Source organism: Chlamydotis macqueenii, chromosome 2 (genome assembly GCF_036417535.1).
Source record: "Chlamydotis macqueenii isolate bChlMac1 chromosome 2, bChlMac1.mat, whole genome shotgun sequence".
NCBI classification, from domain to species: Eukaryota; Metazoa; Chordata; class Aves; order Otidiformes; family Otididae; genus Chlamydotis; species Chlamydotis macqueenii.
The window spans coordinates 83,889,927-84,178,284 of NC_141557.1; the positions used below are offsets into that span (position 1 = coordinate 83,889,927).

A 288,358-nucleotide genomic window follows, 5' to 3' on the forward strand; every position below is an offset into this window, starting at 1 on the left:
TGCAAGATGTCAGACACAAGTATGACACAGGCAGGGGAAGTGTCTTGCACTTCCTCTCGAGTCGCTAGGATCCGCAGAGTGCTGGTGCTGGGCCTGTGCACAGAAATGACGTTACCTTCTGAGCAGCGGTGCTGAATTCAGTAGCCTCTGAATTTCTAGTACCATTCTAACTATAGGACATTGACATCCCATATTTTTTTTTAAAAAAGAAGAAAAGTACATGAAAACTTCTGGAGTAATAATAAATCCTAATGGAAACTGAAATAGAAATAATGCAGAGCCTTAATTTTGCCAGGTAATGAATCATCATATTCAAAATGAGCCAGAATTCATCTTTATTATGATAGCTAATCAATGCTGTGAAGCTTACTTCTCTGTTTTTGTCTCATGGCAAAAATTCTGGTATCATTTAATCAAATGGAAATTGAAATAATTTCTAAGTTAATTAAGTCTGTTGAAGATCAAGATGAAGAAGTAGGGCTGAAATGACTCTGAGAGCTCTAGCTTACTTAAAACAGAGTTTTAAAAACAAGGTCGTGGGTTGACCTTGACTGGCTGTCAGATCACCACCCAGCTGCTTTCTCCCTCTCCTCAACAGGACAGAGGGAGAAAATAACGTGAAAAAGTCTGTGGGTCGAGAAAAAGACAAGAACATCACTTACCAAGTACCATCACAAGGGGAAAAGAGACAATGCGGGGAAAATTATTTTAATTTATTGCCAATTAAAATAGAGTTGGATGGTGAGAAACAAAGATAAAATCAAACCAACCTTCTTTCCACCCACTCCCCTTCTTCTCAGGTTCAGCTTCATCCCTTCATCCCCAACTCTACCTCCTCCCCGCAAGCAGCACAGGGGAATGTGGGGGTGCACTCGGTCCATAGCAGCTCCTCTCTGCTGCTCCTTCCTCCTCACACTTTTACCTGCTCTGGTCTGGGGCCTTCCCACAGGCTGCAGTCCTTCAAGACAAACTTGCTCCAGCATAGGCTCTCCGTGGGCAACAGTTCCTTCAGAGCACGACCACCTGCTGTGGTGTGGCGTCCTCCATGGGCTGCAGTGTGGATCTCTGCTCCAGCACTGCCCCCTCATGGGCTGCAGGAGATACCCGCTCCCCTGTGCTCTCTCCAGCGTCAAGAAGGAATCTGCTTGGGACCAACTCTGTCTGGCATGGGGCAGCCCCAGCCTCTCCTCACAGAGGCCACCTCTGCAGCTCCCACCCCCACCTCCCCTACCTGGACACCTGCACGAGGTACGCAGTTAAACATTTCTCTGATTCAGAGTAAGTTGTAACCAATGGCTGAAAAATTATTTTGTGTAGTAGCTGGAGTGCTGTAGCTGGAAAATTCCCTCTCAGGGATCAACAGGATGGCGCTGGAATCAGTGCATGCCTTCGCTTTATAAGAAGCTCACGTGCCAAGACCACACACAGGAGGCTTCTGCAACTACCCTTGGAAGGGAGATAGAAATAATTTAAGCGTTGGAGCTCTGGGCTCTTTATATTTGGAAACATTTAGCCAATGAACTCTGCTCGGGGCCCACCATTCTGCGGTACGGTCTCACAAGCTCAAATTTACACTTACTAAATCTACAGACCACTTACTGCTCTTTAAACAACTAATACAAAAAGTACATAAGCCATGAACAACAAAATGCTATCTCAAAAAAAAGCCAATTTATTTCCTGCATGGCAAATTACCAACACGCGACTGGCAATCTCATTGAGAAACTATGAGAATTCACTTCTAGATTATCTTTAAACAATTTCCCAAAGGAGGACTCTGTGGAGAAACAGAAGATGAGAGAAACGGTGACTGGGGAAACCTGCTGTATCACTGGGAATTACTTGTTCTTAATTACTACTTAAATAAAGCCTGCTTTCCCAGAAGGACCACAAGTCCACATGACCAAATCAAAATCGGAGTTAGTTATCTCAAAAGGCACTTGTAGTACAAGGAGAATAAGGCATTCTGTGATCAATGTACCTAAAGGGATATGTCTCACACCTTTTAGGTACTTGTGATGTCTGGGATTTAAAGAGTATTTCCGTTGTCTTTTTACAGGATCATAAACACAAAACAGAACTATATAAACATTTTGTTGTAAAGAAATCTTTTCCATTCACATCCAAATAATTAAGGTGCTGAAAAAAAATGACTCAACAGAAAAGATCAATAGATGTAATTTAAAAGAGGAAAATAATTCTATGTACAAATATTTGAAAGACATCTGGTCTAGAACACTAAAAGGCTTCGGAGGGAAAATAGTCCAATTAAGAGTAACAAAAATTAGCAGTGAGAGAATTGTTTAGGGCAAATATCAGAAAAGCCTTTTTAATAGTAGGATTTGTCATCATTAATCATTTCTATGGCACAATAATTTTGCATATGTCTGCACGTACGTATTTCTATATATAGCACAAGATCACTAAATGATAAACAGTGACAGCGTTAGTATGGGTAGGGTGCAGTTGTGGAAAAAAAAATTAAATTAAATCTATGGCTGTATTGTTCTGTGGAATGTTTTCAGCAGCAAGGGTGCCTAGCGCAGGATATGAATACTTGTTCATTGACCTTGTGTTTGGATTTGTGCAGTACTGCAGTGCTGTGATCAGCTACATGCAAGACAGATTAATTCAAATCAGAGCAGGTGCAGAGAGGGGATATTGGGATGAAAAAGGAGTAGGGAGTGTTTCACAGGAGGAAATCAGAAGAGTGTGGCTTGTTCTACTTAACAGAAATTGAGACTAATTGTTATTGTTCTCAGTTAATATGTTGCAGAATAAAATTTACTTTAGTCAAAGAACAAGTCTAAGGAGCAAAAGAACTCAAGGACACAAATAGATCACAAATAAATTTAGCTGGAAGTTCAAGGTAGTTTTAAAATATTCATATAATGAATGATGGACAACAATTAAAGTTTGAATAGTCCGTTGAAGGACTTCTAGTCCAAGCTCCAGGGTCAGCTCTGAGGTCAGACCAGGTTGCTCAGGGCTTTACACAGTCAGGCCTTAAAATTCTCCAAGGATGGAAATTGTATAGCCTCTCTGGGCAGCCAGCTCCAGTTCTTGACTGTTCCCAGAGTGAAAAAGTATTTCCTTCTATCCTACCTCTTCTCTTGTTCCAACTTGTGCCTGTTGTCTCTCATCCTCCCATAATGCCCCACTGTGAAGTGGATGGCTTCTTGATAATCCCCTCGCAGATGCTGGCAGGCTGCTCTTAAGCCTCCTCTGAAGCCATCTCTTCTCCAGGCTGGGCAAGACTTGACCTCTCAGCCTCCCCTCGCAGGGCAAGTGCTCTGGCCCTGAGCCAGCTTGGCGACCTACTGATGAGCTTGCTCCAGTTACTCCATGTCTTTCCTGCACTGGGTTGCCCCAGTTGTTGGCCGTGCCTGCAGCCAGGGCACACTGCTGGCTCACGCAGTTTTTGTCTGCAGAGGTCTCCACGTCACTTCCCGCAGAGCTGCTTCCAGCCAGGCAGGGACCAGCCTGTGTCCTTGCACTGGTGCTTCCTGCTCAGGGACAGCACTTCATAGAATCATAGAATAGTTAGGAGTGGAAGGGACCTTTAAAGGTCATCTAGTCCAACCCCCTCGCAAGGAGCAGGGACATCTCCAACTAGATCAGGTTGCACTTGACCTATGTCCTTGATGAATTCCATGAGGTTCCCACTGGTCTATTCCTCCAGCCTGGCTAGGTCCCTCTGGATGGCAGCCCTCACGCAACTGTGTTGGGTCCCTGCCATCTGGCATCATCTGCAAACTTGAGGTCAGAACTGTCCGTCACCTCCTCCAGGTCACTGATAAAGATGTCAAGTGGGACAGGGCTCAGCAAAGAACCTTGCATTGCTCCACTTGTTACTGGTCTACAGGCAGTGTAGATCTCATTAACCACCACCTTCTGGACCCAACTGTCCAAACAGCTTTTTTGCAACCAAATTGTCCAGCCATTCGGACCTCAATGTCCTGACTTTAAAAGAAGACAATTGTGGCAGGCATTGTGGAAAGCCTTGCTGGGATTGAGGTAAATGACATCCACTGCTCTGCCCTCAACCAACAACTGCAGTCCTTTGAACACAGAAGGCAATCAGGTGAGCCAGGTACGATCACCTTCAGTAAAGTCAGCCTCACTGTTCCCAACACCCTTCCTCTTCCTGCATGTGCCCAGAAATGGGCTCCAGGAGGACTTGCTCCATAATTTCCCCAGGGACCAAAGTGAAGCCAACCGGCCTTTAGATCCCTAGGTTGTCCTATGGGCTTCTCTTGAAGATGGAGTGTGACTGCTCCCCTGTGATCCCTGTTGCCTGCTCCCTGGACAAGCCGCAGACTGCTCACCTGATGCCTCGTGTCTGGGCTCTGTGATGCTCCTCTCCCCCTCCCCTCAGGATCTTCACATCCATTCTCTCACGCTCACCATGATCAACACTGCCATGGGTCACCACCTGCCCTGCTGGTACCTCCTTGGCAGGGACAGCAGATCCATCAGTGTGACCCCCTGGGCTGGTTCAGTCTCCAACAAGAAGTTGTCCATTGCACCCTCTAGAAATCTCCAGAACTGTATGTATCCTGCCGTGCTGCCCTTCCAGCAGGTGAGAGGGAGATTCATAACCTCCAGGAGTTCCAGGTTGTGCCCTCTCCAGACTTCCTTGAGAAGTTTAAGGAAGGCTTCGTCCCCTCCCTCACCCTGACGCCATGGCTGGTAACGTGTTCCACCTACACTGCCACCCTCCCTGGCCTCCCCTTGGATCTGACCCGTGAGCTCTCACCAGACCCTTGTCCGTCCCACAGGAGAGCTCCATACATCCCAGCTCCTCCTTTGAACTGAGAGGATCCTCCCTCTGCTTCTTCTCTGCCTGTCTCTCCTGCTTGTCTTTCCTGAGAGTGCCACAGTGAATTACTGGAACAGCATCCCAATAAAAACAGTGACAACAAAACATCCAACTTGTTCAGAGGGAGTTTGATGACTTTATGAAAGTAATTAAGATGTTATTGCTAGTGGTGGCAGAAGACTGGGATTTATACCCTTCCCTCTCTGTGCTCGTTTCTGTGTACACAAAATGCATACGTCCCCTCTTCTGAAGCATTTCCTGTCTCCTCTGGACAACTAAACTTGTTGGGAATTAATCGAGTTATATAAAAAGCATGTATTTAATGGACACCAAAAAATCTGGTTTGTTGACCCAAACGCAGAACCAGATTACGATGCGAGGTGAGGTCTTGCCTGAAGTTACAGACAGACTAACAACACTGGAAATCAGACCTCTTGTAAAGAACCTGTATTCCAGCCACCATCCTGTTTGGATGTTAAAACTGCAAGATGGAGAGAATCAAGGCGTAGCACAAACTGAAGATTTTGCACCACCACCTCTGGAAAGTCAGATTTTTTCCATTTTCCTTGCATTAGTCCCCACTGGCAGTAAAACAATGGACTACAGGCAGTGTAAGGGCAACTTTGGAGTTTCCCTGTTGGGAGAAACAGCAGGGATTCTGCTTGAATCGGCCCGTGCATTCCTATCAGCTTGCAAGCAAGGAGGAATCTGGTTCTGCTCATCCAAGGACAGCAGTGTGTGCTGCTCAAACTGAAGATCACTACCCAAAAACTGTAAGTGGTGAAACACAGTCTTCCAAGGCTCTCAAGCACAAAGACATGTCTAGTCACTGCTGTACATACAAGGTTTTAAGATGTTTAAAGTAAAATAAAAGAACAGTTTTATAACAATTAGATTACTATTAGAGACATATATTTTAGGGAGTCAAACTCAGCAGAGGTCCCTGGACTGGACAAACTCAAGAATCCTTTTGAATATCAATAACAAAACCAATAGAATGCCCATTTTTACTTTAAAAATGTAGAAACAATTATATAAAAGAAAGTTGCTTCATAAACAGTTTCTTGGCCACAGAAGGGTAACCTGATGGGAGCTCTACAGAATAACTCCCTGGATTCTCGTTTCTTTCCTTTGGAATTATATTTAAAATACAACTTATTGTTAAAACAAAGCACGTAATATTTGAAGCAGACCTTTTCTCATATTCTTCTTTTGAAACTGCCTATCATCAGGATTAGCCTACTCTGGTGTGTAAATCTCATTTAGCAATTCCAACGGCACTGCGATGAAACAGGCAACACGCTTACTGAGCTCTGCCAGTCTGATGACACTCCAGATCAAGCCACGACAGCTTCACAGGAATTATTTTACGGGTACCATTGAACCCATCATGAGTGCAACGCGAACTGCTGTTCACTGCTCAGGAATTGCTTTGCAACTTGGGCTCCGGTACAACAGAAACTTTGAGGAAAGAATAGATGTGATTTGGCTGGTGACATTTCATACCAGTTGCTTGAGAACGTTTTGGCGGGTTTTTTTTAACTACAAGATATCTGAGTTTATTGCATCATCATTCTGTAAATGACATATCCAAGGAATGATTACCAATATTGAAATCTACCTCAAATCTGCCCGTGGTAGCACAGGGCAATGCAAGCAAGGGCTACTGTACTGAGAATCATACCTCTCCCTCTGAAACCTTAACAGGTGTTTTAAAGAGAACAGAAGATTTCTAGTGGACTAAATTTGAAAAGAGTTTGCCAGATCTGTGACTCCAATAATTATGTACTAAGAAACAAGAACATTTTCTCATGGTTGAAAAATAGCAACTGTTAGCAGGTTTTCTGAAGAGAAATGAAGATGCTCCTTAAAACAGTTCATCTTTCTTGTTTGTCTTACATAAAAGAATTAATTTTCATAAACCTTATGACAATTTCAAAAAACACTGGTGAGTTCCCAATTCCCAGAATCACCTTTTAGCTGTTGTGTAGGAAGAGACAAAGCAGTGTTCAGGGCTGAATTACTACCCTAGAGAGGACATCAGAGAAATCTTTAAAAACTGGTAATACTTGTATTTCATTTTATTAAAATCCGAAATGAGGTTTCGGATCTTTCCACACTCAGAAATCTGTTAGGCAGATACTGACATTTCTCCTGGAGTTCAGCAGAGATATTTATAACGCACTGCAGAGTGCAACCACCGTCTGAATTAAAGGTGATGCATACATTAAAACCAGTCACATGGCAAAAAAAAAAAAAATAAAAAGGAAACACTAGGAGACAGGGCCCTGAGAAGCATAAACACCTTTTCAAAGATCACCCACAGATAATAGAAAAATAGCAATCAGTAGCATAATTTTCTCCTGCTGTGGGCAGTCAGCTATCCTGCAGGCATCTAGAAACCCATGATCATCCTCCTGCTTAACGAGTTCTTGCCTGACAGACTGAAACCATCCTTTCCCCTGGAGTCTCCACATGCACTAACTCTGGCTGGATTTGACCCTGATCTATCACCATTTGCTCCCCTAGCTCAGAAGACCTTAGCAGCGAGCTTGAAAGGCTGTCCTCTGGAGGATGAAATATGACTAAGCTGGTTGAAAAATTTGTAAAAGTCTCATCAGATGACATTTTCAGCATGAGGCAGCTGACTGGAGCCAACCACAGAACTTGTTTTAACACCAGTTCAAGCAAACTGTGTTGAATGAGGTCCATGCTGGCGAGTTCGTCTGGCTACCAGAATTCAGGATCAGCCATGGGGCAGAGTCCAGAAATGCCACCAAGGTCACTGCAAGAGCATGAGTTAAGGTGAATGACAGGGGCTCAGACACCAGTGGCTTGGTGACCTGGAGAACTTTCTCCACCTTCCACAACTCCTTCCTGGCCCAAAACCTTGCTTTGTCCTACACATGAGGCTGGAAGAGGAACAGCCAAACTTGTGAAAGCAAAAATGATGTTGAACAATTAGCCCAGAGGTCCGATTTTCTACGCCTGACCACCACTAATTCTTGAGGAAAAAGTTCTCCCCTCCTGTATTTTCAACTTTTGCCCTGCCAGTTTTGAAAAAGGGGAACAAAATGCACCCAAACCAAGGAACTTGGTTTTTCCAAGGGATCATAGCAAAGTCACAATATGCTCCTCATCAGAAATCAAAATGTTGAACTGGAGCAGCTAAGTCTTCAACAAGGGGAAAAAATGAACTCCAATGTAGGAGACAAACTGAATGTGAGCAATGTCCTTCCCTCCCCACACCCTGCAGCAAGGTCTCACCTAGTGCAGCTCCATCTGCCAGCTGCCGGAGAACTGACCCAGTCCATGGGAAGCCTCAGCGGGCTCCGTCACCGCTGGGGCTGGCTTTCGCTCTGCTCTCTGCTGCAGGCAGGGCTCTCTGGAAAGCCCAACCTTTCTGTTCCACTCCTGATACCTCTGCCAGCAGAGCTGCCCTGGAGGAAGGCGTCCCTTCCTTCCCCAAGTGCAGCTCAGCTGCGGTCAGGGCTTGACAAACAGGCAGCTGTCCTCCCTCCTGCCCACCACAACATATACGCCGCACGGTAACCTGAACAAGGAGTTTTACCATCAATCACAAACATACAAACTCCTTTTGCATAGATGCACAGACACACTTGGCTTTGTTTTTTTCTAATGCAACCAGTCAAAATGAATAGCAGCACGAAGAGTCCAGTGTAGGGACAGAAGTCTTGTGCCGCCTGCATTTCTCCCTATCAGGGAGCATCCTGGATTTAACTCTTTCATCTCTCTTATAAAGAAAGGAATTAAAAATCCAGAAAAGGCACACATAATTTTACTTGAATGTGTTTTGTCCCCTCAGACATAGCTTCTTATACCACACAGTAGGTCTTTGACCTACTGATCTAACAAGACAAGGAAATCTTGTGTGGTCTAACACTGGCACAGGATGCCCAGAGAGGTGGTGGATGCCCCATCCCTGGAAACATTCAAGCCCAGGTTGGACGGGGCTCTGAGCAACCTGATGGAGTTGGAGTTGTCCCTGCTTCTTGCAGGGGGGTTGGACTAGATGACCTTTGAAGGTCCCTTCCAACCCAAACCATTCTGTGATTCTATGATTCTATGAAATCTGTCATCCAGGCGCAGACTGACTCTGTTTGGTAGGGTTTCTTGTTAGACTTTGCTGCCTCTTGTCCCATGCAGATTCAGCTTTTATTAATGGACTTCAGAATAGAATCCATGTAAGATTTTACACTTTGAAAGGGAAAATTTTCTGTACAGGGGCATATATTAGCAAGACATTCCAAGCTAGTGCCTCACATTCAGCGCACGCTGGGGTGGGGTGCTTGTTCATTCCCACTGAACACATCTGGGCTATCAATCACCCCCGGACGTTAAGATAATTTATCCACATCCCAGTTTGCTGCTAATGATATTTTGGCATTTGTCCATGAAATAAATGTTTCTGAGAGAGTTGTTCAACATTTATCCTCACATCAAGTGTTTATCACCTTCATAGGATGTTAGTTTGGGTTTTACATATTTAACAAAACAACTATTTACTCCAGTGGAGAAAAGTGTGCTTCATGTTGTTTAACAATTAAAACACTTCACAAAATGCAAACACAATCTCATGGTAAGTAACAACTCCTAATGGCCAATCCACCATTTGCAGTCATTCATAAGGTTAAATTAGTTTTCCTGTCTTCTTCCCAAATTCTCATGGTTTTTGTGACAGTTGCTAACCCATCGCGCAAGAAAAGCCCCAGACACCCTGTGCCTCATGCACTGAAAGGTGTATGCTTTGCATGACAGGACAGCTTTGAACTCACCAGTTAGGTCAAACTAGCATTCAGCTCTGGAGCCTTCACCCTGTTGGCAGGAGGGGTATAGGTCAGACAGTTTCCTTCCAAGCACCAAGGATCCTCTGCTCTCCAGCAGGGCCTTTTAAAACCTACCTAAATGTAACATCATGTGACATAACAGCATCTTCACTGTACATCTCCAGGATAATAGTAAGCTTGTACTAAATATGAATCCAGCATTTGATGCTGGCTTGAATAAAATTAATTTGATAAGTAAAGATACAGCGTGGAAAAAACATGCAGATTTGGTAAGGCAGACTTACTGTTTCCAGGAAAATATTTACAGAAACACACGGGTGTATTGGAACTTTGGCTGCAATGCACACATGCAAATGTGATCATTTTGATCAAGAGAGAAATTTAAAAAGAAAATATGAAATCAGTGATTAAGATTTTGAGGTCAGATTTGGTAAGGGGAAAACCCCTAGCAACATTTCTATAGAGACTTCCTTTATAAAAGAAAAGGCATATTTCTGAAAAAAAAAAATAATCTAGATTTTACAAAAAAAAACCTTAAGACTCTGTAGCATTTCAGCTTTTGCCAGCCTGGGCCTCTCTGCTTATATGAAATCTCTTTCAAACTGAGCTGCCATTTGCTCTTTCAGATTTTTGTTTTTTCCTTTCGTCCTGTTCAACTCAAATTCTCAAGTGGTTTCACAATGACGAAACAGTTCTACTCAGCCAAAGTGGAGGACAGCCAAAACACCCAGATAAAGAGATTTTCAGATGAGCTGAGGGAAATTCATTATGCTGAAGGCACAGCATTATTTTCAGTAGCATTTGGTGAAGTGGAAGAGGCAGTAGGTGATTATTAATCATAGAAGCATTAGCTCTTTGGCTCCTCTTTCCAACCTTTCCTCCTCTACTTTAGTATGTTTTTTTCCCTGCAGTCACACTTGTTCTAGGCTATTAGTCCTAGACTTACGCTGTACGTACTATCTAGCATTGACAGTGATGAAGTTTCCTCTGCAAAACTAAAGCTGGAGATGCTGCTCTTTTACAAAATCAAGCAATAATGCTATTTTAACTCAGAGCACTGAGAATGCTACAATCCACAGAGCAGACGTGTGCTATAATTAAAGATTTTTTTCCCCACTTGTATAAATGAGAACCCATTCTCACTTACAATCTAACCTTTCCTTGATCTCATCTGCAAGTTAGATAAATTAACCTTGACCGTATCTGGGAAAGGGAATAACGACATTTACTTGTGAGCAATCACTTCTTTTGTCCTCTTCTGCAGTGTCAAGTCCACAGATTAATGCCAGTGTACTGCATACTGCTGCTTAAAGGAGAAATTAGAGCAGAAAAGAGAAACATCACAGAGGAGAGATTAGATTTTTCTGTAAAGCCTTTATGCAATCACAGAATATTTAAATGCAAGTTTTATTTAAAGGGGACCACATAATACAGTAATTCACCTGAAAGAACCTGAGCTCAGAGCCAGACTTTGACCATGAGGAAAGAACAGAAGCAACTCATACAATTTTCCCCATATGCACACTGCAAATCCACCAGTAATGGTTAGCTACTGTTTATGGAGGAAGCTAGAGGATTAAAATACCTGAATCTAGAAGATCATAATGGTGGCATGTACCAAAAAGGAAAAAAAAGTGACTTTTGGTAATGACAAGCTGACCACAACTCTGGCTTATTTAACCCAGAAAAAGCTCTCATGTGGCTTACCTGGTAAAAAACATCAGCCATCTGTAAGTGTCAGAGAGAGCATCCGTTGTCCCTGTTGCAATGAACTCAGCAGATTTTAACAACGTTTACCAAGCAACAATTGTAAAAATCCAGCCACCTGTACACCAGCTACTTTGGGACAGTGAAATACTTGTGTTATGTCAACTATATTACACTTTTCAGGCTGTTTCAACCTACTTACATTAATTCTTTAGGAGTAAAAATTATTAGACGTAGAATCAAAGTTCAGGCTTTGCAGTCTGCAAGCAGACCAGGTTACTTGATGACCAAGGGGTCCCTCATGAAATCTGGACTGGGCTCCCAGTGTAAATGCACACCTTTGTTTATCTCTGAAATCTGAAAAAAAAATCTAACCTCAACAAACCACAATATCCTATGCATTCCCCAGTCATTTTGCCTGAAAAGAAGAATCAGGTCACTACGGGCAGTGAGAAAAGTCATAGGAGTAACACAGTGAAGCAGCAGCAGGTGAGGAGCATAGCTTTCTGAAATCACAGCAGGATTATCTCAGTTAAAACACAGAATTCATTCCCCACCACCAACAGAAGAGGAGGATGTTTGGATTTTTTTTTGTTTGGTTGTTTTTCAGATGACACTTCTGGATGACAGCTGTGTCTGCTCTCTCCATTGGAAGAGTGCAGTGAGACGCAGTGATGGAAAGACCTCTGAGAAAACCAGCTCCTCTCTCCCCTGCATCCCACCTTCCTCCTGCACCTTGGTATCGACGTGCGCTTTTCAGAAGTAGCCAAAGCGACATCCAATTTGTCTGATAAGTGTTTTTTTCTCCTTTTGAGTCAGATGTAATTGAATATTGGGTGCATAAGCAATTCCACTATCTAAAGTGCATACAATTTGTTCTTAAAAAAAAAATAATTATTCAATTCTGCTGTTGTGCAATGCTCCATTCGAGTTAGGTTAATTAAACCAGTTCCACTAGTTGCCTGGGAAGGAGTTCTTTCTGCCCAGAATAAGCAGAGCTGGGAGATTTGGGCCTTTTATCTTCTTGGGATGATGAGTTAGAAATTTAAAATCACAAAGGCAGATTGCGCTTGTCTGCTGCAATTGAACTTAGCTTGTCAGCTAGCCAGCCTGATGGTAAATGTGCTAATCACGATAAAAGCAGGGCAATTAATCAGAGCACGGCAGGGACATGGCATTAACAGTGCCGAAAGCAAGCAGAGGAAACCTTCCCACATTACAATACGTACTTTGCTTCCCTAGGGAGCTTTGTAATGCCTATTATGGAAATGTTTACTTCGGTAGCACTAGGGGGGAAATGGAGCAGTGATGCTGCTCATGGTTATGGCCTTGGTGTGTTACGACGTCAGCGAGCCGTTATCTGTACAGAGGGAGAGGACTAAAAGTATTTCCTGCTGCTTCTGTGATAAGTCTCACAAGAAAACTTGAACCAGAAAAGAATATGCAGTATAACCCAGAAACTGACCTACTACAGCGAGGAACGATCTTTTCCTGTTAAAGTCAGAGGGAATTGCGTACGGCTGATAGTCAGGAGACACCTTTTGGTCAGCTGGAATAATCCACCAAGTGAACAGGATTGCTGGTAAAGCAGAAGAGCTTCCTGCTAATACTTCAGGTAAAAAACTACCCCTTTTATACCTTAACCATGGATACTTACCAGAGCTTTATTTTTAGTTTTGGTAGAAATACATTATCTACTTAAAGGAAGAAAATCCTTTTGAAACAAAGGCATGGGAAGCCTCACTCCGATATCCAGCTCCTGGGCGAGTCACCAGTATGCTCAGAGAAATACCTGGATGAAAACGCATCACGTGCTGCAGCCCTTGGCGCGCTCCTCAACGCCAAATGCTGGCTCGGCCCCTCCACGTACTCGTGGGATCCTGCTACCCAAGCAACCGGCGGCTGGCAGAGCCTGCGCTGGCATCTCAAGGCTGTTCAGCAAAGAACTGGATGAAGAAGAGGAGCAGCAGAGCCTCCGAGAAAAGGGGCAGGGAGTCCCTCTGGGCTTTTATCGGCTGGCTCTGCTCAGCTGGCACAGCACTGGGTCGGAGAGGATGCGTTTCGAAAACTGAACACTTTGCATGTATTCAGTCATGCTAGCTCTAGATTTTACTGCCTGTGGCTATGAGGACATTTACTGACTTGATAGGTGTGTTGTTTTTCTGCACAAAAATTACACAGACCAAGACAGAGCGAATTTACAGCAGTGCTTTGTGTTTCACCTGGAGTTGCTGGACGTTGGGCTCACGCTAAGCGGTTTGCCAAGCTACAGGAATATTCTCATGTGAAGAGATCACTGATATGGGTTCACGGCCTCTAAGGTTCAAAGGAATAATTTTCACAAGTCAGGGGGGTATCCTGCAAAGTCCAGACTGCAAAATGCAGGTCAGTGTGTGGTGACCTTGAACAAAACTTCCTCTCTCTTTTATTAACAAGCAACTGAGCTTGGATCTCCTAAAGAAAAAAAAAAAAAAAAAAAATCACATTAAGATGATCCTGCTTGGTAAGGCATGGGATCTTTCACTAGCTGATGTCAGAAACAACAGATGACAGCTTTGGAGTAGAGGTCTCTCCCCTCAGAAAAAAAACCCACCATCATTTTCATATTGTCAGAAGAGACCCCAGCTATCAGTGGGCCACGTTTCTCCCCCGCCGAACAGAGGGATTGCACTTAGCCATATATAAACTCAGAAGATGACAGCTCGCAGACAAATTACGTGAGGTAATAAAAAAAGTAACAGGGAACTGCCTGTTGTGAACGAGAGCTATGAGAAAATGTTCACCCTGCTTGGCGGGTGAACATTTCCAGGAGCATCAACATTCAGCTGCTCTCCCACTGTAAAACTATCTAGGAACGCCAGCTGCTGCCGCCGCCGCCGCGGAGTGACATTGGACAGACGCAGCCACGGCAAAAGGACACGTACAAAAGACGTGTTCCTTCTGACAGGTACAAAGCCAAATGCCCCAGCTTTGCATGTACAGCAACAGTAAACTAAAAAAAACCAAAAGAGTGGGAAGGCAGCTGGAGAGGGAGCAGCGTGCCCGTGCATGCACACACGCACACAGAGCCCCTTACAGGGGCATTCCCAGTTTGCTCTCATGCATGAAAAGCTCGGACAATCTGTACTGGTACTGGTTCCAGGCAAGCCCTAAAGATGTAACATCAGAGAAAGCAAATCCTTACCCATCAGCATCACCGTTTCAGCAGCGTATAGCTTGCTTTGCTCGCTTCTGGAACAAGCATTCAGAGAGTTAATTTTTCTGCGTGGGTTCCACAGGCAATGCATCTTAGTGAAACAGAACTTCACAAGGCATTTGGAGAAGGAAAAACCCTCAAGGGTTTTTGCCTCTTCCTCTTGCAATAACACAACATCTTCTCGGCAAGGATGCTGGTTCTTTTCCCGCAGATGGAGCCCTCGCTCAAGCTAGCGCCAGCGCAGCCGAATCCCAGGCCAGGGGAAAGCCGGTCGGCTGCAGAGTTGGGTTTCAGATGCTCATTCTCTCAGTCTTATCAGATTGTGATTTTTTTTTTTTTTCACTCTGGGAGATTTATATTAAATAAACTGGTTTTATTAGCAGATTCCAGGAGAGGCCAGGGTGGTGGGGACGTGTAGAGCGGGACCAGCAGCTCACTGCTGGCCTAACAGGGGATGAGGACCACGGGGGGGTGGGGAGCTTGAAAAGACATTAAAAGCATGTAAGCAGAGTTGTCAAGTAACCATGGTGGGTTTTTTTTTTTTTGCCAGGAAAAGATCCCATTCTGCAGCAATGTAAAAACTGACAATGTTTTGATCCCATTTCCTGTCACCGCTTGTGATCAGTGGTTGACCTTTCTGTAAGGCGCATTTACAGATCGCTCTGTGCTTGCAAAGGTGAGGTGTGCGTTACGCTTTGCCATCCATACAAGAGGAACAGTGAGTGGCTGAGCACAACAAGGCATGTCTCCTGGAAAGAGCCAAGACCAATCTGCAAATGCCATTTTCCTCTAAACCACTGCAGGTTTCAAATTTTGTTTTATCCTGAACTAGGAGAAAACAATTTTAGAAGTGTTCTCAGAGTAGAGCTACACATCCAAATGAATCATGCTAAAACCTGTAAAATGATACACGTTGATGAACTCCAAATGTTTTCTTTGGAAGCTGCTATCATTTCATTGAATTGGCTTTAGGTGTTTTTGTTCAAACAGTGAGCAGAGATATTTTTGGAGGGACGCTGGTCAGGAGGCAGGTCAGACTTGGAAGGATGGGAATGTAACACAGGTTTTATCCAACCCCAAACAAAAAGCCCAGGATTTTAAAAAAAGTTTTAAAATTGTTTTGCAAATATTTTTGTTCTGTGTCAGTGAAACTGATCTCGTTTCACAATTCTTGGAGAATTAAATAGCTTCATCTAAAAAAACTTTTTTTTCAAGAACAAACCCAGCAATATTTTTTATCCCGAAGCACCACATTTCTTGGCTGCCAGCGCAGCAAACTAGATTATAATACCGAGACAGATGTTATCAATAATAGTAGGCTAAGAAATAACTATGTATTTCAGTTTGAGAATCCCCTGTATTTTGAATCTGGTCAGGCTATGAGGAAACACAACAGCATTCCGGGAAAGTCAAGATCTGTGACATAAACTAATGTTGCTACTCAGAAAATATGATGAACATAAATGCATGTACTGAATAGACTGCTTTCACACTGGGTGAGCAATGAAGTCTGAGCCTCCACAATTGTGAAACTTTGTGTCATGCTACAAAAATATTTATTTATTTATGATACAAAACCACAAACTCTCGTTGATTTGTAACCGGACCTCCCAGGTTCTCACCTGAACCTTGTCTTCAGTAAATCTGACAAAATCCACATACTCCTTTTCTTCAAGAAACAAAGAGTTCAAATAAACCACTGCACGCCAACACATCTTCAGCAGCGGAAAGGTTGTTCAGACTTCAAGGATCTGCTCAAGGACCGCTGTGTCCAGACAGCAGGTCTCTGGAAGAAGTCTCCTTTGCTCTCACAGGTGGTGTCCTTCTCAGCAAGACGCAGGCAGCAGAAGGCCCTCAGAAGAACTTTGCAAGATGAAAGAAATATAAACAGTAGAATCTAATTTTCAAACTTGACATGAACACTTAGGAGCCATGCAACCAGAGTACGGCTTATATCTATGATACTTGTTATTTGGCACTTGTATAATTTGGTATTTTAAATATAAGGTATCTTGTCACGGGTCATAACGATTTTTCCTAGTGATGTAAGCTTCCCAGTATGAGAATGGACCGTTATAAGAGTCATAGCTTTTAATCTAACACTGTTGTGACAGTAGGTGGCTTTATTTAGGGTAATTTCTACTACTTAAGTGAAATAGAAATTTGACCACCTTGTTCACTAAGAGAATTTAATCTTATTAGAAAGGATGAAGAAGGAGAGATGGGAAATTTTCTCTGCAGAATAAACCCATTAACACCTCCTTCTTACAAAATAAACCAGGATAATCTTTCTGCGTGTTATGAGGACAGAAAATGTATCTCTACCTTTTTATTTAAACAGGCACCGTTGCTTAGCAACAAGAGCTGATATTGCCTTCAATGAGTACCACAAACACCGCGATTCAGCACAAACATTTATCATTTTCACATGGATCTTTCACCTTGGGTAATGATCCAGGATGATTGTTTTACAGGAAAACACTCATGCACAAAACAAAAGTAAGTCAATTTCATGCTGTCATCAGCTGCCAGATTTTTCCACACAAACCAGACTTTACTTGCAAACGATCTATCAACTGTTGTAGCTACCAGAAAAAAAACCAAACCCAAACATTTCGGGGATAGCTTTCAGCATTTAATAATCTGAAATCACAGAAAGCAAGGCTCTAACTCTTCTTTTATACATGCAGTTAATGGTTTATGTTAAAATCTTCCTAGCTTGGCCTTCTGAAGGAAAAGCAGGAAAAAAAAAAAAAAAAAGGCTGAGAGGCCTTCAGGGTATCTGCTAGGTGGAGAGAAAACACGCTGATTTTAAATCAGAATGAACCAGGTAGGGGGTGAAAGCCATTGCAGAAGCAGGGAAGATGGGGGTAGGGAGGGAAAAAAACAAAGGAAAAATACCTAGGGAACAAACAAACAGACAGAACAAAGAGACTATTGAATAGCAAATTATTTAGTGCTGGAAAACGGGCAGCAGTGCAAATTGTCATTGCCTTGTAGAATGTACTGCAGGAAAAGAAACCCAGGACAGCACTTGCAACACCTTAAAGTGTCCGGATACGCTGCACATAGATGTTATGCAGCTGTTGGCAGCAAAGGCCCCTCAACTGGGCTTCAGGACTTCATCCCTCTCCTCGCCGCTCACACCTGGGATGTGTGGAGGAGGAAAGGGAAGAACAAAGGGGACACTGAGCCCTCCTGGTGTTTGCCACATAGAGGTCCCCAGTTAGGGGATGAGTTAGGATTCTCCCGAAACCAGGCCCTGGAGCTTGAGGCCAGAAATCAGACAAATCCTGCAAGTCCCACTCGAAACCCCGTCCCTCACAGCGCCCTTGGCAAGGCATGCCAAGCCATGTACCGTCCCCTGCGCAGGGCTGCAGAGGAGCCTGAACGTAACTACAAAGCCCAACTGGCTCCACATTTCTTCCTGGGGCCCAAGATGAGGTGCTGTTTCTTCAGCAGCTGCATGAACCTAAAGCAGAGCAGGGCTGTATCCTCACAGCTATTCTAGGTGTTGGGATGTCCTCAGCGATTCTATACTGTGACTCAGCATCCCCTCCTCTTCAGCTGGGGATGAAGCCAGTGCTGCAGTTTGAGATGACTTCCTCCTTCAAACCCCAGAGAGGGGCCTAGAGACCTTCAGCAAAGCCTGGGCAGTAAGAGCTAAGATATCTGACTTTTTTTTTCTTTTTTTTTTTTTTAAATATCAGAAAGATTTTGGTTTTGAAAAAGAAGCCTGAACTGTCCTTCCTCCAAGAGTAAATATTTGCACAAAAATTGCGGTGGTCAGCATTACAAAATGATCATACCCTCACATGGCAGTCATTTCTATACTTGCCTGCATAGCCAATCATTTGTGGTTTATTTTTTGTGTGTTTGTGGCCCAGTGAACAGCCTGTCTGACCTTAACCACAAACATCTCCCCTATAACTTTCGGAAGCGTGTGTGCCTAAGTAAGGACAAGTAAAGACATTTGAGATGACTGACGGCATCTGCCTGGCCTCCCTCTGCCAACGCAAAAGGGCAGAAGTCTTCCTCGAGGACTGTCTCGTCCCTGCCAGCCTTCTGTGGATGTCTCAGATACCCCTGCACATCTCTAATGGCATCCAGTACCTGTGTTTTGACAACTAAATTGAGCTAACTAATCTGGTCTAACACTTTCCCTGAAACTTTGGCTCTAATAAGGAATAAACATAGGCCTGAAAATGTGCTAGGAATTCACAAATGTGTGGATTCCTTCGCAGCGACAGGTCTCCCTGCAAACTGCTGCTCTACACTGCTGTGATTTTCCCCAATATGAGTCGACATTTACATTAAGCTGCGAGAGTATTAAAGGAAGAACACCTTATTAAAAAAAAAAAAAAAAGATGCAGGCCAAAATTATGCAGCAAAGAGTAGTTACTAATGACCTTAGAGAAGACCCAGAATATGTTTAAACATCAGCAGTGTTGTTTATACCTTTTATCCACACACTGTGCATTAAGGGGCAAATTGAGCAAAGCTCTGAAACACATGAAGCATTGCAGCACTGTAGGCAAATTCTGCAGAAAAAATTAAGTGAAGTTCAGGAGTGTTTCAAATAGTGTCTCAGTGCTCTGAGATCAGCACAGTAATTCTGTACGCACCTTTTTTTTTGTTGTTTAACCTAGGTGACTTCAAAGATGCACAGAGCAAGGACTTGTCCCTCTCGTAGTGTCAGAGTTCTCTCCTCCCGCTTTGCTTCCAGGCACTGACAATGCTCTGTGCCCTACACAAGAGCACCCCCAACAGCCAAACGTGTCTGTTGGCCTCAGAAGAGAACGATAAGAAAAAAAGACATGATTCCTCATCTTCTTATCTCTATTTTTAACTTACATTGATAATGTTCTTAACTTTCCTATTTTTCTCCAGTTTTCCCTAAAAGCAATATTAAAGAGTTAAGTTCTCTAGCACTCAAGTTGTGGTCCAGTCTTTCATTTAAGTGAGCACATTTGGGCCATTTGTCTGAAAACCTGGGTGTACTTTGACATCCAGCCGTGAAGAGAATGGACTCATTTTTTCCAATCTTGGCAAGACGAGCACTCTTAAATCAAAACAACTTAGTCATATTATGAAAGCTGAAACCCTTGCGAGTTTATATTCCTTGCTGTGTTTGGGTATTTGTGTGGGCCCAGGGCCAGAAGTAGGCAAAGGGTTTAAAGAAGCAGAGGAGAGACTTTGCATTGCCCATTGGGACAGCATTTCTGCCTCCTCCAGACAGGGACGAGTCAGGGAGTCACGGCCCCATGAACTGCCACTTCGTGACTGTACAGTTTGTACCAAGTCTATGTTCACGGGTCATGCTCTGGCTTCTGGGCATCTAAAGAAGATTAAATTTCGATGTCAAGCATCAGAGCCAGGTGTTTGAAGACTGCTAAATACCTGACTGAGCAGTCAACTGCCCTTATACATCCTTATACAGCCTCTTGCATCTGAAATTATCACAACAACTGGCAGGCCCTTTCAAAGATTAATAAAGGGAAGCAGAGATGCTTAAACTTCTTTGACTGAGCAGGGGCTACAGGCAAGTTCTGGTGCTGATTACAAAGAGGCAGCACAGCTGTCCTAAAGAAATCAAGAGGTTTCTTGATTTCCCAAAGTCTCCCTGTAGAGGAGAGGAGTGAGAGAGACCTGAAAAAAACAGCATGTCTCCGTGACTGGCTTCCTGACTTGCAGGAGTTAGAGGGAGCATAAAATGCTCTCCTTCCCCTGGTTTTTCTTTCAAATATAGAGGGGCTTTTGTTGCAGGCCTGCAGCAGTAGGGCCTAAATACTCAGGGTATCAAGCCCCTCACAAAATTTCAAGTGCCTAGTCCCTCGAAAGTCAATAGATCATAGAATCATAGACTCATTATGGTGAGAAAAGACCTCTAAGATCATCAAGTCCAATCATCAACTTAACACCACCATGTCCACTAAACCATGTCCTGAACTGCCCATGTGTCTACACATTTTTTTAACACCTCCAGGGACGGTGACTCCACGACTTCCATGGGCAGCCTGTTCCAGTGCCTGACCACTCTTTCAGTAAAGAAATTTTTCCTAATATCCAATCTAAACCTCCCTGCTGTAACTTGAGGCCATTTGCTCTTGTCCTATCACTAGTTACTGGGGAGAAAAGATGAACACCTGCGCCCCTACAAACTCCTTTCAGGTAGCTGTAGAGAGCAATGAGGTCTCCCCACAGCCTCCTCTTCTCCAGACTAAGATGAGGATGTTAGCTTCTGATGGGATTTGTTTTCACACTCTGAAGCATAAGGATTTTAGAAAGAGGATGCAAAAAAATTACTTAATTTGGAGGACCTTGAGGAACTGACTAATGGCATGGCGAGCAAGAAGTGAGGATGTGCTCTATGTCAGGGATCGGCTAAGGCAAATATCAAAATATGAAGACAGCTGCTCACAAAAAGTCCGTGTAGCTGACAGTCTGTCTGACAGTAGCCAAAAACCAGATGCCTAGAGAGAAGCACAAGAATCGAGCAGGCGTATTTTCCCAGCACAGCCTGCCAGCCTCCAATCCTTTGTGCCTCAGGCATTTCCCGAGTCAGAAGTTGTCTGTTGTATTTTATAGCTGCACGCAGACTTCTCCACAAACTCGTCCAGTCTCTTTTTAACCAATGTGAGCATTTAGGGTCCACAATACCCTATGCCAAGACTCCAAGGCTTTGGCACATGGCAAAAAAACAACTACGCTAATTTGCTATGGATCCATTACCTGCTGGCTTCACATGATACCTTTTTTTTTTTTTTTTTTTTTAAAAACTGGTAGTCATGGTAAACATTCAGTCCCTTCATCCCTTAAGCCATCCATGACTCAATGACTTTTGCCATACATGTCCTATCCCACCTTACTGATCTCTTTTCCAGACAAGGCATCCTAGCCCACACTGCGATGCCAGATACAGAAGCTGTTCTCAAACCTTTTCTGGTGCCCCCAGCACCCCAGCCTGACAGAGGCCCCCATGTATTTGTTGACCCCATAGGAAGATTTCTTGTAGAAAAGCTGTGTTGCTTCTTCCCTACTGGCATGTTTATCCACATGCCCACTGTATGTAATTTTTATGATAGCTTTCAATTTACCCTCCAGCTTCACAGGACCACATTTGAGTCCTGAGGGAGAGAATACCTTTTAAGCTAGAGATTACACTTTACCATTTGCAGTTCAGCTTTCAGCCCTGAATTACCTTCCTCTCCTTATTGGAAGTTTTGATGCAATTTTTCCTTGCTTTTTCTTATTTTTTTGGCAGGGGAAGGGGAGACTGCTTTATCATGCTCTCAAATTTAACCTGCCAGAGTTTTATGACCTCCAAAGTTCAAGCTGCATGGCCCTCGTGTGCCTTCATCAATTCACCTGACAAAAACATAAACCAGCGTTCAGAAATCAGACACCCCTCTGAGCTGAAGATAAGCCAGTCTCACAGTGTTTTTGAATGAGCTTCCCCTACAGGCAGTAAATACCAAGCAACTCTAAAAGATCATTACTTAAAAAAATCCAAACCAACAAAAAAATCCCACCATCCTCTCTACAAAAATAAGCTGTAGAGCCTGGAGTCTCTTAGTGTGTGCCTGTGTTGCATCTTCAGCAGCCTCTCCTCAGGTTACCAGGACACGCTTACCTCTGCCTTCTCACAGCTCCGTTTGCTGCTTCTGAGCAGTCCCTGCACAGCATAAACTCTTTGGAGAAAATCAGGCCCATCCGGATGCCAGGAGAGCCTCTGCTGCAAAACGCACATTTTTAAAAGGAGCCCCTGATCCCTTTTCTCTCCTCTTTCTCATTGGCCTATGACAGGGCTCCAACAGCCCCTGCACCATGGACCCCTCACCCAGCCACACTACACCAAGCAGTCTTTCCACTCATTTGCAGCTCCGGTATCTAACAAATGGCATTTAAATGAAAGTGATTGTCGTGGTTTTGTTTAGTGAGGGGGGGCCTAAGGTGGTAGCTTCTGTAGGAAACTGCTAGAAGTCGCTCCCCTTTGTTCAGTGGACTCGGCCGGGCCTAGGGCGGACCCACTGCTGGCCAAGGCCGAGCCGATTGGTAGCAGAATGTCCCATGATAACGCCTCTGCGATAACGTATTTAAGAAGGGGAAAACAGAAAAAAGAGAGAGAGGAGAGAAGATGTGAAGCAGCTGAGCGGGGGCAGAGGCGCAGAGGGGGAGGCACAGGCCTCATGGGCCTTGCAGGCCTCACCCTCTGGCCTCTCGCCAGGCAGCCGATTGGGCCCGACTCGGTCCGGCCCAGCTGCAAGAAGTGGAAAGGAGATGAGAAGTGAATAAGATGTAAAAAAGAGATCCTGAGAGACATCTACCAGCCTGTTGTGAGGAACGGCTGCAGACGCCAAGGTCAGTTCAGAAGGAGGGGGAGGAGTAATGCGGCTCCTGGCCAAGATTCCCCTGCAGCCTGTGGTGATGACCATGGTGGAGCAGGTTGTCCCCCTGCAGCCCATGGAGGTCCACGGAGGAGCAGAGATCCACTTGGAACCCGTGAAGGACCCCATACCGGGGGAGGTGGATGCCTGAAGGCAGCTGTGGCCCGTGGAGGGCCCGCTGGGACAGCTGTTCTGGAGAGACTGCACCCGTGGAAGAGATGACCCACGCCGGAGCAGTTCCACAAAGGACTGTGGCCCGTGGGAGGGACCCCACAATGGAGCAGGGGAGGAATGTGAGGAGTTCTTCCCCCGACCATGAAGCAGCGGCATAAAACAACATATGATGAACTGACTGCAACCCCCATTCCCTCTTCCCCCCTGTGCCGCTCGGGGGGGGAAGGTAGTAGAGATAATGTTAAGCTTGGGAAGAGGGAGGGGTGGGGGGAGGTTATCTTGTTCTCTGTCTCATTCTCCTGCTGTTTGTAGTAATAAATGAATAATTTTCCCCAAGTCGAGTCTGTTTTGCCCGTGACGGTAACTTTAAGGATTTCTCCCTGTCCTTATCTCAAACCTTGAGCCGTTTTTCCTTATATTTTCTCTCCCTATTCTCTCGGAGGGTGGGGGGAGTGAGAGAGAGACTGCGTAGTCTGGTCCGATCGGGGCTGAACCACGACAGTGATCCAAGCTGCCAAACACCTGACACAAGGCCCAGCATGCCCCAGAGCACCCCAGAGCCCCCTCCCAACTGGCCAGAGCTTCCTTCCCTCTCAGGCCCAGCTCCACCACAAAGGACAGTGCTTCTCCCTTTTCACTGATGAGATGTTGGCAGTGGGCCCCTTGCTTTAAGACTTCAGGTCCCCCTGCACACTCAACCATGTAGACACTGTGATGCCACAGCGGTGAGAGTATACAATTGTAAAACCCTTCCCACGTTTTCCATGGCATCCCAGGCCATTTCATGCAGCTGGATTTCCAGGACATTCCTCTCCGTCCTGACAGACGAAGCACTTCCCTGCTCCTTCCCTTCCCCAGCTGCATGGCTCCCCTGGTACTGCCATACGCCAGGCACTTTCTCGCTTGCCTGAGCTTTGCCTTCCTTCCCAGCTCCGGAAAATGCAGTGGGTCCCACCACAATGGTGTGGATACAGGAATACAACACCAGAGAGAAAAAAAACCAACCCCGTGCTGCCCCAGCAGTGTCACTGAGTGGGGACCTGCTATGTTGTGAAAACCCACCAGCAACTCAGTCTTACACTGGCAGTCACTGAAAGCCGTTGTGGCTCATGATGGGTGAATACCAATTTTCTACTACGCTACTTTAAGAAAGACAATTTAAAAGATTTGATTACATGGACCCCTCCCCCAGTTGATTCATCTTGTAGTTTTACATATCACTGTAAGAACGAGCATTGGAAAGCATCGTATGTACTGACGTTCATGCACAGACTTCCCACCTCCCCTGAGAAACACCAGCAAGGTTTGGCCACTGAGCGGTCACTGACCTGCAGCAATCACCTCACCTGGACTGCCTGCCAAGTCAATGGCTTTACTCCTCCCGTTAATACCAAGCCATTCATGGTTTGTATTATCTATGACCACGTACGCAGAACACCTCAGACTCTCGCAGGAGCTTGGAGAACTCTCTGAGGGCAGAAGAGAAAAGGATAGTACAGAGAAAAGACCGCATCTCTATTATCTTCACCAAAGCAGGTGTTGAAGTTGGATGCCATCCAGAGGGATCTTGACAGGCTGGAGAGGTGGGCCCGTGCCAACCTCATGAAGTTCAACTAGGCCAAGTGCAAGGTCCTGCACCTGGGTCATGGCAATCCCAGGCACAAATACAGGCTGGGTGGGGAATGGATTGAGAGCAGCCCTGAGAAGAAGGACTTGGGAGTGCTGGTGGATGAGAAGCTCAGCATGAGCCGGCAATGCGCCCTTGTGGCCCAGAAGGCCAACCACATCCTGGGCTGCATCAAGAGGAGCACGGCCAGCAGGTCGAGGGAGGTGATTCTCCCTCTCTACTCTGCCCTGGTGAGACCCCACCTGGAGTACTGTGTCCAGTTCTGGAGCCCCCAACACAAGAAGGACATGGACCAGTTGGAGAAGGTCCAGAGGAGGGCCATGAAGATGATAAAAGGGCTGGAGCACCTCTCCTATGAGGACAGGCTGAGAGAGGTGGGGCTGTTCAGCCTGCAGAAGAGGAGACTCTGGGGAGACCTGATAGTGGTCTTCCAGTACCTCAAGGGGACCTACAAGAAAGATGGGGAAAGGCTGTTCAGTACGGCCTGTTGCTATAGGACAAGGAGTAATGGTTTTAAAATAGAGGTGGGTAGATTTAGATTAGAAATTAGGAAAAAATTTTTTATGATGCGAGTTATAGAACACTGGAAGAGGTTGCCCAGAGAGGTGGTGGATGCCCCATCCCTGGAAACGTTCAAGGCCAGGCTGGATGAGGCTCTGAGCAACCTGATCTAGTTGGGGATGTCCCTGCTCCTTGCAGGGGGATTGGACTAGATGACCTTTGAAGGTCCCTTCCAACCCTAACCATTCTATGATTCTATGATTCTAAGTTAGAGTCTGTTCTTAAAATGTATGTCCAATAAAATGGAAGATGCTTCGTGCAGTTAAGGAATGAATCCCTACAAAAGTACTGACAGTACTGTGGATGGGTATTTCAGACCCCCGGCAGCCAGTTGCACATGAGAGCTGAGCTCTGACAATTGTTAGGTGTCACGTACATCACGTGTCAGGCAGTCCTTATCGCCGTGCTGAAATGCAGGTAGGCATTCTGCAGGGCCACGTCACAAAAGACACATCAACAACTGTAATGCCACATGAGATACACGACTATAGAGTAATCAAACACAGTGTAATTCAAATCCAGAAATAAACTCTGTTCTTCAAAGTATTTTCACAGCATACAATAAACCAGGGACAGACAATGAGAGTAAAATTTGGGTGTCAGAGAAATATAATATGTTATTAATAAATATATAGAAATATTTTTTCAGTTGTCCTGATAAAGTCTTAGGCTATATCCTTTATATGACAAGCGATAAAGACGTGAAAACACTTGATAAAGCAAATTATAAATGATAATTTAGTTACACTTATTTTATATAGCTAGAAATTCAGTTTTTCTGAAGCTCTGACATCTATCTGCTGAGGCAATTATGTGAATGGAGTCTATTCCAGAAGTAACGGAAAATTCTCAAGAATGGTCATGTACTTAATTAAAAAAAATATTTTAGAAGCCATCAAAGACAGACAATGCAACATGAAACTGTTAAAAAGATTAATTCCTTTTGGTACAAATCCCTCTTTGCATTCTCTCTCATCTTTTTAAGATGACTTTTTCCATCCCTGCCATTCATGTGAGCTTGAGGCTACAGCATGCAATGTTTCGTTAAAATAACAAAGGAAAACTAATCTATTCTAATCCAAAGAACACAGTATCTTTAGTGCTAGAAGGAATGGCTGAGGTTTCTGTTCTGCATTAGAAGTGTCAGGGTCATTTATAAAAGCTCATATTTTTTATTTTTTTAAAAAGATCCCTCCTTCTTGTCCCTCTGGTTCTCTCTCTGGTGCCTGTTTAGTAGCTTTTCTATTTATAATGGCTTGATTTGACATATCTATGGCCAACTGGATTGCTGCACTCATAATATTTTTTTTTAAATTTGTATTAGCAGGGTCTACTTGGAAAAGACTTCCATTAACTACTTTAAATCTCAGACGCGCCTCTGTGATCATCCAGAGGAAAAGGGAAAAATGACCCGATGTTTCTGTCCAGTTTTCACAGAAGACAAAAATACAGGAAAAACCTGGCCTGAAGCATACTGATGCACAGCGGGGGCGCATGAAAAGAAACATTCTGCAGCTATTTTATGGAGAAAATGGATTTAATCTGCTTAATAGCATGCAATAATGCTGTTCAGCTAAGTGTATTTTTTTTGTTAAGCAAAGTTTGAATTCTGATGTCTACTGCCCAGCAGTAATTTGAGCCTATTATTATTATGATGATGTCCTTTAACAGCCATCAAAAGGGCATGAATATAGCTCCAGACTGACGCCTGCACCTTAGCAAAGCAGAGCAGCCGGTGTTGCTGACATACAATGCAAAAGGAAGAACAGAGGTAACAAACCTGCCTTGCCTTGTTCTTTTCAACGGATGCCTCGCGCAGAGATGTGAAGGCAGGGACAAGATGCCAAGGTTGACAGCGCATCAGGCCTCTGTATGCATTTGCTGGTAAAGGCAGAAGTCCTGCCTGTAAAGATTTTCTGGCTTCACAAAACATAAAAAGGGTAGATATTGGATGCAACAAAAGTAAAATCACTATTTCATTTCTGAAAGGTTGTTTCAAATTTGAGGCATCCTCACTGAAACTGTCAGCCTTTCTCAGAGCCTTCGCCAAGGGGGTGCACTGTGTTTACATGATTTTCAGTTAATTTTCTTCATATTTCTGCTCCTGGCCCAAACTTCATTCTTTAGTACTTAAACTTTCTCTGGCCCAACTTGGTCATACAAACAGGTCATACAAACCCCTCTCTCTTAACTCCAGCCCCAGATGAAAATCATTCAGTCTCCTAATCTCAGACCCACTCCCCCTTGCCCTGGAAATTTCCTTCAACCCAGTTCTCAAAACCCCATCTTTCAACCCTGCCCTGACTTTCCAGGCAGCTTCCATATAAGTCAGGTCACTTTCTTCTTCACCCTGCCAGAGCATTAAATGTCTTTTAGCTTTGCCAAATCTCAGCCTCACCGGACTATGAGCTCCAAAAGATCTGAGCGTGCCCTTTTTTCTCTGGCTGTGCAGCTGGAGATGTTCAAAGGCATGTAACATAGCCGAATTTTGGGTGAATTTTAGCTGGGAGATCAAGAAGACACATCCTTGTCCCCAGGCTGACCTCCTGGCAAGGCTCACACTTTCACTCTCAAGGCCTTAGAGAAGATGAAGAGCAATGAACCGTTTTCAAAGGAAAGGTCACCAGGAGTTTAACATGAGCAAAATGACATTTCCTCCTAGCTTTATTTACAGAACCAGATGAACCATTTCAACCAGCATTTTCAAAGCCCAGTATGGGAAGTTCCAGCACAAATAGCTAAATGGACAAAATTATAAAACACCGAAGGCAGGTCACTTTCCTGGGCAACGATGAGGGAAGAGGGGCCACGCACCAGCTCGTCCAGAGAACTTTTCCCCTTTAAACTAACACTGGCAGCTGCAGGGCAGCCAGTATGCGGTCCAAATGGTCACTATATTTCTTTCTAATGAGAATTTGGAACTGCTTCAAGCCTAGTACTAAAATTAGGTCTTTTACCAGCTTTTTAATTTTCCAGTTCAAAGGCTAGAAGTTTTCAGAAACCACGTAAGCCACTACTGAAGGCTACACTCTGGACCATGGTTCTGAGTCCAAGACATCCAACAGAAGCTGGTTTGCATTTTCTAAAAAGCCAGACGGGCATAGCTCAAAAAGGCAAAAGTGTTGCTCTTCACGTCAATCTCATGCTGCTAACAAGGAAAACACAGTTCCACTTTTTAGGAAAGCCAAGGGAATGAGAAGGATGAATACCTAGATACAGAGCTTTGGCTGTAATCACAGTGCATGGTAGCTTAGATGTGCCTTTTCTAAGAGACCTCTCTCTACAGGACACAAGTTATTGCAAGGACATAAACAACACGCCAGCCTGACTGACGTGATTCATCGCTGCTTTCTTTGATGAGATCACCACATGCCATTGCAGAGCAGAAGAAGCCTCGGTGCCTGAGCCCAAATTTTACGGTTCAAGAACCAACAATGTTTTCACTCGGGAAATTTATAGTCTTTGCCAACCCCAAACTGGAATGAAGACACACCAGTCACATGTTGCAACCTTTCCAGCAAACCCTGCTCCACAGGCACTATTTCAGTTTCTTTTCTGCTCGTGTCATTTTGCAAGTAGACATAGGAAAAAGGTTAAAACTCAAACCAGGCAAACCGTATCAATAAGTTAAATACAAATTTTCTTGAAATAAATAGCAGCCTCAGAATGCCAACTCAGATCATGTGAGACTATACACTTAAAGATGTTTGGCTTTGAAAAACTACCTTTATTCATTTTTCACCAGTGCCCCCTGAGTGGGTTTTTAGAGCATTCCAAAGGCAACACTGCACTAGTAAGTGCTCTACTCTTTCAGTTATTCCATTTTACTTTTCACATAAAATATGTTAACTTGCCTTTAAAACAATGCAGAGGCCTTCCTGAAACTTTTATACATGAGCTTTTTATATACTGTTTTTTTCTTTTACTTACATTTCCAGTTACTGATTATGTTTCAGGGTCAAGAAGAACCACATGAGGAAAATCAAATTTTAAAGAGACTGATAGGCAAGGTCATAGTCCATAACATTTTTTTTTCTTTTTTAATACAGTTGTCCACCTACCTGATGTGCTGATGTGCTCATTCACCTACCTACCTTTCAAGAAAAGTTTTACAAGTATTTAATATTTTTTTCACCAGAAATTAATCAATTAATGCAAATGACGATGCATGCTCATCAGTTACCAATATATTGCTTTATTTCTTGGTAGCAAATTAAGGCTTTATAGTGAGATTTGTACAGTATAGGCCAATTTAAACATTAGAAACCTTAAAAATCACGTAGCACTATTCACTCAATTTAGCATAGCCAGAAAAGTAGCTTTTTTTTTTTTATTTTTAATAAACAGTTAAATGTTACTAATGAGGCCTTATATTTCATGAGTGCAAATGGCTCAAAATCCCACCATCCTCAGGAATGGACTTAACATTTAACTATCCTCAGGCCCATTTTGAGATAAAGGATAAACAGAGAGTATAGTTGGCTGGGATAAAATACACTGTACTACTTGCTGGAGAAGAATCTCTAATTTTAAACATACAGAAAGGAAAACCAAAGTGATATTAACTGGCCAAAAGATGGTATCACCCCCTATTAGTCACTGACCAGAAACAGTAGCAATGACAAATTCATTTTCCATGGCCCTTTTTGCTTTAGTACAATCTGATTTATAATTCAGAGCTGATGACATCCTGTATGTTAAGAAACTCAAAACTGGAGGAACATACATAAGTTACAGGAATTTTTGCAGCAGTAGGACGAATTCCCTCTGCAGGGACACGTCCAAACCATTGCTTTTTTATAATTTTAGAGAGCATTGCTACAAGTATTTCCTCAGCAGTTATGTATTTTTCTCGAGCATATGGATTTTCACTTCATATCAATGATTTTATTAGTTCTGTCTGTGGATGATGGAACTACTCCTTATGAAAACCAGACATGGTGCTTCCCTTCTTATGTTCTCTACCGAGACATTTACAGCATTTGAGCTGAACGTATGAATTCACCTGTCAGTCAGTCGCAGGGGGGCTACCTGAAAATATCATCACCCCTTAACGTGTCTGGCTTTCAGATCTGAGCATTACATGCGAAAATGCAGAGAAACGGCTGCCAGAAAATCTCCAGAAAATGGAGAAACTAACCATGCAACAACCACACGCTTTGGGGAAGGAGGCAATGAGGAACCTCCAAACCATTCTTGCTCTCAGTGTCACAGGAGCCAATTCCTGGTTGAGCAGCAGTTGTTTCTCCAGTCAAAGGGAACACACACAGACAAGATTTCACAAAATCTAAATCTAATGAGAATAACATTCTAAGCCCATCTGTCCCCAGGGGTGTTATCTAACATCAGGCTAACGTCTCTGAAGTCTACAGATCAGCCATCTATCCTTGGAACTGGAAGGCCACAGAAAAGGGTCGAGTTTCTACGTGTATTAAGGCACACACTAAATTTACCTCAATGCACGTGCCTGGTTTGCTCAGGGAGTGTCAACTGCAGCGGTGTCACGGCTGCTGAAGAGATAGCGTGAAGGAACAAAGACAGACTTCCTGGTGACAGCCACGCAGCACAGCAATTGGCACTGTTCTGTGCAAGCTGCTCCACAATGCCTCAGAGAGTCCCTGGTGTACCACCGTTCTGTCTCAGCTTGTTGCAGAATTAAGGCAGCTTCTCAGGCTGACTTGCTGGCTTTTCCCTTTGCCAGGCCACCAATACCTCATCTGTTTTCCCTCACTCAGGTGAGTATGTCACTGCTTATCAGACCCACAAGTCCCTATCTGCTACCAGAGGGTGGGACTACACATGCAGGAGAGGGTGGATCACAAAATGAAGGCAAGTAGTGACAATGCACAAGCGACCTGGAGGTGGGCTTTCCAAGAGAATCCATGCATGGGCGCAATCTCCAGATTCACTCAGCAGAGTGCTTGGCAATGGCCAGCAGGTCTTATTCTGCCTCAATCAAGTATGTTTAAGAACATGACCTAGTATTTCCTGAGGGATTAGAATGGATGACTACCAAAGAGAAACTACCTGGAGACAAGGGGATGCTTTATCAGCCATATTGGAAGAAGTTGAGGAACACAGACACATATTGCATAGTCAGCTTCATGAGCACAGCTGGAATTCAGATGTATTTGGCACAGCTTAGTAGCATTTCCAAAGGAGGGATTATGTGCTATTTCCTTTGGAGGTAGCTACTGTAGCCTGGGACAAGATCACGGCTGTTATGGAAAAGGCACCCCACCGGGGATGCTGAGCACTCATTGCTTTTGCATTAAGGCAGCCTCTCCATGGAGACCCACCGCACCTTAAAAAGTGATCATACAAAAAGCAAACAAAACAGTCCTCTAGAAATCCCCCTCACCCACAACATACAGGAAAAGTTGACTCCCGTGAGCTATAGAAAAGACGGCATTACTGAGTATGGGAGCGTGTGTTTATACATCAGTGTTTTTAATACTGCATTGTAACGACAGGTGTGAGGGTGTCCTTTCAGAAGAAGGCAGGGTTGGTGTGCTCTATAATACAGCGCTTGCAATGTCGTTTAACAAATCGCAGAGCATCCACAGAGACATCGCAGTCCTGCACATTCAACATCTGCAGGTCAAAACAGTTGGCAGCTACAATCTGCAGGCCCTGCCCAGTGATGCTCTCACATGATTTCAGGCTCAGGCGCTTCAGATTGAAGCAGTTGAGGGCTAGAAACTCCAAGCCGGTGTCTGAGACCAGAGGGCACTTGCCAATATCTAGCGATTTGAGTTTTGTGCAATTTTTGGCGAGGTACTCCACACCATGGTCCGTGATGCCCTCGCAGCCCCGCGCGTTGAGATAGCGCAGCTTGCTGCAGTATTTGGCTATGTATCGGATGCCCACGTCTGTGATCCGGCCGCAGTGCGCGATGCTAAGGTATCGGAGGCGCGACTCCAGCTTGGCAATCTCTCGCATGCCGAAGTCACTGACAAAGCGACAGTCACTCACGCTCAGTTCCTTAATGGACGGGCAGTAAATCATCAGGTAGCGGAGACCCTCGTCGGTGATGCGGACACAGCGGCGCAGGTACAGGTGGGTCAGTTGAGTGCAGTGAGCGGCAATGGTGTGCAGTCCTTCGTCCTCCAGGACGAAGCAGTCTGTCATGTCCAAGTAGCGAATGGAGATTTGTTTCCCATGTAAGGGAGACAGTTTGATGGAGGCTTCGCGAGTCAAACTGATGCATGTTACTTTGGAGCAGCCTAGGTGGAAAAACACAGCGAATTTAAGCAAGCAGGAAAAATAAATCACACAGCAAGACCAGAAAGGTGGGCATGAAATTGCCTGCTGGATGTGATGAAGAGATCTTCATGTTGCAAGAGCAGAATCATCCTGACTGACTAGTCTGGGTGTGCTGTGATGTGTCCCTACACCAGAGGAAGTAATAAACTCCACTAGAGACACTGAGGTTGCTTTGGGATTTTGAGCACCAGCAAAGTGACAGACCGATTTTGTTCATATCCCAGATGTAAAATGATGTCCCTAGGTTAATCTAGGGACAGTCTATGATCTGTTACTGCAACATAAACCCAGTGACAATTTGAAAAAGTGGTACTACACAACAACCAGCACAGCTTTTTCATTAGAGGCAGTCTCATTGCTGACTGGCTGAGTTTGTAAACCAACATCAGAGGCTCTTTCACCATCCAATCCCATCATAAAAAAAGACAAACCCCACCACCCCACCCACCCTCCAAAAAGCATTTGGAGAACAGATGTGAACGCAGCCCCAAGCCTGCAATGTGGGAAGGGTGCAAAACTATGGCAAGACTATGTGCTTGCAGAAGGGTGGAGATTTGAGTAACCTACGGAGAATGGAGAGAGTTAGCAGGAGCCAACAGACTGGTAAGGGCATGAGAGGACATGGACAATTGCAGAAAAGGATGGTTTTAAGTGAGAGAGTCTGGCCATGAATGGAGGTAACTAGACTAGAGGAGAAACACCAGACCTTGCAAGGAAAGATAATGAGCTAGATTAAAGGGAAAAACACGCGCACAGATTTCCCCCATTTTTAACCTCCACTCTGTGTGTGGTGGTGAATGAAAGCTTTTTTTTTTTTAAAAGTGCTGCTTTTGCTGCACTGCAAACTGGCAGTCTCAGGCTTCTGAAGCGAAATTCTTAACTGTGCCAAGTTCAGCTGGACACATTGCATTAGCTAGGAACAGCTGCAAGGAAGAAGGGAGGGTCTACCTGCTAGGGACCAAGACCCAACAGTTTTAGCTATAAATGTCTTCTCAGATAAATTCTGCAGATTATGCCTGAAGAGGTGCCCTCAGGGAGGGATAAAAAGAGCTTTTCTGTATTGCTGAAACACTGGCCAACAGGAATGAAGTGACCCAAGAAAAGCCAAAAAAGTCAGGATGACAACCTTAGAGCCCTATGTATGAGAAATGCTGCACAAATCCTGTAGCCTGGAAGTAAAGAGCATGACAATGTATGGAGACCACCTCAAAAACTTAAACGGCCTAAACCCATACCATTTGATACAACAGGTTCTCATCCGGCTTAGTGGAAGGTATGAATATGCTTCAGTTCTTAAAAACAAAAAGGAAGAAAGGTCCCTTCAGGTAATCCAGTGGGCTCACACAAATGCTGTGAGAAGCATAGGATATGGACTTGAAACGGTTTGCCACCTGCAGTTAGATTTCTACAATGATCATTTGAATTTGCAGCTAGATTTTTAATTTGGGACTCAATTTTATTTGAACAAATGCAAATTTTACCTTAGGTCTCACACAATGAAATGGGCAAACTGTCCACAGGTCATGCAGAAGCTCTGGGACCTTGAAGCAAAGCGCTTTGTTCAACGAAGAACATCATCTTAAAATAGAATGCTGTTATTTCCTTTTCAGACTGTGTTGCAGATCTGTCTCTGTTATGGTGCAATCTTTGGAAATATGTTTGCCTTCAAATAAGTACTACATATGTGCTCAATAATGCAAAGTGATTTTTCACTTTTGTACATGCAATGCTACAGGCTTGGGGAAGAGTGGATGGAAAGCTGCTTGGCTGAAAAGGACCTGGAGACGTTGGTCAATAGCTGGCTGAATATGAGCCAGCAGTGTGCCCAGGTGGCTAAGGCAGCCAACAGCAACCTGGCTTCCATCAGAAATAGCACGGCCAGCAGGAGTAGGGAAGTGACTGTGCCCCTGTACGCAACACTGGTGAGGCCGCACCTCAAATACTGTGTGAAGTTTTGGGCCCTTCACTACAAGAAGGACAGTGAGTTGCTGGAGCACATCCAGAGAAGGGCAATGAAGCTGATGAGGGGTCTTCAGAACAAGTCTCTTACAAGAAGCGGCTGAGGGAACTTGGATTGTTTAGTCTGGAGAAGAGGAGGTTGAGGGGAGACCTCATTGCTCTCTACAGCTACCTGAAAGGAGATTTAGGGAGGCGGGTGTTGGTCTCTTCTCCCAAGTAACTTGTGATAGGACGAGAGGAAATGGCCTCAAATTGTGTCAGGGAAAGTTTAGATTGGATATTAGGAAAAATTTCTTTACTGAAGGAGTGGTCAGGCACTGGAACAGGCTGCCTAGGGAAGTGGTGGTGTCACCATCACTGGAGGTGTTCAAAGAATGTGTAGATGTGGCACTTCAGGACAAGGTTTAGTGGACATGGTGGTCTTAGGTTGACGGTTGGACCTGATGATCCTGGAGGTCTTTTCCGACCTTAAAGATTCTATGATTCTATTCTAAAGGGAAGCAGTACAATACTAATGGTATAAAAATTTCACCTCTAATATGTTCTTTGGAGTAAGTGATACAAAATGCACCACAGGAGGCCCCGTCCTTGAGGTCAGTTTCCACAGAAGAAGCTGGAACCTAGGCAGAGTTCTGCTGGACCTGACATAGCTGTCGCTATTGCATTTGCCTGAGAAGGTTGCTGGATTAAGGAGTCTGTCTGGATATTTTATGTGCTGCCCAGAATTGCATTTTAAAATCTGGCTAAGTGAGATAGAAGGGTCCACAAGGCTGAGGAGAACGTGCTGTCTGCTGAGGATCCAAGAAGTGGGAACTCTTTAATGATCACAATTAGAAAGTGAAGGATCAGAAGTCTCACAGCAGGGTTGGACTCACATACATCAGTGTGTGATCACTGTTTTGACAAGCTCAGCATCGCCTTGTCTAGTTACTTTGGCTACACTATAAAATATTTAATGGGAAGGATATTCAAAATGGTTTCACCAGAAAAAGAGTCCATGTTGATACAGAACTGCCTGATTTTTAGGCAAAATGACAGGTTCCTGAGTCTGCTACAATTTTTCTGTCCTAAACAATAAGAAAATGTAAAAACAAAGCTCTTGTAACAGCATTTTCCATAAAGTATAACTGATTTTTAAAAGGGAGGAGAAACTTCCCAACAGATTGAGCAAAATGTTGGCTAGTGTGTTAGATAATAACTTGCAGTTGAGCTCAACCAGCTTCTAGAGATATCTCAGACCTGCCCACAAAGTGGATGCTGAGAGTGACAGAACTTACATTGTGGAAAACTCTTAAAGTTAATACGAACATCTGGTTTTGACATTAAAGACTTTGGTATGTTACTGCTGCCAAGTAACCATGCAAAGGGGAGAAGGATTCAACTAGATGTACAACTGTGAACTGGGTTTTAATTAACTAGCTACAAGTATAGCGTTATCCCCCAGCACACGTACCCAGCTTCTCTTGTGCAGTATGAAACCATACCAGTGAACAACTTCAGACCTGAGAATTGCTTAGGTGTGTAGGTGCAAGCCTTGTCCTCCTAACTACAGACAGAAGGAAAGGAAAATGCAGTCCTGCTTCCAAAACATCCTCCAAAATTACCGACATCAGAATGAAAAAAGTGGACTCAAAACAAGACCCCAGAGATCCATTATCCTCAATTCATATGCAGGCACACGCAGCAAAAGCCATGTCTGAACTTAAACACCCTGACTTGTGAGCATGTTCAAAACCAAGAATTTTCCCTCGCCTGCTCCAAAAAGAAACGACAACTTAGAAAAATGTGAGATTGAAATTACTTTCCTGTCCCATTGACATGACAAAATTTAAGGAAGATAGGTATTTCACTCACCCTCTACGCACTTTGGACCAAACTGATGAGCTCTTAGGGACAGACACCATCTTCTAGGTCTGAAAGTAACAGGCTTGGGGAAATCTAAAGAACCTATTTCAAGACCTGGTAACATCTTTTCATTTTCTCTGCTTTTGAAAATGTCACCTTTGGTCTATAGCATATCTATCAGTAGGAGCTGTGGACCAAAGCATTTTCAGCCATTTACAAACCCCCAGGTGTACTCAGGATGTCAGCTAACAGAGTGGTGTCCCATTGCAGTTCACCCTCAGCTCAGCAATTCCACTCGTCCTGTCTCTCCAGGCCCGGGATCCTTGAGCCACTCAGCTCTCTGTACCACCCTACAGAATGTGGTAAGAAAAGCATAAATATGCCAGGGATACAGTCAGCCTTCACAGTGATATGTAGCTCTAGGTCTAAATCACACAGGTACATACATTTTTCTCCTGGTGTTGGAAATTGCAGCGGTTAGCAATCCAGAACTAATGTCAGTCTGTAGAGCAACAACAAGTAATCCATATGCAAGGTCACTGCAAATAGACCCCATGGGACAGGACTCCCATGGAGTCCCACAGAGACTCCTTATCACCTGAGAGTTTCAGAAAGCGATCACAAAAAGTTAATAATTCTCATTTGTTGCTATTTGTGTTGATGCTTTCCATGACATTGCTGCCATCTTAGTAATATTAGGTGAAAGAGTTGGATAAATCAGTTAAAAAAAACCCATAAAAGGCAGAAAAAAGAAAGCAAAGCAGTATACACTAGATAGGCAGCCTTGGAAAAATCAGTTTATCTGGGAACCAGTGACTCAATAGCATCGTTTCCTATCCCCATTAGTACCTCTGCAACGGCAAATCTGTCCTGGCTGTTTAATAACAACATTAGAGAGACAACAAGTGAGATAATGAATTAAGTATTAAACATCAAATTTACTTCAGCGCTCTGCTTGGCTACATCCTTTCCATTAAGTGCCAACCTATTTGCAGAGAGGAAATTCTATGCGGCTGACCTTGGGAAAAAAAAAAATCATGTTTTCCCAGAGCAGGTCTGAGGAAAATTGTCTAAAACATTTCTGCTGATCTAAACAGTTGCAGTCATACAGTGTAACTGGGTGAAAGGAAAAGCAGAAAGTAAATAGATACATTATGAAAAAAAAAAAAAAAAAAAAGACCAAGCTAGCTAAGTCTCTTTAAAATAGCACTGGAAAAATGGAAACAAGGAGACCCTGGAGTTTAGCTAGGGATGACAATTGATATTTATACCCAGACAAAAGCCTAGCACTGATTTTGAGATCCTCCTCAAGTCACTTATCAGATTACAGATGTATAAATTATAAATATAATCTACATATAAATTATATGTATATATGTAAAAGATAAATTTTGCTGAAGTAACTAGCCTTCACCACATGATGTAGCACTTACTGGAACATCAACCACTGTAAGGGTGCTTTGTGCAAAAATCTATTAATGGTACTCGTGGTATTCGAATGGGCCATCTCTGCTAGCTCGTGTCCAGAGGTACTGCTGGCACTTGGTGCACTGACATTCTAGCAGTGCCTGTCTCACCAGTACTGTGTTTGATTGTCATTCCTACTTCAAAAGACAAAACAGAAAGGGAAAGTGTGCAGCTGTGCGGCCAAGAGTTTGACAAGCATGAGGCTTTTAGAATCAGAGGCATCTGAACTGAAATATTTCCTGTTACCTGACACATCCAGGTGTTCCAGGTTTGGGCACAGTGACACAACATCAAAGACCGCCTCGTTGGAGATGTTGTAACAGCCAGACACCTCCAGTCTCCTCAGTTCTGGACAGCACTGGGCAATGGTGTAGAGTCCTCTGTCTGTGAGCCGCCTGCAGCCACTAACAATTACCGTCTCCAACATGAGACATACGTTGGGTGTATCCTGACAAAGCCTCCGGGTCAGCACTTTAAGAGCCCTGTCTACGTTGATTGTCTCGCCGGTCAGGCGAATAGTCCTCCAAAGTCGGGGGTCCCAGGCAAGGTTATACCAGCGGCGGCACACGCGGGCACAGCGGCACAGCTGGTTGGTGGGCAGGAAGGAGAATATCTGGATCATGGAGTGATCGGGCAGCCGGTCTATGTTGGCCTGTTCCTTCTGGTGCTTGGACGCCAGCCGGATGAGAGGATGAGTGAGACGGGTTGGAGGCGGTGAGTGGACCATGGCAACCGTCTCCCCAGTGACTGAGGACGAAGATGTCGATGACTCCCTGCCATTCTGGAAACCAGGGGAATTCGGTGGAAATATTAGTGCTGGACTAGGTGTGCTGAGTGTCCGCATGCTGAGGTCGGAGTCTGGAAGACAAAACACATTATTTCAGTAAGCAGTGGGCGGATGCAGAGGACTCTGTGCAGCACAGCACCCCCCTAGCGTGTTTATTAACGGAGCATGATGGGCTTCAAGGTTTGTTGGGAGTTAAGCAGTCGTTTTTACCAGTGAGAGTGAGGAAACACATATTTCAGAATCTATCTTAGGGTATGCTCTGAAAACGTTGTTCACCTTAGCGCTGGGTACATGACAGAGAGGCAGCCCTGGCTGTGCTGTCAAAGCCATGCTAGCAAAGGAGGGGCTGCAGGTCTGAGCCCTGCGATGAAGAGGAGATGACACTGGAAGTCCAGGGATTTTAATTCTTTATACTCTCAACTAAACACAGCAAGAAATTACTACATTTGAGTCATAGGGTTCTTTTGACAGAGAGTAACTGCCTATAACCTTGGCACTACCTAGGCAGCTGTGGGCTGTTAGGGGAGGAACACTGTGGTCCTTCACCTCTCAGCAAGAGGTCAAAGAAGAGCTCACAAGGCAAATGCTGCTTCCTTCACCAAACCTGCGCAGATGGGAAAAGCACAACCCCCATATACTTATTTTCTTTGTGTCATTAAATAAGTTCATTTTTCATTCCTGCAAACTGGGACTCAGCAGCTCAACCAAGAGCTGCTGACTAGTTCTGGAAGGGGAGTTGGCTGTGCCTCTTCAGGTGCATGCAGAAAGCACTCCTGTCCAATGGACTACAGTGAACTTCAATTGGATTTTAAAAAAATAAGCCCAGAAAAGTAAGGGGCAAAGAAACGGTACGCCTGGAAACTTGTTACAGAGCTGTTGCACAACATTGGCATGCACATTTTGCTAGGGCTAATTGTCACAATGGAAACGGTTACCGCCCCCCAAAAATCCACAAAACAATCTGCTGCTGCTTTACCTTCTTTATTTCACTTTACTGGGAAAAAGCAAGCACAAAAACAAAGGGCCTCTGCTACTAAGAAAAGTTGCCTTTGCTGTAAGATGATTTCAAGTCTTTTCCCTCTGTGCTGACATTGCTCCCTATGAGTCATTTCCACTCTTCCCAGCTCTCCAAGCAAAGCAAGTAAAAGACTGGAAGACAACTAGGATATAATTTTGGTAGTCAAGCAACGGGCAATACATTTAGAGACTCTCAGATATTGCAGCAGTACGCTACACAAGATGTAACCAGTGTATGACAGATGAATGCTGCTGCTAAGCGCACTCTTTCCATCTCTGACCTCTCAGTACTGATCAGAAATTGGAACAGAAATTTCAGAATTTCAACAGAAATTATTTAAGAAGGAACGCACCATCCAGAGATGAATATACGATCCATAATTTAGTGCTCAGTAAAATTAAAAATATCATGAATTGAGTAAGAACAGCGGTTTTAGAGCACGAGGCTTTCCTCCTCGTCACATCTTCTGCTAGCACTTCAGTGTTCAGACAACTCAGGGAAGTGTGCAAAGGTGTCTCCTTAAGTAACGTCGACTCTACAGCTCTGGGATTGTGACAGCATACACATGGACTAAGCAGGATAGAGTCAGAAACGCATTCAACAAACCTGCCCAAATCTGTGTTTACGTAGAGTTTTAAAATTAACTATATTTTAGATGAATTTGATCAGTGCATTACACATTAATTTCCCCATCAAGCCTTTACTTAGCCCAGCACAGGCACGCTCTGATCGCTCTAGCTACTACAGTAGCATTTTCACAGCATGTCTGCAAGGGAGAGAGGCACAACTATTTAGCTGAAGAAGTCAAGACACAAAGTCCAGTAGCTTGTCCCAGATCACCTTGTTCAGCTGCAGAGCGATCAAAATCATCATCTCACACTGTGAAGGAAAAACCTACGCTACTCGGCTCCTTCCCTTTTCCTCTTCTGTATCTTGTTTTACTTAGACAGAAACTCAGTACTTCAGCAAATGACAGGAAAAACATTTTCTTCAAGGCTTCTGAGTTTATGCTGTGGCTACGTGGACCTAGCCCAGGGGTTTGTGCATTTTTGAGCAAGAACTGTATCTTAATGCAGAGTGGGTTTTGCAGACTCTGCTTCCCTTTGAGACCTCCTAATACCCCCTTGGCAGCTATTGTAAATAATTGCATCGAGGAGTGTTATTTGGAAAGCGTCTGGTATACTCTGGTATTTTTAAAATGAGATTTACAGCTGGAGAGAAAAAAAAAACAAAACAGCAGCAGCACCCAGGCTCCTGCAGACAAGCACTGACTCCACAGACCACTTAGGCAACAGCCCTCTAGATTAATTTTTGTAAGGACTTACCATATGTTTGACCTCCCTCACATTACCACCAAAGTCAACGACAGTGCCTATAGTTAAACATGTGCAGAAGATGTGGCAGATTTAGAGCCTCTACTTTTTGCTCTTTTCTTGAGGTTTCAAGACAAGGATGCTTCTAAAATAAAAGACGACACTTTTTTTTTCAAGTGCTGGATGTATCTTCCTGACTATATATATTTGGTATTGTGAATTCCTCTCCTTTCCTTCTACTTTTTAATTTCCTTCGGGCTTTTTGTTTGTTTGACTGTTGTTTGTTTTTCACACAAACCAGCACAAAAAGGGAAACCAAAATGATGTAAATAAAAGCCACAGAAGAAACCCTTGTTTCTACATCGCAAAACAGATGGAACTAAAATCAAAAGCAAAAAGTTTCATTTTTTAACATATGCTATAAACAATTTCTAGTACTGTGGGGATGATTACCTCCTGTAAGACAGTCTCCCAGCATATGTTGAAAACATGTATTTATGTATGTCAGTTATTGTTGAAAACACCTAAAAATCTGTGCAGGGTTACATTCTTCCCTACCCTCCATTCCTAATTAAGTATAAAAAAAGCATTTAATACTCCATGATTCTCCCCCTCTCCCCTGGTGATCACAGCATCAAGCTAACATGGCTAAGCTCCACTCTTTTTGGATCCGAAGTGTCATTCCTTCATCGCTCCTGGGCACACTGTGAATAACCAATACCTTAGACCTTCTGCGTGCGTAATGAATTACCAAAATGTGGTTTTTAGCTTAGACCTAGAGCTAAAAAAGGTTTGACCTTCTGTTTTATGGCTACACTCCGTGATTTCTTCGTGCTCTCTTAATTCTCTCATTAGTATAGCAGTTCCAGATGTGCATCCTGTATTACCTTTACCTTCAATCCTGAAGGTGCGTCATGTGAAACTTGCTTCTTCCACCTTTGGGGCACGGACTTCCAGACAGACACATACACATACATACGCACACACCCTGTCTCCCCACCCCAAAGTATTTTGGAAAAAGACTGCAGTGTGTCATTATATTCAAACAAGAGAGCCGAGAGAGCATTACTGGTCTGCTGAGCCCGTAATGCAATATGCTCTCAGACAGGAATTTTGCTGGTAGCTCAGCTGAACTCTGTGCAGAGGTATTCCCACTTACTGTTCATTGTACAGCCCTAAGGAGAAAAGAAAAAAATGGCAGGTGAGTCCAGGAGCTTTTTGCCAGTAAAAACTTGGAAAGCTTTTTGCTGGCATTTAAAGCTTCAGCAAAACACTTGGCCTACTGTACATTTTCCAGGCTTTTCAAGGATTGTTGGGAGGGGCTTCCTATAGCACTATCTGACCCTCTAAGGGTTTCCTTCACATTTTGCTCTTCACCATTTACTGCCTGCTAGCTAACAAGCTGAGTCAGCCTGAGACAGGGCAACTTAACGACAACGGGACATTAATAACCACAGCCCTGCGAGTGCAAATGACTGCAGTTCTCAATACAAACCTTTACACACACATGCTCTATACAAGCACTTCTTTTCTTCAAAAACCCAATTGTTTACAAGCCTGAAATGCAGCTTGACATTTTGGTGATCTTAGAAAGCAAAAAACAAGTTACAAAGTAGCCCTGTGCTTCCCCTCCCTACAACCTCTTTTTCCCCTCTCCCTCCCCAATTACCAATCTTCTGTGCAAGATGCTTTTTATTAAAGCTTTGCTTGGGCTCTGAAAATTGTCTGTTGATGTAAGAGAAAATTTCATAACAATCTTTAAAGAAATCTCAAAAGATGCACGCCAGAAACAGAACTGTAAAAGCTGACACAGAGGGAGAAAATGCACTGGAGGGAGTTTTCTTATTCCATTAGGAATCTGGTTTATTTCAAAGGATTTTTTTTTCCCCAGTTTGTTTCCCAATTAATACATACATCTGGGGAAAAAGAGCCTTTAAATATATATGATCTAAACCAAGATCTAGTCTCTGTTCCTTCAGGGATTGCCAACGATATGCAGTGTCCAATTTTGAACCAGAGAGAGAAAACAATGTTGTATTTTCGCTAGTCCAGCGGTGCACACCAACACGGGACACTTGACATCCAGATCCCAGCATGGACTTTTTCAGAGTGAATAATTTCCATGCTTAAAGCGTGACTCTATTCAGCCACACCTTCCACTACAGTATCACAGGTGTGCCTTTTTTAAAGTGAATCCTAAACCAAGCTCCTCAAGTTCACTAAATTAAAATGAAAATTTCAGTAAATATCAATCAAACTTCAGATTCTTATCTGACAACTAAAAAGGATCCTTCTGGTTGATCTGTTGTTACCACCGAGGTTTTTGGCAAAACTGAGCCAAGAGTTAAACCAAACTATGTTCATGCTCTGAAAAGTCAGTATAGCTGAGAACGGATAAAAAGCAATTGGCAGTTTTGTCAAAACATCAGATGCAAAATAATGGGTGCAAGAAACATTTACACATAGTACAGAAACGTCACTTAGCATCTCCTCATCAATAACAATGTTGCACAGATATTACGTCCTTTACTAAGTGCAATGTGGGTATAGGCTTCATATTTTTACCACGGTGCCATCAACTTCGCACATGCCGATAAAGTACTCCTTTTACAGAGACTGGGGAAAGCGGGAGCTTAACAGTTGTAGCAGCTACAGTCTACAGTGCAAAGGGGAAGAGAAGCAGCTGACAGGCTTCTACAGGGGAACATTGTGGGGTGATTCAAGGAAAGACTTGTGAATTTGACAGACAGATGTCAAATATGGCCATGTGCCCTCAGAGGAGATTCAGAGGTGTTAGCTAGGACAGCAGGCTACAACAGGGCCATTTCCTTTCTAAGGCCATGAGCACAGACAAAGTCCCAGAAAAAGTGATACCTAAAAAAGAGCATCTTCCACATGGCAAACATCCTCAGGCGTTTCTCTCAGGCTGAGTTACCCTGCTGACCTCGGTTCCTCCCAGCTGCAGGAGGCTGGGAGAAACTGGAGAGCCCACGATAGTGAAGAGGCAGCTGGAGCAAAACTCACTGTGCAAACTTGCACGGGGCTGCAGCAGTCAAGTATGCCAGAGGGAAAGGGCTGCCTGGCAGAGATACCTACGTGATTTTGCAGCCTTTTTCAATCAAGAATGTACAGAATGAGAAACGGAGTTGGATGAGCTTTCTCGTCTCTCCCCAGTACACTGAAACCATCTCTGATGTGCATGTCTGCCCTGCTGTTAATTTCCAGGGACAGCTATTACCCAGGTCACTGAGGTGCCTGTTCCAGTGGTGACACCATACCAAGTTTCTAAGTTTTTCCTCTTACCCAACTCACACAAGAAGCTGTTTCTTGCTCCTCTCTGAGTGATTGTGAAGAACATGAAGTCTCCATTCTTCCTGCAAAGATTTCTCACATGCATTTGCTCAAACTTCAGCCCTTTCTTCCTAGTCACATTACTAACATTCACAGCTTCTCCTAGTTTTTCCTTTAGATTTCTCTAATCTAATTTCTCTTAATGTACAATGCTCCAAACTGAGCATAACACACTGCACCTCACCAGCAGTGGCTAAAGTGGAATCCTTCCCACCGATATTTCATGGAAACCACACTGTCAATCTTCCAGATTTCAACAGTCTCAGAAGGATGATGCATTCAGCACATGACTGGACACGTTGCCCAGACTCCCATATGTGCCATACAGCTGCCTGGCCATTTATTTTCTTCGTCCTTGTTTATATAATCTATTCATCTTCCCCACACCTGTCTCCTTAGAGAGTAGTATGTTTTCTCTCTCCTTAATCTTCTATTTTTTTTCAGGAGCATTTTGAGTACAGAGGAACCTTCTCAAATTGTACTCATGTTCAGTTTTCCAAATATACTGCAGGTCCAGTGTCATAAATGTTAATCCATTTCTCTGTATATTGCTAGTTTTGTGTCTCAGTTCAATTCAAACAGATGGCTTCTGCAGAAGGATAGAAAAAATTAGCAACCTACTAAAGAATACTGTAGGGTAGATCAGGGCAGATCTCTAAAGGGTCCTTTTAGGAACATCATCACAGTTGACAAATACTCAGTGATAACCAGGCAATATACTATTCGCCTTCACTGGCCACCATATGGTGATTTAATTTAGTCCATATTTCACTGGCTTGTTTCCAACACAGACATGCAAAAGTTTAAATAAATCTGAGATAGGTTACAGCTTCTGTTTCCCTCTCACCAGACAATGTATTCTTACAAACACAGAAAATTAGATTAAAAACTTAAGAAGAGTAAGGTCAAGGGAACAAAAACATGTCGGCATAGATGATAACTGATTTCTTATCCTGTGAGATGTTGTAGGATGCGCAACTCTTTTTGAGAGCAAAGATCTGCAACAAGGCTCGATATTTCAGTGTAAGAATGAGCAGCCTCAGAGTTCATGAAGTAATGGCATCCACATGCTCCTGGAAGAAATGGTTCCACAGAACTTAAAATAACCTTTTGTAGTTTTTAAAAACCTCCCATAGAATGTAATAAGAAACTGCACCTATTGTACAAGACCAGAGACTTTGTTACAAGGCCAGGTGGAAGAGGGATGTGTTGACTTAAATTTGAAGTAATTTCATAGTAGTTTCTGTGTGACATTTTACACCTTGGATTATACCGGTGTAACTTCCCTGTGATGTTGAGCTCCCGTTTTCTTTAGTCTATAAAATCCTCTACGTGCATTTGGAGACCTGATCTTGCATTCCTGGCATAGTCACACTAGATGCTTAAAGTCAAACAGCACTGCAAGTGAAGTAATCATAGTTTTATTAAGCAAATAATTCTTCCTTAGAATGTATTTGTCAAAAGCTGGAACTAATTTCCCCCCTACTGACTTTGTCCCCTGCCATTTGGCAAGAATTAATTTTCTCCCTGTATTTTTGAACAAAGCTAAAAATACAAAGGCTGGGGGGCGCGGGAAAGTAATCAACGTATTACTTTATGAAGTCAGAGCATCTTAATTTTGCCTTCAGTACCACTGAAACACTTCAGTACCACTAGCACAAGGGTTCTGAGAAAAGGGTTTGTCAGTGCATCATTGCTGGGAAATGACAGAGATAGATGAGATGGTGCATTTTTTCCATGTTCAGTAAATATCTAACCTCAAAATGAATTCCATACATGCTTAAGTACAAGCTCGTCTTAAACCCCTTCAGGTCAGATGCTCTCCCAACTCCTTGCAGTATGGTAGGGAGCTCCTCCAGCTGGGCTAGTTCATGTCTATGTTAGCAGCCCCAAAAGAGATCTGTGGAGCAAAAGTGTTGAGAACCCAACATCCACAGACCTGGAAGTGGGCGTTAGCTTTTGGACGTCTGATTTTATCGCCAAACCTGAATGCTCACTAGGGGTTGCCTCTGGTGCCTTAGGTGTCCTGCCAGAACATATTTTTTTGCTTTAGTTTCACTTGAAAGCAATTGGGTTCATGCATTTTGTGGTAGTAACTAAAGCATTTTAAGCAGGGACTAAGGGGGGCGAGGGTCATTTCAAAAGTGAACTTTAGACCTGAGCAAAAATGCTACTGTAGGTGAACCCACTGACCAGTGAAGAACCCGTCGTCCACCTCCTCCAAACCCTGAGCTACCACCTCCCAGCCTAACCCGTACCACCTAGAGGAGAGACATTCTGTGTCCTGCTGGGTTGTGTGGACTGGATTATCAGTGAACCGGACACGTTGCATTTCATTGTCCCTCATTTTCTGGTTTACTACATCCATGGGGATCCAGTCCTTTGCTGTTCAATGCATTGCTTTGAAATGTCCACATCAACTGAGCTAAAATGAAAATAAGCATTTACAAGATGCTTATATATAAGCATCTTCTATATACTTCTATACGGAAGTTAAGATAAATAAGATAAGAAAAAGATAGGAACTTTGCTTAATTTCAAAGTCATATTAAAAGGTCTGTCATCTCCTTTCTCTCTCTAACTGACAAGGTGTTAGAAAGTCTTAATTAACCCAGGAACTCTATCCTGGTGAATATGAAAAACCTCCCCAATTTGTCCAGAGAATGACTTGGTTCAGTGAAACAGGCTTACAACTACGTTCTGCCTTTTCTTTGAGTTACTCTGACATACTCCAAGGTCAACATTTTGTCAAGTAAAACACCTTCCTGCCTGACTAGGCAACATTTATATTTGTGTTCCACTTTTTAATGTATTGATCTTAATTTTTCATTTTAAACCCACTTTACATAAATATAGGTAAGATGAGTGCACCCTGCTTAGTATTGGTTTTCAAGCGATAGATACATGCCCAGAACCAGTCGCTTAAAGTGACATTGAGCTGGGGCAAACAGATCCTATTCTGTCTTTGAATGATATGCTGACATGAAGTTTGTGTTGATACAAATGTATCTTTGCAACTTAAATAGAAAACTGGAACAAATGCCTACTGGCTCCCAACTTTAAAATGCAGAAATCCAGTCAGTTGCTCCAGCCAGGTGTAGCTGTTCCACTATTTCACCTCTCAGAAATGGAAAAAAAAAATTGGAATAGAAGATGTAACAGTTTACATCGGTCTAGAACTTATCTTAAAGTTGCTGGACTTAAATTTCTGGGAGGGAAACATTTTCAAAATCCCCAGTTGTTCACATGGATCAAAACCAAGAGGACTTGCAGAACCCTGAAATGTAGTTCTGGCAGATGTGTGTTGCTCTAAACGGAAAATAATATACAAAGCAGAGGAATGCTTGCCTCTGAGGAAAGCTGACAATACAATCACTTTGTTGTGTAATCAAGATGACTTGCATCCAGTTGGTAGCAAACCCTACAGCAGGCAAATAATTCCCCCAAGAATTACTGTTTCCAGCATATTTGCCACAAGTGAATTATTAATGTAAAAGAACATTGGTTTTAATAATCAAATACTGGCATTTAAAAAGCGCATGACTTTTAGAAATTATTGACTTTTAAATTAACATGGGATCCAGGATTTGACCTCCGAAATTGGAGAAATAAATAGTAAGCAATAGGCTAAACAGAAGAAGGAACAGTAGCAAGAGACTTAAAGCCACAAAGTTGTGCTCTTCTTTTAACATTCAAGTTCAGATGTTAAAGATTCATTAAATCAATGTAATCTAGAATAGTCCAAATATCCTTCCTAAAATAAAATCAAGCATAGTAAACACAGGCTTTGCTGATAATCTGGGAAAAGACAACCCTTCAAGTTATTGGACAGAGTTGTACACAGCACAAGAAGAGGCCTCTAGATTAAAAAAAAAAAAAAACCACCAAAAAACCATCCCAAAACAAATGAGAAGGTAAAGTCAATCCCAGTTCAGCTTGGTTCAGCCCCGCTCCTTCTGGATTGTCCTGTGAGATACCTGCAAGTGCCCACCTGATGTCCAAGCTGAGGATTCGTACGTCGAAGCAGATGACGTACCCCTCAAGCTGCTACATTATCAGTAAGGAAGTGATAATCAAGCAACAACAAAAAATGCTGCCAACAGAAAACAGAATACAGCCCCCTTCTGCAAAAGGTACTCAATCAGTTGCCAAGCCATTGCTCTCTCCCCGGCGCGGAGGTGAGCTGTTTTCAATCCTGTAAGAGAATTACACAGAGGTGGTAAAAGTTTTCCAGGCTTTACAAATCAGCAAAGTGTTTACTCCAGGACTAATGCTTTTGCAGACTGGATGGAGGGATTCCATCAAGAATCCTGCCTGGGTCTGTGGGATGGCCACAGATTACAGAAAATCAGCAGAACTGTGCAAAGCGTAACTGAAGGCCGACCTGCAACACCTGCTCCTGACGCGTTCAGATCCATTTACACTTCAGTTTCCAAAGTTTATTTTCTTTCCCAGGAATGAGATTCCTTCAAAAGCACCTGCTAGCATCCTGCCAAGCATTCTCTCGTTTTGCAGGCAAATACCATATTTCTAGGGTTGCATCCCTCCTCCCTTTTGACGAGTGGCCAAACTGAGAAAGTAAAGCTGGTCTCCAGGGCTTTTTGAAGGAATGGTAGAAAACTTCATTTAATGCACAGTTCTATGTTTCTTGCAAATCCACAATGCTACTACTAAACTTACAGACAAAGGAATAAATTCAGCAAGGATCTGGCCAAAGCCAAATCCCCAACAAATCGCCTTTGGGATCTAAGTGAGAGGAACGCTCTGGAGCGGATGAAAGAAAAGAAATGTAGGTGTCCAAAGCAGAAATCCAGGACACCAGCACAATCTAACACCCCTCTAACAAAGACACATAAACCAAGAAATTTTTATAACAAACACTTCATGTTATAAGAGCCCTGTAGTGATGGTCAGCAGTCCTCTATTGTGTTACAAACACACTCAATATACATAAAATGACGCACTGAGGAAGCACACAGTGCTTATTCAGAACCACAAGGATGAAAATTTTGTTTATGGGAAATTTGGGAGTTAAGCTGGGAAAGAGACACAGCCACTGGCAGCTTTCTCCTACCAGAAAATGTAAGTGGCTCAAGCCCAAGCGCACTACGTTTCGTGGATTCCCGACCACCAGTATGAAGCAGTCCCAGGCTGCGTCAAAACAGATGGCACTCACCACTGCAGAAGCGGCGCATCAGCCATCCTCAAAAACCCAGCCCTGCCATCTGAGGTCCCACTCACTGTGTCTGTGACTTGTGATGTATAAATTACAGACTGCTATTTTTATGCAATAGCATATGGTGCTCTGACATTTGAGGAGTATCAGATGTACACGCACACAAGTAAATCAAGAATTCAACACACTCTGTATTTATGGCAACTTCAATAACTTCCCAGTCTACTGAAAGCCATGATAAATACTCGCCTCATTGTGCATAAAATATTAACTGACTGTAATTATTACTTTCCAATTCTCTGTGATTTCAATTTACTGAAATGAGATAAACAAAATTATTCACCAATTGTTTTCATGTCATTTTGGTTTCATTACGTCAAAATCAATATGAAGAAAAATAAAATGTTATGTTTATGTCCACGCAATCGCTGAAAGAGTTATTATTCAAAGCAAGAACTCTGGCATTACCTAAATCATTCCATCTCTTATTTTTCACATTAACCTAACCTAATTATATTAAACACCATCACTGATTTCTAGCTGTATTTGCAATTTCACATTTATCCTCAGATTTAGCATCAGCAGCTTATGGTAATATCTCAGGGAACAGAATTAAAGACAGGACAGCAGCAGCATTTGGAATCAAGAAATATTTGGCATGTGACAAAAGAGAAAGGCCCTTTTCTTTACAACACCCAAGAAAAAAAGTGAACCTGACAGGGTGAATCTCATTAATATATATAAATAGCCAATGGGAGGGCGTACAGGAGATGGAGCTGGGCTCTTTTCAGTGGTGCCCAGTGGTGATCAGAGGCAATGGGCACAGACTGAAACACACTAAAAAGACCTGTACCAGCACAGTCTGGGGGCTGGTGAGCTGGAAAGCAGAAAAAATCCTCATGGACATCAAGTTGAATAGGAGCCAGGAATGTGCCCACTGTAAAGAAGGCCAAGAGCATCCTAGGCTGCATTAGGAGGAATGTTGTCAATGGGTCAAATGAGCTGACACTTGCCCTCTGCTCAGCACTGGTGAGGCCACACCTGGAGTGCTGTGTCCAGTTCTGGGCTCCCCAGTATGAGAGACATGGACATACTGGAGAGAAATGCCACAGAGATGATCAAGGGATTGGAGCATCTCACATATGAGAAGAGGCTCAGAGAGCTGGGGTTGGTTACCCTTGAGAAGACAAGACTCAGAGGGATCTTATCAACACATATAAATACCTGAAAAAGATGGAGCCAGGCTATTCTCAGTGGCATCCAGTGAATAGACAAGTGAGAAAAGGGGTTAAAAGAAAACTCCTAAGTAGGTATAGCATTAATCAATTGCAGCTGTGCATACTAAGACAGATGGTGCTTTATGCTTTACTAACTAGCCATTGTGTAGACTATCTAAAGCGAGAAGTCTTGTATCCCTCCCAAGGACAGTTCTTGATAACAGCTGAGGGGCCTTCTGTATGAACCAGCTAGAACCGACCCTGTGGTTTGGACAAGAACCAAAGCATAACCGAGTCTGTGCGAAAACAAAGGGTTACTAGCGGTGACGAAGAGGAGCAGCTCATCTTCATCCCCATGACCCTCGACGACCACCACCAGGAGGCACTGCGCAAGCGCAGACGGGGGGAGTTTATGAAAATGACCCCCTTGGGACTAATTTTAATACGAAGCAAGGATAGGTCATGCATATGTATAGGTGAATTACGAAACTTCATGTATATGTAACACCTGGATGTATAAATTCAAAGTGAGTTGCCGCGTCAGGGGGGCACGATTTTGGTGGGGCTACCCCCCGTGCTGCCCAGCGCTGAATAAACATACCTACTTTACAGTCTTACAGATTGCGGAGTCCGTTTTCTGCACATCACAAGAGATGGTAGGTTCAAATTAAAATACAGGAAATTCCTATTTAAACAAAGTTTTTCATGGTGAGAGCGGTCAAGCATGGGATCAGGTCGCTCAGAGAGGTGTGGAGTCTCCATCCTTGACAACAGTGTCTTGGGCAACATGCTGTATTCAGTCCTGCTTTGAGCAGAGGCTGGACAACTTCAAGAGGTTCCTTCTAAATTCAACTATTCTGTGATTCAATTCAATTGAACCCATCAAGCCTTTTCTCTTTGAGGCTTTGCATAGAAGAGCAAACTGTGCCTAATCAAACCCTCATTAAAATGTCATAATAAATGTGTTAATTCACAAACTCTGAGTGAAGAGGTTAAGTAACCTTGACCTGTGTAGTTGAAGATATGTACCATTACCTCCAGTGTATGTAGTTAGAAGACAGAGGTGATGGAAAGGTTACTGTACTTGACAAGGTATGTAAGAAGGAGCAGTAGCAAAATTTGAGACCAAGAGAAAACACTGTCCTTGAGGGTTTAAAATTATCACACAATACACAATTAGGTCAAGGCATAGGCTGCTGAGAGGATGAGTTAGGATTGACCTCTAGAGCTTTCTAGGAAGCAGTGAGATAAAGAAAAAAACAAACAACAAAACCCACACAACAATGGAGGAATTCATCAATGAAGAAAATTCCGCTTTAAGCTGCTGTTTAGACAAGACGACCCAAGAACTTTCCCACCCTTTATCATCAGCCAGCCCCGATCTGTCAGCCATTCTTGCCTTTCTGAAACAGAACAGCAACTCTTACTGAAAAAAAATTTATCAGGGCGCATGAAGAATGAAGGACAGAATAACAGCGAATAATTGATGCTGATTTCCGTTAGCGAAGCTGTGCCACTCTTTTCTATCATGTTAGCACAGATACACGCTTTGTACTGAGAAGCAATGCCCTTGCTACAACTTTTTCAAAGGTTTTTCAGCACACGCTTTTACAGATTTTGTACTCCTGATTCATAATATGCAGACCACTCTCCATTGTGGGAGAAAAGAGGATGAAGTTCACTGCCATGTACATGTGCCACAGAAGCACATTAAACCCTGCTCAGGTGGGCTGATAAGACCGCTGCACTTTCATGAAGATTCCTCAAGACGCGCTCTTTTTTTCCTATAATACAATGAATGTACTGAAGATCTTTGTAGCTTATAACTTGAGTTTGAAAGACAGCATTCGCTGGCCTCAGCTCTGGGACTCCTGAGCAGCATAATCCATCGCTAGCCTTCCTCCTCGGTGCAGAAAAAGTAGCACGCATTCTCTTTCTCTGCAGAGTTGATGCTACAGATTTCTTAGTGGGACGCACTATGTTAAGCTTGTGGACAACGACTACATGAGCTACTAAATTGGCACTGAGGTCCTAGTGAACTCCCACTCAGACTACCTTTAGTTCAACGGACACTTTCCTTATAAGACCAGCCTTAGAAGTTAGACTGATTGACGCAAACCTCAGGTGAAACTGATGCTCTGTTAAGCTGCAGAGAGAGCACAGCAGTATCTGACTGGTGCACTACTATTATATTCAAGCAGCAAAGTGATGACAAGGTTGTGTTTACAGGATATGGGATGTAAATTAAGGTACATGTAATGAGCCTTGGGTTCTAGAAAAGGCATTTCACACTGTTACAGTTCCACTAGGTGCTGAGGTTTCAGGTGGACAAATAACAGTAATGATTTCATCTTCTCCTTCTTAATTGCACAAAATCTCAAGCAAAAGACTAACACAAACCCAAAATTTATAAAAATGTTTTTCTAGCATTTTTCAGTATAATTTGGAAACATGGAGCACAGTCAATAAAGAGAGATCACAAAGTCACATTTTAAAACTTCTAATGAGGAGCTAAAAAGGATTTATATTAGGAAATGTTTTAGAAACCTGCAGTGACTTCACATTTTCCAGCTCACTGGATTTACAAGCGAAGAGGCTGCTGCTGCAGTATCTGGATGCTGAGTACTTCCTGGGATACACAGAGTAAGAGCAGCTACTCTTAAGTTCAGAGCAGTCAGCATCTCACAAGATCACAACTCCCTTCCATCCCCCGCTATATCTGGAATGCTGCTGGGTTGGTTTACTCTCTTTGTTATATCTGTGGCAAAGACACTTTTCTAACATCAGTAATTGCCTGGAAAGTGTTCCCCTCATTTCATTCTGCTGAGCTACACTCCATTCACGCTGGATTTGTGACTATTTATAGCACGTACCAGGTACAGTAACACGACACTGAGAAAGTGTCAGTATGAGAAATGCTGAATTAAGAAGTGAGATGAGATTGCAAACATTGGGCCACTAAACTACTATAATGCAGTTATAGTTACATTTACTTGTTCCTTCATTTTAATTCCATTTCCAGAACATGTGCAAGGCAGTGATAACACTGGTATTACATACAATTCAGGAAAATAATTTTATAGCCCTGAGGGTGGTTCAAGAACTAGTATAAAATGTTAAAGCTTTCATTATTTAATATCTTATCCAGTTTGGAAGACAGTGAAACCTGTTGCAAATTTCTGACCACCCTTTAGTTTGTGGCAATAGCGCATCACAAGGCATCCCTCTTGTTCAGTTTGGATTGACTATTTTGACATGAGACATGGAAGGAAACAGAGGTGGCAAAAGCATTGCTCCTTCTGAAGCAGGACATTTTCAGTGACAGGAGTGCACGTGGCAGCTTGTGTCTTACAGAGGTCTCTCTAGTACTAGAGCACCGAAGTCCTTCCATTTGAATCTCAGGAAATAAATTCTCCCTAGGAGCATCTCCATACCACATGAAATGGGTCTTTGGTTCACTGCCTGCCAAAACGGGATGTCTGTACATCACCCTGGAGATGGAAAACAAGCTATCAAGGATCTGCCTCTCCACCGAGCTTCTTTGCACGTGGCTTTTGCAGTATTTGAATTCTGCCACCGCAGCATCAGTCTGTGACTTTAACTGCATAAAACCCTAGCATGAAAGTAGCTCACACCTTACAGAAAGGCTTCTGTTCCCAGGGTCTGCATTAGCAGAGTACGAGATTGATAAACAGACTGCACAGTTCAAATGGAGCTTTACCCCTTACTGAACAAGACCTGCTCTTGAGCACCCTGCCTTTTTAAGGAAAACACCTTATAAGGCTTTGAGTTTACTGAAATGAGGTAATAAACACATACCTTGCTGAAGGGATATTTGACTCACAGGGTTTTACGTTGAATGGCCTCCGTTGATTTAGAAATCTCTATTTCATAAACTCTGGAAGGAGAGAAGCCTATATTCCCAAGTGATCTGCTGTGTTATAAAACAGCCAGAAGCCATTTGAAAACCCCACAATGAGAAAAGGCTTCAGGGAGACGCGCAGTGCCTCCACCCATGAGGGCCGATCATTAGGCATGGACATCAGCTTTTCCTTCCTCCGAAACAAAGGTGGGATGCCTGCCTTGGGACTGCGCCATGGTTCCTGCACACCCCAGCCAGTCAGTCACTTCTCCTCCTTACTTGTTACATCTACAGCACTCACCAGAGAAGCTACTGAGTCTTCTTTACTGAGTATAATGAGTTTCATGAAAGTGCAGCCGTATCTGGGGAACAATTCAGGCAGAGTAAGTTATTTTGGCTGAGACTACAGCTGGCAGAGCCCGCTCCTTTGGCAAATCGTTTAAGTCCTCCTAACAAAGCAAAGCCTCATCTGCCTGCAGTACGTTGCAGCAAGCTCACCACTCTTTGTGTGAACAGCTATTTGATCCTTGAAGGGAATTTATATTTTTGTTTACAGAAAAACTCCAAAACGTCAAGAACACAAAGCGATCTCATCACACCCAAACTGCACTTAGCAGCCTTGCGGTACACAAAGGTATGGATGGAGGGTGTGTTTCTCTGCCCTGCCCATGCAGCAGAGATTACTGCTGATATCAAAATGAGTCCTAGAAACACATGATGATGGCATGGCCCAGCCTTGGCAAGTGGTCTGGGTAACGCTACCTTTTAAGATAGGAACGTGAGTGAACCATTTGTGGCGTGCATGTGTAAAAAATGCGTAAAACCAGAGGGTGCTTCCCAAAACTGATCATGTTAAAAGGGAAGAAAATCATCACCCTCCAATGAGTCACCTTAAAGAGAAAGAAAAGCATCAGCCAGACAGCGCAGCCTCCCAGTCAGAGGCCATGAGCTGCCTGCTTTCAGGCAGAGACCCACACCTCAGGGGGTGCACCTGAGCTCATGGGTGCAGCCTCACCAGCTGCAAGGAGCAGCACAGGGCCCCACGAGGTGAGAGCGCCCACATCTCCTGCAGGACATGGGGGCACCCCTAGATGGGGAAGGGGGACTCTAGTAGAGTAGTGCCACACGTGCTGGTAGAGTGTGTGTGTACTGTGAAAGAGAGACTAGAACTTTTAGGGATTAAAGCTGTTTATCTGTAGGTGTTTATTGACATGTGTTCAGTGTTGTGATTTATCTGTGGCATTACTGGTACTCATCCCAGATGTGCAGTTCATTGGCTACTGATTAATTTCATGTCATTATTAAACTGCTTTGATCCTAATTTTGGTTCAAACTACATGAACTGAATAGCACTTCACTGCAGCGTATGGCTGTGATTCATCGCTCACTGCTATTTGTTTCTATTCTATTGTTAAGAATGAGAAAACTGATTTACAGCGGGTGTCCATGAGAGTTTCAAAATAAAGCCAGGATTAAAGAGTGTTTTTTAACCAGCTGCAACAAGCTATTGTTTAGAAAAGGTGTGGACAAACTCCAGAAGCAACCTAGATCTCACTGTGGATTTGTGGAGCACCGGTAGCGCTGCACAGCGGAGCAACAGGGAGATGCTGAACACCTGCACTGAGGGATCATGTTCTGCCTTGGCAAGGGCTGCAGCTGATTCAGACTCCGGTTCTCCAGCAGGGAGTCACGACCTTGGAATAATCTAATTATCTCTCCATACATATATGTGTATTATTTCCATATATAGCTATATTTGGCTATATCTATAGGCGGGTTACTATAATTACAGATGGCCAGAAATGATACAGCAGCTCTGAATTTTCTTACTAAGTATGGAAAGTACTGGAAACCACAGAAGTGCTATGACTGAATGAAAAGCTTACCTTTCATCTATAAAAGTGTGGGCCAGGGAAAACTAAATAATATACACCTAAGATCATTAGGAAACCAAATTAAAGACTATTAGATAAATTATTTAAAACATTTTTCTAGGAAAAGGTGTAAAATTCCTTATGAGGATATTCCAATCACATAATTAAATCAGCAGGATCTTACTCTATTAACTTTCTCTCTTTTCTTGTCTTAATATATTTAAGATCAGGTATTGGCATGCTACAATAGATGAGTTTCTTTGCAGAATTATATATATATATATATATACACGTATATGAGAAAAAAAAAGAACCAGAGGCACACTGGTAATGACTATTTTTTTAAGCTGAGTTAAATTTAGCATATTATGTTAAAATTAATTAGAAAGTAAGTAGTTAAGCCACAGAATAGTCTTCTGACAAGTATTTGATATACCTTTACAATAAGGGGCACTTATACACATTTCATCTGCTATGTTTAAAACTGAGACACTTTGTGATGGCACTGCTCAGAAAACAAATAAATACGATCTGTAAAACTTTAAGAGATTCCAAGCTACTGAAATATTGTAACTGTAAATTTACACCATAGGGAAAACAGCTTTCAGTGTATGCCCAGTGCACCCTTGTAACTCATTCAGGCAATGGCCCTTCTCACTCTCCTGGGAGTAACACTACTTTGAGTTGTACTAACCTATGAGAGGCACAGCTACAATACAGTCTTTTCCAGGCTCCTACCCATTCTTTAACTGAATTCTCCCTTATTAAACATGTCTTCCCTTTCAGCAGAACGTAACAAGCACACACACAATAAACCCTGAGAGTGATTTGGAGTTGTATTTGGTCCTCAGGTGAGCTCCAGTGCAGTCAGTGGGTGATACACTAGTGCAGGACCAGAACTCCCAGCTATGGGAACTGTGGACAGCGGCCCAGAGCTGGGGGCCGCTGCAGCTATGGGAGACATGCTGCAGAAACAGGACATGTTCCCAAATAATGGGAAGCACAGTGGTTTCAGAGGATACCACGTGCACTGAGCTGGCTTCAGTACGCCGGTGTAAACGTGCTGCCACTTCACACATTTCGCTTTTGCATGCCCTCTCCTAAAACCAACAACTCCACTGCACAATATGATGTAAAAAATGTCATACAGATAATGATGAGTGGAGCCAGAGGATGAAGCTAGATGCTTATTCTTACGTTTTAAACAATATAAACTGGACTAGGTAATTCAGTTTACACTTAATTGTATACTTTAAAATAAGCTGTTATAACTATTGCACCAACCTATGAGGAACTCAGATGCTGTTGGACATCTTGGCAACCTTGATGTAAATTCATATTCTGCTTCTTTCAAAAGGCTGTATCCAAAAGAAACACTGCATCCAATTGTATTGTTAAGACTTTCCCCAGCATGTGCTTTGACATCCAGGCAAATTTTATGAGTCAGGGTGGCTGAGAAGCTTAAGCAACAGACCTGAATGCTGCTGCATCTGATAGATTCAGCACTTGGAGAAAATAAGTTGCCTGTCTTCTTTTGACAGCTGAACAGGACTGCTCAGCAGCTTGGCTTCATGCTCCCCATCAGTACACTCACATCGACATTCTCCAGCTTCAGCACACAGCCAGCCACGGCACGCAGCTGGGCTGAGTGGCCTCCTCTGCAGCTGGCACTTATCTGTTCCTGGTAACACGGAAGGAACGAAGGAGTCCCACTGCACTTGGAGACACCCGTGCTCTCAAAGCAGCTGACAGGCACCTAAATTAAATCAATCATCTGCAAGCACGCCACAGTATTAGCTCCCCCGTGTATTCCCCACCACAGCACTGGCAGCTTACTTCTATCACATCTAATTAGTCTCCAATAATTATTTATCAGCCTGAGAAGCAGCTCTCGATGGCAAGCACAGCCTAGTCGCAGAAGAGGTCTCTTTCCTTGCAATTGCACATGCCAGTACTGGAGTGCTAAAGGCAAGTGAAGCTCACAGAGCTACAGAAAGATTTTTTTTCCTCACAGGAATATTATAGGTTGGCATGACCACATGACGCCACCAACTTGACTGTGTTAGATAGCCCGTGAAGACGGTACAGAATATGACATTCTGGAAACCGCAGTAAGCAACACATCTAATGGTTGTGCTCACCCTGCCACGCATCTTTCTCTGTCCTGAGGTCCTTCTACTACTCTGAGTGTTCAGATACAGCTGCTGAAATGCAATCTGTTGTTTCCCAGCACTAGTAGTAAAAAACATTCAGCCAGAGCCAGGTTTAACTTGTCCACCATCACAGGCAGTAGTTGCAGCAGACAAAATCTGAATATGCAGATACAAAGTGTTCTAGTTTAAAGAAAAAAAAAAAGCAAAAGCAAAAGCAAGCAGATTGCAGGTTCTTGGGGAATAAGCTAACACACAGTACAACATAAACTCCTCAAACACCTCAAGTTAGAGATATAGCAGACTTGAAATACAACTTTCTGGACACACCACTGTACTATGCAGTTTGGAATCACCAGCATCTTGCAAGCAACTCTGAAAAACTTGGCAACCGGAAGGTTCATCCCTTTAAACAGTTTCAGTTTTCAGTTCAAGTTCTGTTTACGTGTATGACAGAACATAGCCAAGCTGAGATATGCTATGAGGATTCTTCTAGTAAATCAATAACCAAAACAAAGTCTGTTAAAGATGATGACTGTTTAACACTCACTCATTAACTGTTCCAAAATTTTATGAAGAAAGACTTGATGTCACATATAAAAAAAAGAAAAAAAAAAAAAAAAAGAGAGAGACACACATCAAAACAGGTAAATTAACCAGCCTCCTTTAAAGTGGTGAGGGGGAAGTTAAAACTTTTAACACTGGTTTCTACCATCTGGCTAATACATGACACATTTTAGTCTCCTACATACTGTACTACAAACACATACTAGATTGAAGCCTTGCATATGAACCTTCCACCTGTGAAACCCAGGTTTCAATACATCACGTTGCACACAACATCACGTTGCACACCACAACAGAGATTTTCCATCCACAGGACAGTTTGTTTGTGCCTCAAACTTCTGGCAGCCACAGCACCCTCCAACTCCTGCGAGTCTCTGCAGAGCAACTCCCAGAGCTTGCTCCTTTGTGCTGCTATCAGCACACGCAGCACAGAGCTGCTAGCAAGTAAGCTTGGCGGGGGCTCACAAAATACACAACTTAACAATCAAGGGCCTTTTTGAGTTGAACCTTTTATTGAACACAACTCTGGCCCTTGTCTCCCCTCTCTGTTTATAAGGCTTACCAAGCATATAAACTATTGCTCTTAAATTATGAGGACCCACATTCATGAGAGCAATTATCCTTCGCTTGTTTAGAAAGGCTATTTGTCTTTCTGTTGTCTTTTAAATGCATCCCTGCCTTCTTTGCCCAAACCAAAACATAATGTTTGGATTTTTATTTGAGGGTGGGCTCCATCTGAAGTTCACTTAATGAGAGGAAATCTCTGCTATAACCATTGGATGGGAGGAGCGGGAGGAAGAAATCAAGCCTTGCTCCAGTTCAAATGAAAGCTGGGCAAGGGAATTGTTTGGAGGAATAGATAAAGTTTTTGCTTTTATACCTCTATAAAACTCATTATAAAGTCGGGCTGGTTTTCCTTTGAAAAAAAAAATGTTTAAATCACAGTACACATCAGTTAATAAGTATCTCACTGTCCCTGTGCACTAGGGCAGGGTAGGGTTGAACATTTAACCGGCCCTTCTGCAGTCTGTTCAGATGAGATGTAAAGTAAAAACTCGCTACTAGGGGTTTAAAGAGACCATACTATCCCTAGAGAATGAATTAAACTATAACTTCCAAAGGAATAAAATATATCTTTGTAATACTGCTCCATCCAGAATTAACACTGCCAACATAAAAGACATTTGAGGTCTGCAAGTAAGCGCACTTGGCTGCTTGACTGTGCTTCCCAGCGAGTTGTCAAGTACCGTGCACAGATGGATTTCCTTTAACGGTTTCAGAAAAATGATCCTACATATCAGCTCTGTCATTCCTGTAACTCCAGCAAGACTTTAAGACCTGAACAGCCTTGTGGCCTGCAGCCAACTGGCTATTTACCCCAAGGACTGCTGTTCCTTCCTCTCCAGAATTTGTATCATGCACCCTCTGCTACGCAAGGCAACACCCGAACTGAGCCTTTGCAATCATCTACTTAATGAAAAAGAAAGCTTAGTTGCCTGGAAAACCACAGCAGCAGTAAGGAAAGGAAACAGAAAGGTGGTGTAGCTCCCCCTTTGAAGGGAACTTTAAATTGTGCTTTAATATGAGATGCCCTGGGTAGGGGAAACCCTCCATCATACTTTCAAGTGTGAAACTCCAGAGAGCTCCTTCCAAGAGAGGATGGGACAGATCTAGAGTAGCTGAGCTTCATCTTGGAGGGAAAAAGAGAGCTTTTTAAAACAAGTGCTGCAGAACCACACCAACAGAAGGGAACATGGGGTTGGCGGGTGCAAGGAAAGCCACTTGGTGAGCAGAGTCATTGCACAACTGCCAGCTACTGGAGCACAAAACAGAAACGCAGCATGGAAAAAGCCTTCCAGGAAAGCAGCAGTTGTTTCGTTCAACAAAGCCTGATGAGAAGATTCTTCAGAAGTGAAATGCGTTTTCTAAATTAAGGGATTGTTAATTATACGACAGCAAAACTCATGCCTTTGAGCTAAGTTCAGTGGTTATTTTGTTCACCATATAGCAGTCACCCATCACCTAGGCAACTTTTATTCACTGAAATTCAGTATTTCAATGCCGAAATACTAAAGCACTAGTCACGTGCAGGCTGAAAGTATTATTTCGCTCTTTATAAGCCGAAGTCACTGACACTCCCCAATACAGTTTCCATCTCCGAATATGATTGCTGATACTTTCAACTCTTCAAGGAGATAAAGATGACGGCTTACTCTGAAGATCTTGTAATGGGACTTCATGATGCTTATCAAGTTATAACAAAGGAGCTTATCTTTCGTGATGCAGGATGCATTACACTCCGAACAAGGCACCCCTGAAACAAAATAAGTTCCTCTTCTTGTAGAACCTGCTGTCAAGCTTAAGTGAATACAGTCATCTTTTGGTAGAAATATGAAGTATTAAAAGCATACTTTAATCATAAAAAGCATAAAGATGAGATCATATAAGAGCTAAATGCCACTCTACTTTCCAGAAGCAGTCTTTTTACTCCCCACCAATCCTCCTTTTTTCTGGTTTTTTTTTTTTTTTTTTTTTTTTAACTATCAACAACTGTTTTTATGGAGTAACTGTACTCCATGTCCTAAATATGAATTTTATGGAAAGCTTTTGCTGTAAAAGAGTTGTCTGGTTTGATTAATAGTCATCTCGAGCAGGAAATACTTGTATAATGTGAATACATCTTGGACACAGATCTGGCTCACAGCAGGTCTCCTGTGCTGCAGAGACTAACCTGGAACCGTTCCCACTGATACTGCTTTAAACAATCCTGCTGGACTGCAGAGTGCGGATACCAGCATCTCCTTCCACAGGTTTTAAGCTATCCAGCTGGAGAGGGGAATTTACCCAAGTTCCACCAACTACGCACAAAGACAAGAAACTGCTCGATTACTGAGCTGTATAAACTGGTCTTTCAGTCAGAAAGCTTCTCGTTCCTATCACACAGCTCAGCATCGAGCGCTTAGAGTGCTCAGAATACGGAGGGCCAAAATATGGATTGTAAGCTGGCAAACAAAACCTCTGTAGGCAGCAGCCTCAACCAAAAAAAAGTTCTAAAAGAACAGAGAAAGATCTGATGGATATAGTCTACTTGAGTTTCCAGAAGATGCTCAATTAACATCTACCTGGAAGGTCCTGAAAGAAACTTGGCAGCCAAAAGGTGAAATGGGAAGATCTCACAGATGAGCTCTTTATTTATAGATGAGAGCAGGAAACAAAGTAAGAGGTACCAGTCACTCTTGCCATTAAAGAAAGGATCCAGATAGTTCAATATGCTCATAAATAATCTAGAAAATGTGGTTAATAGGAAAACAATGAATGTGATTGTTGATACTTTATTCAAGGAGATAAAGATAATGGCTTACTCTGAAGAACTGCAGAAAAGTCTTAATCACATTTTATTATTGGATATTGCAAATAATTTAATGTAGATATTAATTAAACTCATTTAGATAAACTTTCAGGCATGCACACATAAATATACAATTTTCCATACAAAGTGAAGGCGTTTGAACTTACCATTACTATTGAGGAGTAATATCTCAGGATTGTAAGACAATTACACACCGTAGTTCAAAGTAAATATTGTCTCAAAAAAAAACCCCAAAAGCAAAGGCAAAAACTCTCACCTCTCACAAAGGAATAAAAAATAGGAAAAAGCAATCATCATCACAGAGCAAAAATACAACTCAAGTACCGCATGCAGTCCTGGTCCTCTCCTCTCAAAACACTTCAGTGTAAGCAGAAGCCATCCAGAGAAGGATGCTGAGGACAGATAAAAATAAGGAACAGCTTCTGCATGAAGCTTCCTTCAGTCAGAAGAAGAGACAATTGAAAAAGAATACGATGAAGATCTATACAGTCACAAGTGGCACTAAAAAGCTATACCCCGCTTATTCTCTTGCACTAGAGGACAGAGGGAACGAATCACACTAACCATTGACAGGCTCAGAATAAATGGATGCAAGATGATAACGATATCTAGCTGGAGGATGGCAGCATCTGCAGAACAAGACCTGCCACCTCTCCTCCTAGCCTATTTGTAATGCTTATACTTCTTGTTCAGCTCCACCACTGTTTTAAATCTCACTCCCTCTCTCCCACGTGGTTTTTTAAATCCTGTAAGAATGCCATATAAGCACTTCCAATAAATATAGGACTGAAAACACATTATACTGCAAAGTGTTAAGAGCTGCTGTCTCTTCTACAGAGTATTGCAAACATGATTAAAACTGATGAGTGTTCTCAAGCCCTAAGGCTGACTGGGAGGTGCAATTAAATGTCTTGTTTTATAAGAACAGCTGGAGCCAAATGGTGGTGGAAAACTGGTGAGGGCCATAAGTCAAGGAAGTAAGCTGTGAACTGGGTCAAGAAAAGGTTAAGTTGTAAATAGGCAATCTGGCATTTAGGATTAAAAAAAAAATAATGTGCAGTCAATTGCTTAAGCAGGTAAATATTAGGCTTCCTAAGAAAACATATCTGAAGGTAAGGGAAAGAAAAAAGATTTTCTGACAGCAACACAAATGTAAGGTGGGCCTAGGTAACATGCATGGAAACTAGTGATTTAACTCAGAAGACTGGTGTGTGTAGTGCGCAAGCAAGCTCCTCCACTTGCTAGGACCATTACCTGCTTTAGGGCCTTCCTGAAGTTCAGAGAACTGGGAGAGTAATTCTTAGACTAATCTTGGGAGACAACCTTCCCAGTACCTAAATACTGGCCAATGGCTCAAGCTGGCATTACTCCAAATGAATTCTGAGTTATGCAAAGTTGACAGAGTTTTCTTATCAGATTTTTAAACATTTCAGCCAAAGACCATCTGTAAAAATCATACAGGAGAGTTGTGATCAATGTCTGAACACCTGCAGTGTTATACAAGAACTCTGGTGGAAACGGGAAATTTTATTTCCCCAGAAGGTCTTGCAGGAAAAAAACATCCAGAAAATGGTTGGTATTTGACACTACTTTTATTAAAATCTAGTCAAGGAAGAAAGGAGAATATTTTCCCAGCTATCCAAATCTCAAGATGAGTAAACAGAACTCTAGTAGGTATATGGCAAAGGAAGACAAGGTTTAATACTAAAAGGATCTAAACGTTATTGCTTCTTACTGTCATAGGAAAAAAAATGTAATATAGAAGAAACAGCTTCCCTCTTCAGGGCATGAGAGACAACAGAAGCTGAGGAACAGGCTCATACAAGCAGCTCACATACAGAACCCCCAACCTGGGAATGCCTGACGTGGAAAATAAATTCATTTTCAGTGAATGAAGAAGCAAAAGCTGCTGCTGTCACCTGAGGAAAGGGAAAAGGGCACTGGCATGGCAAGGAAGCATGATCCTCTCGTTAAGTTACCTCTTCTCCAGGACTGCAGACAGAGTCATCAGCCAGCCTAAGCCACAGCTGTGGTGTCTTAGTCGCACGCAGTCACAGTATCAAGCAGCCCCAAGCAGTGCCCAAGTATCACAGCAAGCAGCTTTCGCTGCCTTCCAGCTGTGAGTACTGCTTTGGAGCACAGCTGGGTTGCTGCTAAAGCAGCGTAGGAGGCAGGGCGGGTGCCCAGAGCCAGGGGAGCGCACATCTGTCCAGTGGTTTAATCCCAGGAAGGGAGAAGTCAACCTGAAGTGAAGCTGTTCCAGTGAATTGTTCGTGCTGACCTTCGAGACTGCCCTAATTTTACCAGTGCAGAAAGGTCACTTTTGCAATTACGTGCAACTCTATCAAAAACATTATTTTAACAGTAGTGCTGAGAACACAGCGGGTCTGTAATTGATAAAACAAGGAAACTCCACCAAGGTGTTTTTAAAGGGTTTGGTTAGAGGAAGAAGGTAAGAAAGCAACTTAATGAAAAACTCCAGAGTTCACTGGAGTTCAGTTTTCATGCATTTTATACAATTTTGTCAACACTATTGCTGTTTCTGAAATGGTCTGCCGTACTTCAGGAGCAAAGAAGAGCCATACAAATAAATACATAGGTGAACTAAGAGCTAAGTTCCCTTTACACTATTTGAAAAGGAACTGGTATCATCTGACAACTTTATTACAGCTTTTTAAGTATACGAAACACCTGTAGGGAACAGTAAGAGCATTAAGAAAAAGGGAAGCGAACTAAGCGGGAACAAAGACACTCATGGACTCGGCGTCAGAAAAGGATTTACAAATACGTTTGGATGCTCAGTCTGAATCACGAGAACTACGGTACCTGTAGTAAGGAGGCATATCGCCAGAACGTGAAAGAAAGCACTCCCTTCACTGATTCATATGTATATTAGCAGTGAGGCAAATCACCATGGCTGGGCTGACAACTGCAATATTAGCAGTACATAAAAAACAGCTATAAATTCAGAGAAAAATTACACAGGTGTCCGGAAAGGCATATTGAGCATCAAAATATTATTCATTGAGTTTTCTGCAGAATAAATAAAGGTAGACTTCTTGCATCTCCAAGGTCAGGGGAGGAGCAATGTAGCTCCTACCAGAGATTCCCCTGCAGCCCATGGTGCAGCCCATGGCGAGAGGTAGGCTGTCCCCCTGTAGCCCACGGAGAAGCAGAGATCCACCTGCAGCCCATGGAGGACCCCATGTTGGGGCAGGCAGATGCCTGAAGGAGGCTGTGGCCTGTGGAGGGCCCACGGTGGGGCAGCCGTTCCGGAGGGACTGCACTCTGTGGAAAAGGACTGTAGCCCTTGGGAGGAACCCCACGCTGGAGCAGGGGAGAAGTCTGAGGAGTTCTTCCCCGAGGAGGAAGGAGTGACAGAGACAACATGTGATGAACTGACCGCAACTCCCATTCCTTATCTCCCCCGTGTCACTTGGGGAGAGGAGCAGGGCATAATTCAGAGTGAAATTAGGCCCAGCAAGAGGGGAAGGGTGGGGAGAAGGTGTTCTTAAGATCTGGTTTTGTCTCTCATTATTCTACTCTGGTTTGATTGTTAATAAATTGATTAGTTTTTCCCAAGTCAAGTCTGTTTTCCCATAACGGTAACTGTTGAATGATCTCTCCCTGTCCTTATGTCGACCTTTGAGCCTTTTGATTATATCATCTCTCCCCTACTCCCTCAGGGGGTGGGGAGGGTGAGCGAGCGGCTGCATAGGGCTTAGTCTTAAGTGGAGCTAAACTACAACACACAACCACATTTTCAGGAGCTGTGGCTGGCAGCCACTGAAGGCATCCAGCTCCAGCCTGGAGGTTAATCCTACTCACTTGACAGACAATGGTAACTCTAGCCCATCAGGTCCAACATATGACAGCCAGGATCGCTGCCAACACACCAAAAGTACAAGCACAAATGCATATAGCATACCTCAGAGAGAACTTCATAAGTTTACCTGACAACTTAATTACAGGGGAAAAAAAAAAAAAATCAGTACTGATAAGCTCCCTCTCACCTCTGAGTCACTGCTTGCTTGAGCCTCACCGCCGCAGTTTAAGGCAATGGTTACCTTTTATTCTGCATAGTTATTTAAAAATAGTTTCCTAATTAGTGTGTTTATCTCAGTCTGCTTCGTTCAACTAGCTTAATCTTCTGAGCTTCACACTACTTCTGGCATTTCTTTCTGAAGGACTGCTGTCATATTGTTTAGCGTCCACTTCACCATCCAGTTTAAATGTTTATGCAAGAGACTATTCTAATGATATGCTTACTAATAAAACTCTGCTCAGTCCCATTGTTTGATTTCCCTCTTCTCCATGACCAGTATACATTTTGAAAGATCTCACCTTAAGAAATTCTTGCCTATTGCCATAATTTTCGGCAGTGTTTTTCACAGTATTCCTCATTTTTCACAGCACCACCTAAGACCTCTCTGCTTTGGAATATGTGTGTGCATATGCTTATCACACTTTTAGTTCTCCATTGTGAATGGATTGTGGAACAGAGAACAGCACTGCCTAATCTCTTAAAAGAGTTACCAATACTAAATGCTGCACTAGCATCATCACTGACGCATCTCTGACTCTTTCCAAGTGCATCTCTTCCATCAGGATCATGCCTTTTCCTGGGACTGGATCCTGCCATTTGACTTTCTAGCCCCAGACTTAGTTTGCACAATGCAGGACAGCCTGCATGATCCTCAGCAGGCCTTGGAGTATAGTTAGCAGCCAGTGACCTCCTTAAAAAAAACCCCTCAAATTCATGTCTTCAAATAGTATACAACACTTATACAGCTTTTTATCTCTTGTTCTGTGTGTTACCTACTGCTCTGTGTTCCCTAAAGCCCACAGCCCTTTTGCAGTTGCTCTCCACCTCAGCTGACCTTCAAGGATGAAAAAGCAGCCCTGTCTCACCCAGGGACACTGTCTTCTTGCTTGTGCAGCAGGTAGGTCATCAAGCTTGTCTCATGTGCCCTCTCAGCAGCTTCTCCTAGTTCATGCAGAATCCTGTCCTCTTTTCAGCATTTATAATTTTACTTCTTCCCTGAACCCAGGTTCAGTTCATAGAGACTAACCAATTCACAGTTTAGGGGAAAGTTGTTACTCTCCATCTTAGAAGCCCCTCAGTTAACAAAGCTCCAAAGGAAATCTGTATCGCTGTTTTATATTCCTACTTCTTTACTCTCTAATAGGCTTTTTATAGCCTCCATCACCTTTGCACATTCAGGAAGGAAACAGTCCAGAACTGACTGGAGAAGCAAAACTACTAAAGAAAAAAGCAGATGCTATCCCAGCTTATGCAGTAAACATTGTTAACAGCTTTACAAACCCTGGAATGGGTTGAATTAAATTATGAACTCATTTAAAAAAGAAAAAAAAAAAAAAAACCTAAAAAAGCTCCCCTAAAACATCCTTAGCCTGCGAAATTTTTTCCTTGTCAGAAACAAAGAGAAGGAAAATAAAGCCAAAAGGTGTGGGGTGTAAAGTGCTGGATTCAAAATCAAATAGCAGCATGTAACCAGAACACCCCACACACTGCCACGCAAGCTCTAGGAGTTTGACTCTCCCATGTGCCTCTGAGCAGGAAGAGATGGTGTTGTACAGCAGTTTCAGTCAGCACACCTTTTATTAAAATGTCTTTGAAGAGGCATGCTTAGAGTTTTAGTTCTCAGCATCAAAAGTTTCACTTTGCCTGCTGAAGTTAAACATTCATTGCAGGCAAGCCTCTTCTGTGCAGCTGGAGGGAAAGCGCAATGCAATGTCAAACAAAGTGCATTTGGTCCTGTCTAGAGGAAAAGAAAAAAGGAAGAGGTTTTATTTACCGAGTCATATTATATTAAAAACTGTATGTATAAAAGAATATAGAATTTAAGGCTGAGGCAAGCAAAGAATTTTAAACTGAATTTATTATTTTTTAAATACAAAAATCAGGGAATTAGAAGGAGTAGCTCACAAACTTATCAATAACTCAGAATTTAGACATTATTGTGTTGGCTTATATAATTTATTTTCAAAGAATTCAGACTCAATCTTTATGTGATAGGCTAAAATTACTTAGAAATATTTACTAAGTGAGTTTTTTTTTTTTTTCAGTTTTATATATATGCACAAGACCCACTCAGTGCCGACGTAAAACATGTTTTAATCTGGATCTCAATATTCATACTTGCAAATTCTTCCAAAGTTCTGAAGTTTACATTCATACCGCAGGGTGTTCTGAAAGCATTGCTTGTGATAGACTGGTAAACTATTCAATTTTTGCTCTGATTTTATGTAACTACAAAGTTCTCCTGAATGTAGGCCTTCACTCCAATACAGAAACTTTTGATCTTCATAAAAATATAATGAGGAAAGGAAAGGACACCAACATATAACCACCTTAACCCAGCCAGACCAGTATTTAACCTTTTATGTATTTTACTTCAACAAAATGTAAGTGACTTTAGGGAAAGCAACGTTAATAAACATGATCATATAAACTTTATGGTGAAAATTCAATTTTACCTTTAATAGCATCTCTCAAATAGTAAACTTTATTATAAGACCAATAACTCTTAATCAGATCCTAGCACCAAAATCAGGTGTTTCATTTTAAATTTTTAATCAATCTGTCCAATTGCTTCTTGGAATATTTCATACCCTAAATAAGATACAAAAATGCCAATGAAAGTGTCAGATTCTGCTGGAAACTGGATTGATGCCTTCACTGTCTTTGGTTCCAGGAAAATTTTTCTTGACCAAGAAAAGCATTCCTCTTTGGTTACTGCAAGATTCCATATCTGAGAAGCAGAGATACTAACATAAGAGGTGAAAGACTAGAATCTGTCCAGAAAGCCACTCTGAAACTTGGATTAGTAGCTATTTCAGAGTCACACTACTCAGAGAGGATAATTTAGCCCAAATTCTCTCTAACAACAACAAGAAAATAATAGTGATATAAGTCGATCATAGGGGTCTCTGGTCGGTTTAAGTCTCCAGAATGCTCTACGCTGTATTCCTACACACTATCATCCTCTGCACTTATGCCTAATCTTTCCATTTGAGGTTTCCAAAAATGCTCTAGGGCATTTTCTCTCTGTCCTCATCACAGCATTTGCAGCACACAAATGTGCACAGCCTGGATTTTCCTGTAAGTCTACTTTGTGTTTTAAGACACTATTGTTCTTTACATGCAAACCTGTAATTTGCCAGATACTAATTTCTTTCTCAAGCCATAATGTCTTTAGCATATTTAAAGGCAACTCCACAAACTTTATATGCTAGGTTAGTGCATCATTAAGTTTTTCAGGGATGCTATTTACATCTCTTTCCCAAGAACACATGGAAGAGCTCTTGCCCATTTAGAAATTCTGCGTGGAGCCAAGCTTTCCATACTTAGCGCAAGCACTCGGGTTTTTGGGAGCCATCAGTGACTACAGCAGACTTGCCATAAACAGTTGCTTGAGCCTCTGCAATGGGGCACAGGAAAGAGAAAGAAGATGCAAGACGCAGGCATAATCTGCTCTACCATTGCAACATCTCCACCAGAACATGAAAAAAAAAAAAAAATCTTGACTTTCAACTGCAACTTTGTGTGGATGAAGTGTCAAGAAAACCAGCAATTTGTCGTCCGCAAGTGCAGCCTGAAGTCAACTTTGCCTTGTATTGCTGTACAAGCAAAAAGAACACCCCTGCATTTGCAGAGCCCAGGCTGAACATAAGCACTGCACCAGAAAAGCACAAGAAAAGAGATGCTTGGGTTCTGAATGGTTAAGATTTTGCAAAAATACAGAAATATCTGAAGGGAAATAAAAGCTGTCATATACAAGGTTAATCTTTGCAATCCTATGGACTGTCATGAAATAATGAAGAAACTTCCTCAGAACATAACTTTGTTATTACTGAATCTTCTGAACTTTTGTCTGACCACTGGTCCTGACAGTGTTGACAAAGAGTCCTTACAGACAGGTGTAGTTGTACCCAAGAACCCGCCCTAAATTCAGTACCTATCCTATGGAAGTTCTAATTTAATTTATTTGCAAAGATATCTGGTGGCTATAGAATATGTACATTTTTTGTGATGTCATAAAATTATCCTTTCATGTTCATTTCAGCCAGCTATGGCAGCTATTGTAAGTTTTTTAATTACTCGTAATAAATATTGTACCTCTAAAGGGGAAAAAAAGGCAAAACAATTGCATTCTCCTCCTCCAAAAGCTACTGTAGTTCTAAAAGCAGACAAAACTTGCCCATGAAGTAATGTATGGATGGGCTTATCTCTGAAGTATACTACATCATTTATGGGCACAAACCAACCCTTTCATGCTCTCTGGAAAGAAAAATATGACCAGTTCTTGAGAAATTCCTCCACCCTATTACCTGCGATTCTGGACAACTCAGATGTATGTTTCCAGTGCTTCCAACAATTTAGCAGCCTCACAGGTTTCTGCATTCTCTTAAGATTATTCAGACTAGAGAAACTCTATACCAAGCTGAAGGAACGACGACAGCGTTACTTTGGCACACACGCAGACAGAAAGGCTCTCCAAACTCAGGAGCATTAAGGAACAGAAAGCAATTACTCTTACAGAACGCAACACTGGAGCATTTAATGCAAGCTCCCAGGGACAGACAAGGTGAAATGTTCCAGAGGATTTCTCACTATTCGCAGAACACTCTCTTATTTCAAGGACCAAAATAGCAGCTGCCCTTGATTAACAGCTTGTTTCTGCTCTCCTGGATACTGCAAACCTGTCACGCCACAGGACGGAGTTACAAGATATATTTTCTTCAGTGCCAAGCCAGACGCAGGAGGTTCCACCTTGTCAACTGGGCTGATGCAACTCCACGTGAAGCCACATCATTCACTGGATTGCCGAAATGCTGTAGTTGTAAGAGCATCCTATTGTGTCACAGCACTGCATGACTCACACAGCTGAGTCCCTCCGCTCAGAAGTCTGGCTCTTCTCTTGCATGCCAGGAGAAATGGATCAGTGAACCCCAGGTGGGATGTGCTGTGCTGCAGCCAAGATGAGGCCAGTTTTAAGAGGCCAAACGCAGCCCTTTGAAGTGTCAATAGATGTAATGCGCTGCATCATCTCACATACTGGCGAGTTTTCTGCCAGGGGTCACAATGAAACCCAAAGTTTGCTGCAGTGAGACAGGATCTGTAACTCTGTAAGCAAGGGATGGCAGCCGCTGTGCCTTCAACACTAGTGAGGCATGTTGCAGTTGGGATATATGCACAAGAACAGAACAGGATACAAGACCAGACCCACAAATCAACTAACTAAAGAGACTTACAGACAGCTAACTTCATGACAATGAAACAGTAACATGAAGGTACTTACAGATATCTGGCAAAGGATTTCCAGCGCTTAACCTTTGCTTTCAAAAACAAAATATCCAGACATTGGGAAAGAGATGAAGGTACAGGTTCTGAACCACTCTCAGCCTCTGCAGGCTTGTAAGATAAACGAAATAATATACTTCTGCTCCCAAGCAAATGTCTTTTAAATGACTAGTATAGAACCATTGCAAACTATCCACAGGGAGAAATGCCTAAGTACTCATTCTGTTGCCATATAACTACTCCAGACACTATCCTTGCTGCTCACAGATGAATTCAATTGTTCAGTGAGTTTAGATGACTGTTAGAAGCAACAATTTCTGTTGCCCTTTTTAATAATCTTTATAAAGTCTTCTCCTCTCACGCCTCTTTCTCATTTTAGTACAAAGTATACTCCCACATTGAACGTGACTGCAAAGATAATGACACGGTTTACTACAGAATTCAAATAATATTATTTTTTTTTTTTAAATTCTGTTTCTTGTAGCATGGTCTATAAAATCCCAATTGCTTCAGTAGAATTAAAAGAGAAAACATGCATAAAAAGCTAAGCACAAAACACTTAAATCCAACCTTATTCAGTAAGCACATGTTCTACACTGCTGGATGGGTTCCAGAATGAAGCTTCAAATTATTTCCAGATAATCTTTACTGCCCTATAAATGGGTCCATTGAATGAACATTTTGGATTGGATGCATAAGCAGATAACATAGACACATTTATGTAATGCTGTAACTGAAGCCAGGCATACATTCAGTACAAAACTTACCCCAAGATCAAGAATTGCCAAACGCCTTGGTCAAAGTAATGAGAAAACAGGGCAAAGAGTTGGGAGTCCCAGGAAACTAGACTTGAAGACTCCCAGCCTGCAAGGCACAGGATGCACCAAACGACATCTCATCACAGACTCTTCCAGCTCTGAAGGGGCTTTAATTTTATCCTGCTACTGACTGGGCATCTCACCAGCCTTTCTCATAGATGCTATAGAATAAAGCACCACCCATTGTAAGCCATTACGCTTTCTTGTTCAGTGCTGTGAAGAAGGCTCTGTTGTATCTGCTCTCCTTGCAAAATTTCTCTTGGTCAATACAACCAATTGACTTGATGTACAGCATGACCAAGTCAAAAAGGAGACAAAAAGCGGACAGGCCACCCTCAACTCCATTAAACAAGTGAACCACTCCTGTGCAAATCTGGTGGTTACAACCCTGTCATCCAACTGGTCTATTACTTTTCTCCCTAGAGTACAGCGCAACGCACAATCCACCTGGGCCATACTAGCTGCTCTTCTTTCTAAGAGATAAGTCACATGCTTGATCACCATTAGAGTATATCTGAAATGGTACTTCATAAAACAAAGGTCCTAGCTTGCCTAATTATCACAGAAAAGAGTGATTATTACCTTCCTCTTCCTTAGAAGAAGGAAGAAACAAAAAGGGACTATATAGCACTTACTGAGGTTTTTTTATGCCTGCTTGGCTTAGTTTGGGAGCTCTGATGTGTGCCTCAGTCACACTCATTCTAGTTAGACAGAAGACATCTGCAGGTACCTGATTCAGCAACATTCATTTCATGTCTCACTTTCCCAAACACTTAAAACTAAAAGGTTTTTTAAAAGTTGATGCATATTTATTTCCTTCTCACAGAGAAATACCAGAAGCGCAACCTCTACAGTAGTCCTGTGGCAACAGCAAATACTTAAGCAATCGCTCCTGTTTTTCCCATGGGATGGGCAGGGCACAGCCATTTGTGTAGCATTGCGCAGAGGTGCCACATGACACTCACACCACTGGCTTCCACTCCTTGTGCATTTTACATTCACACTTCTGTAGTCACTGGCTAAAATGGCAATCAACTGCTAGATGAATAAAAGCTATCATAGCGGGCAGCTCCTCAGTTGGCAGCAGCTGAATGAAGCCCCTTCCATAACTTACCTACAGAGAACTGAATAGAATACAGGAGAAAACATAATTTGCTAATTAATATAATTTAATAATCCAGTTTAAAATACAACAATAATATTCTGTCTGTATAGACCAGAGGTGAGATCATTGGATTTGTTTTTCAGCTTCACAGTGCGACACCATTACATCATAGAATCATAGAATGGTTTGGGTTGGAAGGGAACTTCAAAGGTCATCTAGTCCAACCCCCCTGCAAGAAGCAGGGACATCCCTGACTAGATCAGGTTGCTCAGAGCCTCATCCAACCTGGCCTTGAATGTTTTCAGGGATGGGGCACCAGCCACCTCTCTGGGCAACCTGCGCCAGTGTTCTACCACCCTCAGTGCAAAAATTTTTTTCTTAATATTGAATATAAATCTACCCCCTCCTATTTTGAAACCATTTCCCCTTAGTCTTGCCACAACAGGCCCCACTGAAGAGTCTCTCAAGTTAGTTCACAAGACACTCATTTTCTTAAGAAAACGAAGACTTAACCAACAAGGAGAGCTGGAAGACTTTGTAAAACAAATTTTTGGAGGTCATTTTAGAAAACAAATAAATGCAACACAGGGATGAGATTCTGGTCACATTCACATGAAGGTAACATGAGAATAAGGATAGAGTTTAAATATTTTGCTTGCCAAAGTACAGGTACAGTCCCTGCACGGTCTACTGAATAACTCAAAGGAGGAAATGGCCAAGAAGAACCAGACTGAACATTTCACCCCTGACTGGCAAAGTGGTGATGTACCGCCAGTTCTCTTCAGCTAAGTTGAACTGCAACCGCAACCCACGCTGGCCTCAAAGAAAGGTTTCCCTAGAAACCTTCCCACATCTCTAATTACACTTGTAAATAAGCCTTCAATTTGCTAAATTCATAAAATATCAGAAAACGTATTAATGCTTTTAAATTATATTTGTCAAAAGGAACTAAACTGTGCTTGGGCTAACGTTTTTCCAAAACATTTCTACAACCATGGTGGTAAATCTCCCTCACAACACAATCAGCAACATGATGGGAGCAGAGACTTGCGCCTCCCAATAAGCAATACACGCCATCTGGTAGACAAAATGCCCTCAGGGAAACTGTGTAAGAAACCACAGCCAGAAACCACCTGAATTAACTCATAGTTGATAAAGGCCAGGAATATCTAAGTTACCAGAGGAAAAAAAAAACAAACCTGTGTTTGCTCAGTCTGGATCCTTTAAAGAAATAAGATCCCTTTGGAAGAGAATCTGGAAACAAAAATTCATATAGGTTCTACTGGACACCAAAACATAAAATAAACAAAATTACAGACTCAACAGGAATACTGGTCTTAAGGTATTTCCAACTCCCTTCCCTCCTCCCAGACAGCCTCTCCACAATCCACAGGCAGCAGAAGTTTCAGGTTATGCCGTTTCCCATAAGGGCCCAGCATTCATCCACCTTTCTTCCCTGCTTTACAGTCACCCATCAGGTCTGCTGTCAGGTGGCTGGACCAACGCAGGCTATCTACACTCCAAACAGTTGTTAAACCGTTAACGAGCTGTGAAGACTGCTGCAGCTATTTTGGATCTACAGAACAGCTTGTGCGTCCAAAAACTTGTATTCTCCCCCATCCATTAATATTCTATTATTTGGTCCAAGAAATATATTACCTCTCCTCACAAATCCCGCATGTGAAACTTGAAGCACACTGCCCACGGCAAAGTGGGGTGCTGCCAAAGCTGCATCAGGAAGACGCAGCTCAGTGTTGCCCTCCAAGCCAGCAGCATCCTTGCCTTCATCTCTAACAGTAATTTCTAATTGTTTTCCATCCATAACTACTTAACGCTGCCAGGCAGGCCCTCCTCAACTCCATGTGATTTCCTTAAGCAATGCTAATGATCCATCCTGCACAAGGTCTTTAAGGAATGTGGGTAATTTTCAGTGCTTGTATTTACACTAAAAACTTCTCTGTTGTTTATATTTCCTTCCACAGCCCTCAGACTGTTTATTAAGGCATCAAATATCAACAATGTCCTCCAGGCTGGTGATGCTCTTGGCTAACCATACTGATCAGATTGTGGCCAAACTGTGACTAAACTGTCAAATAAGTCTGTGGTAAGAAAGATTTTAAATCTCTCAGGAAGACACGGCTTATCCAAAAACTGCAATAAATATTTTTTTAATTCTTATTTTTAAAAAATGTATTATGCGGTTGCTTGGTTTCATTCAACCTTTAAAAAAACAATTTTCTTTAAAGAAAGAAAAATTGACATATTTGGCCAATTCTCTCTCCCTTATTCATCTATTTCCTTGTTCTGTAGTGCTCCAAGGGTCGACTTCGCTTGTTAACAATTACTACATTTTTAGATGCCTATGCACTGAGGTAGTATCCACATACCCCAGAAGAGAGTGGATGGTACTGTGACAGCAAGAGAGGCAGTTCCCACCTGGCAAAGCTAATATAACCCATTTCTCAGGTGCTGCAGATCTGCAGATCCTTCCGGGCCCAAGCGAGATACTGCCGAGGTGCTGCCACTGTTCCAGCTCAGGCCCCTTTGCTCTGCTGCTAGGTTTACCTGTGTTCTGGAGTCCTTGCAGTAGAGATGCAAGTGAGTGCCAAGACACTGTCTGTTCCAGTCAATCAAAACCAACAACATTTCTAAAAGGTGTAAGAGAAATCAAGTGCTGCCGGCAGTTGCCTTCAGACATTCAGATGGGCAATGGAAGCATCACACATACCAGCACACCCTCTGCCGTGCAAGACGGGAGGCAATTGGTTTTCTTTGCCATTGTTGAAGAGATTTTTTTTGTGGTTTTTTTTTGGTTGCTGTTGTTGTTTGTTTGTTTGTTTGTTTTTGTTGTTGTTGTTTTGTTTTTAAACTTTCTATATTTCCCCAACCCCCATCTCCACAGAGAACCTCCACAGCTCATCTCAGAGCCCATCTCTTCAGCGCAGGAAAAATACTGACTTTAATTCTGAAAGTTCCCAGTCTCTGTCATCAGCCAAGGCAGCAGCTGTTGCAAGTGGTCCTCATAAGGATTCGTAAGCTACATTGCCTCCCATACATCCTAATATCCTTCTTGGGATGCGCACAAAATACAACCCTGTAAGGAAGCCCTACAAATATCCCTCCTTACATGATACACACAAGATAAACATCTTCTACAGACTCCAATTCAGAGGATCTGCTGTTCAACGAGAAGGCAATTGCAAAGGTACTAGATTTTTATCCCTCTGTTCTGTGGAAAAAAGTATATAATTCAATATATTATCATCTTCCATAAGTAACCACAACAGAGTTGTGGTTTGGTATGTGGATAAGGAAATATCAGGCAGGAAGATAACACTGTCTCTATTGGCACTAATGTAAGCTCTGCTAGCATACCACACTGTTCTGCTGCCACAACACAAATCGTATGGAAAAACTGGAGAGAGATCAATAAGAGCCACAAAAATGACTAAAACATATTTCATCAGACTAGGAAATTCAAGCAGCTCAAGATATTTATCTTACAGAGAAGGTCCAGGATAACTGTTTGTAAGTGCCAGTAGGAAAAGGCAGATTTGATAGAGGACCACTCAGCTTTGGATATAAAACATATAATTACGTATAACATTTGGAAATTGCAGTAGGCATTCTTACTGGAAATATATATATATATATTTAAAATCAAATCCAATGAAGCTCTGGAAGAACTTACTAGATGGACTCTACCACTTTTTAGCTGATTTTAACAGTTCTAAAAAAGACATACTGTCATATGAAAAAATAAAGGTCTGTGGCTGCTGTCCATGCAGGAGGTAAAATGCACTCATGACAGTCCCTTCTGGTGTGAGAAATGACTAAATTCATAGAAACTTGAAAGATATTTTGCAACATCTTCAAAGAGATTATTCTTCTTTTAGAATCACCACCAGTTAGGTCTGGAAATAATTACCATTATGCTGGAATTTGGTTTCAACTTTTTAAGAATAATTATTCTGCCACCATCTTTGCAACCACTTAAGCAAAATCCCAGAATAACTAAAAAGAATGAAAGAGGAATGATAGAGAGGAGGGAAAAAAAAAAAAAAGAAACCAAACCAAACCACAATGTATTACCTTATTATTGAACTGCCTAATGCAAGAGCTAGTATACAAGGAGGGCATCTCCCATGTCATTAAATCATTTAATTTGCTATCTTTTCCAAAAAAGGAATGAGTACCATATAATTTATGTTAGAGTTCAGTAGTATCTGGAGCCTTCGGTTCCAGGAACCAAAACATCCCCAACACAGATGCGCCACAGCCGCTGTGCATCCTCTCATCTGCTCTTGCAAAGCGCTGCCTTCCCCTCTGTGAGTGCAAAGTTGCTGCTCTGGAATCCCTGAAGAGCTTTGGTTGCTCACGTACTCTGCACTCGCCCAGTGCCATGCAACTTTCACCATCTGGTGACTAACCCACAGAAAAGGAGTCTGCTCTGCTGGTTTGATCTTCTCCTTCAACCACGCTGCAGCCACCAACAGGCTTCCCTCTTCCACGGCCTGAGATGGCATGACACGCGCATGGCACATGAGCCACCTCACCACGTCCTCTGACGGGGAGGGCAACCACACTGCTGCTAAAAGACGTGCCTAGGGTCTCGGTGAGCGCAGGGTACGTGAGCCAGCAACTCCTGAGAGGCAGCCTGCTGCCACAGCCACAATGCCAGCCTCCCCCAGCCTCTTGGCACACCAAAAGCGCTCCCTGCTTCAAACATTTCCTTACTGGAGGGGAAATTGCCGAGCATTATACTCACAGATGTAATAGGTAGCTCAGAGGCACTATCAACAACTTAAATCTGTTTCAAGCTCAACAGGAAAGTAAGTCACAGAGTGAACGCAGAATGCCCTGCTCCTGTGCTAACAACCACTGAAACAAAGCTGTTGTCATATGGTACCTCATCAGTCCCTTGTTAGATCTTAACAGAATATACTGGCAAAAATCAGAGAGGCCACCGACACTCTGGAGAGCTGTCCGTATTCACAGAGCGAAAGGAGGATGTTACCCCAACCAAGCTCTGCAAAGGTCCATGGCATCTAATTGGTGGACTTCCTTTACAGCAACAAATTTATTAATAACAGCATCCAAGACATCAGGCTAACCCAAAGAAAATTTTGAAATCTATTTACAATAGAAAGGAGCACAGGGAAGAAAAGTGAAGATGGTGAAGGCTCTGCTTTGTCACGTGCACATTCTCAGACGGGCTGCAGGCTCCTGCCACCTTCCCCCAAGGCTCAGTGTCCACCCAGATCAGGAATCACACCCATGAGACCACCCAGATGTAGCTGCTGTCTGCATTCTTCCCGATACCTGGGGAAAGTACCCAGCTTGGCATCCCTTTCCAATCTGAGGAGCTTCTTTGCTCAAGTGCAAGAAGGGATAGAATCATAGAATCACAGAACGGTTTGGGTTGGAAGGGACCTTCAAAGGTCATCTAGTCCAAACCCCCTGCAAGAAGCAGGGACATCCCCGACTAGATCAGGTTGCTCAGAGCCTCATCCAACCTGGCCTTGAATGTTTCCAGGGATGGGGCATCTACCACCTCTCTGGGCAACCTGCTCCAGTGTTCTACCACCCTCATTGTAAAAATTTTTTTCCTTATTTCTGGTCTGAATCTACTTCCCTCTATTTTAAAACCATTACCCCTTGTCCTATCACAACAGGCCCTGCTAAAGAGTTTCTCCTTGTGAATATCATCACTTTGTGAGGTCTGGCTTCTTTGAAGACATTCATAATTGTGAAAGCTAAAAGGAGACTCCACCGGCGTGGTGCAAAGCCAGGAAGAGCCTTGCAAAGCCAGCTCCCCGCCAGCACAACGTGGAGCACAGCCCGACGCCACCAACAGAGCAAAGCAGGAGTCTGGAAGAGACCAGAGAGGCTGAGCACACTGATGGCTGGTTACTGGCTTACAGCTCCGTTTGTTAGTTTACTTGTAGGAACCCAGAATGGAAAAGTAGGTCCACGTATGAAGGCATGAACCATCTGTACGTGGAAATTACTTCACCTATTCAGAATCCAATGGATAGTTTGAAGAATAGAAACTTAAAAAAAAAAAAAAAAAGAATGAAAAAGACTATGAAATAATCTGGCAACTTTCTGCTTAGGAAAGAGCTGGGGGAAACATATCCCTGCTGATCATATGTCTAATAGCTCCAAAAGCTGTGTTCTGTATCAAACAAATCTGTAAAGCACAAGCCTGTTTCCAAAAGGGAGAGCAGTTCTTTAATTGACCACTTTCAGAATGATGTAAGAGTTTTGCAAAGAAGCAAGAAAAAAGAAAAAACAACACAGCCTGATTCATGAAATTAAGACATATGCATTGCAGCTCGTAATAGAAAAATATACATGCTGTTAAAACCTAGACTGTTGCTGTACCCCAGCACTTACATGTGCCAAAGTGTGAGACAGTACATGATACTGCTGAGCCATGTGAGAAAAAAAACAACCATTGTGCCATGAAAACCAAAAATATGGAAATCACAATAGATGTTTCCCTATTATTGCCCAACAGTTGCTACATTAAGAACTTACTGACATAAGAAAATTATTAACCAAGGTCAAAGGCTTCAGAATTTACTTTGATGCTATAATCACTACAAGTAAAAAGCCAGAAACATTCATTCTAATCCCAGATCTGACAAAGCCCACTTTGTAACTTGGCTTGACATTTAAATAGCGTCTAGCATTATACTAGCAAAAGCCTGGGTGATGAGTCAGAATTTACGTAGTATGTATGTATATCTAGATTTTCCTTAAAAGCCAGGCATAAACACCTAAACTTTGAAGACAGAATGGTGAAAGCAGAATTGTTTATTCCCAGTGACTTTTTAAAAACTGTAAAAAATAGAAACTCCATGTCTCTGAAAAAAATGTGGTAAAATAAAGACAAGTTTTTAAGAGTTCAAACTTTAGCTTTGTTTCATATTTTAACAAAATGTAAAAATACTCTCTAAGGAGAGGTGTCTGAAGAGGTTTTTTATAGGCTTAATTCTGATATTGATGACGTATTAGAGCATAGAACAACAGAAGTAATAGAGGTATTCCAAAACAAAAACTATTTTGTTGGTGGCAAATATGGTTAAAAGTGCATTTTCCAGCGTTGTTAGAAACTTATTTTCAATTGGCTTCCCAACTCGAAGTGAGAAGTGGAGGAGTATCAGCATCTCGTGCCGCACCTTGATTTCAAAGGGAGCAGTGTTCCTCAACATAGAACAGGTCTATCAGCAGGAGGAGCACTTCAGAGGAACACAAACATGGTTTGCTCCCTGCCAGGATGAGGAGGCCTCACAGCTCACTACGCGGCAGCGGTAAGTACTGCTACCCATCTCAGAGCATCTACTCACACCGTCCGTCGGTGCATTATCAGAAGCCGACACATGTCTGACTATGGGTTCTAGAGGTTAAACAACTGGGCCTTTTACAAATAAATGCACATTCAAAACCCTTTAAAAATCATTAAGCAGTTGTCTCCTGCAGCCCCTGGAGAATCAATAGTTTCCAAAATCAGTCAATCGACAGTCCTGCAGTCCTGCTCAAGGCAGACACTGGCCAGCTGGAATGAGATGGAAGATTTTCAGCTGGATCCCTGACTCAGCTGACAAGGAGGCAAAACACCTCATTAAATCAAATGAATCAAATGAGGTGACATTCTTTCTTTCCTTGATGGTACCACTGAGTTGTAAAAAAAAAAAAAAAAAAAAAAAAAAAAAAAAAAAAAAAAAAGGCAGTAAAAGCTGATTAAAAGCTTTTACTGCATTTGGGTGCCCTGGTGCCTACGCCATACAGTTTTTGATGTTGGTATCTATCCACAGACACATCCCAGGGGCTCTTCAAGCCACGTAGTGGTATGGTGCATTTGATACAGAACAGTGGCATACCTAAGAACGTGAGAGGAGTAAATGTCTGCTCCTAGCTTCCCTTTCCTCCAAGGCCGCACCAGCTTTGGATGCATTTCCAGAGACAAGGCGCTTCAAACAAATTTCAGACCCAGCCAGAGTAGTAGGAGTCACCAACTGAATCAAATGTAACCAGCAACCTGCGCACAGTGCTTAAGAGAAAAGGTGCTCCAATGGAACGGAACAAGGAAACTTCAGTGGGTGGACTCCAGACTAAAACTAAAATAACGGGTGGCCCTAAGAAAGATCTGTACGTCTGTTGATCACCGGATCTTAGATGAATGAGGATCAAGACCTCCATGTTTTCAATTCAATATTTCCATGATCAAGTCTACAGTTAAACCATGCTAAATGCAGCGACTCCAGTTAAAAGTTCTACTAAATACTTTGTGTCTTCTGTATTTTAAATAAGTCCCAAACACAACAGGAAAAAACCCTATTCTTTTCATACTTAGCACTAAATACATCTTAACTGGCATGCAGGAAAAAAGTTAAAAGCCATCTAACAACCAATGCAGCTTTTCATTTAACAACTTTCTTTAAGCATACAAGTTCTTTAGTCAACTCTTTCTAAAACCAGCTGAACAAAGTGGTTTTAATCCTTCATTTTAAGAACAAAGGCAGTGTAATCTAGTCATTAAATGTCTGACGATGTAGTTTAATGACATGTGAAAAGAGTGCCTTGGAACAGCCTGGGGAGCACGTGCTAGCAAGAGCAAAGATGCAGATGTTGCTGTGATGGAATAAAAAACATGCCAGGCCACTAAAGGCACTTGCAAAAAATTAAGCCCTTAACAAAAGAGATCAGATGGCAGAATATCCTAAATTACAGAATCTACACTAGCAACAAAAATATTAGTGATAAGTTGCTAGAGAGGAAAAAAAAAAAAAAGAAAAAAAAATCAAACAAGGCAAAGATATCATAAATGCACAGTAATCTCTGAGACCTTTCCCTCCAATACAATGTTAAATGAAGTGAATGAAGATAGGGCACACAGGAAAAAAAGTCACTGCTAGCCTCGCACATAGAGTGATATTCACAGGGTCTATTCCGCAACTCTGTATTACCTAACACTTCAAATACTAATATTTATATAGTAAAAAAGTGAACAAGAAAACAAAGAAAGTAGATATTGGCCACTGAAACACAGGTGAAGGTGCTATTTCATTAGAAAAATCAGAAGGAAGTCTTTAATTGCGGAATGGGCAACTATACTTTCTATTGCAGCTGCAGCTTCATCAGCTGAATAATTGTGGTAGTAAAAATTTTGGTGATGTACTAAAAACATTATCAGAAATATAAGCAGCAATCTCATGCAACTCTGTACACACACACATATATTTATATATTGGAAATGTGAAAACACTGAAACGCAGAAGTACTTTGATGATGGAGCAAGGGTAAGGACTATTTGCTTGCAAAGAGACAGCATTCCCCAGAAGACTAGCTCCTTGCCTAAACACAAATGACCACCTGTACCTGAAATAAACTGTTCCCACTTAATTGCAGCTTTTTATTATATTCTGTGTCCCCTCTCCACGTTGAACATTTAAAGAACATCCAGGGGAAGCATTTAGAAAGGTTTTAGATACAGAAAACTCAGTGCCTCAAACAAGCATTAAAACCTGCACAATAAAATTTCCCCAATACTACAACTAACTCATGTATTTTTATTTGCTTTAAAAAAAAAAATTAGCCACAAGAGGGAGCCAATAGTATTTGAATGCCAACATTACCTCCTCCCCCTATCAAAAACAAGACCTGGAGTGAAAAACAGCAGTTTAAACAAAACACATTCTCAAGTAAGATTTTTTGATACGCATCTTGGGAAAATTAGGATCACTAGCAACAGTGTAAATGGAAAGCTTCAGTTTTTTCATATGTGAATTCATATTCACATTTTCACATGTGAATTTGAAGGTGAAAAGCGTGTTCACAATGTGTAACAATGATCCAGACAGCACAGACAGAACTTGCAGCAAAGTTTCCTTCACTTCAGCGCACCATTGCACACTCACAGCCTTCACCAGTGTTGCTACCAGTTTGATGTTTGAGATGAGCTACCCAGCTTTCAGAACACGTAGCCTCTTCCAGTGACTTTCAAGACCTGAGCACGCAACAGCCAGTCCCCTGTCCTGTGCAACTCTGTGTACCTGGCGCAGAAGTAACGTGCTTTTGCTCAGTCCCCTGTGATGGTAAAGCTGTATATGCTTGGTGGGTCATGACCAGGCAAGCAGATAGGCTCCAAACGGGGGATCAGCAGGCACACTTACCAGGCTCCTCTGGTGCAAGAGGAAATTCTGCTTTTTGGATTGCATGAAGAGCGAGGGGCCTCTGTAAGAGGCAGGCTGTGACACCTCAGAAGACCTTACAGTTCACAGCCTGAGCAACCTGGAAGCTGACTACAAGCTGTAGATCTAGTATCCAGCTCTATAAAATAGCAATCTCTTCAAAAAAAAATGAAAATAAAATTAATTGAAGGGTCTGACTGAAAATCAGCTCTGTTCATTTTCCTGAATGTAAGGTTAGGGCAGGAATACTTGGCTATTTAGCTTCTTTAGCACCTCTTTTTCTTGTATTTTAGCCTTATACATCAATCCTAACCAGATGTAAATGGCCTTGTTAAAATAATTTTAATCCTCACTAAGCAGAATTTAATTCTGTGGATAGCCACTTTAAGTTGGAAATAGTCCTCAAGCAAAGCAGCTTATTATATTCTTCTCTTCATAATTTGCCTACAGTAACTAATTTTTGTTCTGTCTGTTCCTACAGTTACACGGGAGCTCATAAAACACTGAGAACCAGATCAAAAATACCAATCTCTGTTACAATGACTTCTCATTTCTTACACTTTGCTTTTCTAATACTCTTCCTCACTATAGTTGTGAGAAGGGTAAAACCACCATTCTCATTGTGAAGAATATTTACATTAATCTAATAAAACAAACTGTTTTCCCAGGCTGGCTTGTAATCACACTTTATTTTCACATTCTGTATTTCTATCCAGATGTTCATTCTGTCTTATGAGTCTGCAAATAACTACTACTGACACAAGCACTGAAAATGAGTTTGCTTCAAATATACCAAAAAAACCTCAAAGAAACCAAACATCGCCTCACACACACAAAACAAAACAAAAAAAAAAAACCTGTTCAGAGTTTTTGCTGTCTGAGGCAATAGAGCAATTTTAGCACTAATAATGTCACAGCACCCAAAATAATTCTGGACATAATTGGTACTTTGAATTGTCTACTAGCTTGGTGATTTATGATACGGGATGGTTTTACATCCAGATCCCACTGAAGTACTGCTTTCATAATAATGATTTTTGTTGTTGTGAAACTTCCTAAGTTCTCCCAGCTACAGTGCAGCTACAATAGAAGCTATTAAAAAATAAAGATTTATCAGTTGTTACTAAGAAGTTGCCACAAAAGATCTTCTCTCTGCACAGAAGGCCACATGACGTAGCCTGCAATGTGTCTAGGAAGCCAGTGGAGAGAACCACTGGGTACCCACATAAGACCATCCCTTGCATTTAGAAATTCTGTGACAGCCTGTTCCCCCAGGAGATAACCAAACAGGTACGAGAAAGATGCGTGCAGCACCCTTTCCACCTCTATTTTCCACACTAGGCTTGTTTCAGCTTTGATTAGCCTTTGAACCAGCAACGAGCTGTCAACACTAAAGGGGTCCTACATCACTAGAGTTTAGTGTTTCTGGGAATTAACTTACCTACCCATTAATGCATTCCTAACACTTAAAGATGAAGACTACAAGAAACACTACCAAATCTTATGCTTGATGACATCAAATGTTCCACTACCTCAGCTAGGACCACCTTTTCCCCAGATCACAGCTAAGCGTACATACCGGGCACATTCTTCCCCTCTTCCTCGGACCCACCAGAAAGATGCCAAGGCTGGGGATGAACGAGCACTCTGTGCTGGAGACAGAAAATCCTTCTTCTCATGTGCCTGGCTACTGCACATACTGCACTTACATAGTCAGAGTTACGGCTCCAAGAAGTGTTCCCCTCCCATGTCCTGTGACACTGGAGGACACATACTGCAACAGACAGTGCTGACAGTGGGAGGGTAAACCCATTGTCCTCTCCTGTAAAATCGGCCCTTAGTTCTCTCTCCTGTTTGCCCTGTGCTCTGAAATAAAGCCCCAGAAGGCCAAATAAAGACTACAAGTACAGATGTCTCTTGGTGCCACAGCGATGAGCATCGTCCTCTTCTTCATGGACCCAATGCAAGGCACTGGAACCTGAATCGGCTCAGGCAAGCAGGGAGGACCGTGTAGGCACAATGTAGGAAGCAGCCCACTCATTTTAGCTGTACCGCTTGCTTGGAGCTTAATGCAACTTTGAATTTTTGCCTGGCTAAAAGCTGCAAACATGTAAAACCGTCAAGTTTTACATGTTTCCATCCACAAAGAATAAACTGACCTAGATTCTCTCATTCTTAGATTCCCTCACAGTCCTGGCCAGGTTTTCAGAGGATTGCTAACCTTGGCTGAGTTAAGGGTTTATAATGAAACACTAAAAACCAAGTACGTTTGAGCTGGTTTGGATTTTATTATGAATGTTTTGGATGGCTGTAATGTTAGAGTCAATTCAGACATTCTGGGTACTTTTCATCCCAAAAAAAATGCTGCTTGGAAAAAAAATCCCATGTTTACAATAAATTAAAATCAATCATTATTTTGGGTCTGATTATTCACTGCACCATTCCAACACAGCATCTGGTTTAAGACTAGGCTCCTGCAGTTGCAGTGAATGTACCTTGTTTTTATATCCTCTTACTCACTACAATAATGAAAATAAAACATTTGTGGAAAAAATTACTTGCAACTTCAAAAGAATCAAAAGTATAAGGCGATAGGCATAAGGGTGATGAGTAAAAGATTAAAATACTAAGAGAAAAATAACACCTTAAAATACTAAGACAAAAATAACACCAGAAATTCAAAAGATATCAGAAGCAGTGAAACAAGAGTCTACAGTTTAAAAGACAGTGTCTTCAAGCTTGTGAGACGACTCACCACCTTGAGACACATATGAAGATACTCCATTAAGGTAAGGCTCACGGTAACGGCTTCTCATTTAACTGAGAGCTTCATTCTCAAAAAGTTTAAGCAACGGCATACCTCAGCTGCCAATCCATAGATCTGGAAGAAGTTGAAGGAAACTTATCTGAGATACTGATAATGCAAAGTGGCACTTTTAACACGCTGTTATAGCAGAAAGGGCCTGGCTCAGAGGGCTCAGAGTAACTAGACATTGACAGCATGACGGCAAATGAAAACTATTGTGAAGACAGCACGCCATAAGCTAAATAACAAAGCAAGTATTTTCAACATCTGAAATTTTGTCATATTTTGCTTGATAAGCTCTCAGGTTCTATCAGTATGTAGCGTACACTGATTTTTGCCCTTCAGTCAGAACATTAATTTCAGGTAAGAATGCAGTAGGACAGAGGGAGGTGGATGATGCTGATAAAACACTCTTACTTTGGAGTTCTCCAGACATCAGACCATACATGTGCTACCTTCAAAGCTTGTTCGCACTTACTTTAATTGTTCTTTCTAAAGCAAAATTCTTTCTCCTAAAGAAAAACCTAAAACCACTCTTCCATGTTCAACTCCCCAAAAACGAGGTTGCAAAAACTAGTTACACAGCAGGAACAAAATATTCTATACTGTGCTAATACTGTGTATACCTTAACAACAGGTTAAACAACAGATAGAACGTTCAAAGATGCCTGTTTTCAGTTACAAACGGGGACAGAGTGATTCTTAGTTAATTTTGTCTGCACTTTATTGAAATAGTTATGAAAGAAGGAAGAAAAAGCATGCTTTGAACTTTGCCAATATCCAAACAAAACAAACAGCAGCAGGGTTTTGTTTTCACTTAAGTTTCATTAAACTTCATATATAGAGAATTAGTGCAACTTAAAACTGTTTTGTACTTAAACTCATGTGTACGACAGGAGTAGCCAACATACTCATTTGCGAGTGGAAAAGTCTTATTCCTGCCATTATTTCCTAGCGTAATGTGTTTTCATATATTCTGGGAATCTTTTTCCTAAAACAAAAGTAGACCTTAACAAATTAGCAGACCCGAACCAAAAGCTCAGTCAAGAAATCTAAACTTTAGGGAATTTGCAACTGGCTTTACGATTCTGTGACTATCGTTCCTTTACTACGGTAACTGAACTTGTATAGCTGTGGCAAGAGAACGCCAGTCACAAAATGTTGGTCTGGAACAGAACAAGTAAAACAACCTTGGCAAGGCTTTTGCAACACTCTGAAAACCAAAGAGACAGCCAGGAGCAAGCTATGTTTTCCCCGAGTCAGTAGAGGTTACTCAACGGAAAGCTCCTTCTATTCCTTCACGCTGCTTGTGCAGTTTGGCAGCTGAGTCATGTCCTCTTAATTTGTGTTATGGCCCACTGCAGGCCACCAACGTATACAACCTTAATGACAATCAGCAAGAGACAATAATTAAATTCGGCAAAATGCACCAACTGTAGGTATCTCAGATGAAAACAACTCCCAGCCAAAACATGACTAGTGCCTTGCATAATGCATCTGTGAAGGCTTGGAAATTACCTAGAAAACATACACACAGGGAGAGGGATTAACTTTGCAAATGTTAGTCCGTAAGTAAGAATTCACAGTGTCTGGTCATTTACAGGTGATGTTCAGCACTTCAAATAAGCAAGCTTAGAAAGAGTTAATATTATCATGATGCAGCTAATTAATGCATATGAAACTTCAGACAATTCATGATTGAACACTGTGTTTTACTTCTTTGTTATCTGCTCTAGTTGCACGCTCATTCCAGTCTTACATCATCCAGAGAAAGATGCTAAGGCGTAAGGTGAATGAAAGGGCAATTAGGTTTCCAATTAGCAGAGGGAGTGACAGGATTTCTTACTGAACTGGAAAACACAGGAGAGCTCTCCTGCGTCAGCTTTCTGTACTGTGTATATTAACAATTGCTCAAGAACTTTTATTAAGAAATCAGTCAAGAAGCCTCTGTAAGGCAGCCATGACCTCAGGTAATCTGACTCAGCAAGGAATCAGAGGACAGCTGAAATCCCTCAGTGGTATTTCTGCCATAAATTCATTGTTGAGTCATCCAACAAATATTAGATCTCTGTTCCCATAGTTTTAAGGCCAATTTGCCAACCAAGCAAAATATTCCTTACTCCTTCTGCACACTCTGACCGTCTTTCCACCAGAAATCAGACAAGTGTAGCCAACAAATATGGTAGGCAACACATGTGAGACTAGTCATCACCCTCTGGTTGTAACAAAAGTTGTAAACATCAGCCTGTAACCTAACAGCAGAAGGCTCCATGTTTCATCAACACTCCTACAGCCCCTGCTCCCTGCCTGATTGATGACCTTTAAAAAGAGCAAGAGCAGCATTTTGGGAAGCCCCTTCCACAGACAGAGTGACCACGAAGTTTCCACCACACAAATGATGCCTTCTGCTCCTAGCTAAAAGAAAAATCTTGGGAGCATAACTTAAACCAGAAAACTGGTTTAATTTTTCCCCAGGACTCATACGGTGGGAACTCCAGAGAGTTTGGGAGGATCGATAACAAAAGAGGCCTTACAAGTGTGAAGCAACAGATATCTTACAAAGTGGATGGATATCAGAACAGACATGAAAGGGGTAAAGTGTTAAGATAGAAGAACTGAACAAAAAAAACCAAACAAACAAACACCCCCCCCCCCCCAAAAAAAAAAAATTGCCAGAACTTTCACAAGGCTTTTCAGAGATGAGAATAATCTTGTGAGGATGAAGGGGAAAATAAATAAATATATAAATAAGAATTCGAAAGGGTCTTGTAGGACTATTGGAAGTAGAATCCTGTTGAAAAAAACATTGCTTAGAGACCTGGCACTTTAAAGAAAACATTCAAAACAAGAACAAAACCACCACTTTGAAGATATTAATAAACCCTTAGGAGAAAGCAAACTCAAACTAAAGAAACATGTAGATGATGTTCTCTAGATGATAGCATGCACTATTACAGTCTATAAACATTTGGAAAAAGCAATTTGGTCTCATTTGTTCCAGTTCATTTAATCTCTAAACAAAGAAACTTATCTTCTCAAGCCAAGACTAATGAAGAAAGAATTTCTTTGGTCTAACAGGTCAAATGTAAACAGGTTTAAAATTAACCCATTTCCAATACATTAGAAAAGACCCTACCCACACTATTGTTCACACTCATCATTTTCATCTGGAAGAGGAAGTCTAGACCTGACTCCAAGTTTCCTGCTCCGAGTTTTGTGCCTACCCAAAGGAATTACGGTTTAACGGAGTACATACAATTAATTTACTTGGCAGATTTAATAACACTCAGTGGTATCACTGTAAATGAAAAAGAAGTTGAGTGTTGCTTGGAGAACCTTACATAGCAAGATTCTCCTTCTTAGGAACTGAATGATGACTCTCCTGTTAATACTGTTTCCAGCCCTCCTCCTGCTGCTCCTTTACTATTTTATTATTCTCTACAATTCTGCAGTTTTACCAAGGGCTGGGTAAAAGTTTTAAGGTCCTCCAAATATTTTTGTTTAGATGTTGTTTTCTCTCCCAAATTTCCTTCATTCTATTTTTTCCTTGTATAACTATACAGCAGTAGCACATTGCTAGGACAGGAGCTAGAATGAAAGATCTGAAATAAAACATACATAAACCCCACCCCAACCATCCAAAAAAATCCAAATCAGAGAAAAACACACACACACCAACCAAAGACCTCACCCTCCCCTCTGCCCTGCCCCGAAACCTACTCAGATGGTTACTACAATGAATGCTGAATCAGAACCAAAGTGCATAAGCTCTCAGTGACAAGAACTCTGCCAAAATACCAGAATGAATCCCAATTACCACCAAAAAAAAAAAAAATCAATAATTATGATTGGTATTTTTACAAGGAAATTTACAGATCTTAACGACAGCAGAGATGAGCTAGTTTTTGGACTAAATTTTAGCCAGAACCTTCTTTCAGTATCTTCTAATTTTGTTAAGCCTGATATACAAGTACTTGGGTCATACTATTGCTACCAGAGGTTTAAAGCCTGCAAATTTTATGGCCTCTAAGCTCATTGAATAGCACAAGCAATGAGGTGCCAAATCCCTTCTGAGAAGTAATGAAGGATATTTGATTTTTCCTGAATAGTCTCTGTACACTCAGTGTATTGCTGGATAAGGCCTTCTATTCCCCCTTCATTAACAAAATGGAATCACGTTGCATCTCACCAAATGTGCTGGCTTCAGCATGTGTAGCTACAAGAATGCAAACTGTATGCAAATAGCCTAATTACTTTCCTCTGTTCATTAAATCTAACCTAACCTGAAAAAGGATTGATCAATTATAACTTATTTCAGTGCTTTCAGAGGACTTCTGCTTCTAATAAAGATTTTACATTAGAGGTAGCATTTCATGCCACAAATATACAAGTGTAATAGATTTTTTTCACTCAAGTTTAAAAAGTTGAAAGCTTCCTAGCAGCTATCTAGAAAATCAATTGGATCTGCAAAATCCCATTTGAATAGAGTGACAGTAAGAGAAGATGTTATATAGCTGCTATTTTTACAACAATGTCACTGAATATACCTTTTGTTATAGCTCAAAATACTTCTGGGGTAGTCAGTACTACATAAGTATTGGGGCAGTAGGGTTTAACTTCTGCTGCTGAGGAAAAAACAGCAGAGCCAAGCATGCTCATCTGACAGCCAGCGACAGCAGAAAATGAGGTTAAGCTACTTTACTTAGCATGGCCAGAAGAGTCTGGCTTTGTCTCATCTTTACTCTGCCATTAAGTAGTTGTAGGCAGCAATAAGATCTCCCCAAGACTGTCTGTTCTGCAAGCAGAACAAGTCCTGCTCCTTCAGCCTTTGCTTACAAGTAAGTGCTCCAGCCCTTGATCATCTTTGATGGTTCCTCACTTGACTGACTCCATTAGGCCAGTATCTTTCCTGGACTGGGGAGCTCAAACCAAACACAGTGTAGCAGGAGTGGCTTCACAGGTGCCAAATGAGGAGAAAGAACTACTCTCCTGAGTTTGTTGGCCACACTTTTGCTAATGCAGCCCAAGATGCTTTTGCATTTCTTTAGTGCAAGGGCACACTGCTGCCTCATGTTCAACAAGGTATTTTACCAGGTCCCTTCTGGAGTTTTTCTGAAAAGCTGCTCTTCAGTCAGTTGGCCTCTAGCCTGTACTGTTACACAGGGTTATTACTTCCCAGCTGCAGGACTCCACATTTGTCTTTGCTAAACCTAAGGTCCTGCTCAGGCCTTTGTTTTCCATCCAGCCGGTTGATGTTCCCCCTGCCCTCAAGCGTATCAATCACTCCACTTAGTTTGGTATTGTCCACAAACTTGCTGAGGTTACACCCTATACCATCATCTAGGTTATGAACTTGGGTATTAAACAGTGTCGGCTCCAGTATCAGTCCCCAAGGGACACCACTGGTAACTGGCTCCTAGTTTAACTTTGTGCAGCTGATCACCTGCTAATTCATATTGTAACTGATAATCTTGCTTCTGAAATACATTTTATAGTGTGAATAATAATAATAATAATAATAATGCATTCATTAAAAATCTTCTGTTGTGGTTTAGCCCCGCTTGGGACCAAGCTATGCAGACTCTCACTCACTCCCTCTACCTCCTGAGGGAATGGGGGAGAGATACTATAACAAGAAGCTCAAGGTTTGAGATAAGGACAGGGAGAGATCATTGAAGTTACTGTTACAGGCAAAACAGATTTGACTTGGGGAAAACTATTTATTTCTTATTAGTAATAAAACCAAAGCAGGATAATGAGGAAGAGAATAGAAACAACTTCCCCCCATCCCTCCCTCTTCCCGGGCTTAACTTCAATTATCTCTACCTCCTTTTCCCTTCTCGAGCAGCACAGGAGGGGAATAGGGAATAGGGGTTATGGTTAGTTCATCACATGTCACTTTCCGCTGCTCCTTCCTCCTTGGGCGAAGAACTCCTCACATTCCTCCCCTGCTCCAGCGTGGGATCCCTCCCCTGGCCTACAGTCCTTCATGAACTGCTCCAGCACAAGCCATTTTTCCACAGGGTGCTGTCCCTCCAGAACCAGCTACCCCAGTGTGGGCCCTCCACAGGCCACAGCCTCTTTCAGGAATCCACCTGACCCAGCGTGGGGTCCTCCACGGGCTGCAGGTGGATCTCTGCTCCTCCATGGGCTGCAGGGGGACAGCCTGCTCCACAGGAATCTCTGCCGGGAGCAGCATTACTCCTCCCCCTCCTTCTTCACCGACCTTGGCGCCTGCAGCTGTTCCTCTCACAAGAAAATCTTCACAACAGGCTGGCAGAGGCCTCTCAGTTTCTCTTCACATCATCCAGCTCATCTCCTCTCCACTTCTTGCAGCTGGGCTGGGCCGAATCGGTCCCACACAGCTGCCCGACAGGAGGCCAGAGGGTGAGGGTCGCAAGGCCCACAAGGCTCACACCTCCCCCCTCTGCCCCTGCTTCTGCTTCTTCACTTCTTCTTCCATCCCCACTCCCCCTTCTTAAATAAGTTATCAGGGAACATTCTGCCACCAATTGGCTCAGCCCTGGCCAGCAGTGGGTCTGACCTAGACCCAGCCAAGTCCACCAAAGGGGAAACTTGTAGCAGCTTCTTGCAGAAGGCCTCCCCACTAAACAAAACCAACACACCTTTATGAAAACATCTCCCAGTGCCCAGGTCCATGTGGCACAAGTTCAGGACTTTGTGTTGCTGTAAGTTAACTGGGAAGCGCCACATACTCTCAGTGATGCCACAGGTCAGGGAACAATTTACACCAAGAGCTGCTTGGAGTTGCTTTGTCAGAAGTGCAGGCTCTAGGATACCCTGTCAAGATTACCACAGAAAGATGGACAGCTCCAGAGTCACCCCCCAAAATCGGAACAGTGGAGTACCTGTGACAAGGATCCCAACTGTCCAGCCCCACAACTGAAGGTTGCTTCACATCTGCAAGCAGGATGCTGCCCATGCAGAACTTCTGCTCTCTGTTCCAAAAAAAAAAAAAAAAAAAAAAAAAAAAAAAAAATCTACTCCCGCTCAGTTGCATTTGCCGTTGAACACAGCTTGGGAGACCTGTGTTTGATGTCAAGTATGAGAGGGCCTTACTAAGAAGAAACTAATTTAATAATGCTTAAGTTTTTAATCTTCAAAAATTGACAGATCATGCCTGCAGGGGGTAGGGGGAGCTTATAAATTACCTGGTTAGAATGCAAAACCTTTCCATTTCAGCATTAAATTAAATTTTCTGATCCAGCCCTTCATATACATATCTTGCTTGAGAGCTTCTTGATGGGATGAAAAACTACTAAAATTAATTATTACCTGTAGTGGATGTTTCTGTAGAAATACTCTTCCACCATGTACAAACAGCATTAGTTTGAGAACCTGTGCTATTAGCAAACGCTGCTTCAAACTGCAAAGAAAGACTTCAGAGGCCTGTGCCTCCACAGCAGCAGGAGGACACAAAAGGTATTTGTCTTTGTGGCCCTGTGGGCTGTGAAACAGCAGAAGGAAGCTGCAGGGAAGACAGCTTTCCCTGGAGAGCCCCAGTGACATGACGAAGACCCACTGAACGACAAACATACACAACATGCCTCTGCTGAGGCATTTAGTGGTGTCTGTTTTCCTGCAAAGTGCTCTTTCTGCCCTGGATACTGCTCAGTCACAGCAAGCCATTTAGTCAACAGAATATTTTTCTGCTTCATGGTAGGATAAAAACATGTCTCTTCAAAGATGTTTTCCTGAAAACTGGAATCTGTCTTAATCAAGGAGAGATCGGATTTGGGTGCATGTCTCCCATGTCTGAGACAAAAACCCTTAGTAACTGAACTTCTGGCCATTTCAAAACCAGATGGTACATCTGCTTCCCCAGACATATTCCTCTTAAAAAGTTTTGATTCCAACAAGTCAGCGTTTTCCAAAGAAAAAAAAAATTCTCTTATCAGAAACATTCTCAGTGTCAATAGACAAAATAGTGCCTTTGACATGCATCTCTGAAAATATTAGGCTACTTAAGTGCTTTATCTTCCCTTATTAAATTTCAAGTGATTAAAGGGAATGGAAAAACAAGAGTCTGGTCCACCAACACAGACATGCTCTTTCTGAATCAAGATGCTTGGCTTTATCTGCGGCCAGGCCTTTGAGTTAAGCCCTAGGATCAAGTACCGTAACTTTGCATCCAAATCTTGTGTTTTTAAGCCCATCCAGAAGGCAAGAGGCATTTCAGTGCGAACCATCTGCTCTCTCCCATCTCAAGTTCCACAGTATATTACTGACAAGTCTTACTGATTAATTTTGATAGCATAGGCAATTAAATATATACAAGGTGTGTGCATGTAGTTTTTATTTTAAATATACATACTTGTATACACACAGTTGAAAAAAAAAATCTTTGGAAAAACAGGAAGAGGGGAAATTATAAGACACAATGTTTTTAAAGGGCATGGATTCAAGCAGTGCAAAACTAGATTATGAAGAAGCCTTTGAATTCATTAGCTCTGTCAATCTGTGCCATGGAAGACATGGAGAGGGCAATAGAAACACTGTTTGGAAGCAGCTTAGCTCACTGCCTGCTATAAACAGAAGATCTGTAGCAATCCCCTGACTTCCATGAAAGCATTGATTGACAGACAAGTTTTATTGCTCAGAACTTATGAAAGAAATAAAAGTTAAAAATAAAACAGCCCCACATCTTTGCAGCACTATAGGAAGACCTGGGCTGACCATAAACACCAGCCCAGACTTCCCAGAGCACTCAAGTTTTAAGCACACTTGAGACCTTCAGACTTAGGAGCAGATGCATTGCATACTTTGTGAAGTCTGAGAGAAGTCTGAGCAATCCCTGCGAACTTTACCAGCAATGCCCAAATGCTGGGAAAGGAGCTAGGAATGAAAGAAGGATCAGTTTTAGATCCGGCTCTACTTTCTCTTCTCACTGGTGGCTATCTTAAAGGCAAATGTTCCCACACTCACCTAACACTACATAAAGTCCGTATCCTTCACCACAAACACATTTTATTTCTCCATTTATTTTCATCCTACCTGCTGGCAGCTGCCACTTAAAATATACTAAGTCGATAAACTAATTTACTGTGCACTTAGCTAACAGAAGTTAGCAAGCTCTTCCTACAGCTTGGGAAGAGATAGGATCATATTTCTGCACTCACAGGAAAATACAGGCTCTGTTGTAAGTCTCCCAACTGCTTCTGTGGCCTTAACTGGCACTTTTATAATCTGGGAGATTTAACTACCAGGCTTCTACAGTAAGTTATGCTAACAGCATATCTTGCTGTTACTCGGCAGAAGAACCCTTCCCTCCCCCCTCGCTCACATGCAAGATTTCTAATTAAGGAGAGATTAATCCATCTCCTGCTTTGCTTAAAACATGCATTTAATATGTAACAGTCACATCAACTTGTTAACTAACCTTAGTACACACACTGGTGTCTCCTTCCCTCATCTAACAGGATCCTTAATGCCTCCTGCAAGCCATCAGCACCTGCTGTAACTCTCCATGGCTTCCAAAGCAATTCACAGCATCAGGCATCTTGCAGGCTTGGGCCTTCTAAAGAGCTTAACAAGTTTGCATATATAATGGAGTTCGTGAGGAATGCTGTTTCCATGGAGCAAACAAAGTTATTCCTCATCTGAAAAATGCCCAGTGTTTAATTAGTAATTAGTGTTTTGCACAGTAATTAATGCTTTCTTGCCTCTGAAGGTCATCTCACATCCATTTCTATTAATTCACTCAATGAGGTAAGCAGCTGCAGTGGTACTGAACGCCAAGGAAGACAAGGTGGTGTCTCCACCCATAAGATGAGGGAAAAGACCCTGTGAGGGTTTAGGAATGGAAAGGGGACATCCAGCACCACTAGCAGAAAGATGCTGTGGTGAAAAAAAGATACATAGTTTTTCTACATAAGTGTACACACTGGTGCAAATTACAGCCATATAAAATACAAGCTTTTATAGCTATCTAAGATGCAATAGTAATGAAAAAGTAGATTACTAAACCACATGCATATTCAGAGATGACTCCATGTCAGGAACAGAGCACCATGCCCACACAGCTATCTGATGTGGTGGGCTAGAGGTCAGGGAATTTTTTTTTTTTTTTTTGGGGGGGGGGGGGGAGTTGGGGGGATGGTGTGAAAGGATAGACAGAAGTTGCAGAAGGGAAGTGGGATCCTTGAACAGACTTTGGGGAAGATTAGGGGAAAAGAACAATGGCCCAGGGAGAACAGAAGAATTGTTTTGCCTGATGCTCTGCCAAGCTTGCATTAAGTAACAAAACTGTGTCCTAAAATAATTTGTTAATCTGCCAACAAGTCCCTCCTGGACTGATGAAAGATAAGGCTATGTAAAGCACTGCTAATCTGTTTGAGCACCAGTTTCTGCTACCTGCGGTAAGGCTATAGATCTTGGCTGCTGGAAACCTGATTGTTTGTCAGGGTCTCCAGTGCCTGCAAGCCCGCAGTACCTCTTGAAGTGCAGTAAGCTCAGCTGAGCCATTTTCAAATCTTTTCAGAGGACCAACACTTTCTAAAGTCACAAATTATTATCTGCAGCAGTTTCAGCCTCCCAAACAAAAGATGACTTGCTAACTGGAGAAACCAAGATACACCTTATTAAGATGAAGATCACACATTTTTCAGTAGAGCTCCTAACTTGTTCTGATCCCACTAAAATAAAGCAAGCAATTAAAAGCATTCCTCTACTGAAAGCCTAGTCTGCCCTGTAAGCTATCCATCCATACCTACTCTCCTGTCTCAGACATTTATGTTATTTTATGGCATCTCTTCTCAGAGAAGATGAACACAGACTCTGCCCCAGAGAATTTATCCTCCTATTTTAACCAAGACACAATGAAGAGAGATGGGGAAGAAAAACCAGGAACATGGCAGTGAAGCTATATGGTTATGAAATGGTATAAGGTGTTTCAATAAATAGACACATGGGAAGACTAGCAACAAATTTGTAGAAAGATGCTACTTTACACAGCATATTGTGATACTCCAAATCAAAAAGATGAACATAGACAAGTTTGGTATGCCAGGGATGAGAAATGAGCAATTTAAATTACTTAGTTGGATTAAGATTATTTGAATTATAGATCAAAACAAAGGCAAAATCCTAGCTTGAGCATAGCTATGCAGGTAAATTAGTGCCAACCAAAGTTACATCCTAAGTTTCCACCAAATGTCAAGAAAATTGATTAAATACAACTTCAGAGCAGTGCCTAAGGAAGGATTTTTACATGCAACTACCTTCCATGATCTTCAACATATGGTTATTGAAAATCAGCTTGTTTCACTCCCTTCCTATAATGCAGGTTTCTGATTACATGTCTTCCTCTCTCTTCTAGAGCAGAACTTTTACCACAAGAAGTCATGAAAAAAAGAATATCACAACTACAAAGCGTTAAATGCTCAAAGCAGCAACTCCCTCCTCTCCTATGAGCATCCCAGAACAGCTTGTACGTATCTCAATCACCAGTGCACATATGCAGCTCAAATAAAGGCTGAGGAACTTGGCAGCATTTATCTTCACAGGCTTGCCACTCCCAGAATTTTGTTGCCTTCTGACCTGCATTACAACACAAAAGAAGCAGCCAGAAATGCCTAGTTTTGTTTGACTTAAGGGTCACAAAGATGTGAAAATGCAGACGCCTGTATGGTTAAGGTGGAAACTGAACTGGTCCCCTAATTTCTCAGGGCTTGACTGAGGCCCAGATCCTGTAAAATCATTTTGAAGAAATGGGGATTTTCTATTCCTAGGCCAAAGTTTCAGATTAGGATTGGAGATGGGGCTGATGTTTGTATTCATTCTCCTGGATGCAGTTCCTTTCAAGTGCAAGGAGAGACAAAACCACCCAGTACTACCATGTTTAAGTAAGTTTAGTAGAATTTGGATCTTTAGTGTTTATAGCTTACAAAATAAAGTTAAAAATTGAGAAAGCTTTTTTTTTTTTAAACCAGATTTTATTTCCTACCATCTAAGGACAAAAATAATTACAGGATCTCAGTTTTAACACTTGCAAACTTTCAGTTCTATTGCATGACCTTTAAGGCTGCAACAACCTTAGAAATAAAAAAAAAGACAATAAAATTGCAGTCAGCATTTTACAGAACCACTGCTATCACAGATCACTAATGGCTCTTAAAAACCTTCCCAAAAAGCAGAGAGGCTGGGAAAACATTTAAAAATAACAAAGCTGGCCCTAAAATAAAAACAACAGTACTTGATTAAGACTAAAACAATGCAGAGATTTCAGTGTGTTATCTGCACAAAAAAGTCCAGGGAATTATAAACTGAAGTAGGAAGTGAATATGACAGGACAAAAAGAAGCATAAACCAAACAGCTCCTATCCTAAACTGTGCCTCTGTGAAAACAGAGAAAGTGCTGTAAGGCAGAAGTATGTGTATGTGAATTCTAGCTGCATCTACTGCTGTGTGCTGCAGCACACAGACACTTGGGGATCTGCCATCACAAATAAAATGAGCAGTTTGCCAACAACATACCAAACGTTAGTGGTCTCTAACATAACTGCAGGTTTTGCTCCCGATAGCGTTGCCAAACGACAGCAGGGTTTTTTTTCAACTGCTTGCTTCACTTTCTCACTGTGGAACAACTGCCTGCCTAGCTATTGAAAACTTACACTGATAAATACATTTGCTATATATGCATGCAGAAAAACCCACAAGGTTTCAGTCATTAGTATTCAACTCCATTCATGTATCAAAACAGTTACTGTGTGAGTAGTAGAAAGAAAATGCTATGGTTATAACGTAATACTAAGCAACCCAAAACCAGAGAAGAGATTTTTACAGCAATACTTAAAGCATGTTAAACTGGAAGTTTCAAATCTAGCAGCTCTTCAAGTTCATTGGCTTGCTTCGATTATTGTTTTACAAGCCATGAACTGTTAGTTTAAGTATGGTCTTTTTGTTTCCATGTGGTCAAGCTGTACAGGATCAGTTAAAAATGCTCAAAGGCAATGAAAGATAAAAATATTTGGCTGGAGTTACTGCTAGCTCCTCCTAGGAAAACAAAATAGCACTCCGTACCTGTCCATGACTGTATCAAAGTTCAAGTGAAAGCAGACAACGTTTTCCATTAAGACACACAAAGCAGAAAGATAGGTACCTTCCTTAGTCAGATAAACCATGTTAAAACCCTACTGGCGTAAAAGCATGATATGGGTAAACTGTCTTTTAGGGGCAGAAGTGCAGAAGGTCAGTATCTGTGTGCAGTCTGTTCAGTCACAAACTGTTAGCAGTCTCCGGAAAACCACCAAAGGAAACTTAAGGCCAGTTCAGCATCACTACAGACGAGGTTCATGAGTCCACATCCAAACTGAGAGAACTAGGCAGGACAAGATACTAGCATCTTGCCTTTGTCAGTTCTAGAGCTGGAAGTAAAATCTCTGTTGTAAAGCAGCATAAGATAATCCAAGCAACTCCTCTTTCCAATTAGACTGCTCAGACTAGTCAGTTATCAAAAAACTACAAAACCCAAACCAAAACAAAAAACCCAACAACAAAGCCCCTCCCATGAAACTCAGTTGTAGGAGATATTCTTTCAGAATTATTAAAGTCTGCTTGTGTTGTAACAACTTTTTTCTTTTCCCCAAACAAGAATGCAACTGTCACATCCATGTTTCAGTAGCTGAGCAAACTTCTGCTGATGCACAAAACTTTGCTAACTTTGCAATTAAATTTAACAGTGGCTGTGGCAGTAAAGGATCAAAAATTGAAAGCTGAAAGAAAAAACTTTGAGAACTTGAAAACAAATAACAGGAAAGGAAAAGACTGTCATTTGACAGTCGCTTCACTGCTCTATGACTGACTAGGTTGGGTTTTTTGGACTTCATGTCCTATAGGACATTCTTTTCTCCCTCTGTGCATCTCTTCCAGACATCTACATCTGACTAAAATGACAACGGCTTCTCTGCACAGGAGCTGTATTCATGTGTACGTCTGGCAGCTCTGTCAAGCCTCACGCAGTTACTTCCCAGTCCTTCAGCAAAACAGCGGCCACTTACCTACTGGTGCTGAGGGACCTGCTGCTGTCTGCATCCCTTCTCCTACCAACCAGCTCAGGAGCACATGCACTTACTGCATGACCGGCCTCGCATTCCCACTGCGTAGTCCTGCCCACCCCAAAGATGCTTGAGGACCAGATTAAAATGAACGTTTGAAAACTTCCAGAGGCTACTGTAGAAAATATAAAAATGGTGATCCATTAAGTTAAAATAACCAGCTCAGTCTCGTAGCCACGTTAGTAATCAGCACACTCAACGAAGCAAATAGAAAACCTGCTTAAGCAGCAATGAGCCAGGGCCCAAACCTCTTTATATTTTCCTTCATGAAAAATATTTCTATGCAAAACAACCACAGTTGTTTTTTCAAAACCCAACAGGCAATGTTAATGCAGTGCTTGCTGTGATTAATGCCAAGTCAAAAGCATTTGCTTCCACATGTTATGCTAGTGGGAGTTAGATGCTACTTCATATTAAGTCCATTGTCTAAATTGCCGTGATATTTGAATGACAGCAGAGTGCAAGGAACTGCAGAAACATGGGAAGATCATCAGTCCTGCCCGAAGCACTCCTATAGTCTAAACCAAGACCTGCAACTTAATTTAGAAAAATATGGATGATTTCATCCTGATCTTTCAACATGCTGTATTCTACTTTGTCCAGTCAAGCTATATCATACAGAGTAAAAGGAACAAGTGAAACAAGTAACTGAATTAATAATTAAGACATACCACCAGCATTTCATTAAATTTCAAAGTGAAACTGCTTCTTATCTAAAATCTTTGCCTGCTAAATCTGACGCATCCTTCGGCCATTTTTTCTCCCAATAGCCCATCATACTTCCATTTCATTCTCACCAGGAGCAAGTGAATAAGCAGACATTCCAGTGTTTTGCTGTCCATACACAGCACTTCTTACCTTTGTTTCAAATGGGAATTCAGAACTGCTGAGAGTTTGACCAGTCTCACCCCATAAAAACAGAGCAGGACAAAGGGAAGGTCACTGTGTTCTCTCCCTTGGTCCTTAGGGGAACTGTCAGAAGTTCTCTCTGTAAACTGCCTCTGCCTCTCCTGAAGAGTAAGCAGGGACAACAGCGTAAATCATATATAAGTATTCTATAAATAAGGGTGGAAATGATGCCGAAACCTGTCCAGCAGTCCAACAAAGCAACAGCAGCTTGGTCAGAGCTGCTGACCAAGAAGAGATGAAGAGATCAGACAATTTGGTCTCCTGCTTACAAAGGGAAGTATATCAATACCTTATGACTTCTACTTCCAGGAAACACCACCAACAGGTATCGATCATCACTTGGCTTATCCCATCCCAAGAGGGACAGACTAGGACTCTCTTGAAGCCTGGAGAGCATGTTGCAGTAAGCCAGGCACAGCACCCTGGATGGAGATGACATCTCAGGAAGCTGAGAAGCAATCTTGGTTCCTTCCAGAAGAAAAACCCTACTCTTCCTTCCAATACACTTTCTATTTCAGAAGACCCTTCCTTTTCTCATTTCACTGTCTCAAGGGTACATTTGTGAATCTCTACCTCAAATTCCTTTTGCAAATGGTTTTCAGACTACTTCTTAGAATGGGTCCAACTTTTCTGTTTACAAGTTTACGGAGTTTGAATATAAATGTCAGCATAAACTTTCTCCTTGTCTTGGCTACTTTGTTCCCTTCTTCTAGAGTGTGCAACAAATTTCCTAAAAAAACTCCAGTTCTACTGCATTTGGCAGGAATATTCAGGTAAGGCACCATGTAGAGATTAGGGAGTCCAAAATCTCTCCTCTTCTCCCAGACCTAGGAAGAGCTTCCTTACCTAAGCTGATATGGGGGAAAGAGATAAAAAGGAAGCTGGGAGAACTGGAACACTGGAAAAATTCTTCTGAAAAGTTTCCCATTTTAAAAAAGCTAACAATTTTTTAGTGCAGCGGGTATTTCACATAATATTACTCTATTGCAAGGCATAGCATTGATCAGCTGCAGCCCCTATAAACCAGTGCTGCCAAAAGGCAGTCTGTAGGTACTGCTTAAAGAGCCAAAGACTTTCTCCCTTTGCACTGGCAGCAACTTTTTGTGATACCTGAACAAAGTGTGTTGCTCAAACTTTCTTACATACAATAGGCCAAGTTATTGATAGTCTTAATATAAGTGCTTCTAATGGAGTATTATCATCATTATCATTATGTATAACGAGCATATCCATTTTCTAGGTTTTCCTCTAGAAACTCAAATTTATTCTTGCTGTGCTATTATAACATTGACTCCATTTAAGTAGCATTTCTGAGCCTTGTGGATATAACGCTTATTTACCTAGCATCAAAATGAATATTTTCTACTATTCTGTTAGAGAAATCAACAAGGAAAGAAAACCCAACATGTTTCTAGCTTACTTGGCAATGCAAAACCACTTACAATATTCAGTATGTTTGATAGCATTTAAAAGAAAAACAAAGTCACCCCTTATTTCCTAAACCTATCAAGCGATATTTTCTATCTGGTAACTAAATAATCCTAATTTTTCTCACTCTAGAAGCAGTGAAGTTCAGTTTCACTTAGAAATCACTGATGACTGCAGACTCCTTATAAAGTTGTTATTACTCCCCATGAAATAGTATTTTTCTTGTGCTTTCAATATTGTACATCTCTAGGAACAAGCCACCTCTTACCATGTTAGTGCAAGTCATTCAATAAAATTCAGTTTGTGCCGGAAAGCAGACTGTTAACAGCTGTTAAGTATAGGCACTTCTGAGGCTCGTATTACCTGTTGAGCAGTTTATTCAAGCCACAAGTGATCTCATTTAGAAAGGGAAGTGTCTACATGCAAACATACAATTGCTTGTACAAGAAACTGTAGAATAATTATTTCATTGTTTATATAATATTTTTATGTATGTGTGTGTATCTATGTATCTATCTATCTATCTATATATATATTAAAACAGTAACACAGATTTACATTTTGCTAATACAAGCACTGGGTTAACACCAGACAACGCTACTGACAGCAAGACAAGACGTAGTAAGAGTCCAAACTGGCAATGGCAGGAGGCCAGATATAGGAAGGTAGTTTCTGTATCCGCTCCTTCCAACATGTGGATCGCTAGTGAAGTGGCAATCCCACCTCCTGGAGGTGACCCTCAAAGTTACCATACCACAAATTACACCTTTCCACATGTAGCACTACTCAAGCCTGCCACATAGCCCCTTTGAACTGAGATGGGGGTAAGGGAAAGTACTTAGTCTCTTTTCAGAGTTGTACTGACCCATAAAAATTAGATTTGACATTTGAGGTATTTTGTTCCATCAATACCTTTCAGGAGTGGATTTTCCTAGAAGAGGTTTCATGTCCTTGTTTACTTCAGCAAAACCTGCCTCCCAGAAAGGACTAATGTGTACTATTTATTCTACTTTGTCAAGTCCTTAAGTATTTTCTTATTGATGCATGCTGCTCCTAGCAAGGGCCTAAAGCCCCCTCTATGTGACAGAGGAACGCACATACACAAAGGCACAGTTGCTCCACCACTAGGATTTAATGATTCTAAAAACTGAACAGTAACACAGCCTGAAAACCCCCCGGTTTCCACTGCTAGATTACTCATATCATCAGCTCGCAGGCAGAAATCTCCCCTACCTGATTTTGCAGTTGTGCTATTAAGTATCTTCTCCAGCCATCAGTAAAACAAGATGAAATGAAAATGCAGAGTGTAGAAGCCACTTCCAGCAGATAAGCTCCTTGCTAGCTCTCTCCCTCCTGTTTCTAAGCCAGGCTTCTATCTAGAGGAAAGACCTTTGTGATTTTTTTCCTGCTTTATTATTAGGCTGGAAACAATAGCCTTTTTGTTCTGTGGCAAGAATACAGGAGCCGAAGCTCTGTGCACAATTATGTGATCATCGCGTGGCCGTGTGTCCCAACCTTTCTGAAACATGGCAGGCACAAAGCTATCCAGCTGACTAGCAAGACGATAAAGGACGGTTCAAGGGAAACAATGAACAAAATTGTCACTTCCAACAATGCAGAAGGCCACATCAGTATTCCCACAATCTCTTGCCAATTTTTCTTTCCTGGTGCGACTTCCTCCATCCAATAACTGCTGTCAGTTTTGACTGTTTAAATGATTAATTATTCTGACCATATATATTCTTAGGAGAAATGAGAACACTGACCTAAGACTAGAAGATTTATTTGTAGTAAAAATAATAACTTTCTGTCCTTGAACATGAAGGAGGGTCTGAGACACTGAGCAGTCTACTCCCTAAGCTCCAAAACTCAGATCCTGCCCTGCTTGGCATCTTCGAGGTAGGTCCAGCCTACAAGAGCCAAGCTCCAGATCACGTAGTCCCTGTGGAGGATACCCGCATAACAGAACTAACTCTACAAGCCAGGGCAGAAGTATCATTCCAGAAATGGAGAGACTTTTCTAGAAGTGTTTTTGGCTGGTTACAATATAACTAGAGCCTTCTGGGTGTGCAGCAGCAGTAGTTGCTGTGCAGATTTTCAGCTGGTTCCCAGCTGTGCTTGTTCTCTGTAGCATGAAGGGTTTCAGTTAGCCGCTTCACTTAGCCATACCAGCAGATATAATGGTAACATGCTACGCTTGTGTTTTGTGTTTTCAGTGGGTTAGAGTCTCAGAAACAAGTAGGAAATTCTTGTGGTGTCCATTCATAAGAGCAAATTGTCCCACTTTGAAAAAAATAAAGGGAGACGATGCCCACCTTGGACAACTTTTTGCTACCATCATGATGCTGCAACTTTGCAGGGCTGCAAAGTTCTGCTAGAAGCCCTACTTCCTCACTTTGCAAAAGTAAACTGCACAGCAAGTTTAGTGGTGAACCTCTTCACCCGAATTATAAGCCTTTGCTGAAAAGTGCATCTGTTAACTTCTAGATGCAGAGATGATCATTTTAGGCATGATCTGTTTTGCACGTGGTGACCAGTTGTGCTAAGCACTCTATACTCTGTTCAGCAAAGCCATACAGATTAAATGGCCAGCGAGGAACCCAAATATACTACAAAAAACAAGAGACTTGCCTCAGCTGACACTGCTATAACTTGACAGCTCAGGTGCTTCTGATCCAAAGTAGTCTCATCCTGGGGAGGAGAAGATTTATCTTAAATTCAGTACAGTCCTAAGACAGGTATCACTCAACCTCAGTCTAACTGTCCTCCTTTGAACTCCACACTGTAGTCATTGTATTGGGAGTGGGGGTGGGGTGATATGCCTCCCCTCCCCTTAAAAAAAAATAAATAAAGAAAATAAATAAAAAAAAAAAAAAAGAGAAGAGGAACAGGCTAGTATTTTCTTCATGTCTCACTTCTTTGCACTGCAGTGCTCCTGCCCTGCAAGACACTGGTGGAGCATTTACCTCTTGTATTGTTGATGTTGAGCAATTAAATTACATCTCATATCAAATGTGCTGCTGATCTGGTACACAAGGCACGTACCAGAAGCATATTTAAAGCAGTCCTAACACACCTCCGTTCTTAAGACAAAAATCTCCCTCCAAGCACAGAAGTAAAATAAACAGTCCGTATTCAGGAGGAGCCCCTGGATTTGCTTCGGATCATGATAAAATGACAGAAGTTGTCCTACTATGCATTTACTCAACCTAAATATAGACTTAATCTGCCTGGAAAAACTAACTGAAACAACAGCAGGAAAAAAAAATCCCTAAATAAAGTTAAAAGAAAAATATCTTTCTGTAACAACATATTTCAAGTTATTTTATAATAATGCATAACAATTTACTGTAATATGTTACAATAATAGATATTATTATTATATAATTATGTATCAGGATGACAATTAAATACATTGTAAAATACTTTTCAAATTTAACATCTAGTTATTTTCTAGGTAAGATATAGATAAGCAATTTGCAGCATTATGGTAGACTTTAGCTATCACATCTTAGACATCAGCTGTAGGATGCATGTGAAAAACAAGCAAAAGCATGTTAAGACTGCATGCAAAATGATCAGTTCAAAGAGAATTTCAGGTGAATGAAGTCTCCAAAAATAACACAGCTCTTAAAATAGCGTACAGCCATATTACAGTAAAATTATAAGTTAAAAATTACTTTACGATATTTCAGCAGAGTCTAAAGAAAGCTTTCATCTGCCAAAGTTCAGGAAGTTGAAAGTAGTAATAAGACACTTAAAACCTCCCATGACTGAACACACCCCAGGTTTTTAGACTGCATGTTTCACAGAGGCCTGTCTTCTTCAGCATCTCCATGCTATCACACGCAAATCCATCCAAGATCTGGCAAATAAAGGCAGAAAGAACAGGAGCTGCTGCAAGGAGATCGACAACCAGAAGACAGGATCTTTACAGAAGCTGTGCTTAATTGTTAAGAAAGTTATACGCAATGGAGGTTTAACTGTACATATTTTAGTTTCCCTGCCCCAGCTTTACTTTTCCCATATGAATTTAAAAGTTTGGGGAACACTCTCATTTGAAATACATCGCACCACAACAGGGAGCCCAGTATGTTTGCCACTCTCTGATCCTCTGACAGTAAGCGCCACAGTAAGAAAGGGGTGAGCAAGCGCGTCGCTTTGGACACCTGAAAGCTAACCTGGCAACGGTCAGTTCTTCCTTACTCAGCGCGTTCCCCTCCAGTGACACAGGACCTTATTTATTAACTAGAGCAATTGTTACAGGGATCTTATCTCATCAGAAAATGAACTCAAAACACTGGAACATCTTTATTCTCAAATACTATTAAAGTGCCTTTTTTCTGAGTGTGATGACTTTTGTAATGCAATCCTTGGCACAAAAAGCAACCGGAGAGCAAATAGCATCTTTACAAATACTAGATGTGGCAGATTACCTAGGAAACGTCCACATAGCTTCCTCTGTCAGGCCATTCTGGATGAATTAATATTGAAACTCAAATTTACACAGACTTTAATTTTATAAACTTCAGTTATAAGAAAATACACTTGAATGCTATATAAAAAAATAAAAGCAATTATTGCAAATTTAAAGGATTTATGACCACATGCATGCTGGTTCTCAGCCTCTCAATTGTTTGCTATCATAAAACTCATGACAGTCACACAATGAAAGGCTTTTTATTGCAAGATTATCCTACTAGAAGTCCAGAGTGCATACATATGCTAGAAAACCTCCCTCTAGTTTAATTTTAAACTATTCCAATATTTACATTTCTACATTTTGCATAAGCAACTTGCACTCAGGTAATGTTTTCTTGGTTTAGTTTTGCATGGGCATTGTCTCACTCAAGTACGGGTGCACTAACTCCACAGTGAAGTCAATAAAAATCCCCTTTCCTTAAAAGGCAGTCGATGTTTAAGAAAGATTTGACCTCATGGGACGGCACACTTCACAGTGCTAAGATGCACTGTTCATAACTTTCACACAAACAGCCCTGGTGAAAATTTGCTTAACTGGCGGCAGAACAGCATGCTGAATTGTGTCCAGTTCTGCCAAGGAATCATTACCTCCACATGGCACAGCACATAGGAGCGTTGTGAAAACAGACAAAAGGGAAGAGAAGGGATCATAAGGACAGAAGCTGCAGATAAGAAAAAGTTGTATTTGCTGACCTATGCATTTTTCCCGTTCACAAAGAAAGGGCAGAGAATGGATTATTTTTAGATAATGTCCTAATGAGACTGGCACAGGGAAATCTACAGATAAATAAGCGTGCTAGCCATAACAACTTATATATCACAACAGTTGAAGGTGAGAGAATGACTTCATTACCTAGGAAAAATAAGCGTATTGTCAATCACCCCTTGGCAGTAAAACTAGAGTTATCAGTACCCTGCTCACGTGGACACTGGTGAGAGTCAAGAAAGTTTAATAAGAAGACACCCTTTTTCCTCACCACGTCACTCCCCGCTAAATTTAAACCCTACTATACAAGTGCAGCCTGATCCTCACCATGAACCTAACTATGCAGGTGGGCACAAGCGAGGGGAAACTGCTGCAGACAGAGCTAAGGCATGGCAGGCACATCACAGGAAGATCTGCAGGTGAAGTGTTCAAAAGGGGAACAGGGAAGAAAATACAACTAAGCATATGTGTCAAAGAGGCAAGACAGTGCAAAACTAAGAAAAGGTTGTACACTCCCCTTCTAGAGATCATAGAATAGTTTGGGTTGGAAGGGATGTTGAAAAGTCATCTAGTCCAACCCTCTGCAAGGAGCAGGGATAGTGGAAGGATGATGAAAAGTTTTGCTAAAAAACTGAAGTTGAAGGCTAAGAGAGGGAACAGATTAAATAACTGGAGTATACTAAACACGTGAACTTTCACTTCAGGGTCTTCTCCCCATCTGACTACCCCTGAGTATTCTTTATTTTTTTTTTTAAATGACAGTAGTCATTTTATTAGGATATGGATGCTAGAGATGTGCTGCAAAGTATTTGTAGTGCTTGTGATGTTAGCCGGTGCTGATACCAGGGGATATGCAGTCATCCTCAAAATAGCATAAAGTAATGCTGACAATTCATGACATACATTTAATTGTACTATCAAATTGCAAGGGTTTCTTCCCAGGCTCATGAGCCTGAACTGTAGTGGTCTGACTGTTCTGCATTGGATCCCTCAGCACACCAGCTGTGGCACTTACCACTGCAGCCTAATAGACAAAGCAATAGAAGAGAGTTGGCAGGCAAAAACAAAAATGTGATTTTATGGGCTAGCATATACCCACAAAAACAGTGGTGGAACACAAGCCCAATCAATATAGGACCATGGGGACCCCTGTTTATGTAACATGAAGCCAGAACACATTAAACTCTCAAGTTCTTTCCAGTGTTAGAGGTTTGCAGTATGCGTTGTACAGACCTTGGAACAATATCTGATTTACTTTGCCAGCAAAAACATTACAGATGGAACTGTCAAGTCTTCTTGTTTAGTGGCGTCTGCTTTTCTAACACGTGACTTTTTTAAATAACAACCGTCAGTCATCGGATAAAGTCAATGTCTTTTCCAGCACCTGCAAAAAATGCTTTGAGGGCAAAGAAGAGACTTCAAGAACTGACTATCTACAAACTTCTTTTCAAAAAGCCATTCTAGGCTGCTTTAAACTTCATGCTTTTCACTATTATAATTCTGGTTTATTGTTGGTGTGTAGGACTGCATCTGCCAATAAGTTACGACACATTTTGCTATTTCTTCATTTTTCCACAGTAAGAAAAACAGTGAGCACATGCTAGATAAGATCATCCTAGAGATAAATCAAGTGTGTACATGGTGTAAAAATGGCTGCAACAAGTTTAAAACTCCTGTCCTACAAGTCTTGTTCATCATTTATCTCCTCATACCACTCAGGATTGAGAGAAGGCTTAAGGGTCATGTCAATGGGAACAGAAGAAAACCAGCACAAGGTGTATTCATAAGCAGGACATAATGAAATTTCACTAGGATCAAATCCTAAAACCAGATGCTGAAAACAAGTTCAAAGTTAGAACTCAGAGTCTGGCTCCTGCTGCTTTCCTCACTTGTCCTTAGAAGTGAGGACTAAAGAAAATCGTTACTATAGGGTATGACATAAAGCAGTCTTTTTGTCTAAATACCAAAAACCCCAAACAAACTAGTTTCATAACAAAGAACCCATAAAAGTGCTGCAGCCATACAAGCAGAGAAAGAGTTAATGGATACAGTACAATAGTTTTTTTGGGGGCCTCCCAAAATTGCGTGGGAAGTTTGCAGAAAATCACTGCTACCAAATAAAATCATCTAACAATTAATTTTAGGCCATAAATTTCCATTATGAAAACATCGGTAATAAACGCTGTGAAAAAACCCCAGCAGAGCTGTAGTTATTCAGAATACCAGGAAGGGAAAAAGCAAACTTGGAAGACAGACACTGGCACAACCCTTGCTGATAAAAAGGAAGGAGCAGGAAGCAAGCAGCTCATGCAATATGGCTTAAGCCAGACGTATGCAAAGACTTAAAGATCTACAAGCAGAAAAATGAGTACTTGCTCTCAAGAAGACACATCACACGAACAGAACAGCAGCATTTACAGAAGGTCTGGTCATAACAGGTATTTTGGTTTTTATGATTTTATTGGTCATTTCCACGGAAGATGTGTGGTTTTTCACATTTTGGCTGGTTGAACTACAAAAAACCTATTTCACAGTTCCTGCTTCGCTACAGGTGCGGCATCAAGACCAGAAACTGTATTTTTCTTGTAAACTTACAAGTACTTGTAGAGCACCACAAAAAAGCTGAGTATAACAAGGTAATTCCTTTAAAAAGCTTTTTAAATGCCAAGCTACATTGATTGCCCATACTGAATGTAGGGATATTAAAAAGAAAATTTTGTGAAAGGTGAAGTTACTTGCTCAGGCTGGTAGCTCTTTCAGTCTCTCCATGTCCAGTCTAGACTGTGGTGCATTAGGAAAATCATCACCATTTGCCAAAAACAGAAGAGGCATTTGCCATAGTTATTCTTGGAGGCAACTAAAACAAACTTTATACCACCAACTTCTCTCAGAACAGGTACCGTTTAGCAAAAGCACATCTGAAACTCACTCAACAAATAGAGTTTTAATACATATATTTTAACTCTAGCATTGAAAGAAAACTGCAGCAACATGTTTCTGTAATAGAAATAACCATTTAATAGGAAGCAACTGTTGACAGTGGTCCATTAGATGCTTACATCTAATTAACTAAACACACTAGTCAACACTTCCCTCAAGCGCTCAATATTAGTCAGAGCTGCTGGCTAGTAAGGGCCTATCTGCATACACATACACTTTTATACAAACATGTGGTGTTAAACATGATACTGTCAGTCTCCTTTAAGAGAAGATTTGAAGTTTGTCAGTTCACTCCACGTTTCTTGCAGATGTTTTTAATAATTTCTTCGTTTTGAGGGGTTTGGGTTTGTGTCTTAAGGGGTGGTTGTTTGCTTTATTTTTTTTAAGACTGTTCATTCCACCAAGATAATGTTGAGACACACTGTTCTGTGGAAAATTTGTGTGACAACCTCAAGAGAAAAAGATTGATCTCCCATCTTTAGTACAGCAAAAAGGTAGCAATGCTTTAATCACAAACCACCTGTTACTCAACCTGAATGACAGTTTTCTAATCTAATCTTCATTCAGCAACACAAAGTATTTGCTTTCTTGCAATACTACATTGCATAAGCTCACAGAGTATCCTTACTTCCCATGAGGTTCAATGTAACATGTACCTAATTGTCAAAAGTTAATCACAGGAGATTCCTATAAGAGTTCAAATTCAATTAACTGAATTTCAAATGTTAAACTATATTGCCTCTACTTTCCATAATGAAAGTGGCTGGAAATTTTAGTAACCCACAAAGCATTTCCCCGAAGGCCCAAAACACCATAGCTTTACCAATTGAGGTATCTGTCAGGTCTAAAATATTCACAAGCACGGCACTATGACCGTGTGGCAAAGTGAGTGACGACATGTCTAAGAATGCACCGCAGCAGCTGCTCTGCTAGGTCCTAAGGTCCTAGGTATGCTTCACAATGCCATGGGAGGGTGATGCTCTTAGACAACCCAGTGCCCATTTTGCTGTAAGGACAAAAACACAGGGCAAGGTCACTTTTCCGCTGAGGCTTCTGCATTCTTCTCCCCACTCTATTTTAACCCAGGAACCATCTTAATTGCCCACCAGCTGAAGAACACAAATTACAAATAATTTATCTTTAACATGCACTAACCCAACAATGGCATCAAGAGCAGCTGTAAAACCGCTTTTTCCTTCCCCAAGGCCTTTCTCCCTCATAAACTTCAGAATTCCCCAAGCAGCCAGAAGCAACTTTTAGAAGTTTTTAAGGTTTTAAGAATATTGTCCAAATCACCTCATTTTTGTTAAGATTTAGAGGTTGGATGAGGGAAGCATCTCAGAATGTTCAGCTTGGTTGAGACAGTAACACACAGGTCATGAAGCTCGCTCTCTCCTCCTTATGCAGCTAAAGCTGTGGTCATTAACTGGCTTCCAAGCTGCATGCTTCAAGTACAACCCTTCTGTCACTGAGCAGGTTTCCAGACATCACGGAGAGAATGCAAACCAGAGCCTTTTAACCTGACCATACAATCCTTCATTAAAGGTTACCAGCAAGACTTGTGGAATCAGTTGGTGGTATCTACGATGGCTATTTTTGGCTGGGATCCCCGTATCGAGTACTCCCAAATCCATTCCCCCAGAAATGGTGATCACTGTGCAAACTTTTGACACAGTTTGTTAGACACATCCAGGACACTACTAGATCACACTGACCTACTAATCCCTTAGTACACACAGGGCAGCAGAAGCAGAGCAAATGGGAACATACCTGAAGCCAGCGCTGCCTCCAGAGGAGGCTGGAAGTCTGCAAGCCAAGAGGCTTGAAGTGTCCCTCCTGGTTATCTTGCTGAAGATCTGAGTAGGAATCAACCATGAATATTAGCTGGCTTCTGCAATTGCCTTCCCTAAAGGCAGACAGATTTCTAACATGTTCTTGTGCCAAAGCATCTCTGATAAAAGTGAAGTTTTGAGGGTGGGCTTTACATGTGGTTTTCTGTTAGTTTGGGGGTTTTTTTTGTTGTTGTTGTTTTTTGGGTTTTTTTTGTTTTGTTTTGGTTTTGGTTTTTTTGTTGTTGTTGTTTCCTGGGGGGGTGGAGGAGGATTTTTTTTATTTGCTTAGCTGGTTTAGTGGGTTTTTTTGTTGTAAGTCTTGGAAGGTAGACCTACAGTCAGGAAGGAAAGCAAGGAGTCTTCCACTCAGTGTAGATGATACTTTGTAATGAAAATACTGAAAAAGCCCCATCCCTATATGAGAAAACAGAAATTTAAGTGGTGTGTGCAAGTTGTGATGACAGTAAAGTACAGATTTCTATGGATATCAGCTAAGCCTAACATCCCATGACTGATTTAAATTTCCATACTCTTTTCTATGTGAAAGGCAGTAGCAAAGTTGCAGTTTTAAATACAGACATAATCCTTGGAGTAGGCGTATGCTTTTATATATGCAAACAATATGATTTGCACCTATAGGAAAAGATATCTCTAATACTCTATTTTGGCTTCATTCATTTTGCTTTCCATTCTCCATTTCTAGTAGGATTCAACTCCTTACTGCCTCCAGCTGGACAAAAGACAACAAGCAGATCACCTAATCATTTGACTGCCAGAAAACTCACTCAGTGGAATGTGATTGTTTTCTTTTTCTCCTTTATAAATGGCTTGAGATCCATTGAATCACAGGTACCTGGGTTACTCTTCTGTGTCAAAGCAAGGACAGAAAAATATCTTTTTCAACTTGTGTGTGTACATGAGACATTGGCAATGGGGAGATATCTCAATTCTTCTCCCTTCCCCTTTCAGTCTCAATGCCTTGGCCACCGCCTGATAAAAAACATATGAAAGAAGCTAAGCAACAACAAAAAATTCTCACATTCCAAGCATTAACATCACATATGTTGAGCACCAGACTCAATTATACTTTTAAAATGCATTACAGATGTAGCTGAAACCAAATGAGTGCAAGATGTACAGTCAGATATGAGTTTACAGACGAGCATTAGGAAATAGCTAGCAGAAGACAGGCAATGTTGTTTGCATTTTGCCAGCCCAAGTCTTCTCCCCTTTTCCCTCCCTTTCCTCCTCTCTCTTTAGGAGTTTTGGCAGCTATGCCTCAGTCTCTTCAAATTACTCTTCTAATTGGGTGTTTCTATGGAAACAGACTAGAAGACACAGTACCTCTCCATTAAAGAACTATAAAAACAAGAGGTGCACCATGAGAAAACAAAAAGGATGAAGAGTAATAATACAATGGGAAAAGTTCTTACCAACAATGAGAAACTGTATACCCTTTAAAAGAGTTTAACAGCACAGGGCAAACCAGGACTGTACTGACCCTGCCAAGTTACCACGTAACCAGCCGTGATTCTGCAGGGATGGCCTTTGACTGAAACAGCAAGCATTGTGGTGTTTTTCACATAAAATCTCTACAGGCCCCAAGTACCTGCGCCCAGGACTTGATACAGTCTGTTTCCAATCATATTCTCTAGAATACAAGATAAGATTTGCTTGCCACTCCTCTCTCTGCAACCATTTAGTTTGACAGCCAGTGCATTTAGCATCATCTCAGAAGGGAGATTTCCTGGCACAGTAGAGCATTCAACGTGGAAGAGCAGAGAATGCCAGTGCACCCAGACTGTACACCATTCCTCAATTAGGTTGTATAGATTAGTATGGTATTTGATTGGCATTTGTTTTGTATACTTAAGTGGGTTTTGCAAATTGTCAGGAAAGCTTACTACATTCAACCTTCACCTGGAGCTGGTTGTGTTTGGTCTAGTGATGAACACTGAGAAGCTGCAGCATGACGCTGAGGAAACACAAGATGTTGATACCCCACAACAAGAGAGTACAAGATGGAAGGGGTGTGCTTCACACAATGCTTGGGTCTTGCAGGGGAAAACATTTACTTCGTCCAATCTCTTAAGGAGTTATCCCTTCACAGAAGTCAGACATAGTTTAGATATGTCTAGCCGTTGATACTGAAAAAAAAAATTAAATCTATTAATTAGAAAAAAAACTACATCCCAACAATGTCACATCATTGGGTCTTAGCACCCATCCCACCACTTTAGCCCATGATGAATGTGGGAATCAGCAACAGAATTTCCATCACTTCAGATTCTGAGTCTATTGTGAATCAATTAAAAGGCACCACCTACTAGTGAAGGAATGTCACAGCAGCCTCAGCTGAAAAGAAAGTGCATTCAAGACTTAATTTAATTAAGTTACAACATTCCCTTAGCACATAACGCATAGCAAGAAGAGGGACCATGTGGGAGGAAAAAAACAAAACAAAACAAAACCAAACCAAACCAAAAACCAGTTCAGAAGCATAGAACAAAATTTAAAATTAAAGAGAAGGGAGGGAGGAGAAAAGAAGAGGACTTAATTCTCCATTATTCCAGATGTCTATTTTGCTGAATTGTTTTAGGGTCAGGCTACAAGTGCTCAACAGCTTTGTTAACCTGAGCTTACTGCAAGAATGGAGTCGTAACACCAGCACCAAGCCTCTAACAACAGGCCTGTACTGTTTTCAAGCCCTGGTCACAGAACTTTTATAATTAGTCTTCATTTTTCTCTGATTTTAATGATACTAAAGACACTAAGACCTGGTAAAAATTTCTCCCAAACTCTAAAATGCAGTTCTTATTAGTCTTTTATAACTATAATAATATGCATTAGTCTTTTATAACTAAGTTCACTAACTTCTTCCTCCCAGATTGTTGACTAACTTTTCCAAAATGTACCGTAAAAAGAAATGCTGCTGGAAATCCAGGGAATTCCCAGCAGCTGCTGCTACCCAGGTTCTGCTTTCAGCTACCTTGAGGCAACAAAGCTACCTGGAGTAACAAAGCAGAATTTGTTAATATATTTTTGGGGGGTAAATAAAGAAAAGTTACACTTACTTATATTACATGCAAGTTGGTAACTTACGGTAAGATGAATAATATCTACACCACACTTTTTTAAAAAAGAAGCATAGTAGTTTTCAGTGATCAATGAGATAAAGACAGGATTTATAAAACCCTTGACATAAACAAGTGGTGCTTAGAACAAATCAGGGATTTTTAACCTTGAAGTATAAATCTGAAATCCACTGAAAGTTTTACACTACTGTAGCAGTGAGGAGTGACATGACGACATATTTTTGTTCGAGATCATCTGCCAGGTTGAAAATCTTTTCAGAAAGCCACACTGAAGACTGCTGTACTTATCAGCCTAGTGATTTTTTTAACAATATAGTAGTTAACCTAATCTGATCTCACTGTTGCCAGGGCCTAAAAGCTCAAACCGAGGTCAACGCAGACAACAATAGGTCATGAAGGAAATAAAGCATTAAATAAGGTGGCCAGCTGCCAACTGTTGCCTTGGCATCAGGAGCTTATTCTTCACCCTGGTCCTACTCCACCTTTCCCAAATAATTCTCTTAAAGAGGAAAGTGGCTTTTGACACATGATCAGAGCTGAGAAACCACCCCAGAATTACAATACTGTTGGGACAAATTTGCCTCTAAACTATAACTGATACCTCCTCCCACTCCAACAAAGTTTCTCCACTACATTCAGAAACACAGCGACATAGGTATTTGCTAGTTTTTCTGTGAACCTCCTACTTAGATGGACACCCCTTTGTCTCCCTGAAGCGAGAGTTATTCCTGTCTACCTAAGAGCTGTGAAAGACTATAACAATTGCCCTGGCAGCAAAAAGTAGTATTCTCAAAAGGCATCTGCTTGGCAGAAAATTCACATGAAATGGATATTGTAAATGCTTACACTAACTTGGTTGCAAATCCTTTAACTTTCAGCTTTTTTTTTTTTTTTTTTCTGCTGCTCTGGGAGCACAGGGACAACTCAAAAAAAAAAATAAATCCCCCTTTAGAGCACATATAAGCACAAAACCATGCATAGACAAAGCCCTTCAGCCATTTTTTATTTGGGAGAGCCTTACTCATATGGCCTTTTGATGAAGAAATGCAGAAAGTGGTTTGAGGGAGCAAAAATAATTTAAATTAACTTCTGCAGAGGCTACATGCTCACCTCTCATGTCAGGAAAATGAGTCACCAAATTTCAGACAGAGAAGACTTTCAAAATTAGGAAAGGCTTCTTTTATTCACTAACAAAATGCATTATGTGTGACCAGACAAGAGTTCATCTTCTATGACAATGCTACAAAGAGCCCTTATTTTCATCAGTTTCTTGATCACTCATCCTAATTTCCCCAGTGTACTGAGAACTCAAGTTCTTAACATCTGGAATTCTTGTCTTCATACTGCAAGCTATTTGGTAAGAAAAAAAAAAGCTGAAAACAAAACCCCAAATAAGACACCTAATTATTCATTTTAAAAATCCATTATATTCCTTTAAGTCTGAGAATATTCTCCCTCCATGCTCAGGAAAATCAGTAGCAGAAAATGTGTCTCAAGGATAAGTTTCCTACTTGTCATTAACATGAGGAAAATCACCTGGAATTTCAATATAATTAAGAAAGATATCTGTCTCCTTTAAACAGATATGAAAAATACATGATACTTGCAAAAGAATAGACTGATTCCTTACTTGAAACTACTTTTAACAGCCTGTAAGTTTCCTTCTGACCAAGGCAACATGATTTCATGAAGCTTTGTGCAGCCTCACACAGATGAGAGAAACAGCAGCACAGCACACACATAAATTGAAGCATTCCAGGGCCCTCACTCCGGCAGAGGGCCAGTCATACCTAGATACAACCTAGAGTAGGCTACTGATTTACTATGAAGTCAATTAGTTCGCTGCCTAGAAAAATGGATGTTTGCATGCACATTCCAGACAATTTGAGCTATTTCCTATGTAGAAAACAGCTTGCATATAACCCAGCTCCCATTTACACACAACAGGAGTAATTCTTGCTGCCACCATGCTGGACAGATGTGGTATGTCATTGCCATTTTCCATCTCAACACTAGACAGAAAGCAGAAAAAAAAAAATTGGTGCAGACCCTGCTACAATTATTTCAAAAAGGAAAGAAAAGGAAATTAAAATTACCTACTTAAAAAATTAATGCTGCACATTACTCAGCAGCACACTGGAACAAAAGAGAGGAAATTGAAGAAACACAGTCCTTGAAACATCAATGCAATACGCTACCTCTTGTAATGTCTTAATCCCTCTGTGTGCACCTTCTGCTTTGCCTGCCTGAAACACAAAGCCAAGTAGGACCATTTTCAACATTTTGAAGGAGAGATACGTAATCGCATGCAAACTGACCCTTTTTCCCTGCTTGCATGGTCTATGGTTGTCCACTTTACAATGTCCCGTGACATCTCTGTGCATCTCTCTGCTTCCTTTTAAAAAACAAAGGAGCAAGCAACAGAAAGAAAAAAGTTCAGTTTGTCCAGGTAACTGCTTATTGAGACAGCAATAAGCAGCTCTTTGGACAATGCTATCTCTGAAGTAGGATTTGAGACTACTTGGCACATCTTCACAATCTTCCCAGACAAGCCATTAATTCCGGTCTATTGTTTAATACACAGTTAATATTCTTAAACATCTTGCAACAAGTAAATGAGATGTTGTTAGCAAATATTAAATGAATGAGTTAACAGGGAAGTTAAATTAATACACGCAGATTTTGAACACTAAACTTCAGTTTATTGAAGGTTGTTTCTGATTCATTGGGTTTACCAAATAGTGAGGGCTGCTGCTAAACTGCCATGAAGTTTGACAGCCCACCCCTTTCTAAGTGCTAGAAGTCACTTGCTTCCAACTCTAGTGCATTGAGATGTGCTACACTTATACAACAGGATTATAAAGTTCACTGGAAGAGTACTACATATTATGTTTATTTGTTTTTAAAATGCATCACTGACATACTCTTCACATTCCAAGTCCTATACAATTGTCATTCCGTGTAGTGATGTAATCCAGGACAATTCAGGCTTTCTAAGAAACCACAGCTATTGCTGAGGCAACGCACATGAAAAGAACTGAACACCGTGTATTACCGACTCAAATTCCATTTCAGATACCTACCATTGCATTTCTTGTACACCAACTGATATAATTATTCAACCATCTAAACTTTAAATAAGTTTTTTTTTTTTTATCACATGAAATTGCGGCTGAGGTGATTAAAAAAAAAAAAAAAAAAAAAAAGAAAAATCTCATTGCAGTCACCTCATAGGCATACACTGCCTGGAAGTACTCTGGACATACCAAACCAGACTCAGAGCAACCTGCATAGAACTGTTTCTGTCAGTATGAGTACAGGCTGAGATAACGGCTACCCACCTACCACACACCTTACACTCCCCAAATTACTGTCTTGTACCACTCACCTAGGAAAGAAAAGAAAAACAAGAAAGCAAGAAAAATCTACCCACAGTTCTACTCAGCATTTAATATTTCCTTCTGGATAAAACAAACAAACAAAAAAAAAACCCCAAAACCCCCCCCCCCCCCCCAAAAAAAAAACAACCCACATACACAACTGTGCCCTCCATAACTGTATACAGATCAGCTTTTACAGTTTGATAATCTCAGAGCAGAATGTTAAAAATCCAGAGTATCAGTGGAGAAAAAGGCCATTATTAGGTACCTGCATCTGTAGGACCTCTGTCAATTTCTTTTCTTTTCCTTCCCTCTTTGCATTGCTGCCATTTTGATTCCTTCTTTTCTGACCAGTGTATGACAATTTAAGCATCCCATACACTTATCCTAGTATTCCACTAAGCTAAAAAGACAAGTTAGTATTTGTTCACCACAGCGGGGAAACCGGAGAACAAAAAAAAAACCCTCTAAGTAAGCAAGCTGAGGAAAATTTGTCATTTAAAACTTAACTCTCAGTTTCAGATACATGCACCTTGTTGGTGGCAAAACTCACCCACAAGAGTGGGTAAATGGTTGGGTGGTTATTCCCTCTTGGGCTTCCTGAAGGTATGACCAGCAGTGCTGGAGTTATCCAGGGCAGGTCAGTACCCCATTACACTCATATAAGCAGAGCACGGATCAATCTTAAGCTTGCCTTCAGTGAAGCAGCTGGTGATGGTACAAAGTTTGAGGGCTGTTTGAGGGCATCCACCACTATGTGGCTTTAAAAAAGGAAATCAAAGCAAATCACCTGGAAACACACCATAGCCTTAGATAGGCCACAAATGATCACTGAACTCATCTAGTTTACATCAAATGACAACAAAATTGCCTGGGTTTCACTAGGATTTTTACAGGAGAGATTGTTCATATAGATGAAATTGGCACTGAGGTCTAAGCCTGGAGAAAGCTAAACCAGCAGCATCTCTGGAGAAAAAGTTATGAGAACAGTCTCAGCTCCATTTCTGTGCAAAGCTAAATATCAAGCTTGAAGCTTGTATAAGTAATTCATGGCAGTGGGCGGAGGGATTTTCTATTAGAGAATTTTACAGAGAACAAGAGTAGCTTACTTACTTAAAACAACTGCAATTTAAAAGCTTGCTTTTTTTTTTTTTTTTTTTTTTGGTGCAGAACAGTGCCATTTCAACCCTCTGAGCAACTTTGAACAAGCTGGCCTGGTATCTTAGGCAACAAGTTGTTTCCTAACATTTGAAAGGACTGTATATGCGTGTGCATCTGTGTTCTTTCCAAGAGAAAGGAAAATGGCTGGGCAGGATGGGCATGATCAGCTTCCTTCATTTTCCCAGAAGGCAGCAAAGAGTGAAGAACAACCTCAACTGCACAGCACCCTATCAGATCCAATGTCACACTTTCCTAGTAAGCCACACAGAAATGTCACAGTTCATCTGATGGGACAAGAAATATAAACCAGCATCTGCACAGTTTAAGGGATTCCTTGCATAAACAAGAACTACCTTCTGTTCACTCCTTATGAACACCTATTGCCGCAACATCACTAAAAATGTGTCAGCATTTCATCAACCAGCTGGCTCTGATGGCATCACGGCAGTTTAGCCACTCAATTTATATTCATCTTATGCTTCACCTGTACTTACATGGAGCATATTGATTCCTCATCTTAAACCAGCCAAATAATTTAAGATTAAAACTCTTAAGGAGAGTGCTCAGTTTGGAAAGGTGCAAACTATGACACAGTAAGAAAACTACTTAAAGACAGCTAACAGAGCAGAAGGAGAAGGGCTGGCTCAAATTCAGAAGTGCTTGAACTTGGGAAGTTATCCCACATAAGGAGTGCTCTAGAAGGAAGGAAGGTCTGTAAGAAGGGACCGCTGGCTTCCTGGAAAGGTGACATTTAAACATCTGCCTGGAATACAGAAGGGTGCTGTTAGGGAATAGGAAAACTCCAGAGGAAGCACTGATCACAGTCAAGACGACAAGGATAAGGCAGGAACTGCCAAAAGTAAATTTTAATTACACTTTGAAATATTAAAACACCTAGTAAGGAGGTCTTAGTTACAGTAAAAAAAAAAAAAAGGAAAGAAAAAGGCCGGATAACTAAGATAAAATAGTAAGAGAAGAGCTGCTTCAACTAAAGGGTGTTGCTTAAGAACAAATAGGCATTTTAGCCCTCAACAATTTTAGGCTTTGAATGAAAGAAATATTCTGGATCCTCAGAGAAATAAAGCTTTGAAAAATCTCCTACAGAAACGGAGGGGAGGAGACAAAGTGCTTTCAAGAAGAGCTTTAAAAGTTAATGAAAGTGATTGCACAAGGTGGCTGCTCCAACAGCAGAGCAGTTGGTCCCAGTGTCCCAAGACGTCCCTTCAAATTCTTTTTTCTCTCCTCCACAAAAAAAGCCAGTAAAATCCTCGCCCCCCTTTACTACGATAGTCAGTATGACATTCACACAGTGTAATGACTCGCACACCTTTTCTAACCTTGTAAGTGTTATTTAATCACTACGTGCAAAAAAAAAAAAAAAAAAATCCAGCTGAAGAAATAGCGAGTGCTAAAGAACCAAAGCCTTGAAGCATTTTTCTACATAGCATTTTCTCCTCTACATACAGTTAATTCATCTCCAAAAATGGATTGATCTGTATGGGAGTAAACCAGAGCTGCTAAAAACCCAAATTACAAGTGAAGAGTCACTGAAAAGCACTTCCTCCATCCCTAATGACATTGGTTCCAATTCTGAGTCGTGCTCAGGGCACAGCTTAACATGTGTCAGTGTTAACTCAGTGTTAGAGAAAAATGGCTGGAAAAGCTTCAGTGGAAGCACTTTGGCGAGATGCGCTTCTCTTGAAATAAGTGTCTTTCAGAAGACTGGCAAAATGACCAATCATTTGCCCAATTTTAGGAAGAAGTTAGCACAATAGTTGAAGATTTTCAGAAATCAATAGCACTTTTTTTCATTGTGAAATTGATGCTCTCTCTTGCATCAAGTATTAGGAAAACAGTATTAAAAGTCAAAATAGAAATAAAGTTTCAACTGACAGGAAACAATTGAAAATTCTGACAATGAAATGAAAAATTTTTCCTGCCTGGAGTAGTCTTATACTGTCAACTATCTTTACAGCAAATTTTGACCTCTGTCTCTCACTATTCTCTATATTGCTAGACTGTATAAAACCCTCTTCTAAACTTGTACTATCCCTCATCCCTTTGTCAAAAATTAAGGTAGGAGTTTGTTTTTATAAAAAAAGTTTACTAGCTGTATTAGAATGAGAACATGAATTGAACAGAGAGAAGACCTCTCCCTCCATAGTAAAGAAACTTGATTCTCTCAATTAAATACAGAACTAAATTAGTCAACTTAATACAGAATTTAGAAGAAAAGCAGAAATGGAGTAAGTCTTCGGGAACGTACCACTTTTTCTATCACAGCAAAAATGCTACAAGGCATATGTAGTCATGATGCAAGTGTAGGGGCAGGAAGAGCCGGGTCTAGGGATTTGCAGCATGTATGTGAAGGGCTTCTTTTCAGCTGCTGGGATGTCAAGTGAAAAACGGAACAATGTTAAATGAAGCCTCCATAAATTAAACTGCAACTAAGTTGTTCACTGCTACCAGTTTAATAGTCCCTGCTTGGTTTCATCTTCAGCTTTCTGTGGCCTACATTCCTTGCTGGGATACGTCAATCTGTATAAACCACAGCAACAATTGTTAAAACTGCAGTGCCTAGGCAGCCGCATATATCCAGCCAACAGCAATTAAAAGCATTTTTAAAAAATTAAGTATTCTCTTGCTTGTATGTTTTTTTTTTTTAAAAAAAAAACCAAAACAAAACAACAACAGACTTTACAGGGCCTGTAGAGGAGTCAAATTAAGGAAATCACTCATCTCTGTTGGAAATGGTAAGTCTCACTTTGGGCACACAAGCACCACAGTGAAAACTGGCATCAGCCTTGGAGTCCAGGTTGACAGAGAAGACGGGGAAGAGGCAGGAAAACTGGTGCAGGCTTTGGGGGCATCGGCTTTGTGGGACAGCCTTGCTTGGAGGGCTGCCAGGTGCCACAGCTGAATGAGGATGACAGCCCCATGATGGCACGCAGCTGACGCACAAGCAACTGGGGAGAGGGGCTGTGAGGAAGGAGCTTCCGCACAGTCAAAATCTATTGGTCCCAGGACCTTGTGCTGCATTTAAAACACGAGGACACCACCAGAAGAGGCGGGTGAATACTACCCCTTTCTAGCACTGCTGGAACAAAGCCACAGGGGAACATTGAAAGAGATCTTGGCAGAAGCTGCGGTGAGCCTGGATGCCTTTGCAGGAAAGCAGCCCCCATGCAAGCAAGCGGTGGGGCTAGACCTAGGAGGAGTGAACAAAGCCAACAAAGGCAAGCACTGACTATAAGGAATAGCAACCGAAGGATTGCTGAGGAAATTCTTCATGCCTCCTGAAAGGCAGTAGTAACATCTCTGCCAAATATTTAACACCTACTTAGCAGTTAGGAAACCACTAGCCAATTCAATAGTTGTTTTGAAAGTTCATCAAAAGATCGTTTCTTGCAGCCCACAAAGCATCTTCTAATGCGACACTCCACTGAAAGCTTCAGTCAAGCCTAGGGTCTGGTATTAGAGTGACACTTTGTATCAAAAAAAACCTGCCTGTTCAGTATTCAATTTTGCTGTGCTGTTAATCTGTATTAGCTAGAGGAAGCAGGAAAATTCAGGAGTTTTCAGCTCTGACAGCTGCATATGAAGATCTTTACATGGCAAAGTCCTTGGTATAAGAAACTGTAGCAGAATAATCATCCTGCAGTTAACAACTTCTTGAACTGGGCTCATCCAAATCCCATTCAAGTTAAATCTCCCATCTAAGAAATGACCCAAATTTCAGAGTTCAAGTGGGCCCCCTCTTGGAACCCATTTCTGGGCACATGTAAGAAAACAATTGGGAACATTCAGCATAGCTTTACCATGAGGAAATCATGTCTGACTCACCTAACTGCTTCCAGTGATGCACTGATCTTTGTTTTTTAAGCCTTTTATGCTATCTTCAGTACTCTTGTAACCATATCAGTACATTAAAGTCTGGATGGCTGGACAACCTGATGCGCAAAAAACTGTCTGAGCAATTGATCCTAGAGGATAGTAATTACTTGGTTGTACTCTACCCGAGCTAGTAACAAGCACCAGAGGGGGTCAATCCTGGGACCTCTCCTGTTTAACATCTTTCTCAATGATTTGGAGGAGGTGACAGAATGCAGGCTCACCAAGTTTGCAGATCACACCAAACTGGGGAGAACTATCAACATACTTGAGGGCAGGGCTGCCATCCTTAGGGACCTAGACAAACTGGAGGAACGGGCCAACTACTTTCTCATTCACACAACACTGGATGCCACTTAGTACTTCATTCTACCAACTACTAAATATTGAAGTCTTGTCCCACAAGATACCCTCTGTAACCAACTTAATACTACAAGTGTTACAACATCACGAATTAAAGGTGCTTACAGCACACATGATTAAGCATGAAGTCACTAAGAACAAGTCTACACTCTGGAAGTTAACTAGAAACACATAAGAAGTTGACAAAATGAGTCTCAAAAAGACTAAAAAAGGCTGTAGCATTTATTTCCAGGTATCATCCTACTGCACTACTATATATTTATTTGATTCTTATAACCTTTAGCAACAGAGCTATCCTAAAACAGCAAACAAATTTAGAAAACCATATTTTTTACTCTCAATGAAAGTGTTGCCTTTTGGGGACAGACCAATGTTTTACTTTTACTGGAAATGGGAGGAGGGAAGAAGATCTAGATCAAGGACTTTCAGAAGATTCCTAAATCCACAGACTTTCCACTTCCATCATTTGCAATCTTTGACCAACCACTCCAGTTTGGAAGCTATCTAGATAAACGACTCGCTTTTGGAATATTCCAGCTGTCACTGATCTCCCAGAAAGATGTTTGAACAAATGAATACACTTTAGCAAGAGTTCAGTATCTGCAGCCAAAAACATTTCACATTAGTAACTCAGTTTTATTGCAAGTCTCAAGATACTGCTAATATAAATGCACTTTGTCCCTTGGCTCAAGTAATCAGTATATCTCAATTTTTGAGAAGGCTTCTACTTACCATACCTGACAACATGAATTCTTAGAAATTCAAACAGCTGACACTGCTCAGTACTACAGTGACCCCATCCCCACTGGTGGTTCCTAGAACCCCAATAGTATTTTTGTTTTCCAGGTTTTTATTCTGGGAAGGACTTGAATTGCACTTCTAAGTGCAGGTGTGAATGGCAAAAAAATGTGTTTGTTTGTTTGGTTTTTTTTACCACAACCATATGCAAGCTTAATAGTGTAGAGCTGCAGTTCTGAAACAATATTTAGCTCTCCTTTAAGGTGACAAGGTGCCTTTATTTCAGAGCTGTGTACTGTTTGCAGAAAAAAAGAGTCAAAAACCATTACTTCCATCACATGGGAGGGAGAGAGAAGCTTTCAGTCATTTGCAGATTCAAATTACTGCAGATAGTTAAACACCTGATTTATGGTTTGCCTCTGCACATTACGGTAGGAGGACTTCACATTTTGTTTTTTGTGGCTCCAATTTTGCTTCAACAACTCAACTGTGGGTGGAAGTAACCAAATAGCATGTAAGATGCCAATTAGAGGCCTCTGCAAACTTGGCCCACAGCGTACATACTTGTTAGTCTTAAGTTTGCTGTTCACATTTTAATCCCCTGTGCTTCTAGCATCTGCAAATTGTTTAGCAAAATTAAGTCCTTCATTTATCCACTTACAACCCAGTCTGCTTTCCTATAATATTTTATAATCACATTTGTGGAGCTGCCATCATTACGCGAGGATGTTAAATGACACTGGATAGTAAGTGATGCTAATCTTTAAGCAACTGCCACCAAGAAGGCGTGGATATCACTAACAGCATGCTGCTTATTTACAATATTGCTGCCACAAATGAAAGGGCAATAGCAAATACTAACAGTAAGTTTGAAGGGGACTTAAATACAGCCACATATTTCAACTCCACCGTATCTCCAACCGTACTATTTCATTATTTTATCTCTGCAAGTTGCATCATCATGATGGGTAAATATTACGTTCTAGTGAGATGTTAACTACCCTACAAATTATTTAAGATTACTTAAATTATTCATCTTCAGGCTTTTTCCTAACATATTCAATTGGAAAACACATGCATATCTTTGTATCTTCTTAACCAAATTTCCTGTGACACACAAGGTATCTTTCTGACATATATGTCTATGTTGTTACTATCATTTGACCTGCCCTTCAGTTCACAGCAATGCATCAGTGGATAGAATTATTGCTGGCATTTCAGTGTAGTAATATGTTAGTTTTTCCCCTGTAGAAAGGAGCAAAGAATAACATGATACTACTAGACAATGACATTTTCCTGGAAAACATGATACGAAACTGTCCTTAGTAAAAAGCCACACAAACACTGAATAAAGTTTAGAAGCAGCTCCCCATTTTAACTACTTAATAAAAAAGAAAATAGAGAGAAATACATACAAAGGGTCTGGCATGCAGTGAAGCAAAAAGAATCTTTCCCTCACTTCACATTTCAATGAGTTGCACTTTTTCAGATAGCTGTTCTGTTTCAAAGAAACAGGCAAAGTCTACCTCAGGATGCAAAGTCTTTTCTATTAACATGTTTTTGACTAGATTAAGGGTAATCTGCCACAAAGTACCTATACCCGTACATCCTAATGAACTAGGATTATGTCTTCATTTACTCTAAAAAACCAAACCTGTAACCCAAAACAAACCAACCCCCCCCCCCCCCCCACACACACACAAAGAAACCAACGAACCACAAACCAAACCAAAACTAAACTGTTAGGAAACAAATTCATATTTTCAGTTAAAAAAAAAAAAGTTACAAGTAGCTTTATTGCCATGGCGTAGCATTGTTCCTCAAGAGTCTTCCCGTGCAATTAAAGTTTCTCTTGCCTTGCAGATCCGATTTCCAGTTCCTAGATGAATTTTAAAAATGAGTCCCATGGAGTTCTAGGTAATTCACTTGGCTCCCACTGTTCTTCCAGCCCTTCTAAGACTGCAGCTGTTCCAAGGCAAGCACAAAAACCGAAGCATATTTGCCATTTGATGCACTATGTAAGCAAATAACAAGTCTGTCTTCTGGAGAGAGATGCAAGTCTGACAAACTGTGTGGCCTTTCTTCGTGCTGCTTAATTTTTTTCAGACCTGAACAGCTAAATGACTTAATCGGTCTCAGCAGCTGACCACTATGATTTGGTGACCACATATGGCCAAACCCTGAGGGAAAAAGAAGGTTGGAGTTAGTATGGCAGCCAGAACTTTTAAATACAGAAACAACAGGTGAGAATACAGAAGTCATCTGGTTACCCAAGACAGGCAGCTGCAGACATAGAAAAAACAAGACAGCTGCTTGCAGTTGGTAGTGTTGACTGTTAGAAAACTGGTTTTCCTTACAAACTCGCATATTTGCAATAGATATCCCCAGGAAGACATCTGGAAAGGCACACAGGGATCTTAATTCCCTTTAAAAGCAAAATTCCATCATAATTCAGCTTATCTGTAACAGATGCTCATTTTTAGGAAAAAAAAAAAACAAACAACCCAGAATCCCCATCAAAATTAAACTAAAAGAACTGAAAGAAAAACTGTTAATTACATGTAATTCATAGCATCTTGAGACTAGATATTGGCCAAACAGCACAGAAGAACATGCTGCTCGACACAGATGCCAGCGGCATACTGCCACTAGACAAGAAACTTGGGAATTCAGATAAAAATCCATGCTTTAAGACTTGAAATCTGAATTTGTTTGGGACAACAAAGAACTCCTCTTCTTTCCATTAAAAATGCATGCTACTAGTCAGAAAAACTGTTCATATATAACAAAAGGAACAGTAGCTGACTAGTGAGAGCATTAGAGTTTCTGATGTCTGAGAAAGAGAAAGCAGTTTGGATATAGGAAACAAACAGCTACCAAATTACTGTAAGACATTTTATTTTATATTTGCCAGAACCAGGTTTCCAATATTGAATTATAGAGCTACATTTTTTTTTTAAGAGTGAATGAAAATATAGAATGAGCAAAGGATTTCAAAAGATTTTGACACTGTCCCGCACGACATCCTTCTCTCTAAACCAGAGAAACATGGGTTTGATGGACGGACCACTCGGTGGATAAGGAGTTGGCTGGATGGCCGCACTCAGAGAGTGGTGGTCAACGGCTCAATGTCCATGTGGAGACCGGTTACGAGTGGCGTCCCTCAGGGGTCCGTGCTGGGCCCGGCCCTGTTCAACATCTTTGTCGGCAATATGGACAGTGGGATAGAGTGCACCCTCAGCAAGTTCGCCGACGACACCAAGTTGTGTGGTGCCATCGACACGCTGGAAGGGAGGGATGCCATCCAGAGGGACCTTGACAGGCTGGAGAGGTGGGCCCGTGCCAACCTCATGAAGTTCAACCAGGCCAAGTGCAAGGTCCTGCACCTGGGTCATGGCAATCCCAGGCACAAATACAGGGTGGGTGGGGAATGGATCGAGAGCAGCCTTGAGGAGAAGGACTTGGGAGTGCTGGTGGATGAGAAGCTTAACATGAGCAGGCAATGCGCCCTTGCGGCCCAGAAGGCCAACCGCATCCTGGGCTGCATCAAGAGAAGCGTGGCCAGCAGGTCGAGGGAGGTGATTCTCCCCCTCTACTCTGCCCTGGTGAGACCCCACCTGGAGTACTGTGTCCAGTTCTGGAGCCCCCAACACAGGAAGGACATGGACCAGTTGGAAAGGGTCCAGAGGAGGGCCACGAAGATGATAAAAGGGCTGGAGCACCTCTCTTCTGAGGACAGGCTGAGAGAGTTGGGGCTGTTCAGCCTGGAGAAGAGGAGGCTCCGGGGAGACCTGATAGCGGTCTTCCAGTACCTCAAGGGGGCCTACAAGAAAGATGGGGAGAGGCTGTTCAGTAGGGCCTGTTGCTATAGGACAAGGAGTAATGGTTTTAAAATAGAGGGGGGTAGATTTAGATTAGAAATTAGGAAAAATTTTTTTTACGATGCGAGTTATAGAACACTGGAAGAGGTTGCCCAGAGAGGTGGTGGATGCCCCATCCCTGGAAACATTCAAGGCCAGGTTGGATGAGGCTTTGAGCACCCTGATGTGGTTGGAGATGTCCCTGCTCCTTGCAGGGGGGCTGGACTAGATGGCCTTTAAAGGCCCCTTCCAACCCAAACTACTCTACAATTCTATATAATCTCTACAATTCACCAAAGGTCTCTGAAAAAACAAATAACAGTGGAGAGTGAACAAATGGCTCAAATATGGTAACATGCTGGAGAGATAATTTTTGTCAACCTTGAAGTATAATTTGACATGAATGTTATTTCTGGCAATGGGCATCCATAAATAGCATCATCAAGAGCATGCTAGTGTGCCAAAAAAAAAAAAATGTAATTGCCAATTAAACAAATCCAGCTCTTTTTTTCCCCCTCTTTCCCTTACTGCATTCAACAGCTCTGCAACAAGGAACACAGTGTTGAATTTTAACTAGCAACAACATACTTATAGAGAGCCTTCCTGAAACCTTCTGAAGTACAGAGCAAGTAAAAAAGCGGAGGTCTATCAGGGACAAAACTAATCTATCATGCTCTTTGGGCGACACAGACACATGACATTTATTTTGATTCCATTCCTCCTGCCCCACAGCTCCATCCCTGATTGTGTACGGCAACATTAATAGGGATCTTGAGAAGATTTGGTTACAACTACAGTGCCCTAAAAGAGCAGTGTTTACCAGCTGCAGAAGTAGACCAGCCTCACCTGAACTAGATTTAAAGTTACAGGCAACAGAACCAGAGCACCTCACAAAAATCAAGCACACTCCTTAAAGAGCATTGGTATCAAAAATATGAGTGGGAATCCTTCCTTTCAGTTCACCTTCCATATCTCTAGGATGCTCTGCCTAGAGGTACCACATAGGGTTAGCTTTTGATGGGTTAAAACTTAGAGAAAAGTTTTTCCAGGATCAGTAAACATGAGTGTATTGGGAGTTGGAATGAACCATATTTCCATATCTGAGAACAGTAGAAGCTTTTTAAAACATGAGTTAATTCCACATAGGAGCAGCACTGTTAGGTTAGAATTTTCAAAGCAATCTAAAGTCATTACATAACCAAATTCCATAATAAAACAAGCCCTCAGGTGAATTATAGCCACCATCAAATCTTTAAGCAGACTAGTTGCAAGATTAATGCTTGTAAAGATGTTTTTATAACATTTAACTAACAGGAACAAAAAATTTTAAGTGATACTTGGATGCTTAAGTTTACAAACATATTTCAAGAACTTAACTTCTGGCATAGATAAGTGAACCAATTACTTTGAAACTCAGTGTCAAGGCTAACAGTTGACCAAACTAGACGTATTCAAAAGGAAATACACTGGCATTGTAAGAGTTCATTTACTTTTTGCTGCTTCTTTTACCAAGGTAGAAAAAAAGGTCCGGATTTTGGACTTCATTCACCTGCACTTCTGGCTGAGTAGCCAATACTGCAGAGAAATATTTCAGCATAAGGAAACTATTGATCATAACAATATTTGTAAGGTCATAAAAATCTGATTATACTGCAACAAGCCTGTTCTAAATCAACACTAAAAGTTGGGTTTTAGTATTGTGTATGCAGCAAACATACTTGCTGAGAATTATGATCCACTTTGTTTATGCTCATTTTGAATGCTTTTCTCCTTCGATGATTTACGGTTTTATTTTCTATTTCAAGGCTCAGTTCCTAGACTTCTTAAACTGTTCCAATTCAATCACTTCCAGACAGTCCATTAGATGTTTGATTAACATTGTGATCTTACAGCACCCACTCAGCATTCCTATCACTGACTCATCTTCATATGGCAAGCGAGTTTTGACTAGTAACTATTTCACCCCAAAACTAGGGTCTATATTATATCTGTATAAGGCAATTTGCCAACATTTGTGCTTTCACCAACTGGGCATCTGGTTTTACAGTATCCTCCCACAGGTCACTAAGACTCGTTTGGAGATTCCAACCTTTAGTCATGCTTAGTCCTGCTGTCCTCAAGCATCCAGTCTCCTTGAAATCCCACATCAACTGAACACAACTGAACAACACCAGAAGTGCAGAATACCTCTGTCTTCCCTCGTATTTCCTCCTCATTTAAACAAAATATCTCCTGCCTTAAGGCAGCCTTGCAAAATAGACTTCTAGACTCAGGAAGAACTTGGAAACAAAATACACGCTCAACCTGTGAAAGACTAAATTAGAATATATTAGTTGCATACCTGTCAACACTGGAAGACGACCCATTCTTCCCAATACAGAGGCAAGGCATTTACAGAAGGCTCTTAAGAAGCCTAAATATCACTCTTCAAGCCTGAGAGAGATTGGTCTCCCTGAACCAGAAAGACTGCCCTCAATAGTATTTCTCAATAAATACAACCAGAAATACTACCACCTTCAAACTAACACCGAAATGGGATTCCATGGTACTGTTTCGTTAACTGGCTATCACAACTGACTAGTGTGAGAGGACCACTTTAATATTTGCATGTACATCACATGTTCTACAGGGAGACAAAGAAAAAAACGTGCTAGAATGACAATTCATTTTTTCCTTCAAACTTTTTATATTGTTGCCTATAGACAGTTATTCACAAATGCATCCAGAATATCTAACTATTGTTTCAAATTCAGGTGTCAGTTTCCAGCAGAGTCACTACTTTTTAGTTTGTTAAAGACATGCTGCAGTTGCAACAGTTGCTTTTAAATTAACTTTTAAAAATCGCTGCAATTCCTATTACCTTTTTTCTTACACTTAAGTTTCATATGTACATGTCCTCTTACACTATTTATAAAGATGCTTGTTATTAATGTAAGTAATTGTCCTGGTTTCAGCAGGGATGGAGTTAATTTTCTTCTCATTAGCCAGTGTGTTTTGGGTTTTGTGTGTGAAGAATGTTGATAAAAACATTCTGATGATACGAGTTGTTGTTAATGAGACCAAGGACACTGTCTGGCTTTCCAAGTCTCGTTAAGGTCTCGTTAACGTGCAGATGCAGGAAGCTGGGCGAAAGACAGACAGAATAATTGATCCAAACTGGCCAAAGAGAGTATTCCATGCCATAAACGTCATGCTCAGTATATAAGTGGGGGTTGCCCATGGGAGGGGGCATCCTTTTCTGGCATTCTTGTTGGGTATCCGTTCGGGCACTCTTGGCACCCTTTTCTTCTCTCTTGCTTGCTGGCATCGTTCCCTCTACCTTGCTAACTTGCTCTCCCCACTTTGCTTGCTGCTCGGTGTCGTTCCTGTGATTGCTGCTCAGGATGGGCTGCGTCGGTCATTCGGACATCGGGTGGTGAGAAATTGTACATTGTTCATTTTGTATATTTTGTATATATTAATATCCTTATATCCTGTTGGCTTTGTATTTTTTAGTATTTTTAGTAAACTGTTTTTATCTCAACCCACGAGTTTTCCTTTCTTCCCAATTTCTCTCCCCCCTCCCACTGGGTAGGGGGAGGGTGAGTAAGAAACTGTGTGGTGATCTGGGCTAAACCACCACAGTAATACGCAGGCTTGCATGTATGCTTCATCGCTTGAAGATGTGACCGATTGATTTGAGCTACAATTATAAAAAAACCACTGATCCACCAATATTCCAAATGTGTTAATGATCCCTCTTAAATTTTACATAATTGGAATGACCACACAACGTACAATAATACCTGGAAATACAAATACAGAAGTGCAGATTGGTGCCATTTTAGCACTCCTAGACATGGAGAAAGCTACAATGCTAACACATCCATTCAATTTGCTTGAATGTATGAATCCCCATAGGATTTTTTCTCCCCTAAGCAAAATGTGTGGTTAGCCTTTAAATTGAACAGCTTTTACTTCTCACATATGTATCGTTCATCTGATCATACAGCAATGCAGCTTAACACTTAAATGTGAATTACACTATTTTTTCCCCAACAATTCTCATAACATTCATGCCATTCACATTACTGAACAGATGTACTTGGTTCATTCCTCAGTTTCTGGTTAGTGGGGTTCTTTTTAAAGTCTCTTAGTAGCTCCTAGAAAAGTTAACCACAACAACAATCCTCTCTAGCTTTAAACTACTTGAAATTCAATCAATATTCAAGTCTCAAAAAAAAAAAACCAAAAAAAAAACCCCACACCCAAATAAAAAGAAAAAAGTACACTTTTTTTGGCCGTTATTTTGGTACCTCCACAAAGTGACTAGAAATGAGTATCCTACATCATTATGTTATATCCACTTACATAAATGTAGATATCTCCATTAGATAAAAGGTACATGTGTGAGTGAAATTATGTCCAATCACTACGTAGCTTACATATACAGAAATATGCTAGCAATGCACTGCTCAGCCACTTCAAAACACAGCTGATGAACACAGACCAATCCAACTGTACAGAGAAAGCAGTGCTTGACTTGGAATATTAAAAGTACATTAAAAAGGCTAATATCAGTGCTCAAAACTGAAATACACTGTATGTTCTTTTAGGCATCAGATGGTTGTAATAGACCAATAAACCAACATCTCATCGGGAAGTTCCTGGATTAACGAAGTAACACACAGACTCCCATTGTGGCCGCCTGTTGACTGGAATGAGTTGTATATCATTATTAAATAAATCACAGTTCATTACTGGGTCATATAATTCGCACTCATAAGAAACAAAAATGTCATGTACTAGAAAGAATAAATCTCTCTGCCTAACAGTACTTTTCTTCTGCACTACTGTATTTATCCCTCATGATTCCCATCTAATATTTATCTTATACAGTTATGAAATTCATAGCCAATGTTTAAATACATCTTAATTCTTGCAGAGTGAGCACCATCACCCTGAGGGTAAGGGTCAAGTATTGCTCACATCAAAGCAATGCCTTGGAAGTCCAGAGATAAACTGGGAAAGTACGAACAAAACTGAAATAAGTAACCTTATATGTTGGTGATCAGCCAACAGTCTGCCAGCTGCACTGTGGAAGAAAGTTATCTGCCAATTTTTGAGCAGGTATGCACTCTCAACATGAAGAACCAACTCCCTTGAAGCCAGAGGATTATGTTTAGAAAGCTTCTATACTACTTTCCCTAAAGTACATTTTCTCAGGCAGACTATATATGGTCAGAGAGGGTTATCTGGCTGATGCACGTTTAGTAACATAGGTTTCCACACTAAGACAAAAAGAGTTTTTGTTAGAAGCAACACTAACCAAAACTAATGAATTTACAGGCACACTTCATTCCAAGCAGGACTGAACCCTACATGACAAGCCTTTGTGGGGTTAGAGCCTTGTACAGCAGTTTCTACAAAATACTGAACAGTGCTCTGCAAGCAGGGGGTGAGAAAGGAGTTCACAGCTTCTAGATGATCTCAGAGAAAAACCAACAGCCACAAGCACTACATTTTTCTTTCATGTTTCCACAACAGCTAATCTTGCCAAAATAATCCAAATCATTTCAGAATGTTTCGTTTTTCTAAACTTCTACATTTACAGGGAAGGATAACTTAAGGACAGTGCCTTTGGCACCAACTGTGTTGATCGATCTCCCCCCAGATCCATGGACCAATATTTTAAACATCTCCAGAAGAAAACTTATGTCACACCATACCAACAGCTAGAAATCAGATAAGTCACATTTTTGACATGATAATGTGTCACGTTTCGCAAAAAAAAAAAAAAACAACTTGTTTAAAGTCAATATTGCATTTAAATAATTTTAATCTTTATCTGAAATAAGAGTTTAGTTTATTAATGCACAAGATTTACACAACAATTTCTCATGCTTAAAATACATGCAGATTTCATTTCTTGTCAAGCTGATACTGCACTGGTATCTGCTGTCATATTCAGAAAAACCATCCACTGTCTGTGCACAACAGGAGAAAAGCATCAATGATAATAATCCACACAGCATTTCTGCTACACTTCAAGTTGCTGCTGTGCTTTTAGAAAACACATACTAACTTCACACCATAAATGATAAAGATTGGTTCCAAGCTAAGGCACACAAACATTTTATATATGGTATTTCATCTATTAAAAGAATATTGTTCATTTAAACTAAACCAATTTTCTAGTTGTACAACTAAGACATGACTTCAAAACGTACATAAAGCCCTGAGTCTGAGCTGGGAGTCTTCATGTACAAAGCCTGTTTTGAAACCTAGCATGTAGACAAGTGCTCATGAATAAAATTTGTCATGCAAGGCATTTTTGCAAAGTAATTTTGTGTCACTGGCACACTTTGTTTTTTCACCCTGCGCTTATTGACAATGGTGTTCAATCTGATGCATGAGCATTCCTGTTACACTTTGTCACAGTTTCTAGCGAAACCTGCCAGTTTCCATTTGTTCAAAAACTACAGCTGTCAACTATAATTATCATTTAAATCTGCACTCAATTAATGACACAGTGTTACTTCAGTATTGCAAAGGTATCTTAAAACATGGTTTTTTTGATTAAAGAGTCTTATCTCTGCTCTGCATGAGCAATGTCCGTTAGAAACTCCTACTAATGAATAAATGAGATTCTCCAAAGAATAAAAAAAAAGGTCTCAAATTTCAGATTCCAAATTGAGCTAAAACCCCAGAGGCAAACTGCAGGTTTTAGTTGATAATCCGCCATAAGAGAGTCTCATCATTTTCATTATGGATATTATCTGGGGAGAGATTTGAGAGAGAACTGATGGCTTCCAGACCACAAAGCACTTGACTCCCAAGAACCTACTGTTCTGTCAAATCTCTTAGTCTCCTCTAGGAAAGACACAAGAGTAGAATAGCTTATTGTTCCATGTCAAAGCTGCTCAAAATTTTTACTTTTCCTGGCATGCATGTTTCCTCCTTAGTTACACTCATGGATCTGAGTCTAATCTGAATAGGAAGCACAACTCAAGCTGACAATGTAATTGCTTAATTATTGCAGCCCACTGACCTTCCAAAACAAACTAGTCCAAAAGAAATCAGAGGAAAACAGAAAGCAACTGATTATGTCACACAAGCCAGAGCATGGAGAACAGTGGAATACCACAAATAGGATAATGATCAAAAGATATTTTTCTAGTAATATCAACCAGTGCCACAGGATTCATCAGAAGTTAAAAGAAACTTTCAGATTAGCATTTAGTTTGTGCTCATGTCTTTGTGCCCCCCTCCTCCTACCCACTCCCATCATCTTACTCAGTGGCAATGTTGCTCTGGTAAAGCTTTAGAAACCATACATGCATACCTTTTAACACTAATGATGTAAATAGAAAATTTATTCCTAGGCAACTTAAGTATGTTAATGGTCACTTCCAGTCTCCTACAAGGCTTTGACCGCAGCAGAACACATCAGGAGCAGTATCTTTAGTTCCATTCTGAAACAGAAACTCCATCCAACCTTCACTGCCCACTGAGGCAGAACACAGGCCAAAGGAAACACAATTACTTGCTGCCAGGTACTTCACAGACAACACACTACAGCTACTCACCATTTTTGGACAGTAGCAGTCTGGGCTAAGTTTGAACTGCTGTTTTAAAGAGCTTAAAAAAAAAAAAAGAAAAAGAAAGAAAAAAGGCAGTAGTTTTCTCCATTTCTCGAATTCATGTTAAACAAAGAATGTAAGCCCCGAAATTAAAAACCGGACTGCTCATGCTTTAATGTGCAGAACCACACTGCACATGTGTGGAGGGTATTACTTGTAATAATATTATTTTGCAGTGCTGCTGTTTACAGAATCATTCTCATTTAACGTTTTATTCCAATTTCTGAAAAGAGACACCATGTTGAGTAATTCTCCATTCTCTTATCACACACACAGGTTTAAGCTTTTCAAACAGTCAATTCTGCAAACTAAACTTGTCTGACCATCAAACTGCATTTGGTTTTTACTGTACATCACCTTCAGGAAAGGCTGAGTAATAGTAATTTGTTACCTATTAAATACATTTCTGCCAAACATTCTTTCTTTAACAATAATAATAATAATAATAAAAAACCTGGTAGTACATATCTGATTAAAGCATCTTTCACATAATACTTTCACTAAGTCATACTTTGGCATGAGACTTAAGTTAAACACACACTGTCGTCTTTCTTTAAAGCAAAGCCACCACCAACACCACCCAGCACAGGCATGTGCCATAATACCTACCCGTTCTGTTACAGAACAGCCCCGATATCACCACGTTTTCATCCTTGTTGCCTGAAATGATCACAAAACCAATGTAACACTGGACCTTCTCACATGGAGCCCATCCTCCCACGTGGGACAGCAGATTTCCACACTGCAGCGGGAGGGACCAGCGAGTAACACTGCTCTCGGAGCAGGGGGTTCAGTGGAGGTCTCAGACTGAATGGGACCCACTTTTGTGGGTGGTGAGGGAGTTTGAAGGAAACAGGCAAATGGTACTCTGACCTTTGCTCTTAAAGAAAATAGATAAAACCCAGAGAGGCCTGAAACTCTCACTGGGTGGCACATGTAGCCCCTTTACATGAACCTTTGTTTTTCTCCTTCAGTAATGCTTGAATGGTCAGAGGAAGCAACATGCCAGCAGAAAGTTTTCTCTTACAGTTACCCAATACCACATGCTCGCTGGAGACTTCCACTCTGATTAACAAGTCACACTTTGTTGAGTCACAATATGTTTCTGTAAAATATTTCACTATACTTGACAAAAAGCCTGAACAGCAGTTGTTCTTGTCACAGAGAGAAGGTACCAGGAAAAAACGTCCGGCTGCTTTTTAGGCAAAGGGGGAGATACAGAATGAACCTGATCGGCAGTGTTTTGAAACATCTCATCTTCTGATGGACTGGTGGTTCTCACTCAAACACAGTAAATCTCTGCAAGCACTCTGCAGTTAGCCGGCCCTGAGGTAATTATTGCTGCTAGATTATGTCAGTGCACCAATAAAAGAACTTTATTTGAAGCTTCTGTTTACATACAGCCCCTAAGGAACTTTCTTTTTGAAGAAGTTAGTCGGAAAGGGCATCAGCACAGCTTCAGCATTAACACTGAGCTCCATTTTCCAGCAGGGCTTCTCTGACCTGACTTAATGAAATAACTCATCCACAAATGCAAGCAATATTTAGGGAATCCCTGTGTGATCTTAAAACAAGAGTCATTATTTTTCTATAATTGCTAAACAGAATTTATATTTTATTTTAAATACTTAAATGCATCCTCCCTCACTCTTCTTTTTCCTTGGCCTGCTATTTTCACAGCTGAAAGCAATAATTTCTAAATGGTAAAATATTTCCAAATGAGAACCTTCTGATTATCATCAAGATGCTCAATTGTTATTTTGTTTCTTCCCCTCCCCTCAAACAACCATCTGTGAAGAGAGTGAAATTTAAGTGTGTAAGGACACACATTTAGAGGAAAGTAGTTCTTCAAAGCATTTATAGTTTGTCCAAAAAGCACCATTAGTACAGTTCACATTTGGCACCGCAAGCGTGCTCTTCTATGCCTAGGACAGGAAAATAACTTTTCTCCTAGCACTTGGAGAGGAACATGAACATCTTTCAAAGTCTTATCTATTGAGCAATAGTGATGACTGTACTGTTCTTAATAAAAGTCACAAATCAGAGGCTAGTTTCTGCAAGAACAATCCTTTCTGAAGTGTTCTTAAAGGCTGAATTCTGCTAAATGAGAAGAGGAATGCTGGTTTTACACAGGGTCTTCTCCTCTGCTGGTCCCAAAGATGTTCTTAAGCAACAAAATCAGGCAGTAATCATACAAAGACTATCTAGAATCAGACAAATCTTGTGCCTACACAGATGTAAATATTCTGAACCTCATTCATATCAGAGCAATTGCAAAGGATTCCTGCACTAATCTAATACTGAAAAGCTTGAATACCTTGGACACCAGCTATCAGAGAGAAAGGCTCCAAGGATGGAAGTATGTTTCGTTGAGCACAGAAAGTCATAAAATATAGATCAGCTAATATTATGGGAAAAGTAGAAAATATGTAGCTCTCCAGAAAATAACCAGGAGGTTATGTTAACTACAGCCCTCTTCTCTGCTTAGCATTTCACCACAATGCAATGACTGCTTTTTCAACTGCTAGTAGGAGTTAAACTAGATATACCTAAATTGAACAAAATGACAGCAAACTGAATTTAGGTAACAGCCTATATAATCATAAAGTGTTGCTTTTCCACTAGATGTTAGGGAAGAACACAGTCCCGTGTTCATAAAAGATGTTCCAGGCACAACCAGATAGAAAACCAGGATGGGCTGTTACTCCTTCCTTTCCAGGAGCAATTGAGAAGAGTTAAAGAAAACATTATGGCAAGTTGGTGGACTAAGTCCTTGTGTTTAGATGCTAGAAGTAATAATCTCCTCAAAAGTAGCAGAATTGACCATGACTAAGAAAAATCCAGTAACAGAAAATGCAGCACGCTATTTTTCCTGTCAGCTCAATTTTATGGGTAACACTACTATCTATGAGTCATGTCTAGCTAAAGTCTTCTAGTGTTTCTATCCCTTTCTCCTGATTGCTGTAAAACAGTTACTGTACATGAGTATGTATTATTTTAGGTTAACAGTAGGAAAAGCAATGTTTCTGGACTAACAACTACAATACACTCTTTACCAGATTAGAATTCCTTTCCTACCAGTGCAGCTTTCACAGAGGAAATTGTCAAGAGGGCAACACGTGTAACCAGAACTGACAATAACTCAAGAGTTGCTATTCTTGAGAAAGTCTCTCGGCTTTACCAAAACCAGATCTACCAAGAATGAAATTTCACAAAGTGGGTTCTTGAGACACAGACACACACTTCCAGGCCATTAACTAGGCTCATGGATTCAGTTCTACAGACAAAAGAGGGTATTTCAAAAGCTTAACCACAACCACTTCTTCTCAATATCCCTAACTATTACTAAGAAAAGACTGGTGACCCTCCAGTTCTGAAGTACACCCATTTCAAAATAGTACCCGTGACAAGTGGTCCCAAAGAAAAGGAATACATTCACACTGGATAGGAATTCTCTCCATAGTTGGCACAAAGGATACACCACTACTGGGGGGAGAACAGATACAGACATTCAATTTTTCATTGTGGCTGTGAAAGTGGCATGCTTTTATGGAGAGGATGCTTAACTCTACTAGGAAAATTAGGAGAAGAAAAACATAAATCAAGTTATATTGTAGAACCTGCACTACTGAGAAAACAATTTTACCCAGAGATACTCCATACAATCCTACAGAACAGCCACCTCCAAAAGAAACCAAGTAGAAGCATGGTGGTGAGGCAACACTATGCTTGTCCTTTTGCTGAGAAATCTGGCTCTACCTAGCTTCACAAATTCCTGCACAAAAAGAAAAATGGATGAAGAAAGGCAGGCAAGGAGCAGGAATGCCACAGAGGAAAGACTCCCTCAGCTCAAGCACCAGCAGTAACTAAACTTTGACAAACTTTAACCCAACAAGAAGGGTTGTTTCGAGGAGGTAGAAGGGATTGGGTAGTGCGGAGTTACAGTTATGGGGATTAAACCCCCTCTACTTTATATATTTTTTTGAAGCCTCACAGCAAAGGATAATGAGAAACAGCACAAAGTTGCAAATTGGGGGAAGAAACAAAAAAAAAAAGGGAGTTAGGTATGCACAGGAAATTAAATTAATTTCTATGGGTATAAAATGGAATGCAGACAAGAATAAATAAAATTTGGAGTTTTAAGGATCCAAAAGGGCATAACTAAGTACAGTAAGCATATGAGATTTAAGGGAGGAAAAAATACAGGCAAGGACATGAAGACAGAGAAAAGAATGTTACATTTTATTTCTCAATGCCAAGTCTACATATCTGAAAGCATGGGTGTGCTTGCCAGAGAGAACGTTTGGTAGTGAAGTGAACAAGATGAAGAAAATTTAACATATGGAACCACTCAGTAGTTTTTACATAGTTAGTAACAGTCTTTCCCACCCTAAGTACTCTGTGCAGGTGTGCTGGTTTCAGCTGGGAGAGTTTATTTTCTTCATAGTAGCTGGTATGCTGCTGTGTTTCAGATCTGTGCTGAAACCAGCATTGATAACCCGGGATGTGTTAGTTACTGCTGAGCAGCACTTACACAGAGTCAAGGCCTTTTCTGCCTCTCACACCACTCCTCAGTGAGTAGGCTGGGGGTGCACAAGAAGTTGGGAGGGGACACAGCTGGGACAGCTGACCCCAAATGACCAAAAGGATATGCCATATCATATCATGTCATGCTCAGTATATAAAGCTAGGGAACATGTTCAAAGTTATGACATTTCATGTTCCCAAGTAACCATTACATGTGACAGAGTGCTGCTTCTTTGGGGATGGCTGAACACCTGCCTGCTGATGCAAAGTAGTGAATGAATTCCTTGGTTTGCTTTGCTTACATGCACAGCTTTTGCTTTATCTATTAAATTGTCTTTCTGTCAGCTCACAAGTTTTCTCACTTACTCTTCTGATTCTCTCCCCCATCCCAAGAGGGGGGAGTGAGTGAGTGGCTGTGTGATGCTCAGTTGCTGGCTGGGGTTAAACCACAACAGCAGGTTCCCATGGAATTAATTCCAACATATTTACAAGCAGGTTAGTACCCAGAGGACACATCCTAACTGGCTTAGGATAAAACCTGGACTTTGGGAGAATTACAAGCAAGTTTCCTCCACTCCATCCTATAACAAACTCTCCGCAGGGTTTTGGAGCTCAGCGGAAGCATTTCCATTCTCTTCAGCTTTATATTCCCAACTCCTGAAGGCGATCACTACTCCTTTCCCTGCATCCTAAACGGGAAAACAGATTTGCCAGTAGGTGTCTAGCCATAAATTTTGTGGCACAATTATAGCTGTGCACTTACACACACACACCAGCAAAGAAACACCTTTCAGTAGACAAGGGTGCTGATGGACTATGCCCCATCCCAAGATGTAACCTTAAAATGGGATATTCCTACACAACAGTTGACCTTCATAGCACTGACCAGGTTTGATTAAACCCATGACATCAATTTCGTATATGTAACAGTGAGCCAAGAGTGCTGTACCTGAAAATAAGTTGCACCTCTGTAAACCTCCAAATTTGGATAGGGCCAAGGTTTTTTTGGCAACTTACCCTGTGATGCCACCTAAAGTCTGTAACTCAACAGAAAAAAAGGAAGAAATCACTGTTATGTAACTAGATACACTTCTTAACCTTGGGGAAGATGTTTTCACATTCCAGCTAGGAAATAAAAGACCGGAACAAGAACATGACAGATCAAACTCATGGTTGCATACAAGACACCTACAAAATAGCAAGGAGTCACTTAGCGTAACGCACAGTGGCACTATGACTATCCTTTTCAAGGTACTTCTCCATTCAAAGGCAAAATGAAAAGTGTGATTTTCCCACCATAACGTAATGATCAGTGGAGGAAGAAAACCAAAGAAACAGCTGTGCATTCTTCTCCCCAGATATGTGACTACAACAATATGTTGTTGGAGCGGATGCATCCTCATTTAAGGTTCGCAAGTAGAAGGCCCCAGACAGGGTATCTGAGATTTCAGTTAACATACAGCAACAGTGCATACACAGATGCTGACAGGATTAATCTCTCATCGTATACTGGCATGGGGTCTTGGCTCTACTTGGGATGTACCTTCACAATTTTGGATGTACTGACGCAATTCTGCTGTCTTTTTCAGTTTCCAGGAATTACTTTCCTCAATGGGTAACTAGCTGATCATTTGGAAAAGCCAATCATTCACCTCAGTCATCAACAAGTTAAGTCTTCAGAGTCAGCAGAACTATCCAAATTTTTAACCTCTTTCTGCTCCTGAACTACCAAGAAATATCACTGACCTTGAAATTTGAACTAATTGAATCCTTTTCTCCTTTGAGGCTGAATACACTGCATTTAGTCACATCTTTTTCCTAGTTAAAAACAGAATTGTATTCAGAACCTACGCAAAATGGCTTTTTCATATGTAAGAAATAATTACTCAGCAACTAATTTTGCATCTTTGGGCTTAATTTTAACTTTTTAAAACTTCAGTATTTAAAGAATACATAACACAGAGAGGAAAGCTACACTTAGGTTTTTGCCAAAGAAAAGGTATTCCAAACTCAACTCTGCATTCTGCATCTGTATCATAGCCCTGATGTAAGCAATACTTAGAGAGTCATAAAATTGTCACAGTGCAATAGCTTCTCATGATTCTGCAGTGGAGAAAAAAAAATAAATATTTTTTCTTAGAGATTTTAGCAATTCTTTTTCCCAAAGTGACTGTATGTTAATTAAAATACTACAGAAGAATCAAAGCTTTGCTTGTATGGATCCTCTCAGTTACTCTCTTCAGTTAAGGAGTTTTATTACTTCATAGTTTGAAAAAGTGTTGCTTATTAAGCCTATAGTGAAAACATATTGAAAAGTAAATTTTAAACCATTTTGGTTTTATTAAGCAAATATCCTTCAAGTCAAACAGTAGAAGGTGTAACATCACATTCAGGAGCTCTGCATTTCTTTTTTGGTGTATGCAACAGAACTTTAAGAAAGTCAATAGTTCTAGTACTGGGCTTTCACCACTGATCTCTTGAGGATAACGTTCTCCAGATAGTTTGGAACACAGTTTTACTGCTGTCTAGTTTTCAAAACCTTGAAATTAAGAGTTTAGAATTGAAATACTGGCAGAACCATATCAATAGTTGTACAAACTGCATGTTTAATTAATGTATTTATTAGATTTCAGTTATACACACTTTCCAAGCATAATGCTATTTTGAATTTATGCATGGCAGATTAAATCCAATAGTTTAGCTGTATAATTCTGATATATCTCCAAACAAAAATGAAACTTCAGATCATGTCTTTTAAGTACCTATTAAGACATGACATTTACATCAACAGTCTTCATACAAGCTATACAAACAGCTAAGATTAAAATATCTTTTGTTCTTCATTAGAGGCTAAGCAAGCTTCTACTTGATTTGAAAAGAAACAAAAATAATATCTTAAGATAGCCACAAGTTTATAGGCACCTATACATTCTTTTACACCCACAACCTTTGCTTCCCAATGTAATGTAAAGAAAATAATTGGCATTAATAATTTAATCCTGCTGCTTGAACATTTTTCAGGGATGTATTTATTCTTAAATCAGTTGTTTCTAAACTGTCTGAAATAGCAACAATATTATGGAGATGCAATTAAAACAAATGAAGAAGGCTTAACTTGCCTTAGAGTGATGGATAATCTCGGTATTTCATTTCAGCTTAAGTCATACAGTGGTATACAACTGAGTCTCCCCTTCTGACTTTGACTAAGAGCAAGTCCTTTAAAGGAAACATTTGGTCTCAGATTTGAACAGGGATAGCTAATTCTTCAGTCAACTTGATGCTTCACTTCGCAGAGAAATTCCCATTTCCTCTCTTCCTCTGCCCTCCAGTAGAGTCCTCACTAGGAATTACACTGGGCATCCAAAAATGCTACTGCTCCCCCTCCTCCACTCCCCAAACACTACTTGGCACATTTCATGATAAGTCATTTGCTCATGAGCTTTCCATAAAGAAAACTTCAGCTTTGAGCTTCCATCACTCCAGGGCTGGAGGATGGGGAACAGCACAGTGGGGAGAGGCTTCTGCTGTCCACAACCATGAAGTTTTACTGGTCAACTGACCACCTGAGCTTAAAAGCTGACAAATTTACCTTCCTGCATAAAGCTGTAATATACAGGTAGGGAGAGACTATACAGGCTATATAACAACAAGATAAAATACTGGCATTAAGGGAAAGCATCTCACACCTACCTGTATGTCCTTTAGCTGCTTACTGTAAGCCTAGTTCCTGAGAGACAGTTATCTAAACAAATAATTACAAGGATACACATTGCTTCATTTTAGAAACCTCAGGATAAATGAGCAAAGAATCAATGTTTAACATGTTCAGGTAATAAGTCAAGATAATTCACATTCTCTCTTGGAAAACTTTATGTTTTCCAAACTAGCTTGTGTTCCCAGAACTGTAAAAGCAGGCATCCACATTCTGCGTGAAACAGTGCTGTGGCGTTGCTTAAATTCTCTTGTTAAATCTCTCCCATTTTATAGCTAATCACATTTTTACAGCAGGCATGAAGCACTCTACAAGGCCCTTGCTGAGCTGTTCCTGTAAATCAAAACCTTATTCCATCGTTCTGTTTGCTGGCAGTGGAGCAAGGTTACTTTTACCATTTATGGTTGTAAAACCCATCCAGCTTTTTCCCCCCTTCAGTTGCTGCCTTTTTTTCCACTATTCTTTTCTTCTCTGTCTTGCTCCAAGAAAGATATTCCAAGTTCAGCTAAACAACTTCAGAGCTCATCTTTAAGCTTCTTCTCATCTTCCGGTACACTTACAACCTCATGAAAACATCTAACAAGACGACAAGTGAAACATTAATACAGCAAAGAGGTCAAGAGTCTCCTTCCCACCTTAAGTCATACAAAATAAACCAAAGCCACACAAGAACAGCAGCAACTCAAAAGCTCTTTACGCTCAGTTATCGCTATGTGACCCATACATATATGAATTGCTCATAAAAATAAGGCCCAGATCAGACTGGAGGTGCTCAGAATCACAGTTTGACACTGATATAAGCACCCAGTCTAATGTATGAGCAAAGAGAAAGAAGCAACACAGTTAAGTCTTAGTTTTAGACCACCTATAAGCAGTCACCATGTTCTGGAACAAAGCAAGCTTAAAAATGAGGGGAAAAAAATTTCCCACTTTCAGATACTTTGTCCAATTTCATCCTCCTTGCAGACATGGTATTAAACTGAAACAGCCTCTATTTATAACAACCAGAGACAAACATCAGATTCAGTTTTCACCAGGTCTGATTCTGCTCTTCCCCTCTCCAGCTCTGAGCTGGAGCATCCTGCCACAGAAACAGAAGACTAAGAGGCCTATCTCTGCTCTCCCACAGGCCTGCTCAGGGCACGTACCAACACAGCCATATAAGAAGTTTCTATGTTGCACGGAAGAGCAACGATGCACACTGGAAACTCAAATTTTCACCTAGAGAGAACTCAAGCCCACATTGTGCATGAGAGTTACAAAAGCAAAGCAACCCTTGCTGCTTAGAAATGAAGTTTAAGTTCTAGTGCTTTTTCCAACTGACTTGAATTCTACACTGCTTCACAGAGATATCAATAGACTAAATGGACTTCTATGGACTAAAATGGATTTATCTGAACACTAAGAACAGCCCCTTTTTGGTCCAAAATTACCCTTTACAAGTGTCAGCCTATGGTTTAAAATTTGATGTTCAAAACAAATTTAAGCATAGCTCACTCTCGCATTTAATTCCTACATTCATCTTCACATTGGATTTGCTGAAGCTCAGAAACCAGTACTGAAAAAGTTACAAAACTTTAAGCTTAACATCTTCCGAATCTCACAGTTGACAAGAACAAGCTAGCGAGATATGATGCACAGAAAAAAAAGCTTTCTAAGGAGACTATTCTCACATAACTGAGTGGGTCAAGACAACAAACTGGCTTGTGAACCCACATTGCTCCAGTCCTTTGCCTCAGCAGAAATCTGCAAGCAATCAGTAGAAATGATGCAACTACCTGCTTATCAAGTGGTTTTGTTTTTTTCTGATTTCTGGAAGCACACCCTAAATAATGCTGCTCACTTAGAAGATGTTTGATTTTGTGCATAATTTATTGTACATATTCTACGCAGATGTGAGCATAACTAACTGTTCTTACTATTTTCCACCTGGAAAAGCGCAGGGACTGTGCTTATTAATGGCTCCATGACGATTACATCATTATTGACTTCACCCCTTGTAGTTAAGCATATTTCCCGAACAATGGAACAGAGGGTGATGTAAGGAAACCAATTTTCAAGGTCATAAGTTCTCAACACACAGACCACCTGCATGAGGTGCTCAAAATATCTTTGCATTCAGATCTCTTGCAGGATGAGGGAACTGAAGTGTTTGGAGTACAAGCTGTGCTGGCCATTAGGAGAATGGTTGTAGATAATGACAGAAAGGGAAGAACCGGAGCCATGCACAAGACCCTGCTCTGTCTGCAGAAGCTGCCACTTACTCCCCTGGGCCAAGCAGGACAAGGTACCAAGGAGTGAAGCTTCCTTTCAGCCAGAGAGGGAGTCCCTGAGGAAGAGCTGCAAAGAACGAAGGCTATGAGGATACCTTCATGCTTGTATTCTCTTTTTCATGATCTTCTTGCATCACTTCCACTACTACTGAAAATGCCTACAGCAACTACAACCATCTCCTGCTCACTGGCTATCTGACAGAGAGGTCCTCACAGTTGCTACAGCCACTGGAGCACAAGAACAACTTTAGAAATTAGGTGGCCTACAAAAAGTTCCTTGCACTTCTGGGTAAGAAACTTCAACACAGCCATCCTCTCTCATGCTTAACCTAATTAACTACAGATGAACACCTTTGAGAGCTCATCAGCAAAGGGGGAGAAGGAACTTGCCATAACCTTTCAGCTTCACAGTCCTTCTATCCCAATGGCAAACCAAATCAAACATGAGGGGGGTGCTCATCAAAAACAGAGGTCAGATTACGATCTCATGGTAAGATGAATAAATATCTTGAGAAACACTATTAAGACAAAGGAGCTACCCTAGATGATTTGCACACAGAATTTGGCTCATTATATTCCAAATCACTAAAAATGTGTCTGACATCACAATATAGCACAGTAGCTGAAAGATTTGAAGAAAACTCTACGTGGATGTGGTTTTCTGAGCAAAAAGAGCAGGAGGTTAGATTTAAATCCTACTGTCAACATAGCAAGGGTCAACATTAATATTTTCTTCTCTTATGTAATGAATTGTCAGATCTCAGCTATACTGCTGTCCTATTATCTCCTGGGAGGAAGGATAAATTGGTTAATAAAGTTCTTTCCCAAAAAAGCCTTCAAAAGTAGAAACATCTGCTATGTTCATTAGTCACTATTTGGCCTGAGTTCAGTAGTAAGTCAAACTACAAACCCATTCCTTTTCTCTTACCTAGAGAGGTCACAGCAAATGGGATCCTAGGTTTACGGAAATCATAGCTAACTGGAAGGAAGATGGCTGTGAAGCTTACAGATACACTTTGTTTCATGTTCATTCACAGCAGCATAAGAACACATTTACACACACACCAGTATCTGATGGTCATAGGAACTCATAATTCACAGTAGACACAGAGGTTCAGTTAGCAAAAAAAATTAAAATACAAAAAATAGTTAAATGTGCCATTTAAGAAACCCAGAATACAGATCTTTTTAAAAAGTACATTCAGAGTTAATTGAAAAAAATCTAAGCCTATAACCACATGAAAACTGGGAAGAGTTGCAGATATTAGGGAACATGAATTAGTCTGAAGCAAAGCTGGGAGCTGAATCCAGATGCCAGAAGTTTGGGTTTAACTCTTCCACTCAGTTGCCTGTGTGACTGGACCAAGCAATACTGAAATCACACCCTTTTTCTTTTTTGCATTTAAATATACTAGTAAGGTTGTGAAGTCAAGCATGCAGAGGTAGAAAATAAACATCAGAGCCCTATTAGTTTTTCTCCTTTTCTACTGTATAGGACTATACTATATAGTAGTCACCTATAAGACAAAAAACTGTTTTCTCACTCTTCATTCAAGAGAAGTCCACACACCACATGCCCAAGGTACACTGCCCAAAGAGAACTGTGTGATGAGATTATTAATGGGCTAGTTTATTCTCAGCAAAATACACAATAGGAGTGCACTGTTGTGATGTATTCCAATACCAAGAGTCGAGATATCCCCTAACAAGTCCCTAAAGCTGTGAGCCATCATTTTGCACATATGGAATGTGCTTTCACATATTCTTGCACGTGAGGTAAAACTTAAGGTTAAAATGCAGGGCACTTGAGAATGCCAAAATTACTTAGTTGTTAGAGAGATCATCACTGCACCCCCAAGAACTCGGGCAACTGAAGACTGCTTACACGCAACTCTCCCTAAAGCTTTCTTGATACATCAGAAAAATAGGAAAATACCACTCTATCCAAAATATGCTATGAGGATTATACCTGAAATACTGGTGCCACAGTTAGAGTGACCACAAAAAATAAACAGTAGCTCCTTGAACGAGCACCCTCTGGTCTTAATATAAATTGAGGCAGAAAAGCTCTGAAATGCAGATTGTTGGAATGCATAAACATAACAAAAGTAAGTTAATGTTTTACAGAATTTCCTAATTATAGAGTGCTTGAGTTCGAAGTTGTGACTACTGTTTCAACTTAGGTCATATACCACTTCTAAGTTGAAAAATCCAACCTAAAATAAAATTTTATGTTACAGTCTTGCATTGAATTTTGCTTGTTTCAACAACTGCTGATCACCTCCTGATCCACTACACAAACCTCCGCTATTCAAACAGGCAGAGAATTAAAAAATAGTGGTTGTCATACACCATGGTAGAGGGCAGCAGACTGGAATGAGACCTGTGGGTTTCACAGGCATTTACAAACAGAAGACATTAAGTAGCTCCCTCGCCATCTACTTTGGATGTTTCCTACCCTGTCCAACTCTTCCAGAACAGACAAGTACTCTTACCATTCAGACTTTTATTCTTATCTTCTATCCCCCTTCAGATACCTGTCCAGCTTCCTTTTCACAGATGGCTGTAAATAACAAACACTTCCTCGTCCAGTATCTGTCCCAAATTTCTAAGGTTTGGAGATTTGTGGTGTCAATGTGGGGATGGTGGGTTTTTGTTTTGTATTTTCTTCTTCAGAAGTTGTTCTCCCTTCCTTATTTTCTTTCTCCACTTTCTCAGTTCAAACCACAGCGTTTGCACAAGCAGTAGAGGGATGACACTGGGAAATTAGGAAGCAGTTTCTTGATCAGCTTCGGCACCTCTGCAAACAATTGTAGGTTGTGTTCATGGTGATACCTAAGGTTTTAAAAGCTAAGCTCTAACAAGTGTCATTAAACACAGCCAAACTGAATGTTTGAAGATTTGTTACTCAACATAACTTGGATTAGGCACACCCCTAAGTGCCTGACATGACAGCAGATAAGGGGTAGAGTCTGCAAAAGGTCATCAATAGCCCCTTTTAATCTTTAGTTCTTCTATTTCACAGTAGTGTTAGTTAGTTAGTATTAAGTCCTACAAGTATCTAGGCCAATCTTTCTTTTCTTCATGTCTCAGCAGAGACAGCAGAACTTACCACAGTCTAGTTCAACGCACATAGGAAAGTTTGATCTAAAATTAAAATCTAATTCTCTCATCTGCAGCAAGCACGGACAATATCTTAATCCTTTCTCCTTCGCAGTAAATTTTTCTGTATTCAAAGACACACTTATCTTCTCTTCCCTTCTTAATATTATCCTAGACCAAGGAAATACAGATCTTTCTGTGATCTCCCTTATAGGTCAGGTTTTCTGGACTTCTGTTTGTTCTTATTTTCCCTTGAACTTACTCTAATCACTACACTTCTAATGAAATACACTCATAAACGCTCAAATCAACTACCGAGATGCTTCTTAAAAGTAAATACTCAGCTTAAAATGCAAAGTATTTCAAATCCATCTAGAAACAAGCTCATATATTTTAGTGCCTTGCAAGCTGGACAAAGGCATTTGAAACACCCACATGAAGGAACCTCATTTCCGTTAGCTTGCTTTCTTAAGACCCTAATAGTACTTGTTGCCACCTATATACATAATAGCAGTTTTTACTTTAAATACCACAAGCTTCTGTGGTGTCAAACAGTACGGCTGGGCCTAGCTCAAGTCCCTTCTTCCTTACCAAGGTGACTGAAATCCCTCAGAAGTGCTGCAGGACATGGACTTCATTCATTACAAAGGTGCTCGCCTCTCGCGACACCCGATGGACCACATATATCTGAGAACGGAAATACCTTTAAAAAGCCCCATGGTGTTAGAAAGTGCAGCACCGGATGAACTAAGCTATTCCACTCCAGTTTGTTTTGGCAGATTTTCAACTCTCTAGTCTATCCTTGCCTTGTTTTCACACACAAGACTTGGAACAATTCCATTTATCAAGTCTACCTAGATGGAGCATTAAGTTGGCCTCTAAAATAAAGACAGGGAGAAAAAGAGGAAAAGATAATGCAATTCAATACTGTCAACAATTTTCTCACTGTAGTTTTATGTATGCAGGACAAAAGTGGAAGGTAGACAGGCAAAAAAAAAAAACACATTTGAAACCTGAAGATTCAAAAGACTACTTTTCAAGCCATACTACTTGGCATAAGACAATGTTAGCTAAATATGAAAACCTATTTTTGGGAAAAAAAAAGTCATCATACAATAATAATCTCTCTGAATAACTTTCAGTTAAACTAGAAAAAGGAAAATATGCTTATTTTCTGTAGTTTAATGGCTTTCCTACAACTGTCTCAAAGAGATAGTTGATAGCATTTCTTGTAAGACTGTACATTTTAAAAATATATTAATGAAATGGCTATACAAATTTAAATGCTAAAAATAAATATATACTATATATCCAGTATACATCCACTAACGGGAATACACAGTTACCCAGTGTTTTAAGAAAAAACTACAGTGATTTAAAAGCTACACTTCATTTTACACTTTCAATGGAAGTTCCTTTTTTACAATACCAATGCTTGCTTTAGATACTACCAGGAAACAGTTACCAAATATGCACACTTAAGTATGAATTTATATAAGTAGAGCATTCCAATTGCAGCAGAACTTTTGTAACAGCTCAGAGAAAAAAAAAAGAAAAAACTTAAATATTGATTGGCTAACCACTATCATTCATTGAACATAAAAAAAAAAATGAAAGCAAAATCCTTATTCTATTTTTGAATTTAACTTCAATGAAATTCAGCTTTCATTTAAGTCTCAGACATTTCAGCAAACCCCAACCAAGTTATGATCAGTTTGAATTAAGTTCATGGATTATGAAAAATAAAGTACCTAAAATTATGCAATTGCTTCTTACCAGGGCCTTCTACAAACCAGTCTAATTTGTCACTCTTACCTACTACGCAGCAAGAGCAAGAATACAAGAGCAGTGAGAAAGCAATGACAACTTGCATGCCATTTTTAATCTTAAAAATTTCCTCCATTAGTGAACATATCTTGCAATAATTTTAAGGGTGTAGTTTACAGGCTTTCAAGGAAGAAACTGTATTTTTATGATCATGCAATTCCCAATGCCAACTTTGCCAAACCTGTTAAGCATTTTTAAGTACTACTCCAAGATACATGCCATTCTTCTTAGTGTATTTTCTGCTGTGCTACACAGCTAACTCTCAAGCAGAGCACATGCTCTAGTTAGTCTTATGCTCCAAGCTTTTGCTGTAAGATACAACTTCAGTCGCAGCCTTATAACTTGATTCAGAGTCATCAAGTATCAAACTTATCAAGGGGTTCTAAGACATGCAAGTTTCTTGACTCTCCCCAGAACACCTCCTTCTTCAGTAGAGGCCTCATTACATCACAGGTTTCTATCTGAGGGTTCAGAACTTTACTATCAATGACATTAAAAGAAAGCAAGCCTATTGTCAGCAAGCTTAAGTTCACGATTGGACTCTGTACTCCATGGAGAAACTTTGAGCTCTGCAGATCAACAAGTTGACATTCACAGTACATTACTTCAATTCTGTTAACCATTTTGGCAAGCAGTTAGTCCTTTTACAGTCATCGAGAAGTACAGACAATAATTCTTACACTCTCCCTTCAAGGACTACACTATGTGCTTGATTAATGACATCAGAGTTCCACCAGTAACCTAAATCAACCTCTTTAGCAGGGAAGCCATGGAAAATTGTTTACCTATCAGTAGAAATTAATCATAGAGGACTTGTACACAGAATAAGCTTTAAAAAAATGAGACAGAATTTACAGTAGGACAACACACCAGTAACTTCCCACCACAGGAGCTATTCTGGAAAAGCATTACTACTCTCTGCAAGTCTCATATTGAACAACAGGGAGGAGTAGCGAAGTCTTAGATAATATTGCAAGACTGCAAGCAGATACTTTCTTCTTTATTGCAGGATAAACAGGGCACATTTTCAACCCCAGAACTCATCTACTTCAGGTGTGTTCATTTTCAAAGTTGTCTCCCCCAGAACAACTCAAGATTAAGTTACTCAGTTAAAGCTTTATTTCTCAAAACAATTTAACCAGACATTTACATAATCCAAGACAACAGTTTAACTGCTTCTAATAATTTCATAAACTTCAGAGCAAGCAGCAGGTAGATATTATGGTGATCACTGACCACCATTCTATATTAGGTTTAAAACCCTGAAGTCCTTCTAAGCTTATAGAAAAGCAGACAAGGTTTTTATTTCCTTCTTCCTGTGCACAATATTGGTGAACAATAGTCAGAATTGTTACTTCAGCAATTAAGCCTATTCTTCTGCTTGTGGAAGTCAATTATTTTATGGCTGCCATTGTTTGTTAAGGCATTTTTTTTTTCTGAATAACTATACAATATGGGATATGATTTTATTTCAGGTGAGATTATCAATATCCAAAGCCTTTAAGTCCAGAAAAAAAAAAAACCCCACAAAAAAAAGCCAACAACAACATTTTTCTGGATGAAATAGCATTCAAGTCTACTTTGCAATTGCACAAAGTTCTGCCCTACCATTCCATTTATTTTTTATCTCCTGCAGGCAGTATTCACTCCTTTCATAATAGACTAGGTATAGCCATTAGGTGTTTCAAGAAAGCCATCAGCCACTACTTCATGCTTCCGCCCCTCATGCCAGCTGAGGGACACCTGTCAAAGCCTTCAAGAAACACCAATTTCTCCTGCTGGCCAGCCCAAACCCAGCATAAGAAGGAAAGCAGCAGTACAACAGAACTAAGCAGTGTCCCTAAACGAGTCCTCTCAATCAAGAACAACAGAAAGTAGCTCTCCAAGCTAACCTTCATACTATGTCCAAAAGTGAAGACTCCAGAGCTTTGTTCAGTCTCAGCTAAGATGCTCTGAGTGCATTACATGAAGCAAATGCACAGCTCTGAGGGCTCCAGAGAAACTGGAGACTCATTTGCCTGTAATCCTGTGAACGCAAACTGCCAAGAACACCCTATGGTTCTATAGTTAGCCATGGTTTTGCAAAGTCATTTGTCTAGCTATTATTAAAAAAACCTTAAAGTCTTCATGCTAAGCAACTCCAGCCCAGACAAGCAATGCAATAGAAAGGGGTTGTGCATACCAGTGGCTTCTGACTCCCACATAACCAATGGTCCCCTCTCACCCTCAACTTGTAAACCTCAGTGCAGCCATACTTTATGCATCCTTGGAGAGGATTAATTTAATTTTGATTTCCTCTCTGTGTTTGCTTTGGAGGTTTGCAGCTTGAGCAATATACATATGACTAAAATTTGGCAGCAAGAAGCCTGTAATATGACGTGTATCTTTTCAGCCTGGCCGGCATATTCAGGGAAACAACAAGCTGGCAGTGAGGACAGCTTCAGAAAGTGGAAGACTAGCATAGGAATAAGGAAGGGCAAGACATTTCCAGGATCTGAACTTAGGAGGGACGGAGTCTGATATCATCCATGTGACCAAGGGAACACAGTGCCCAGCAAAACAATCTCTGATCATGACAGAAAAGGAAGTGGCAGGCATACAGGTCTTTAAACCCGTGGCCTTTCCATCATCCAACAGATTTCTAGTATATTGGTTACTGGTATCTTCCAAAGCTTGCTAGAGCAATGGTAAAACCACGGCCAAAGAGGTATTATTGTCACATGAAAGCAGACAGAAAAAGGATTTTGCTAGGGTGACTTGCATGTTTCAGCATCATGCTAGACTAAAGAAAATACTAAGTATCCAATGAGATAACTGGAATTAAACTCTGAACTGTACCATTTCCAATGTAAACTTCAGTGAAACTTTACAAGTTTCAGTCAACTTTTATTCATCAGTTGTCCTTCATGAAGAAGTTAAAAGCATGTGTAGTATGCTATTCTAGGTCCATAATATTCTATTTTATGTAGTAATAATAATAATAATAATGATTCTATGATTAGAATACTGAACCAGTATTGAACGGTCTATGCACAACAGAAAGGATCTTCCATTGCATTCCAAGTAAACTCAAGGACTTTCCTTTCAGCTCGTTCATGACATTTTTCATAGCTGAAATGCATTTGCTCAGATGAGTTCAGTGATACATACCTACACAGTCATAAGCTCCAACCAACGCATGAAGGCAGCCATTATTGCCTGGAGCAAAACAATCCAACCATCCTGACACAGATCTTGTTTCAAGGATTACCCAGCACATAAGACTTCAGTGAGTACAAACTTGACATTATCTGACCTTACAAGCAATTACTGTTCCAACAGTGTACTACTCTTCTAGCATTTCCATATTTCTATCCACCTAGAACTGGCAAAGGTTCCATTTACTAGACCTCTGTATCAGTTTATCAAGATTATGGTGTTGCTTCCACCAGAAGCTTTCTGTAAAGAGACACGAGCGCTGGAATGCAATGGCCCATGTCTGCCTTGATGTCAGTTATCGCTGCTTAGCAGTGTGTTACCCCTACATATGAAACCTGAAACTACATCTACCTTTTTAGCATTATACAGCATAGAAGCTTTATTTTCAACTCAGATTTACTACCTTTGCTATCTATTGTCATCACTGCTTCCTTTTCTCCATCTAAATTCAGTACCTTCAGTTTGAGTGGTTCCTTCCCAAAATAAAATTCTGTTTGGTGCTTCCATGCTATAGAACCAAACTAACTTCTGGCAGAAATGGCAAATAAAATCCTAGTCCATTCAGACTCAGTCACAAGCTCAATACCAGAGGCTAAGTTTGACTGTTCCATTCAAGTTCAACAATTAGGCACAAAAGAACAGGAGTTATCAGATTCAACTCCACAGTCAAAAGTTCACCCTTAAAAAAAAAAAAAAAATAAAAAAATAAAAAAAAAAGAGGGGAGAATAAAAACCCTTACAAATCAGTGTTTAAGTTACCTACTTTTTTCAACCAGGCCGAAGATACAGCATGCAATGTTTAAACACTGAGAATAAGACCATGTATTTCAACACCTGTATATAAACTATTCCCTCCCCAACCTCTTTTAAGCCTTTGCCATTGAGTGATTAATGGTTTGAATACTTGTATCTGAAGACTGTCATACTCTGACATGTAAGACAACAGCATTTAAAAGATGGTGCAACACCGTTAAACACCTGTTTTTTTTCCCTGGCCTTGTTCTGTCAGCCTACAATTCTTTCCTCAAGGAAAAAGAGAAAAAGATTATTTTTCTATTTCCAGATATTAAACAGCAATGGCTCTGACCAGGGTACGTGAAGCTTCAAAAGCTTCGGCTAGTCTGCACATTCGCATTTAGATGAATCATCCTGCATGCATCTGACTTGGTGAGCAAAGGCATCATGTCACACTTTCAGAGTTCTGCATAGGATGCCTCAACAAATTTGGGTCAGGAATGTCCTTCATTTGGATTAAATTAACACAGACAAGATGTACAAATCGGGTAGCTAAGCCAGTATGTCAATAAAACAGCACAGGAGCCTAAAAACTTCCAAGCTGGGTAGAAGACCTAGTTACGAGCCAAGCAAGTCATTCACAGGCCACGACAAGACTGCCCATAAAACCGGGTCAGAATTGGAAAGATTATTGTTGAAGGAGAAAAATTCTTTCAGCTGATATTCAGAGCACATTAGTATTAAAACATATTCAAATTCAGAACAGACTTTAGGTTACTTGTTTAATTTTCAAGAAGCAACTAAGGCAACAAAACCTTTCTAGCTTTTCTGAGTAAAGGCACACACCGCAAACTACTGCAATACAGTGTGTTAAGAGGTGAGCCTGGCGACATGCTTTTAGTTGAGTATCCTCTCCCACGCCAAGTTTCTTGAAAATTCCAATACATGTGCACATGGTAAGAGTTGAAGCTCATCCAAATCTTGTATTTAGTCTCCTGGAAACAAGCAAAAGAATGCAAACACAAATAAATAAAGAAGCACCTTAGCACTTAAAATATACACATTTTTCTTGCTACAGAGAAATGTGTCAGGACGTAAACGGACACCAGTATCATTGATAGCAGTCTGTATCATACCAAAGATGGTCTTGGTCCTGAGGTTAAAGGGAGCTGACAAACATGCCTCAGATTTTCACTCAAGTTTCAGCTATTTCCTTTTGTAGAGGCTTTGTGTAACAGTTTATTACTAGCTCTAGGGATTTTTTTTTCCTATATCCCTTTAACAAAGGAATAACTTTTTGATGAATTATTTCAGTCCAGTAACAACTTCTTAAGAAGATGGGTGCATTTTTAAATCTGCAAGACCTCTATACCAGTGCAAATGAGTTCCTTCAAGAATGGCAGTCCAATACTTCAGCTTTTAACGAAACTTCTTGATGGGATTTATTTGAGGTTCTACGATCTCCTCAAATGTTGACTGAACTCTTTCAAACATTTGAAGATATATGGCCTCTGTCAGGACTTGAAATTACTAACTGACACTTACTTTTAGGTTTCGACAAGTGTAAAAGCATAATTTAATCTAGGACGATAAGCAACATTTTGGCACTGATATGTGAACTAGTTTTTAGAACCCCAGTCACAATCCCAAGATAAATATCAGTAAGTTTCACATAGAGTTGATGAGTTATCTTTTGGATTAAGGAAGTCTCTCTCGTTACCAAAGTAACAAAATACATCTGTTTTCCCAGCAGCCACCAAATTCCAGAGATTCACCATGATTAAATTTGATGTTGATTAAACCATCTACTACAAAACTCTTGTTTCTCTGGCCTGATTTGGCTAACCATTCAGACAAAAAGACAATTTCTATGAGGGGGGCTAAAGGAAAGAGTTTATCCTTTCAGCAGGATCTGCACCTGCTACGTTTATAAGCATAATATATCACATTCAGCAATAGGCAGTATGATACAAAGGTTTGGTCACTTATACTTTTAACTACATTCTCTCTTTTTAATGACTTTGCAGCTAACATGATCTGGTTTTCAGTTTCTTTCATCTAGTTTTACTCCTTGCATTCCCAAGTACATTCCTTTCCCTCCCCTCTTAGTCAGGCCAATATTTTAGTTATTGTTTAGCTATAGTTTATTATTCTTCCCTCCTAAATAGTGCAGAATATTACATATTTAAACACAGTTGCTCTAATTTAGAACCCACAAATGTTAAACAGTAACAAGTTCACAGCATATTGACCTCCGATGCTCATCTTCTTTCCAAGATACATGAGATAAGATCTTTCTCTCTTAGACAGGGATAAATAAGGAGTTGCACTAATATTTTATGTTCCCATTTCTACAGAATTAGCGGGGACAAAATTTAAGCAGCATAGAACCACTTAAAGTTCTGAGTCAAAGCATGAATGAAAGATAAAGTTACACTAATAATCTGAGCATTAATTTATCATCAAATGCAAGAGGATACCCTTGTGCTTCCCCTTTAGGCATCTGTCCAAATCAGAACTGGAATAACCAACAGCAGAAATCAGGACATGAGATAAATGACATCAGTTCTGAGCCTTGTTTTTTCAGTTCACATCAGCATTTGTCTGCCAATTCAAAATGGACATCTATGGATAATCATGACAAACAGTTTCTTATGACAGAATCTCACATTTGCTTTTGAAGCCTTCCAGTCTTCTTATGAGCAGTATTTTTAAAAAAAAAAAAAAAAAAAAATCAGTATCATCACAGTAACACAGAAAATACTAGGTGGATGGGAGTATTTCGTGGATGTTTTGGGTTGGGGTTTTTTTTGGCCATATACAAATGCACACATTCTAAACAAAAATAATTTACAAAATTAAAATTATATGAAAGCATTAAGACATAAAGCTGAGAAGACACCAGTTCTACATTTAAAAAAAACCAAAAAAATCTATTTCATATGATCGGTAAAATCTGAACCCAGTCTCTGAATGGCAGCGGTATTATTTTGATTCAGATACAATTTCATTGAGGGTGACATTCTTAGCATAGTCCAGTAAAATATTCAGATTTCATTAATGCTATAGGAGTCTATCTTCCTTAATTACCTACTGACAGAAGTGATCTTTACTAAATATTGAAGTATGCGAGCAGATTCATCATTCATCCAATGCCACATAAGCAGGAAGAAAAACAAATGTTCTCAAGAATTTTTTCCACCAAAAATATCTTTGTCAAGAAGTCTGACAAATTAACAGCACCAACTGACACCTACTGATGTCAGCTCTTTTTACTGGAAGTAGCCAAAGTAGATTCAGAATATTGTGAATGTTAGCCAGATCCAGAACAGTCTCCCATTAAGACAAAGCACACCAGCTTCTTGATCAGGTTCACACACTTAACATTGCAAAAGCCTTCAAAATACAAATGCAAGGCTGGATAGAAAACGTGTACTACAACTGAATCTGCGGTACAAAGGCATTAAAAGAAATTTGAGAAAGTTAACTCTACCGGAACAGCAAAAAGAAAATACACTCTCAGTTAAAACCAGATTGGACTGTAATTTTGCCTCAGATTGCAAAAAGTTATAAATTCTTGTTTCAAAAGAAAAGCAAAAAGGGTCAAACAGCATGTGACTTCAGAAAGTAGAGTTCAAGCTAATGGTTTATCTCGGCCCACAATAAAGACCAAGTAAACAGGGTCTCCCAAGCTAGAGCCCACTGAACACAGTCCAACTATGATTTTATCACTTAAGACCACATTTGTTTCTGTTCTATAGGAAAAAATACTATAAAAGTCCTTCCATGTGTGAGGTAAGCAACTGCTCTGCACAGTGCACAGTTTCTGAGGTTTCAGGTGCCACATAAAGTTTTTATTGATCAAATGGGAGCCAAAGACCTACCTGTCAAGGCTTACAAAAGTTCATCTTGCCAGGGGGATGCAATGGAGGTGTTTAAGAAAACAAACAAACAAAAAAATTAAAATTTTTTAAAAGACACCCAAAACTATGTTTACATATACCTTACCTACATGAACATATTAATATCTTCAGATTAAGCAAATCACAAATCACAAGCTTCACAGGTAGGAAGAAGGATTTGTTCCTACTACCCACATCCTTGAGATCTCTTAACATCAATATTTTTCTCTCAGAGATTCCCACCTAGCACTATTTACCTACGATGAACACATAAAAGGCTTCCCACAAACAATGAATATCTGATAGTACTGTAAAATTTCACTCTCTTGGATATACAAGATGGAAATGGGCTTCATGTTAGGGGAAAAAAAAATAGATTAGATTAGGCACTGGTACAATCTTAAATGTCACTACCATGACTTTGATCATAATTCACAATGAATATGTGTAATATATGCAAGTCATTGCAAGCAGCCTGACAGGTGACAGTCATGCGGTAAAGCCATCAAACTTCTTCGCACTTGTGCATTCACGTCTGTAAGGCAGCATAAACACATCCCCAGTAGGCTATGTGCCAATGAAAAATCTCTGTACTTCACTTCGTTGGAGGGTAACTCAAACTAGCTGATCGAAATTAACTGCAAAATCTTGCAAGCAAGCATTAACAACACACCTCTAAGGAAATGCTGCCTGCCTTCTAGCAAGCCTATGTACACACAAGAGGCCAGAGTATGTGAGTAGAAGTATCCTAGCTCAGTATAGCTGATAGGCTGGTATGGACACTTGTTTTCCTGTATCACAAAAAAAAAAAACCCCAAACAAAAAAAAAAAAAAAACAAACAAAAAAACCCAACTTTTACTTAAACCACTAAAACAGCAATTATGTTTTGACTTTCAAGAGATACAAATTCCTGATTCATCATCACAGCTCAAGATAAAAACTAGCCTTAAATATGACAGGAAATACAGTGGACAGTTGCTGAACATGCAGCAGGCAACACCACAGCACAATTTACATGTTCAAGTGTGGCTGATGAAGGCTAGATGAATATGTAGACAGCTAATCACCGGATTATACTCATGCTCATAACTTCTGCTTATACTTCCAGCTCAGTCTGCTGTAACTGCCTAAACTAGTGATGACCCAGTAGTCAGAATTAACAGGAGATAAGAATTACCATTATCCATTCTTGAACTGCCATTTTCATCAGCCAATCTTAGTACATACTTCTCAAGTGAAATCTGAGAAATACTGGCAGAAACAAGGAGATGCCACACTTCAGTAACTTGAGAAAAACACAGTAGCAGGCACTATGGTACAACAGCCAGAAGAGGAGAACTGAATGAGTCAGCAACTCTAAGCAGATATTTCTCAAGCATGCTGCTAGTTTTGGCACTGTTGGAAGTATCAGTCTTAAAAATTATACAGCCATTTGACAAGCTGACATAAAAAGATAAGATACAGGAAAATAAGGCAGGATATTTTATGCAATAAACTTAAACTACAGCATCTTAACAGGCATTGTCCAGCTAAAGGCAAAAACTTGCTGTTCCATTTTTATTTCATTATTTCAATCGAGTACTAGAATTAATCTGAAGGAACTTGTTAGTGTCAGTTCATAAATTCTGGAAACTAGATAAGCCCAACGTATTTAAATATGCATTATCAGGTTGTATATATTCTTCAAGCAGTCTTAGGAGAAAGTCCAGCATTCAAGAAAGAGGGGTTTTAGACTAGCAAATGTTGGGCAATCATCATATACTTCAAGATGACTCTTCACTTTTCAGAGATGGAAACTACTTCAAATAGCTAGCATAGGCAATAACAAAGAACAGTTTAGTGTCAGAACCTCCCTGCAATAATAGTATTTAAGTACTCTGGTACAGCATTTTACAGGAAGAATTACATTCGGGATCTTGGATTCCTTAAAATCAGATTTACAGGTAATTGAATAAACCATAATCACTCCTACCAAGCATCAGACCTTACTTTGGAAAGGCTAATGCCAGGTTTTTAAATTAGGATCATTTCTCTTTAACTGCACTGTAAGTGCATTTGCTCTGGTAGGTCTCACATTGCAGGCAGCAGATCAAGTAAGACTGCAGTTTTATGTACCTTTTCAATTTGTTCCTAGTATTGTTTGGGCAAGTTTGAAACATTTGGCTATAGCATTTCAGTACAAATTAGCCAGAATAACGTAAGGTTTCAATTTGCAGCTTTAACCTTGCCAATGCCCCAACTACTTTTTGCCTTGTATTTGAACTCTGATTTAAATGCTGATAGCAATGGTATTGTTATAATTAGCAGAACAGCTTTACAGGAACACTGCCTGTTAGACAGCAAAAGCATAACAAGATGTGGTTAAACACAAAAAAATAGTGCCTAAGAACAACCTCTATACTACTTTGTACCTCCACATACTGCTCGAGGTGATTATATTTACCTATGCATTCAGATATGTTGGTTAAAGGAATTTAAGTAGTGAGTTCTGTTTATTCTGCCAAAGTGTTTATAGTTTTGGATTTATTAACTGTCACGCCTTCCAGCCCCCTCTTATTCTTCCTCAATTTTTTGGCTTCAAATGATTCTGTTTTGGCACATTCAGTAATGCAACATTTCACTTTTCTAGAAAACTCTACTGCTAGAAAAAGTAACACAAAACCCTAAGAAATTCACCTGGTCTCCAGTTTCACTACCAACTCAAAACAGCCACAGTTGGCTCAAAGCCAACTGAATCTTAGCCCAGTTCCAAGTATGCAGGGGCAAATTCAGGCATTCATATCAAATTCAGACATGGTTTGGCACACAGTCTGCTTAGACAGTACTTCAACAGTAGAACCCAGAGGCCAAATTCCCAGCAAAAGATGCTGCAAAGACACAAGGACATAAAATAAACAGGAAGAGAACTGCCATCAAAAGAATTAAGAACTCTGTAAATGCTTGCATGCATCCAGAAAGAACATATATTGATTTTCATTTCTGAAACTGGGTTAGTAAGCTTCTAATGTTAAAGAAAAAAAAAAAAAGGAAAAGGAAAGAAAAAAAGGAAAAATATTAAAGAACTGAAGTGGGAAAAGATTTCTTAACAAGTAAATAGTCAAGAAAAACTGGGTGGAAAACACCATCTCTTTTCAGCTAGTCTTTTGCGACAACACTTAATTAGCTCAATGTCCAGTTTCATCTTACCAAATTTTTTCAGTGTCCATGATTGTGGACCTCTCCTCTTAAATTCACTGAATAAATTAAGAATTACTCACAGATCCAGAAAACAGCTAGCCTTTCAAAAAAATGCTATTATGAAGCCAAGAGAAATTAACAGAATGACACCTTCCCTGAAGATATCCTATAATGTGTACATGGTTCCCTCATTTGTAAAGTGAAATGAAAGGCACACAACACTAATAAATCTTTCAGTGTTGAAGAAATGTCACTTAATATACCCCCCATGTAGAGCAGTGATAATTTTTTTTCTGATATAGAGCTCAAATTTTTCTGGAAAATAAGTTTTTCTATAGAGAGCACCACAATATCACTAATTCTCCATACCTCTGAGTATGAAAGCCAGGGACAAAAGTGTCTTATTCTTAGACTCAGAAAATAAGAGTGCAAAATGGCTGCTTTGAGAGATTTCACATATTGATAGAGTTCAATCTGTCTTTCCACAGTTCATAAAAAAAAGCGTTTCAAAAGTAGCTGCCTGTTCCATTATTACTGTGGTCTTTTAAAATAACGTTAATACTTCAAGTGTCAGAGTAAGAATGGTATGGCTGAAACGCTCTCTATTTCTGCTTTCTTCAATTAGATCTTAATTACATATTAATTCACTTACAATTTGTAGAATAAAGTTATGCAGCAGGAGTAGTCAAATTCCAGTAGTTTTGAAGAAGTTTTTTTAAGTTTTCTTAAGAAATTATTATTATTTGGTTTGTTTTTTATTTTGTGTTTTGTGGTTTGCAGGGGTTTTTTGTTGTTGTTGTTTTGGTTTCTTCAGGTTTTGTCAGTTTTGGGGTGGGTTTTTGGTTTTGGGTTTTTTTTCTTTCCCCCTTCCATCCCCACAAGGATTTCAGCAGAATGAAAACCAGTCCTGAGAGAAGGCTAGTTCCTCATCCCCAGCCATCCTTTTCTCTGGAATTTATCAGATGCCAGAGGAAGATGATGGACAGCAGAAATTCCATAGCATGAACCAGCACTCACTAACATACCATTCACTTCAGGAAGCTTCAACAGCAGGGACCCACCATAAAAGGATACTGAGGATCATAGCAACACAGTCTGATCAACCTTGCACAGCGTATGAAGTAACACCTCTTACATGAGTAATTAAAGCATTACATATTTGCAAAATGCTACATTTTCACACAGTTGCCCCCAAACATGACTTAATGGTTCCTAATGAATGTAATTATTCCAGCAGCCAGGCTATAGGGTCTGCTTCTCCAGAATCACAGAATCATTTAGTTTGGACAAGAGTCTCAAGATCATCAAGTTCAACTGTTAACCTAACACTACCAAGTCCACCAGAACCACTAAAAAGCCCAAATAAAACAGAAAGGAGGACACAGTTAGGAGAATGGGGGACTTTTCTACTACACAGCTAAATTTCAGAAGAAACGTCTTCTGTTGAGATGCATACAAACAGGTACTGACAAAACAAATGCATTTGATCTCCACTAAACAGACATTGCAGCACTAACGGGTGAAAAGCTGTGTACTCTTAATTCATCTGTTTTCCAAACATGGTCTTTTTAAAGTATATTTAAGGTACATGAAGATTATATGAGGAAGTAAAACTCTAGAATCCTCAGACTACTGCAGAAAGAAAAACAAACAGGTTAAATACTTACTTCTTGAAGGTCTCTAAAAGTCAACATCACTAAAAGTAGATATAATTTGAACTTCTGCAGAATACAGCAGCCGACTTAACTGTATGTCCACAAAATTCAAAATATAAACATTTAATATTAATATTCAGAGGTGTTTCAAGCACTGAGTCTCTCTACTAAAACAGTGTTTTGCTTCAGGCCTAATCCTGCAACTTGATTTTATAGGAACTGAGAAATAAATTATAACTCCTACATGGCGCTCATACACGAGCTCTCAATTGAAAGCTGCCTCTGGATTAGTGCTTAACAGCCACATACATGAAGTGCAAACAGTATTGATTTTTTAATTTGAAAAACAGTCAAGTTAATACAAAGCATCCAGCCTGGACATAACATTCCACACTCTGCAGGTAAGTGTTAGAAGAAAGCTCCCTGATCAAGGTAAGCCCATACGAAAACATTCAGTCCAATCTTCTAAATCAAGTTTTAGACAATAATATTCCAGCTGAGACTGTGTCTACCAAATTGCATTTAAATGGCCCACAAAAATCCATTTAGTCTTTCACTTGCCAGAAGAGCAATGGGGGGTAGCAAAAACTCATGCGTTCTCAAGTTTCTAACTGTAATTGATTGATAGGGTAAAGAATTACAGACAATGTCTGAGACTGGAGAAAAAGTAAAAGGCAGAAAACTCTATCCTTAGAAGGGGAGAGAGTGTGGAGGCATCAGTGTGCACGGACACCCACAGTCTACCATGCTTCCTCCTCAGCCAAGCTGTAATCAAACAAACAGTCCCTACAGCACACATTAATTTGCAGAAAGGACCAGACATCTATTTTTTTGCCACCTGCCCTTCACTGAAGTACAGAAAGTGAAAGCCACAATGAGAGTGACTGGACTTCAGTTTCTGCACCACTACAGCCTCACCTTTGCATCCCTCTCAAATGCATCTACTGGTATCTCAGGTTTGAATTTAGGAAGTTGCATGGTCTGCCAGCTGCTGTCTGCTTTCTTCTACACAACAGAAACAGAGCAGTAGTACCCCTCTAGTGCATCACCGAGTGAAACGGGTTTGGCTAAGGATACCAGCACATACTCTCCATTCTTCACTGGCAGAGGATGTGCAGCTCACACAGGCACATTAAATAGCATGACAAGCATTTTGTCTCTTTAAAAGAAATCTTCCACAATTCTATAGATGCTGACAATCCACAGTGTGAGAGAGGGTACCATATTTTGGCCACAACTGTATCTCCTATTCTCATCAAGAGATTTGACTGATGTTACCTTAACAACATATCTAGCCATTTTGAGCAGCTTTTTACCCATTTCTTGTACCCATCCTATAGAGAAACATCATGGCACTGAAAACAAATACCATGGTTGCAGTAGACAAAAGACTGTGGTTCATTTGATTGTTTAAACTGATGGCAAGATACTTCCTGAGATTGTTTGCTCTTTCAAGAGTCCTGGCTTGACACCTTTTTGCAGTCCTTGGGAATCCATACCTGCCTAAGAAGTACTTTACATGACTGTTCCTCTGCTGCAGAGTACCACAGAGCTTACATGAATCAGTCCCACAGATTTCCTTTCTAGTTGCTTCAAGGCATTTCATTGATTCCACTTCAACAAATGTTGTGTCAACTGTTTTACAGAAACAGAAGACATGCTATGCAGAACTGGAAAGAAATAAGTCTGTTTGCAAAGCTGGAAAACAGGAGCTGTGAAAGGCCTTCAGCCTGAAACAAATTCTACACTCTTCATGGACCTGAGCACTCAGTAATTCAGTTGCCAATAGAAATTCAAGAGATGCAAAGAAGCTGTCTTGCAACTTGTTCAATCGAGGTAATTTCACATGCCGATGAAGGTGAAGAAGAGTCCACCTGCAATGTTTCGTAGTCCCTCCCACTCCATACCCAAGATACATGCATCTCACCACACAGAACACACAGCTCACTCACAGGACAGCATACAGTGCTATGAATTTACAATACAGGGCTAAAGCAAAGGGCAGAACCGGAGCGTTCTGTCCCTGTGATAAACCAGTACTGTCGTGAAGAGCAAGATACATTTACCAATGTCTTGAGTGGGCAGATATTACTATACCATGGCAAGCAAATATAGGGCATAGAGTGCTATAAATGTAAATTTAACTAAGAGTTATAAAATATTATGTAAACATCCCAATGAAAAGACATAACTGCCACTGCTTGTACAGCATCTAACACAATCAGGCTCCTGTTCTTAGCTGGTCCCTAGACACTACTCTATGAATGAACAGTATAAAAGCCTTCAGTCTTGTAAGCACAGAACTCTAGTCATCTTGGAGACTCTCTGTTCAGCTGAATCCTCCTACAGCATAAGTCTACTGTACATTGGTAAGAGGCAGCATTAGTAGAAAATCCAGACACACACTAGTTGATAAATGTGCCTTCCAGTAACAGCACTGGTTTCGAATGTCCCTGTTCTTCCCCAACACCACTTCCCTATCTCTGTTGTCCCTTGCCTTCACGGAACCCTTACGTTCCCTGGTTATGAGATTCAAAATGATCTGCCAGATTATATAGCAATCCACATTAAGGCAATTTATATTAAACTGATCCACATCAGTAACTCCACAGAAAAACTTGGTAAGCAAGTAGTAGTAGCAAGAGGCTGAGAAAGAGACTGTTTCTGCTGTTGTCAAAGTAAGTGTTTGTCAAATCACATTCTTTTAGGCCACAGAAAAAACTAGGCTCACATCTGAAATTGTCTCCAAGTATAGAATACACAGCTCTGCTGCTCTGAACTTTCTGAATCTGCACAAGAACTCATGAAAACATATCTTCACTATAGCATCTGCTGGCCAGCATTTAAGTCTCCCTCACTAATGAATTAATCAGCTGCAAACCAGTGGTGAAGATTTCAGGGTCAACAGTGGTATTCACTGGCTCTGCAATGCGCTAGATTAAGAACACAGAGGATTATTTTGCATTATCTGATTTGAAAATAAGGAAAAATATGCTTTACTGAGTTAAGTAAAACTGAAATTTAAAGTAATTTGTGTATTGGCCATTCATCTCCTTCAAGTACCTGAGAACTTTTGAACCTAAGGCTTACAGAAACACGAAGTCTACTATTCAACTTAACTTTATTAACCGTTTATTTATTTATTGTTAAATTTATTGCCCAGACTAAAAAGCAGAGATTCTGAACAGTATCTCTCAAGGTTCACAGGGGGCCAGATCTTCATTACTGATATGGAATTATGCATGCCTAACAGTAAACTCTTGTGATTTATATGGTCATTTACTACTTACATGAACTGCTTTTTCTGTACAGATTCTACAGTCATAGTCAGACTTGCCAAACTAGTACTATTCAATGTCTATGATTTCTTTTAACCACAAGAAATAAAGCCAGACTGAGATCAATCAGAGCCTGTAACTTAATTTGTAATGACAGAAGTGTAAGAAATTAGAATTATTATTTGAAAATTACCAAGTACAATCAACTTACTTTGACAGAGTTGAGCAGAAATGCTAGTTAAGGCAGATAAATTTATAATTTAAATAATTCTTTTGGCATACATCATTAAACTACATATAGATTTAATTATTTCCTCAGCCTTGAAGACACTCTTGTAAAAACTATGGCCAGTGTACTTTCATTTAACAGAGCACACCTACTCACATAGAAGGCGGCAGCAGGAAAGATAAGCATTTCTGTTCATAGGCCAGTTAGTACAACATTGGATTAGTACTCACATATAAGATATCTTCTTCCCCTAGACATTAAAAACCTAATCCCAGGTGATCATATACTCCACTAGCTGTAGGTGAGGTGTGTCAATCTAATTAAATCCTTGTCAGCTCTTCATGTCCATAGCTACACTTTTGAAACAAACAACTCAGATTTTCAAGGTGTTTATCATATGAAAATAAAAGGCTGAGATTTAACATAGAATGTGTGCCAAAAAGCCTCCATTAAGTATATTCTTTAAAGTTCAAAACTGGACTGCACCAAATCTTAAGTATAAAAACGTTTGCTGAAAAAGTCACACACAAAATTACTCAAACCCCTCTACGTTTTTGTTCTGGAGAAGTATCTTAAATCTTTTGTCACAAGCTTAAATCAGAAACCACAGCAGGTAGAAGTGAAAACTGCATACAACAAGAACTGGTTTTAATTTCTAGTACACCGACGGTACAGTACACAGAAGGAACGAGGAGGAGGGGTTCCTCTTCTAAAAACTGCTACGATTACACTGGGGGGCCTGACCTGCATAATGAGTACCAGCTGCCTACCTTCACTGGTAGCTGCATTTTTCTGGGCTTTGGTGGGCGTGTGATCTGTACTTGAACTCACGTCGGATGAGATGCTTGAGCTGCCTTTGCCTGCAAAGGGAGAAAGAGGGTGGGAGGGAGAGAGAACAAATGTGAGTATCAACAGCAAAACAGAAAGACCTTCCATATCAGAACCTGGAACAGTTCCAGGAAGCTTTAAACCAAGTTTAAAGCAGCTGATGTTCATTTTGTACACAGTGGGGTAGGAGTTAACTGCATTATAACTTATAGCATGTGCATCTTTACAAGTACTGAGGCCACAAACAGCCTCCTGTGTCACAGGGGCTCTCATTGCACATTTGCTAAGCTCCACTGTAAATGAAAAGTTTGTGATTAACATCATCAGGAAAACTTCCATGATAAGTTCTCTCATTCAAATACCTCTAACACAAATCAGGGCAAATGGACACTGACCCTCATCAGAATGAAGGGTTAAATTCAAAACGTGTTAAGTTAGTTCAGATTTATTTTATATGTTCACATCATGTATTGAAGTCACGTGAAAATTAAAGCACGGTATCTGCTGTTTCCTCCTACACCATGCTCACTGCCCGATGTAATACACCATTTTAAAACTAACTTCTACAGTTGCTGTTCCTCTACCTTTCATTTTTTACATGTAAATGAGAACCAATGGATGTTTCTTCTCTTATTTTCTTTCTTAAGACTTTTTCCTGCATTTCTTAATCAATGCCCTCAGACCTATATGCAGGATGCCAAACCAGGTACAAGTGACCAACAGAAAAAATCCAAATACAAAGAGAAAATTAACTGAGTTCGGTACCACAGAAGAGCAGAGTGGCCTAAAGCAATCTTTTTGTTTACCTGTGAGGATCTAAGAATGAGTCACTTCTGTTTCCCTTCGCTCACTCTACTCAATTGCAGTAACTACTAATAGAGAAGACATTCTGCTCTGCAGCAGGAACTAGACCAACCACCCAATCAGCAATAGGTGAGATAATTCTAGAGAGAGGAAAGGTAATGAATACTGTTACATTTTAAGAAGTTACCTATCCCCACAAACACTTCATCGGTGAAGCCTTTTAGAGCTCTGTTAGGTTTTGGACCAAAATTAGGCTGTATGCAGAAAGCTAGCTGACACCATGTTCCTGTCACTTGAGTAAACCTATAATCATAGGAATGTTAGCAAGAGACTTTTCTGATCTGTTATTTCAATCAAGCATTCCTTGGGGTTCTGGGTTACAGTATGCCTGGTTTTCATAACATTTAGATGTAAGGAGGAGGTCTGCTTTTTAGAGGTGCCACAACAGAACAAGGATTTAAGTTTTAATGGGAAACGACTGGAGAATGTGCAAACGTAGGTTGCTTCACAACCAAGGTACTGCCACTTAATCCGTCAGCCAGCCCTAGAGAATCATTCTCCACATAAAGTTGCTGAAGTTAACATGCTTAGATTTGAGAGATGATTGTGGGGTGAAAGGATATTAAAAAGGCCAGAAGGAAGTAAAAAAATAAATGGCTAAGGCTAGTAGGTAGGTGGGGTGAAGAGGGGAAAAAAAAAAAAAAAAAGTATATTTTCAGTGATTCAGTAACTGCTTTTTACATTCCTTTAAGAAGCTAAGCAAACCCAAGAAGCAGCCTGTCTACAACACCACTTCAATTGCTCTCAAGCTGTGACATGAGTTGGAGTAATGGACTGTGGTCTTTATAGAAATGACTGCTCCAAAATAGCTCTCCAGCTAAGGCAACTAGGGTTGTCGTAGAAGAAAGGTAGAGGAGAAGAGAGAAAGATAAGTGTAAAATGCTCTTTCCCAGAAAGAGGCCAGAGAACTTTAAATACCTGCAATCACTGATAATCAAATCATTAATGACAAGAAAGGTATTTACCAGCAACTCCTCATGTACCAAGCACTGCAACTGCAGAGGCAGAAAACAAGAAGTACCAGCACTCCTTAACAGATTAATAGATAGAAAAAGCAACCAAAACAAACAAAAAAAAACCCAAACAAAAAAACCACCCACACCAAACAAACACCACCACACTTTTTTTGAGGAAAAAGGAAAAAAGGAAGTCAGTGATACCAAACAACAGCAGAGTTACTAGCTGGTCATCTGTAGCATAGGTTGTTTTCACAAACTGAATGCCTCCTGCAGCTACATACCTTCTCCATTAACATCAATTATATTTCTGTTCACACCACATACAAGCAAGCCTCCAAGAGCACAACAGAAATATTTTACCCACTGTAGGGTGCTGGTTGCCAGTACATCCAATAGCAACATATTATTTACAATTGCACGGTTCTGTAGAAATTGTGAAATGCCAGATATAAGTCTAGATATTTACGATTTAAATCTACTTGAACTTTAAATCATTTTAACTCCTTGTCAGAAGTTAAAACTAGGAGTTAAGAAAAAAAAGAATCCATAGTGGTTACTGCAATTACACTTTTAATATTTTATGATACTGTTAGAGTCTTCTCTTACTGTATACAGCCCTGAAACAAGCCTTCTTCCTCACTCTCTGCTCTGAAACTGACCATTCAAGTGGAGGGGAAGCAGGAGGTACTTTCTAGTCAATTTTCAATGTGTTTTAAATAGACTAGCAGACACTCCACCTATGCTTTTAGTGCAAAACAAAGCCATTCATTTTTAATAGGTTAGATTTGGTACTGCAGACTCATGTACACATGCAAGTTCCAACATGTAAGAGTATCCAAGTATTCTCCAAACAATTTGGGTTTGGTAATGGGATAGAGCGTACCCTCAGCAAGTTCCCAGATGACAAAACATGGGGGAATGGTTGGTATACCAAGAGGTTGCTACCATTCAGAGGGACCTTATCAGGCTGAGAAAAATGGGCTGACAAGAACCTCAAGAAGTTCACTCAACAGAAGGAAATGCTAAGTCATAATCTGGGGAGGAATAACCCCACGCACCAGTGCGTGCTGAGGACTGACTCACTGGAAAGCATCTTGAGAGAGAAGACCTGGCGATCCAGGTAGACGCTAATTTGAACATGAACCAGCAATGGGCCCCTGTGGCAAAGGCAGCCAACAGTACCTTGCTGTTGGCTGCATTAGGAGGAATGTAGCCAGCAGGCTGAGGGAGGTGATCCTTCCCCACCTCTGCTCAGCACTGGTGAGACACATCCGGAGCGTTGGGCCCTGTTTTGGGCTCCACAGTACAGGATAGGTAGGGACATACAGAAGTGATTTCAGAGAAGGGCCACATAGATTAAGAGACTGGAGCATCTCTCCTAAGAGGAAAGGCTGAGATAACTGGAACTGTTCAGCCAAGAGAAGAGAAAGCTCAAGGAGATCTTACTGATGTACATAAATAACTGAAGAAAGGGCGTGAAGAAGAGGGAGCCATGCTTTTTTCAGTGGTGCCCAGTGACAGCACAAGAGGCAATGGGCACAAATTAAAATATTAGAAATTACATTTAAACTACTTAATTATTTTACTGTGATGATGGTCAAACACTGGCACAGGTTGTACAGAGAGGCTATGGAGTCTCCATCCTTGGAAATACTCAAAACCCAAATGCAGATGGCCATGAGCAGTCTGTTTTAATTGACCCTGCTTTGAGCACTGAGGTTGAACCAGATGATCCAGAAGTCCCTTCCAACTCTAACAATTCCATAATTTTAGAATTCGGGTACTTCTGTGAGGACAGCATTTTGTAGACCAGTCAACTGTGTTAATAACCTAATTACTTCAGTGCTTCTATGAAAAATTCATTATACAAATGCCTTTACAACTGACTACACTGGTTTTTGCCACACCGTCATTTTTTACCTTTAATATGGGGCCTAGGGTTTCCTTCATACATTCAACAGTTTTTTATTTTGAAGACAGAAGTTGCAATCTGAAAGAAAGCAAACTGTACTATGGTCATAGGTAGATACAGCAGAAGATAGCAATTTTCCTACAATACAACATAATTCACACCAGGAGTGAAGGTAGCATGGACTTCACCACACCTGCAAAGAATCACACAGCTACACAGTCAAAACTCAAATAATTTCTCTGACCTGCTTCTGAAGGAGTACAGATTTTTTTTCCATCTACTAGTGCCAAAGTCTTACAGTAGTCAAAGGAACAAGATTCTAACCATCTAACCTAGCATGCTATTTCCTACACATTTTATTTTGATCCTGCTGGAAAGAAAATTAGAGTACGGTAAGCATATAACAGATACTTCCCCTGAACACTGTCTCTGCCTCTGGCTCTGTGTAGCCCAAATAATTTTTTCAGTCATAGATGTCTTTGCGTCCAATAGCCCTACCTGGTCTCCTTTTCACTCATGACTATTAAAATAATGTGTTCCTTTTTCTTTTTATCATAGATGGTTATACTATCTAAAACATTATGTTTGTTTTATATAAGTGTTTGCATCCTCAGCTTTGCTATGAGAACAGAATAAATATCTCTATTAATAAAAGAGATGCTACAGACTATCCAATGAAACACCGCTAGAAGGTTGTGCATGGAACTATGTGGTCTTACTCCATGTTTCAGTATTGCTGCAGAAAAGCAATAGGTTTTCCCTACTGCTTGTATAGCTAGCTATAATTTTTTTTTTTTTTTTCCCAAAAGCATACTGATTAGAGCTCCAGACATCTCTATCAATGTATTTCAGGCTGCCAAAAACTTGCAGGACAGAAGTAAGACTAAACACACACAAAGCAACTTAGCCAAATGGAAGCATTTGATAAATACTGGAATGGAAACACCATGAACAGGTGAAAAGCAAACTTTGGATTCTGCTAGTCACACTCACTGCTGAAAAATGTCAAAGACATCACAAGTCAGTCAGGATAGAAGCAATGCAATTTAAACTTACCCAGGAAAGTACCATCTAGAACTGTTACAGACTGAAAAATTGTTTTCAGCAGCACATGTGCAAAGCCTGTCCTATTACAGTGTTTCTGACTGTACAATTGTCACCTCTTCTGTTGCATTTTGTTATTTTTCTCACCATTACTGCACATCCAGCCAGGATAAACAGAGGCTGCATGAATTATGTGATGCAAGTCACAGGACACAGGGCTCATTGACCTATGTGACAGATGAAGGTGTGTTCTGGCAGCGAGTCCCTTTCACTTTGCTCTGGAATAGTTTTACTACTTTTTTTTTGCAGCACTTTTGCTCTTAGATTCTAATGAATGGGCATTTTTGTGCTGTATTTTACACTTCTTTCTAAGATCTCAAACAAACAGGCTGACTTCTTATATGCCACCCTGGAAAATAACAGCAGTATTACTCTTAACATCGCGTTTCAATCCAATGACACCTGCCTTCAGCAGGCAGTGACAGGTGCCTTCAGGAGTACCACGAAATCCACTGCTTGCCATGCTGAAGTGAAACATTAGACAAAATGACAAAACAGAAAAACAAAACATAATAATTCAGAAAAGAGAGCAAAAAGCAGTAAAGTCCTGAATAATAACAGCCATTAATCTTTTTAATTGTCCAAAAGCATTATATTGCAATGACTGATGTAAAGAAGTTTGAAAAATTTGATAACTTAAGCCATCAATTCTTACACAAACTACATTAGTCAAATTCAGCTTCTCAACATGAAAGGGCACATACATACGGCTTTTTTACCAGACGATCATTACTTTCTCTTTTACATCTTCAGACAAGACTTCATAAAAATCAAATATATGCCAACTACATCAAAAGGAGATCCAGGAAAAAAAAAAAAACCAATCCAAACCTCAAAGCATTAGAGAGCATACAAGAGGAGAGAAAAATCTCTTTTCCTTCTCCTGTTTCCATGACACACATGACGCTGGTCCAAGTCTCCAAAACCTCAAATGTATCTTTACAATCTGCACCTCCAGAGACCGCAGACTAAGTATCCCCATGGAAATCAGCAGCCTGCTGCGATACTTAAGCTTTGAGGATATACAGCATCCTTCAAAGATGCAATACACCAACTCATTTATTCAAAGTAAGAGCAAAAATTGGACTACATACTTTGGACAATCATTCTCCTTGGACTTCACATTTCTACCAATGGAAATTATGTGTCATAAAACTGGTTTCCATTTATTAACTCTTGACTGCTGAGCAAACTGCCACTGATTTAACATTGAAGCTACCTACCTATAAGCATTGCCACTCATTGAACTACTTTCAGGATGGGTTATATGTCAATTTACAAATTCACGTTGTCCTTCTGCCCTAGAATCTTTGGAGTAGAGTTTTCAAGTGGGTTTGTTGGCTTTTTGGTTGCCTTTTTTTTTTCCCCAAATCAAATTAAGACATGTGCCAGCATAACACACACACAGCCTCCAAATTTCATTCCACTCAACATTTGTCAGGATATGATAAAACAAACAATAATCTGCACAAACTCCAACCCTGAGGAAAGGAAATAAGCTGAATGTTTCACAGGAAGCGTACTGAAGATTGAAGAGTTTGCAGATATGTGGTAGCACGGACACTTTGGAATAATATTTCTTAAAACTTTCAAGAGTACAATCACTACATTTTTACATTATTTTTTATTTTTAAATCATAACTCCATCTTCCAGGATCGCTTAATTTGGCTGTGAAATTTGGCATAACCTAGCTATGAAATAGTATACTTAGTTCTGTGGCGTTTCTGTAAGTTTTAAGCTGAATTTCAACTCAGGCCACATAGGCCAGTTTGGCCTGTGGTGTTGTTCTTCCAGCCACTGCCCTCCTCACCTTTTCAAGTACCACAGTCAGTTCCAGCCAGCTCCAACAGCGCCAGCACAGGGCACAGCTGAGCCCGTCAGGCCCAGGCAGGCATCTGGGAGTAGCAAAGCCTTGAGACACAGGCTCTTAATATCGCCTTTTTTCACCAGTGTTACAAGAAGATTCAACAAGCCACTTGCAAGGTGGAGGTGTAATACCGAGGGCAATAAGGACTGGTTTAATTCTGATGTAAATACAACTGTGGATGTTCTGCAGCTAGTAAAACACAATGGTTTCTCTACTGTACTGTGAAATGCTTGAAAAACTTATGTAAAAATGCATAAGTGGGATTGAATTTTTCAGAAGCGTTTAGCAGAACGATGTTTATTGCTAAGCAAGGCAAGCCTATTCAGAGAGGCGGGATTAAAAAATAAAGCTTAATTGAGATTGTTTGTATAGACGCAGATTCTACTTGCTGGGCCATGCTGGAAGCTTACTAGGGTGATAGTTCTGACAGCCTTAACTCACACCTTGGTGCCAAATAACACTTTATGATTTCAGAATGGCCAAATACTTTATTTGATGAAGTCTTCAAGTGCACTTACCTAATCTAATGATTAAAAAGGGGCAGGGCAGATATTTCAGTTTTCTCAAGTAGCCTGTCTAACTCCTGCACCTTTGCCTCTCCCACGTAACAGCTGATAATATTGATCCCTTTTCCAGAGAATTTCAACACTCGCTGATGAGGTCTGTTATCCAAGAGCTGCTAAATGAGAGTACTAAAGTCACCATCACTTCTGAAGGTACTACATCTCTGTTTATAAAAGCATTTCACAATACAGAGTGATGAACAGCACATACTACTGCAGAGTTTATAAAGAAGTAATAACGCGTCATAAACTACTCTGGTACAAAGCTTCTCTTTGAAGCCTATTAAGCAACCTGCGTGCCAAAAGGCAATGCTAACTCACAGCCAAACTTTGCATCCACTCCAAGTGTTAAGCTCTACATTTCAAACATTGGTAAAAGCCCATGAACAATTTAGACTAGGAGGTAAATATTATTTAAGTAATGCTGCCTGAGAAGGAAAGAATGTAAGTATGTTTCTTACTTGAACTCGGAGTGAGAAAAGAAGATGAGAAATCTGTAACATCCTCTTTTTATTACTTAACAGGTCTAACGTGTCTCATGAGTCTTAAAACATCTCACTGACATGGCTTGGCCTGTACTCCAAAAGCAGTTCCTACTCTGCAGTCTTCTACTGTGCAGAAGAAAGAGGGAAATAAAACTTCAGCCTTCCTACCATTCACAGATTTTCTTAGAAACTGTTAGATAATATCAGGTTTTTCATTACAAGTTGTCTTCCAATCACCAACATGTTTTAAGAAGGGTATTTACTCAAGACATGCTGTTCTAAAGGTTGGTTAGAAACAATGCTTCCTTAGTATAATCTACCTAACCTTAACTTCACTATCTTAATCCAACAGACAAAAATAATTATTAAAATCAACACAATAAATTATAAATACAATTGAGTCAGAACAAAACAAAATCTTTTTCTTTTGCTTTATACTGTCTCTGAGAATATCACTTCATTGCCAAGTTCTCCACTAACAACTGCTTCAAATTTGTTTTTCCCCAACTCCACTGTAATTTAAACAAAATTCTCATCCTTTATATTCAGAAAAGGTAATAGTTATTCAGTTCAATACCAAAGATAAATTGGTAGATATTTCATTCGCACATGACCACATGAGATGTGCCAGTGGGTGGAGTTTGCCTGAAAGGATAAACTCCAGTACTGATTCTGAAGTGGCTGCAGACCCTACCATTGCACTGGAATGCATCAGGTGCTTGGTATAGCTCTGAATTTCATTAGACAGTAACATACCGTTCAGAAGTCCAAAATCAAAACTACCAAATAGATGTTTGTCTTCCACAATAATACTATTAACACTTAAAACCTGTATCTAGATTTTCAAAAACAACTAGTCCCAACATTTGAACATAGAAGGTTAATATTAAACTTGCACTAGCCATTTTACTGCTCATTTCACTTAAAGCACAAAAGTAACTCTATTCTCAATGATAATTTTCATCCATTTGTTAGAACTCCATCCAATACACGCACTAAAACACAAAAGTGCCTATTACTGCTCCAGGAACAGTCAAAAGTAGCTGTGAATGTTCTGGTACCAAGGCCCAGCTATCCTGCTTACAGATTATATATCATCAATCTCACAGATGGTGTTTTAATCAGCACTTGAAGGTGTAAGTACAGGGCATGCAGAACCTTTTCTTGAATGCAGTGTTTACTACCCAGTCATACCTCATCTCTCCATCTAAAGGCAAAGTTACCCAGTCAGTCTGGTTGCGCAGCTCCACTTGCTCATCCGTGAGGGGGATCCAAAGCAAGTCTTGGTCCCAATCCACTTCCCAGCTCTCAACTCATTTTCAATAGCTGACTTTTATGTCTTCTACTGAAATCTTACTACTATACTCAGTTAACTTCTCCAGGCCTTTCGCTGCCTGGCTAAGATTTCACTGATCCCTGCTCTTAGCCTCCCTTGTGGACTTGATTCTTAGCCCGACTGCTTCGCAAAAGATCACTGGGAAAGGTTGACAAGTGAAGGCAAATTGTCCAACTTACCACAACAAGCACAGCACAGAGCATGAAAGCAATTGGTTTGACATGTGTCAAGTTTGACTGAAGCCTAGGTTTTTATAGAAGTTTTTCTACCCAAATAGAAGCTTCTGCTTTAGTCAGGTAATAGATCTGCAAAACCTCTCTCATGGGATTAGTATTCCCACAGCCTACTTTTGATGCTATTATCTGAAATCTAACAAAGTTTGGGTACCATGCTGAAAATATTCACACTGAAGTTTCTAGAAAAGGTGTTTTACTTTCCTGTTCTGATACTAAATTGACACAACAAGGTATAGCCTAGATCACAGACTAGATTTTAAAAAGTAATTCCTTTTTCCTCTTTCTTACTCCTGAGCTGGATCAGCAACTAAACAGATTATTCCCATAATTGCTCGACTGCTAAATCAGGGACAGTGGAAGCAGAAGGAAGCCACAGCTGGAGGTGGCTGCTGTGGCAGTGCTGGGGGAGCAATTCTTTTGGCATGGTACATATCAACACCACAATAACCAACTTCACAACAGCCCCCGAATTTTCAGTCTGGACATTGACAGCTGGTTAAGTCAGAGCCAACAATAAAGAGGTGAAGAAGATAAAGACCTTTATCAAGACAGCATACAAATTACCCTAGTATCAACGTAAATGCGATGTGAAAATCTTTCACATGACAATACAGATCTGAAAGCCTAAAATGACTAAGTAAAGAACAACAAAGGAATCTGACAGCTACGGAAAAACATACAAGGATCACTTTACTCCTTTAGATAAGCACAGTCACTTCCACCTTTTCTTCACTGATGGATACAGGGAGGGGGAAGGGAAACAGCTGACTCACAGACACAAGTAAAAGGAGACTTGGAAAAACTATGAGATTACAAAAGCTAAATAAAACAGATTTGTGAAAAAGGCATACATTGATACAAAGTGGTATCTTAAAGTCAGTTAAAAGGAGATAATCTGCACACTTGAGAAATGTCTGTATTTTTTTTTTTATTGACCACCAACTTCAGCAAAGTTACAAGCCATGGACTAGCAGATTCAGAAACCAAACTCGTTAGCACACCTAACCAAATTAAAAACAATTAAGAGTATGAAAGAAGCTGTGCTTACAAAATAAAATTTAATCAAACTAAGGCTTCAGACTGTACATTCAACAACCAACTTTGAATTTCACAGAATCCAGAGAAAGAGGAGGAAGAAATCTAAATAAGTTCTAAAGTTACACTAACCACAAAACGTCTGGCAATGTTAGCAAGCAAAATAATAAAAAACCCTTTACCTGCCTGATTTATTTCATTCAAACACAGTTTTAACCGATCCTTTTATTACAATAGAAATAATTCCATTATTCTTATTGAAAACTCTGTAGTTTCAATAGCATAACTTAATCATCTTCTGGTTTTAACTCCATATGGAGACTGTGCACACTACAATTCACTGCCGCAGTCACTGCCTGAATACTGGGGACAGATGCCTATCCAAAACACAGAGGCTCACCTGTCCCCAGAACATGAGCATAGCAATTCTCCGTAGAAATAGTGTTGTTTTCAGTGCCATTTCAGCCTTTTTGTTTCTTCTGCAGCATTATCTATATACTTCAGCTGTCTTCCACATAAACCGTCCTTTCAGAGAACATGGAAAAATGGCACGGAAACTCTCAGAAGAGTTAAATATAAATGCATCAGGCACAAGACATTAGAATTTCCTTATCTTTTTTAAGTATAGCACACTCCAAGGTAACCCAATAGACTAGCAACAAAAAGACTAAGGACACTTCTTGAGCCTGCCCTACAACCTGCGCTGGAGCACTGTTATTTCTAACCCATATAGGTATCCAGTGGGGGAAGGACACACTAAGGCAAAACTAAGGGTAGCTAGCATCTATCCTGTTGATTAATCAGTGCTTAATTTTGAATTTTCTTTTCATTCTCACTGATTTAGCAATATGTGTGCCACTGGCATAAAGATTGTTTGGTTATAGTTTGAGGATAAAAAAATCCCTTCTGAAGTGTATCTGTGAAGCTCGCATTGAACTGAGTAATTCTGAAAGAATTTCAGAATGGCACTGCTTTCAAAAGTGTTTTATCCAGTATCTTTGTGAAAAGGCATGCTGCAGGCCTCTTTCCTTCCTTCAGTACAGACAAGAAAATTCTGTTCTTAGGTATGATAAGTCATACTTGTAGTATTCAGGGTTAGTCCTTCATTTGGCGGGATGGGGGGGGGGGGGGTGGCGGGGTAGGAATTGAAACTAGGGTACATCTGCAGCAGAAGTTAAGGAGAGCAGAAACAAGAGAGCAGCCACGAATATCCAGAGCCAAGACAAGCAGCTGGAAGAAGGGTAAGGACAGCAACCGCTTAACCTTAGTTTAGCGCCAACAGAGTAGCTAGCACAATTAAACTTTAACCAGCCTAGACTGCCCGCATTTAAGACAAAACTAGAAGAGAAAACGAGAAGTAGATTAGGTCTATAAAACCACAAGAGCCTTTGGCAAAGGTGTAGAATTGCCAGGACACTGGAAGCCAAAGGGGTTAGCCATGTTTATGTACTGTGGGTGCGTTTGTGACCGTAGACACGACAGTCCAAACAACCTCCAACTCAGGATGTTCTTGTCTGGATGGTTTCTGGGACCCAAAAACCATACCAGGAAAAAGTTACTACCCTTATGGCTGGGAAGGCACCGTTACCCCAGTTTCTTCATGCCCATCTCACTCCCCTTGGGCCTCCCCCCACCTGCCCACAGCCCAGGACCTCATTTCAGCCCCTGCCCCAGCAACACCACAGCAGGACTAGTCTTTAGCTCCCTACTGATTCCTGCAATATTCATTTCTTAATGCCAAGTTTCTTCCTCTGACCCAACCTGTACAGAAGGGGAGAAAGGGGAAGACAGGATGCGTGCACGGATACCCTGTCATTTGACACCAGATCTTCACCACATCTACTGTAATGTCATGAAAGCACCCTGAAACACCCAGTGTGACCTCAGTAAATCACCTCTGCTTCTTGATCCCACTTTAACACAGGTTTTAATTAAGCATACTTGTAAAAACTAAAAAAAAAAAAAAGCCACAGCAAAGAAAATATGAAAAAAAATTCTCTAAAATGATCCAACAAAAACACATTGTTAAGCTTTGTAATAATTGAGGGAGTTGTTAAACGTTCAGAGAGGGCATGTCAAGTGGTACAATTGCTTATGGCAATATGACGGCCATGAGTACAGAAGAAACAGTTCATTATCTCAGAAAAATGCTGTCAAGAATTGAAGGGCTGGTAACATGGGAATGAAACTAGAAATCCAAATGAGGCTGTCAACTGGTCTGAGGCTAATGGGAAACACAGACCAGACTCTGTGGTCAACAGGCTAAGGTCCAAGCAAACTATCTGCAAGCTCCTTCTGGTTCTCCCCTTGCATAAACTTCCACTCCTTCCACTCCATTATTCATTTTAATGGTTTCTGCATCATTCTGAAAGAAACTACAGTACCTATATAGTGCAATGAAGGGAGATGGCCCAGTTGGCTCTGTTCAAGGGTTAGCACCTTATTCCTTGTGAATTTGAAAGACATGACTTTATGAACCAAATGAAATTAAACAGACTCCAGAACAGCAGCCTTTATGGCAAACCTGTTAGGCCAGAGCATCCAAGCATAAGCAAATACTTTTGTCATTGAACAAAATACAACTCAACACTTTCCAGTTCTTTTAGCGTCTCTGGTTAGCTTCATTTTGCAGAAATGAGTCATCACTGCTAACTCAGGTCTGTGAGAACTACCCCAACTCCTTGACCACAATTTGTCTGACAAGAAACATTCTCAATGCAACTTTCAAGCATAGAGTAGACATGTCTGACAATTTAGCTATTTTGTGTGTATTTTCAATCTTCCTGCATTTGCTCCAACCTGTCTTATGATTTCTAGCAACTAAGTTTAATAAAATTTACAAACACATTAGTAGGTTTTTGCTAACAGATAAGAGCAAGTCTGGACTTTTGCACACAAGAGCAGAGCACGGAGCAGAGAAGCTACGTCCTGGGAATTGACGACACTTGCGCATTTCCTCCTTTTTGAAAAATCTTGTCTAGTGCCATTTGGCACCTTTCATACCTAAGCACTTCCTTAACTAGGAAGCATCTAGTCTTGTAGTTGTAGGCCATAGCAAGCGGCATTTAATTTCCAGGGAAGCATATAGTTTACATGAGCCAGAGGGAAACACCTGCATCTCTCTGGTCTTAGCATGCCCATGGCTGCGTATCAGATCAAAACACGGCTGATGTCAAAGAGACACAGGTGCAGGAAGCTTGCTCCAGTGTTCATTTCCACAATATCCTTTTAAAAGGACAGCTTATCCTTTGCTAACTACACTTAGGAGAGCTGCTAACTGCTCGTATGATTTTTTTTCTAACATATGTTTTAACTAAATGCCACTATAAAATTACAGTTTGAGAAATGCTTCATGCCATGCCAAGAACCTGACTTACTCCTCTTAAAATTTAGTCTTCAGAAACCATCTGTACTGTGACAACAAGGAGCAATACTGCTCGTCCAACCCAGTTAGAAGTTTTGCTATTTAGCTCAGTCTCCGCCATGCTATTCAGGGCTACATTCAGTGAAAGGTCTATGAGCTAAACCACTGCTCTAACACAGAGAGGGTCTTGACAAGGTTTCAAGACACTCTTCTATCAGTTCATTAGCATGTAGTGGAAAATATAATTGAGATGAAATGCAGAAATAATTCCATGTATCAGGGAATAACTGCCAACTGGATATGTACTAATACTGAAACACAAGCACCCATTTACTAAAGCTGACTTCTACAAAACTATACAACATACTGAAGCAGCAATTTCTCCCTTTTACATTACTGCAGTATTTCCTTGGGTACTCCTTACCTTCATTAAAGGAAATCTAATACTAACGTTCTTCTAAGCGTAGGTACAAGCCCTACAGCAGCAGGAAGACCATCACAGTCTTACACCAGCCTGGAGCAATGCAGCCTGCTGTGACCAGTGAGCATGCTGAGTACCCGGAGCAGGTCCTGGTGCAGCAGCAGCAGCCTGTGTTACTACAACCCTCCCTTCAGCTATTGCCTCACATGCCCTGGTGGTAAGCAATACTTGCAAACACAAATGGGGTGGATCACGTTCTTGCACAGTATGTGTCTCAGTGCAAAAGTCTGCTATGTCAGCCCAAGCCAGCTCCAGCAGCATTTTAAACCAAACAGGCTGATTTTTCCACTTGAGCCAATAATTGCACATACAGCTTAAGTGCGGTACCAGGGGACCTGAGAGAAGGCAAGAATATAAGATAATCCACATCTCTCTTAATTGTCTGCTACTTCTTTTCACAAAGGCAATGACCAGCTTTATTAGATGTTACTAGCTCAAAACATGAACAGTGACAGTCTGTACAGGAAGGAAGGTGAAGTGAAGAATACAAGGGAAAATAATCTGGTGCTATATCAGAAAACAAGCAGGAATAGATGTAAAATGTTGGGTAACAGAGATGAAGTGATATAAACAATATTTTCTAAAAAAACCCCAAACCCTATGTTTCCAACAGTGTGGAGCAGATGTTTGTACTAATGGAATGATCATACTACACCTCTGAAATAAATCTAAATCTACCAAAAAGAAGTCATTGTAGGAAAATAACTGAGTTTTAGACAGTAACAGCACCACCGTTTCTTTTCTAGAAATGTTCCCTCTGCAACTGTTTTACCAAGTACACCACATAATATACCAGCACAGCACATCTAATAATTCACAGTTAAACCAAAGAATAAGTGCTGTTTGAACATCTATGCTGACTTGAAAACTCAGCAAGGGACTTTATTTCTGCATATAAGTGCACACACGCAGATGCATACAATCAAGAAGAAATTTGATAGAGTTTCCATTTTTCAGAAATGGAAGTCATGCAATGCAACAACTGCACCGGTATTTCTTCTTTGAAATTCATGATGAGTACTTCAGATGTCAGGGAACACCTCACTGGTTACTTCTTAAGGTATGACGCACCTTGACCTTTTCCTTTGTAATATTGTACACTTTTTAAAGTTAAAAACAGTCTAATTTGAGCCACAGTAATAAAATCCAGCTTCAGAAAGCATCACCGTAAACCTGAGCCTGTTAATGGCAAACATCTTTGGTAAATAAATCCACTCACAACCGACAGAATACATTTTTAATCTAGTATCAAAAGCATTTTAAAGCATACATAACTATTGAAGATCCTTTGCCAAAGTGGTTTTGGCACAGAAAGGAAGAGATGGATACTGAGCATGTGTCTGCTGGACTGGGTCAGACAGAAAGGTTGATCCGTCTCTGAGCTCTGGCTGACGATGCCAGACAGCAGACGTCTTTTTGGCGCAGCTACCACATCTGACTCTGGAAAAAAAGCACACCTCTCTCAGGAAGTGCTGCTATCACACCCTTGTCATTTTCTCTTACCTTAAAGCTGTGTAACAACTATTAGTAAATACCTGCTCGAAAAGGATCCTGGTTTTGAGTAATCCATTATGTAAAGCTCCATCTGTCACCTGGATGACCTTTCAATATGTAAATCTACCCCTATTTCAAAGGGATGAATCTCAGCCTCAGCTTTCATTACCCACTCCACTGGCTTACAGTAGTGCAGACTAACCTTCCTTAAGTGTTTTGCCAGCCTTCCTTTCCAAAATAGGCACCACTGATAACATATTACAGCAAGAATTCACATTGCTTGCATTGTTCATTTTAAAATATCAACACAATGAAAACTATCCCCAGGCACTACCTCATACAAGGGAGGTATGACTGGTTGACTCAGATCCAGTCATGGTTTACTGTACCCATCCTGCCTGTCCATCCACTGAAACAAACCAACCACGCGGCTCTTTCTTCACAGCCTTCAACTCCAGCTACTCCCTTGTGACATCCACAGGCACTTTCCCAAGGTGCCCTTCAAGCTCATCAAATCTCTGCAAAGCTACCTCCTGCTTTCAGTCTCTCAGCTGAAGTTGTCTGTGACTTAAGCAGTCTACTAGTAGGTATGCGAATGTCTATCAAGCCAGTTAGTATTAAACACTTTTTTTGTTGTTTTTTTTTAAATTTGTCTTTCTATATCCATCTGACTCATTCAACACACAAAACAACAAGCTCTGGAGGGCTGAAATTTTACTCTATTGCTGCGGTCCAGCAGCAAGAACAACCAACCCAACCAACATTTCAACTCTGAAGAGCCCAGGGAAAGATTTTTCTCCTTTTGCTGGCAAGGGTAAGCAATTAATCTTCTAGTTTTCACTGAAAAGAGCAGCAGAGAATAAAAACCTCTCTGCAAGTTGATCAAGTACCCACCACAGTGGGTAAAACAAACTGCCAAGTGACACATAACAGGATCCCTGCAAAGGAATGCAGGGTCATGATATACTCTATCTTCCACAATGATTTATTCCTTTAAAAAAGTTGTAAAATTCAGGGGATAAAGTAGGTGGTCATGTCACTCTCTTCATCTAACAAGTCTGCACTGATACAGTGCACTGAACTGGACTGACTTTCATAACAGCGTTGTCAAAATTCACAGAAGTATCAGTAACTGATGGATGACCAAGTTGTGTGCTTGCAAATGGCTACTTACTAATTCTCCTGGAAGGGATTAAGTTCACTGAAAACTTTACAAAACTGCAGATAAGCTTGTTTACTCCCCATCTGTTCATCCCCTTTCAGCCTCTGTTGGGACTCGAGAAACACCCTCCGGAGAGCACAATCCCCAGGGTGCATCAGGTTTCTCATCAACACTGACTGCTTGGTCAGAGTTTGCCTGTGGTGAATGTTTTAGTTATATCATGCTGGAATTTGGCAGCAGTCCTGGCATTTAATTAAATAGCTGTTTTTTGAAGCAAAGCCCACAGTAGGGCAGACCAAGAGACACAGAGATCTGATGATGTGCCTCCTAACAGCTCTTTCCCTATGGCCCAGTACAAACTTTGTGACCAGTCCTGTTCTATCAGCAATGTAACATTTCAGATCACTGGGTGCCTAGATTCAGGCTGAAGGGGGTGGGCTACACACAAGAGCCACTCACATTTTCCAATAACACTGAAAACCATAGTTGACTGACTTCAGGCGATGAAAGCTGTATAGCCAGTATTAGGAAAAGATGGTCTGGGTCCTTCCAAATTTTTCTTCTGTGACAAAAGGTCCACAGAGTAGCCTTGCACCACATTTCCCTAGTCACTTACAAACATGAAGCCCAACAGGAAGATAAAAATAGCAAGCATGACCATCAGAATTTTTTAGGCATTTTTACCTAGAAAGTTACTTTTCCCCCAGGTTACAGAGAAAGGGCCAGCATCATTGTAAGAGTTTGAAGACCTCTTGCTTTAACATAGAACCCCTACCCCTGCTGCCAGGTCTGGAAGACAACTTTAAAACTTCATTCTTGTGATCAAGTATTACAACTTCTAGTTTCAGCTTTGTTTTCCCATGACTGATTTATATCCCGCTGCACACTTTTAGAGGAACCAAGGATGACCAGAAGCACATCTGCCCAGAACATCTGTTCTACCTCTGGGAGACAAGACTTGTTTTTAGTTTCACAGTCCTGACTGTATAACAGTCTTAAAGGAAGTCTACATGGAAGGTAAGAGTTCTCAGTTTCTCCAAGCACTCTAATAGCAATTTCCTACAGATGTTCTGGTTTAAATCAACATTGCTTCTGTCCCTCTAAATAGGATATTTTACAGAGGTTCTAATATTCTTTTACCAAAACTACTTCCCCTGATGTACAGTAGCCTTTCCTCTGCCTCCAGCTATACTCCATGCCATGCTGACAATCCATGGTCAGTTTAGCCTCAAGCAATACACTCTTATCTCTCCTCTTTGCTACTTCCAATCTGTGAAATACCCACTAAAACTTTTACTGTAATGGTCTCCTCCCTGCACTCAGCGTTTTGCACCACTGAGTTCACGTCACATCTATTTTTCCACTCCACAAAGTCCTTTCACTGCAGTATGGTACAGTCCTTCTGCAGCAGGGATGTTTCCCATCCTTATTCACAAATTGCTGGAGCTCATCTAGTTCAAAGTCAATAACTAAAAAGTTAGTCAAGAGAGGTCTTTGAGGGAACAGAGCTAGTTATGTCTCCATTATGGTAACTCCCTCTTGAAAACCACTTTTTACACTTTTCACATCAGCTAAGCTTTTGTTCACAAGTCTCATTTCAATCCCTGTTTTTTTCCCCCATTTTTAAGTTGTTAATTAAATCTATGCAGGCAAGGCTAATGCAACAGATGCAATCCTCTTACATTTCAACTAGAAAAACCTACCTTTGCCAAGATAGCATCTCTTATATGAGTTCATATTTAACTCTTGTGCGTTATTTCTCACTTTCAAAAATGAACAGAATTGGAGAAGATGAAAATCAGGCTACCTGCACAAATCAATTATTTCCTATGGAATACTTAATTTCTCCCTTTTCCACTCAAATCACCACCATCTGCCTCTCAACCTGAGAGGCTACCAGAAAACTGCTGTAGCTTTGTTTTTATTACAGTTGTTACTCTACAGTGAAGAGATCTTTGGCCATCTACAACAGAAGATTACCACCCCAAGCAGGAGAGGGATTCTGAAAGCAGGCTGAAGGGTTACACAGACAAACTGTGCATGAATTTTGTTTCCTTAAGCCCTTGAAAGGTCTGTGACAGGCAGGATCTGCACAGGCTGGCCTCACTACTTGAGAAAATTTGGACTACAAGGGCAGTAGCACTTGCACGCTCTGAGGCTAACTCCTCATCCCAGGAGACAGGTTTGCAAGAACTATTGGTGGCAGAGAAAAGGAGATGAGGCAGCAAAGAGCTGCAGGGATCCTGCAGGTACTGGCCAGTAGAAGAGACGCTGTCCTTGCAAAGATGCACTCCCTTTCTGAACTAAGCATTAAACATAAACAATCCAAGACAGAAGTTACTTTCATTAAGGAACTAAAAGTGATGTAGATTTGGTTTTGATATAATTTTACACTAAAATTCAGCTAGACAAAAAGAAAAGTTTGAAAATAAAACTCAGCAGCATCACATTCAACATAGTAACGACCATTACCACAAGCATTACAAAAACCTTACAGCTTCCTATCTTTGATGGCATTTGGAGAGAAAAGAGAGTAAGACACTGAATATGTCCACTCTCTTTACCAAACTTCTTTCAATTCAATTAAAAAAAAATAAGAAAAAGAAAAAGAAAAAAGAAGAAAGTAACTGTTGCTACCAAGAACACAAGGTCAAGTGAAGGTGAAGACTCATAGGGCTAATTTATGGTCAAACCCCATAAAAACAAACTTGAACTTCTAGTCAACTAATATTCATAATTGCACATGTAAAAATTGAAAGCTAAGCACCCAGAAAAACAAAAAAAAAATCCAACAACAGAAAAAAATCCACAAACAAGCCCATAACAGCAATAATACCTGCAGCTAAAATAACTGAAATGCTATGAAAAGTCAAGCTACAGCTTTAAGTCTAAGCCATGTTTTCAAGACTACCCCATATTAGTATACAAACACTGTAATGCACCAAATGTATGAAAAACTTGGTATGTTTGGCCATGAGAACCCATTAAATTGAGCAATTTCCAGACAAAGTACCTTCCAGGGACAGTGTGAGTTTGGACTGTATTTACAAGCACATTGCATGTTCAAACAAAAATTCCTTTTAAATGCTTCTCTGCTGTATACAATAGCTGCAGTATGGTATTATAAGTTGTTCTCATGCCAAGATTGGATTTCTATAGGGCATAGTAGCAAACACTAAATTTCAAATTTAATCCCATACGACATATCAGATTTTAAGTTCCTGTACACAGTCATTTTAACTCTGAAGAGACAGACTTTTTTTTTTAAATGGACACTAAAATTTTCCACAAAAATTCAACTACCTGAAGGCTGTCAAAATTCATATGACTGCAATTATTTCAAAATGCAATTAAAGACACCTTGAAAGCTGGTACACATTATGAACACAATTTCTACTGTCAAAAGTAATAACAGCAGATTACTTTTCTCCATCTGTTTGAAACCAACACTAACTGTATTTCCTGGGCCTTGGCTATGACTAGGCCAGTAATTTCCATTCCACCTAAGCAAGAGGCAATAGGAGCCCTGATGACTTTGAGCAAACACCTGTTTCTGCACACCCACATTTTAGATGAGGCTTCTGGAATGCGTTTCCACCAAAGAACACTACTAACTTGCTATGTCTGAAGTAGAGAGAAGTACTGTTGCAGGAAGGCAAGACAGAGCACAGCTGAATTAGAAGAGAAATACATTTGCTTGTAAAAAAAAAAAAAAAAAACAAAAAACAAAAAAACCCAACTTATGGCACTTTGGGCCAGCAAGGTAGAGGTGTCAGATCTCATCTCAAAGTTCCTCCTCTTCATCTCTCCTTTCATCAAAAAAGCATGTAGCTACATCTGTACTGGTAAATTATATACATTGATTGGGTACCTCAAAATATACTGGTATTCTTTTGATTAGTACTTAAAGAATTCTTAAAGAAACATTGAAAGTTCTAACTACAATCTGACTTCATAATGGGTTACAATATATGCTTAAAGTCAGTCATTCCCCACCCAGTCTCCAAACTCAGAAACAGTCACAATGGCTTCTTTGCATGCCATTGTCAAATTTTACTTTTACCATAAGGAATCTATATGCTTTATTTTTCTTCCATGTCAAAGGTTTCAATATTTTCATTAAAGGATAGCAATTTTTAACCAGACCTTTCTAAACCATAACTGCGCTATTATATGCAATTATTGTGAGAATTAGTATTACAAACACTTCAGAGTCTACATATCCTTTAGGAGCTCTGCAACACCATTTACATTAAAAGCTACCCAAGGACACTTGAGTAGACTTGAAAACTGTTACAATACATGATATATGTTCCCCATTACTATTCTGACTGCCTAGCAGATCTGCTTCAGAAAAAAAAAAAATGTACTAATAGACTAGAGCTCTCTGTCATATTTTAAATACAGGAATCCATGCAGTTACCCATATCACTATCCTGATCTTCAGGCAAAACCATATCAAAAAAAGAGTGACAACCACAATTACTAGACAACATTTGATGCGTTGGTCGGTTGTGGAACTGAATAAGCAAATCCCTGGGAATAACAGCCTATTAGCAGGGCTTAACATAGACCACTGTTAGCTCAAATAGTACAGGTCTTAAACAGCCTAGACAGACTGCTTCAGCTTCTGGGTCCTGTGCCTACTGCAGATAATTTGGATAAGAATATGAACAGAAACAGAAAACTCATGACAAAAGCAAGCCTCAATGCATGGACGCTGTATCAGAAGGCATAACTATGCAGAAAAAAAAAAAGAATTTATATGATTTGCTGTTAAAAACAAGCGAAATATTTACCTTTATTTTCTCATGTCAGGAAGTCTGAATGGAATGTCTGCTTGGAAAAATTCCTGAAGACCCAGACACTGGGAGCACACTTTTATATCTATGTAGGCTGTCATTTTCCATGTGTTTCTTAATTATTTTTTAATTTATGTATGAAGCAAGAACCACATCTTACTATTACATTTTTGGAACTTATCTTGACAATTCCCATAGTGATTTTTATTAAAACTTATTTTATATATGAATCAATCAGTGAATGGTAAATCATGCAAGTACTTCAGCTTTAGTAAAGACCTGACATTTAACGAAAAAGTTAAGTGTGGATTGCTTCTGTATTTCCAGAATTACATACTCAACAGTAAATCTAAAATTCAACGCATGTAGATCAAAACTCCATAGGCCTAAGTTTCCTTTCTGCTTATACTTCTGCAGAACAAGTTTCCCTGAAGTGTGTTCCCCCAATTCGAATCACCCATTAGAGCTGTTGGCTAGTTTAAGGTGAGGAGAGCCAGGGCATGCAGAAGAGTCAGTGTTTCCACATCCCAGTAGTTCTGTTTAATCCAGAGCATTAACACAGCTTCCCCAACATGGGAAGCAGAGCCACGTTTATATGACTGCGAATATCTGACATCCTGCTACCTGGAGCTGTTACTGCCAGTAGACACAAAACATGAACAGACAGGCCAATAACAAGAATATTCCTTGGAGAAGAGCAGCAGATGCTGACAGTATCCGGCTTTTAGTAAAGTGCTTAACATATTTAGAGTACTTAGCATTCTTCTTTTAAGAGTATAGTCCAGGAGAGAGCAACAGTCCTCATTAGGTCTGAGGAGAACTACGGCCTACAGAATAAGTCACAAAAAAAATTAAGCCATTACTACTAGACATTTGTTTAGATATGGAGCATCCCATCTTGCGATGGGAAAGAACCTCTACAAAATCCTTCTTAGTCCTGTATTGCAGGAAACGCTCACCATACAAAAAGCAGTATTCAGGAAAAGCAAGCCTAAGCAGGATTAGATAATTACAAACAGAGAGGCATGCGAGTGATGCAGCTTTGAGTCAGAGCTGTTATCAAGCTACAAAATCTGCTTTTTGCAAATTCAGCCAATAATCACAGATAATAAATGTGTCCATTTGCCTGTCTTCTACCCTTATCAAGAAGGAAACATAGACCCCACAAACCTATTCTTCTTAAATCCCTGGAATGGCTTCAAGTCCATAAAGGAATTCTGCACAAGTTATTTGAAATTCACAGGCCAGATCAACTTTAGAAACTTTTGCTGAAGTAGTGATGTCCAGTAGCAACAACATATTTTCCCATGGAAAGCGTCTATGTGGATAAAGATCTCAGTTTAGACAATTATACCTCTAGTACATGGATACTTTACCTGATCTGAGGAAACCATCATAGACTGGATTTGAAAATGCCCTTATCCCAGTAAGAGTCAAAATAAAACTAAGAGAGCTTATAGCTATACCTCGCTGGCAGATTAACTCTCACTATATGTTCACCCTTAGTTTTAAAGATAGTCTCACATGTTCTGAAGTAGAGACTTCCAGAAGAACAAGCATACCTTCTGCATTCAGAGACTTAGACCTGCAGAGTCACTCTCAGTGAAAGTTGTCCCAGTTGGACCCACCACATCCAAGCCAGGACTTGGAGCTACAGCACTCCCATGTGATATGAGCAAAGTATTTGAGAAAAAGCTATTTCAGGGTAAGATGAACTCAAGCAACGATACGCTTCAAAGCTTTTACTGTAAAAATGTTTTATAAAACCCATCCCTTATTGAGAGCTATTGAAAACAGATGAACAATAAAAATGCTTATGCAGGAAACATAAAAAGCTTGGAAAAAGGCAGCTTTATTTCTCATGGTCCATAAATCCAATAGTTAGAGATGTACTATACATGTGACAAAATTGAATTTCCAGAACCCTAGAAGGCTCCTTCATAGTTCCATGCAAATTCATGGAGCTTCAGTTTATATTCTCATTGTGAGAGGAGTAGTTCACACAACTAGATTAATACATGGTCACACAACAAGGCTGCACGTTTTGAGTAGAGCTAGAAAAGCAGAATTATACAGCAAGGAAAAAAAAGACTCATCCTCTCTAATGAAGTTTCTTATACTGCTGCTGGTCTGGGGCTCAACCACAAGATGTCAAAAACAAACATTTGCAGATAACTGTGGTGATGCATGATCACCATTTGAAGGATTTAATTTTTAAACAGAAAATGACTGCAGCTTTTCACTTCTGCTGACTATTGTAGTACTTCCAATAAGGAGCAGTGAAGACCTAACATTCACATATCTCATATTCCTGCTTCAGATACCAGTTATATCCCTAAAAAAAAAAAAAAAAAATCTGTCTTACAAGTTCTGTCAAATAACTTTTCATGTGATTCCATTAAACTATTATTTTTTTCAGAATTCACTAAGGGTTACTGTGGAAGATGGGACACCAGACTATAGGGTTCTCTTGTTTCAGCCAGTACAAGTATTTCGGGCTCTGTGCAAGGGTCCTTCCAGGGACATTTTTAGAGACCACAATCTTGCCCATACAGCCCTTTTCTTTCAATTCCTACTTCTGCCACTGTCAGTAACTGGCTGGACACATGCACAGTTGCTATGCAAACCCTGAGCTCTCAGCCTTGAGAGATGAGCAACACCTGTACGGTCGATACACAATATTTCTTAGGATAAGAGGAAAGAATTAGTACTAAACTCCATGACAGAAATATAACAGCACAACACGCAGAGTCTCTCCCCAGTGGAAGCCCACACAAAAAAGTACTGCTCTGAAGGACAAACACTCAGATGGCCACACATTACAGAGGAAGGTGAGTAGTCCCACAGCAGCACACACGCACAAGTCAGTTAGACATTCTGGGTTAGCAGACAGCATGCCAATGAATCCCAAGGAATCAATCACCGTTTTAGGTTAGTATCAACAAAAAATAAAGATGTTCAAGTCCAAATAGCATTTTTACATCACACATGTGCAAACAACATTTTAAGATAAAAGTGGTACTTTGCTACAAATGAGGCATAGAGTACTTTGCAACAATTTATTTTATTATCATTAAACATTCAAAGAAGCAGCAACTCTACTCTGTTTAGTATGGCAAAATGCCCAGACTTAAATTTTATCTTTTTTTTTTTTTTTTTCATTCATCTGTTTAACCTAAAGACTGGACAGTTTAGGTTGCAAGAAGACAGAAAATGTGAACAACTTTGCCTTGGGACTTGCAAACCTGGCAGGTCACTTATCTTTACAGAAACATAGGTGAAGTTTTTGCCAAGACTGGAGATTTCTAATTAGTTGAGGCAGTACAGGATCATCCAGTATTTTACATCCATTTCCTCACACTTAGAATTCGTCTTTAGCATCCTCCATTACCATCTGCAACTCTAACGAGCAAAAGGAAATCAAGACCATTTATTCTACTAAGTGAAAGTGCAAGAAAATCCTGCCTATGAATTTGCCTGCAGCTCTAGTCCCTACCTGAGAACTCATGTATGGAGTTAGGAGATTTGGGGAAAGAGGAGGAGAGGTCTCTCCCTTTTCTACTTGATAATCTAGCTCTGAACTTCTGGCTTCATTTCCCCATCTGCTTTTCTGGAATGAAGGAGCCTTGATCCAGTTCTGTTACTAGATTTATGAGAAATGTGCAACAGAGACCCGATGGGCAGCAGGGCCCAGTTCTGTCACTCCTAAATTTTCCTTTGCTTCAGAGGAGTTTGCTGGCTGCTATAATTTAGTTGGCCTTTCTTATTTCCTATGCCTCTCACAGACAATAAACAGAAATATTCCAGACATTACTTTTTGTCTGGATCCCAAGAAGCATTTTCAAAACAACACAAGCACTTGCAGTGCCCAGTCTCCCACACTTCTCAAACTACACAGCAGAAGAGAAATACTTACACTCATCTAAGAAGACAACTGTGCCACCAAGCAAGGGAAGAATAGCTTCTTAGCCACTTTACAATTTACTCGGAAGTTATTAGGAAGTGTAAGGAAAAATTCTTCAGAATTTTAAACAACTCTGGACAGTCTGAACTACATCAGTACAGAAAAAAAACCCCACTACCTGAGCTGCAAAGAGTCAAGCAGCACTTGCAGCCAGCCGACTGTCTCCATATGGGAGCATACCTGAGGTTACATTTACTTTGAAGACAGCCATTGAACTATGAGGAACTGTAGTCAGACTTTACAAGAGGGCAGCAGGCAATTGGATTAATGGTGAATCCCAGGATCAGAGAATCAGAGACAGCCAGTGATGTTCATCTCTCAGAATACAATAAGGTGAATCCAGACTGATCTTAGATTGAAGTTTGCTTTCGGCTGCAGAGACAATTTGAGAGGCAGCTCTTGAAGAAGTCATACCAGTTTTGAAACAAAATTACAAACTTAAATTCCTTTGGCAGCTTCTGGATGTATTCCTTACCTGTTCTGAAGTTCTAAAATCAATGTAATCTCAACCACATATTCTAGCATCTTGAGTCTTACAGCTGACAGCACAAAGAGGTGAAGTTTCAACTTCATTCAAGCATTCAAAACCCTACCTGGAAAAATGATAACATCTTTGTTACCTAATCCTAACTGTTCCAACACTGTTGCAGAGCTTTGTAGCAGTTCACATTGCAAGATAGCACAGGAAGTAGCTGAAGTTGCCAGCTTTCTTTAAAAATACTTTTGAAAGCCTTTGTGTCACTTATCTAAATGGTGTTACCTATCATACAATGCCATCAAATCATAAGTCCATTACACTTCAGAATAAATCTTAATGCAAGTGGCAAAGCAACTACAAAACCTAAGATAGCAAGAGTTGTCTATTTGCTGCTCACAACTGATGCGATCTCTTCAGAGGAGTTTTCTTATGTCTACTGTAAACAGCTAACCTTCAAGAAAAAATCAAACTAATGATAAAACTAACGAAACTCTTCCCAATTTAGTTAGAAAGCACTGAAGGCCTGCCCGGTGTGTCAGATCCTTGAAGTGTCTTGGGCTATGACCAAACGGAAGAGATAACATTAAGCTTCTCTAGTTCTCTTTACCTATTCGGAAAGAGAAAGATATAAGTCAGTCTTTTAATAAATGGAAGACAGCAACAAGTTTGTTTAAATTCGTGAACTGAAGTAGATATTATGATTGCACAGCTCCAATTTATAGGAGTTACTCTGCCACTGCTCAGATGCAGCATCCCTGTCTCCTCCATGACAGAACACCAAAAAGTCCCAGGGGAATACCCAGGTTATTGCATCTGGTGTCTCATCTCATCTCCACTAGAAGAACAGCAAAGAACATATTACATCAATAAAACAATTTTAATTTCCCAACTTTCCAAAGGGGATAGCCCTAGAAAAAGAAAAAAAAAAATACTAGGGTTGTCACATTTCACTGGGTCAATTCAATGGACTACATTAATATATATATTACAAGAAGCATTAGTCTTAGATTTGTTTGTATATATTGAATACATTCAACTACAAATCAAATTCTATTTTTAATGAAGATACTGCTAAAGCTTTTAATACCAGGAAAGGGGGTGTGTGGATATAAACTTGTTTAAAAAAAGCAGACAACACTGATGAAAAGAAGAACATCTACAGAAAACCCATCAGAGTTGAAGATGCCTGCAGATGTTGAAGAGTACAGATTTTGCCACAGTTTCTTTGTTCCTCAGTCTCACATTAAAAAGTCAGAGGACATATATTTTCCTTCCCTTCTCTGCTGAAGCTACAAAAACATTATGGTAAACTGTTTATGAAAAAATGCAATTAGCTGGTTTCTGGTCTGCTAGCAATTAGAATTATCAGGACTCCGCTGATGCATTTCAGAAGATAGCCAGGATTTAATGACTTTCCTGTGTAACTGATGTGGGCTAGACAGTCTCAAGGAATGTGTAATGAATCTGGTTTCCAGTCTCCCTAACACATTTCATTCTTACATCACTTGTGCTGAGTTGTGTTTTTTCTTAAGGCACAACTTACTACATTTGACTGTCCCTATCAGAATATTGCATTTTCATTTAAAAAGAGAAGTAATAACAATACAGTTGTATTACTCAAATGAAGTATTTCAGAAATAAGCCCTCCATTTTAGATCACAAAAGTCAATGCCGGTCACGGAACATCAAAAATCACATTCTCAGCCTTAACTCTTCAAAGCCATTTTACTGGAACCAGATTGAAAACTACTTTGAGGATTCTTATTGGAATTCTAGAGCTTAAAATTTTAGAAATTCCATTAATTTAGCATATATATTAAGAAGAAATAGGGCTTGAAGCAAGCTGTGAATGCATTTTTTTTAAAAAAAAATATGCTACACCTAAATTAAAAGGCTGGAAGTTCAACAACACTGCATAGTGTGAATGCACATCATCATTATATACATTGACCTTACTTAACTTAAAATTTTAAGGCCAGTTTCCTAAAGAATTTTGTTGTTCAGGTATTTCTATTCTCATTGTATAGCTTTGCAGAAGTCCAAAACGTATTACTTGTACTGCAGTCCTGGTATTAGCAACACAGGACTTCAGCTGTCTGGCAGGCAAACTCAAAACCTAAATACAAGAACTAGCATATTAAGGTTTGTGGGGAGTTGGGGGGTTCTTTTTTTGCTTATTTTGTGGTGGGTTTTTTTTTTTTTTTGTATGTTTTTTTACTTTTCATGGTTCCATCATGAAGGTTAATTATAAACCAAAATATATTAAGTCCTTATTTTTAAAAAATATTCATTTTCAAGAAGCAGTAGCTCTTGTTCCAGAGGCAATAGGCTCATCCACACCATAAGTAAGGTTCCTTTCTCAAAACTGAAGCAAACCCAATTTTGAAGAGAATAGCAGAGAATGCTTCATGTAATTTGCTACTCTTCCACCATTTTCCATCATCCAAACACACACATAGTTAAAACCAGGAACATCTCAGTTCACTAAATTATTCACTAGTGAAACAGATTTACCTGCAATCTACAAGGCATTCATTCAAAGGATGTTTTTATTAATTTAAGAGAAAATTCTGCTGAGTACCTGCTAAACATCTCTTGTATGTCCCAGGAAAGACTTTTCTCTTAATCTTCTACATACACACACCTTTCCACTGGAACTCCACCTCTTTGTGCTTTCAGCTGTAAGACTCAGGATGCTAGAATATGTAGTTGAGATTACTTTTTTTTTTTTCCTGAAACCTCCTATTGTCAAGTCAACAGCAAAGACAGTTTTACACAAAAATCCTCACGTTGGAACAGCATATGTTGTTACAATGCAGTAAGTGCTGAGAAGGAGTAATCTTCATCTTCAAATCAACTTAGAACACCTACCATTTGTAAAGTGGGGGAGAGGAGGTGGAACAGTTTTGTTAGTCTTAGTTCTGGCATCCACTGCTACCAACTAAAGAGCAGTTCCCAGTTCTCCTACAACCCTACTTGATTTAAGTAGCAATAATCTGTATTGACAACACACATCCAAACCCATGAGAATGGAAGAGGGATAGCAGCAGTTCTTGCTCATAACAAAATGATTTTTCACTGGACACTACAGAACCGCAAACAAATCAAATCCCAGCCAGGTGAAGGATAGCACTTGCCAGAACTACGAAGAAGAAATTATGTATACTATTTCCTCCTGTGGAAAGGTAAAGCTCTAGAGAAATGGAAGGAACTGGAGAGGGCTTAAAGGACAGTTGGAAAAAACTGCGTGCAAAGGTACTGCAGAGCAGCATTGCACTGTGATCACACAGTTTCTGCAGAGTACGCTAAATGAAAGCGGACTGAAATCAATGAGAACCCTGATAGTTCTTTGCATTTGCCCTTGAGCTCTCACACTGGTCATCCTGCACCTCCAACACTGATACAAGTTAGAAACACTAAGACCAAAAGCGGATTTGTCCTGTAAAACTGAAAATAAAACACAGCACACTTGAACAAGTGTGGTCATGCTGCCTACTAGTTAAAGACTGGATTGAAAGACTGAGGAACTCCAGAGACACCACTCTTTTCCCCACCCTGCCCTTCCCTTCTGGGATATGTAAAACAGGCCACCTCATCAGCCACCTAGGACTACAGAGCTAGGTTACTACAAACCAATAGGTGAGCTGGATCCATCCTATTTGGTACAGAGGGGGTTTGTACTAGACTGTCTTCACCATTTCTGGAGAATGCTACTTACTGGAAGACTTTACCATGTGAGATAAAGGACTCATCTTGTACAAAAAGGTTGCTTTTGGGTATGAGCCAGCCGACTTGAGGGCTCTCTTCACAGTGCTGCCCAATGGCCGAGTACCACGACTTTCAGCCCTTGGTATATACAAGATTTGTCCAACTAACAAAGAAAAACTTCAATGAATGAGTTCTACTGATCATAGAGGGATTTCTTCCACACTCCACTTGCTACCCCTAAGCCAGCCTCTACAGGGTTAAAGCAAGATTGTGTGAGGATTCTTTTTCTCTTAAGTGCGTAGTTAGAGACCTGGCCTTGGCTTGAAAATAACTCTTAAATTGTCAGAATCCTTTACAATTTGTCTAACATTTCCTCCAAACCATGGATAGCTAGCATTAGAAACAAGGCAGTTATCAAAATGACTCAATTAATGAAAAAAAAACAGGCTCTGTGTCCTACCTACCACATTCCTTTCATCCAAGTGCTGATACCTCAGTTAGGAAGAAAATTGAGGAAAACATGGCTAGGATTAATTGGTGCTTAAAAGGCGCAAACTAACAAACCACACAACCACTAACAGCCAACTCAGCTGCGTGAAAGGCTCCTATGTCTGACTAGATTTGTTCTGGTTTAGATTCTAATCCTGTGGAAGCCAAACTTCACTTTCTAGGAATGTTTTTGCTCATGTAGGGACTTAATGAAGAAACCCTACACTTCAGTGAAGGACGCTGGGGGAAGGGCAGGAGAAGATCTTATCCACAGAAGGGCATGAATTTATTTTCTATTGAAAATGAGGCCTGGCAAAACGAAAGCAGGAAACCTAAAAAGGAACAGGTCTGTGACATTCACTTGTGTCCAACTTCTGCTGCCAGCATTTCCTCCTGTGCTCAAAAACGGTAAGCAATCGCGCGGTTCAATAGCACCTCATTACCTGACCCACAACTAGAGAAACACGTACAATTTTTAAGATGCTGGACAGTTATGGCAGTTCAGCTCTGAGAGACAGAAATATAGCTTGATGTACAATGTAATTTCACAGTGAGAAGCAAATGACATCATTACCAAAGCCCTAAATCAAAACACAATCCTTCAATCAAGGAATTCCTGGACAACCAAACAGAAACTAACTTTTCCCCTTACTCACAATTCCCGTGCTCTCTCTTGATAAACTGTAAGCCCATTCACAGTTGGATAATTTTTCAGATATGAGAAAAGCTCCCTCACATGCAGCCTCTTGAAAGCAGAGTTAAAGCAGGAAAAATTAGTAATTGTTTGTGGGAGAGGAAGTCTCATATTCACCTTTGTTCCAGCAGTTCCTGGCAAGAGAAATAAATACCACAAGCATTCATTTTTCTCTATAAAAGACAACCACACAGTGCAACAAAAGGTACACCCACAGGGGAGTAAAGAGCAATAATTTCCCAAGAGAAATGAAGACATAAGCAAAATATTCTGCTCACGCCTAATAAGTGCCAAAGAAAACTTCATACCAGACTATGCTGTATATAGTCTATACATAGAAATGAAAAGAAAACCTGATTTTAAGAAGTCACCCCTAAAATCTTTTATGTTCAAACATTTTAATTCAGGCACTGTGGATACAGTTCTGGTCCCAGTATCTTTCATAAACCTGATTATATCACAGGGTTTAACTTTCCATCTTGCTGGAAGGTTACCCCCTCTTCCACACTAAACAAACGTTCAAAGAATAGATGATGTTAACAGGTGAGTTAACCTAAGCTTTTTGGTACTAAAGCCAAAATGTTAATTCCATTGCCAAATAGCATAACATGTTTTGGGTATTGCTACATGTTGTGTTGTACATGGCTTTAGTTTTAAATAGAAGATTCTAAACTGAGAAGGATCTACTAGCCCTTTAGAGTATTAAAAATTAACTGGCTTATCTAGTAATTATTGTTTTTTGTTTTCAGAGGAAAATTTAAGACAAGTGTATTTCATTATTTCACTTATGAAAAATAAGCAATTTCTTCTGAACTTGAATATTAAGTTGGCATACTTCACATGGGTGCTGTAGTTCAGCCCTGCTCGGGACCAAGCTACGCAATCTCTTGCTCACTCCCCCCACCCTCCAGTGGGGCCAGGAATAGAATTTGTAAAGAACAGATGACAAAACTTGTGGTTTGAGATAAAGAAAAGTTTAAGAGAACAACAGAAAAGAAAACAGAGATGGAGAATAAAGAAACAAAACCCAATAACAGAAAATACTGAAGACTATAATTTACAATACAAATAGCTCACAGTGGATCCTGATGCCCAGCTTCCTCCCAAGCAGCAGCAACCTCCCCTCAGCACCCTCCTCACTTATACACTGCGCATGATTTCACATGGATGGAATGGCCCTTTGGCCAATTTGGGTGAGCTACCCCAGCTGTTGGCTAATCAGTGAACTATCCCAGCTGTATCCCCAGCCACAGGTGCCACCAGCTCCAGTTCCTTTCCCAGCTCAGGTAAAAATAAACTCTATCCTAGCCAGAACCAGGACAATGGGAGATTTAGATCCTTTTTGATCCAATTCTAGAATAAGTGGAAAGAAGCAAGTCTTTACACCAGCAGAATAGAGATTACTGTCAAGTATTTTTACCAGTCATGGCTACATCAACTTGAAAACTGCAGAAATTTAATTAATGAAGAAGGTAGGAATTAATGTAACAATCTTAATTTTCTAGGAGAGCAAAAAAAAAAAGTGATCCTGGGCTGTTACTTCTGAAACAAGCAAAATTCCATTAATGAAGCTTTTTATAAAAAGCACAAACCATTTATGCTGCCAGAAACAGGAACAAAAAAACAAAAAAAAAAAAACCAAAAAACAAATAAAAACACACACAAACCACAAACAGAGCCAGATTCTACCACCACAACTCATAGGAGGATTCTTCTATTTTATCTGTTCTCTGCCAAGCAAAAGCATAGTCATTGAGAAAGAGCGAGTTTCTTTATGCAGTGGAAATGAAGAGGTTTTTTTAACCTTAATAATACAAGGTAAAAATAAATTATAGCTGAAACACTCCAAACCAGCTGTAGACATAAGTTTGCAGAGCACTGCTTAGAGACAGTCAACTACTTTAAGACAGACTTAACACTTGCCAGAACTTGCTACAGTTGAACTCTATTGCTTCTGAAAGCCTGGTAGTACCTTTTATAAACAGAAGTAACCAGTAGAAGTACAGGAGGATCTAGTTAGTGAATGTTTAAACAAGCTGGACAGACAAATCCATGAGACCTGATCTGAGGGCTGAGCGATCTGGCCAATGCCATGGCAAGGTCACTCTTCATTATCTTAGAAAGGTCACGGCAATCTGGAGAGGTTATTGAGGACTGGATGAAAGCAAAGATCACCTCTATCTTCAAGAATGGCAGGGAGGACAATCTAGGGAGCCACAGGCTGGTCAGCTTCTCCTCAATCCAGGAAAAGTGACAAAGCTTCCTGGACAACACTTCCAAGCCAAGAAGGTGATTGGGAGTCATTACTGTGGATTTATAAGTGGAAGTCATGCCTGACCAACCTGACAGACATCAACAATGAAACAACTGGCTCAGTGGGTGAGGGGAGTACAGCAGATGTGGTTTATCCTGACTTCAGTAACACTTTCCAACTGTTTCCCATAGCACCTTCACAGACAAACTGATGAGGTACAGACTAGCTAAATGGACAGCAAGACAAAACAAACACTGACTAACCTTCTGGGCTCAAATTGTTGTGATCAGCAGCATGAAGTGCACCTGGAGCCCCCTCACTAGTGGTGACCTGGATGATGGAATAGACAAGTTCACAGATGATACAAAACTGGGAGGAGTGGCTGGTACACCAAGGGGTTGCTGCCATTCAGATGGACCTCAAAAGGATGACAAATAGGCCAACAAGAGCCTCAGGAAGATAGCCCGACAAAAGGAAATGCAGAGTCCGGGACCTGGGGAGGTATAACCAGCTGGAAAGCAGCAGATTGAGAGGATTGATCCTTCCCCTCTACTCAGCACTGGGGAGGCTATATGTGGAGTGCTGGGTCCAGGTCTGGGCCCCTCGGTACAAGAGCGATATGGACATTCAGAAAGTCCAGTAAAGGGCCAGAAAGATGATAAAGGGATTGGAGCATCTAACACACAAGGAGAGGCTTAGAGAGCTGGGACAGTTTACCCTGGAGAAGAGGGGGCTCAAGGAGTAATCCTATCAATGTGTATAAATACCTGGAGGGAGGAGAGAGGGGAGTAAAGAGGACAGAACCAGACTCTTTTCTGTGACAGCCAGCGAACAGACAAGAGGGGATGGGCACAATTTGAAATACAAGCACTTCCATTTAAACATCATAAAGTTTTTTGTTTGTGTTTTTTTTTTGTTTGGTTGTTTTTTTTTTTTTTTTTAAGGTGACTGAGCACTGGAACAGGCTCCCTAGGGATGTTACAGTGTCTCCATCTTTGGAGGTGCTCAAAAATCTGATTACACATGGTTCTCGGCAACCTGCTCTTGCCAACTCTGGTTTGAGCAGTGGGTTGTCTTAGACATTTCCAGAGATGTCACTTCCAGTCTGAGAGTTTGAATACTTCAGGCTCTAAAGTAGACATCGAGATATGGCCAGGAGTTGATTGGAAAATGTCCTAATGTAATTTTACTGCCTGTACTGATCTCCACTGGCAGCCTAGTATTGCAGAACAAGGGAGCAATTCCTCAGCAAGAGGCTCTGCAGTAACAGCACCTATGTTCTCAAACCCTGCTTAAAACAGATGAGGGCCTTCAAGATTGTTAGCTTCAGAGGAGTACAATCAAACATGAACTCAAGGAGGAAGGTCAGTTACTAGATCTTCTTGACATACAAGAGCATATTGTTAGTTTCAACTTCATGCTAGCATAACTAACTGGAACTGAAATGCTTCTGCTCTGAGGCTTTTATTCATATCTCTTTTAGTAAATCTTAAGTTTCCAAAAATTCTGAAAGTATGAGTTGTAGTACTATAATATCAACAATTTTCACCACGTTTCAGGAATAGCTGATTGTTTCCATCATCTTAGTTTAAAAAAAAAAAAAAAAAAGTTATGTTGATGCCACAAGAAACTTCCTTATAAACTGTCAGAAAAGGCAAATGGAATACAGAGAACAGAAATAAGTTTTACTAGATACCACATGAAAGATGATCTGTTCGGTACTTCTGTTGATGACCAGCTGTTATCTTTTGTCTTGCACTCCAGTAGTGAGCTAGATTAAGTACTACCATCATTGTGCCAGTGACAAAACAACATATTTCGTGGTGAGAACCACAAGCACTGTAAGAAACTCTCAAATGCATGCACTTTCTGTTCATCAGTTCCCACAAGAGCTTTACTGTCTCTCAAGGATAGGACTTACATGAATTACTAGTTCTTTAAGTAATTATTACACAATTTAAGGAAAAAAAAAAAGCCTCCAAGTTCCTCTATCCTGTGCAGTCACACTTACACAGAAAGGGGATTGTCTGCATTCTGGCAACGAAGTAGTATCAGAGCCTTAAATAGACAGCCGGCTTCTCCACAATGTGTGCAGTCATACAAGCAATAAAAGCCTGGGCTCCCCACGAACTGACAAGATTACATTTGTAACGTGACAACTAGACTCCATCCAAATTCTCCTTTCACCATCAAACAAGCCTGTGTGACTTTTGATCAAAAGGGGTTCTTCCTAGTTAACCATCATTGATACTATGCCAGTGTGTCTGGTTTCTCCTTTCTCTCTTCTTCCTTAAAAAGCAAACAAACAAACAAACAAAGACATCTAACCTCATAACTGCTCCTTTTATAATATCATCTGCAAATTTCATTAGTGCTGTTACAGGAACAAAGAAGAAAATAGAGGAAGATAATTTTTAAAATAGATTGACTGAAAAGAGTTTTAGAACACCTTCCTCCAAGTCAGTATGCTGTTTGAGAAGACTGCAATATAGTATTCCTACAGCTATTATACACATTTGTACACAAATCCCCAAGAAAGGAAAGTGTCACATGATTTAAGATGTTGATGTGACAAATTTATGCATTGTAGACAGGAATTTCCTCATTCAAAACACGGGCATGGAAGAGAGCTTCCTGTTTCTCTCTACTCCAAGAAGGGTCTTTGGAAGCATCTACTAGCACAGTCTGCCCAGAATACAGAGCTCCAGGTTAAGTGCTGTACTCCCATGCACACTACTAAAGCAAGGCAACATTAAGTCTAACTACATGACTCTTGAGCTCATGAGAGTCACTATGCCACCTATTTCTGAACGCAAGTTGCTGTATGTTATGCATTTTCACATCTCAATTCTGAAAATAGATGTGTTGGAAAACAAACCTTTCCTACTGAGCAAAGATCCACTAAAATCAGAGCAATAACTGATGTGCCACTACAGATTCCTCTGTTTAGAAGCCCATGTGTATACATGAAACCTGCGGTTGCATTTTCAGCAAACAGTGCTGTTGAGCACAGGAAGGAAAAAGATTCCCCATGCCACACAGATGCCTACAGAAATTTCCCAGTTCAGATAAATACAGACATGTGTGGTAGACATCCACTTGCATGAACAAGTAATCCTACAACAAGGGTTTCAATTTGGTGGGGTGTGGGAAATGCATATAGCAAAAAGAAAAAGGAAAAAAAACACAGCATTTTTTTTTCCCCTTGTTTAAGGCAAAGATCACAAAAGTGCATAGGGAACTACTTGGCCAAGAAATTACTGTTGTTGAGTTTGGATACTGGCACAGAATTGGAGCCTTTTCCTTAAGGATCTGTTCAAACACAGCCAACTCAAGCCTTTTTTTTAAGGCAGTACTTGCCTATTCCAGGCTTTCCTACAATTCAGTCTCTATAACAGAATCATAACAGCACTTCTCCACACCTCCATATAGAAGATATATGGGAGCATTTCTCTGATCAGCACAGTTTAGTCCCATTTGGTTTTGCTTTAAACCCTTACTTTGGTCAATACGGAGACTTCACTCATTTCTGGAGAAGAATGGCCATGGTCCCTGCTGAATTCTCCTTCTGTATGGAGACATCTATGGATACAGATACCACAGCAACAAGCACATAAGAGGTGTGACCTAGGATAATGGGGACTTCTTTAATGACCTAGAGCATAACATCAAGAAGATAGCACCCCCTCTGTGCTTCAGCTCCTCCAAGGAGGTCTCACATAAAACCGTCCTTAATGTGATGTCTGTGCTACAAGGCGTGCAGCTAGACTTGGCATTGAGGAATATGATCAGACAGAACTAAGCCTTTCACCACCAAGGTTAGCTACGACACTACTTGTAGTCAACCGAAATGATACTTGAGTCCCTCAGCACGTCTACCCAGTCACAACTTGTACATCCATATTCCTAGAAAATGCTGCATGTTTCTTTTCCTTATGAAGAAAGAATAGATTCTGCTAACAGCCTACCACCCATTTTTCAAGTTTTGAAGGTTTTTACTCCTCAATGAAATAGTTGCCCTAATTTAGCAAAGCACATGTCCTGTATTAAAGAATACAGGCATAGCTGACTACAAAACAAGGAGCAGAAATAAACCACTTGTGCATTTCAGCCTCCAAATGTCATCCACTGCTTTCTGCCAATCACTTTCCTAACACAAACAAGACCCACAAAGAAGCAAACCAATTCCTAGTTAGGAATTGTTCGCAGAAGTGAGGAACCCAGAAGTAGCCAGAGGACTGAAAATGCCAGAAAACAAAGTTCACTGAGGAGATTTTTGGGGTTAGCAATCTAGACTTAAAATCAGGTACCCAAATCCGAATACTTGTTGATGTTCTTCCACAAGGAATGATACACTATCAACTTCAGCTTGGATTTTATGAAGTCCAGTTCCGTAGAAGGACTTTCTTTGAAGAAAACTAAATACAGTTTCAGTTTAGGAAAGTTATCAAAGCAATCTCATTTCCTTCCCTGCCTGTGGAGCGTGGGTAAAAGGAGGACTAGGATGTGCAAGTCCCGGACTCCTACTACCTTACCCTAGAGGGGTCTGCTGGAAGCTTTCCATGTCATGCATCACCAGTGTCTAGGTTTATTCAGGTCTCTGGCTGGCACCTGGTTAACGATTTTTTTTTTTTTTTTTTAAATGTACAAAAGAGAGCATCCAGTTAATTTTGCACCAGGCTAAAGCAACCATCCAAGTCAAAGATAACTCCTTAGACTATAGTTAGTTACTTTATACTTATTTAAAAAATAAAATAAAACAGAACATACCTTCCCCCAGAAGCATTTAATGAAAGAGTAACAGTTTGTGAAATAATATGCATGTGAACCAAGTTACTTTCTAGAAAGCTACAGATAATATTAGCAACTTCTAAAAGCCTAAAGCCACAGATAATATTAGCAACTTTTAAAAGCCTAAATTCCCCACTAATCTGCTGTTCTCTGTGTGTGTGTATAAACACACATGCCTGCGTATGCACACACACAGGCAGTTCATTTCTTTGAAAAGGAAAATACTGTACTATGAGAAACTGAAAGCAGCACAGCAGCTCAGTTAAGTGCTGTGTCCGACGCCCGTCCCACATCATCTGGACAACAAGCAGCAACATAAGCACTGAGCTTAGAGTACATTTACTCTTTGGAGACAAACTGAGTAAACACACACACACACAATCTTTTTGCATTGCTCAGCTGAAAGTCAGATAATAAAAAACAATATTATAAGCAGCATTTATGAAGGTTACTTTCAGCTTGCAGCAGTTGGCCACCGTCAGAGTACAAATTCACTTTTAAAAATCAACACTGCTTGAAGGATTGAGATTTTGAATGTTGCTGTATTTCCTGTCCCCATCTTGCTGTTAAGAGGCAAATCTCAATTCCCTGAATGCAGCAGAGTGAAACCCTGCTACAGGTAAAATGCAAGAACCAAGCCCTGGCCAAGCACCAGAAAGCAGAACACAGTGGCGTAAGTAAGCGCAACACGAGAAGTGCCATTGAGCAGCATCATAACATCTACAGTGGTCCTATGGAGGGTGTTAAGGTTCAGTTGCAGCTATTACGCACCGGGGAGGTATGTGAGAGAAGACTAGCCAAACCAGGAAAAGAAAAAAAAAAAGAAAAAAAAAAAGAAAAAAAAAAAAAAAAAAAAAAAAAAAAAGGAGCAGCAAGATACCTTATCTCAACAGATTACCTGGGAAAGGATCAGAACAAGACAGCGCTAAGAGCTATACGCTAAACTTCGTGTTTAAGACATCAGAAAGTAATGTGTAAATGCAACTCAAACATCAAAACAAAGTGGGAAAAAAACCTAAATGGATGAGACTCTTCACTTGACTCTGAGAATCTCATGTGCTGGGGAAAAAGAATAAAAAAACTGTCCTTGCTGCTGTGCAGGGCACAGAAAAGATTTGAGATGGGAGGGATCACAATTTTGTAATTAAATAATTCAGTAAAAGCTAATGTACTGTCTTTCCCATTCCCTTACGCTCATTAAAATATGCTGTGAGCCTCCACAAATTCTGACAACCAGTAAAAACCATTAGTAAATGACTACGGTTCAGCTCTTTAATCAAAATAGCTTACCCATCACCAATACTGTTTCTCTAGTGCAAGACCACCATGTTGTACCATTTTTCACACCTGACTTAAGCACTGCGTGTGAAGTGAATCTACCAACACCTTGTGGGGAAACAAATCCTAACATACGCAAGACTATCAGTCCTGAATAAGAGAACTTTTGGATTTAGAAAATTTCCATACACAATGTCTGATGTGTCAAACGTTTGCCATCATCACAGAAATGAGCAGAGACCTAGTCTGCAATCAAAGGCAGCATTCCAACAGCACCTTTGAGAAAGGGAACACAAGTATGAAATCTTAAGTCTGTAAGATAGACCTTAACCATTACCACCAGCTGAAGGGAGGAATTTAAGAGAATAACCTACTCCAAAATGAACACAGACTAACCTATTTCGCCACTTTGTGAGCCATGTTGCCTGTGCTTTGTAGCAACTATATCCCATGGTGCAGGCAGGTTTCTGCACTGGCAGTTACATTAGCAGGACACTGGGATCTACACAAGAATTCTCCCTCCAAGTGGTTTGTGGATAGAAAATGCCACAAATGAAAGTTTGAAGAAGGAATGTTTTCAAAACCAGAACTGGGTTAAAGTTATTCCCAAACAGTTTCCATTTAAGTTTTCCCAAATTACATATTCAGATTAAAAACAAACAAACAAACAAAAACCAAACAAACAAAAAAACAAACCAGTTTGTCAGCAAGGCTTGTGATTCAAGGATGTTGATTTTCCTTGCCTAAGCTGCCATATCATCTATTTCTCCCTTGCTATCCTCTGTTCTCCACAGCACCAGGCTCCTGTGTCATGTCAAGTCGCTCATGATACATTTCAGCAGATCAACTGGAGCTGCTGCACACTGTCACCAAACCTCTCTAGACCAGCTTCTGGAAGGAGAAGGTGCTGGAGACACCCAAAGGAAGTTTTATCAACAACTGCGGCAATCTGCATGGTTAACTCATTAAAAAAAGTACATCACTTCATGTCTGAACATTGGTATTGTCAAAATGTTGTAACATTATTTAGCTGCTTTCAAATTTGACTGGTTCTCAGGTCTCACAATTTAATGCGAGCCACCTGGGAAAAAGAAAAGTGTTGAAAAATTATGGTGATTTTGCAAAGCAGCCTTTCCATCTCAATGCCATAGCTGCCTTTCCTATGTAGAAACACAGATTGCTCCTCCAGCTCATGTCACAAAGCCGATTTCCTTATAAAACAGAAGCCTGCAACTTTAAAGTCTCCCTTTGAGGATGCAAACTTGTCTCAGGTGGTAAGAGGGACAGTGGTCAGTCATCTTTTCCCAGAGAAAGCCAGGAGATGTCGGCTGCTCCCACCTCCAACAGCAGGCTCTACAGCCAGCACCCGCCTGGCCTCCTGCCCAGCACACGTATGGTTGTTCTGCGCAGAACCCTTACAGAAATGGTGTGCAGCAAAGTACAAACAGCAGCGACCTAGGCATCTAATCAACTGGGCAATAGTTAAAGGGTGATATAGTTCAATTCAGCCTCTTCCTCTGTGATGATGAACTGTGTCTTATTTGGTCAGCTGCAATTCGCTTCAGCAATACATTTTAACAAAGGTCCTTCAACACCAAACCTGATTTTCGATAGCAGAAGGAGCAGCCTGTTGTAGAAGCTATCAGATGTGAAGTAGGCATGCCTCCTGTTGTTTAAAAATCAAGCAAAGAACTAAATCAATGACAGAAAGGTGAATGATTTATCCCTAAGGCAAGAAAGTGAAGGCCAACAATAAGGAGTCTTGCTAAGGTAACTGACAATGCATTTCCACTGCAGAGGTGCAAGCCTTACAAGAATTGCTCCATGATCAAATGGATTTCTTGCTCCAATAATCTATTAGCTTCAGCCATGCTATTCAAACGTGACTGCTGGAACACATTCAGAAAGACTAACCTCAAGCTTTAAGCACTTAAGTCAGGATCTACTGCATGCTACAATAAGTCTGAAATCGCAAACTCCATATTCTCCCAGGCAGACAAGCCTTCACAAGTCATCTCCCTTACAGAAACATTTTTAAAGGCCAAATAAAAACTAGGAAAATAAGCTTGTATTTCATAATTTACTTTTAAAACCAGGTAAACTCCTGTAGACAAAATTTGTTATTTTTTTTTAAATGAATGCTGTGTTCATATGCCATCTGCATGACAAATTTTCAGAGTAGCAATTTTACTCACATTTAAGCTTCATTCAGAGCAAGTTTTAGCCTGTCTTAGAAAATTAAATTTGTGAAAAACAGATACATTCAAAGGTGCCAGGAATTATTCATCAGACGCTAACACCAAACTAACTCAAACTCCTCAAACATCTAACTCTCCTGTCCATCTTAACATGCCAAATGCAGCTTCCAATAAAATTCTATTCAATAAATGCTTGGACAAGCAAACAAGCAAATAAATAAAGGCAGTAGTGTGTAGTTTATGGGATTAGTCATAAATGCTTAAGACAGCTGCTTGAGATTATTCCATACACAGTGTACATGCGAAGTTTGAAAAATTGTCTAGTACTGATAAGCATAACAAAAATGTAACAATCCATGCAAAACTAATTTCCTAGTATTAATGGTTATCTAGTGTTTTAGCAATGGCATCTTGAGCAGGAGTTATCCTTCCCCTAATGTATGTCTTCAGCTTTAGGATGAGAAGCAATTCAGGCAAACTCCTGATATTCCGCAGCTTCCCAACAGATGGAAAGGCTGCATGGAAAACAACAGCCATTTTAAAAGCTATTTTTGTTGTCTTTCTGAAATCTCACCTAAGATACTAGCCACCAGCAAATCAGAAAAGAGCATCCAAGAAGTTCAGCTAACAAAGATACTCTCTGCATCCCTAAAACGGCATATCATAGTACAAGGTTAGCCTACAAAGCCCACTACGCTGAAAACTCTGTACCTCAGACCTAACCACAGATGCCACTCTATGAGCTTCAACCCAGACACTCAGGTTGCTCTGAAAGCACGCAGCAATGGGGTGTTTCCTCAGAGTGCTACCCCTCCACCCAAGATCACAATCACATTCTCTTAAAAAGCAACTTTCTACAGCAATTAAGCAGTTCAGTGACCAATGGCACCAAAAGCCCCAGTAGCTTATGAAAATAAGGCCTCCCTTTATCCAATTTAGATTTGTTCTCCTCTGCATCACCCGGAAAGAAAGCAGCAAACAAGAACTTCCCTATGTTTCACAGTAACTGACAATGCACAGAAGCTGCCAGGAAACCCGGATCTGCGAGCACAATAACGACGCATGGAGTAATTTACCTAATTGCAAAGATCAATGTTTTGGCCATAGGGTTTGGGGAATTTAAAATTAATTTTTATTTTATTTTTAAACCAGTATTCCACCTAGTTCTCAACTCAGGCAATGGTCTGTACTGCAAAGATTAATTCGCCACATGTAGTCTGCATTCTTAGGATCCAATATCCACTCTGAATGGAGGAAAAAGGTGAATTAATTAAGATTATCCTAATTGCACCAATCCTCCTTTTCCTCACAGTTCCTATTAGGTAGTTCCGGAAGAGTAAAGCTCTCCTCCACCAAAGGCTGCAGAAGACTCAATGTCCATCACATTCCTCCTGCAAAACTGCACATTAATTGAAGCAAGCCTTTCTCTGAACTCTCAGAAAAGCTCAGGGATGCAGCCATGCTTCCCTACCATCATGCTAAATACCCGTCGGCAACATGATTTTTGCAAGCGACCAGAACTAGAAACACTGACCCTTTCAACTCTTGGGGACAAACTAGGATTTCCCCTTTCAGGAGGAATCCAAAGAGGCTTTGATCACAACTTCCAGGTTCACATCGTTTATGCAGAAGTTATTCTAGTGATGGTATCAAGTGAGCAAAACCCCACCACAGTGAGAATAGCTTTAGCTTAAAGCTTCCGACTTCTTCAGCTCTTCCGAAAGCAGAGTTCATTTGGCAATAAATGAAAGGAACTGCAGAATCTGTTCGAGAAGTGGTGTTTTTCCCCTTTCCTTTTCACAATCTTCATGCATATTTTGGATGTGAGAGAGGTGTATTCTTTGGCAGTTGCCTTCTCGACTCCCAAAGAATTGAGCAGACCATAAAACCATCTCCCTTGCTCCACCCACAAACCCTCAACACAAAAAAAAAAAAAAAAAAAAGGAAAAAGGGGGAGGGGAATGTAGTGATTCTATATAGTTGTCCAATACAATGAGGGGAAGACATATAACCTACACAGTTGCCTAAATATTATGAGGGCAAGACATACACAAGACAGCTAAAAGTTAAAGAAAACTTAAAACGAGCTGGCAGGAGGACAAACTTTCTGTACCTGCCATTGATTTGCCTGACACCAGCTGAGTGCTCCAGTAGCCCTTCGCACCAGCAGCAAAAGCAGCTGAAATCCAGCCCTGATGCAAGCCCAGCGAGACTAATAGGTTTCCACAAGAATGAATCAGGCCCCTGGATATCTCAACCCAAACCCACTAAAGTTTCACTGAAGTGAAATTGCAGGAGTACGACGTATGGGTAACAGCTGGAGAACATTAACTCTCCTCCCTCCTCCTCTTTCCTGGGGTTAATTTTTTTTTCTTTTTTTTTTTTTTTCTGTTCAGACAGGAAGCAGTCATATACTCTACTGCATAATATAAGGATCCTGGGATAGAAAGACAAGTAGAAAAGGATCACAAAGAGCGTTTTAAAAGTTTTTTAGCGAAGTTACGCTGCCATAACCCGTGCCCCTAACATCACGAATGAAAACAGCAGTTACCTCCCACTTATTTTAAAAAATATAATTAAGGGTGTTTTAAGGGTCTCGGAGCAGCGGGAGCTCCGAGGGCCGTGTCCTGGTGGGGTGCGCCCACGGATGGGGTGGGGGGTGGGTCGGGCGAGACCGCACGATCCCCTCCCCCCCCCCAAATCCGTGAGTGACCCCGCTTCTACCCCAGGACCCCTCCTTTTCTCCCCCGACTCACCCTCGCTGCCGTACTGCTTGCCATTGTTCGCCCCCATCCCGCCGGCTTCATGCTCGCCTCCGCCTCCCTACGCTGCCGCGCAGCATCTCTACCGCGGGGCGCCGAGCGACCGCGGGTGATGGAGCGGAGCCGAGTGGGAGGTGGTGGGGACCGGGTGGAAGAAAAGAAACCTCGGGTGTTTTCACGGCGACATGTCCGAAGCAGCCCGGCAACTTCCTCCGGTTCTTCTCGGGTGGCCTTCCTCCCTCTCAAAAAAAAAAAAAAAAAAAAAAAGAAAGAATGAAAAATGCGATGTTTCCAGCCGGGGTGGCGGCTCCAGTTATAATCCACGGGCGGGACGGCCCCGCGGCCGGCGCTGGGGCTCTTCCGATAGTTCCCTGCCTTCCTCCTCCTCCTCGCAGCCCCTGCCTGCCCCGGGAAGCCGCCGCCAGCCACTTGTTGCCCGGGGAGGGAGAAGGGAAGAAGCGGGGGGGAGGCCCCCACCTCCGCCGCAGACTTTTGTTAGCGGCCGGCGCCTCCTCCCGGCGCCCAGCACGGCCGGGCCGCGGCTGGGGGGAGAGATGGAGGGAGGAGAGAAGGGAAGGGAAGGGATGGGATGGAGGACGGAGCCGGCCCCGGCCCTTAAAGACACAGAGCTCGGGCCCCAGCTGTTTGTCCGGCTGCCCTGGCGATGGTTTGGGGGTCCCTGCAGCCCCCTGCAGCTCGCAGGAGCTGGCAGCAGAGTCACCGGGCGCGGAGCGAAGCGGCAAGTTTACCCGTCGCTGCCGGCTCCTCTGGAGCTCGGGCTGTTCCTCTCCCATCTTCCCACAAGCGCCCTGTAGCGACTCACTCCCGGCCTTTGCCACCACACCGGAGAAAAAGAAATCCAGCTGTTTAACATCCCCCGACGGGTTCTTCAGGTGTTTTAGAGGGCTGTTATTACAAACTCTGACAGGGACTCACCTACCGTTACCAATGTCATAGAATCATAGAATGGTTTGGGTTGGAAGGGACCTTTAAAGGCCATCTAGTCCAACCCCCCTGCAGTGAGCAGGAACATCTCCAACTCGATCAGGTTGCTCAGAGCCCCATTCAGCCTGGCCTTGAATGTTTCCAGGGGTGAGGCATCTACCACCTCCCTGAGCAACCTGTTCCCACCACCCTCATTGTAAAAATATTTTTCCTAATATCTAATCTGAATCTACCTCCCTCTATTTTAAAACCATTACCTGTCCTGTCACAACAGGCCCTGCTAAAGAGTTTCTCCCCGTGCTTCCTGTAGGCCCCCTTGAGGGTATTGGAAAGCCGCTATAAGGTCTCCCCAGAGACCTTCTCTTCTCCAGGCTGAACAGCCCCACCTCTCTCAGCCTGTTCTCATAGGAGAGGTGCACCAGCCCTCTGATCATCTCCATGGCCTCCTCTGGACTCGCTCCAACAGGTCCATGTCCTTCTTACACTGGGGGCTCCAGAGCTGGACACAGTACTCTCTGAGATGGTGGAGTATGCCCAATGGCATAGGGGACAGACCTGATGGGATAAGGGCTTTTCCTGAGGGCAGCCCACCCTAACAACAGAATTGGGAATCACAGTTTTCAGTGCTGCAGGGAAGATCACAGTGCCACTGTTACCCAGGGACTGGGTAGCAAGAGGTGCTGCCAAATGGGAGGTGAGAGTAAACTGTGTCTGTGAACAGGTTAATACCCGAAACTGGCAGTCCTGAGACTATGCTTGCCCCCAAAGGGCTAATGCTAAAACAACAAAAATAACAACAACAAAGTTTGCCCAAGACAACTATTACTCAGATTAAGTGCTAATCAGGGGTTACCAAAAGATTTTTGGAAAGAGTCAGATTGAAAAGAAGTAAAAGGGAAGGATGGCAGTTTGCAGCAGGTGGAGAGAGGACCTTGGAGCAGGCGCAGAGCAGCAGTCCAGCCTGGTCTGACACCACCAAAAGTCACCCCACCGCACCTCTCCAAGCAGTTCAGGGTGCAGTGAGTGGGGACCCACACCCCAGGTATGCGGGGGTACTTGTGGCACGTATGTGCCAGTCATAGGGAGCAGCACAGGTATGTGTAAATACACCTAGATTTGGGTTACACAGGTACCTGTAGGAGGTGTGTGAATAGGGGGACCCACATCTGCAGAAGTGGGGTGTGTGCTTGTAACCCACGCAGCCCGGGGAGCAGGGTGCCCACAGCCATGCATGTGTGAGCCTGGGACTCTTCAGGATTAGTTATAGAAGGGTCTTTAGAAGTTTGTAGCTGTTTACTAACATTTTGCAAGTATCTACCGTTGTGATTTATGTGTTCTGTTGCTGATACTGATCCTCAGCTGTGGCTCACTGATTGCAAGGTCCTTATTAAAAAGACAAAACCCCTTTAATCCTAATTTGATTTAAACCATGAGTTGAGCAGTTTTCCCTGCACCATGCTATGATCTTACCTATGAAAAAGCCTGTCCTAAATATATCACAACACACAGAGGACAATTGCTGCATGTACAGATAAGTCTGAGCAAATTACATCTTTGTCAACATATGCAAATGGCATATGAAACTGCAGAGGCAAAAGCATCAACACTGACAGCGCTGCGGAGAAAGTCTCTAAAACCTGAAGTTTTGGGGACAAGAGGCTAACTTAAAAAAGAAAAAAAAATGCGCATTTTCATTAAAAGGTGAGCTAATTACCCAAAGCTGAAATGTGTACCAGCAGCACAGATGACTGACAAGTAATCAGGCAACATTAATGAGGCTCTAATCCCATCAGATATTGGTCATTAGTGCTTCTCTCTGTGAAAAAGTTTTGGTCCTGATTCAAGATGACTACATGCCCCCTTCGATTCTCAAAAATCAGTGAAGGTCTAAGAGAATAGTGCCTTCTGGGGTCAGACTCATCAAATGACCATCCTAGTTTTTTTGAAAGAAAATATGAATTAGTCTAAAAATATAGTTTTCTGTAACCAAAGGTTACTTTTTAACCACTGATATTAAACAAACTTTGCACTGTGCCAAGGCAGGCAGGCTCTGACACAAATGTCTGCTTTTAACGCCATCTTTTTCTTTTTGAGAGCTACCTGGTCAGAGGGTGGGGGAGAAGCAATCTGCCTCCTGTAAAACGGTAAAACGTAATGGTGCAAGGTTAATGTTTGCCTCCCATATGGGCCCACAGACTGCCAACAAAGACATACAACTGAGTACTTTTTTTTTCCTGCCATGTGGCTTGTAGGGTTTGAAAAACCCATCCCAAACACTTGCTAGGAACTGACCTAGAGAGAGTAGGACATTAAAGAAAAAAACTAGGGCTTTCCGTGGCACAGCAGCCCACCTCTGTCACTCCAGCCCTTACCTCCAACCCAGCAACGGGCAGCTGTGGCTAGCAGGCCCAGCCATAACATCTTCCTCCCAGCAGGCACTGTGGGGCAATGCTGTTCCCCAGCTGTGGGAAAGCACATGCAGGCTGATACCAACTTGTGTCCCCACTCCACGTGCAGCCCAGCTGTGCTTGATCTTAGCCTGAAATGCAGTGACGGGAGTAGCCACTGCAGACCACTCCCTAGGCAACCTCTCAGCTCCTTGTGTCATGTCCTGTGCTGTGCGTCCTGTGGTGTTCAGCCACCTGAAAGTTTTTCTATGTGGGTCATATGGCCAAGGAGGCCAACGATCCACTTCTAACTGCTAGAAGGCTGTGTATTTGTTGCATCAGCCTTTCTTGCATATGAGAGAAATTTTGAAGACCAACTGGAAACATAACCTTAGATAGAAACAAGTGCATAGCTGTACGTAAATAATTTTACGAGAATCAGAAAGAATGGAGCCTCCATGAGGGGGAATATAGCAGTTTCCTTCCAAACTCAAAATTTGATGCATCACAGCTGAAATTAATCCCTTTGTCAAGGAATATTTTTAAGAACAGCATAGACTGGTGCTTTGTGAGACATGAAGTTCAGTTGTTGAGGGAGCCCTGTAAAGAATAAAGACATTAGACAAACAAGTTACCACTCTATAAAGCCCAGGAATATTCTGACAGAACCAAAAGGAAAGGAAAAAACCCACCAAATCAAAATGAAAAAAAAAACCCCAAAACCTAGAGAGGAGACAATATGTTGGGTTAGGAGATCTGAATTCAGCTTTCAGATGAAGGACTGAATGTTTCTGCTGCACATCCCGTTACACTCTTTCTAGAGAAGAATGAAACGGGGGGCATATGGAGAAGTAGTAAAGTGCCAAACTCATTTTTTTACAAAAACATAAAACTCTTAGCAGAAACATATTTGTCACAGACAATATTACTGAGAATGGGTAACCGTTTTGTGCACGGCATTTAGGACGGTCAACCTTGGAGCTTCACAAGCCCAAAAACGTCAGCATGAACAGAGAAGCTGGGAAACGGTAGTTCAAAGAGGACCTACAAGTCTCAACTCGGACTGAGTCATCTTACAGCCACGCAGTGTTTACCAAATGCGTGGTTCATTGTGAGATTTGCTGTGGGAGTCTGGGAGGCCTGTTATATACAGCCATATGGTTTGGGACTTCATACCATTATGGTGCCTGTGGATGAGACCTAAGAAGATATTTTCTTTTAACAGTTTCAGAGATGTTTCACTCATTCTTGGCAAAGTTACGTAGTACTCTTTTTTTTTTTCCTCCTTGTCTTCCAGTTGGTCAGTACCTTGTATGTTGAGACTGTTCGACTTGAACTACACACACAGTTATTTATATATAAATACAAAGGACTGGTAGGAGTCTCTTAGCTGTGACTGAGTTAAGCTCCCTTAACCACATCATGTAATTCCTTTGTGAAACTGCTTATAATAACCCTTCAAGATACCCTAGCCTTCAAAACAGTGCAGTGCAAAGACTTTGAAAGCACCCCAGTTCTGCTGTCTTTTCAATGATCCAACTATATCTTTCTGTCAGGACAAGAATAACTTCTGGGTTTGTTGCTTCTTAATATAAGCAGTATGAGCCCACCAAAGAGGGGAGGAGATGGAGGACTCTCAACTACTGGTTTTGCCAAACTGGGAAAGAGTCATTGTTACATGAGATGTGCCTCCCTGTACTCCCGTTCTCCTTCTTTATGAGGAGACATCAATACATTTGTCTTAAACTTGTATCCTGCCCCAGCGAGAGGGACTTAGAAATTATTAGGGCTGAGGAAGAACAAGAAAGCTGTGGGCCAAAATGTTTCTATTTGGATGCGTTGCTACAATTGTTCCTGGGAATGTTTATGTTACATCTCTGTTCATTATGGGCCTCCCTCTGTGGTACATTGCATGTCTCATGATGCACGGTTTTTCTATTCCATGAATAAAACCACAGTGATTTTGGAAGAAGTAGCCAAACAAAGGGTTCTGGATAAAGAAAAAACCAAACATTTGAAAGTAACCGAACTATTTCCATAAGGCAAAGGCATAATCCCAGCAATTCCAAGGCTAGATATTTTGGCTCTGAAATTTTTGCCACAGTTGATTTTGGTGTTTTTTTTCCTTCAGTTTTAGTCTAAGCTTTCCTCTTTGAAATAATAATAAATAAAAATAAAAAACTTCCAGCTACTTTCAGCTCGCTTTATGTCAAACTTCAGTGTAAAAGCCATTTGTATGTCAGGCCTTCAAACTGCAGCCACAAAACTAAGACTAGTTTCCTATTTGCTGTACACAGCTTTGATTTTTCATACTTGAGACATTTGAAGCATTTATTTTCACACTTTGTATTTAAATAAAATGATTTAAAAATTACTATCCTTTTAAAGACAGCAGAAGCCAAGTAATATTTTTCTAATTAATTCTACTTTTACATCATCGTGTTCGGATGGCTGCATACATTTTGTGAACACTCCTTGATAATATCTGTGTTGACTGCTTTTGGGCATTCTAAAGTGAAAAAGAATCCAAAAGAAATTTGACTAATATGTTGCTGGCAATTTAAAGCAATTATCAAAAGCATATTGTTTTATTAACTACAAAATGATCCATTAATATTACCTACCTCCTAAAGGAAAAAAAAAAATCTAGGTGATCTTCATCATTACAGATAAAAGTTACAGCCGAATTTCCATCTGGCCTGAGAGTATGTGCCATTTTATCACTAGTAGCCTTAATACAATTATGAGTGACTTCATCTACATGGCTAAAAAGCTGCAGGATCAAAGGATAGCTCAGATTGTATTCTAAGGGGTAGCACTCAGTGGAGTCTGTTCTGCTGACTGGGAACTCTCACGGCATCCCCTTGCATGAGGTCAGGCTGCTCCAGCCAAGCAAAGCCTCTGGTCCCATGATGACTTCCATAGGTCTGCTTAAAATGCATTAAATCAAGGTGGTGCTCAAATTCTAGGACGCTTTGGACTTTAATGAGTTTGTCTTCTGATAAGTGCTGATAGGATCACAGAACAGATGAAGTACAGGCAGTCCTATCAAATAAAGACCCAGTTGTATTTGAAACTTCTTTCAGAAGTTCAACTAATTCAAATCTTAAACAAAAAGACTCTAACCAACCTGAGATTTTAAAGATATTTTTTTCTGGGTTTCTTTCGGTGTTATGGGAGAAAATCCTCACTCGGACCTGATTTTTCCCTTCTTCCAACAATAAAAGCAATAAAGCTCAGACTGTGTTGAAACATGTTTTACATTCCATGTAAAATCTGTTGAAAAGAACAGTGAGTTTGCAAAGGCCAGCTCCTAAGTCTCAAGTGTTAGAAAACACAGGAATGAAGACTGTGTACAAGTCCAGAACCACTGTCCTGAATTCCTCTGTGTTGTTCGTGATACCCCTTCCACAACGAACAAGGCTGGGGTCTACAGCCAACAGTGTAAAACCGCTTCGCTCCCAGAAGCAGATTGTGATTACGTAAATCACGGCATTCTCATGCATAAGCACAACGGAGACATATTAGGGCTGTAGAGGCAAAATTAATTTTGGCATTTCATAGTTTATTTCTGACCTTGCAATTTTAATGTAGGGTTTTTTTTTTGTTTGGTTTAAAACACAAGGTTGGCTGGTGCATTCTCCAAGAACTAAGCAAGGAATGAACTTAAGAAGATGCATTGCCTCATGTCTTTGACATCTATAGCGATCATTTGCAGGGTTGGAAGCCTAAGCTCTGCTAAACAGACTGCTGTTAGCTGGACTAAGAGAAGCATCGAAGACAATGGAAGATTTTCTAAGCACTGTGGTTGTTGTCTACGCTGTCCTTCTCAGGACCCTGGCTGCAGAACACTGTGCAGCTGCTGTAGCCAGGTTTTCTTTCTGTGAGAAACAGAGCAGGGTGAGATTCGTGCCTGGGTTGCCTGTCGTGGACGCTCAGAGTGTGGACACTCCCTGAACAGGGATGTGGACAGACTCTGGAAACCCCCGTCTAGAAAAAGCCTGCAGGAATCAACACTGGGGAAAGATAAAGCATTTTTTTAGTGATATGTGTCTTCTCCCAAGATAGGGAGAAGATGTACCTTCTCACCCAGCAGGTGCTGCAGGATCATGGGGTGCCGGACAAAGGACAGTGCATTAGGCTGAGCTTCTTCTGACCATTACATCTCTATAAGCACTGTTCCTTCTGCTTCATCCTTGGTCCACTGCCCATACAAACAGTGCCACACCACATGCACATCAGCACCTCATTTCACATCCTTTCTTCACATCTGCCTAGCTGTAGTCTCAGCTTCGCAGGATCCATTTATCCCATATACCTCACTCAACAAAGCCTCCTTCCACCCTTCCGGTCTTCCCTTCCCACTTCCTTCCTCTACTGTCTTCCTTCCTAAGGTGGTAACCATTAAATTCTCGCATTTCCACAGAATTTTTCTCCTCAGCACTAATCTCCACTAACTTCCCTCTATATTCAGTCTTTATCAGTGCTCCCTGAACCAACTGCTTTCTTCTCCTGGTCTCTCATCACTGCTGCTGCCAGTTCCATTCTTCTGCCTCAGACTGATGTTAATGCAAAACATCCTAAGAAAATTCCCAGGCAGTGGCTCTTGAATTGTTCAGCCCTAATGGACTCCCTCCCAGTTCTTTCTTCCTTTCATAAGTAGAGGCAGGACAATTTAGCAACATGAAAGGGAGTTTCACTGAGTTTCTACCAGAAAGTTTTCTCTTATTTCAGAGCTTTCTGAGGCATCACACCTGAGTTATCCAGCCTGCAGTCAAAATGCCTCATTTTCCCTTGGTGGTGTCATTCCCTACACAGCCAGCCTGGACTTCCTTCAGCTCCTGGTTCAACTTCTTCCAGTTTTCAGTGAAGAATTCATGGATAGCTCTGCACGAGGCTTACTGGGGGCATAAAAAGGTCTCTTTGATGCCCCTAGATCTCCTCACAGTCCTGGCCAAATTGTATCTTGCCCAGTCACTGTGTCCAGTCACTCCACCCTACTCACAGATGGAGCTGAACTAGGTTTCCTCTGAGGCAGCTTGAGCCCACTGAGAGCGAGCTATGTGCCTTCTCCCAAAGGTAAAGCCAACAAATGGTGTCTCTGTTGTCAGTAATGCTAATGCCACTCATGCTGTCACCATGTCCTGCACTCTTTTAACCAAGAATCAGAACTTGGTTTGTAAACAGAGTGGTACTCTGAGAAAAATGGGTGCTTGAAGAAGCACACACAAGAAGCTCTTTCAATACTGTAAGCTGGACTACTGTCCCAGGAAAAGCACATGTCTACATCAGCATTCACCTGTTGAAGCAAAGCTAAGGCTTGAATATCAGGTGTGAACCCACAGGGTTGATGGCGGCTGTCTTGATGTAAAGGAACGGTTCAAGCATCCCCTTGCACAATAGGACAGACTTGTTTGTGTGCTCTGCTAAGAGGCTTTTCATGTAATAATGGACCAAGTTTTCTCTGCTGATGGCACATGTTCCAGCAGAGTGGCTCTAGCACACAGTGCATCAGGTCCAGTGAAAAGGCCGCCTGCTTCCTCCAGCTTTCCCTCTGCCACAGGCAGCCTGCCTTGTCCCATATGTCCATGACAAATTTGGAAATGTGCCATAAGGACAGTGTCCATGTGTAAAAGCCAGCACAATTAGCATTCACTTGATATTTCCAGAAATTTTATGAGCTATCATCCAACAGGCTAATTTCTGGCTTAATTAAATCAGTCAATTGCTTCTGGGAAACAAAGTGTCATTGCTTAATTTCTAACATTCAGATCTATTATTCTAAATACTTTTGCTCATACATATTAAATCACTTGCACATGTCCTTCACAGTTAAGAGAAATATTACAGGGATTTTATTACAAAGTGAGCCAACAGCTGAAGCATTACTTCTTCAATTTGATTTTCATTGATACTTCTGTTTTGTGAGACTCTGCCCTTCACCACACAACGTGCCCCTCACTGATGGCTCCAGGAGGAATCTGCCTGTTTCATTACCACAAAACTTGGCTCAAAGAGACACTTCACAGTGCAAAGAGTGCGACAGACAAGGGTAAATCCTTTCTTCAGAATCTGATGGAAAGAAATGCAGTGCAGGTCTTCATATCAACTAGCAGGTTGCAGGAGTTGGGATCAAGTACATAACTCATCCCTTTCCCTTGGGCAGAAGATCAAATAGATCAAGCAGATGGTGATAGCAATCAGTACAGGAGTAGCTGACATAAAACTTTAGATCCCACATTGAAATATTGTCTGTTGCTAGGGCCCTGGATATTTTCTCTTTAAGATGTTTTTTTCCACCTCACTGCCTTTTCTTTATATGTTGAAATCTAATATTATACTGCTTAAAGGAATATAAAAATGAATAGCTTAAATTAAAAGGAATGTAAAAATTAATAGTTTAAATTAAGACTGTCTGCTTTCAAAGCTGGCATCTTCCAACCACCATAGAAACTGCCATGACAGCTTAAAAGCTTTTAACAGATTTCTTCTGGCAGATTTTACTCTGTCAGTACTCAATTTTTACCATTTCAAGTTGTGTGTCCTCTGTCAGAAGTCGCTGCTTTGTAGCCAAATTGCTTAAAACCTGAGTGCTACTCCTCAGCCACATCTGGTCAAGGTTCCAGGTATTCACTGCAAGAATCAATAAATGGAAGTTTGTGTTAGCACACTGGAATGATGGGCATCTGGGCAAAAAAACTCCTTCTGCTTCACACCAGGTTCAGGGGCAATGGATAGACATCACAAATAGGTGAAGGACAGTGGGATATTAATCTTCCGCAACTGTTTTTTTTTGAGAAACATGAGCCAGAGACTTAATGTAAAGCAGTTTCTAGGAGAAACAGTGAACTTCAGCTTTCTCCTTCAGGTCATAATACTGCAAGATACTCAAGATACTCATCACAAGAGCAAGTCCCAAAATGCAAGCTTATAATGCCTTTAAAGTAGCTATTTTCACTAGATCCAGTGGACCATCAAGGCATTAGGAGCTAAATATGGTCTACTCCAACAGGGAGCACTTGGGACTTCGCCATTGGTCAGTCAAGGCTCAGAGATATTCCAGACCCTGACAGCCTTCCCAGCTCAGTCTGTTGCTCTGTGAAGGTGCAAGAAGCTGCCACGAGGCCTGTTGCAGGGCTACCACATCTTTGGGAGAACTTCCTTTTGGAGGTCATAGATTTTCCTTACATTTCAGTCTCAAACTGTTTCTCTCAAGAAAGGTTTGGGGGTACCTAAAAAAACCCAGTCCTACTACCCTGATTGCTAGCCATATTCTTGAACACTTGGGCAGCTGGTGCCACAATCCTTGGTGCTTTCAAGGGACACCTCCCAGGGAAGGCGGCTTATGAAGACAGGCTGCTTGTACTGATTGTGGAGTATCTGTCCCAGATGTTCAATCAGCCCTGCCTGAGCAGGATATTATTAATTTCTCCATGTTCTTCACAATTTCTGTTTCTTTCTTCCTGCCCTCTTTCCAATGAGTCTTAACTCCCAGATTAAACACAGTGGGTTAATGTAGTTGTTATTATAACTCCTTGATTTTGTAACCTGCTAATTCAAAAATTTCTCAGATATTGCATTAGGCTGCAAATGCTAGCAGATTTGCTATGAAGGACATATCAACAGTTCTTTTAAGTCACTTTTTTCTAACATCATTGCTAAAAGAGAGGAAGCTTGGACTTCCCAATCTTAGAAAAATTATATGACCAGCTTTACATCCTGTACCATGTGAAGTGAGAAACACAGTTTATGTACTCCATTTATGAAGCACCAGGATGCTCAGAGTTGATAACAATCAATATGCTGTCTCTCTAAAGGATTCAAAATCCCACTTCAGGGCCAATGTACTCTATAAACAACAACACTACTGGCCAGTAGAGACGTCACTCCAGAGTATTCTGGACAGCAAGGTGATCACTGAGGACATAGTTTACATAGCTGTTTGTAAGAAGTAAAGTTCAAATCCCAGAGGTATCTCCCACCTAAGCTTTAGTCTCAGCACAGCACAGCCACAGAATATCTACATTTTTACAGCAGGGGAGACACCAAGTTCAGGGAAGCAGTTTACCAAAGTGATGGAGCTCATCTGAGATTTCCCTAAATAAGGGAAACTGGACTGCATAAGTTTGTGGTAATGGGGAAGATGTGTTCACACTCATCCCCAAGTAAGAAAATAAACCAAATAACCTGCCTTATGACAGCTTGACAGATCTAAGTAGCTTTATTTTATTTATCTGAACTAAAATGTAGACAGATGTTTATGTTACCAAGTGATTGTGCCAATCACTTACTATATGTGTATTCAAACCCTCAGTGTAACTGTTGAAAGCGACCATAGGTACCCTCCTCAAGGTGCTTTAGTCTACAGTCAGCAAGGGGAGCTTAACAGCCCACGAAGGTACCCTAAGGTACACCCCAGGCTTTCCCTAAGGTCAACTACAGAGCACCCACACAAACACTCCCCTGCCTGCAGCTGCTTATGCAGTATTCTAGTGCAGCTCACAACAGTGGAGATCGATGTAATTCAATCATTCCTGATCTTTCCCGTACTGGAAAGCCAAGTTACAAATAAAAATCCCTCCTAAAGTTCCCAGATGTTCCTGAACCCATGCTTACGTAGCCATAATGAAAGCAGAGTGTCACTGGAGCTGTGCAAAAGTATAAGTTGAGAAGTCACACTGTATGATAGAGAAGGAAGATCATGGAAAACCAGTCTCCCGTTCTTGTGTTTACGTGGTGTGCTTTTCCTCTTCCTACTGTATGACAGCTTTTTCCAATCATGCTCTCTTTGCAGTAAAAACTCTAAGAAGCAGCAGCCACACCTGGTTTTACCCAAGGTGTATCAATCATTGACAATATATTAATGTCACATTTTTCCTCCTATCCTATGATTCCTGTTCAAAATTACCAGCAGTCTTCAACACAAAGACAGCCCTGTATCTACATTTGTGTAATTTTCTCTATGCTATACAATTGGTTTAGGATAGGGATTTTTCAGCTTTTCATTGTATGGATTGTCTTTTAATATGGATTGAATGTCATCTCCTACTCCTTTGCAGCAACTTAAGCAACTGCTAAATCAAAGGTACATGGTTCACACTGGTAGCTTTTTGCATGGATACTTTCCCCTCTTGCTATAATAAAACCTGGTAACAAGCACACACTGTGTGTGATGCTAAGCCATGGTCTGACCTTCAGATTTGAAGGTCTCAGCAGTCTACGCCATTCTCCCTGTGATGGCTTCACCTTTCATTATTTGCCCAGCGGGGCATATTTAAGCAGATGGCCAAAATTCAACTTGGTAGGGCAAGTGTGTAGTACACGCTGACCTCACTCAAATGCCAGTGAATGTGCTGGATCAAATACCATCACCTTTGAGATGTATTTTTTTCTGAAGATTTTCTTCCATCAATAGGCCTAAACAGTCTCCCAAGTTGCAGTTTCTAAAATGGAGGCCTCTGTGATTGCTGTCCTTTTACTGCCCCTTTCATTGACAGGGATCAAGTTAAAGACTCTGAGGAACTTGAGGCATTTCTAAATCCATTTCTTGGCATTTATGAACTCTGGTGACCAGGCTTAGAATGGTTCATTATAATGAATAAATTAATGAATAATTCAGAACCACTCATGGAAGTCACCCTCAGCGATTTTCCTTCATATCTCATGTACTGAGCAGTGAAGACAGCTACAATGGTTGGCTTCATCAGGATGTTCAAGCTCTTATAAGGGTTTAAAAGATAAGAATAGCAGCACATGCAATTTCAAGTAGAAGTTACATTATACATGGTGATATCAAGCCAATGTTCTCATGAAAGCATTCATTTAGTGAGCTTAATGAGGGCAATTTGTCAACAATTTCACACACCATTTGCCTACAATTCTCCAATGCAGCATTTCACTGCACTCTCCTCCCCCCCAAATAAACTGCATGCTGTATACAGTTTTGCCTACCATTAATCATCTTTTCAGCACTGCAAGTTCAATGCTGCTTTCCCAGTAGGAGACGGAGAGAGCAACCTAGCCAAAAGAGGGAAAAGTCATGGGAAAAGAAGAATAGAAATGTTCACTTAAACTAAAAAAAAAAAAAAAAGCACAAAATCCCTAAACCCTAGTAGGACTATCCCCTTCTGCCCACAGTAACTGCTTCTAACAGCAACTTCTGGAGCTCTGTTTTTTTCCATGAGTTTAGCATACAGCTACAGAATCCAAATGGCGCTTCTTTCACCTTGGAAGTTCAAAGCAGAGGCTAAGACCATCAGTTAGTTTAAAATAAAATAAAAAAAAAATTTAAAAGCAAACCACTCCCCCCTCCCATACTGTCCCTGGCTTCTGGAATTGTTGCGTTTTTGTTTTTCAACTAAGTCCAATTCAAAGATGACTCTTTCTAAAAAAAAAAAAACAAAACCAAAACCCACATATTTATTGAAACTGTATCTGCAAAAGGCTTGACTTAATAAATAACTAACTTAAGAAGCCATTACTGTTGATTGTCAGCATTTTTCTGCTAACCAAGATGCCTGAGGGAAAAACAGATGGAAAGTAATTAATAAGACCAGGACTGAGGTTTGCTGGATGTAACTGATACTGTTGGTAAATCTGGGACTCATAAATGATTCTTCTCAAGGAAGGAAGAGAGACAGATGTTTCTGCTATTTCAGCAAGGAGTTAGGAGAGAGCAAGAAAAAATGAAAATAAAAAAAAAAACTAACAACAAAAAAAAACCAGTGAACCCATAAATAAACAATGCAACTGGTATCACACACTTCCTTATTTTCTCTGACACTCCTGATAAGTTGGAAGAATTTGAGAAGTGGAGAGAAGAGATCCTTTGAAATGATCTTATTAAAGTAATTCAATATGCCAGTAACTGTAACTTACCACATCCTATGTGGACTTGTGGAGTAGGAATATGGGCAGAAGAAAGCATTATGTTTGCTTCTGAATATCTTAAAGAAGTGTTGGGTGAATTGCCATTTCTGCAATATGTTGTATCTTAAGCTTAAACAATAAAAACCTGAAATGAAGTAAAACAAAAAGGGAAATAGGTGGAGTTATATGTTTACTCTCAACATAGGACCCCTCCCTGTTGAGAGAAAGGTATTTCATGAAGGCTGCAAGAAGGAGGTGGGGGTTGAGGGGAGCTGTACCGAGCATGTCTGAAGGGGCAAGGCATGACTCAAGCTACAAAGCATTTCCACCGAGACAAAGTGCTGCTGTCATCTGTATTGGCAGCATTTTCAACCCAGCAGTGCTCTGTTTCAGTAACTGTGCTCTCTCCTGCCAAAGGTATCTTTAAGGAGGAGGTTGCTTTCCAAGCTGCAGCAAATCAAGATTTTACTCTTCTGGCCTTTGACAATTACCAACAAGAATGTGAAATGAAATGTGGGTCTGTGTATATGCATAAGTATATCTGCATGTATACGACAAATACAAAACTACTTACTCCTTTCAAATTTTTCTGTAGATCTTTAAAGGTATGTGTGTTGCTCTGAAAACTGAAATGCCTCCACCTTTCAAAACTTAAAAAAATACTTGAAAAAAATTCCTCTAAATATATTATACTGCACCTGAAGGAATTAAGTTAAAATGTTCTGTCTCAGCTCCTGTTACACTCCAGGCTTCTGAGAGATTTATGTCTATAGGGAAAAAAGATAAATCCATACCGAAAGATCAGGGAGACTCTTTTTTTTTTTAAATCACATGCTAACCATTCAATTTTTTTTTCTTTGCCTCCCTAATGCCAAGTATGAAGCTGTTCAGATTAGTCGAATAGAGGCTATTACAGAAAATATACAATATTATACATATTGTGTATTATATTATATATGCTGATATTTTTTTTCTATTTCCATATAGATTTAACCTCTTTTCTGGCTGCAGTGAGCTACCATCACCACTCTCAAATTCAATAAAGTACTTGTTTAGAAACTCCAGATCTGAGCCTTGAAAATGCACCTCTGGCCATGGTTTACAGTACAGTTAGCGTCAGAAAGGTAACATCAAAACAACGTGAAGATGATGTAATATTGTCACAGAAAATTCAATTTGCTCTATTAACAAGGTCAAAAGCTTTTTTTCTTTCACTCCCATGCCACAAAATTCAGTGTGGCTGAAGGGCTGCAGAGTGCATTCCTGTGTCAATAGGCGCTGCGGGAAAAGAAAGACTGACTTAACATTTTGCACGTAAAGTCATCCTGTGAACGTTCAAGAGCTACCTGGAAAACTCTGGAAGCCTTGGGCTACACCTGCTATTATCATCAGAAACCTCCGTGCTCTCAGATCCTTCTGAGAGGAGAGTCTGGGAGAGCCACAGGAACCTCCAGTGCCTGCTCCACCAGCACCTTCTCCTGCCACAGACCGAGCACACTCAGGGCAGTGGCAGAGGCAGGGTTTCCATAGGACTGACTTCACTCACAGGAGAGACAAGGGTATGCCTGTATGGAGGACAGCCCTGTTCTGGTTTTATTTAGTGAGGGGGACTACGGTGGCAGCGTCTGTAAGAAGCTGCTAGAAGTTGTCCCCCTTTGTCCAGTGGATTCAGCCAGGCCTAGAGCAGACTCGCTGCTGGCCAGGGCCAAGCCAATTGGTAGCAGAATGTTCTGTGATAACACTTCTGCAATAACGTATTTAAGAAGGGGAAAAACAGGAAAAAAAAAAAAAAAAGAAGATTTGAAGAAGCTGGAGCAGGGGCAGAGAGGGGGAGGCGCGAGCCTTGTGGGCCTTGCAGGCCTCACCCTCTGGCCTCCTGCCAGGCAGCCGACTGGGCCTGAATTGGTCCGGCCCGGCTGCAAGAAGTGGAGAGGAGATGAGATGTGAAGAGAACCTGAGAGGCGTCTACCAGCCTGTTGTGAAGAATTCCTTGTGAGAGGAACGGCTGCAGACGCCAAAGTCAGTGAAAAAGGAGGGGGAGGAGTAATGCTGCTCCTGGCCAGAATTCCCCTGCAGCCTGTGGTGATGATCATGGTGGAGCAGGTTGTCCCCCTGCAGCCCATGGAGGTCCACGGAGGAGCAGAGATTCACCTGCAGCCTGTGGAGGACCCCATGTCGAGGCAGGTGGATGCCATGCCTGAAGGAGGCTGTGGCCCTTGGAGGGCCCGCTGGGGCAGCCATTCTGGAGGGACTGCACCCCGTGGAAAAACGACCCATGCCAGAGCAGTTTCACGAAGGACTGCGGCCCGTGGGCGGGACCCCACGATGGAGCAGGGGAGAAATGTGAGGAGTTCTTCCCCGGGGGAGGAAGGAGCGGCATAAAGCGACAAGTGATGAGCTGACCATAAACCCCCATTCCCTCTTCCCCCCTGTGCCGCTCAGTGGGGAAGGTAGTAGAGATAATGTTAAGTCCGGGAAGAGGGAGGAGTGGGGGGAGGTTATCTTGTTCTCTGTCTCATTGTCCTGCTTTGATTTTAGCAATAAATGAATAGTTTTCCCCAAGTCGAGTCTATTTTGCTTGTAATGGTAATTTTAAGAATCTCTCCCTGTCCTTATCTCAAACCTCAAGCCTTTTTCTTATATTATCTCTTCCTATTCCCTTGGAAGGTGGAAGGAGAGAGAGACTGCATAGTTTGGTCCCAAGCGGGGCTAAACCACAACAGCTGTAAACCCATATTGTGAACACAGGATCAAACACTTCCCCTTTGAACAGTATAGATATACTGGCAGGTGAACTTTTCACTGTTTCTTCCTTATTATATACCTACTCCTGCACCACCCATCATCCTGCAGAAGGATGTGATCCTGACCTGAAGTAGCTATAGGCACACGTAACATTTGTTGCTAAAATACTAAACCCCAGACATCTATAGAGATTAATCATCGTGCATCAGTTTTAGTTAATACTTTGACTAGTTTTGTTACTACATGGTGAAATACGGACACCATCTTAAGGATACATCACACGGAAGAAAGTGAATTAAAGGACATAAGGATGCTTTTACTTCCACTCAGACCCACTGGTATCTGGCAGAAAGTCTACAGATACGTCCAAATGGAGAGGCAGAAGAACTCCACCCCTAGCTCCACATGCTTCAAAGCTTTTATTTTAAAGTGATCAAGGTGCAGGAACCAAAACTTTCTAGAAAGAAAATCAGAAAGGAAGGTTCAGGAGTCCCTCTCATGAAAAATCACACTATACCTCATGTCAATTTTGTGGAAATTTCTGCCACAGAAGATCATGGAGACAGACACCACTGGTGGATGCAGAAAGGATTACACACAGTTATAGACAGTAGGTCCATAAACAGCAAGGGAACAGGAGGGAACGCACCCTGCAGCAACCCTAATCCAGCAGTGGCGGATCTGGTGCAATACAATGGGAATGGACGAGAGGAAATGACTAAGCTTGCAAGGTCTCACTAAATAGCAAGTATAGTTATCTGTGCCACTGGAGAGAAAGTGTACTGGGCCAAGATGGCTGATCTGACTTTGTAGAGCATTTAGAGAACTCATGTCCTTCTTCATAGGCAGTTAAAATCTGTCCTGCTTGCAACTGCACCGTCAAGAATCTATGTCACATTCAGCAGACACACCTCAAAACTACTGAAGTACGTGATCATGTTTTCTGTACTGGAAAGAGCTGGGTTAACATTGATATATTATGGGCAGCCCTACAGTTATTTCATTATTTCAGAAGTCTGAAGAAAAACAGCACTGTAATTTTGTGTCCTTTTATCCACACTCCTGTCTGCAATGATGGTGGTGGTGGGCACCAGTCTCCTGCTTAAATCTAGCGTCTCAGCCCTGTCCACCCCCACACTGCTATTCCCTAATGCATACTTGTGACAAACTTGGAACAACATCTGACCTTTGAGTCCTCTATCCACATCCCTACTGCCTGCCAACAAATTCTGGCTAAGACTTAAAAGAAGATATCGCACCACTGACCTGGCACCCTGAGTTATCAGCCTACAATGGGGCCCCTGCAGTTTAGTAAAAGAGCGCTCTCCAAATACCCCAGGACTCCTAACCCTGCACGCTCGCACCCCATGTTTATTGGAGCAGTGCAACTCAGCTTTATTATTGCATCATTATTAATTTGAAGTATGTGTGCTCTTTTGCCTTGAAAAATAAAAGAACAAGTCTGAATTCAAACAACTAGAAAAGTGCAAGGGAATACAAGACTTACCAGTCAAGAGCTCTGTGTAAGTGCTTCAGTGTTTCAGGTGGGTTGGTGGAGGCAAAGTGACCGGCCTCACAAGCTATCTCAGGACTGTCATGTCCTGAAAAGCTATACATACACCTAGGGACACATTTCTTCTTCTTAAGGATGGCTGTCCCTACTCCAAGCCTTTCTGAAGATGCTGCTAAAACTTTGGTAATTGTATATCTTTAGGTAAGAAATTTATAAAATTCTTGTAGAATTTAGAACATGTCACAAAAAAACAACCTAGCGTAGTTAACAAAGTACAGTAGAACTGGGTGCTTATGTAGATACCATTGCTTTTAGGCAATCCCATTACATTGTTTAATACACCTTAATATGGTCACTGTAAGGTTTTGGAAAAAAAAAAAGTCCTGTATTATTCAGGTACAGGAAAGGAGAAACTTAGGTCATCTTCCAACAGAAATCTCAAGGCTGGTAAAAGTCTCAGAAGGTCACCTGGGAAAGACAGGGATTACATAAACTGTTCCTGGCCCATGCTTATCTAACCCAGTTGCAAAGATTTTCAGTGATGAAGACAATTTCTCCAGTACTCCACCCGCCACAGACAGGAAGTGCTCACATATGTGATTGCAGTTATCATACCTCCCCCTCAGTGAAAAAAAACCCCACTTTATTAAGTCTTTCCTTGACAGAAATGTTAAGAGCCCTGATCACCCTCACAAGTGGTCATGTATTTTCCCTCCTTAGTCTGTAAGCATCTCTAAGCTCAGTGCCCAGAAGTAGGCACAACAGCTGATTTAAAATCTTACTGGACATAATTGTCCTGCGCAGTGCTGGGGATTACTTCGCAGGAAGCTACTGCTCCATTTCTCCCTCGAAGTGTGGGCTTTGCCTTTTATGCAGCAGCCCCATATTGTTGATTTACGTTCAGCTTTTGACCTGTCTATAGGCAACTGCGTACAGGCACAGGCAGCTGGGTTCTCTTGCCTGTTTGAATTGCTGTAGCTTTGGTGGAAGTGATAAATAGACTGTTGTAGATTTATAGTCAGTTAGCAGATGACTCAAAATTGCATGCAGTTCACTTTTATTTCTTCTTTGCTTTATCAACAGACTGAAACTCCACAGGGTTTGTAAATTCCACAAACTTTTCTTTCCTTCTTGGACTCCAGTAGTAGTGCAGGTCAGGCAGTGAGGGTCCTTTGTACAGGACAACACTTATCCCTCCATGCGCTTATACTGAAAAAAAACCAGTTTGCATGCACTCAAGAGTGTACAGGTCAGACGTAACTACCTCCTTCTTGTTTGGAAATACTCAGCAGTCCTGGATTTCATGAGGAGTTTAGCTGCCCAAGACCAAATGGTGATCCCAGTTACACAGGCAGATTGGGTGAATCAAGCCACATGAAGTAGAAGGAGACTCGAGACTGGAAAGAAAAGTTGGTATATCTCACAGTAAGTGACTTTCGATATTAGTATGCTTGAAGCTCAAATTCCCAAATCCAGCAATTAGCACAACAAAGGCAGTGGGATTATGATGTTTCTAGGAAACTTGACAATTGTCTGGAAGGTAGGAACAAGCATGGAAGAAACTCAGAAAACAATCTTGGAGTCAAAAATTAATTTAAAAAAAAATAAAAGAAAAGAAATGAAAAGCAGAAAATAATCCAAATAAGGATATTTGAAAAAAGTGATATAAAAAAGTTATATAAAAAGTTATATATATGAGGCTTGGGTTTTTTTTAAATTATTCTTTGAATAATTAAGATAATACTTCTTGCAATACATAAGCAGAAAAAAAAATCACTATTCACAATATTCTACATTCTTTGAAAACAGGAAAAACAAAAAGTAAAATTATTCTTCAGCTGGAAAAGAAAAGCTGCAACAATCTTTACCAAAATACAAAATAGCTACTTTAAAATTACAGTGGTGGTTCACTGCCAATTTTAAAGTTACAGTAAAAAAAAGATTTCTTACTTATTTTTAGATTAAACTTTTCCACTATGGTAAATCTGTAAAAAGAGTGAGATATTAATAGGATCCCTTGTAAGAAAAAAAAAAAAAAAACATGTTAATTGTTGGAAGGCTTTTTTTTTTAAAAAAAAATATATAAATCAGAAACTTACTTAGAGTAAATTTTAAGCAGTAAATATCCTTAAGAGGCTCAATTCTACTCACTTTCCAACTTAATTTCTTATTGATGATCATTAAAATTTAAAAAACTAGCTATAAAATGTACCAAGCCAAATAAAATTGGAATTTATTCAAATTAAAGCTAGTGTCACATTTAGTCACCCCCATTAGTCTGGATAGCTGTGAGGTTTTTGTCCTGCAAGCAAGCAGAGCTTAGGCTGGCCCTGCAAGTGCGGTCGCTGACACCCACCACCTGTGCAGGCTGAGTTCCTCATGAGGTCATTCTCATGAGGCAATGCAATGCAGGAGCTGCTTTACAAAAAGGTAAACCATCCATACAGTGCTGTTAGACAGATGCCAGAGTGGGAACAGCATGAGACTTCAGCTGAAGTCGTCCCTGTTCCTGAGTCAGCGCCACTAACCGAAGCCTGCAGGGAGTCCGTCACGCCCGGAAGAAAGCAGACTTTCGTGCAGCAAAACGGGAGAAGGAGTTGCAGTGAGGTCCTGGCTACAGGGCAGAGCCACAGGCTGGTGTTGCGGCAGAGAAAGCAGATCATGGTGAGTCACAGAAACTCAGCAGATCTGACTAAGAATAGGTGCATACCACAACAGCTGCAGGGCTGACAACAGTCAGAAAGCAAAAGGTACTTGGTCTTGTGGAGGGGATGCAATTCGATAGCCTTGCACAGAGAATGAACAGTTTATTTACATTTTGGTGAAACTAAACTTCCCTTTGCAGTGATGTCCTTAGGAATTATTTTAGACCTAGCTGCCAGCTCTTTGTTTTCAGCCTTCTCTTACCATTTTTTTTTTTCAGAGGAACAAATGGTGGAGTCCATGCAAACAGAAAAGAAAGAAAAAGCAGAACTAAGGATGCACTGGTGACTAACAAGTGAGCAGCTCATGTTTGCTTTTATTTTAAATAAACCAGTTTAAAAATATATAACCCCAAAATACCCACATTAATGTAAATGATTTACAGGAATCCTCTGACTACTGGACTAATAAGTCACAGAAATAAATAGTCATTACAGAAAAAATGTTCCAGTATTCCTTGCATAACTATTATTACATCAGGGAAGGGGGGTATTCACTCTTTTATGCAAGGAAATTGGCTCTTAATGTTTTTACTTTTTTCCTGATAAAACTGTTTTGCTAGAGATGTTGAATCTTTGCTTGATTGGAAATTGTCTCAGTTTTTGCCTCTCCTAAGAGCTTACGATTTAAAGCACTCTGGATAACTGGCCTAGCAGAAGGCTGTGCTGGCCCTCAGCATCCAGTTCAAGATACAGTGCTTCTTTGATTACAGAAATCATGTTTAATGGACAAAGTCAAGTTGTGTGAGAAAGTGCTCTCCAAGTGTTAGGTGAAGAGGATTTCAGGCTAAAACTACCTCAGTCAAACTTTAATCTTCATCCATTTTATTGACACAGAATTAAATGCAATCACATATCTCATTAGAAATCTTTCCCTCTATTGAAAATAAGACATCAGACATTGATTCCTTGGGCTATACTAACTCAACGATGGAAGTGTCAGCAATATGTCTCAGAAAGGGAGCCAAATGCATGACAAATAGTTCAGCTTATGGGGTGCTGCTGTTAGAAATCTAAGAATTTATGTAAACAAACCCCAGACTTCACTGTGTGGGGAGAGAGGAGAACTTGAACAGCACCATGCAAAACGATGCGGTCCTACTGCATACTCGAGCGTGTTCAGTTTACTGTAATACCCAATCTGCCAATATTAATTTCTTAATGAAAAACTTACATCTGGGAAACTGCATCACCATCAAAGTGACAAAACCCACATCCTGCTTAAATTTCATTCACTTGAATGACATTTCCAATCACTGCAAAAAGAACCAGAGCTACAACAGAAGCAGACAAGGAGAAAGCACAATGTGTATTAAAACTAAAATCATGTCTCTCTTCAAAGAAGCCAGAGCAACATCTTCACTAGAATCTACTCATTAAAAAACAAAAAAAAACCCAAAAAAACCAAAACAACTCACCCTCTCCCCCGCAACAGAATCACACAGTATCACTGAGTTTTGCTGTTGAAAACAGAAACCATATTTCTACTGAATATCCCTGATAAAGAAACAGGTCTTTCTGTAATAGGAGTGAAACAGTTAAATTCTAGATATCCTAAATACTCCCACCTTTCCCTTTAGCTGAAGCTGTCTGCACATAATTTGAGAAAGTTGAATTAAAGGAAAAGAATACTGTATACATAACATGTTAAACTATGGGTATGAAAAGAATGTATGTGAAAATCCTGCATGTTTTCTGTTTGCCTTTAATTAGAGATGGATTCCTGATCTTGATTATTCTAAGCAGAAAATCAAGACCAGTCCCTGAAACCAAACAGTCTTCCCTTTGTGGGCCTCCTCTTGATTTATGTAGGGCTTTAAACAACGCAAGAAACCTCCAGAGCTGGGGTTACTGTTCTTTCACATTAGTTGCTTTTTTGAGGCTGCAGATGGGTCTGTGTTTTAGGATATTTATTTCGTGTTACTCCTTGCAGTACAAGAAAAGAGAGAGTTGGGAAAAAGAACTACTGAAAGTGATACACTTTCAAAATACTATTTTGCTAATTATTATGCCACTTCTAAGCAGACCAAATCTGTTGCGGAGTGTTTTGTGATAACTAGTCTTGGCTCATTCAAAACTGAAAATAGCATCCAGATAACTTGAATGGACCATTTGACCTAATGGGGCTTCAGTCTCTTCCCCACAGGAACTGAGGCAATGATATCCTGGGAGAAGCTGCATTTTCAGCTGTGGCGCACACACAGTAATATAATAAAGTCAAACTTCTGAAGCAGATTGCCTGTGTGGTTCACAGCTGGTGGGGGGAGGATGGGAAGAAGGTAAAACAATTACAAATTACAATGCTAGGAATAATTGGCATTAACATGGTGAATGAAGGGGTTTACCATCACACATTTTAGCTGCATCTTCTCTTCTTGCACACACAGGGAAATATTTGAGACCTACAACTTCCCCATAAAGCTTTAAAAATTTTAGACTCCTCTTTCTGTCCTGTGGCTACACAGAGGAAGACAGGGAGGCTAAAAGCCACTCTCTGTTCCTTATCACCCTCTTCGGTAAAGCAGCCATTGTCCCTGCCTTTAGGAGGAGGGAGAGACGGGCTGGTCTCAGATGAGCTGCAGTACAAAATTACACTATCATCCAGCCCACTGGAGGAAATGCTGCGCAGAAAACGTTGACCCAAGGGCAGAGCGAATGGGATGTGGCCAAAGCAGGAAACTCAGATCAAGTCAAGACAGAGTAGGGGCCTGCTTCAGCGTGTAGCAGGGACTACATTGCCACGAGGGATGCAACGAGCCAGCAAGTTGCTAAATTAGATGTATGTGTTGGGTTACAAAAGCCATTTCACAAAACAACCAAGTCTCAATGGTTTTCCAAAATGAAAGAAAATAGGTCAGTATAAGATGAAATGCCTATACCCTGGTCAAATTCTCATTAGCTGAATGAAGAAAAACAGAAAACCTGTTTTGCATTTGTATTTTCTCCTAGAGCCATAGAGTAACACATCACTTTATGGCACTGACAATTTCTGAAGTTATCATGAGATCAGCCATTATATCTCATCTTTGTTTTACAACTTTTTCATCTGTTTCACATTTCTCAGCTCTTTTACACGGTACCTTTAACAGAAACCTGACCACCATAACTATAGTACTAAACTGTACAACTGGCTGGGAGGATATTTACGGCTCATCAGTGAGAACATATGAGGAACACAAGTCTTAGCAGACTGATAGAGTCTTCGTCATGGCAGATTTTTCTCTGCACAGCAAGAGCATGCACACAGACATGCTATACGAGAGGTTTGTACCAATGCCAGCAGAGCAGAGCACGCAAGTGTCCTTGGCTCAGCTGGCCATAGGTCCCATGTTTGCCAATCTCAGGGGTCAGTATGGGCAGTTTCTTCTGGAGCTCCACACGTACCTTGACCCCAGCACTCAAATGTAGTTACAGCACTCCTAAAGCTTTTGTGAAGTTGTTCCTTTAATTTCATTTCAAAGATCTGCAAGATAGATTACTTAACCAGTAAAGAAATTTAACCGAATAATTCTGCATACAAATAACCTTTCAACATTTTTAAAATTTGAAAGTTACTTGCAGTTGCAATTGCTTTCATTAAAACTGTATTTCTTTAGATCTTTTCCACTGAAACACCACATTCTGCTTCAATTACCATTAATGAGGTAACTAGTACTATTAATCAAGGTTAATTCAATAACCTTGTATAGGCAAGTCACTGAACGCTTATACTATCTGTCACTTCCTGACATGCCTGCTACTTAGTCACTTTACAATATGGCTGTGTGAAATAGTTTGTATATGATTAGCATTGGTGCATGGGTCCTCAGGGATGGAAGGACAATGTTTCACATAATGACGGATGAAAAGAAAGGGAAAAGATTTATTTGGAAAGTGGTACTGGGCACGGGGAAAATAACAAAAGCAGATTGGAAAAGGGAAGGCACCAGCCACAATCTTCTTTCAAAGTAAAGTTACTATAATCATTATGAAATTTAAGTGTGAAAGCTGTAGACTAAGCCTGACTCCTCTCATGGGCTTATAAATGCACACCACATAGCAGAAGGCACAGCAAAGTGAAGGAGCACTGCAGAACTGCATCACAACTTGTATCACCCTGAAAACATTCAAGGCCAGGCTGGATGGGGCTCTGAGCAACCTGATCGAGTTGGAGATGTCCCTGCTCCTTGCAGGGGGGTTGGACTAGATGACCTTTGAAGGTCCCTTCCAACTCAAAACAATCTATGATTCTATCACAGGTCTCAAGGACACAGCATGATCTCAGTAATGGATAGATCTGAGTTTTTTATCTGTATTGTAAGTGTTTCTCTTCCATGGAAAAAAAAAAAAAAACCTAGTCTCTAGAAATGCCTGTGTCATAGATTCTTATTAAGGCAAAGTGTAAATTACCAAGTAGTATTCTGCACTCTTGAAGCACTCTTGAGGTGAATGGTCTCAAAACTCAAACCATCTTCTTGAAGTGATTCCTGTAAGGCACATACTTGCTTATCTGCTTTTGAAATCCCATTGAAATGAACTGGATTCATTGTGCTATAACAAATGCCTGAAAAAGCTAGATCTTCTCTATTGTACAGCTTCATTCTTAGGGACGTGTTGCTGTTTAACATCCTGTATTCCCTTAACCAACATTAAACTCCCAAACTCATTTCACTAAACAACTCCATAGTAAAATAACCCCATGCAATACTACTGGCGTTGGAAAGCAGACGATCTCAAGAGGCAATACACAGATCTGTCCTTTGATGCACATAGGAGCTGGACAGAAAAGGTTCCCCTAAAGAAAGGGACAATGGACGGGTAACAACTTTATACCAAACTCAGAACAGGTCCAAGATATCCAATGTCATCTTTGCATCACTCAGTGCAGGCAGACTTTATACTTCTTTTGTTGCCAACTCAAATGAGCAGGATGGGAGAGAACAGAGGTAAGAATGATGGACACATCATTTCTGTGGTACCTTACTTTAGTTTTTCAAAAACCAAAATTGGGGTTTTATCTTGACCCAGTGTTCCAGAGGTCACTAGGTGTTACTAAGAAACCTTATCTCAGTAGTCAGTGGCAAAGTCCTTTTTAATGATGGGAAAAAATGTTTAAAATTTGTCTAGAAGAGAAACACTTTCCTATGGAACAATAAATAGGATCTTATTTTTACCTTTTTTTTTTCTTTTTTACTTTTTCTTTTTAATCAACTAACTTTTGCTTTGCCTGTAATTACTGAGGAAAAATAGATTATTTTAGTGAGGTTTTTGTCATGCTGTTTGAAGTAACAGCACGTCGTTAAGGACCCTCACAGCACAGCAGAGTATTCCAAAATCAATACCACACTTTCGTTCAGGGGAGTCTGGTGTGTATTTGCAATGCTGTGGATCTAGATGCTGTAAAAGCCTGCTTACCGTAATAACAGTGGAGTTAGCACACTGATACACATCTTGGCATTTCACCAGGGGGCCCTCGCATACATTCAGTATTCTTGTGCAAAATTCCTCTACATGAAGTTTGTCTCTTTTTCATTACCATGTTGACAGAATCACCTTTCCTTATGAACAGGAAAGAGAAGAACAGCTAAAAGACTTATATGTTGGTGAGGTTCTTGTAGCCTTCTCACTAACTCTAATCAATTGCAAAATATCTGCAACTTGGAAACAGAAAAAAAAGAACAACATTTGCTCCCAGGATGATAGGTCTGAGGGTAGTCAACTGCTGTGCCATTGTTTTCCAGCTGGAAGAAATTTCTATGTAAGCACAGTAAGATCAATAAAGTCTAACGTATGTTTCAAAAACAAGTTACTATTTTTCCTCGTGAACAATTTTTTCATTTGAGCAGCTCTTTCTTCTTAGATGGATTCTAAACACACATGCCACATACCAAGCACACTGTAAATTATCTATCAGATCTTGTTACAGATACACGTGCTCCTACATATTTCAATAACCATGACAAAATTTGTACACAACATTTGTATACACATAAGGTTTTTTTTTTAATCACTGAAAGAAATAAACCTGCATTAAGTCTGTTGAAATTATGAGAATGGCATTGATGAAAAGCGAAAGAGGAAAGCATCCCTTTCATCACTTATTCATACAAAATTCTCTGTATTTTCTTCTTCACACCCTGTTGATCATTTAAATAAAATCATTTGTTGTAGCAAAGCTGTTTTGGTGCATCCAGGACATAAAGGACATTTGTGTAGTTGTCTACTGTGGGAAAGCCAAAGTCTAAGCAACAGGAGACAGACTCATTAAAATGTTCAGGTTAAACCCCACATATTTAGAGGAATCATTAACATACAAGATTTTTGTTTGGTCAAAACAGCACAAAGAGGTAAAGGCTTTGGTCACATTTGTTTCATCACTCTCTGCAGTCTGTGGTGATCAATTAGGAATATAAGATTAAGTTCATTATTATTAACAGTGAGATCTGGGGGCAGATCTTTTTGCTGTAAGTTATCTGACTTCCACGGAGTTAGTGCACATTCATCATAGGAGACATCCTTTTATGCCTCCAAGGCCTCACATCTTTCAAGGAGTACTTGTGGCGGGAAGGGTGGGTTGTTAAATTTATGTCCTGGAATCAATGCATTTGCTTTCAGCACAGGCTCTTGCTTCCATAGGATAGCCCAGCATTGGAGACTATCCACAAGTCTTTACAGGAATAGGCATGAAAGGTGAAACCCAAAACAATGTAAATGCCACAGAGTTGACCATGACAGTCCCAGACTTGTGGGTACCTGGTTTCCAAGGAGGGATCCAAAATCTAACTCAAATATTAGGGCTCCTTTTACGGCACACTGTGACAGTTAAAGATCTGAGAAAGGAATTCAAATTAGTCAGCCTCTAAGTCAGAAGCTGCTTGAAATCGGACATTGAGTAGAGGTCACTTACAGCTACCTGATAAAATGAGTACTCATGAAAGGAGCAAATGAAGAGCAGGAGTGGGAGGAGGAGGAGGTAAAATCAGCTGCTCTCTGCTGCTCAGACAGCTTGGCATTAGAAGCAGATGGCTGCCTCTTCCCAAGAGCTGACCACAGGTCTCTCCTGAGGGAGGTGCCTAGCATGAGCGGAACAGCAGAGGTGGCACACTAAGCAAAATACCAGGTGGATCCAGGAATAGGAAGGTGAACACACAGCTCCACTCACCCAGGTGAATGTCCATCTCATCCACTGCCAGCCATGCCCCCCTCTTACACTGCAGCTCAGACTATTTGGTGTTCTTCAGTGTTGGATGAAGATGTCAGAATTGCCACTCTGCAGCATGCCTGACTGCCTAAAAAGCTGGCAGATTACCTGGGAAACACAGTTGTCAGCCCTCCTTGGGGGGAGGGCTTCAAGAATGTTTGAATCAGAGTTTTCCACTTTCTGAGAGGAGAAATGTTGTAGTCTCTCTCTTGCCCTTCTTTCCAGCTCAGCCCGGAAAGAACAGCAACCACTGTTGCATTTGTAGGCTCTCATGGATTAGGTCTGTTCTGAGAACATCTACAAAATCAGGGAAGTAGGCAAAGAAGGTATAATTTCTTGATCCTATGCAGTGACCCTAACATAGGATTTGGCCTGACACTTAGATTTGTATGGACTGAGGTGCTTATGGTCAGTGCCAAAATCAAAATAGGGCGAAATACAGCGCTTAAGCATATACGTTAGGGACATGCTGACCTGGACCTCTGTGGACTGATCACCATTTTACAATTTGAGTAGTGTGTAGGGTAAGTAACACTGTAGAAGAAGAATGTTGGTGGGTAACACTGTAGAAGAATTTAACCTCAGTTACACCTATAAAAGCAACCAGAACACCAGACCGAGAATTATAAGTCCTCAGAATTCATTAGGAACATATACAGTTGAGTAGTTGCTCGAGATGATCCCCCAACCATCCCATTCAAGAAAAAAGCTTACCTCAAATCCTAAAGAGGCTTCCAAATGCATTTAAATTTTCTTTAGGTGAGGGAAAAATCTTTTTCTTTCATACTGTTCACCAGCTATTTACAATTAAGCATCTGACTCTATAGAAAATAAACTAGTTGACAGCTACCAGAGAACACCAGTGAGTCCTCCTGTGAAGATATTCTCAGCTATGAGAACGAGAATGCTAGATATATTAGCAATGCTAGATATTTTAATAGTCCCCAAAATGAGACAATCTAGCAGACTTGGTGAGAGAAATTAAAGGTCAGGAACCTGACTCAAGCAAGCACAGATGACCTGCTGGCATAATACAGAGCATGCTGTTTCAATGAATTCCACTGCTAGAACAAAAACTTGGTACAACCAAACAACTGTGTTTGTTCAGCACAGTCGTGGACTTTTTTTTTGTAATCTATTCAACGGTGCAAGAGAAATAGAGGTCAACGCATACTGTGTACAGAAATGTCATTTTCATTGGACAAATCCATTCAAACAATTTTTGCCTGATTAATCTAGTCCTGAATGTGTGAAGGCAACACCTAAGTTTATTTTCTATGGGTTTCTTTACATTTTAATTGGCCCTGGAACTCAGTCTTTTGCAGGATAAAATTTTAAATATGCTGTCCTAGTTTCCCTTGCATAAAAATCCTTGCACCTCAGGAAAACTTTTCAATAGCCTTATTTAGACCACTAGTGATGCAACAGTTATGCAGACACTTAGCAAATCAGTGTTTAAAAACTGACAGTGTGTTGTGCAGTAAAACACAGCCTGAGGTTCTGGACGTGTCATAAACCTACCCCAGTGTTACTCAGAAATTATGGTCAATTGGGTCATGCAGATCTAAACTTGCGATGCACACAATGGCCAGAGCTTTTCTCACGGTGCAATGATAAAACCCAGACACACAAAGTATCTGGCATGCTTGTGTTCAATGGTCTGACTAGCTAAGATTTCCCACTGTCGCTACCACTATCCAAAATTAAACATGAAAACTACGGAAACAGCTCCATACTTACAAGCATGACCAAACTACTTCACAAAGCAAAAGATTTCAGTGAACTAGAACTGTCATACTGCTTAGTAGTAGATAGCCAGAACAAATCTGATAGACACAGAAACGTGTATTGTCTCAGTTGCATGACTGACTGGTCATTAAAAAAGTTGATGTTGCAGGTAAATAGTAAAGAACTTGGGTTGGTTTCATAAGGACAGCTCTTATCTTCAGCATTCAAAACAGACAAATTAAGATGAGGCCATGATGATCGTAATCAGTTGATGGCCAAAAATTTTCATCTTATTAAAAGAGAACCTGTTTCTGACATTCTCAGTTCTTGAAATATAGATGCAGCCATCCTGATCTGCAGGTGTTAAAGCTCGTTGTCATGAGAAGTATATTAGAAGGTAACTTCAATTAGTTCATCAGTTAATGATATCTCGTAAGTGAGAAATCTAAACCAGCCCAACACAGATTATAGGTTTTACACATAAAGTACCAGAGCAGCGCTGTGGTCTAGAAAGCATGATGAACTTCTTGTTTTGCTTCCTGTTTTAATCATTGTGAACTACTGATGTTATAAGGTCAATAAGTCTAGGGAAACTGCAGTGCCAATTTGCTGGAAATAATGAGAACGTCCAATGATTTGTTAACCTACAATAATAGTATCAGCACACACAGACAGCTGTCAGCAGAAATTCAAGGTGGCAACTGTTACCTACTGGCTGGTGTATGACAGGGCTGCCCTTATGACTGCACCAAACAACCTTGGCCCTACTTCAGAATTTTCTCACGTTCTGTATTTTCCAATTGTGTTATTTCCTAGTAGCATAACTGAAGCTAAGTTTATCACATGCAGCCTGCCACTGTTGTTCAGTTGCTTCTTAAATGGTTATCTTATGCTATTTATTGCAGTATCTTGTTCTAAAGAAGATTTTTAAGCCTGTTAAAAGAGTCAAGTAGTAATAGGTCTGTACGGTCACATGGGAATTTTGATCTTGGATGTGTCACGGTAGATGAAAGAGGTAAAAAAAAAAGGAGAAGAGTGCAAAAAGAGGGCAGAAAGACAGACAAAGGAAGAAGCAATTGGGAGGGAAGAAAAATTAAGACATTAGATAAGAAAGTAGCAAAAAAGATAAAAAATTACTGGAAGGGCTTAATTGCCTCTCATACATAACCTTCCTCAGATTCTGAAGAAAACATGAATGCTATTTGCAGTTACACAGGGAAGCTGAGATCCTTGCTACAGGCAGCTTCTCGCCGCCCTGTGTCCTGGGGAGAGCCAAGAGCTCCTGGTCTTCCTCAGAAGCGGGAAGAAGCAGTGTCTACCCCCAAAAAAGGGGTGACATAAAACACTGCAGAAGGGACCAAAGGCAAGGAATGTGTCCTGAGACCGCCTCAAGAAAACCTTAGAGTAAACCAACAATTAGCAAATGTATGACAGTGCTTGAAATGGAGCTCTCAGAGGGTCAGAGCTTGTTAACGGGACCAGACATTTATCAATGGCTGATGGCTACCACTCTCGGCACAAAAGCTGAAGATTTTGGTGGGCGTGAGGAGATACTTCCTCTTCAGCAGCTGGTTGGAAGTGTACACAATTATTGCCAAGATCCCACGTTCCCTGATACTTCTCATCTCCAAGCAAACAACTGCATGAACACGCTAAAGAAAAGGAGGAAGTAGGCTAATGAGCAGAAGACTCCACTGCTTACGGTCAGAAGGGGGACCCATGGGTTACTGTCCCAATGGACTCAGCACCAGCTACATGTGCAGGAGAGAACCGGGATCTGCTGGGGCAAACTGGTTTCTCCAGAGTAGCCCTTCCCTTAGGATAGCCAGCAGAAAAATTATTAATAGGAATTATTAATAGAAGGGCCAATCTTATGGCAAAACTTAAGATGAAGCTAAGTATTGCACTTTTCAGGTAAAGAATTAACACAAATGAGTTAACAAAAGTCTGGGTTTTAACTGAGGAAGAAAATAAATATATTTTTCTACCCTTTTATAACTGTGAGGACAACCAGAAAATGCTTCCAAAATTGATACCATACGTGCAGATTAAAAGCAGGCTGCAAGCCAAATCCTCCTCTTCAGTTTCACTGGTGGAGCCCAGCAGACTGCCACAGAGCTACACTCGAGCAGCAGGGGAAAGAATTTGACCCTTTGACTGCTGCATCAAAAGCAGCTAACTTCCCACTGTATTTGGCGGCCCCAATATGAAAAGTTACAAGTGGCTTTGTGCTCAGAAATGCATTGCTTTTCTGCTGGAGTAGTTATGTGCTGATGTCTTCCTGCCCTGCTCTCCCTGAAATGACATTCCCTCTCCCCAAAGGCAGGATAACTGGCATCTCTAGTATTGTCCCTGTCTAGCTGTGGACGTATTGGACTGTACTGATTGCTGACAAAGGAAGTTCCTCCATCTCACTGATACATGAATATGTACAGTACTCTTGTGTAAAAGGTAGGAAAACTAAGAACACTGGGATACATTACTTGTTTTGATCTTTGTCACCTTCCTTTCCCTCCATTCACTAATCATTCTCCCAACATGGATAATCTGTCCAAATAACAGATGATGATTTTTCAGTTGGGCTATCATTTGTCTTCTTCATTATTCCAAACGGTTCCATTTCACACCTATGTACTCAAACATAAAATGTGCTACCAGTCATTTTCAAAGTCAGGTGATTCAAGTGTTAAGGTTTATCTCATGATCATAACAGGTTAAGATTTATTTTTAAGGAGCAGAGGCTACATATTGTATATACGAACAAGAATGTAGATTCCCAAAAGAAGAATATACTGTACTTAGTGGTAAAGCTAAACCTTGAAATGTAAACCTTAAGTTAGTGACACCTATTTACACCATGACATTCTGGACTCTCTCTCTCTCTCAGTAAGGACTGAAGACTAGAGTATCTTACTCAAATAAAAGATATAAAAAGTATCCAAAATGAAAAAATAAGTACTCACAGTATGAAAATAGATATTTTTCTACCAGACCTAGTATACTCGGCACTTAAATTCCTTACAAATGCTAAACCTGCTAAAGCCAAGCAATGAAAAGTTTTCCTGTTGTTTATAAAGCAGCTCACACTGAGTGCAAGCTTCATCTATAACCTTGATTTGTCCCTTAATGCACTAGGATACAGACTTAGTTAAGACCACCTGCCCAAGCAGTTTAGGGAAAGGCAGGGATACCACTTACCCAGACCTCACACTGGTTGATGCTGAATTCAGTTTTCAGGTGACGAATTCAAGAAAACGGAAAAGGGAGGAGGAGAGCAGGAAAAAGCACCTTGGTACTCTGTTTTCTAGTGCTAAGTCCCTGCTGCAGCCATGAAATCTTCTTCAGTTCCTTCTCTCTCCTCAGAGCTCCCTGCCCTCCAGCCCCTATCCCTTTCTTCATCAGTTCCAATCCTGCCCCCACAGACCAGATGTAGGCCATGTTTCTACCAGACCCCCTCCACAGGACGGGCTCCCTGTCTGCTTGCTGAGACAGACCTGCTCCCTTCTCCAGCACCAGGAACTTCTTTCCAGTCCCCATCTCTCCTCACTGGGACAGTTTGAGGCAGTGCTGCTTGGATGCTCACTAAGAGCAGAGCAAAAGGTTGCCATTTGCTACCCAGCTTCCAAGATGAACCAAATTAATCTGGGTGAGCCAGGACAGAACAACTTCAGCCTCCACCAAGAGCAAATAGACAATTTTCTCCAAGGCCTAAGCCTGGTATATGCTTTTCCAGAGATGGCAGATCCCACTTGAGAAAAAAAAAAAAAAACCCACCCACAAAACCAACCATACCATAATTTTAATGTACTACAATGTTTATTCTTCGTAACTTGTTTATTCTTCATAAGTTCTCTTTTTAGATATGCTTAAAATGTTGGCTAGTCCTGAAACAATGCAGCAAAAAGTACCAACATAGAAAATTTCAGATCAATCTTTCAGTTTTTGGCAGGGGTAAAACTATGGATGCCATCCAGAGGGATTTTGACAGGCTGGAGAGGTGGACCCATGCAAATCTCATGAAGTTTAACAAGGCCAAATGCAAGGTCCTGCACATGGGTCGTGGCAATCCCAGGCACAAATACAGGCTGGGTGGAGAATGAATTGCAAGGAGCCTTGAGGAGACAGACTTGGGTGTGCTTGTGGACAGGAAGCTCAACATGAGCTGACAATTTGCGCTTGCAGCCTAGAAGGCCAACTGCATCCTGGGCTGCATCAAAAGAAGCGTGGCCAGCAGGTCGAGGGAGGTGATTCTGCCCCTCTACACTGCCCTGGTAAGATCCCAGCTGGAGTACTGCATCCAGCTCTGGAGCCCCCAACATAAGAAGGACATGGACCTGTTGGAGCGAGTCCAGAGGAGGGCCACAAAGATGATAAGAGGGCTGGAGCACCTCTCCTGTGAGGACAGGCTGAGAGAGTTGGGGCTGTTCAGCCTGGAGAAGAGGAGGCTCCAGGGAGACCTTATAGCAGTTTTCCAGTACCTCAAGGGGGCTTATAAGAAAGAGAGGAGAAACTTTTTAGCAGAGCCTGTTGCAATAGGACAAGAGGTAATGGTTTTAAAATAGAAGGAGGTAGATTTAGGCTAGATATAAGGAAGAAATTTTTTTTACAATGAAGATGGTGGAACACTGGAACAGGTTGCCCAGAGAGGTGGTGGATGCCCCATCCCTGGAAACATTCAAGACCAGGTTGGATGGGGCTGTGAGCAACCTGATCTAGTTGGGGATGTCCCTGCTCCTTGCAGGGGGGTTGAACTAGAAGACTTTTAAAGGTCCCTTCCAACCCTAATGATTCTATGATAATTATATGTAGCATTTCAAAGATGAAACTCAAGCAAACACCAATGACTGTAATGCCTAACCTGCTTAATATGGTATAGGGAATACAAAGCTAGGACAATTTGATAAAAGAGTCATCAATACATTTTAGAATGACTGGTGATACTCATAGTGTTGAGGGAAACAGTATGCCTGTCTTAAGCACCCAAGCACTGCTCTGGGTACTGCAGTTGATTAGCATTTCCACTGGAATCTGTTCCCTTACAGTTCTTGGAGCCGCCTGTCACATGGGAGGCCACTACAAGATGAAGTAGTCCATCTCTGGACTGTTTCTGTACAAGATAAGGTAATACAATCTCATTAGATCCTAATGTAGCCTAAAGAGGTTTATAAATTTACATTTTGCATATGTTTAAAAAAAAAAGTCATGTACAGTACATCACATTAAGATGATAGCAAGGCAAAAAGAAACTTTTGAAGATGTAGTTACACAAATAAGTTTTGAATGAGGTGATAGCAATGCTTACAACTGATGATTTAACATTAGCATCTGGTCACCAAGACTTTCATAAGAGGTACTGAAAATAGTCAAGTCTTAGAGTACCTTCACACAGTCTCTCCTCTTTTCCTAGTCGCTGCATTTTGGCATCCTTAGAAAGTGTTCTTCCATCCTCAGAGAGAGAGAATGCCTGAGCTGGAGTAAAGTGCCCAGTTATAGCCACTGCAGTTACAGATCTTTATGGATTGGTTGGAGAAGTCCAGAGAAGGGCAATGAGGATGATCAAGCAGTTAGAAAATAGGACCTATGAAGAAAGATCAAAGGCATGAGATTGTTTAGACAGGGAAGAAAGAGACATGACCCTCTTCAAAATGTAAAGGATAAGTTTAAGCAAGACAGGCAGCAATCCCAGATGCTTACATATGATGAAAATGCAGAGAAGGGACTAAAACAGTGAGGATGCGACTTGTCCAAAGCAGCTCAGAAAAGCCAAGAACAAAACTCAAGCCTTGTCATGATTGGTCCCGTGCTTTTGCCTGTAGTCATTATTTCTTCTATATAGCTTAGGTGACAGGCTCTTTCTGAATGGAAGATAATGAATAACTGTGATTTTATACACAAAGGAAAGTTTCTCCTCTGAAAGTCTTACCTGAGACTGTTTTATCTTTCTATTTATCAGTTGTTTTCTTTACAACTGCTCTTATTCTCATTTAGATTATGTGCATCCAGCTGTCTATGTAATCTAATTTCTTTCCCAATAGAAGACCAGCATGAAGAACAGCCAGAAAGTCTACTTGTGAAAGGTGAGGTAGGCAAGGGATAAATGGAACAATCTAGAATTTAGGTTTTCTATAATCTGATGGCAATCATCCTTCCCTTCCAGCTTTCATTTCCTAGGACAACATGAAGAGTGCTCATAAATCACAGTGGTGTATCTAAGGCAAGCAGTACTTCACTCACTGTATTTTTGCTATGAGATCTGAGTTGCTAGTATTGGAGTTTGAAACTATAAGTTTATGGGATCTTCACAATATTGATGGCTGTTCCATACTTTTTGAAAGGAAGCTGCCCATAGCCTCGAGGAAGGAAGTCTACTTCCCAGGTACAAGTTTGTAAGTGCAAGTTTAAGCCTGGGCAGGGAGGCTGCCTGCAAGCCTCTTCAATTTGTTACTGGCTTGGAACCATCTATAGCTTAAATTAATCCCTCTCACAGTATGTTTGAAAAACCATCTCAAATCCTGGAGCTATGGGATGACAGATACCCTATCAAAGCACAGTCCCTCTGTCAGGCACATCACAGAGGCAGCGCTTCTGTCCCTACTCTAGAAGTACTCATTGCATGTTTGCAGGAATGGCCCTTTGAACAATGCAGCCAGCAGAGTGATATGATGAGCAAAACACCACTGTTCAGCTACATCTGGCTTCTACAATGGGTAGTGATTTTTTAAATGAAATCAGCATGCTGAAGATGTGCCAGCTGGACACAGTAGAACAGGGATAGCATTCTGTTAAGTGAAGAAATAAAAATGAAGATAGATATTCAATGAAGTACATTTGACCCTCAGTTTGAAAATCCAAAATTGAAAGTAGCAGTTTACAAGAACATCTCACAAAGAGAATCTCCAAAGACCTGAAAGTCCATAGTTTCTGGTCACTCATACAGCCAACTACCAATCTCAACACGTAGGAGATAATTTGACTGTAGGTAACGAATTCTAAAGTAAGTTGGCTATCCAGTGAGCAAGATGCTTTTAGTTAGGTGCCAAACAACACCAAATCCAGAAGGAGTTAGGATGCTCAAGCATTTTGAGAACATATTCAGAAAGGAGAACAGTATTATAAACTAGGCAGGACTTCCCATTATCCTGTTTTTTTTTTTTGTTTGAGGAACCAAACTCTTCCATGAATCATAGAATCATAGAATGGTTTGAGTTGGAAGGGACCTTCAAAGGTCATCTAGTCCAACCCCCCTGCAAGGAGCAGGGACATCCCCGACTAGATCAGGTTGCTCAGAGCCTCATGACACATGAAGCAAAAGGCCCTGATTTACTAACAGTGTCATTCAGAACATTGTTTCTCCAAGTGATCTCATTAGGCACTATGTGCAACAGACCAAAGTGTAAATCAGTGCAGGAAGTCATGGATCATCATAACCACAGCTTTTGTTTGCTTTCTGGAAATTTTGTTAGACTGGACATGATTAGTGTAAGTTAATTATATATGTAGTCACTTTTTTAGTATAAACAAACACTACAGAGGGAACGTCTTTTAACCGATGGAACTGTCTATCAGCAGTTTCTTAATTTATTTGGTAGATAATAACTTCCTCTTTGGGACTGGGAGCAGTATGCAAGTGAATATCATCATTTTATGTTCTAAAACTTTGCACCTGTCTCTGACAAAAACTATATTCCTTTGCCCTGCATGCAAAACCATTATCACTTGACATTTGATATCTTTAAACAAGCATATGTGCTTGTAAGAAAAGGTGAGATTTAGAATGGTCTGTGGTTATATAGGTGGCGAATTCTTCATTTATTAATGCTTTCATGGTGTTTACATGTTTGTGTATTTCTACAAAATAGAGAGGTCATCTTTGTTTCAATAGAAAAGTTGTTTTTTGTTTTTTTTTTTTATGAAAGGCTTGAATTCTCAGACTTTGCACACTGGGGTGAGGAGAGACTCCTTATGTGGGATGCTTATGGGATCAAACTCTGATACTATTTCATATACAGAGACTTTAACAGGACGCATCCTTAAGGTCAAAGCTAATAATCAGAAAGGACTTGCACACAGCAGCAAGTGACTGTGAGGTGTGCATGAAACTCAAGTGGGGAAACAAAAATGGAACAGGGGAATATCTAAGAGTTTTCTCAAAGATATTGTACCCTCTGGCAGTATGTGCACAGAATGCCACACACTACTGAGATTGCCACAGACAAAGGTATAACAAAAGAACAATTTGTATTATTTTTTCCTAGTAAGAGTCACATATTAGACAATGCAAATACCTCAAAGTTCAAGTTCTGTACAAACAAACTAAAACAAAACAGCTCCCCCCACTCCATAAATTCACATTTTGTTGCTTTCCAAAAATCCTGATATAAACACTTTTTTTCAGCAAGCAAGCAACAAGCCAACAAAGTACTGGAAGAGTTTCGAACCATGACAGGGTACTGATGTCAGCCAGAAAACAGAATTCATCATGAATTAATAAAGAAGAGGGGAGAGGAGATACTGTCAGTAGGTTTTAATCATCTACAATGAAGGAATAGGGAAAAAAAAAAAACCCAGCAAGAGAATAGGAACTCTAGATTTTTTCATTTGATACTGCAAGTAATACATACACACTCTGTACTTATGGGTCTGATGTTCAGGAAGCTTTAGCGTCCAAAATTTAAGTGTACTAGGAATTCTCTGGAAGACTTAGCACTTCTAAAACCAGGCTGTTTCTCTCCTTTCACTGTCCAAACACATTGGCCTCCTGTAATATCCTAAAAATGAATAGCTGAGATTGACATATCCCATGCTCTGGCTGCTTTAATTTTTTTCATCTGTGTTGTGGAAGCCACTATTGAGTGACAGAAAGTTAAATTTGGGTCCAGATTAAATGTAATCAATCTTAGTGTTAATCACAAATTTAACACAATCACTTTCCAGGGGAAAAAAAAAAAAATATATCTCTAACACTAGGCCCCAATTAAAATAACCTCTCTGGCTTGAATGCCAACATTAGAGATGAGAGACTAAACTAATATGCTTTGCTTGGCTGGTTATCTAAGTCTTTCCACTGGCACTTTCTCAAACTGACAGCGGTGGAGGAAGGCAGAGGCAGCAACAATATTCCGGAGTTTGCTGTCAAGATGGGAGACAGAAGAAAGCAGCACCCAGTGCTATGGAAAGGGTTCAATGTGTTTGAGAATCACTGGTGTGTAATCACTGGTCCCCACTGAAAGTTTCATAAACACAGTTAAGGAATATTTTGTAATTTCCCCAAATATGCCTCCCGCCCCTACACACACACTTCTCTCATTATGGACTTAACGCGGAGTGCAAGTGACTCCCTTTCACTGGAGCAGCAAGAGGGTTTTGACATGTGAAACCTTTGGACACTGTTGCAAAGTTACATGCTGTGTGACCCTCCTTCGAGAACGCAACTGGCGGCAACAAGGGTACAGTTTACACTTAAAGGAGTTTTTAAAGGAATAGTGGGTTGAACGTCCTCTGGAGAACGGGGAAAATTCCTGAAGTATATCTGTAATCACAATTTGCTTTTCTTTTTTTTTTTTTTTTTTCCTGCTGAAAATAACTGCTAAAGCCACCTAGTTACCATCCTGGACGAGTAGCAAGGTCCAGTGCCAGCTCAGAGGATCAGTAGCCAGGATATTTTCCTGTAGCGGGTCCTGCTACCTGCCGTGAACTGTTCCTCCCTCTACCAGTACTGCATCAGTCCACTCCTCTTTCTAACAACAGTGATAACTTCCCTCTGCTCTGCTCACAGTTATTTCAGGTCTTTAGAAAGTGCAGATAACTAAACATAGTCTATCAGGAATCTCCCTTAAGGTGATTCTTCAGCAGCTGCTTTCATTTCTCAGCCCCCAGGAAACTCATAAGAAGCCTTTTCTGCGCCAGAGCTTGCCAAACACTTGCAGAAAAACATCTCATGTTCCGTTCTCTTTTCTCCTCCGTCCACTTTGACCTTTGCACTCCCACACTGGAAGCAACTCCTGCACACCAGGGGATGGGCTCACCTCAGGCACAGTCAGGGTTAATTGGCCTGTGCTTTGCACAGTGCTGCTACAGCCTTTTTCTGCTCCTTTTTCAGCAGAAACTCCTCTCAAACTTGCTGATGTATGCAAACCAAATGTATTTTAGCCTTGCCTATTGGTCCCCCTTGTCTCCCTCTTACCCTCTGAGATGGAGACAGAACAGTCCTTTTTTAGGTTTCTCTGCCCTCTGGTATTTGGGCAAAGTGGGGAAGTGCAGTGCAAGGGGTTAATTTTCACTTTAGGCCTCAGCCAACAGGCTTATATATATCTATTTTACAACTTGCAGGTTTCCCCACTGAGAAGAAGCTGATATAAATGACATTTTCTGCAGCCATCCAGGTCCTCTACAGCAGTGCTCTTGACTGCTCAGCCCAAGAACCTGAGAAAAGATGGAAAATGCCCCCAAAGCAGAGAAGAGAGAGGGGTATGAACATATCTGGGTCTTTGACCACAGCTACAAAAGAAAACAGGAGAGAAGATGTGAAGGTGAGATACATAATGTGCATGCCTTCAGACAGCAGGATGCTGGGTAGTAGAAATGGTGAGAGAAGAATGTGGACGTGGTCTGGTGCTGGGAAAAGTAAATAATGATCAGTCAAGCAAAGTGCTGAGAAAGCACCATCACAACACAGTACCAGGAAGGATAGAAGAAATTTGGATAATGGTGCAGAAAGAGTCAAAGCTATATTGAGGACTGGGAAGAGCTGAGCACATGGCTGTTTCTCCCAGAAAACCGATGCATTTACATGGTATGTGATTCTTGCATGACTGCCCTCAGCACAGGCATCAAAGAGCATGGTACCTGCTCAGGAGAACTAGCCAAAAGAGCCCTGTCTAACGAGCTGGAGAGTCACCGTCCCAACCCCAGCCCAACTCAACACTTGGGGCCTGAGCTCCTGCCATCGCTGCTCCACTTCTCCTGCCTAGACCTCTTCACTGTTCCTTCCCTCAGTGCTTCTCCCTTCTGCTTGTATTGAAATCTTCTCAACCTCTTTTATAAAGGCTAATAAAGGAGGTGATGCTGAACGGATCCAGGGCTTCTTATTTGGAGGGAAAAGAACTGCAAGCACAAAAACATCAGGGAAGAAGTAGGGGTTGGGTTCAGGTGATGCCAGGTCTCTTGGTCCTCCTTTTCTCTGGCACTTTATGAACCCCAGGGCTGGCAAAGACAAGTGTTAGGTGCTTTTGGCTTATAAGCAGGAAGAAAACAGACCACCATCTCAATGAGTAATGTACCTAGATTAATTACTGCTAAGAGGGAGAGGGGAAGGGGCCAAGAGGAGGGAGATAAGGGGAGAGAGAGGGAGAGTACATAACAGCAGCAAGCTCTCTCTTCCTGGGTAAACACGTAAAATCAGAATACTTTCGGCACCTCCAGAGCTTCTGAAGTGGTTGTCCAGAGGAGCTGTTTCTTCTTAAGAGGCCTATCCACAGTGTATGCTAGAGGTTATGTTTTACAGCATTATTGGTGAAGATAGCACCTAATTTTTCAATCTTTTTTATTTACCCACATGGGAGAGTCATGTGCCCTCTCCATAGATCACAATCTGAAACTTCCTAAATGTACCTCCAATTTCAAGTGAACTGACACACTGCTCTGTGCCTCACCTTTGGCCAACCTGCAGGGGGGGAATCAACAAGTCCATACTACAGAAAGGTTCAGAAACCAGACTATTTCTCCTCCTCCAACACCTTCTGCAGTGCTTCATTTAAAAACTTTCTAAATAACTAAAAGTTTAATATCTCTTTGGGTAAGCTATTCCTAGTTTGGTAACAGTAAATACCAAAATAGTTTTCCTCTGCCACCTGTTCTGCTTCCCTACATCACTTTTGACACTTAAAAAAGAATCTCAGATCCTGCCTTATTTCTAAGAAGGTATTAAGAATCTTCTCCATGTAGCTAGAAACTGATGTTTCGAAAACCAGGTTAAAGACCTGGCAGAAGTATCATATATTGCCAGATAAGTAAACTAAATCTATCACCTCAGAAAGTCTATGCAGATTATGGCACGTCTAACTCACTGCAGTATCTGAATCCAAACAAGAAACCTGAATCCACATCACTTGCAAGCTGAGAATGAGGAAAAAAAAAACCCAACATTTAGAAGTTCATATGTATCTGGATTATTTCTTCCAGGTCTGATTAAACAAATATAAAACAAACTGAGTCTGCTTTCAGATCCAGCTGACACCCAAGTGAAGATGTTGGCAGGAGAGCCTGTCATAAGATCCTGGTAACCCTGGCTCCAACTCCCAGCGCTGTCTGGGCTAGTGTTCCAGGATTCATTTTGTTCCTAAAAAAGTTATCTTGTTCTTGCATCGGACTCCCACTTTAGAGGCCAATGTGATTCGTCCCCCCACAGCCTTTCCCGAGACTGGGAGGAGCAGAAGCAATGACACCATGATGTAGGAAATTAATGTGGCTGCAATCTTGACTCCATGCAGCTCAGAAAGAGGACAGGTAAGAGCTGCTGGCTGCCTTGGCTTCTCTCGGGAATGGGAGGAAGGAGGAGGAGGGCAGATCTGAGGAGGAAGGCTCCAAAGCTGGCAGTAGGGAGCGGGAGCAGGGACACAAGGGACTCGGGAATGGAATATGCTTGCTCTGCACATGGCAGCGGCAGTGGCTGTGCTGCTTAGACTCTGGGATGACAATTCTCCCCGTGCCACTGCAAAATAAAATTCCTCTCGGTTTCCTCTTCTGCCTGACTGATTTATACACATGTAACCTTAGAGCTGTCAGACTCCATTGCAAATAATGAGATCCTGACAGATGAGAAAGTTTCCCCAGCGTCCTTTTCCGAGGGTGCAGCTGCCAATCAGTGGAACTCCAAACCTCCCAGCCTTGTCACTAGTAATACTGGAGGTGCTACCAAAATCTTTGGCAATATGTTTTGGATAAATTTCCATCATTTCTGCTGCTGACTCAGTGCTTTTTTCTCCACTTCCACTGTGGTCTCTCACCCACCCGCTTCTACACACACAGACCTGACATATGGCCTGAATTATACCTTCCCTTCAATGCAGGATTTAAATCATCTCGCCTGCCCAGCAGCCTGCCATGTATCAGCCACCAGAATGAATCACATGTTGAGGAGGTCACACCTGAGCACGCCAGCTGATGCCATAGGGATGACAGGGCCCAGCAGACCCAACAGCTCTCCCTCTGTGGTAAGCACAAAAGGAAGGCAGAAGTTAAATGATGACTTTATCCACTGCCTCAACAGATTCAACTTGCTGGAGGGACGCTAGCTTTGTTCCTCTCACCTTTTACAAGGTTTTTTGAGTTCAAAAGACTCCTTTTGGAAGATTTGCTACCAAAATAAAGTAGTGACCAGGCCCCTCCTTTTACAAACAAAGAGCACAGCAGACCAGCCTTGAAAAATGAACAGGATAAAGAGGAATTGAACAGGTATTTAGGTTTAGAAATGTCAGGGATTTCTGAGGGTACTGCAGGAATATGAGAGTCTCAGACTTTTGAGGATTCTCAGCCTGTACTATTAGAGTCACCTCTTGGGTACTCCGGTACCTTTTCCTTTCTCCTCCCTCCCTTTACTGATCTCTTCTCGCAGTTGCAACTACCAAACTGCAGACCTGGGACCTAAAAGGAACATCAATAAAGGGCCAAAAGAGTATTCTGGGCAGGGAAGGGGCAAGAGGAAAACCTGCGGCCTTCATTGAATGAGCAGGCAAAAAAATCTGTACACTGTTTATCTTTGTACAAATATACTGTAGAAGCACAAATGAGGATTGTCTTCAACTGTTTATGGGGCTCCGTTTGTTAGTGTGGGACAGCAAACACATACGTGTTCTCTAATACTCACAAGCAATAAAACAAAAAGAGGACAGGGTGCAAATTCAGTGACATGGTTTAGAAGTAAATTAAGGTTAAAATACATCGATGCTGCTTGCCTTATATGAGAATTCCTTATGCATTTCAATAAACATATATACCACAAATCCTGCGAGGTAAGTCAAAGCACAGCCCAGGAACAAGCCCAGTAGCTAGCTCCAGTGCTGTCTGCAGTGATCACAGGGACCACTCATGAGGGGAACACCAACATTCACTGCCTTCCTACCACAGCCGTCACAGTAGCAACAATGCAAGACAGGCTGAACACAAGTGACAAACAAACATGACATCCCAAGGAAATGCTTCCTAGGTTATCAACTGACTCAGCAGATATTAATAAAGTATTCCGTTCTTGGGGTTTTTTCCCTTTTGTAGGAAACAAGAACAGACATAAGATAGCTGAGACTCCTCTCAGGAATAGTTCAGCTGGGCCTGGTTATTAGACAGAAGCACCCTGTGGAAACTCCTGGAGAGGGGCTCAAACCGTCACAGCTGGTGGCTCCTAGTGAAGGAAACAATGTATTTGACAGTAGAAACCTATTATTTTCCTTAGTCCAGCTGGCAGCACCTCCTGTAGGCAGGTATCTGCTTCTTCTTGATTGTCTCTTCAAGGTCACAACCTCCAGCCAGAGTAGCTACTGTGGAGGAGATTGCCTTCATCTGACATTTGACGGGGTTGGTCCTTAAGAGTAGGTTCCAGCATATGACTTAACAGTTTCTATCAAAAAGCCCAGGACTCTGCAGAAATACTCTAGAATTGCAAAGATTTAAATGGAAGAAGTCCATCCTATATGTCGCACATAAAAATGAAAATTACTTTAGTTCAAACAATTTCCTCTGTCCTACAAAATTCCTGCATCTGTGGCTGAGAGGGTCAACCAGAGCAATCACAAGTGTAGTTACGAGCTAGAACGGCACGCAAGGACCAAAGGATAAAAGCATCCCTCTAGAAAAGGGGCACAGAGAATAATTGCTTAAAGGCAGAACAGTCTGGTTCCCTATCTGAGGTGATGAGTCTTAGATATTTGGAAGATGCATTGAGTCTTACCAAAACCAATCTATTGACCAGAAAAATGAGGGCTACCAGCTTTACCAATGGCTTTAAGACTGGAAATCTGGTTTACTCGCAAACTGTGCTTTACGTCACCAGTCTTCCTATGAGACTTGTGGATGTAATACAGCCCAGGATCTGAGATTCACTACACTCAGACTCAGATTCAATCATCTGTTTATAAATTCTGTGACGTTTGCGGCTAGTGTCGTTTCAGCAGCCACTTAATTAAGCATGTTCAGTGTTTTATAGAGCTTAAATGATGGGATCCAGGATTCTAAGACCACTTTGGAGAAGGCTGGAATCATCTTATGTATGTGAAGATAAGGAGATGGCAGCCCAACCAAGTGACTCAAGTATTATGTAAACAGCTGACTGTTCGGACTCATTGGCAAGAGTCTCTGTCCCTTATCATTAGCAATATTCAAATTAAGTCAAAACACTTACAAAGCTCTTGCATTTCTCTCAGACTAAACAGGTTTCAGTCACTGCTCTACTGGAAATGAAGCTAAACATTAAACAAGTTAATCTTCATCTCAATGGGTTGTAAAGCAGCTTTTCTCCAGAAAAAATGCAAGCTACTTAAGAAATAAATTATTCAGGTTAATACCATGTCTGCGGGTCCACATACTTCTCCTGCCACAATCTATACATTCGTTTGTGGTTTTTTAAGAGTCAATGATACGTTAAATATGTAAGAAGAGCAAAACACCATCTCATGTCTTCATTTCTCCAGTGCAAATTTTTATGCATCACAACAGGAAATTCTGCCTACAGTTTGAGGGTACCAGCTAGGTCCACGGTTTTCAGTGAAGTGTTTTCTCCGAATCACAACCATCTCCTTTGGCCTTAAAAAAAATGCCGAAGAGATTGTGTGTGCTTAATAGCACACAGCAAAGAGAGGATTTCATGACAGAAAGTGGTAGCCAGACAGATGTAATATAAAAATAACTATATTATGCTCTTGGGGAATAAAACAGGTATCTAAGACAGCTCAGCTTGATTGTATCAGCTCCTCAGGTTGGAGATGATGTGTCCAGGAGGGTCTCAACAAAAGGGATGTTTTTGTTTTTGTGGCCTGAGCTCTGGCAACCTGCCTCTCCACTCATCCTGCATTAAGTCACCACAGTAACTAGAGTTCTTTTGCTGGATTGCCTACAAAAAAAACCAGAAGGAAATCCTCGCCTAAAGATTGTGCTGCCATCTGGGAGCATGCTGTAGGGCAGCAGTCTGCTACTTTAATTACATCTATTTGTTTAAAAAAGACGTTGCTGCTCATTAAACAGATCAAATCCTTTCAGTTTATCCATCATGTAGGCTACTTAGATGGCTAAGACTGGCCCAGATCGGGACTGAAAGTTAATGCTCCTTAATTTACCACTGTCCTAGGGCTGCCTTACCTCCCACTATCCTGAGAGAGCCTATATTTCTTACTGTCCTCAGTCTCTCAGGCAGCACAGCTCGCAGCTGTAAACAGGCTGTAAGAGCCCAGCTGGCTCAGCAGAACGGGGATCCAGGAATTGCCATCTACTGTACAAAAGCCAAAAATAGCTTTGGGGAACAACAGAAGTGACCAGAGCTGCTCTCAGACTGTACCACTAGCCTGCTGCATTACTGAAATCCAGGGATCCCAGTGAGGAAATGTTTCTAAGAAAAGCTAAGAGAGGAGGGAAAAAAAATATCTCAATGTTTTCAGACACACATGGTTTCAGGATTTTTTTTCAGGCCTGAAAGAAAATCTGCTGGTTTGATTTCTGCACGTCAGGTACTGAAGTACTCCAGTGCAGCACAGTGCTCTTTTCATGCACTTACTAGCAGAACCCTTTTGGGCCACTTCCTTTTTTTTTTTTTTATTTAACCTGTGCAAGAGCTGGCATTCAAATAGACTGAGAAAAGCGCAATATCAGATAAGGCATGGTCGTAGCCTTTTACAGGCAATTAAAGGTCATAAGCACTAATAATTCAGTAGACTCAATCCAAAGTGTTCTTTCCTTTCAGTAGTGCAGTTGATTCATCCTGCACAGAGCCCGTTTCACCCTTAACCATATGACCTACTTTGTAGGTTTTTTCTTTTGGTACGGGTTTTACAGCCACATAAAACCTCGCCAAATCATTCCTGCTCTTTCTTAACGAAACAAAACTTCTTTAAGACTATCTGTAATCCCCGCAGAGGCAGAACCTTTCCTGTGCCTCTGCTGCATCCCGGCCTGCGAAGCAGTTTAAGACACAACAGCACCATCTGCTGAGACTAACCTGTGGGAATCCTGGTACGCCCTGCAAAGTGTGTTAGAGAAAAGGTATATTCAGCTGGTGTAAGTACTATGTTATTAGTGACAACGCGCTGAGTAAGAAAGAAAAGTAAACTTATTTCATCTTTTCATGAAAGCTGTTAAACTTCACCTGTGATTGTTGCTTTTCTCAAAGCTGAAGAAAATACTGGTCCCAACATAGTGCTCAAGGTTCAGAAAAAAAAAATCAGTTATTCATTATGTAAATGACATTTTGTGAGTGAGATGTACTGCTGCACACACATATTTAAAAAAAAAGGGGGAAATCAATGTAGTTGGTCCGTCTTGGTGACATAAAGCAATCTCCTGCTGAGATGTACAATCATTTAAGCAGGTTTTCCACACAAGTAAATAATTAAGAAACTACACTTTTTTTTTCTGGGAAGGTGGTGGTTTCAATCAGCTTCTTTGTAAACTAGATTCAGGTGACGCATGATAGTGAAGTGTCTGAGAAGCAGCAATCAGGTGGCATTCAGCCTTAGATAATGTATTAGCTTAATATTTCAAAGCATTTTTCATCACCCTTTTATGGCTTACAATGCAATTTCTCTTTGTCTTGTATCAAACAATCAGCCACAACTGTGGCAAGATGATCTTTAGTACTCTTTTATTTTTAATCTCATATATATTATTTCTAGGCACCCAGCTTAATATGCCTTGACAGTGTCTGAGTCAGTGCCTAAAAATGCACACTCTGCCTGGCTGGCTGCCTGGAAGGTTTGCTTAAATCTGCTTTTAAGAAAGACTGAAGACATTGAGATTCTGTCTCACTTAAACAAATAAATACAGTCTGCTTTGTAGAATGCAGATACCGTGTACTTCCTCTTCCTCTTTTTGTTCCCATTTAATGGGATCTGGAGACTGATTAAAGAAAATTTTAAGAAGTCCTATAAGGGGTTTTGAAGCAGATAAGGCTAGATTCATGTCTATAGCAGGTTCTACAGAACTTCACCATCTGCTAATTGCTTTTCTGTGGCTTGATCCACCTTAGGCTACAGTGATAAACTGATGCATACTGATATGTGGTGTTCAAGAGACATCCTCTTTAACCAAACAGCTCAAAACTCACCAGCAAAAAGGAAACCTGGGCCAAGAATGTAATCCCACTTCCTTTTGCATTTCCAGATGCATCACTTGAATTTGTCTGGACCTTAGTCAGCTGTAAATCTGAATCTGCATTTCAACATTCAATCTCACCTCACTATATCCCTTTCCTGACTCCTACTTAGGTTTTTAAGCTTTTGGATCTCAATTTTAAGGATTGATCAATGTTAATTAAGTAGCATAACATATCTAGGATGACACTGTAAAATCTCTGTAGTTTCATATTAGCATTTTAACACACACAGAGCCATGATGTTGTGATCAGCAAACGTTACAGGAATGGCACAGCAATCACACGCAATTGCACTGAGAGACTATTCACATTTGATTTATCTGCTAGGTTACTAAAACAAGGACAGATATCAAGTGCTGCCCATCAGCAGGAAGCTCTGGTGCAAGGACACAGGCTGGTCCCTGCCCAGCTGGGAGCAGCTCTGCGGGAAGGGACCTGGGGGTCTTGGCAGACACGAGCTGAGCATGGGCCAGCAGCGTGCCCTGGCTGCAGGGCCGGCCAGCAGCACCCCAGGCTGTGTTAACTATCACCTGTGATAGTTTTAAGTCTGGTGAACACACCAAGTTTGAGCACTAACAATCTAATCACGAAAAGAAACTCACTCCGTGCTTCATTCCACAGTATCGCGCATACTAGCAGACAGAAACAACAGCAACACCACTTAACCATTTTGCATACATGGAATTTTCCTGCAAGTTTTCTTGATGATGGAGATTAAAATACTGTGAAAGACTTATTACTAAGATCAAGTTTGGGGTTTACAATATGAAAAATCTCTTAGACACTGTATTGCCATCAATGTAAAATGAAAGCAGAACAATTATACTTCATTGATGTCTGAGAAAAATCCCCCAACTCTGAAATGAAGCTGAGAAAAAAGAAAAAAAAAAGAAAAAAGAAAAAAAAACCTATCAAGCATCCAAATAACTTGTAGTGGGTTGCTCTTGGGAGCAGGGAACATCTATTTGTCCTCTATTTGTGCAGAACATAGCACAAGAGACTCCTCATCCATGACAAGGGCTCTCAAGCACTGCAGCAACATAAATCCAAGGGTAGGCATAGTAGACCTATACTACTGTGTGTTACAGACCTTGGCAATAAAACCTGTGTTAGAGAACTATAAGGCCACGTATGTATATAATTATGTATACAAAACTGGATCCAAGTTGAATAGCTACTTTAAAAATATCCTGTAAGGCCACATATTTTAAGTTCTTTAGTTTCACATGAGCAAAAACACATAAGAAAGAATAGTCTTTGCAACTGCATGGTTATTCAAGTCATTATGTACAACAGTTTTTTTTTCCTAGCAGCAACTTGTCTGCGCTGAGGGGTCCTTAAAAACCTTAAAGGTAAACATTAGGAAGGTGAACACGAACATTGTATGCATGCAGAAGTTTAAGGTCCTTTCAAAGATTGGCTCTGAGATTGCTAAAAGCAGAAATTTTGAGAAATCCCTTCATGCACACTGGTTAATGTTAAGGTATGTTTTCCATTCCTGAAGGATCCTGCCAAATCTAAGGGAAAGGAGAAGGGAAGGGAAGATATAAAGTATTCATTGTTCCTGCTAAGTTTCCTTTTTGGATTCTTTCATTTTATCATTTTCAAAGAGTATTGTTTTACTTCAAAAACTATTATATAATAGGGAAAAAAACTTGGACCCTCAACTCAGCAAGTGAACTTTATCCAAGCTTCATGCATATCAACAGTTCCTGTAACTTTACTGCAACTTGTTACAGGTTTAAGTTGAGACATGGTAAGACATTTTATTAACTCAAATTTGTGTGTATATAAGTCTATTTGAATTTTTTCTATCACTTCTGCAAAGCATTTGCCTCACTCACTCAAGCATATGGGAGGGAGGTACCAGCAGTACTCAGAAATTAATTCTATTTGGATTCTAGTTTATATTATTACTATTTCTCCCTCTCCTTCCTTCCTGTGTGCTTGGCATCCTGCACAGGAAAAGTAAGGGGGAAGAAAAAAGAAACAGCAGTATCTTTGTGGTGGATGAGCAATGGAAATAATGAAAACAGCAACAGAAAGTAGTAGTCTGAGAACAGGAGGTTTTTCTGCCTTTTTTTTTTATTTTAATAAAAAAGAAATATTACTTTGTTTTTTTTTCTAAAAGGATGAGACTTAATCTGTTTTACATATGTGAGGATATGTTTAGGAGCTGAAAGGGAACTGGAGGGAGTTCTGACATTGGAGTTAGGGCTACAGAGAAGGACAACACCAGAGTCTGAACAATGGGACAACTGGACCAAAATGAACTGGCAAGAGGAAACAGGCAAGAAGGTGGAAGCACAGACAAAAGCATGAATGTTATAATGGAGAGAAGGAAAGAGCAAAACAAGTTCAACCTGCGTTGATACAAAGGATTCAGCAGAGCCACAAAGTCAGGTTATGTAGTTATAAAATACTGTTGTCAGAGCAGCAGGATCAGTTCCCTGTCCCCATGACGCTGGGAGTGAGACATCTGAATTGAAAGCAGATTCGCATACACATGCAGGTCCCTAGATTTCACAAGACTGAGAGCAGGTACTGGAAAGACATTCTTTTGTTTGCAATCACACACTATTACATTTGAATTAACATAACTGTCAGCTAAAATTAGTGACAGTGAAACAAGAATAAAATTGCAGCTCTCACGCAATCAAGATCATAAAACAGAAGATGAGAAAAAGCAATCTACAAATATATTTCCTAGGGGAAAATAAAGAATATATCCTTCAGTAGCAGAGAAAAAAAATGTGATGAGGAACTTCTCATTCGATCTTCTTCAACTTTCACTATGACCTTTCACATTTACCTTTACCGAGATACTGAATTTTTTTACTGTAGAAGCTGTAGAAGGGTTTGACTTGGACATGAACCAACTGGAGGACTGCAAAGGTTCCTTGCCTTGAGCAACAAACAATGCAGGACATGCATTTTAGCTTATGAGTGGGATGCACGTTTTCTGACTTCCAGTCAGGGGCATGAGTATGCGAGTGAGATCAACATCTACCACTATATTACACCTACCTTACTGCTTGAGTGAGGCTATCAAGTTGTGTGAGACACAACAGATAAAAATATCAACCCTGTGCCAAGGGCTTCACATGTCCACTTCACGCATGGCCAAGGAGGTTGGCCATACATCTTGTTTTGAAAGTTTTTACTGCATTCAGTATTGTATTTTTTAAAACTAAACTTTTTCTATCACCTGTACATCCAAGTTCACTAAGTCTGTGTGCGTAGGGAGTAGGTGGTGGCAATTACCGTTCACAATGGAGGGTAGAAGGTGATGTTTTAGATTGACTTCTGGTCATAAATCCTGTACTGATGCACAGAGAATGCTGGCTGGACCTGCAGGAACTACACTAAGTTGATCTTAAGCTAGGAGGGGTTTGTTTGTTCTAATACAACCAACCACCCAACCACCTGATGCAAAAGCCACACAATATTCTTTGTGTTGTAGGCAAATTCCCAAAACCAGAAGAGGAAACTAAAAACCCACATGCACACACATGACTGCATACTTGAAAGTTTACAAAAATATTTTACTGTCACAGTAACTGACAGTGCAAACATATAATTAATTATTCTTTACCTACTATATTTCGTCACAAAAAAAATATGGTGCATTCATTCTCTCCAGCTCCTCAGAGGCACAGGCTGGATGCAGCTGATCAGTCCCCTCCCCAGCTATATCTGTGAGAACTTGAAGCAGGAGAAAAGCCTTGGAGCTTTCTCTTGACGGCAGCTCCAGACCAGCTGGAGAAAGGGAGGTGCTCCCACATCACAGGACGCAATCATGCCTCCACAGCTGGGCAGCCTCACCTCAGTTTGCATGGGGCTTTCAGTGGCTGAAAGTTCAGAAGATGGGGTCACAAAGACTTAAGTGTAAAATGCCAACTTAAATCATGGAAATGCACCCCTGTGAAACCTGTGCTTCTCCTCACAGAATTTTGTCAGTAATCAGCTATCTTCTTTCTTAAACCCCCAATAGTTAAAGGTGACATGGGAACGACACAGATATAGCACTTTTTTTTTTTTTAAATCATGTTTACGTGTCTTTTGCCCTTGCAGAACACAATTTATACTGATTATTTCCTCACAATGTTGCCCATTTGAGAGTTGGCCCAAAATGTTTTCTAAAATTAACACTTATTGAAAAAAAATAAAATGTTTGAAGTATTTCCATGTTTATTAGGCTTCTTCCAGATATTGTTTGACAGTATGAAGGACGGGATTAAGATGTCTAGGTACTCCTACTAAGAAAAACAAAACAGTATTTGGGCTAACCGACTTTGCCAGAAACATACCTTACCGTCAAAATTAGCATTCATGTTCTCTGTTTTTAAAGAGAAAGCCCTTTCTCCTCCACAGGTTACCATTGTTTTCAGATTTCAACTAATTTTTCAGAAAAGGACAAAAACTAGACAGCGTGATATAAACAGCCATCATTTTAAAAGACTGTGAGGAAAGGTGAGGTCAGCCTGATCAGTCATCTTGCAGCACAGAAGTCACTGAAGTTGGTACCTCTGCATTTCTGCATAGGAATGCAGATTACCGAGTAAGATTGGGAATTGCTGTCTGTACCTATTCAAGTGGCATAGCTTACTCCTTAGCTATTACATTTAGGCCAAATATTCAGTTCTCTAGACAGGATATCCACTGAAGAAAGAAAATAAGGATCTGTGAAGTTCATGTCTAAGGAGAATCTAAGCCTTACACAGACCTGAAAAAAAAAAAAAAGTGAATCATTTCACTATATTCTACCAAATATAGATACTAACACATGGTAGGGAGTGAAAATTTCTCTGGGGGCCGCAGGGGCATCTCTGCTGGGGCACCCAGAATGCCTCCTCCTGCTCTCCCCTCGGGGCTGGCAGGGCTGTTTCTCACCCCGTTTCCCTCAGCCCTGGCTGCCAGGCAGCGTTTTGCCCTTCCTTACCCAGGCTTTCCCCGAGGCGCCCGCCCAGGGATGAGGGGCTCAGCTGTGCCCTGCGCTGGGGCCCTTGGAGCCGCCTGGAACCGGCTGAGGCCGGCACTGGGCTGCCTCTGTAGGCCGCCCCCCACTACTGCTCTTGCCCCACACACCAAAACCTGGCCGTACACCCAGTACACTTGCTTATATGAGGTCACAGGAGCCCTCCATCCTTGAAGACACTCAAATCTCCACTGGACGTGGTCGGGACCAGCCTTGCTGGCACTGCTCTGAGCAGGGAGGGTGGATGAGTTGATGTAGTTGGTCCCTCCCAGCCTCAACTGTTCTGTGATTGTATGGCAAATGCTGGTCATCATTAAAATTAGTACTCCTCCGTCGCTACTGTTAAAATTGGCAATAAAACTGTAACGAGGCAAACCCATGTCTCCTGAATGTGGGCTGAAACACCAGACTGGAAGCTTTGTGTTTGTCAGCTGAGCACCAACATTGCAGGGCGTTAAATCTGGAAGCTATTTGCTTAATCTTGATGCCTGCGGATACGCAGGTGCCTTTCCTCTCTGAACAATGGTCTAGGTCATTTTAGATGGGAGGAGGGAGGGAGAAGGGAGAGGAAAGAGGCATTATGAGAACATTGACTAGTTTTAAATGGGAAAGTGTCCAGGTACTTACCAGAAAATAATGTATTAACCTTATTTATGCATACAAGTCAAATGTAATTAAGCAACAAATGCTTCGATTGAAAAAATGAGCAACAGAAAAGATTATCATATTTGTCTTTTAGTCGTGACATTAATTTAACTCGACTCCCAGGTTCAAAATATACCATTATTTTGGGTTGGTAGCTCACATTTCATTGGCAGTTTTTTCCCCAAAAGAATACCAGTGGGGGTTTAAACTTATCATTACAATTTTGAAAGATGTCAAAAGCTTAGCAACAGCAGTACAGCCTTCATTCAGCGTTTAGGATAACCTGGAAAAGGCAATCATTTTCCACTGTTTGTCTTCAGAGCTATTGCTCTGACCAGCCTTACCTCATTAGTTTAACTGATACTTTTCCTTTTTCTGAATGATCTTGCAAAATTATTTGTACAAGCAAACATCCTATATGTGAAGCAATTCACTGGAGAAGAAAGAAAAATTAAGCATGCTCTAGAAATCTGGCATCTTAAGTTACTTGTCTCCAGCTTGCCAGGAGCACCGGCAAGGGGGAGAAGGCAGAAGGGAGATAAGTGAGCAAATAGCAATGAACAGCACGCACCAGCTTTTTGATACAGATTGGCCCTCATCTTAAGACATGAAAATTTCTACAAACACTCTCAAGAAATTATCTTACGTGATTTTGAATTCAAGCAGGATGAACAGAAATATTTAAATATTTTAAAAGATAAGTAGCCTCTTAAAATCTCAGTTTTGATGGTCTTAATTTATAGCAGATTATGGAGAATTTGTAAAGCTTCAAAGCTAAGGGACCAAGCTTTTCACATTGTTCAGCATTGTATGACTTTCAAATGTGAAAAAAATCACTTTACTTGAGGCAAACATCAGAAAATAATAGTAAAAAAACAGGAGATCTGAAGGTTAGCTTTCCTTGAGTCCAAAATTCAGTAGTGAAGGACACTGGGGAGCACTGTGTTCATTTTGAGCCTAAGAGATCTCTGTCTTAAGGAACTCAAAACAGTCACAGATGAGAAAAAACCTCTCTTCATCCACGTGCGCATTTCTCCCTTAACTTTCAGCCTACTGTTTTGGGTTAGTGTCCCAAAATTTCATCTTGTAACTCTGTAACTTTCTATACTTTACAATGTCAAAGCCTCTGTCAGTCTGAGAAACTATTATTTAGCACCCAAATGTGAACACACATGCCACCTGAAAAAGCATCTATAAAAGTGGTTACGGTCCATTTACTTTTAAAATGTTCATTTCAAGAAGTACCTATACCATGGATGTAATAATGAAAATTGCATGTAATTTTAAAATAGACATCACCTTGAAAAATTACTTACAGATTGCAGGACATTGGTGAAAATATTTGACGCCATATGGAGACTATTTATGGACTATATTAACAGTAACGGTAACGTATGAGAGAAACACAGTGAATTATTTCCCCTTTCATGGGTACAGATAATATAATAATGGAGCTTGATTTCATTTACAGACTGACAGGTGTTAACCTTTACGAGATGCTGTTGTTTCCACTGTTAAAAGAACCTAAAAGTTCACATTGAACAGAAATGTAATTTTAAAAATAAAATGCAAAAAGCAAGACATTTCAGTACGTTAGCTATAAGATGCAAGTTGGCTTTCCTAGATGATGGAAAAGACTTTATAAAGAAAAATAAATTACACTTTGATGATATGACTAACTGTGGTTCAGCTTTGACAAGTAATTAACTAAGTTAAGAGACTAATGTGAATCTCACTGATAGAGCTATCTAGGGAGTGTTTTCTTCTCAAATGCCAGCAGTGCAAACTCATCTCAGGACCAAAGGATCATATTTGGTTCCTTTTGGACCTCGTAGTTGCATCAACAAAACCAGAATTGTTTCCCAAACTCTGGACTATTGTATAAAATAGCATGTGCTTAAATTCATTGCAGGAGTTTACCTACGCTCCAAAAGTTGAATAAAAATTTTAAATGTAGAAGTAGGGCAGTCCATCTACCCTGTCATTTTGCTCAGTAGCCAGTTCCCTGACGTTTTAGAAATTGAAGGGAAGAAGTAAAAGGGCATATTGCAAACATACAGAGAGAAAGCATTTCCCAAGCATACGATTAATTCACAAGGAAATCTCCTTGTTCTAATTCTTGACAATATGTACATTTATACTATGATAACATGAACATCTTCTGAGAATAAATCCCTTTCCAAAACAATCTCAAGAGTGAAATTTCCTGGACTGAATGGGTAAAGCTGGAACCCATTCAGCCCAGATCCAGCTGGCAGGACCAACATCAGAGAGGAAAAGAAAAAGTGAAGAGGCTAAAGTAATCACAAGCAGTCATATTAAAGAAATGCCTTTGAAGAAAGATAGAGATGATTTGGAAGGATAATTGAAGAAGTAAATAGTGAAATTGTCAAGAATAGCCCCAACTCCTTCACCTAGAGGCTAAGCGCATACAGCAACAGACACATAGGGCACTCACTGCCAATTTATGGCAATATGAGCATTGCACGGGACATAGGCAAGAAACATTTCAGAAGTGGAAGACCCTTCTCAGAATGGATTTAAATATTCCTAGTAATTAGAAGTGCAAATAAAATTCTTTTCAAGCCCGACAGGCCTCAAGATTTCCCTCAGAAGAGATGCTCGGCAGCATACGTAGCTGAAAAGGCCCGTGAAGCACTGGCAGGCGATGGCCCTGAATTGCCTGTGTGAAGCACCGGCTTCACGGGCCACAAAGGTAGGCACAAGCCACCTGCCAATGGGGGTTGACAAGACACAGGTTGTCAGTGGGCAAGCAAAGAAACAGATTAGAAGTGATTCATGGTGTGCCTTATACTCACATGCTGAATCAATTGAAATGTTAGGGTACATCGTAGTGTCTGCTAAGAGAATAAATGAGGCCAGGAAGAAAACATCTGTTCTTCTGGATCAGCTCTCACAGCCAGTGGTACCCAAGCAAATAAGGCTGTCAGGTCCTGGGTGTAAATCAGAAATCTGTAATCATCTTTGGGAATAGAGGTAGTAGGTGCTCAACAGTGCAAAATGCTCCTGACTTTCCCACAGTAAGAAATGTCCCCCATCTCTATGGCAAGGCCTTGCAAAACAAAACAAGGGCTCAGAACAAGCACAAGTTATTTATTCTTCAAGTTCTCTTTTAAAGGCAGTGTCTAAATACTGACCTTTTACGTTACAAATGTATCAACAACTTCTAACGCAGCAGGATATCTACTACTTTCTGCAATAGATTTATCAAATATACTTTGTTGCTTCTGTTGCAACAAAATGCTTATGCCAAAAATTCCAGAAGAATACAGAGGAAGTAAATAAAGGCACATATCAGCTTCTTCATACTTTCTACCGTATTGCTATACGTGTCTTGCACTGACTATTTACATTATCTCACACTAAACATTCTGGTCAGACACTTCAATTAGCGAAACATGACTCAAGAAAGCTATCTGCTTCATAACAATTTAAATATTCAAAGTAACCAGCTCCCATACATATAAACATCAAAAGCTATGAAAATGTATGGGGAACATAAAGCATGTGAAAAGTTGCAAAGCAATAAGCTTATTTATCAAAGCAAAGAAATTCTCAAGTATCCTCAATCTGTAACTCTAACAAAAGTGTATCTTGGAGACTGTTCTCATACTTCCACTCCCTACCTCCCTCCTCCTCCCCCAAAACAGCAGGGAGGATGGGAGAAATGACATCATAGGTTTTACTTGTTGAAGAGTCACATAGGCAGCTAAAATATTGCACGGTAGTTTTACTTAACCATTGCTAAAGCCACAACAACACATTCCAAAATAGCCCAAATCACTTTTCCAACTGGAACAGATTTTTCTTACTCTGAGCTCATTTAAAAAGGGGTTTTGTCTTCCCTTAGCACTACGTGCAATTAAGTCAACATAAGGAGCCCAAACAGTAAGTTTTCATCTACCAGTACGGGGGCATGAGAGAAAATGGACATTTAACACTAACAGCAGATAATAGGGCTGTTACATAAAATTCAGTAAGCTCAGTGGGGAGCTTTTCATGTACAGCTCCTTCAAACCACTAATTAGCAGAAGAACTGCACAGAATGTGCACAGAATGTGCAGTTCTTCCTTTTATTGGAAGGAAGCAGCAGGGTTGATTTCTTTTTCAATATACTGAGATCAGCATCATTTAAGACAAGTGCCAAAACCCATTTGTTGACAACTCACTGAACCCTTGCGCTGATTCTTGTGCCTATCTTTGACGTTTGTGGGGAACTGCAGAACATGGAATAAAGAAAATTATAATAATCTTGACAATATTTGAGTACCTCTGAATAACTTTCCCCTTTTCATGGGTTCTCAGAAGACATACAAGTGGGAAATGTGTACTTTAAACCCCCTTTCATGAGCCAGTCAATGTGGACAGATAAGGGGCTGCGCGGAGCACAGCTGAAGTCAGTGAGCCCTGCCAGGAGCCCGTAGCTGCCCTCTCACACAGCAGCACTGGGGCTACGTTATACTTTTTACAGCTATGTCATGAAATACAAGTTACCATTAAACAGTGCTGTAGAAATGTAATAAAAACCCCGTCTTGTGTACGTTAAGCATTTCTTTCCTCAGATGTTACTGCTGGCATGCTGCTAATCCCTCCAATGGCAACCTGGGCAGGCTCATCAGAGGCAGCCGTCAACCTTCTCTTGGCTTCAACCAATCTGATAAACCTGTCCAGCCGCCGGGCTTACTGCTTCTCAGAACAGCATAAACGGATACTAGTGAAAACTATTTCTATTTCTTTTCAAACACGAATGTTCAGCCACCACATGACATCAAATTGCATAGTATGCACTAAGATATTTCACTGATTCACTCTCTCCAAACAACAGCAACTGAATTTTATGTATGCTTTCACTAGGGTACCATCTCTTGGCCTCCACTCCCAGCAGTTTCTTGTACAAAAACATATTATTACTGTGGGAAAATTTAAAGACGAGAATTTATAAACTAATACTATCAAACATTTGATTCATTGGAAGCTCTCAAATTCATTCAGATCTATCTCCTCTTTCATAAGTTTTCATTTTTCCAGATATAACTATGAATATTTATGATTCAAGAAGTTATTTTTTATTTTGATAACATAATATTGATTGAGTTTATCAGCCAAAAGTGGCTTTCATTGTCTATCAGCCTACTGCAAGTGCTGCTCAAGAGACTAGAAAGTGAATGCTAAGCAGAGAAGAGAAACCCTTTCACTCTAATTACCTATGTTAAAGAAAGACAAAAAGGCAAAATACCATTATATAACAGAAGTCATATTAAGTTGGAAGATATTTTCCCTAAAGTATGCACTAGGTTCTTAACCCATACCTGCTGTTTTCAGAAACACCTATCCTTTCCTCCTTCCCTTAAGACAGTGCGGGGCAGATGTGTTAACAGACACATATTGACTGCGTGTTTTGCTAGACACACAGAATTAACACTTGATCTAAATTTAGTAGGCTTAGTTCAATCATAAGTGATCCGAAGGAAAAAAAAGAATTCAACAAAAGCTTGAAACCTGTCATCAAAGTCAAGCATTTACTATGTTCTCAGTTCATAGCTAATTTTTTGTTCTTTAGTGCATGTTATACTCAGTTTAGCATTTCAATTTTTTATATCAAATTATGTCTTACAGGATAGTGACTGAAGGCTGTATTCAAGGCAGATAATAGTCTCCTCCTTGAAATGTTTTTCAGTCCTCTCTTTTTCGTTCAAACACCAACCACATTCCCAGAAAACACCAAAGAATATTCATCTCCCATGACTGTTTATAAAGTTTGTAAGAAGTTTTGAAAGAGATCTGTCAAAGTATATTAAACTCACAACATTTCCAAAAAAAGCCCCAACTGAGTAACAGGAAGCTAGGCATTAACAACCTACCGAACTTTAAACTCTTAACATGTCATTTTTTCCTGCACTGTTAGACTTAAAAAAAAAAAAAAAAAAAATCAGAAGCAAAAGGTAAGGATGGGATTAGGCAAACTGTAAGTCTAATGCAAACTCATACCTCTGATGTGCAGTTTTATAACTTGCTCTACTCTTTTGTGACGTTTCAGTGCAGTGAAGGTCTATGGACATCCTGAACCAGAAACTACTCCTTTGCAGAATTTCATGACAGGGTTATAGCACAGCATGGGAATCTCAGATCCTCAGCAATAAAATGGAAGAGAAAAAAATGTTCCTGCTAGCTACGAAATAGAGACACCCCAACCCCAGCCAGCTGCTGTGGAGAATTAAACATCCCGTTTGCGATTACAGTGTGCATGACTACATGGTTTACAGCTGGTTAGCTGTCACGGAACTAGACCAAACAGATGTCAGTGGCAGCAGCAGAAGAGCAGAAGATAGCATAGATAAGAAACATCCCAAGAAACCAGGAGGAGATGAAGAGACGTCAGTCTAATAGCAGAAAAACCTATAGGCATAATATCAGGGACATTGCAATGAGGGCATTGGCTTCCACTGATGACACTGGAGATCAAATATCAGCTTTGTTAAAAGACCTGATCTCTCCTGCTGAGAAGAGGTATTGAGAAAAAAGCCCTAAGAATGTTCTTGAGGGAGACATACAGCTTTTCCCCATCCTAGACTTAGATCCTCGCTGGTACATTCCACACTTTATCATGTCTTACCAGGACTCTTGGGCTGCCTATTGAGAACTCCAATGTTCAAGTCTGTACAAAAATATAAATGAAAGTTCTGCTATATTTAGCATGCATACGTAGGCAGGGAAACAATAAAATCAGGTCATCAGAGCTTTTATCAGCCCTGTTCCAGCTGTGTCTGATGTTACACTGCACTACTGAAACACTGAGTGTTGAGCAATGTTACAAGATATCCAAAGGACAAAAGAAAATAAGTATTCACTAAAAGAACGTGCACCGTTGCATCCAAGATTATAACAACATTTTACAATTTCTTTTACTTGCTAAAAATAACTCCCCCAAAAGATCAAAGCAACATTAATAAATGTTTATTAATTTAACCTGAAACTACAAGATAAAACTAAAATTTCTAGATGAGTTATGGGCAGTGGAAATTAAAAAAAAAATCTAAAAATATTTCTCTCAAAAACTGAAAAGACTCAGGTGTTCCCAAACCTTACCAATTCATGAACTTTATGTTCCAGCCACAAAAGAAAAACAAAGATCAGTAATGCATAAACCAGAGTAACAGAAGCTTGCTTCCAGCACAAACATTGTCAGAACTGCAGCTCTAAAATCAGACACATTCTTGGTTACTGTTATCAGCTTGGATGTTATAGCAAAATTAATTTTCACAAAAAAGAAATGTTAAATTTAGGCTTAGAATAAATCTTGAGCAGCAGAGAAATTCCAGGAACAGCAGCTCAGATGTCTTACAGACAAAGCAGAACCCTGCTAGTAATATAGACTCCTAATGAATGCTAATGGTCAGCAAGCGTAAAGCAGTGGGAATATTTTGAACGCTGCTTGTCTACTGAGGGCACAAGTGTGTGTTTTAATTAATGGAGCACTCATTTTGTCATTATTAGAAGCATCTGTTCTAGGATCGTTTGGCAAGTGATTGAAATGCAGACCCTACTAGCAGTTATACAATTTGTTCATGTTTTGTTTCCACAAGAAAATAAACCTGTAGTTAAATTTTGTTCCAAGTTTAACACGGTTAGTAATTTTAGAGACAAATTTAAACAGCATTAACATGGCTTTAAAAAAATAAAAATCTGTTTTCTATTTGGAATTTTTTCTCTGAAACAATATATGCCTACATTTCTGCAGTATATATATGTATATGCATATGCAAAAAACATTTTAATTTGGCAATATGGTTGCAAAGTTGATCTTAATCTGTTTTTTTCCTATGTCTTCCTACATATATATATATATATGCATGTATGCATTATATCCACAGACTGCGTTTTCCGCAGGATGCTCACTGGACCAGCCATGGGTGACCAGTGTTCCTTTACAGAGAAATAAATCAACATTTTACCTTTTGCTTGCTGTTCAGTGCACTGCCTTGGGTGTATTTACTGTAAAGCAGGGTATGATTATTTAAAATTTTTCTAATATGGGACAGAATATTATTTCTAGAACACAAGTGGCTCATGAAAATTAATTTGTATCCATACCCTGCAGTGGAATTATCCCCATCTTCCAGAGGCAAAGACAAGGTACAACCATATCAACACTGTAAGCACCAGTTAACTTGCAGTGCTCATATTCTCATTGTATTTCATTCAAAAGTCTAGTGAACTATGTTGTGGACAAATGAAACATTATCACTTAACTTTTGCAAGTGTCTGCTCTTGATTCTGCTGCTATTTTCATAGTATTTTTAAAGGTCTTATATCTTAACCAAGTTGGGATTTTTCACCCTCGCTAGGTGAGCAGAATAATACTACAAAGGTAGCCTCCTATTAAATATTAAGAATTTCTTCAAAGTACAAGGTTGCTAAACTTTAAGAACGGAAAAGTTATCATCTCCTTTGTTCTTTGACATTGTTTAGTCTTCATCAAAGAAGTTTTAGCTCATTTCCCTACCCTCAGGTCCACAAATTGAAAATTTCAGTTCAGACTGTTAAAGCTTAGCAAAGAATCACAGAAAACTTAGAGAAAAATTTTACAACGGGAAATACTGAGCATTATGGATAATGTTATCACCTAGGCTAATAGCATGTCTATAACATTACCTTTCAAATATTCCAAGCTACACATGTAAATAATTTAACAAGCTTGCCAATGTCTTACAGGTCTTTTTCACGGGTTTGGATGAAGAGAGCACACAGCTGTCAGAAAGCTGGAAAGTGACCTGAAAGCAGCAGTTTGCTGCCAAATTGTTTCAGCAGTACTGATGAGATCCAGTTTTGGGATTGGTTGAGGATTCTCATCATCTTCATCTTAGGCCATTTAAGTCCAATGCTACAGCTTTTTTTAAATCATTGCAAATTTGTGGCATCTCTTCCATCACTATACAACATTATTTCTATTTATATGAATTCAGTAAGTATAAACTCCAAATTTACCTGCCTACAGAAGAGCCTGAAAATCTTGCCCATTCTGGTGGGGATGATACATACTCATATGAAACAGAAAGCTACATAATTTAAACCACATTTTTAACTGTTAAGCATTTCTTCACCAAGATACTCATTATTCTCTGTGTGTGTCTCTGTGTGTGTGTATGTGCATATAAAAGGAAACAGACATTAGCCCAGATCCTGCAGCTGAGCTCCCCAAATGCATACATGAATGTGTAGGTGGGCATTGCAGAGCAGGAGGAAACCACATGGAAAGGTAAAAGAATCAATTTCAGGGCTTAGAGGCAATTTATAATTACTGTAGGTATTACCTGGTGTTTTCCTGTATCCAAGGGCTGGCGCTACACATCCATATGAAAGGGAGTAACTTTAAATGTTTTATAGCAGCAGTAAATTAATGGTTAGTAAAATCGTTTTCATGAGATATACTTAAAATAGCAGGTGCTTTCCAGACAAAAAAAAAAAAAAACCTGCCCAAGTTTAGTGAGTTTCCAGCTGACTGACATTTGCTTTAGTCCATCATGGCACGATTGGGAATACATGCAGGATATCTCCTAGAAGAATTATACATATTTCTGTGAAAGAGGAAAACACATTTTCTGGATATGAGGAAAGGTATACGTTAGAAAAGTGTGCCAGTATTGTCAGTTCTAAGATATAAAATAGAAGAAGATGAGCGACTTAGCATTAGCTATACGGAGTATCATCATGCCTTTGAAGCAACCGAATCCCAGAGCAGAAAAGCAGTCATGTCTCATGTGCCTTGGAAAGAAATTCACAGCAAAAAGCATGCAGCAAAGGATGTCAGGGGATTGCTCAGCCTGCTTCACATTTTTAATTGTCTGAAACATGAAAAATCTCTTGTAACCCCAAGTCATGTGCTCACGTGTGTTACATATGTACACACACCCAAAACCCTTTCTGTGCCCAAGACCTGCAGCAACAGGTTAACTCCCTTCCCATGTAATATGGCCCCAAAGGCAGACACCTCTTACCAAAACAATAGGGCATAGGGCACCCACCAGCAGATGGAGGACTTGAGCTCAGTGCTGTCAAAATAGGGAAATTCAACACTGTGTTCGCAAAAAGAAGACTCAGACCACTGGGTCACAAATAAAACTTCATATATCCTCTGGTGACTGTGCCACCATAAGTTAGAAAATCCAAGATACTCAGAATCAGGGTGACTGCAAGCGAGAGGGAGCCTGAATCTGAAAGCTGAGTGTTGGGTATAGGCTGGGGACGTAGCTGGCAGGAGGTGTAGTTCAGGCCTCTCTGCAGCGAGTGAACAACCCCACTGTCCTGTGCTTCCCCAGAGGAGTTTGCACCCTGTCCATACTCTATCTTCCTGTGGGATGTAGGTATTTTTAAAGGTTGAGACTACAGCCTTCACTGCTCTTGGATAAGACTTCTGTTGCGTACATCCCTCTGTGTTAAGCGGGGAACACAGCACAGTTTATCCACCAAGAAGTGCAGGCTCGTCATGCTGGGCCTTTGCCAAGGATGGGTTGTCACAGAATCACAAGAGAGCTTTAACAGGAATGAAACAATAACAGTAAAAAGAAGACAGATGGAAACTTGATTCATCTGATCTTTACACTGTGTAATATCTTCTCAAAACACAGATACAAACAGGTATGTAGCTCACAACCTCAGTTTTCTTTTGTAGGTAGCTAGTGAGACCTGCTGTGGGCTTGGAAGACTCTTTTCACCCTGGCTGTGAAGCTGCTTTATGCAGCTACTTGAATAATCTAGGTGCAGTTCATCAAGCAAGTTTAGATTATTTTAAAAAGCATACTATTTCAGGGCAGGAGCACAAAACAATGAAATGTAACTTTATAATGAATAAAAGCAATTTGTGACTCTAAGTCTAGACTGGCTACCCATCTCCATGATAAGATGTACTCTAAAATAATGAAAAAACATTGCAGTGAATTAAATCTTGCATTTGAGAGGTGACAAGCCACTATATAGAAGATACCACAAGCCAAATTCTGTTAAAGGAAATAAAGTCCATTATTTCACATTTTTGCTAGAGAAAACAGGCAACAGAACCCCCATCTCAGGCCCATGGGAGAATTATGAAATGCTAACTTTAGACTTCATTACCAATGAACTATATTCCCAGTAATCTGCAGTACACTGGAGGGGATATAGATCTGTCACCAGTAGCTGAGTTAATATTCAAAACCTTAAGAGTGAACACAAAAACATTTGGTATTAGTGACATAGCCCCCACCCTTGGAGTCACACAATGAGGTGTCACCACAGAGCAGTGAGGAGTCCTCTGACCTCCCATATTGTGGCTGCATTAAGATGTAGGCATCTTAACCTGCTGGCATGTGCTAACTATAAACAAATTTTAAAAAGCATTAAAAAAGCCTCCTGTCAACAGTCACTAAATCAAAACTGGGGCCTTCCTCACAGCATACTTGCTCCCCAGTAACTGCCAAGTAGGTAGCTTTTTGTGGTGTGTTGCACTGAAGGTATCTCATGCAAGAGGGTGGAATTGTTGACCTGAATAATTTACAATGGCTCAGATGAGCTTTTCTTTTGTGGAGTACAGGATGTAAGCACACATGAAACGAAGACCATATGCTTAAACTAAAAAAAAAATGCCTTCCATTCTTTTTTTTTTTTACAATCAGGTTGTATTTTACAGCCTTATTTAGATTTATGAATAGTCAATTCTATATTTATAACTATCATAAAAACTAAGCAGCTAATTGTTTTTGTAAACCTAACCTTAAATCTAAGCCAAGAAAAATAAAACTAAAAGCTTTCTAAAAATGGAACATTGTTCTTACACCAGTAGAACAGTCAGAAAAATAAAATGTCTAAAATGAGATGGGCTTTCCTGATCAAGGGAAAGTAGTGTCATGCAAAGAGAAAACATGGCTCATAGTCAAGTTTGTCACCTGACCTTCTGTGAGGCTTCTAAGCTCTCAGGCCCTTCCTTCAGCTTAGCCTACTTTAAGGATACTAACCATGGGACACAAGTAATTATGCTGACGTCCTTCCCTCTCTGTCTTCCCTCTAAACTATCTGGAAGATACTTTATCACTGGTAGCTATGACAAATTTAAGTACTTACACCCCTGGAAAACAGTCTGTTCTGTCGTTAAGCTGCAGGGAAAGTGGATACTCTTGGTAGAGCAAGTGCTAGACTGAACAGGAGGCTTAGCTGAAAGATAACAAACCTCTCAGGACACATTCAGGTTATTTAGTACAGCACATACCTCATGTTCAAGACAGAAGGTAAATTCTCTTTTTCTTTGCCACCAGCTAGTACAGTGAGGCCATCCCAGCAAACACTTCCTATATTTGAATTGACAAAAGCCACATCAACTATCTTTTCTAGTATTCAAAAGGTTAAGAAAAAAAATAGGACTGTTAAAGGTATGTCAATCCTGCAATTAAAGCAGGACCCTATTATGCTGGAAACAGCACTAATAGCTTCTCCCATAGGAAAAAAAAAGATACTGCACTGAAGCCTACTCAGAATCCTTTGAAAGTTACGAGAAAACCCAGCAGAGAATTTTGGTACAAACAGCAATTACTGACAGTAGCTTAGGAATGTAAATGTTCCCTGAAAAAGCAGCACAACAGATTTCTCAGTAAAACACAGCTACCAAAACTTAATATATACTACGCAAACTGTAACTAAAATGTTAAACCTCTGAATTTTAGGGAAGGAATTTATGATCTTTTCTAAAACCCTGAAATTCAAAACTTAACTTGAAGGTTTAAAAGAACTCTTGCCATTTAGGCTATCTCTCTCTACTAAGACCATACATCCTATATTCTAAACATTGCTACCGCATTGCAATGAAGATGCTGCACACTAGTGCCTCGGAAGGAGGTCGCCACATCTTAGTCGTACTTTTCCCAGGAGAGAAGGGCTCACATACCTCTATTATGGGCACACTGCTTCCTAGACCCCAGAGCTAACACCTGGACTTTTCTTTTGATACTGTCCAGAAGGCTGACGGTAGGGAGACCTGCCAGGATATAAAGCAAGAGAGACTGGAGTTCAAAACTGGAAGTTAAATGTTTGGGCAGGGCAGGGAACTAAGCAGAAGAAAAGGAGGCAGGAGAAAAAACAATCAAATCAGCAGGTACAGGCAAAAGAGAAGGGAACAGCAAGTAAGAAATGAACATGATGGAATATTTGAAATACTGGTGACCATTTTAATGGCGGGGGGGGCAATAATGCATAATCCCTTTCTTCTCAATTCAGGTTCTGCTTACATGTTCTCCTCCACGTGTGGGCTGAGGAACACAGTTAGGAAAATGCAAAGAAGGTTGCAGTGTACATGCCACTCCCGAGAACTTCTAAAGCCCAGATCTAACCAAAACTAGAATGGCAGACCACCAGTCTGGACCTTTCCAGGAGTCAGAAGTCACTCAAAATTTTGTTTAAAACTATAGTAGTTTTCTTACAGCAACAGAGAAGCATTTACAATGTAAAGTAACAGCAGAGGCCTCATAACTACACTAGCCAGACAACTCACCAGGATGTTTCCATCTCCCACTACAGCTCATGTCAGAGCCCTGCAATACCCCCAGCTGCAAACTGTAATAGTGATGGATGAGTTATGCAGCTGATACAGAAAATCAGAGTGCACAGCTTGCCTTACTTCATCATTCCTCAGATACTTAGCATAGCTTTCCCCTCCTTCCCTCACAATTCACAGAAAGGCAGATGGCTAGGTTTTTCCATGCTTTGATGGAAGAAAAGGACTGTCAGCTGTTTGCCTTTATTTAATAGTTGTTTCAAGAGCTTTTTGGGGAAAAAAAAAAAAAAGACGATGAAAAGCAAAAGAAAAAAAAAAAATAACCACCCCCAAAAAGCAAACCACTGCAATATTTCCAAGCCAGAAGGCACAATCTGATTAGGCCATTTAAATGATGGCATGGATTTCACTCTCACTAGTGGCTCCTTTGACATACGAAGCTAGGTCAGTCTTTCAGTAATGAGGTGACTGGTAACAGTGGTTATGTATCAAAGTTTGGATGCTAACCTCTTCACACTAGTAGGTTTTCTTGTGTTTTTGCTATGTAAGGAAGATTACTTCATTGCTTCTTTTGGCATTACTAAATGTGGGTTTGGGATGAAGAATGCAAAATGGACATTTTTTAAATCAGAAACATACTGCAGTAACTACATTACTATTTGGTATTTTTAAGCAGTCTACTTAGTGACAAAGCAATCACCCACCAGTTGCCCATCTGCCTGAGAGCTCAGTGGAGCTCTGGTGTGAGTGTTGCCCCATGTTCCAGAAAGCTATACACAGCAGGAGCGGAAAGGCCAGAGGATTCACATCATTAGTAAGCCAAGTCCCCAGCGGATTAAGACCTATTCTTCTCCTTAAAGGATGAATGTACATCTAAGTCCCAGTGTTTCCATAAAACATTTACAATTTTAGAACAGCAGAGCAAACATGGGCCAATTGCAGGGTTTTTATTGTGTTTGCCTTCTGCGGAAATGTGAAATCTCAATCATTCTTCTTTTACAAGAGCTTTTGCAACATGCACATGTGCCTTGCTGAATTACCAGTCGTACCGTCTGGAAAACACATGTAATTAAATTGATGTAGGGAAAAAAAAAAGACAGCCCATTCTCTATTGTTCCTTAAAAAAACCCTCATGTATCTGAGAAATAGGAGCCAATGGATGCAGTTTTTATTAAACAGAAAACAGAAAAAGTAAAGAAGAATATAGGTTTACACTGAATTTTCTGCCTTCCAATGGAGAAATGCTGAGGAGTTGTAAATGCTTACAACGTTATATCTCTTCCTGTCACTTTAAAGCAGTATGGAACTGCATTGGGCTGTTTTATTTAACTTTTGGTATTGTTTTAAACTCCAAGAATGAAAGAATTTATGAGGCAAAATCAAACAAGTGTTCAATTAGCGACGTGAAGTAGTGAACTAGATTTGTCTCCTAAGTCCCTTTCTAATTAATGGAGCAACAACCTAGGCATGAGAACTTTAGGTAATATAAAGCAACATCCATAGCTCCACTGAAGTCAGAGCTATGCCAACATACATCAGCTGGCTTGAGAGGACAAACTACGTCTGTGCACTGCTTGCGCAGAATTATTTACTCACTGCATCTTTCTCAGAATTATAGCTCATAGAAAACATGCTCCCTAGCAAGGACTAAACAAAAGAAACATGTACATTTGCTGGTATTTTACAAACATTTTGCCAACAAAAATAAGACGTTAGAATGGACATCGCATCTGAATGGAATCTGAACAGTTTAACTAGCACATTGAACAGATAAACAATCATTTTCTTACATTTAAAACATTAAAGGATGCTTAAGAAAGAAGGAGAACATGTTGCCCCAAAACATCACACACAAACCAATTTCCTCATCTGTAGGGTTTACAGTGAAAAAGTAGGGACCTGAAATGGAATAGGCATCTTCCATTACTGCCTCTCAGGAAGATGGTGGTCTGTATAATGTCTCAAGTTTTGGTAACTGACATTTTGTGGCCTGTTTTCATAAAGATTACTTTGCATCTTCAAGAATTGAACACAGGCATCTCCATCACGACTGGCACATTTTGGAGGACTAGTGCAAGAATTGTAACTTAATTTACGCCACTCAAAGGTCTACCAGAAGAAAAATCGTGTTTAAAGGACAGCAAATGTGTATTCAAGGCAGCAAAAAACAAGCATTCCTTTATCCCTAAGCATGACAAGTCTGTCTCCAAAACATATTGGCCCCCACATGAAGCTTGTGCTTCTTACATAGCCTTTCACAAAAAGTTCCCAAGGAACCGAAACCCTGAAGAAGAGTGCTCTAAAGATGGACTTCAGGAGAAGTGTGTACAAGCAAAAGGCTTAGCATGTCTCAGCACTGGCTTAAGGATCAAGATAATTTTTATTCTTGCAAGAAGGATAACTAGTCATAGGATATGCACTTTTAATCACACTTAGAATCCCATGTGCTTCATGTTAAAAATATGAAAAAAAATAGTCTTCTCCTATTCAAGATTGAATTTCACACTAAAAGAAAAAAATGCCTCTACAAAGAAACTTCTTTCATTGAACAATATTACATTGCATCTCATTTTAGTTTGTATATTTTCATAGGATCATGTAGAAAGAGTAGTGATCTAAAGCATGGGTCAGCTGATTTGATGAGCAGAGGGGAAAATATCCTTCAGCCATACCATTTCCTTCTGCAAGTTCAATTTTATATTTAGAATTCCTTCAACTGCCAGGGCTGCACTGAAGAACAAGGTGGGATCACACCCAGGAGGCTGCCTTCAGCCACTCCATCTCTAAGCTGGCCATGAACCTCGGCAGCCATGCATCCCAGAGGAGGAAGGCCCTTACAAACCCACACAGAGAGTGAGTTATAATGAGCACAACACATTAAGAATACCAGGAACAGAAGTCAGGGTACCTGGCTAATGAGCAGGACAATGTTTTTGGTCGCTGAGTATCAGACACGCAGATATTTCACACTCCGAATCCCTGCTAGCGTTCTGTGATCTAAAGACAGGCAGCTAAGCAGCACAGTAATCCTAATTAAAGTTAGGCTACTGCCTCACAAGCTTCTTTTTACAACCCTTCCTTCAAAACACAACAAATGGACCCCGCTGTTAAACAGCCCCTCACTTCCCCTACAACAGAAAGATCTTACAGAATCTTCTGTTGTTCATTTCTCCACATCAGCTAATAACACTTAGAAGAAGTTATTTTCCTCTCCCATAGTAATAAAACCAGCTACTTCCAGGCTAGTGTTATCTCTAAGGCATACTTATGGGGAAAAGCTGTTACTTTTTCTAGGAACAAAGTAAAAACATGGCAAGGCTAAGGCTGAATAATGAAGTCACCATTATTTCCATTTTATCCATTGATTACTTACCCAGAGGCTGCTTCTCTGGATCATAATGATTTTTCATGCTAGCTCCAGCACATGAGATGGCATGTTGAACTGACACGAAAGACAGAAAGCATACTTTCCCCCTTAAGTGTTTCAATATGGCAGTTGGGTTTGCCAAATCCAGCGTCTCCTGGTTGAATGAACATATAGCATGAGGTGAACAGTGGTGTGCTCCTTTGAGCATTCTGCGTGCTAATCTTTGTGGCCATAGCGACCAAGTTGGCAACTTAATAGTTTCTGAGCCGTCACCAGAACAAGGCATCTTTTAGATAAAAAACTAAACTCAAACAATGCAAACCCTCATTTCAGGCTCTGATAGTCATTAGAAGATTAGAAGCATCTCCTTGACAAATCCCTTAAGACTATCAGGGCAGTGAATAACTTATCTCTCCACTACGTCTTCAAGTATGAACTCCTAGACATACAGACAGAAGCCACTGTCTTCAAACTCAGAAGTCCTATACATCCTGGAATTCTGTCCACATGTACAAGGTTTTTAAAATTGCCACAGATGTTATAGATTTGTTTGATCAGTACCAGGATTTTCAGTTCTGATTTAGCAAAAAATGTTTCCTTCTGCAAGCTATTTCAAGGTAGCAAGGGCCAGCAGCAGAACGGATTAGTGACAGTTTGAAAAGGGTCAACTGCAAAAAAAGATGTTATTTTCATTACAAAGTCTGCTGCTACCGTACTTTAATATGGGTGAAGTGTAAATCAACAACCGCTATATATTCAGCCCCTCAAAAAAAGTAATATAAAGAGTGTGTTTCATCCAGCACTTTACCCACTTTTTATCCCAGTTTAGAAAATAAGTGATAAAATGCTTCTGATGTTGGAGTAGCCATTACAATTGTAATATTAGTCACAAAAATAAGCTTTCCACTACCAGTTTCTGGAGAGCAATACTGGCATCCAGCGGCCAATTAAGTAAATCTTTAGCGGCTGCATAGTGCAGAGACGGTTTGTCTTTATGTATGACGTGAGAAGATGCATCTACAAGCTCAAGTCAAATACAGTAGGACGATTCAGTTTCGCACAACTGCCTATTGACTCCATTCTTTGATGATCAAAGCTAGCTATCAACAGGTTTTAAGAAAATCACTACACTGGACCACACATTTTGGGCACATCCAGTGAACACAAACTTCTGGATTTAACGAAGATGACAGGAATGCCCACAGAACATAAGGGTGGTGAGTCACATCTCCATCACAGGGACAGCCTCCCTTGGCAGCTCCCACCTGTCAGCTCTATAGAAGCTTTTTGAAACAGAAGCTTGCAAAAGCTGAACAAACAAGCAAATAGTAATTTTTTCTGTTTTTTAACACTTGCACAATTTGAGCTTCACACTTCTCCCCCATGCCTCACCAAAATTTAAAGATAGGCGCTCAACAAAGAAGGAGTTTCAAAATATGTTAAGGAAAAAATTGTTACAAGAAGGTTGGCAACGTTTTTTAACATACAATTGCTATATAGAGCACAGTGCATTTAAGGATTTATCTACTTTTCTGACCCAGAAACCAGTCAGATTATATATATCTCTACCTAAGATGCTAACACAAAAACACTGGTGATAGCAAAACTAAGTATTCTTAGTGAATTCAATAGAATTGTAGAATCATAGAATATCTCAAGTTGGAAGGGACCCATAAAGATCATGGAGTCCAACTCCCTGCTCCTTGCAGGATTGTGTGAATCTAAACCATATGCCTAAAAGTGTCATCTATCTTATTTGATATTATCAACGGAAGTCAAGAGTCACCACAGAGGTCATGCTTTCTCAAACACAAGTGTGGGAGCTCAGTTAGCAAGGCTGAGCAGTTTCTCAAAGAGCACTGAACGCGTATGTCACAGGAGTAAAACAGCAGAGCAGCAGAAGTATTCCTAACATATCTGAAAGCAAAATACAAATACCTTAAACCTTCCTTAGGAAGGCAAATAAAAATATTAGAAATCTATGCTATACTTAATGGTTAGACAAATGGCTTCTGACTGTCAGAGTCCTATGCTGGCTTGTCCTGTCTTGGAGTAATTATTTAATATAGCTCTGTGTCACTTGTACTGACTGCCTGACCCACAGCCTCTGCTGTTAATTAAGCGAAGGAAACACAACACCAGAAAAAACAACAAACAGAGACAGAAGATTGTATGTGTTGCTGTTACCTGCATTAAAGAGGAACAGAAGCACAGGCTTGGGTAGTTTTTCTAGTGGCAGTGACAAGTACCATAGAATAACAGAATAGTTTGGGTTGGAAGGGACCTTCAAAGGTCATCTAGTCCAATCCACCTGCAAGGAGCAGGGATATCTTCAACTCAATCAGGTTGTTCAGACCTCCATCCAGCCTGGCCTTGAATGTCTCCAGGGATGGGGCATCTACCACCTCTCTGGGCAACCTGTTCCAGAGGAACGCCACTTATCACCGGTCTCCAGTTGGACATCGAGCCACTGACCACCACTCTCTGAGTGTGGCCATCCAGCCAATTCCTTATCCACTGAGTGGTCCAGCCATCAAATCCATGTCTCTCCAGTTTAGAGAGAAGGATGTCATGCAAGACAGTGTCAAAAGCCTTGCGCAAGTCCAGGTAGATGACATCATCCCTTGTCCACCGATGCTGTAACCCCGTCATAGAAAGCAATCAAATTGGTCAAGCACGATTTGCCTTTAGCAAAGCCGTGTTGGCTCCCATCAATCACCTCCTTATTTTCCATGTGCCTTAGCATGGTTTCCAGAAGAATCTGCTCCAGGCCTTGCAAGGCACAGAGGTGAAACTGACTGGCCTGTGGTTCCCTGGGTCTTCCTTGTTTCTTGTTTTAAAAATGGGGGTTATGTTACCACTTTTTCAGCCAGTAGGAACCTCACCAGATGGCCATGACTTCTCAAGTACCACACCAGATCTCACTACAAATGCGTAGGCAGTTGGCTCCTTATTCAAGATATGCACATCTCCTGCTTTTTTGCCCTCGCCTTGAAGAGTATAAGCACATGATTACAATCTCAGTGTTTATAGAGAGCCTTGCTAGCACGTGCTTCCTACTATGTAGCAGTAGTTTTGTAGATTTGTTTCCCTGTAAATTGTATTGTTGGTGCAGAATGCCTAAATCTTATGCTGTAACATGATACACACCTTGGCTAAATCATCTTACTATTTGTCAACAAACCATGCACATCTCCTGCTGGCCTGAATTGACAAGCAGATTGACATCACATTTTCAACTCATCATAATGTCATGGTATGTTGATTCAGTCTGCTCCATGACATACTCTTAGCTTGAAGTTAAAAAATTGAAGAGATGGACTAGATCACTTTGTACATTTCAGGGCAGAATTATTCCCCAAATTCACATATTCAAGAGCAGATTACTTTGGTTGTTAATTAAAGAAAAAAATCCAGAACATTTTAAGCTGATCAGTAAAATGCCT

General features: G+C 40.8%; 1 protein-coding gene across 3 annotated transcripts; it reads right to left on the minus strand.

Moving 5' to 3' along the window:
* Positions 1–31,711: 31,711 nt before the first annotated feature.
* On the minus strand, positions 31,712–214,182 carry FBXL7 (F-box and leucine rich repeat protein 7). 3 transcript variants are annotated; one of them, XM_086741998.1, is made up of 4 exons: positions 213,962–214,182; positions 169,629–169,718; positions 38,066–38,677; positions 31,712–32,508 (listed from the first exon to the last, which is right to left on the minus strand). In XM_086741998.1, the coding sequence occupies exons 1-4, from the start codon at positions 213,996–213,998 to the stop codon at positions 31,772–31,774; spliced, it is 1,476 nt and encodes a 491-aa protein (XP_086598124.1). In that variant the 5' UTR covers positions 213,999–214,182; the 3' UTR covers positions 31,712–31,771. The 3 variants fall into 3 exon arrangements, with proteins under 3 accessions (XP_086598124.1, XP_086598125.1, XP_086598126.1); XM_086741999.1 differs by lacking the exons at positions 169,629–169,718; positions 213,962–214,182 and adding an exon at positions 104,406–104,500; XM_086742000.1 differs by lacking the exons at positions 169,629–169,718; positions 213,962–214,182 and adding an exon at positions 93,630–93,652.
* Positions 214,183–288,358: the final 74,176 nt, after the last annotated feature.

Bases quoted from the DNA above. Each gene is read 5' to 3' on its own strand.
- FBXL7 (XM_086741998.1), bottom strand. From the start codon at position 213,998: ATGGGGGCGAACAATGGCAAGCAGTACGGCAGCGAGG. The intron at 169,719-213,961 runs GTGAGTCGGGGG...CTCCCTTTGCAG, and splicing joins CAAGCAGTACGGCAGCGAGG to GCAAAGGCAGCTCAAGCATC. The intron at 38,678-169,628 runs GTAGGCAGCTGG...TTTGTCTTCCAG, and splicing joins AAATGCAGCTACCAGTGAAG to ACTCCGACCTCAGCATGCGG.